The sequence below is a fragment of the Bacillus rossius genome, chromosome 7 (genome assembly GCF_032445375.1).
Source record: "Bacillus rossius redtenbacheri isolate Brsri chromosome 7, Brsri_v3, whole genome shotgun sequence".
Taxonomy (NCBI): domain Eukaryota; kingdom Metazoa; phylum Arthropoda; class Insecta; order Phasmatodea; family Bacillidae; genus Bacillus; species Bacillus rossius.
Window position 1 is genome coordinate 47,928,349 of NC_086335.1, and position 266,735 is coordinate 48,195,083.

The window sequence follows — 266,735 nt, forward strand, 5'->3', positions numbered from 1 at the left end:
CATTGCCATGAGGCCGGCATCTTGACATGCTGCTAGGGAAGTGATGTGACTGTGATAGTTTTGTCTGCAGCGTGCTGACAGGACTGGGTCTCACACTCTTTTATACTGTTCAGTTGAGTAAGACATTAAATTCGTATTAATTCACTCTCTTATTTGTACTCAATAAACTAATAAACTAAGAGTTGTAAAAGAATTAAATAATTATATAATCAGTGATATTTCTGATTTTCCTTTTTTAATTCTCGCACACACCATTTAAATTCCTCCACAGGAGAAATACTTTCAATAAGGCATACTAGATACAAGCAATAATCAATTAGCAAAATGTTAATTTATTTTAGATTCTTAGTTTATTTGAATTAATTATATTAATAGCACAAAAATCGAATTTTTAAAATTATACTATTCATTGATTTTATTTGTCCGTAAAAAAATGTTAAATTGTAGTGTTTTGCAGTTCAGTTTTGGCCGGATTGGACGATGGCCAAGTTTTGTAATAATTTAAACAATAATGTAATGTTTCGTTTTCCTCTTTGCTTTTATGTCGTATATTAATATACTCAATCGATATTTTCTCTAGGGTATAATCTATTTTTGAATTTTTACCCACGGTTTATATATTCCTTGGTCCATGGAGTTAGGAATAATCGAAATCCATAAATCACCAAAGTTTAGAAAACTCGCCAACCTCACTTTTTTAGAACGCCGAGTTTAAAAAGTTTAATACTAGCTAATTATTACCATCTATTGGTATAGTTTTCTAAGCTGAATTTTTATCTTTTGTGTTTCTTTTAAAAAATTGTAACCGCGTGTATTTAACAAATGATAGCTCTAACCCTCCCTCTACACCCCTAGGTAATCACGTGATCTGTTTCGCCATCTTGGAGCAGAGCCCACGAGGTTTGCGTTGAAAAAGTACGTTTACCGGACTCAAAGGGAAGATAAGGATGCCCTCTAGTAATCCTTTACCACCTAAAGAAAATGCTCTTTTCAAAAGAATACTGGTAAGTTCAGAAATGCCACGATCTGAAATAAATGTATCCTGCTGCTTCTCCAACCAGTATACTCGGTCCAGCCCTCTGAATTTACCGCCGCTTCGGTAAAACAAATAGTTTTCACGGTAATTTAAAGAAGAATGTATATAAAATATTTGTCTTGATAGTGAAGTTAATCTTCATAAGAGTGTTCTTGGGTCTGGTTTGATATTAATTTTAATTTGGGACTTTGTTTTGTGCATTTTGTGTAACCTAACCTATACAATTTGTTGGTTGTAAACAAATACTGAATTTCGTTATTGTGAACTATTTAAGCTAAGGAACGTACTATAAGTTTAAGTCGCATTTTATAATTTACGCGTGTCAATCAGCTGCTAATGAGTATAGTAAGTGTAACAAGTGTTTGGTGCCCACCGTAATTGGGCTGACTGTCGGGGTGGTTATTTTAGGCAACGTATACGAGACAATTAAACCTTTGTTATTTGTGTAGTTGCTTTTTAAGTTTTTACACTTTTGGATTTGCAATAGCCGTTATTTAATTATGAAATGTTCATAGGAAAAATGCTGTGTCATATTCAATGTAAACAAAAAGTTGTCCTTCCTTTTATTATAATTCTAGGTATGTTTATGGCAATACAAGATTCTAATGTAAAAAAAAAAAAAAATTTTTTTGTCGTGCTATTTAATTTAACTTTGAGTTGGCAAGGACTTTTTTTTTTGCTACACTGGGGTAGATTTTCCCATTTATATTTCATTATCAGTGCTTGCATAGTTCAGTGCAATTGTGTATATGCTACACACAATATCTGGGTACTTAGGATTCAATTTAGTTTGTAGTACTACAATATCCAAGAAAAGATTGTTAGGTTAAGAAAAGTTCAGTATTGCTTATTCATCTAAATGCTTTAGCAAGCCTCGTTTAAAAAAAAAAACTAGGCTACTAAAGTTGTTTGAAGTGACATAGAGCCAGTGTTTTTAACATTATTTGGCTGGACTAATATGTCATTTCAGTACCAAGTACTCTACATACAGTTATAGAGTTTATGTAGTATACATAATCTGTTAGCTTATATGTAGCATATGTAATCCTTCAGTATCATTAAAAAAAATAATTACTTATAAGGAGACAAATTTATGATTTTTTACCTGTAATGCCTTCTCAATTTTTTACCTGTAATTCCTTATTTGCCCTACAAATTTAATAAGTGTATGTTTACAGACCTTTAAAAAGTCTTGTTAAAATATTGTACTTGTTCTTATAATGAAATGGGAATTATTAGTTTTAATAAGATCCCTGGGTCATCTTAAAATGTTGATTTAAAAAGTTTATAAAAGATGTATGTTAGAACGACACTGATTGGCGTTTGATTGATTTATTTACTTATTGGACACTTTTACTAGCATTAGATTGTACCAATGATTAACAAAACAAAACACATCACAATATTTTTAATCAACATGTTAAAATAATAGGTGTTACTGAAATATACGTACATAGGTATATCTATAATTGGATTTTAAAAGAAAATTGGTTGTCACACTAAAATCTCAGGGAATTATATACGTTTAGTACTTAATAAAACAATTCCTGCCGCTTCTGTGTGTGAGGCATGTCGGTTTATTACGGGGGAGGAAACATGGATCACAGTAATTCTAAAATAATCTCTCTGTAACCTTATGAACTAAGTTGCTACAATTTTCTTATATTTGTCTTTGCTTATTTTTTTGTTGTTGTAAATCCTGGATGGGATGGGTCCAGACCCCATGTACCTCCCCCATAGCTATGTCTGTGGTGGAAGACAGTTGAATCTCAGCAAACCTGTGTCATGTATAAGGTTTTACTTCAAAATTTGACAATTAAGGCCACATATAGTATAATAAAATATAGATAATAATATTGACTACAAGAGTGTGTTCATTCTTCTAATGTTTTGTAGCTATAACTTTGTTGATTTCCCCCCACTCCCTTTTTATCTGCAAGTAATTAAAAACCACAGCACACACAACAAATTTATTATAAACAATTTATTTGCTATGGTTTTACAGTGGGAAATTTTTATTTTAGCATTCTTTGGTTCTGAAAATTTTGATATCTGGCCCCCTACCAAACTCATGTTAAGATATTTGGGGGGATTCTGGCATTTGAATCCACTAAAAAAAATGAAAGAAATAGCATGAAAATTTATTGGACATATTTTTTTTTACTAACGAACAACAATTATTTGTAGTATTTATATTGTTGCTGTATTGAAGAAATGTAGGGTACTGATTTTTGGATTTGTATTGTTCCTATTAAATTTATAAGTTGCAATCTGTTTAAATTATAAAATTGAAAAATTAATCAATTTAAATATGCATTTGTGATTTAGAATTGCTGTGGTAACATTAATTACTTGTATTTCTGCCCCTCTCTCCTTGTTGATAGGGTTGACTTGGCTGTCAGCAGATCCTTTCATTTCCATACTAAGGTTATATCCGAGTTGTAGATAACTGCATTAAGCTTGCTCAAAATACTCATGCCCCATACATGATGAGATCTTTATTGGTTCTTTTTTGGTGTGGTTTTATTCCTTAAACATCTGTTATGGAAACAAATTTTTTTTCTCCTTAAAAAATATTCAATTTTTTGGTAAGAAGTCATGGTAAATAAACTTTTTGCTTGCGTCAATAAAACATGCTTTACTTTGTGATGAATATGAGATGTTTTGCATGAAATAGAATGTTTTTACATATGAAGTAAAATTTTGTTGTAGAGACATGTTGCTAACATGATTATTTGTGGTTTTAATAGCAAAACTTATAATTTATTAGGAATCACCCACTGAAAATAGACAGTGCTGGCCGCTTGCTAAAAGCTAGGGGCAATTTCTTGTCTCAATTTGTCATATTTGATATTGTTTTATCGGGATACATTTATCTTTGTAAACAAATTTATATATCCGTAAAAATCGATTAAAGTTCTCATTATAAGCCTATAAAAAATTAATTTTGCGTGCACCTTTAGTTAAACTAGGCCTATAATTGTTGTTCTGTTCGTATGCTTAGTTTTTTCGACAACAATACATTCAGTATGCCCTCTGTTGTATTTTTTTGTTCAGAAGGCATGTACTAATAAAAAAATTATTTGTACCGATAAACTCACTTATTTCTTTTGCGACTGAAAATGTACTTTGCATTGGCCATTCGCCTAAAGTTCGGTACAAATTAGTGTTTATGCTTCCTAAGTGCTGTTTTCAAGTATTATTTATTTTGAAGTAGTACTGTATCTAAAAAAATTAATGTTGCTAATACCAACCATCTAAAATTTCAGTAAGAAGTCACTTAATGATCATTAAAATTTCTGGAAAGTTTGGTTTATGTGCTTTATTAGGCCTGTGTTTTACATTTGTGAATTAATGATTTTTCTTTGGTATTTCAGTTATTGCATTCAGTTATCAAATATAATCACTAAAGTGGGATGGAAGTGGTTTCGATGTTCTGGATTAAAAGGCTTTTACTGTACTATGACAGCAATGTTCAAATTTTAAATATACTTAATTATATCATGAACATGTGTAAGTGGTTTTAATAACATTAAGTATGTTTGAACATATTTCTTACAGATATTAAAGCCTATGTGTATAGCTTGAATGTGTTTCAATACTGTATAACGTTCATGAAAATATTCTTATTCATTGAAGTTTTATCTATGTCCAAACATATGTGTATCCAATACGTAATCATAATAACATTACGGTATACATAAAACAATTTAGACTTTGTAGTTATACTGTACTGTCTCTTGTCAGTAGTAAGTTAAGTGTTGGTTGTAATTATGTGCTTTTGAAAAATTATTTTTTAATTTCACGCAAATATTATTTTGATACTTAAGAAATACAGAAATTAGAACCTCAAATCAATTAGAACTCTAAAGAGCTGATCTAGGACTATTTGTGTTAACCAAAGAATTTGTGAAAAATCAATATACGTATGTAATATAACATATTTACATAAAATGTCCTTTATATTGAACAATACTTGTTTTTCAAAATGTTGGCTATTGAGTTCTTATTGTCAAACTGTGTGTTCGTGTCAAGTATAGTGCTTGATATACAGTACAGCTGCTATCATACACACCTTTTAAAACAATAACTATGCCTGTAATTTCATAAAATGCATTTTTATGTTTTTTAATTGTTTCTTTAAGTGCTCTGATTTTAATCCAGTGTTTTTATTATTAATATATTTTATTAGGTTTTTTTTTAATTTGTCTGGTTTATGTAGAGATCGAAATTAAAAAGGGCTGAAAGCCAACATGACTAGATTTTACTGTACACAATATATCTATCACCCTTTTATTACAGTTGTGAATATCCAGATTTTTAAATTAATGCTGTATAGGATTGTAGGAAGACACTTGAAGCTGATGCTTGTACTAATTCGACAAAAATTATTTGTTAATTATAATTCTTTTTTGTAGAAATGTTACGAGCAGAAGCAGTACAAAAATGGGTTAAAATTTGCAAAACAGATCCTCACCAACCCAAAATATTCAGAACATGGCGGTAAGTGTTGTCTGAGTTTGTTAACTGTTTTTCAAGTGGTATGCTTCATAATTTTTACAGAAAACAGGGCTTGCATAGTCATTTTTCAAGGGGCATAAAACAGAGGAGCTAGTTGTGAAGATGTTACTTTTTGAGTGAAAGTATATTTGTAATAAAAATGAAAAAGTACTTCATATATTGTTTTAGAAAAAAAAAGTGGTCAAAATATAATACAATAATTGTACAATGGGACTAGAATTAAATTTTTACACCCTTCAGAGTAAAAAGGATTTTTGTGTTGTGTGCCCAACATTGTGGCTACTATGTCAGTCTGTTACGACGCAACTGCCTTTGAGTTCGTAACTAGAACAATATTAAAAACTTTTAACCACTTAGGAAATAATTTCGTAAATCTGTAAGGATAAGTGGGGAAAATTTATGGTGGGTTAAATCTGAGGTAAAATTTTTATTTTTATTCCCCATCGTTTCTATGGTTGGAGTATTTTAAAACATGCAAAAATGTTGCTTATGCGTTTGGAAACAAGGCAATATTTTTCTGTCTACTATCTATCATAGAATTAACAAAAAATAATTTTTTAGCAATTTTTTTTATGGTGCTGCACTGAATATAAATTTCAATTAGTTTTTAGCATAAAATATATTTAGGGATTTTTTTTTAATATTAAGTTATGGTTTTTGTTTGAGCTCCATTTTACTCCTCTTTATTAACTTAAAGTCAAAATATGTTTGGGGTAATTTTTGAGGTAATATTGTGTTTAAATATTTTAAAAAAATTTTGAAATGTCAAAAATGTTATTTTTATACTTTATTAAAAATTATATTAAAGTTAATTATATTACAAATAATTCAATTAAAATTTGTATCAGATTAGCATGATAAAATATATGTTATCAGGTTATTTATCCCATATTACTGTAGAACGTATCTGAAGACTGAACTTATTGCATTTAAAGCAGAAGTAAAAACACTTGTTTGTAATTGTAGATTTTAGGGCCTTGGAAAGACTTCTGGACTTAAATTTCAGAAGTTGTGGGCTTGGTTTTCCTTGACGTTCCGAAATACTCGAGGCAAATGTTGGGGTGATTCCCTACCTAGACCATGGAGCATTCTTTCCTTAAAATCCATGATTTGACCTTGCTGTGGACAAAATGTAAAGCCAAAATAGACCGAAGAGACATTTACACTAACACTATAAGGAATCAGCCTGGGGCAGATTTAAGATTTCACCCAATATACGTTCCTTCCACTTAAAACTACTTTTTTTTTAATCGTTATTTTAAGTGATATTTTGTGGGAAGATAGGGTGATAACACACTTTTGTGTAATTGAATTTTTTTTTAATATTACTGACTGGACCTAACCTACCTTTATCATTAGTTAAATGGTGAAAATGCATGACAATAGCCTAACATTACCTAGGCTTGGTGGAAGAATCGCAGGATTCAGAATTTAAGAAACAGGAACACAAGAAAAAGAAACGCAAAACTCTCTTATTTTGAAATATTAAAATAATTGATTGTGAAATTTCACAAAAGGGGGAAAGACAGTTTATTATTTGAAATTTTGGAAAAGTTATGGTAATTGCCCAATGATAGTATGTTGAGGGGAAAATCTTATGCTCTTTCCTGTTGTAACCCAAACTGTGAAACCAGATTTTTATAGTGCATATCATACACGTTATAAAATGGTGTATGCAAGGTTTTGTTTGACCTGGATCATAATAAGTAGGAATAGTGGAGGCTGAATTTTATTTATTTAATTCAGAAAATTGCAAAGTTGGTAAATTATTAAAAAAATAAAAAAGTGAACTTTAAAATTCTTGTCAGCAAAGGTCAAGAAAATTTTATTACAGATTTGTGTCGACACCCTGGAAAAGTAAAGGGTTACCTAAATCAAATTTTCATATTTGGTATTTTTGGTATCAGTAAAAAGGTTTAATAGGATAATGACAGTACATAGTTAATTATTGTTAAATATGAAATATTTAATGACAATAAGTAAAATATGTGAAAATAGTGACATAGAACTGAGAGAGATAAATTAATGAGAGATAAATGTGTGCATGTACTTGTTTCAGAAAATAGATATAGGTATCCTATACACTTAGTTATGAGTGCCTTGAATTTTATATTTGCTAACAGCGCGCTCGCGTTCCTCCTTGTTCAACCAGCAGCGTATAGAGCACTGTTGAGACAGTCCCTGCATTTCCTGCATAGAGAGAGGTACCTGTTATGAATTTCATATATCATTCATGTTACAAATGGCAGAATTGTTTGAAGTAACAGTAACATGCACAGTTTTTATTTATAGTGTATTTAAACGTGGGTAATATTTATTGTTCATGAATCATTATTGATTGATCAATAATTATTCATATCCTGAGCAGTTATTTTGAAGTGAGTAATAATTTTTGTTAATTCATGTTTACTTAGAAAATTGTCTTCTCTCTCTGGCATTTCACCCTATGTGATTAGTTTACGAGTCAAAGTTTGAATTGGAAAAGATTTTTCACACCTATCACGTGTACAGTTACACATACTCTTTTTTTTATAGCAGGTTTTTGCATTTCTTGTGATTGCTTACAACAGAAAGAAATAACTGTTTATGTCTTGATTGTTTATAATATTGTGATGTTTGTGTGTTATTTTTTGTAACAGAAACCTTGGCGATGAAAGGTCTCACATTGAACTGTCTGGGACGTAAAGAAGAAGCATACGAGTATGTGAGGAGAGGTCTGCGTAATGACCTCAAGTCTCATGTTTGTTGGCACGTGTACGGACTTCTTCAAAGATCGGACAAGAAGTATGATGAAGCCATAAAGTGTTATCGAAATGCGCTCAAATGGGAGAAGGATAACATACAGATTTTAAGGGACTTGTCATTGCTCCAAATACAGATGAGAGACTTAGAAGGTTATAGAGTAAGAAAATTATTGATAAAATTATTAGTGTAGATCCTAATGTAAGATACATCACTGTTAGAGCCACTTAAGTGTACATAGCAGGATAATGGGTTATCAATCTGATAGTCACAATTTGCAGAGCGATAATTAATGGTAGTTGCTTTAATGACTATGTTCCTCTGGCTGGGTGCGTTTAAATTTATATTTATTTGATTTTGTTGGATATTTTACATACCTTATATTTCTGCTCTTAAGTTTCATGATTAATTAAAGTAATATTGAATTATATTGATTGATTTTATTAATTTATTAATTGTATCACTACATTCACACCAATAATCCAAGTTGGTTGAAAGTTAAGGAAAATTGGTTAATGTGCAACGTAATTAATAATTATTGTATGTACATATTTGAATTCTTGTGTTAGATCATGTCAAAGCAACCATAAATCATTAAATTTATTTATAAAAATATTTTTCCCATATCAGAGTAGTTGAATGTAAATTTTGTCGTGCATGCTTTACTAATATAAGATTTTTTTATAATTATGTTTGTTGAAACTTTTATTTGTGATTAGAATTTGTAAGAATTTTGTAAACGGAATAGTACTTGCATTCTCAAATACTATTGCAAACACTGAAGTATGTTGTAAATACTAAGATTATAATTAATATGTACAGTATCATGCTTAAGACCAAATGATTTTTTTGAGTCCTTTTCTAAAGTTTGTTTTCTTTTTGATGTTGTCACATCACATGTTGTCACATGTTGATATAGTGTTACAGTAGAACCCTGTTATAATGTTCCTGCATATAATGTTTTCCTGTTTATAATGTCATATTTTTAAAGTCCCAATATTTCCCCCATAAGGACAATGTATTTATTTCCTGCTTATAATGTTCATAAAGTGTAATTTCCTGCTTATAATGTTTGCTTTCTCATTCAATAAATGGGGAAAAAATGTTTTAAAACCAAATTATTCCAACACTTACGATAAAAATTTTCCTTTATGTATGTTTACAATCACTGCCATACAATACATGAAGTTTGTTAAAATACAATTTTATGCAATATAATGAAGGTACACAATGTTCATAGTTACGTGTCAGTTGGCATCCTTAGTCAACTATTCTCTTCCTTGCCATTCCAGTGGGTATTCAGATGCACGTACATAATCCTACGATATTTAAGTTGCCAACCATTGAGCGAGGGCATAACTATAAGTGTTTTCTATTGCTTACAAATATTTTTTTTTTTTCCATTCATACGTAGGAATCCCAAAATTAAACATTTTCAGGTGGCGAAGGAGTAGACATTCTCACTCTTAATGTTGTCATCATGAATCGTGAGACAATTTTACAAAAATGTGGCAGTGTATCTTTAAAGACAAACAAAATTTAACCAGGGAACAAGAAGAAGTTGAAAAATTGTTGGCTTGTTTCAGAAAATTCATGTATCAAGTATACTATCTTTGGTTTTAACATTAAAGTTGTTTACATAGCTTTGTGAGTCCATTGGTACAAAGCTCGAACATTGTTAAGTGCTAAATTGAGATTTCCTGCTTATAACGTTTTCCTGCTTATAATGTTTTTTTCTTGTGCTCCCTTGAAAAACATTATAACAGGGTTCTACTGTATATTAAAGATTTACTTATGTGAGGTATTTTATATCCAGTTTCGTGTATTTAACTTTAGTTTATGGAAAAAATTTGTTACCCAGAATTTGGTTTTTTTTTTAATTTTTGCCAGCATGTATTGTAATAGTAAATTGTAAATATTTTCCTTCAGTCAGAAGTACTTTCACCTAGATGTAAATGCTAATGAGGTTTTGTGTTTTTTTTTTTATTATCAAATGTTTGTGTGTGATGTGGGATATAGTGTGCACAGGATACCAGGAAACCTGATGTGCGTGCTTCTGATTGTATTTTTCAAATTACCAAGTGTGTTGTTTTACGCAGGACACAAGGTATCAGTTGTTCATGCTGCGGCCAACACAACGAGCATCATGGATCGGTTTCGGCATGGCCTATCATCTTCTTCAAGATTACGAGATGGCGTTAAAGATACTGGAGGCCTTCAGAAATACACAGCTGGTAAATACTACACCTTAGTGCAATTAACTAGGGGTGTGCGGGAATAGGTTTTTGTACTGCGGGAAATTTTCGGGAAAAATAAATTATTCCCGCGGGAAACGGGACGGGATCGGGAAAAATTAAAAAAAAAAAAGAAAATTTTTAATTCTAATATGAGAAGGTGGCCATTTAAAAGTTTCTTGCAAAGTTAGTTGTTTTTTGCTGCTATTTCTTTTGTCTGCTTCACTTGCCCTTTTTTCAGCGGCGACTTCATATTTTTTAGCATCCTCAAATTCTTTTTTTATAGAGGGATGTTTATTGAGATGTCTTAGTAATCCAGACGTGCTACCATGCTCGCATCTCAAAAATTTTCCACACGAGACACACTTTGCCAGGGATTTACTGTCTGTCAGACGTTCTAAATACTTCCAAACACCTTTAGGTTTACAAGTAACAGGCTGATCGGTTGCGAACTCCATTATTTGTAGGCTGCTAGTTTGTTTTAATATACAACGGCATCGAATATAGGAACAGATACTTTGCACAAACCTAATAACGTAACGTCAGCCGACAAAGCCCGCCAAACTAAACAGTAAACAACTATTTTTTTCTCCCAAAGCAAAATCATAGATATTTAGATACTCGTGAGCAGTGGTGTAAAACTACGTGATTTCATATTTTTCAAAGTGCCAATACAGTTCTCTACATCGCCACTGCTATCAAGAAATGAGAACGGTTACGCTTCTTTATGTAATGCAAGTCTAGTATTTCTTATATCTTTGGCGAAAAGATGCGCATGTTTTGTTTGTGTCTAAGGACACACGGTGGTTTTAGGTTAAGTATTCAATGGTGACGGCAATAACGTTATATAACTGACTATTCACGTATCTTGCAAATTTGTACCCTTGAAGAAATATATTTATGAGCGCATACAATATTTAAGGTACTCCATGTACGTTTTTTATATTCCAATTAGATATGTGAAACGATTATCATAATTCACTGCACACCACAGCTGTCGCTATGATCGGCATAAGTTTAAAAGATGTTTTGCGTTTAAATAGTACGGAAACCCTTCAAAACTGTACGAATCCATAAAAAATATTTTTGTAAAAGCAGTTTGAATTGATAGAAAACATGTTCACATGATTAGTAAACATTTGTAAATTTTTAAACAATTTCCCGAAAAATTCGGGAGTAAAAAAATTCCCGCCCGGCATTTCGGGAAGCCTATTTTCCCGACTTTTTTCCCGAAGCGTCGGGATCCCGCACACCCCTACAATTGACCCAATGTATATTTTATCAAGACATTCACCGTCTGCAATATCCTCATTTGATAAATGCAGCTGTTTAAAATTAATTTATTAAAATCATGATGGTAAATATGGCATGAAAATACAGTTTTTTTTGCTGCTTATGTGTGCACGGTAACACAATAACACAAGAAAGAAGAATCAAGAATATTAAGATTAAAGATGGAATTCAAATGTCATCATATAAACATGTATTGAAACAAGCATTGGTTTTAATTGTACGCAAGAACTATCTTCAATCTTTAGATGCTGAAACAAGTATTGCTTATTATGGATTCATATTCACTAAATAAGTAATGCTTGTTTTCCAAGAATACACAGTCACAAAGTAGGTATTACTTATTTTACAAGAATTTACACTCAATAAAGCAGTTCTTATTTGTCTACATATTGGTTTTTCATCGAGTATGGGATGCAGTTGGCTTAAGTATTAATCTCCTTATATTACCGTTACATTAATGATAGAATTTTGACGTAAATGGAGAATTCCATGAAAATATAGCACAGTGATATTATACTGTTTTTTTCTTTTTCAGTGAATATAAACTTTGCTTATTTTGTTTGAAATGGTTTTTGGTACACATTGATTAATTTTGAAATACTTATGATAAAGTATTTTAGGTAAAATTATTTCTTTGTAAGGGAGAAAATAAACCTTTTTAATTTATAAAAATATGAATTTTGGCCAAAAAAATTAATCTAGCATTGAATTTTTTGTGAATTTAAAAACATAAAAAAATTAAACTGTACAACAAATTGATAAATAGTTGGAGAAATTTTTCAGTAAATATAATGTAAAGTAATAACTTATATTCTACGAGCCTAATCAAATAATTTTTTACATTTAGTAATCAGGTAATAATACAGTTTATCGTAAAGCGTAAACACAATTTGCTCAATAAATGACCAATAGTTAAAGCCAAGATTTTATGGTGTTAAAAACAACCAGATTTTATCATTAAAAATCATGGATTTTGTCTTTATCATAATTTAAAATTAAAACATGTAATATGTCTAAATTTGTAAGTACAGTAAATGCAGTAGATTCTTTAATAACAGAGGTATTGTATTAAATGGGTTGACCTGAAGCTTCAGTATGGGAAATTTTTGCTTTAGGACCTAAAAAATGATCTCCAAATGTTGTCAAAGGCCAAACGAAAATTTACCCCAAAGATGACATTTACTCGTGTGAATCATGAAGTGACGTGAAATACATGCAATGAAGAATAGTTGGAAAAACATGACCCCGAAAAATTATATCACTCGGCCATCTGAAAACACAGACAGTTTTCATATTATATCCATGTTATCCGAGATTTTTCGCTTATCTGAGGTTGCCACAGTCCACATTAACTTACTTAATTGAGAAAAATTTACTACGTACAGTAAGTCCTCTATTTACGTCGTACCGATTTACGTCGTTTCGGATTAACGTCGCTAATGTTTGAGTACTCATGTTTCAATTTAAGTTGTCGCAGATTCACTTTAACGTCGTTTACAATGACCGTAAATCTTTATTTTAACCAAAACACCGTATATAATTCGTTTATAATTCTTTGTTTACTTCGGTAGTTAATTTATGCTATGTAGCGTAAGCTACACGTTCACCGCCTTATCTTATCATACATCATGAGGGACGCTTCCTGCTCTCCGCTGCTCTCCGCGCTGTGATGCAATACTACCAGTCCGCCCGCTCGGCCACCCACGTATCTCACACGTAGAAGTGTTATCTACTTCCCGCAACGACACAGCATTTTCTCCTACCCCTTTTCGTCCAACTCCTTGGCACTTCAGTAGAGGTGTAAAAGTAACTAAAAAAAGTGTACCCGTATGTATTCGTTACTATAACAATTAGTACTCGTTACTTTCGTATCGTTAATCGTTACTTCTGATACAGCATAACATGCTATGTTATGTAACAGCAACGAATCGAGTCGTATTTCGTACGCGTACAGTATGACGTCGCGTAAATAATAATAAATCGAATATAAGCAATTAAAAGTATTTGATGATTAACAGCTTTTGTTAACCAAGAAACAATAAAATCTCATTAGAGCAGCTTTATTATAATATCTCTTTTAAGATAAGAACAAAAAACGTGAAAATACGCGATAATAAAAAACAAAAACATACATATTTATAATTTGTAAAAAATACTTTCTTACGTTGTTTCTGTTCCAATCTCAAACTTTGTCTACACACACAATACCTTTAATAAACAGTAAAAAACTTGGACGACGAATTTCCAAATTATACTTTCCTTAATAAACAAACATCGTTCTTTGTAACGAATAAGCGCGCGCATGCGTAAAACATACGAAAAATGCGAGTAACGAAATGCATTCGTGTGTAACGTTTCGTTACTTGTTACTAGATGCCGCACCCGTTACTCAGTAACGAATACATACGGTTTGCTACAGCTCTACACTTCAGTCGCTATGATATCATTGAGTTGGCCGGAGTTTTAAACGTGCCGTTGTTAACTTTATCGTGATTAAATGCATTTGTAGTAGGCCTACAGTATCAGCTCACTGCAATTTATGATTTTTTCTTCATAAAATGTCTTACAAACGACTATATATCTGTTTTTATATTTCAATCAATAAAGGTAATAAAGCAGCTGGTTAAATAACCATTCTATAAAGCTGAGAAGTACTAGTTGGACTTGTTTCCCACGCTGTCGGTTGTAATTTGCTGATAAAATTGCCCGTTGTCACGTCTGTATGCCAGCGCTTCCGGCCGACCTTGGGCCGTGGTCGGCCGGTGGCATGAAACATGGCTCATTTTGCGTCGTTTCTATTTACGTCGCGGTTTTCAGGAACGTAACCCCGACGTAAACCGAGGACTTACTGTATATACACATACATCAGTATGTACATAGGTATATAATTGGTAGAAAATTTGTTGAGAAAAATTTCTTGTTATTGAATATACTAAATTTTAAATTTATAAAAATTTACATTGCAAAATTTCTGATGGCAGGTCCTAGTTCTGCTTAAAAGCATGTCGACATGGTTTTGTCAATGTTTGCTGTGGTGGCGTGTTTGCTACAAAGTGGGAGGCACGAACGTGGGGGGAGTTTTTGGGCGTGTGACGTCCATGTCGGTGGATCGCGTTGTTTCTTTGCAGAAGAGCTCGTACGACTACGAGCACAGCGAGCTGCTGCTGTACCAGAACATGGTGATCCAGGAGTCTGGGGCCCTCAAGGACGCGCTGGACCACCTAGAGCTGCACAGCGACCAGATATGCGACAAGCTGTCCGTCATGGAGACCTGTGGTGAGCACGCGCTGCCTTGCATGTTTTTTAATTTAGTTTTTTTTTAGGGATGGGGCGAATCCTGATTTCCTCGAATCTGAATCCTAACTCAAATCCACGACTGGAATTGCCGAATCTCGAACCCAAACCCGAATCTTTTAACAGATGATGTCCACATATCTAATGTAAGTGAGATGTATTCTGCTTGTACTAAAAGTCCCTTGACTTTATCACATGAAGTTTGGTACATTTCTGGTATAGCCTAAGTGTATATAAAGACAAAAAAATTTTCTTGAGAAATTTCAGTTTTAGTACAGATTAGCGGTTAGGATTTTTTCTATAAATAAGCTAGAGGTCTGCAAGCCTAAGAATTTTACTTCGCGCCGAGCTCGAGCTTTTGTGGTACAGTTACACTTTTGGGAAATTATTTTTATCTTAAACTTAGTATAATGTTTGAATAAAGTATTAAAATGAAGTGGGCTTATTAATTTTGGGTAACTATTTACAGTGTGTGTTTACATTTCGGACTGCTAGAAAAAAATAACATTTTTTTCCATTGAATCTTACCTGTTTCCATTGGTTCATTAGTAACTGATATCATCCAACTAACACAACCAAGTATATGTTTGTATAAATGTAACATATCTTTGGGAAAATTTAATCTTTGTCAATTTTTCTGGAGTCCTTACTGAGCTTCAACAAACTTAGCACCAAAAATCATGTTGTTTGAAAAGTACATTCACATTGTTTCAACATTTCCACTTTTCAGCACAATAATTCTGAGAGATTGTCAGAGTCTTATTAAATTCTGTTCTTTAATCTATCATGCAGAACAATAATTTGTTCTGCACGTTCAGGAGTTAAATTATCTCTACGATTGGAGATAGTGTTTCCAGCAGAAGAGAAGCGTCTCTCGCTGGCAACCTGCTTGGCTGGAATGCTTTAGTAAAATTGCTTAACCTCAAAATTAGTGTCATAAATATCTGTAACTGGTCATTAAAGTTTAATCAATTGAAAGTAATAAAAATAAAAGCATTTTACTTCATTCAATTTACACTTGCAAAAAAAACATTCACACATAAACCTACATGGAAATTAAAGTCTTTTTCAATATCCTGAAGTCTGAAATATGTTTACTCATGTCATTAAATGTAGAGCTGTTTTGAAGAAGCCGATTTTGCCAATATTTAGTTGATCGGCATTTCTGCCAACTTCCGATACAGTACGCTTGTTAATTTTCGGCCGATATTACTGAAAAACAAAAGAGACTGCCATAACCTAAAAATCCACGAGTACCATTTTCACTTTTCGTAGTAGTACTGCATTCTTTCACATCGCATTATTTCTTAGCAACATGTGCCAACCGTACCTATCAAAGTTTAACATCCTTTTTTTTTCAACAATGTTCTTTACTTTAATATGTCATAAATAAATAATACATTACTATCACGGTAAATATACATCTCGGTTGTTACGGTAACTATAGTGCAAATATGGTAGCTATCATGCTTCTGTAGTAATTATGGTACTCTACAAAGAATCTTTAGTTCTTATTGTGGTAGAACCCCTGTCATACACTTTTCAACGGAGGGCACAAAAATGGTGTATGATGCGGGAAAGTGTATGAAAAGGGAATGGCAATAATAAAAAAAATTTTCAATCTAGCATACCAGCCCAATGTCAGATTAAACTTAAATACATAATGTGTAAATAATTGCATCATATTAATGAAAGATATGAATTCATCATTATATATACATATAATAACACTACCAGAAATGTAAAATACAGTCCATAATCAAGTAAAGCAGTCCTTTCTTGGAGAGGGGAAAAGTCACCAAGCCTAAATTAGAAATAAAAAAATTAGGCTATTGTAAAAAGAAAAACAGAAATTTTTGCTGGTTTGTTTCATTTTACAAACAACTTTATGCAAACAGAACAATTTTCAATAAAATTTTAACTTGAGAAACGTAAAATATAAAACAATCCGATCGTAAGAAAACAATAACAAACAAGTATATTCAGTTCAAAGATTAATGAATAGTGTTGGGCCGATTCCTAAAATATACCGATTCCGATTCCATTTTCGATTCTTAAATTAAAGGGTCGATTCTTCGAATCCGATTCCGATTCCTTAATTTTTATCTGGGTAAATATTTACAATCGCGGTAGATGCCAAAAAAAATGCTAAAAATCCGAAAATACTTTTATTCTGTGCCCTTTCACTTCCTCTTTTCAAAACAACCGGCGGAGGTAAGAAATTCCAAATACTTTAGGAGATATCGAATTTTTTAATTTCATCATATGTAGAGTCGCGGTAGATGCCAAAAAAAATGCTAAAAATCTGAAAATACTTTTAATCTGTGTTCTTTCACTTCCTCTTTTCAAATCAACCGGCGGAGGTAAGAAATTCCAAATACTTTAGGAGATATCGAATTTTTAAATTTTCATCACAATACCTGTGAATTCAGGCGGCCACCATTGTTTCTGTTTACGAGACGAGTATGATTTTTTTTTCCCGCGACGTAGGTGAACGATTACATTGTTGCTTGTTTAGGAGTATCTATTAAAATCTGAAAATACTTTTATTATAGTTATGTTATGTTAGGTTAGCTACATTAAAACACTTTAAAACACTATGGACGGTTAGTTAGGTTAGTATAGCTACAGTAAAAGAAACAGAGAAATATAAATATTAATAAATAAAACCGAGGTTGGCCGAAGGTAAATGGTTCGGGTGTAATCGGGAATGGCAGAACTTTATGTGCGTCTTGATTTACCGTTCGTGAATGCCTAATTAATTAAAATGGTCGATTAGGTCAGGTCAGTTACATTATTAATACTTTCAAACTAAGCAGACATTAAAAATAATAAAAATTAATTTTAATGGTTGTTTAGTTTTAAAGTATTTATAATGTAGCTGACCTGACCTAACAAACCGGGACAAAGGATGAACGGTAGGAACTCACGTAATTTTTTTACTTATTACTTGCGCAACAAATAAAACATTAAAATTTGAAACGTTAAAAACTCAGATACGTTAGAGGCGGGTACATTCCTTTGCCATTAGTAGAAAATGATGTCGTTCTACCTACGTCGCGAAAATAAAAAATCATTAACGTAAACAAGCAACAATGGTCGGTTCACCTACGCGGAAAAAAATCATACTCGTCTCGTAAACAAGAAACAATGGTGGCCGCCTGAATTCACAGGTATTGTGATGAAAATCTAAAAATTCGATATCTCCTAAAGTATTTGGAATTTCTTATCTCCGCCGGTTTTAATGTAAAGAGGAAGTGAAAGAGCATATAATAAAAGTAATTTCAGATTTTTAGAATTATTTTTCGCAAATACTGCTACTCTACATGTTGAAAATTTAAAAATTCCATATCTCCTAAAGTATTTGGAATTTCTTATCTCCGCCGGTTGATTTGAAAAGAGGAAGTGAAAGAGCATAGAATAAAAGTATTTTCGGATTTTTAGCATTTTTTTTGGCATCTACCGCGATTGTAAATATTTACCTTTATCTGACAATGTTCAACAGAGTAATATACTCAGAAAAAAAAGGTTGTTTATGATTTTAAAAATGTAATTGCGTTGTTTTTCATTTTCTGTGCAGAAATTAACATTATATACAGCTTATATAATGTTAAAAAGTATATTCATTACCATCAAGTTACGCTACCTTGAATTTCTAGCACAATTTGGCTTTTTAACCTTGCATATAGTTAGACAAAACACGTGTTCAAACACTGCCAATAATCAAATATGTCTTATGACGTGAATGTTATAACTTAACCAACTTTAGATACCTTACATTAATTAATTGTAAAAAAAAAAAGAGGTTTGTACGGTTAGGTTAAGAATTTTATTTTCAAGCACAACTAAATAATGATCCAAATAAAATGACAATATAACCTCGATTATACATATTTCAAGGGGCCAGGGCAAAAAAAAAATAAAAAGTGGGAAATGTAAAAATAAAATTTTATTATCTCATTATGATGGAAATGACAAGAAACAAATATGCACCACACTAAAATAAAATGTCAGAAATGCTTACGTTTTAATATATTACCTAGAACTTAATTATCTCACTTGGTGAAAAGAATAAATCCATCCAGTCTTGCAGTTCTTCACAACCGTAAAGAGAAAATAAATTTTAGATAAATTTTAGGTTCTTGAGTAAGAATGTTCTGTGCATGTTTTAGCATCTCAAAATTTCCACATTTTATGGTGAGATTTTCTTACATAAAATATTTAAACTCTTCAAATAATCACGTGTGAACATTTAATATATTTCAGAAATTTATCGGAAACAATTCTGTAAAACTAACACAACTACTTTCAAAAGATTGTTTATGTTTGGTAATAAAACTTTACGAACGTTTCAGCAGCAATGTTTGGTAATTCAGATTAGCCAACTGCCTTTCCAAAATAGGTATATCTAATGTAAAATAAGCATCGCTGAACACGCACAAGAACGCCGAATTACAGCAATTTGGTTATGTTGCTTTTACACTTATTTTAATATGGTCGCAATAATCCACTGTGAATTTGGGTAAAATCTCATTCAAAAATTATTTCATTTTAATTCTTTAAAGTTTAAAGTGCGGAGATGTGAAACATCTTAATTTTCACGTTCACGTCACCAAAGATTTTGTTCATGGCCGTATGGTTTTTCCATGGCAGGTAGCACAAACAAAAAAAAAAATTAGGTTGTTTACAATGGCAAATGTAGCTGCCATGATCAAATAGTTAACGTTTACATTATTTTACTTGCCGTTTACATTTACATAATTTTCTTTTAACATTTATGGTTTTGTCTAATTATTTTTGAAGGTTTACTATTAAATGCAGTGCTGCTGCAACTTAATTTCCGAAAAATGTTTTCGCTTAAAGCGGGAAAGTAGATACTGCATTTGTACTGTAGGGAAAATGGCGGTGCAAGTAAATAAATACGTTAATCACCGTAATTCGTAAATCAGTAACGTAAAAAAAGATTGTATTATGTAGTTTAAAAATTATATTTGCATGCATTTTAATATTTTCTTACGTTGCGTGGGAGATGTATTTTGCAAACTTAAAAACAATGCAGGAATCGGTCATGGTCGATTCCAAAACCATTGTATTCTGAATCCCACGATTATACTGGAATCGGTGGAACCGACCGATTCCGGAATCGGAATCGACCCATCACTATTAATGAATGCACAAAATATGAGATCCGTGCCTTGGTAAATCGCGTGCACCATTTTCAATATCATTCGCGCCACTAGTCTCGCTTGGTGCTGGCCATAGATGCTAATAGCGAAGTGCACAGTCTTCCCGATACTATCCATATCTATGGTGCGATAAAGTTATTTTCTTACGTTTGCAAAGGTAAACAATGAACGTTTTTCAAAATAAAAGCATTAAAACGTAGTTTATCAGGAGGAATATAACAAAAAAATTTGTGAATTTTAGGACTTTTCCGCTTCGTAAAAACGTATGAAACGGGAAATTAAAGATTTTATAAGTGTATGTTCCGGGAAAGTAAACCATTGTAAATATAGAACTTTCGGCGGGACCAAAATTAATCGGCGTATGACACGGGAAAATGTATGAAACGGGAACGTATCATCGAGGTTCTACTGTATTGGGTTTGTACTGTAGTTATGGTACATCATCCATATTTCTTCGTATGTTGTTGTTCATTTGTCTTTTCTTCATATTTACGTGCGCCATTATTTGAGACAGGAAGTTTCAGAAAAAAATTTAACGGACTTTATATCACACATTTAATGGCGTAAATGATGAGACCTCGGGCAATTTAAACGCTTTATACGGAAAAACCTACCATGCGGAACCTCGTAAGCGAGTTTTACTGTATTTTTTTTTCCGTAAATAGTAAAAAACCGAATCCTTTGACGAATCCAATATCAGACCCACCGAATCTTCGAATCCCTAGGATTCGGCGGATATTGGATTCGGTCGCCCCATCCCTATTTTTTTTGTTAACGTGCCTGCTCACAGCTGGACGTCTTAAGATGGTGGGCATGATACAGATACGCTGCAAAATAAAACAAAAGAACAAATATACATTGGTCGTAGGCTTTTGCGAAATTCAGCTTCTTTTAAAAATTTAATTTTGGAATCAAATATCAAATTATTCAAAATTTAAAATATTTTTAACAAACAGTGAATTTTTTTTGATCACGACATTAGTCCCAAGAAAAATTGATGGATGATACCACTGTCAGGGGCGTAGCCAGGGGGGGGGGATAGGGGTTCAAACACCCCCACCCTCCCAGCACCAAATCTTTAATTAATTTCTTATTCATCACTCAAACAAATTTCATATTAAAATTAATAAAAATTTTTACCATTACAATATTTAAATTTAAGAACCAAAAACTGCTAAAATAGCACTATTTTACACCTTAAAATCCAAATTTTTCCAGGGGGAGGACCCCCCCGGACCCCCGCCCCCTCCCAGCTTTAATACGGGGGGGGGGGGGGGGGGCATGCTTCTGAAACACCCCCCATACAGAAATCCTGGCTACGCCACTGACCACTGTTGTGGATTTCGGGGACCTAGCATTCCATCATTTGAACGCCATCTCTCCGGCTGTGGCTGGGAAGGTGCGACGGGGGGTGGGGATTATTTTTGCGCGGGCCAGGCACCCTGTACCTGGCGATGAGGATGTTCGCGGACGCGGAGCGGGTGTACCGGGAGCTGCTGCTGCGGAACCCGGAGAACGTCCTGTACTACCGGAAGCTGCTGGAGGCGCAGCAGCTGACGGCGGTGGAGCAGAGGCTGGAGCTGTTCCAGCGCTACCAGGAGCTGTTCCCCCGGGCCCTCGCCCCCAGGAGGCTGCACCTCAACTACGCCACGGGCAAGTTGTAGTCTGCATTGGGACCGGAGCCATGCTGGATTAAGTTCTGCATGATCACTGTAGTTATTAATGATAATTAGAGCCACGGAAATTTAGCGGATTCATTTAGTCGCAAGCTAGAATGCAAACCTTCACACTGTATCACTGTGTTCATGATTGGACCGCAGTTATCTGGACACGCCCCTCTACGACCGTGAGCCAACGATGTCCAGCTAGGAGATAAGTAAGCGAATCAGGTAGAGCCAAATAACAAGGATAAAAATGTTCTCGCTAAGAAATCAACCAATGGGAAAGTAAACATGCGTCGAGCATACCTATAATTTTGAATTCTATCCTGAGGCCAGAGGAATTCGCGAAATTTCCAGGACTCTAATGATAATACTAAAGAAAAATTAATATGCATTATATATTAGAACCCTGTTGTAATGTTCCTTCTTATAATATCTTTTTTTTTTTTTAAGTCGTAACATTCCAACATTTATCACATCTGTGAAGTTTAGAATGTTGAACCGTTTACTTTTACAATTTACGTGTATTTTTGTTTACAATCACTGTCGTGCCATCCGTGTAGATGGTTCAAATGGGATTATCATGCAAAAAAACAAAATGTATGTCGGAACACTAAACGCTAAACGTATGTACATAATGTTTGCGCTTACGTGTCTGTTGGCACCCTCGTCCTTCTGTTCCTTGCCATTCTGGTGTGTTTTCAGTTTGTCAAATATTCTGCAATGGCAAAAAAAAAAACAAGTGTATTCTCTTTAAAAAAGGTTTTCAAAACCTACTTCAATTTGATTTTTTGTAGGTTTTTGTTCAATCATATATATTGTTACGATTTACTGCGGGTTCGTAAAGGATAGCCCAATTAAAGATTTTTATCACACACACAGTTTTATTGATGGCCACTCCTTATGTCGCTTAACAAATAATCTAAAATGGCAAATAATCAATTGCACTTAAAAATGTTGCTTCCTCCAGTCACTCGTTTCTCACACACCGCACACCTCGCTGGGCTGCACTTCTCGCTGCAGCACCCCTCGTGGTCCTCCGTCGCCGCACTCCGCCGCCGCCGACACTTGCCTTCGCCGAGGATCTGCTCGACGCCTCGCTCGGAACTTCGCTCGGGACTCCGCCGCGCCCGCGACACTATTGCCCGGAAACTCAGCCGCGGGAAAACTCCAGACTCCACTGAACGTACTCACTCCCTGCCCTGGAACCTTCATCCAAGGACTTCGCCACTCTGCCGCACCCGTGGCACTATAGCCCCGGAAGCTCTGCTGCAGGAAGGCTCCCGCCTGAACTCTCTCTCTCTCTCAACTCCACTGACTCCCTGTCCTGACGTACTCGGCCACACACACAGAGAGAGAGAGAGAGAGAGAGTGAGAGAGTAAGAGAGAGAGATTAAGAGAGTGAGAGAGAGAGTGAGAGAGTAAGAGAGAGAGATTAAGAGAGTGAGAGAGAGAGTAAGAGAGAGAGTGAGAGAGTAAGAGAGAGATTGAGAGAGTATGAGAGAGATTGAGAGAGTAAGAGAGAGATTGAGAGAGTAAGAGAGAGATTGAGAGAGTAAGAGAGATTGAGAGAGTAAGAGAGATTGAGAGAGTAAGAGAGAGAGATTGAGAGAGAGTGATTGAGAGAGTGATTGAGAGAGAGAGATATGTGTGTTTGTGTGTGTGTGTGTGTATGTATATATATATATATATATATATATATATATATATATATATATATATATATATATATATACACATACATACATACATACATACATACATACATACATACATACATACATACATACATACATACATACATACATACATACATACATACATACATACACCGTATTTACCCATGTACCACCCGCCCCCATGTATGACCCGCACCCCAAATTTTCAACGTACTCTCTGGAAAAAAAATTTTTTCACTGTAATGTCTATTTACATGTGCCTGCATAAATAGGGAAAAATGGTCTGTCATTGTAACAACAAAGAAAACTCTTTATAACTGCAGCACAGAATTTTACTAACACAAATGCATGAAATATTAAGAAAAAAAACCAGTAATATTCATTGTCAAAATAGTAGATCAATTTTGCTAAACAGACGTAAATTTGGTGAAATAAATTTTAAAATGTTTGTATGCAATAACCACAATCGTCAACTGTTCAGTCCGTTGCAACATCCTGCAAATAAAAATAAAGCTCGTAGTACCAAATAATTAAAAATGAGTGATGCCATAAAACTATTTTATTCAATGTAAAAAAACCCGTAGCAAAAACGTGAGTTGTATTGATACGCATAAAATGGCGCGGGTTGCCAGTTATAGTTAACTGGGTTGTTAACAGAGCGCGCGCGTAGCAAGAAGTTTGCGAGCTATCGCTATCGATCTTCGACTACGTGCGCGCGCTCTATACCGAATGATGCCAACTGGCGCTGTTTACGTTTTATAGGTGGATTACAGCGACTCCCGACACGTTACGGATAAAGTTTAATACTTTTAAAAACGTCTTGAAAACACATCAGAATACGTCGTATTACGATTATTTAAATTAGAAAGCGTTAATCTCAGAATAAATTGCGGGAAGCAGTTTATACGCGCGTTGTAAACAACGGCAATTTATTGCATTGCATCATATGAGGTTAAAACGGGACCGAAATAAAATGGTGCAAATATCGGGAAAAAGTAAATAACGGTAACGTAAATAAGGGGTTTCGCTGTATTTTCATTGTAATAAATGCGTCCAGCATTCGGTAATGTACTATAAATCCAATTTTTTCAGTCTTCATTGTTGTCCAAAACCTCAAATTTCGTGTATGACCCGCACCCCGACTTTTGAATGTTGTTTTTCAGAAAAAATGTGCGGGTGGTACATGGGTAAATACGGTATATATGCCCCGACGCAATTCCAGAACTCACGAGAGCGGCCGGGGCCAGCCGCGTCCTCGCGAGCCGTCCCGACGGCAGAAATCTCTCGAAAACACGTGTCGGGGGTTCGCGTAACTCCCAGCTGTCCGGTGTCAGTTACGTGTCAAAGGCAGGGCGCCGCGCGGGGAGTGTTGGGAAGGAGGGGGGAAAGCAACAATCCTTGTTATCGTCCAGGCGCGCGCGGCACATATCATATTGCGGCAGTCGCCAGCCAGCTCTGCACCTGCACGTGTCCCGGCCAATGTCACGTTCGTAACAATATTTTACAAATAAGAATTATTTTTTAAATAAGACATTAGAATATTTGGTTTTATATGTTTAGGTCCTAAAGAAAATGTTACCATTTGTCAATTTATTTATGTATACTATTAACAAACTTCATAGTATGACATTTGTAATTTTTCCATCTAAGAAGTTTTCCTGCATAAGATTTTTTTTAGACAGTCCCTTGAAAAACTTTTTAACAGAGTTTCGCTGTATATGAGGCCCCTGTCTAACCAAAATTGAAGAATATTATTCTTAATATTTTTAATATAAATTTATTTTTGTGTACAACTTTCAGCTTGTGTTTTGTTGTGATTGCTAGCCATTCGTGGTCTTTCTGTCCCATTCACGTTTCTTTGCTGGTATTATGAATTTTGCTTAAGAGTGGGATTGAATTTACATCATTTCCATTAAAGAAGAGCTTTAAATTATTATAAAAGTTAATTCCAACAAGTTGCAATTGCAAAATAAAATTTTTTGTACTTTTTTGTAGTGACTTTGTTATCCAAGTTAAAATTAATTTTTCAATAAGAAATTTAAACTTTTGGTTCTTATATTGTCTTAGGCCCTGGTTTTCATGAGAAAATGTGACCATTAGTCTTTATATTTACCATAGAGAGAATATTATTCTTTTCCCAGCTTTACATTTTTTTTGTAGACAGTTCTTTAAAAAGTCTTAACAGTGTGTCACTGTAGCAAATATGTTAAGAATAATATGTAGCTTCAAAAATTACAACAAAAAAAGTCACTATAATATTGATATTTATGTGTAATTATTATTTTTTTTCAGGGGAAGTGTTTAGGAAACTTGTGGACAAGTATCTTCGACAAGGTCTGCATAAAGGGGTACCACCTCTGTTTGTAGATCTACGGTCTCTCTATAAAGACCCAGAGAAAGTTGAAATCATACAGAGACTGCTGCTCCAGTATGTCGAGGGCCTCAAAAAAGTTGGCAGATTTAGTGAAGAAGGTAAGCTCAGTATATCATGTTTTTTAACTGAGTTTTATAAAATTCAGGGATTTTTTTTTTGTCCACTGTAAAAATGTCTACTTTTATTCAGTAACTGTTATGTTTAATAATTTGTGCTTCTAGCTGTGTTATATATAGGGGCAAGATTATATGGTGGAATGCGATAAAACCGAAATAACACCGAAAAGCACAGCATAACACCAAAATGCAAGTTAATGCACCATGCAGCACCAAAATGAAAGTTAATTATGGAATTAGAAGTATTTAACCAAAACTTATTTCAAATCATAAAAAAATAATCTTTTAATTTTTGAAATTCAAGGAATGTCATTAATTCCAGCAAAAAATTGTACCAAAGAGCATGGATCAAAAAATTAATTTAATTTTTTTATTGTGCATCTCTTATGAATCACTTTTAAACAATATTGCTCACTAATTTATTATTACTGTTATGATTGTATCTTTTTCAGACCAATTTATCACAAATTATTTCATCGTAAAAATGCAGCATATTGATTTTACCAATATTATGGTGGAGTAAGAATTACGAAACAGCTTTTATAAAATTAAAAACAATAACACCAAAATTTTCTGTTTTAAAAACAAATTTTGACCAAAAATAAGACCTTAAAATCTTATCTAGTTATATATCATAAAGTAGCCTGGAAATGTTAAACATTCTAAAAATAATTTATTCTTACACCACAGAAAATCAGATGCTGCGTTTTTTATGTTAAAATTTTTTTGTGACTTTATATTTCCGTAACTTGTGATAAATGTGAACAGTATTAAGTACTAAATAATTTTGTTTAATTTAACATAGTTAAAGAAACAAAGTAAATGGAATACAATACATAGTTGCATAATCTCCACATTATTTAGTGCTTGAACACAACCTAATAATTTTTTAGTTAATGTATTTTCATCTTATTTATTTTTCATTTCCAACTTGAGATATTATAAATTGAATATTTTGAATACTTAATGATTAATATTCAGTTGTTAAATATTTGAGACTTTGTGAGTAAAGATTCGAGACATACTATTCTCACTTTTTATTTCAGGTTTGCTACAGGTACAGAAAACTGAGGAAACCGGGAAAAGTCGTGGAAATTAATGATGTGATAAGGGAATATTGGGGAAAGTCAGGAAAATATAAAATTCTGTAGTTACATCTCCTCTTCTATCCTAAAATGGGCTTCAACATAGATTGACACAGTGCAACTTTACTTTTCTGGAATTGAGAAAAAATTGTTGGTTTAGTTCTGAAAAGTCTGGGAATACTGAAATTCCAGGCTTGTAGCAACCAATATTTTTAATTTTTTTTTTTTTAAATTTATGTGTATTTATTCTTTATTTTTTCAAAGTTTTTTTTTTAAAGTTTTGTATGTCATGTAAATAGTTCAGCTGGATGTGTCTTCAGTTGATTCGTTGATATTGTGGCTTGTCTCAAATGTCATATTAATTTATGTGTTTTCATAATATATTTGGAATTTGAACATACGTGAACATTTTGTATTGTTTTATAGAAGCAGAAAATGTGCCAAAAGAACCACCCTCTGCCTTATTGTGGGCCTATTATTATTTGGCCCAACATTATGATTTTTTGGGCCAGACTGATCAAGCTCTCTCCTTTATTGATGCGGCCCTTGATCACACACCTACTCTTATTGAGTTATTTGTTACCAAAGGAAGAATATACAAGGTAAGTTGCAACAATTTTGGTAAAACTTATCTTGCTAGATGTGTGAAAGCTAGTGTGATAAATAAAATAAGTATTCATACACTTTGTAAGTTAAAGTTTCATTCAGCCAAATGTACTTACGATTTTAATCACATTAAAGCATTCTAATTAGGGAAGAGCCAGTCAAATCCTCGAATCCCACAGAATCTCCAGCATTTGAAAGATTTGAGGAAAAAAGATTCAAAGGAAAATATTGTAGTAAATGTAAATTCAGTAATTCAACACTGGCAACTCTTAAGTTTACTAGGTTTATTTGTTTATCTTTGTACTTATTCTATTAAAGATTTTTCCTGTAATTTTCCAAAAGTTTTTGGGGAAATACTAAGTTTGGCATGAAACACAGCTGTTTCTGAGTGTTGATTGATGCAATTTCTGAAAATGTTATGTGTAGAGCCACAATTTTTTCGTGCACGCGAACTAAAACTATATTGAGTGTTAACACCACCAAAATGCGAAAAATAGATTATGTACCATATGAACACAAAATACATAACAATATCATCGCCAGTTAGATGACAAATTCTTGTTTATGTCGTTTCTTAGAACAACTATCTTTGTAAGCATTTCAAACACACTTTTGCAATATATAAATCTAACAGAAGACATAGGTAGCTTTTACACAGATAATAATTTTTTTTAGTTTTTTGTTATATACAAACACGTTAGAAAAACAGTGCCGCCATTATGCGAAGATTGTAAATAGACACCGTTTGCCAACACGACGCAAACACACTTGTGTTGAGCGTAATTATTTTCCGCGTGCGTGTTTTATAACGTAATTTAAAAGCCGGGAAAAAATTTATCGTTTTTTGACTAAATAAGTGTACCGCATCACCAGAAACTTAAAAATCTTGATGAAGTGCAGCACACATCGCATGTGTTAAGAAAAAAGAATGTTAATGTTTCGTGTATTGGCATGATTGCATCAAACAACATTATTTTTGTAAACATTAAAAAAAATGCATTTTACAGCGTCCGTGACGTATTTACCGTGCTGCAACATAAATTGAGTTATATTTTCATTACATTTTAAAACTTTTTACGTTCGGTAAGTTTCTGTGGATTTTTTTTCTGCGTTGCTGTCTTGGAAAAGATTAGAAACATTGTGTAACAAACCAAAAAATGCCTAAAAATAAACCAACAGTGGCTGCACATGCAGCAGAATTTTCAAAAGAAGGGTATATGTGAGTGGTAGTAAAATATTGATGTGTAAATTTTGCGACTGTCGTTTAGAGTTTGAAAGGAAATATACATTAAACAAACACATTCAGTCAGAGAGACACAAAAATGGGAAGCAAAGGCAACAAACTTCAAAACGGCAGCTTTCAATTGATGAGTTAGGGCCAGTGTTAAAACGAGCCAAGGAACAAAAAGATGAATTTGTACTGGAAACAGTTGAAACATTTATTGCGGCTGGAATTCCTGTTGAGAAATTGGACAACTGCAAACTTAGGGAATGGCTAGCAAAACATGTCAGTGGTGCTGGTGATATACCTAGTGCTGACTGGGTAAGAAAAAAATATATGTATTCCTCTTTTAAGGGAAAAGAAAGAGGCAGAGATCAGAGAAAAGTGGCAGACCATAACGTCGTAATTATGGCAGATGAAACCACAGATAAAGCAAATAACTGTGTTCAATATTCTTTTCCAGATATTGCAACCAGGGGCCGATTTTAACACATCGGCATCGATACCGATCTGCAAATTATATACCGATCACCAAACGCCGATCATTACATACTAAATCAAAATTAATAAATACTGAATTAAGATTAAAAATGCAAAGTTGTACATTTCAAATTTACTTACAAAATAACTAAATAAGGTAGGCCTACAATCACGTATCAACAAAAACACGAATTTACAGTACAGTAGAACCTCGATGATACGTTCCTGTTTCATACATTTTGCCGTGTCATACTCCGATTAATTTATGTCCCGCCAAAAGTAATATATTTTCAATGATTTATTTTCCCGGAACACACACTAATAAAATATTTAATTTCCCGTTTCATACGGTTTAATGAAGCGGAAAAGTCCCAAAATTCACAAATGTTTTTTTTTTTATAAATGATTTTATTTTGAAAAATGTCCATTGTTTACCTTTACAAACGCAAGAAAATAACTTTACTGCGCCACAGATATGGATAGCATCAGGAAGAGTGTGCACTTCACTAGTAGCATCTATGGCCAGCACCGAAGCGAGACTAGTGGCGCAAACTAGCAATGATTATGAAAACGGTGCAGGCTCTTTACCAAGGCATGGATCTCATGTTTTGTGCATTCATTAATCTTTGAACTAATATACCTGTTTGTTATTGTTTCCTTTCCTTACGATCGATTGTTTTGTATTCTGTTTCTAAAGTTAAATTTTATTGAAAATTGTTCTGTTGCATAAAGTTGTTTGTAAAAACAAACAAACATTTCTGATATTTTTTTCCAATAAATAGCCTATATTTTTTCTATATTTCTAATTTAGGCTTGTTGACTTTTTCTCTCTCTCTCTCTCTCTCTCTCTCCCCCCCCTCCCTCCACCATCCCCCTCCAAGAAAGGACTTTATAACAATTTGTAGGCCACTGTTTCTCATTTCAGTTTTACTTGATTATGTACTGTATTTTACATTTCTGGTTGTTTTATTGTATGTATATATAATGAAATGATTAATTCATACCTTTCACTAATATAATGCAATTAATTAAATTACACACATGTATTTATGTTTAATCTGATTGTGCTGGTATGCTAGATTGAAAAAAAAAATTATTATCGCCATTCCCTTTTCATACACTTTCCCGCATCATACACCATTTTTGTGCCCTCCGTTGAAAAGTGTACGATAAGGGTTCTACTGTATTAATTTGTATATGGGTATTTTTAAAACATGCCACACCGTTTTTTTACGGGTGGGAAGGTCTAGAAATAGAAGAAATAGGAAATACTTAGCTTACATTATATTATTGTTCATTTTTAAAAACCAATGAACAAATTGTCTTCTGTCAGAAGTGTTAAATAAATGGTAAGTTATCATAAGGTAACTTATTCATTAAAATTTTTTTTTTAGATTTTTATTATTAACATCAAATAAGCTATGGTATATAATTCTTAATTTGATCAGTGATCGGCAATGATCGGCGCAAATGATCGGTATCGGAATGATCTGCAAATTTTGTGATCGGCCCAGCCCTACCGTAAAATCTTGGCTCTAGTTATGTGGAAGGTCGTAGATCTTTAACACAAGAAACAAATTTCAGTAACAAAGTATTTCAATATATATCCAATGTAGTGTTTTTTTGTACTACAACGCCTATCAATTTTATTCATGAACATTACCAATGTGATTTATTACTCTTTGTGCTATATGATCCAAAGGTATACATCTTGTAGTAAAAAAGCTTGATGGCTTTGTGTACCGGAGAAGCTGCTATTTATTTTAAATTTATACTTGGTTACACATAGACATAACTTTTCCTTTAATTACTTAACATGACGTAAAAATTTGTTTTTCAAGCGGAAAAAAAATTAATCTGTTTATTCAGTAAACGTCCATACAAATATAAAAAATTATACGGTATCAACCTATCTTCTCAGTTGTTTACACTTCTTTTTATGTCAAATGATAAAAAGTTGTGTCCTGTTTTATTTAGTATGTACTTACCACATGATGTCTTAATGATTTAACTGTGATAGTTTCTGGAACCCAAAACTGTTTTTTACAAAATTAAAACCAACTTTTATCCTGAAGAAAAGTGTTGTTTTTGGAGGGGGAAAATTAAAAAGGGTTTTTTCTTAATTAAAAAGGAAAATTAAAAAGGGTTTTTTCTTAATTTTCAGGCATGTTTTCAAATCATGCTGTAAGAGGGCATTGTGATACTTCAAATAGTTTATCGTTTTTTAATACGGTTAAGTTAGGTGTATAAATATAATACAATGATATTGTGAAATTGGTTAACTACATTTAAAATACTGTAAAATCATTAGGAATTACCAATTTAAAATGTAGATTACAACCTCACCAACCAACAAGTGCTATGAAGGAGCATTTTATGTTAGTTAACATTTCTTATTTCTCGTACATTAATTCGTTTTTGACCTTTGAGATGTATATTCGGATTCAAGGCACACACAGAGATTTGGATTCGAGAAAATTTGGATTCGATCCATCACAAATTCTACAGGGTTCATACACGTCCTGGAAAACCTGGAATTTCAAAAAACTGTTTCCAGTACTGGAAATGTCCTGGAATGCGCAAATAATTGTAAATTGTCCTGGAAATTTTATCGGTATCCTTGAAATTTTATTTTTGCACACTCTGTGTTACAGTGAAACACTTGATTAAATAACTTAAGTTTCCTTTAACTGAAGTAAATTCTCAGTCCGTGCAGCATTTATTGTAAACAAACATAAATTCGTAGATAACATGTCGTGAAGTAGACGTTCATCTATAAACTAAAAAGGCGTAATACACTAACTTGCACTTTAAAGCTGTTTTTTTTTTTCATTTCGGTGTTTTCACCAATGTGATTTATTTTGTGGATTCCCAAAGTTAATGATCAAACTTAATATGAACATTATATATTAATACAAAGATACTAGTAAAAACATTTTCAAAGCTATTAAAATGAGGAAATTATTATTTACTTTTAGTCAGATCTGTACATAATTCTAACTTTTATATTAATTTGTCAGTAATACTCTTAGCAAAAAAATCACAGTTTCCTTCTTGTCACAAATCATAAAAATTTATTTACAGCTGCAAAGCTTTCAAGTTGATATTTTCCTTTGGGTGGAGGATGTTGTATCAGAATGGGCTATTGGTATTTGGCCACAAGTTACAGCATTTGTCGATTCTTACAAAGGTAAACCAAAATCTGCTCTGTGTACCAAGTCTTTTCAGACTGTTCAGAAGGCTACTAAAGATCCACTGATGGTTACCAAATTGTCTTTCTTTTCCTTTATTGGAAGTCAGATACAACCATGCCTCAAGTGCTACCAGACTGATTCCCCCATGATTCCTTTCCACGCTTCTGACACAATAGAATTGTTGTATGGACTAATGTCATTATTCATAAAGAAGGAAATTTTGGATAAGGCAAACAATGATGTAGATTTGTGTGCATTTGATCCTAATAGCAAGGATAACACAGTGTTTACGAAGAGTATCGAAACTGGTTTTGCAACAAGAAAACAACTGATTATGTGTGTTACACAAAAGAAAGTCACAGACAAGGATGTTTTAGTGTTCAAATCTGAATGTCTACAGTTATTGAAAGTATTGGTTAAAAGAATTCAAGATAAAAATGCATTGAAATATCCTGTAGTGAGGTTTTCCAGGTGTCTTGACCCTAGAACTTTACTATGCAATGAAACTGAAACCACTGAAACATTTAAAAAGTTGCTTCAGCAGATTGAAAATAGAAAACTGATCAGTACAGGTGTGTGTGATGCAACTTTACTACAGTTCAAGTTGTTCCTCACAGAAGTGTCACCAGATCCTTCACAGTTTACAAACTTTGATAGAAATACTCAATGGTAAGATTCTTTTTTTGTAAATATTTCCTGGACAACAAACAGTATGCAGATTTGTGGAAAGTATTTAAACTTATTTTGACTGTCTGATGGCCAAGCATCTGTAGAACGTGGTTTCTCTGTCAACAGAGAAATGCTTGTGGAAAATTTAACAGAAAAACTCTAGTAACAATGAGGATTGTGTATGATGAATTTAAATATAAAATAAGTGATGTTATTTTCAGTAAAGAACTGTTGGTAAATGCTAGATCATCAAGAATGCGCTATCAGCACTTCTTGGATGAACAGAAAAAACAAACATCTAGAGAGGAAAGTAGTAGAAAGAGGTCACACATGTAAGAAACTGTCCAACAACTGAAGAAGAAGAAGAAGAAGTTGCAGATTGAGAAATCAATTGCTTCAATGAATAAAGAAGCTGATTCAATGGCATTACTTGCTGAGAAAAGAAATGATTTCACTCTTCTTTCAAAGTCCAACGCATACAGGAAAAAATCATGTGAATCGGCAGCCGAAGTCGCAAAGTTAAGTGAAGAGATTGAAAAACTGTCTAAAAACTGCTAAAAAAAGTTATAATTGTTTTGTTGTAGTTTAGAATCCTGGAAAAATATTGAAAAACAGCATTTTTATTATTTTTAGTGTTTATGTTTGAATTAAGTGCTTGCCATTTTATCGATTACAACATAGTATCAAATAACAATTGTTATGTTTGAAAATCTGTGAAATGTCCTGGAATTGTCCTTGAAAATTTTTTTTCAATTTGTGTATGAACCCTGATTCTAATATACAAGTTGTTAAGGTACCTATCAAATATGGCTGATAAGCATTAATTCTCTCTGGTAAAACAAGTCTGTACATGCAGTATGCAGTATAAATTTTTTATTTCCCCAGTTTGCTGTTGATTGAGTGTTTTCCAAGTTTTGTTAAACTTAAAACTAATGGGAGTTATGGCATAGGCACGAAAATATTTTTCATCTGTCAGTGCTCAGGTTACCAAAAATGTTCTACAATCGAAATACATTTTATTTCAAATGCTCTCTCTGTGTAGCTTGTAATATTTTAGCAGGATTTTTTTTTCCTGTTGTGGTGGGAGGTTATATGTGCTTGTAAATTGATTGTTTGTAGCATGCTGGTGATGTGTTTGAGGCATACCGCTGGCTAGACGAAGCACAAGGCCTTGACACTGCTGACAGATACATTAATTCAAAGTGTGCCAAGTACATGCTGAGGGCCAACTTGGTTAGAGAGGCAGAGGAAACTTGCTCTAAGTTCACACGGGTAAGTAATTTACCATAATTGGAGACCTGAAAAAGGGAACGTATTTGTTCTTTAAAGCAGTGTTGTTTTGTTTACAAAATTCTAAACAACTTGCATGGTGTGCTTTCGTTGAAAATGAAAATCGACATGTAGTTTCCCACCTGAGGCATGGTTCTACATGTGTATAATGGGACTGACACTTGTAGTAGCTGGCTGCCCTACCTGAGGGACAGATCGGTCATTCCGGCCAGCCTGAAGAATGCGTGAGTTGAGAGGAGATGGTGTAGGAAGCAGCGACTGAATGAATTGGTGGGGCTAATGGGAGTACTCCGAGGAAACCCACTGTCCCCAGTAATGTCTGCCATGTTTTCCACTTGCAAAAAATCCGGGTTCGACCCTGTCAGGAATCAAACCGAATCACCTTGAAGGGAGGTGAGTGGCAGACCACTCAACCACTGTGCCTCCATGTATTTTTGTTAAATAACTTAAAATTTAAAAAACCTTAAACTACCATATTTACCTGAAAATTATGTGACTCTGTATATAATGTGACCCCATACTTTTTGATTATGATTTTATGAAGAAGATTTTATGTAGTGTAAATTGCAATGAAGTGTGTAACACTTTGAAAATGATTTAAATCAGTAAATTTTACTAAACCTTTTCTGGTGCCACTTTCATAAGTAGAGTGATTTACACTGTCTCTGTTGAAATAACAAGATGCAATTAGAAGAAAATAATTGTGTTTTATGGCTGTAGTTCGAAAGTGGGGTCACCTGGGAGGAAAAGAGAAGGGGGAGTGAGTCTTTGCTAGCAGAAGCAGAAGGAAGTGGAAGTAACCGTAGGACAAACTCCATTTACACCCTCCCCCTCATCCAACATTCCAAATCTTATCATCTCTCATCTGTCACACCTGTGCAGAGGATCAAGAAGCCCTGGACTAAAGGAGCATAAGTGATGCAGTTTATAGGCAGAGAACTAAGCTGTTCCCAATGGAAAGATACTAGTTTGCGATTATAATGAAACTCCCACTTTTATTTTCAACAGTTTTGGTAAAAATCATTGCCTTATAATGTTCGCAGGCTTTCACGGCCATTGTCTGAAGTAGCTTGGCTTCTGGGTTGTAGCTGTGTCCTTGGCAAATAATTCACCAATGTTTCGGTCAACATTGCAGTCGCCATCATCAGGGAGCAAGTAACTGCTCCCAGATGATGGCGACCAAAGTGTCAACCGAAACGTTGGTGAATTATTTGCCAAGGACACGGCTACAATCCAGAAGCCAAGCTACTTTATTGCCTTATATTTAAGTTAATATACTTAACCATATTTACCTGATTAAGGCGATTGGTGCATGGAAAATATTACGACAAAACTAATTTAACTGTACATATTTATTTTTGATGCTTCTTTTTAAGACATAATATACCTAGGATATTTTTAATAAACTTTTTTTTACTGAGTTATGTCATTTTAAATGCATTTATTTTTATTCCAAGCCAGAATTATTTAGAAAACACATAATTATGTTAAACTTAAGTATAGTTCAAGAAACGAGTGTACGAATAGGTTTCTGCACATATAAAAGTAAGAAGAAAAAAATTTCATTGTCAAAATTACAGTTTAATATTGACAATTTCCATTGATCACTGCTGGACTACTTCAGGAGCGATTTAAAGAATAAATTTAAATGAAAATGAAAACATAATTGGCAGAACACTATTGAGCAATGTATATATTTTCATATCCTTTTGTTTTTGATACCATCCGACTCAAAACATGCCCTCTGGAGTGACAGTTCTAGTGCTGCGTGTAAAACTCTCGCCGCCGGGAAGAATGTCCCCGCGACGTGGCGCTGAGGGCGGCGCTTGTCGCAACCAGGTAGTCCGGCGGAGCTCCGGCCGGCGGGCCGCAGCCTGCGGGTGGGGAGGGGGAAGAATGGGGTGTAGAGGGATGACGAGAGAGGAGACCGAAGAAACGAAGGGTCTGTCAAGGTCGCGCTCATGGAGCTAATATACAGTAATACATCTGGAGAGGACAAGGGAAGACCAGCAGAGGATGCGAGGTGAAGCTGGGTATCGGCTTCCTACGCTGGAAGAAAATGAAAAAGAGCCAAACTCGCCTCGCGCGGCCGAAGAATCCTCCAAACTAAACTCGCAACAGCTCCGAAACTATCAAAACAATCAAACTGAAAATTTTACTGGAGTATCTATAAACATTTTTCCCCACATCGCTTTAATATTTTTTTCGAAACATGAATGCTTTCATTTTTAAAAATTAAATACTTATTTACTGCCAAAAATTTTTGTGATTACGCAGAGTAAATTACAACATTGAGGAAAAATTTTTGTTTGCAATTGTAAGTGGGGGACACTAGCGTATGAAATAAGGAAGAAGCCTCAAATTTTATTTATATACCCCTTTTGACGCATTCAACCCCATACTTTTATTTTTACAGAGAGTTGAAGTGGGAATAATGTTTCAGTGGGTAACACTACCGACATGTCTTCGGAACGCACTTCTTTTTGTTATTATACATCTCAAAATTTATAATTTCATACACAACGTTTATAAAAACGAATTCTTACTTACCTCATTTAATCTATTACAAACCTCTTGTAATATACGTGTATTAGTAGAAGAACCAACGTAACATGCAAACCTTAGGTAAACACTGGTATAGAATTGTTTGGAATACATAACTGTAATGCTATGCATATACTGACAATGTAAGAAACTTCCAATTTTATTAATTGTTTGCATAAGAATTAATAATTTTAAAAAAATCATAGAATAGGCCTTTATAGACTGAAAACCTTTCACGTAGTTTCAAGTCGCGTACATAAAAGTTTTTTAATATATATAATTACCAAATATTGTTGAATATATTTAACATTTTTATACATGTTATAACACACATATAATAACAAACCTATATAGTATATAAAAAGACAAACGCCAAATTTTAGCATTTTGTATTTCTTTTCTCTGTGTGAATAAAATAACAGTTCTTAACGTAGTTGCTAATACTGTACTATATTTCTAAAAAAAATTACGAAAACCCCTGACATCGTCACCATAACAATGATAAATTTGCAAAATAATTAAGGCACATTTTTTAATGCTACGAAGCACACTCTTAAGAGAAATGTTTTAAACTTATGTTGGGATATAACTAATATCTTAAAAGCATTCTGAAACCGTTACTTTGAGGGAAACCTTAATATACCGAACACCATACCATCCTTTAATCAAGTACGATTTTCGCTTCTTAAGACCCATTTGTCTTCAAAATGCACTGTACTGTGTAAGTAATAAATCAGTCTTAAAATCAGTTAATTATTTTATCTTCCTATTTCGTATTCTAATTGAGGTAAATATCAGATAAGCATGTGTTACTTGTATCATGACATCAAGGTATTATTTTTCAGTAATTAATATTTCATTTTATTTTTTTGTTAACTAATGTGCATAGGGCAGTGTACTAGACATCACCACCTGTGTGTAGTGTTGCGTTACACTTTTTAACGCATTAGAGTTTACATAAAATGATAAATTCAAAATTTCGTTTAAAAGTATAAATATCAGCGATCAATTTAATTAATGTCCAGTATAACTCAGTCAGTAAAACATTCGGAAATATGTATAGGACCTGTTAACCTAAATATTTGTTAACAGTTAAACTGAACCAAGATGTGTTAGAGTGGTTTTTCTCTGTCCGTATATTAGAGGTATGGAACATCAATAAATATAGTTTAAAAAACTAAAGAAACATGCTTTTAAAGATTATCAAACTAAAAAGTTAAAAATAATTTTAAAATTTAATTTATGACAATAGTATATAAGCAATACTAGTATAAATGAGAAAAAAGCTTGAGGCGCTTTGTGCCATAATTTTTGTATATTAAGCGCCCCATGCTTTTTTCTCATTTATACTAGTATTGCTTATATACTATTGTCATAAATTAAATTTTAAAATTATTTTTAACTTTTTAGTTTGATAATCTTTAAAAGCATGTTTCTTTAGTTTTTTAAACTATATTTATTTTTAACTTTTTAGTTTGATATTCTTTAAAAGCATGTTTTTTTAGTTTTTTAAACTATATTTATGTATAATTATCATAGGGAAATGAGTAACCGACACTACCTATTACCATCTGAGATAACTATTTGGAGTTGCAACGTCACAAAGAAATGGTAAAGTCTCTCCGAATCATTTACAGTTAGATGTATGGATATAATCTTAGAATTTACCAGAAAAAAAAAACATTTTTTTTTTTCCGGCGTGGCCGGGAGTAGAACCCACGATCGCTGAATCCGAAAGCTGACGTCTCAGAAGTCGCGCGCCTTAGACCGCTCGGCTAACGAACGTAATGAAATTGGTGGGACATTTTACAGTGATGAGCCACTCACTCTTAGTCGAAAGAGTTACAGACGGACAGACAAACAAACATACAGGTGAAGCTAATATAAAGCATGTAATAAAATACGCATCTGTCGCCCATTTACTTTAAATACAGAATTATAAACTACATATTGTGAAAACATTCTGCAGCAGTTTTTGCTGAACGGAAAAACACGGATGAGAAGACAGATGAAATGTGTTTGGTAAGTGATTTTTCATCAAATGAAATGGAACAGGACAGTGCTTATCAGAATGAAATTACAGAACTACTTTTGTGCAAGGAAATGTATTTTACAAAGACATTTCAAGAGAAATCACCTTTAAATGAAATAGATCTTGCTGACATGGAGGAAATAGACTTAGATTTAGAGGCCAGGCCCCTTTCAAGTGACGAAATTTCTCTTGAAGGGCTGAAATATGTTTCTGGCTATATAGCTCACCGTTTCAGAAATAAATATCCTGACCTTGGCACTACGGATTTCAATTCGGAGGACGATAGCTGGATACATGTACAATCAAAGGGTAACTTAAAATGTCCCACTAATGAATTTTTTGAATTAATAAAGATCGCTGAAATGTGTTTTGATAATATTCATGGCAACAATTTGTGCAAAAAAGAGCGGATTTTTGAATCACTGACTAAAATTATTTGCGGAACTACTGAAAATAAATATCCAGAAGAAGTTATATACTGTTTTGTCAGGACAAGAACGTAAATGCGTATCAAGTATTTGAACATGAAATATTTTAACGAACAAGACCAAAAATGCAAAGAAAGAAATAAGATGAGGAAAACTACCCTCTTAAGATTTTTCAGTGTGATAGTGTCCACTTTCCTTCACCATAATATGTATGTTCATAATTTATTTACGATGTTTTTTAATTACTATATTTAAGAAAATCATTTGTGAATATCGCAGCAATTATGTAGGGCTTAAGGTATTTATTGTATTCCAAATATTGAGTATGTCATTTTTATTGCCTTTATTAAAAATAATATATATATTAGCAATGTAACAAAATTGCGATATTTTTGTATTGCTATTGCAATTTTGTTTCTTGTAAACATTATTGTTGACTTTTTCATATTGAAATTAAATTTGCTATAGGGTTGTTTGTATTTTAATTTTACAGTTATAAGATTTTTTATATGTTGTTTACTGTTTACAAACATTTGAAAAATATTTCCTTAACCATATTTCCATTTCCATGGCAATAGTCTTGTTAGCTTTTCGGGTAACTCTTCTACATGGATGATAAGATGGTGCGACATCTAAAACATATCACATCACCTTTACATAACTATAAAACTAAGAGGTGTTTTCTTTACATAATATTAAAGCACAATGTTTCCGTGTGGCGTAGGTGATTTAGAATTTCCATTTATCTAGAAAAATGGGCTTTCAGAATGTTTTTTAACACACAGTGTTTGGGAAGGTTTTTGAAGAAAAAAATTGACTACGCGTTTTATTTTTTTGCAGCTAATTCGGGCACTTGCATGAAATATAATTAATCCGTAGGAAGCGCAATGGTTTAAAGTATTGATGTTGAGGATTTGAAAAGATTTATTGAAATAGTGTGAGAGAATGAGCGAGTTGAGTGAGAAGAGTGCGGGAGTGGCCACATGACGTCTGCGCAGTTGCGGACAAAAAATAATCCATTCCGCCTCCCCATGGCGAAGGATGAGTGAAAGAGAAACCTGATAAACCTTTCCCTCCTCCGGGCACGATAGAACCTTATCGGCTGTGTGTTAGAGGGAGAGCGAGATACAATCTTCGAGGTTTTGTTAGTTCCCGCTAGATGGCAGGCCGCAGAGCGACCACCAGCGACACCCTTCCCGTATGAAGACCATCTCGCCACTGACGAGCTGGAACTAAGCTCCTGACCTTCCTACATAGTAACGGTCACCCACATAGGCATCTAGACTCTTTAGTGGTCATATGATACAAAATTCATTGTTTTCGGGCCTGTGACCGTTTTTTACCGTGCACCAATCGCCTTAAGTTGCGCCCTTGGATAAGACTTGCAACCCTAATATTTAGACTATAACAAAAAAAAAATATTAGTTGTTAGAATGTCTCACACCAAACTTTTAAAAATGGAACTTGGGACCAAAATGCTCTATGTATTGCTATTAAGGTTTTTCTGTAAAAATAATGGCATTCTCAGTGCAGTTGTTGACGTTAATTGTTAAGCTAGTTAATTTTTTTTCCAGCACTTTTATCTTGCCACAAGAGTTTATTAAATGTAGCAATATTTCCATTGAAATTCTTTATGCAACTACATGCCTGTAAAGATATCTGGCTGTAAATATTTTATTTAAGGTGTAATTATATACCTGAAGGAACCATAATATTGTCACTTTAAAATTACAAATTTTGTATTAATCAAACTATTACAATATTAAATATAAAATTGTTGTATAATTTATAAATCATTTTCAGTTAAAGTTAACACTCACACAATTTTATACCACATTAAATTCACTTTTTTTTAAGGGATTCTAAAATAACAAAATTATATTTCAGTGTGGTTATACCTGTGGTTGAAGAAGTATTTTTGTATTAAAAGGGGTTTCATTAATTTGGTTTCACTGTAGTGGCAAGTTGTGAGACGCTAGCCTTTCTGTTTGTTTTTTTTAGGAAGGAGTATCTGCGATGGAGAACCTCAACGAAATGCAGTGCATGTGGTTCCAGACGGAATGTGCCATGGCGTACCAGAGGCTAGAGAAGTGGGGCGATGCCCTTAAGAAGTGCCACGAAATTGACAGGGTGAGTTGGTGGGCCCATCTTACCAAACTTCCTATTCTGCATTTGATATGCAGATGTACTAGAGCCATTCACCTTCATGCAGCTTAAAATACTAGTTCTAGTATGGTAGTGATACACATCGTTCTGCAGACATGTTATCACATTGGTTTAATTATAGTGACAGTCTTAACAATCTCAGAACTTTTTAAATTTTGAATTAAAACTTCTGTACAGCAGTTAGGGTAGGTTGAAATGATGACGATGTCGAAGTGTAACGAAAGTGTAACACTGAGATGACGACAAAAGGTGCAATGATCAGGAGTGGGGTGCTGGATGACATGTTTGCACTAAAAAAAACATGTATTTGTGCACTCTCATACTTGCACACTCAAATATTTTCATACTTGCACACATTCTTATACAATTATCTATGAAGTTTCACTTCTAATAAGCATGGGGGCACTCACCCAAGTGTTGGTATTGTTTTTTTTTTGTATTGACTAATGTATCTTGTGCAAACTAATTTGTGTCCATGTGCTGGTTCTTCTGAAAGTGTATGAGGTAGTGTGGTGTGGATTTAACGAAACAAGTAGGCATAAACTTAAAAGGGAGTGGATTGAACCTACCCTACTAAATGTAAGCAATGCACTTTACCATTTGAATCATGTATAGGATGTGCAATAACAAATTTTGAATAATAAAGTGTAGTTGGCAGTGTCAAAGTTCTCATTTTTTCTTCACAAAAATGTTCAGAAGTTCAATTACTTTTGCAGTATAATTTGTAATAAAATTATTAATTCACTAATACTGTCTTTCAGAATAGTGAGCTCTTCGTTTTTAATATTACATATGTTATTTGGGGGTAAACTTTGAATAGTCTTCTACATTTAAATGTTTTTAATCTGGCATTATATGGTTTGGCCAATTCTTTCAGATATTTTTTTTGTTGGATTTTGTTTGTTGAACTTGGCTGCCAGGTTGCATTACTGCCATGCCTATATTTATAGTTTGCTCAGTGTTTACTTTTACATTTGGTTTACATTTCAGTTAGTGTTACCTGTTTAATAGGGGATTACATTTGAAATTTATGGTTACATTTCGTAGATGAATGATTTGTTGAAGACAAGTGATGAGTATTTTTTCTTACTATTGAGCAACTTTTTAGAATTTTTTAAATTACCATCATACTGTATATTAATTCTTCTTTTGTATTCCTGTTAAAACTATATTGATGTTTGATACTCTGTTAAAATCATTTAATTTGTAGTGGCTGTGGTCCCAAAAGTGCCAGATCATCACCTTTCACTATTCCACTGCGCATTTGCATTTCTGTTATAAGATTTGACAAGGATGGCTTACATATATAAAAATAAATTCTTTGCACAATATGTTGTTACTTATCCTGGAAACCCCTTTTTTTTATTATTATTAAAAAATATATGTGTATATTCTATTTATACTTGGCCACAGATCAGCCTCTGCCCTGCAAAAGTAGAGTCAAGAAGCCAAATACATTGCTGACAGTATATAGTGGATGGTCTGTGTAACTTTGCATCTGTGTAGATTTCTTCAAAAATTTTATAAATATTTTGCCTGGTCACTGTATTAGCAGTATATGTTTAAAATTTGATCTTTTATTCCTCCCCAGCATTTCTCTGAAATCATAGAAGATCAATTTGATTTTCATACGTACTGCATGCGGAAGATGACGTTGCGATCCTATGTTGGCCTTCTGAGATTAGAAGATATTCTGCGATCTCATCCGTTCTATTTCAAAGCAGCTCGGTGTGCAATTGAAGTATATCTGAGGTTACACGACAAACCTCTGAAGGATGAAACGGCAGAGCAAGAATTGAATACAGGTAAGTGTTGCATGTTTCATTGGAAAGTTAGCGTGTGATCAGCTGGAATCCTGATTTTTCAAATTTCATTTTAACCAACCTGCCTCACAGTTAAAATATTTACACTCAGTACTTAATGTCTCATTTCCTCATTAAGTAATGAAACTTGGGACTAAATGTGCGCTGTAACGCAACATGGAGAATTGCGGCCTGGAGTTCTTTCAGATGTTGATCAGTATTTTTGAATATACACTTCTAAAATATTATTTCATTAGTAAATGTTTATTTTTTCTTATCGGACAGTAAATCATAGCTCTTATTATGTGGAGCGTCTCAACATGTTTTTCATTGTGGTCTTTTTCAACTCCACCCAAATATGTGACTTGGTATTCTACTGTGAATTAGCTGTCACACCAGCCCCTCGAAGTAACGCCCCAAATTGTTCCTGGAAAGCAGAGTGCTAATCAAATTCATTTTTTCCTTAAGTGTGTATGTTAATCAAAATAATGTAATTTGTTTTCCAATCAGGTTAGTGTGTTTGCTGACTACCATTTTAATCAAGACACTACTCCCATTAAAAACAATTTATAGTTCTAATATATATTTAAATACATTTGAAGTAGATTTAAGTAAACATTTGAATAACACAATGAGATTTAACAATCTAAAACTAAATAACAGTATAAAAAAATCATGGGTTGCGTTGGTTGCATAACATGGCTTGGCTATAACATTCCTAAGAAGGTGCTAACAACTTTTCTGAGTTACAAAATAATAATTTTATTAATGTAGGAGATATATTTCAGTGTTAATAAGTTTTAAAGATTATTTAACTTTTTAAAAATGTAATTCCCGGCACTGTTATGTCCTAAATGTGTGTCTGCTGTGATGTGTCACTAAGGCATTCTGGCAGGTCCTAGGCAAACTTGCCCTTAAAGTTTTTAACTTTTTCCACCAGAGTTGCTGTTGACAAGCGGGATGGCATAATATAAACATTGGTTGAACACTTGGGCGTGGGAGATATTTCTGCGTAATATAAACCACTGAATTGTATTAAATTGGCTAAAGTAAATACAGATTAATAATTTTGTGAAAATTCAGACCTCACCAGCCAGGTATGGCCTCAATTGGACATAACATCTAAGATATGGTGACCGATGAAATTGTATTTCGCTGTTTATGAGAAAATAACAAATATTATTTTCTGAAACATGAATATATAAAAATGTAGGGATCTTACAGTTAAAATAATACTCAATGAGTAAAGTTAACATCTAAATCAGCAAAACCCGGACTGAATTTGGTTGGACATTCGGCGATGGCTTTAAAAAAAATACAGTGGATGAAATGCTATGTATAATAAATTTAATTATAAAATTCTAAAAATTAAATGTAATCTCTATAAAGTCATATTCTATGCATGCCGTTACTCTTGTAGATAGTGGAAGAAAAAGTTAATATCTTCGTAACTGTATCAATTCCAATAAAATCCTGGAAGCTTGTGCTATTTGGAAAAGTATATCTCAAGTATGTGAGGATATTAATTTTTCCCATGACTTCATTTTAACACATAATCTGTTAAAAAGAAGTCTGCTATTCCTTCAGTACTCGCCAGTGATGTGTAACATCTAACCTCGGTAATGAGCCTTTAAGGCTTGTAACTCGTGAGAGAGTGACGTAAACCCTGTGACTTGTGGAGGGTCGTGGCTCAAGCGGCTTAAGAGGAAATAGGTTTCTTTTAGCAGTGATGGTTCAACTATTGTTGAAATAGATGGAGGCATTTCGACGACCAGTGGATACCCAGTGAATATTTTAATACAACACTTATACAATATTTATTTTATATTAAAAATAATTTCGCAGCATATTTATAATGTATTAGAAAATCCACATTGCAATGATTCGCGCTGTTAAATCCAGAGCATGTTACATATACGCAAAATATGTTTTCAAGTAAATTTCTGAATGAGTATCTCATGCGTACTTTACGCACTCGCCGCTACCATCATCACGTGTTGATAGCAGCACGTTGGCTACATAGACTATCAGAACATTTGCTTAGAAGACGGAAATTTTAAACTATTAGAAACGGCTCCGATGAAAGTGTAAAAGACTTGAAGGAAATGCTAAACTGTTAATACTATGAAGTTTCTCTTTGGCTTTTTAAACTTTGATTTGCTCCATACACCACAGATGGCAGCACCGTAGTTACACGTTTCCATTCCGTTACTTCCATTGCATCCACAAAATTACTCCCACCTAATGCAGTATACCGATAGCAGAGATGTTACACATCAATATTGTCCAATTTACTGCCATTACTGAAAGCATTATACATTACCTTCATGTGTGACCAGGCAACCACCACACAAGCTGTGGGTTAGCTTTTGCCTTTCCGTGCCTTGGAACCATGGGTGGGTAAAATGTTCAGATCCAAATAGATAAGAGGAGTCACATTTCTTCCACAAAGCAGAAATTTTACCCTTGCTTATGCTTTTGAGTTCAACTGGCTGCCCATTGATATATTCCTGCTACCCTCCTTGATTATTTAACATAAACATGAAACAGTTGTCCCAAGAAAGGAGAAAAGCTGCTCATTCCTCATCCTCTTTCCACACAAAGAAAATAAATTTTACTACTCTACTTCTTTTATTAATTAGGTAGTTTGAACTTGTATTTCCATAAAAGTTAAAACAATTTTAGATTTGGCTAATTAGTCTAGTCATAATAGAAGAAGTGTTTGCGTATATGACCATGTTTGTTTGCAATGTGTCAGCATTATCATGAAACACTGTGGATGAATTATGTAGTAGTATTTTGGTTTTAAAAAAATGTGTAAATTTACTTATTTTTACAATATTTTTTCATGAGCTAGGAACTTTATGAATAAGTCGAGTTTTGAGTCAAGTCTTTACAAAGCCCAAACATGTGCTTACATTCCCTGTTGTATAAATCTGGTAAACTGGAAAGAAAAATTAAAGCATAATTTAGTTACATTGTCGTATGAAAAAATTTAACATTTATGAGCTTAAAAAAATGCTTCAATTTTTTTAGAAGACACTTCAAATGCGGAGTAGTAATAATTAGTTAATAAATTTTACTACTCAGAATTTGGCTTAAAGATGTTTAGTTCATGAAAGTACACATTTAGTGACTTGCAGGGTGCATGAATTATGTACTATTTCCATTGCATTAAATGGTTTTCAAAATTCTTATTAAATTTGGTTCAGTGAAAGGTTTTTAATCCGGTATTCTATGGTTCAGCACATTATGTAATCAGGCACCATTCGAGCCACTTGCGTTCAAATTATTTTGGGTGGATTCCGTTTTTTGACCTTGGCCGCCAGATTGCATTTCTATTTTGCCAGCTTATTTTGTTTGTGACTGTTGGTTTAATGTCAGTTGTGATTCCGGTTTATAGTAGGTGAAATTTCTCATTTTCACTTTTTGTATAACCGTTGAAACTAATTCAACATTCAAGAAACTGGCAAAATCGTTAATCTGGTTGGCCAAGGATTAAACTACCAGGGCAGAACTTAAAAAAATGACAAAATTTGAAAATTACTCAAGATATCGAAGCACAGAAAAAAATGACAAAATTTGAAAATTACTCAAGATATCGAAGCACAGTCTGTTTGTGAAAAACATTTAAGAATGCCTTGAAGTGAATGAGTAGTTCTGTTTCTGTATTTTGTTTCTAATTTGTATTTTTGGAAGAGTGAAAATGATAAAACGCTAGATTTCATATTATTTTTAGGCATAAAACACCTGGTACAGATTCTTGAAAGCACTTAAGAGACTTGCATTACACTTTTATCTTAATCTCCCCACCATACAATGTTATGGTTACCTCTTATTATCTCATAGTTGTCTGTTGCACAAGAAGACTGCATGCCAGTCTGTGGCCGTGCCCTTTGATGTGATAATGCTCTAGAAGTACCAGCGAGCATCTCCCTTATCGTCCTGCCTTACTAACACAAACAGACCCATGACTAGGTGGATCCATTACTGACCTTTCTCTGTAGTGTTTAGTGATACTGACAATTGAAAGTAATGAATTTATATAGTATGAGGTAAATTCAAGATTATAGGTGGTGCACTACAAATCACTGGGACACGTAATGGTTCATCGATCACTAGTTATTTTAGATGTTAGGGTGTTTCACTGGTCTGTGCTCCACCCATTATGAGTGGATGTTTTACAGTAGCTTACAGTTCTGCCAGTAAAAAAACCCTTAGAACTACTTGGCTTTAGCTCGGGGAGTTACAAATCCCAGGTACCAGGTCGTCACAAATGCCTAACATTTCCTTGCTGGTGACTAACTACTGTCAAGATACAAAGTTATAAACTATACAGTGGTTTTGAAAACATTTGCCAATAATCAATAATCTGGTAAAGAAATGACTGTGTCCAAGAAACCAGGATGGTATGTAAATTAAAGTTAGATAACTAATTACTCATTTTGTACATAGTTCTTTATAGGTATCATTTAGTATTAAATTACAACTACTCTAAAGTATATTTTTTTATTGCTGTATCCTAGATTTTATCTTACTCCTAAGCTTTCAGAGATTTTGTAAAGGCCTGATTTAACTTTTTTATCACATTACACATCCATTAAGGTACTCTGAGAGTGAGTAACCTAAAATTTTCTTTTACAGCTTCTCTAAACTCAAAAATATTTTTCATTAAGAGGCCACCAAAAAGTTTTAGACTGCATATAATCAAGTTTGTGCTCCTTCCATGCTAAAGTTACCTAACAACATATATTAAATTGTAAAATTTTTTCCCCAATTTTTAGTAATAAAAATATGATATGCTGTGCAATCTTGTATGGTGGAAACTATGGTAATAATTTTAACTTTCAAGAAAACAGTGATGTTTAAGTATCCCTGCCAAACCTTAACATTTTATCATTTAGTGATAGAGAAGGTTTATAATTCATAGCTGTAGAACACTGAAAGTAAATTAGAATGAATTTTTTTTACATACAAAATGATCTATTTCAACTTATATCAGAATACCCAAGATGTGATCATATCAGTGGAACAAAGTTTTACCTGCTAGACAGGAAGAGCCTCGTGAATATTTTTTGTGGTAGGTTAGGTTAGCAATGGACCATGAGTTTTCGGATAGGTTGTGACACAGTTACAACCAACATAAAGGAAATGTTTTACGTAGCAAATCATGCATGGAGGTTCAAGATGACAGGATATAGGGATCTCCCAGATTGTAGTGGGTACCAATGCCTCGCTCATGTATTTGAGTCATGGTTAGGGTTAGTGTCCAACACATCATGTTCCCCAATGAGAGGGGAAAAAATGCAGATTTGCATCAAAGCTTTAAAAATCATTCTTCATTCAAAACCAACAAACGTTTTCTTATATATGAGGCTATTGTAGTAAAAACAATATTTATTCACTTCAAAAATTGTTTTGCTCGTAACTAACCATACTGTTTATTTTAACAAAATACTTTAATGGAGAACTATTGACATACACATGGTTTTTATAAATAATTACCATGTTTTTTACCAGAACTATTTAAGAAAATTTTCTATTTGTTATCTTATTGCTTCTGTTTGTATCCAATGATATATTTATTCTTTAAATTTTCTAAAAAACTATTTTTGAATCATGTAAAATTTACTATTCCCAGACAGCTTTCACTTCAATGTACCATTTACCTTTAACATTATTACAGATTTTCTACCAAAAAAATCATCACACCATAGAAAACATGATAAATATCCAATAAGGAAGTGTTAACAAAGTTCAGAAGTAACATGTACTGGTAAAAGGAACACATTGACTTTCATTAATGCAAATCTGAATGGACTACTGTTTCCCCACTTTGTAATAACATTTGTATCAACCAAACTATGTGTGATTGATACAAAATAAACACTATATGTTTTCTGTAACATAAACTGAAAAATGTATAGTAATTAATATCTTTTCTGCTGCATGCATGTCAACAAGAAAACAGTTAATTTGGTAGAAATAACTACAATTTTTTATAAAGATAACTAATTTTAAATATGCAATGCTATATGAACTTTAAAAAAATCTGCACATGTGCATTACCTACATTTGTTTTCATAAAACCTTTTTTTCAATGTTAAAAAAACTGAACATTAAATTGATACACAAATTAATTAAGTTGACCTACAACATTGTACAGAGCATATCAACTAGCATGTTTGAAAAATTCAGTAGTCATATTTCAATATTAGTCAATGTTTAGAGTTGCTTGTCAGTGACTTAGTCATTTTCTCTATTAAAATCAGTAAGTGTTGAATCAATATGGATATTTGAATTTTTATAGACTCTTTAAGTTATAAATTTGTTTTGTTTTTGACTTTTGCATTTATATTTGCTGCCTGGTGTTTTACTATGTTTACACTTAGCTCAAACACATTACTAAACCTAGGCATTTTCTAATACACTACCCTATTATCTTTGTATCTTTAACATGTACCACAATACAGCACTCATTTACAACATGGCAAAGTCAATTTTTATAGAAATATTTTCTTCGTATGTATATTGATGCAGGGAAAAATAATGGTTGCGTTCTTTTTACTGTAGTCATTGGTCACCGTTCACAATAAATAACCGTGGTTCAATTTGCGGAATGTCACAGCCACTACAGCCTAACGTATCGCTAAGTCATGGCACTGTCATGTTCAACCCCTCCACTGCAGTTGTCACATGGCATGTCGTGTCACCGGCGCCGCACACGCCGAGAGCACATCACGCGCTCCCCTGAGACTTGTTCCTGCGGTACCTCAGCTGGCTGGCGCGCGGGGGCGTGACGTAGACGTACCCCTGGTCATGCTGGCGCTCCACGACCCGCGGGGTGAGGAAGTACACGTGGGCCCCCTCGTTGCCCGGCAGCTGGTACGACACGAGCGACCCCTGCCCCTGCCCCTGCCCCTGCCGCTGCGGTTGCCCGATGAACTCGCTGAGCGGGTTGACGGGCGGCAGGGGTCGCCGGTAGTTGACGAGCGTGTCACCGTGCAGAGACCCCCGCTCGGCGGGCGGCAAGGGGGTGGTCGGCCCGCCCGCCTCCCCGCCCAGCTTCTGCCCGAACACCGTGAAGTACTTCTTGGTGATGTCGTCGATGAGGGCCGCGTCCTGCCTCGTGTACTGCAGCAGCAGGCTGTTGGGCGTCGTGGGCCTAGGCGTGCTGCGGTAGTTGGTGATCGAGCTGGTGAGGGCCGGGTCCTGCCGGTATTGGTAGTTCCGCGGCGGCGCCGGGGTGGCGTACCCCTCGTAGCTGTAGTCCGCAGGTCGCGGGCTGGTCGGGCCCCAGTAGTAGTTGGGCGAGGGAGCTCTCGTCCACGGGTCTTCGTATTCGTACTCGCCGTTGGCTATTCGCTGCAGCAGGTATTGCTGGTCTGGCGTCAGCTGTTTCGAGAGTTGATAATGTCTTTGTGGCGGTCGTGGGGTGGTGGTAGTTGCCTCCTCGTAGAAGTAGAACGAAGCTTTTGGAGTGGGGCTCACTCTGAGATATGGCTGAGGCGTGGGTGACACTCTGTTGTCAACGTTCTTGTAGTATGTGGAAATCAGTGGGATGTTTTTGGCAGCTGGTGCTTGGGATTGGTACTGGCGAGAATCGTACTCCAGGACGTACACTGGTTTATCAAATAAGACCCGGTTTGCTGTGTACGCATCCCGGGGCAGTTCGTAGTACTGCAGCGGAAAGTGAGGTTTCCTGTGGCGTGGTTTGGTTGGTTGCGACGATGACTTGAGGCGAACCACGATGTCGGTGACGGGAGCCACGTCGTATGAAATGGGGACCTCCGTCGGAAACACCACAGTTCGCACGTCGTACTCCTGCGGAGGGATGACGAGGTTGTCGTCGTACACGACCGGTGACCGGAGCGGAGATTGGCCGCCATGCGTTATCTCCACCTGAAGAGGTCGTTTGAGAGGCGTCGCGTACTTGGGAACGGGAGTCGGCCCGAAGTTGTTGGTCGGTGTGGGACGAGGTTTGTTTCGCGTCTTGGTGGTGGTTGTGGGTGGCTTGTGGACGGTGGTCGGGGGCGGGGGAACCGTGATGCTCTCGGAAGGTGGCTCGGTGGTCGCGGGGGCGTCGACGAGCGGCGCGAAGAAGTTGGGTGGCGGAGGGAGTATTATTCCGGGCACCAGAGGCCCGGGGGGAACCTCGGTCGAGTTGTCACGCGGGTAGAAGAAGTCGTAGGGCGGCGGATAGTATATTGAAGGGTCGTCCTCGTCGTACAGGTCGGTGAGGTTGTCGGGAGGCGGCAGGATCGCTGCCCCCGGAGGCAGCGGTGGAAAGAACGGAGGAAGGGTTCCGTTCTCGATGGGCGGGTACGGCTGTCCGGGGAACGGAGGTAGGAAGTACGGTCCGTTCCCCGTCGATACGTTTCCCGACGGCGGCGGGAACGGCGGGGCGAAGAACGACCCGTTGCCCGGCGGCGGATACGGAAAAGGCGGCGGAAACGACGACCCGTTGATAGGGAAGTCCCCCGGCGGCGGGAAGTAGGAGCCTGGGGGCAGCGGGAGCGCCGTGCCGTTGGGGCCGATGAGCTGCGTGGGCCCGCCCTCGTTGAGCTGCACGGGGAAGGGCGGCGGCACCTTGGGGCGGGGCGGGATCTTGACCTGGCGCGGCGGCGCCTGGTAGGCGTCGATGGGCGGCCAGGCGGTGCTGTTGTCGCCGCGCTCGGGGAAGGCGCCGCCGCGCAGCACCAGCACGTGGTTCTCGGCCAGCCAGATCTCGCTGGAGTCGAGGCCGCCCAGCGTGTCGGCCGTGTCGCGGGGCACCTCGGGGTTGTCCGCGTAGCTCAGCACGCCCGGCCGCGCCGGCGCCGTCGCGTACAGCTCCTTCTGGATCAGGCCGTACTTGCCGTCCGCGATCTGCTGCGACAGCGTCTTCTCCTCCTCGTCGTCGGCGGCGGGCTTGTCCTCGCCCGCCGCCGCCGCCGCCGCGGTGCTCAGCGCCAGCAGGGACAGCGCCAACCACGCCGGCAGCATCTCTGCAACACCACACGCACCGTCAACGTAGTTCTGACTGTTAAAAAACTATTCTCGGGAATTCACGTCACCATTGTCGGACGTACACAGTTCACTATAAGCCTACAGTTTGTAATGCAGATTAATATTACTAAGACAGATGTAATTTACCTGTAGGCATTTTTTTTTAATCGCCTGTTTGTTACTACATTGCTAAAGCTTCAACTTCCGAACACGAGGACCCTGGTTTGGATATGTTCACTCTTTGCTTAGTCAATTGTCGTAAGCCCGTCAGCTGATTAGCCTGATAGCATAAACAGGAATCGATAAGATGCTGTACGTAAGCCTACTAGCATGTGTGACGTTTGCGTATTTGATATTGCACGTACCTCCGAACTACTTGTGTATCGACTCACCCCGGAGTTAGTGACCACGACCGCCACGAAGACCCAGCTGGTGGATTGTGTTCGGGTGTTCATAGGAATGCGGGTGCAGATCATTTCGTGGTCGCCCTGGGCTCGGGGGGAGGGCAGTGGCCGCAGGAAGCGTGGGAAAAGTCGGTCCGGACGCGGGAATTCGAGCGACGAGAACTCCCTCCCCCACCCCTCCTCCGCCCGCGGGGCCGGCCGGTCACGCAGCCGCTGGAAAGCGTTTCCGCCGGAAAGAAAGACGTTTTCTGGTCGCGCCTGGTCCGCGCGCGCGCTCGCTCTCTCGGCGAAGAGAGAGAGAGAGAGATGCCCGTCCTTGGCGCGCCGGTCGCATTCCCCGTCGCGGGGCGACGCGATGCACGTCGCTGCCGCCTGGGGGGTTTCCCCTGTCGCTAGGTGGCGTACTGCATTCGCGCCGAGCCCGACACTTGCGTAACACTCCCGTGCTCAAGGGCAGAGGCGCTGGGAAATTCATCCTCTAGTCTCGACCGCGGCGTATTGTGCACAAAAATAAGCTCGATCGGTTACTTAAAAAAATATATATTACAAACGGCGTGCACATGTACGAAAACGCATAAATACCGAATAATGATTAATACAAATGCAATTGAAAATAGTACTCGAGATGGAATCCAGTGTCTTTTTTTTTCGTCCAAAAAAAGTGGTTGGCAACATCGGGATCTAGTTCAACCCGTCGTCCCTGGGATGCCAGCCGTGTCCGCCATGTAGCAACGCCGACTCATTGCGTGGGTTCCCGCCTTTTATTAGACCCGGCGTGGAGCCGCCCACGTGGTGCGTGTGCTAGCCCCGTGTCGCTGTCGGCGCGAATCCGTCAGTGCTCCGTCGCACAGTTACACTAGTCCGTGCCGTCCGTGTATGGCCACCTTTCCACTTCTTGGTTTTCAGCTTGCAATTACGCCTTCTATATTTGAAGTAAAGTGTTCAGTAAACTTTTTATCCCGTTTTCTCTTATTATACTACTAGCGACCCTAATTTTCTCTTAATTGTGAATGTTCAAAAATTTAAATACAAAATCTAATATTGTATTAATTTGTATTGAAAAAATGACAAAATATCCGACCAAAAAAAATTTGATCCGATCCGATCCAAAACCTTGTTGTGTCTCTTGGCGCGCGGGTCCGGATGTGAAGATATTTTTTTTATTGACGTGGTTTAAATTCGTCAGTGGAAATATATTTTTTTTTAATAACAGATTACTGTTCGTACAAATTGTGCCCAGGCAAAAATTAACTGACCTATTCTTGTCTTATTGCTATATTAACCTTAAATACCTATATAGCTCATGTTATTGGTTTAGTTAGCCTATATTTTTTTTACTTATAATAAAATTTAAAAAAAAAATACGATCACAAGTAACTCAAACAAAAAAAAATCTTATTAAAACACGTACGTTAATCAGAAAATTGAATGTCCATAAATTATTGATGAATAAACTAACACTTCATAGGAACTGCGTTCTTGTTAACCTAAATTAAAATACGAGATGGTTTTCTTTCAGTTACGGTTATTTTGGGAACTACTATCTAAAACCATGGTTATTTTTCTTTGTCTCTCTCGTTAAAATAAATTGTTAGTTGCAGTTTCTCAAAGTAGTCTAGTAAATTATTAGATATTCAATTGACATGTTTAAATACATGTGAATTGGTGGCATATTAAAACTTTACGATGACATTAGCACAATTATTACTGTAAATGAGTGCGATGAACTAAAAAAAAAAAAACTACGCTAAAGCAAACCTGAATACACTTGTATCCCTTTAATTTTATATTTATTGATTTTCCAACCAAGGAAAATTCATTCTCGTTAAGTAAAAATGCACTGATTGTTTTTTTAATACTAAGACAGATTTGTTTTTAAGTGACGTTTAGAAGATATTAAAAATCATTTTTAAAGTTATATAATTTTTAAAAACAAAAACTTATTTTCGTATCATTTCAGTATTTGGTTAAATTGACAGCTACCAGTTTATTCATACCCCGATTTTTTTGTTTTGGTTGGCAACTGCGTTGGCTGTTTTTTCTGTTAGCATTTTAGGTATCGTGTAGAGTAACGAGTTCTTTCTTCCTTCCTTCTCTTCTGCTATACAAACTGTCATGCCCACGATTATACCCATGGGTATAACATAAGGTATAGCAGAAATTAGGTATCGTTTAGGGCGGGCTTAGGGGCTCACCTAGTCTGAGGTGTATTTGTGCTAGTGAGGCAGGATGGTTAGTGGGCTGGTGCTTATAGCGCGGTATAGCGCAAGGCTAACTAGCGCGCAGTCTTCGCGTCGTGCATAGGGCAACTACGATTGTTTATGGGTGACAACAATATTATTTGACGGAGAAATTAAGATAAAAGTGTAGTGCAAGTCCCTTGTGGGCATTCAAGAATCTGTGCCGGATGTTTCATGCCTGAACTGTATTCTTAAACTCACGTTTTCGCGAATTATCTCGTATAAAAATACAGATTTGAACCTAAATACGGAAACTTACCTGCCCTCAGTGTATATGCTTTTTGTAAACAGACTCTATTCTGATTTCTGTATCAGTTTTAAATTTTTTTTTTAAATCTCTGAACATCGTATGCGTGCCCAGATAGGCGGGGCCCTTAAGCCTTAATTCATCCTTCGATGTCGAAAAGACGTTAAACCACCCGTGTAGTAATTCGATGATGCGTAGATGATTCACAGTGGAATGCATGGTTTTGAAAGCCTTATTTCGACTTTATTTACTATTTATACCCGCCGTGAAAGAGCGATTTGGCGCAGTTGACTCGCATTTCAGAGGACTCGGTGTTCGAAACCGGTCCGGCCATCCGGATTTCGGTTTGAAACCAGGAAAATTCTGGGATTCCTGCACTAACATCCCTGGCCTGTGTCGCGAAGACTAGCCTCTAATGACACTTGTCGAAGAGACATTTAAGCCCCATGAAAAATAAAAGTCTGCCCGTTGTGTATTCTTCCGCGGTGGATCATTGTTCAGAGTCGTTCCCTACGGGACGGTAACATGGGCAGTGCAGTAGCTGAGACCTCTACAAAGAATCTCCACTCGGCGGCGGGGCTGGGTAACAGCCCGTGGAGCGCTCGCTTTCTCCGGCTGAGATAACACGAGCGTGCCTCCTCACACACAGGCCGCAACTGTAACGGCGATATTATCTGGTGCCGCGTTCTTGCTGTTGTTCGTCACCGACTGCGGCGAAGGCAAGGTTAGACGGGCGAGTGATGACGGCGTGATTTTTCCAGGTACCAGGGCACACGTACGGTTCCAGAGCTTCAGGAAAAAAAACCACACGATTCTAAAACTACTCAAGGTATCAGAGTGGAGTCTCAGCATTTAAGAATACGCTTAGGGTGGATGAGTGGTTGTTTCCGCGTTTCGTTCTCAAACTTTTTTTTTTTTTTTTTTTTTTTAAGTAAAATGAAATTGGCTAAAAACGCGTGTTTTTGGAATAAATTCTAGGCTTGCATGGCGTTACACCGTATCTTTAATTTCTCCGCCATGTAATGTAATAGTCACCACCCAGACCTCACAGTTGCCTCATGCTCGACGAGACTTGCGCGCCAGTCCACAGCCTTGAAGCACCAGTCTCGCCAACACAGAGGTACTAGAAGGGGCCTTCTAAAACGGGTGGAGGCGACCATGCAGTATGCAAGGCGGCCAGGAGCGAAGCGGGATTGCATAACACTGCGGGCAGCCAGCTCGTGACCGGCACGAGTGGGAGGCCCCCCCCCCTCCCCCCTCGGGGGGGTTGCACACCTAGGTGACCTCTGCAAGGGGGTATTAGTCACCGCGTCAGAACACCTCCGTCCCGGCGGCTGTGGTTTACCTCAAACACTACTACCCCCTTTCACTGGCCTCGCCCCCGCATGTCTCACGATAACGGGAAACTGGAGTGATTCAGTTCGATAGTTCCTTTCGACCTAATTCACGTATGTTCTCCGGGAAGCTCGGAGAAGCTTATACAAGCACAATCCCTGCGATGGATCTGAAACCAACCTCACTTTTATGTAACAGCGCTGATGCCTATCTGCTCACAGGTGTAAAGAACAAGTACTTGGCGTGAATTTCCTGTATAGTCCTGCAGCCCGAAGTGGAAAACTTTCTAAGCAATTGCTAAAATAACCACAGGAAATTATTCTTGAATGTATATAATGATTATTGTACATGTTCCATAACAAATTATGTATTCTTAACAGAATATTTTGTTTATTTTAATTAGTAAGTTAATTTTTACAATCTTACATTGGTAGGCCTTCTTCCATTCTAAATTATTCACCCGTTAGCTTAGCATTCACTATATATCCTAAGTTTATTTAAATACATTTTAAGTAAATAATGCATGCACTGTATTTTTAATTTTACGTGAAACCATTGGCATATTTTAACCTTGGAATTTGTTAGTGTCGTCATACAATTAACCTGGTTTGTAGTTAATTGTACAATGTAAAAATTTAATGAGTGTTGGGACAGTTTGATTATTTTTGGGTTTTAAAACACACTTCTTTTTTTGTGACTGTAATTGCTGTTGTGGTTTTTAATCAGCTCTGAATCCATTTTGCTCCTGGTCGTCGACCCTTCGGAGAAACCACCCTATTCCTGCCTCGACGCACTCCTGCTTGCTCGCGCCACACCCCAGTATCGACAGTGTCGCGCCGCATTGCCACACGTGCGAGACGGCGCTGCTCGTCTTAACTCGGCAGCCCGGTTACCATTGGCCGGGAGTTGTCACGTGGTGCGGCGAAGCCTCGGAGCGTTTCGTGTTGTCACGTTGTTGCAGCGTGAAATTCTGATCGAAAGTTTTCCGAGTAAAGTGACTTTTTCTGGGGGGGGGGGGGGGGGTTAGAAGAGAAATTGGGATTTAACTTTCATTGCCGGGTACCAAGATTACTTTTTTTATTATTATTTATTCCGATTGGAAAACATTCGTATTATATAGTTACGTAATGAGGACCATACAAATTTGGAAGCGTTGCGAATGGTGACGGATTCAGAAGATCGTGATTTTTTTCCAGTTTTTCCAACAAAAAAAAGTTCGTTACTTTATCCACCGTAAGTTGCCTTAAGCCCCACAAGCTGGCTCCGACCCATACGTTCTTGTAGAGTCAACTCCCCACTTCTGTGCCCAATATAAATTCGAGATATGGACCATATTTCCGTGATAAGGTAGCAATCTCACGCATTGATAGGTCTCTAGACTGCGCGATGCCTCCCACTCCAATACCACCCTCGCTAACTTCTGGATCCACCTTCATTTGCCAGTTGACGGGTTCTGCGAGTCATGTCAGCGCACAGACAGCACTCTGAATCATCGAACTCGCCTGGTTGCAACACTGCGGTAACGCAAGCGGACAAACTGCAGCAGCCCGTGCTTGTTCGTAGCGGCGCGGCCGCCGCCGCCTTTGTCCCGTGGCGCGAGCGCGAGATGGAGGCGATACTCTGTCGGCACAGCCGAGGCTATTGTGCGCAGGAAGTGCGCGAGTGTGTGCCGCAAGCCGCTCCAGTATCGGCTAACTTGCCTGCTTCTCACGTCCCGCATAGCGGCCTGGCCCGGGGGGGCGGGGGCGGCGTCCCCTCGCAAGGTCGCCGCCGTGTCCGGGTCCCCCCTCTTACCCCTTCCGCAGCGTATGTTTGGTATTAGAGTGGTTTGGTTAGCAACTTACATTGAATAAACTTTTTTTTTTAAGCTGGGGGGAAAATATTAGTATCTGAAGACAAGCCCCCCCCCCCCCTCCTACATGGGCTGCTGTAAGCGCTCCCGAATATGTAATGGTTCTCAATACTTAATAATTTGATCTTAATGTTTCCGAATCAGGATATAAAATAACATATTTTGGTATTATGAAATTAATGTTTTTCCCCCAGTTTATCTTACCCCCTCACCCACAGAAAACGTAATATTATTTAAAAAAAAAAAAAAAAAAGCTGTGGACAAAATTTGGAAGGGAAAGGACTACTTTTATAAATTGATACTGAATCTGTTCAGTTTAGTCTATTGGTAATTTTGTTTTTTTTAGTTTTCGCCCCTTTTTAATGAATGTAAATACCAATATTCCCACGAAAAGAGAAAGAACTTCGCCATGAGTCGGCAACACTGCTGCCAGAAAATGTGTACGCTCCATAAAGGTTAATTTACACTGATCTGCTTTTGTCGAAAGTCACTAGCATCTTTTATTACTTTCCTAGAGCGAATTACAGGGGATTAAAAACGCCAATTTTGGACGTTTAGACGGTGATGCATAAAATACGAGAGACACCAGCTTTTGGAAGAAAAAAAAGTTTTGTTTGTATTGACTAGCTCTTTTAAGTTCATTCTTGATTCTGTGGCGGAATTTGAAGTTATTACGATATTCCGAATTGCCTGAAAACAAAATTTGAGCGGCTGTACGTCTCGCAAATGCACTAGTACCCAGCTGCTCGACAGTCACCCTCTGCTTAATCAGCTATAGTTTTGAGTCGGTACACGTATTGTGTAGCTACTGATGATGTTAGCCAGTTAAGCGCTGGACGGGGGCGGCAAAGTTGGACTAGTTCAACTTTACCTCGGCAACTTCACTCTTCTAAGACGCCAGTGAATAAAGGAAGCCGAGTCTTTCGCAGTTTTACCAGCGAATTGATGTGAATTAAGCCCCCCCCCCCAATACCGGCGCACATACATTGTGCAGAGCTTTAGGGATAAACCACGCGATTTAAAAAAAAAGTGCTCAAGATATCTAGTGGCGCTTGTTTGCGAAAATCTTTTATAAATACTCTTGAGGGCGGGTAAGTAGTTCTGTTTCCGCGTTTCGTTTTTAAACTGTATTTTTAGGAGATTGAAACGCGTGTTTTCAGAATAATTTATTGGCATGAAACATCCGGTGCAGGTTCTTGAAAGCACTCGAGGACTTGCATCACACCTTTTTCTTTATTTATACGCCACGCAGTGTTAAGATTACCGCTCAGATCTCAAAGCCTTGCGCTCAGAAGGCGATATACCACGCTAGAAGCACCAGAGAGCGTCACGTCTCGGAAGCTAGCTATACTGTAACCGCGCGACGCTCACACACACTCAGCTGCAGACTGCAATAATGTTATCCGATAAGGTCCCATGCGAGCATGTGCGCGGCCGGGGTCTACACACGATACCGTTGCCAGCGGTCTCTATCGCGCAGCGGTCAAACTAGTTCCCCGGTCGCAGAGGCCGTCCCTCACGGCGACTTGCAGCGCAGACAGAGCTTTCAGCGTCGTGATTTCGGACACTTTTTATTAAAGACGGTGAGCTTCTGTCTTTTTCTGACTCCCTTGTAAAGTCATACTAGTGGAGCCCGTGTGTTATTATTGGACGATAGTAATGTTGAAAGCTTTGGAATGTAGTTTTTATACGTCTTCTTCAGTGATACAAAATTAAAATCGTAGCAAAAAAAAATCCGTTCCAGCGTGTTGACTGAAGGCAATCCTCGTTGATTGATTTAGATGGTCGACTTTAAGACTCTCACACGCCTTTTTTTTACAGCCTTGTCGTAATTTTTTTAAGGGCTATTTATAAATTTTAACTTGATACTTCCCTTGCATTTGGTGTTCTGCCACAAATATTTCCTACATATTCACTTCGTATAACATCATGGATTAAAAATTTTTTTTGGAGGGACAACGCAATTGCTGGTTGGTACTGTATGTCATAATAAACCTCAGTAACGGACAAAATTAGATGAATATGCAAACACACGGAAAACAAGCCAAAATCAGCCGATTTCAAATTAAATAAACATAGACGGCACAGAAACAGACAAATATTCTGACAACTGACCGAAGACAACAAACACGAACGAAGTAGACTTCCTAAGACACAATTGATGTAATCGTTGGGTTCGCATGTTCGTCGCTGTCATCTAATTTGAATCATCGTGGGGTTCCTCTGTTTGTCACTGTGTTGTGCTAGTTGTTTGTTGTATTCACAGATCTTGTTGCAACTGTCACGTGATTGTCGGCCCACTGTCGTCTGTGCTGTAATAACTTTTCAACGAATTCCTTTCACGACATTTTCTGTGATTTTTTTATACATCGGCTTATTTTGGCTTGTTTTCTGTGTTTGCATATTCATCTTTTTTGTCCATTTTTTTTTCGGTTTATTATGTCATGCAGTGTACCCAGTAATTGCGTATGTCCGAAAAAAAAAACATATTAAATCAATCTTCCCCACTGTGAGATACATTCAAAGAAGGTAATATCGCGGGTTTTAAAGTCGCGCAAGTGACGAAGACTTAAATGCCTTTTTACACACATTGTGTAAAAACTAATATATGTTGAAAAATATTTGTGGCAAAACAACAAATAATAGGAAGGTATCCAGTTTTAATTTAAAAATAGCTCTTGAATAAAGGTGACCAAAAAACCGGAAAAATGAACATGGATTCTGAGACCGAACCTTAGAGGGCCCGCCTCGTCAGGGATGTATCTGTGTTATTGAGGCGAGATGATAAGTGCGATGCTCACTGGTGTTTCTAGCGCGGTATCGCCTCTAAGCGTCATGCTCTGAATTGGCGCGTAGTCTTTTCGTCGTACATTGGGCAACTATGATATTTGACCGGTGACCGCAACACTATATGGCGGAGTAGTTGAGGTAAAGGTGTAATGAAAGTCCGTTTAAGTGCTTTCAAGAATCTGTACCGGTTATTTTATGCGTAAATATTCCTCGAGAAACACGCCTTTTAGCCATTTTAACTCTTCTAAAAAACTCTATTATAACTTAATCCGGAAATCTTAACTACTTATCGGCCTTCAGCGAATTCTTACATGCTATTCGTAAACAGACCCTACTCGGATATCTTTGAGTAGTTTTATAATCGCGTTGTTTTTTCTCAGAGCTCTGCGCATGTGTGCCCAGGCAGGCGGGGCCCTTAAGAGGCCACTCCAGTGTTTCAGGGGCACTACGCAACCCGCGTTAACATCATAAGATTCAATGCTATTTTCATTTTGCTTATAACTAATTAACTAATATAGATTTCGAAATGATGCTTGCTTGATATGTAAGACAACGATGCTCTTATCAAAGCCCCTTTCTTCAAAAACGTGCATAAACTATGGTTTTATTCTAATCTTTACTAATATGCATAAGTGTATTGTCTAGGTTTGAACCATAATTTATGCACGTTTTTGAAGAAAGGGGCTTTGATAAGAGCATCGTTGTCTTACATATCAAGCAAGCATCATTTCGAAATCTATATTAATTAGTTAATTAGTTATAAGCAAAATTAAAATAGCATTGAATCTTATGATGTTAACGCGGGTTGCGTAGTGCCCCTGAAACACTGGAGTGGCCTCTTAAGAGAGAATCCCTGGCAGCAAATGTAATGAATGTATGCGACCGTTTGTGGAGTGAGTCTTACTCTGCCTTTTCTCGCGCGTGCGGCAGCGACGGGAGTGGCGGGTGTCACCACCGCCGGCCGATCAACCGCCCGAATGTGGCGGGGGGGTTTCGTTCGCCGGCGCCGGCAGTGACGTAACGATGCGCTGCTGGCCAGTCATTAGCTTTACGTCACGTGCGGCACCGCGCCGTTGTGCAACTGTTTGTGTCGTCCCGTGCCAAAACTACACTTATTAACTATTGTAATAACCGGGTCCTTTCATCATGATGGTAGATGTAGAAGGGGGGGGGGGGGGTTTATATGCACACGAGGAAAACCATTTCCTAGAAACATCTTAAATTCAAAAAAAAAAAAAGTACCTACTTTTTTTTTTAGAGAAATTGTGAGCGATGAAACCAATAGAAAATTTAAATTCCTAATGTATATCCAACCATAAAAATCTAGGTCCCCTCCTACTTGAATTACACGGTACAGAACTAAGGTGGGGCTAAGGACTGGTGACACTTTTTCGGGAAATAATTTATACAAAACATAATAAGTAATTATTTTAAACAACACATTTAAAGGTTTTACTTTAAAGTTGCAAGACGTTTTATCAATACTTTGATCACATTTAAATTTGAACATGCGATATCAACAATTTGCAGGTTAAGTGATGTTTCGATAATATTATAGAAAAGCTCAGTGTAGCAGCTATTAATTTAACACTTAATGCATTTCTGTGTATAGTCGTTATTTAACTCTTTTTTTAAATATTTTATCTAACCTCACTTTGTGTCTTAACAAAATGGCCCCTATTTATTGCTGTCGCCTGTTATGCTCACTGTGCTCAGGGTTGAGATGCGATCGTTGTGTGCGTTTCGATGACAGCAGACGCGAACGTCAGGAGCGCAATGCCGGTCGACTCGCGAGCGGAGCGACTGCTCAAAGCGCATTTTTTCGCCCACCGCGCCCTTAGCATGTACGGTTCCACTCTTCAGGTTCACCAGCGTTAAGGCTTTTGACCAAACGCTCCGCCGATATTTTTTTTGAACCGGCGCGAAAATTCCCTTTATAGTTCCGTTTGGGACTATTCACGACGGTGTGGTCCACGGATTCATTTTTGAAAACGGCTACCTGGCACCTGTGCATGGAAAATTGGACGGCGTCAGATCGGAGCTTTTAAGATCGTTGACGTGGTAACCCGCCTACTGAATTCTTCCAGTTTCATCCCCCCCCCCCTCCCCGTATTCAAACTTGACGGCTCGAGCCCTTGAAAGTAGCGGTGCATTTATTTCAACACTTAGAATTTTTTTTTTGCCACACTTTGCACATGGCGAATTTGGCACGTATACTTTTCGTGAAAGTTGTTTGTGCACCGCGGCCGTAGCTGGCCACTGGTGTCGACACGGCGCGAGCCCGGAGCAGAGTGGCTCGCTCGCCGGCGAGGGCGCTGCTGGAATGCCACACAGTTTCCGAAACAGCTTTACTTCGTACATTTTGTTTACAGACGCGTCGATGTGAATTGAACTCGACGAAGATTTACGGCTCGGGTCTCACGCGCCATATTTTTTTTTTTTTTTTTTAAACGTGTAACAGTAAGTAGGGAGCGATGTTGCTGCAATCTTATGGCGGATGGCGCGAACCAAAGTTCACAAAGACAAAGGGAAACTTTATATTATTAACTGTTTAGTGAATTTTAACACGATGGGGTAGTATTTTAATAATATTCCTCTTCGAAAATCAAGCTCAAAGCCGGGGTGAAGCGTTTTTTTTTTGTAGCCGTTTCATGAAAGTTTTGTATTTCCGTCTGCTAATCGAATGGTTCTATAATCGACGTAGCCACTTTTATTATTCCGGCAGTTAATTTTAGCGGCGGTTGTGGATTGATTCGCGTCCAGAAATGTAGTTGAAAACACATTTTGCGTATATTTATGACGCTCGGCATTACTCAAAAGAATCCTACCTTATATTTCGTGTTCCAGGCCCGAGTTTTGGATTGTAAGTGTATTTGCAACACGAGAACACATGAATTTATTCGTTACCAGATTTGATGTTGCACATCACTGTCGAGTACACAAAGTCTCGCTCACATGTTTTCTTTATTATTTTCTCGTCTGAGTAACACCCAGGGGTTATTTAAAACCGTATCTTCCTTGTATTTGTTTCTGTGACAAATATTTTCAACATTATTTCATTAAGCGTTATAACGGGTGTAAAAAGCCGTGCAAGTGATGATAATTGCGTACACTTGAGATACGTTTTACGCCCATTATGTTACATTTAATGAATTTCTGTTTACTATTTGTGACAAAACGTGTTAAAAATCTCAGAAACAGCCCATAATTGATAGTAATGGCAAGAAAATAAGAAATCAACACGATGTGTGAGACCGAATCTTAAGATATTACTAATATGTCTCTTAGTTTCAGTTTACATGTTGGTCTGTTTGGTATTTACGTTAAAAAGCCAAGTACAAAGTTGGCCTTACCGAGCTTGAACTGTGAGCTTGGGGAGTGTCCGTAGCCGCCGCTGCCTGTCGGCGGACTCCAGCGCGAAGGGAGGGACTGTCGCCCGTGTTTTGTTGGTCGCAGCTTGAATGGGGTCGACCTTCCACTCCCCTGAGTCGAAGGTCCGGGTTGTCTGCCCCCTTTCGGAACTCTCCCGGCTCCGGTGGCCTTGCATCCCCGCGGCTGTCTTATCCCGACCTTCGCCGGGGTCGCGTCTCCTCGCTGGAAATGTCCTAGGTTTCCAGTGAGTTTCCAGTACTGTAAATTGTATCCTCGGAACAGACTCTTGACGTGCTTCCATACCCCCATGGGAACGTTTGGATGGTGAATACTTCTACCAGTTGGAAACTCTGAGGTCGAAACCCCGCCTTTGTCTTCTCGGCTGTTACAAACTAATATGTGTGTGTGTGTGTGTGTGTGAGTGAGAGAGAGATATATATATAAATCAACCTTCGACTCACTCTAAAGACTTGAAGCCATTTCAATATGCTGCGTCGTGTCAAAAATTTGAATTCTCAGTTGGCAGTAAATGTTACGAAAAAATTGAAACGTGTATAAACATGAGGTATTTGAAGCTTCGAAGCTTGGGTTTTGCTGTCCCTTCACACGGCGGGTCCCCTGAACGTGACCCCGGCTCATGAAGACTCCCTACGATCGCGCGCCTGTACGGGCCGGTGCTCCAGTCAAGGCTGTCTGTCCTCCGTCCAGCGGCCGTCGCTCGGCGGCGCTGCACAAGGCTGAGCTTTTTTTTTTTTTTTTCAACGCGCGCGGAGCCAGTGTACAGTGCCTGCGGAAAGTAGAGGACCGTGGGCCGAGATGGCGGGGAACAGCTCTCCGTCATCCCTGTTGAGGTTCACAAGAGCGTATATTTATGTTTCCTTTTATAATAACTTACTGTATAAATTAATTAGACCAAACCAATTCTAATTCTGTCATGAAAATGCCCTTGCTTCCGTCTGGAGTAAAAAAAATACAGGATAAGTCTTAATACATTTTTTTTAATAAACACTTTTGCAGCTGCATCCTTTGAAAAGCCTTCTTGATAAATTTCATGTTTGTTTATAAATTTAAATAAAATTGCTCGTAATTTTTAAAGAGAATGTTTTGGCAACTTATTTTCATAGAATTTGTTCGGATTGAGGCCAAAAAAATTAACCGTGTATTTCAGTAACATCACCGGAAGCAACCATTGTTCAGGCAGTGTCGTTCTACTTCCGGACTTCCTTATCACATCAGCTGCACGCGCTGGTATGAAGCACGGGCGGTTCGCGCGTTGACGTCATCTGTCGCGAGCTGTTGCCCATTTCAGGGTAACGAGCCAACAGATGGACAGAGGGGAATGGAGTGCAGGGATTTTTAAGTGATGCCAGAAGGTGTTGGTAGAACTCGTAAGACATATAGTGTAGTGTTTCACTTTGTTTACAACATGCCGCGACAACAGTTCCGTCACTCGCAGAAAGTAACGGAACCACTTACGCGAGTTTACATGTTCGTACCTTTGTGTACGTAACGGAACTCGGTCCTAGATAACTGTGAGGAGCCGGACAGGTCTGAAGTGGTGACTGTGGACGACGAGCATGATTGTAAGGGCTGGCGCTGGGAAATTCATATACAATCAGAGTAGTTGATTTTTTTTTACACGCTACAACGTATGGACCACTTTTCCATTCCGAGAATGATAGATACCTGAATATTTCAGTGTACATTGTTCATATCTAAGCGCAGTAGCTGTTATGAGGATGTTGGATGTCGAACGTAGAATTCATTCACTCTTTCATTGTTTAGCCCCAGGATTCGGCGTGAAAACAAAAATTCTGCAAAATGTTCTGGAATAAGAAATATTTTTTTTACACACCTTCGAACCCACGAACCCAGAACCTGTCTCAGTGAAGTTGGGTAGCGCCTCAATCAGATATTCCCGAGGAAGTCGGAGAGAAGTTAAGTGCGGAACCAGCGTAACAGATTTAGTTCCATCACACCCTCCTGACTGATGCTGGTGCCACTCGAAAAACTTAAAATGCGCGAAATTAATTTTTAAGTCAGTTTGATTTCAACCCATTTAGAAAGATAACTTAAAAAAGATGAGCTACATATCGGAATATGATTGTTTATGTTTTAGTGGTTGTCAGTGTCATCTATTGATGTTTATGTCAATCGGAGGGTCAGATTAGCAGTCAATTCGGTGTTGTTTTTTTCCCTTGGGATTTATATAATTTTTGTGCTTTTTTAAAGACAAGTCGGATGTGATGCTGCTTTCATAAATATCAAAAATTTAAATTTTGTATAACTTATTCTTCAATTTTTTTCATAAATGAAAATAGGTTTTCTGCATATAGAGGCAATTAGATTTTTAATACGATGCCTTAGTGATATACTATAAATTAATGTAAGTGTGAATCAGACTTTAAAATAACCCGGATTGTAGCTCTTTAGTGTAACAAGTACATTAAGTTGTTACGTAGTAGTTCACCCGTGACCTAGTATTTAAATTAATGTTTACATTCTAGGCATGCCAAGGAACTAGCCTTTAGTGCCAAGTGTGTAATTAGGAACTGCAAGATTCCGAAACAAAGAGTTCCACAGCTCGTTACCTTAAAGGAGTCCGTGAAGTGCGACTCACCAAACTTCCTGGTCGGGACGAACCTCTCGCGCAAGTGCTGTACCGAGTGTTTTCCGACGCTGCAAGGCCGCGCGCTGCCTGGTGTTTACAGCACAAACTGTCCTTCCTTCCCGCTTCCCGTGCGTGTGCGGTAGTCGTTATCGTTACGTACGTCCTCTCTCTTCCTCCTCTGCACCGTCTACTCTGCTTCAATATTATTATGACCCTCACGAGGCATTGTGTTTTGCACGCCTCGCATTGACGTGTCGCGACCGTTTCCCGTGGCTGCAGAACCCAGACGTGTGGGGGAGGACCTACCTGTTGCGTGCGGTCAGATTGGCAATACGCTCCGGGATCAGGACCAGCCAGTGTCGTCGCCGCCGCCGACTGGCGATGTCATCCTCGCAGAGCGCCGACGCACCGCTAAGCTACCGTCTTGCTCTTGCGTTCAGCTCTCCGGGCGCCGGCGGTCAGAGTTACCTTCCTGTACCCTCGCTCAGGTCTCCCGGCCCCTAGGGCCGCTCTCCGTGCACTGCGGCGCTCGCCATCCACTCTCACTCTCCTCCCGCGGAGTTGTCGAGTTGGGAAGGGGGAGGGGGAAGCGGTCAGTGGCGTCACCTCCGTCCGAGGCTGCCCGCCCGGAAATTCCCCCCCTCCACCACGTGCGCCACTGCTCCTCGGTGACTGATGTATCCCAACTTACCTGAACATTTTTGATTTATTGACCTTTTTTTTTTCCACTCGCTTTGGTTATTTATTTTCTTGCCATTGCTGAAGGGGTTTTCCCAAAAAAAATTCATTTTCGTAATTCTCTTGCGTGTTACGTTACGTTTCAATTTTTCTCGTAAAAAGACACGCACGTGCTTATAATCGTGATCACTTGCGTGACAGTTTTTACAGTTCGAAAATGGAAATTTGTGACCCAGCAACAAATGCAAGAGAGATATGGCAATACATTTACCGGAAAATACTTCAGTAAATGAAGTATGTAAGTTGCATTATGCGCAATTTTTTTTTTGACAGGGATGTCCCCTCCAGACGTTTATTTAAAAAAAAAAAATGTTCAAATTGGCTAGAGCTGACAATAGCCTTACCTCGTCATACTGCGAGCGCAGGGAGATCCCGCATGCGTCATCCAACCAGAGGACCTGGACGTGGGCGGACGGAGCTATAAGCACGTCGGTCCACGGCGCGGCGGGGGCGAGGTGACGCAGTGGCGAGGCTCGAACCCTGGTCAGACCACTGCGGCCTTTCCTTGCGTGCATCTGTTAGCGCCTACTTAGGTGTCCTGCTAATCATCAGGCTGGTTAACAGGTGCGCGCTGAGTGAAGTTTACACTTCAAGTGTTCGTGGAATTAAGTGCATTATTACGTTCTGTCTGAAATACTGCTGACGAGTATTTCAACACCGGCTATGTATAAAAAAAATATATTCCTGGTAAATCACTACCCAATTAAAACTTACTAGTAATTTGTAAGTAAAAATGCGTTAAGATTAATTCTTTAAAATTTACAATCATTGGTTGTACTGTGTTGTCATAAATTTGTGAAATTAACCTAATTAGTTCTGTGCTTCTACAAACAAAAATCGTGAGCGAGTCTTTTAGTACTAGCCAGAGATGTGATCGGTAACGATCAAATTCACGTGTAGACATGTTGCAAATACACTACTTATAATACGAAACCCGGGCTTCGGACACGAAATTTAAAGTAGAATTCTTTAAAAATAATGCTGAGCGTGATAAATACACGCAAAATGTGTTTTTGTTTTCGACTGAATTTCTTTACGCTAATTACACATAGTTTTCCAACCCGCCGCTGAATTCGCTGCCGGAGCAGCTATGTTGACTGTAGACTCACAAAATTTGCAAAGTTAAATTTTGAACTATATAATGAAACGGCTCCGATAAAAAGCGAAAAATACTTTTAAAAATTCTGAATCCTGGTTTTGGACATGATTTTCAACAAGTAATTTTATTAAAATACTGCCCACAGAAATCAAATTCTTTAAAAAGTTAATACTATCAAGTTTCCCTTTGTCTTTGTGAACTTTGGTTCGTGCCATTTGGCATGGCAACAACGTGGTTGTTATTCATTTTCTGTTCCTTGACTTCCCGTTGCATTCACTAAATTACTCCCACCAAATGCTGTATACCGAGAGCTCAAATATTACTCGTCAAAAAAAATTTGAGCTCTCTTATTTGGGAAAAACATTTATTTCAAACCAATCATGATTCACTTGTCCTTGCTACAGTAGCCAAACACACTTCGAATAGATGTAGTTCTCAGTAGTGATGATTCACCTTATACAAGCATTACAAATCAAACAATGCCTGGACTTCCCAAAACGTTTACGAAAGTAGTCGTAGGCTATACTCATTATTTTCAAAGGTTCAAATGCAGCTATTATAATAGTTCATTGTAACACGTTTTTAAACTCGTCTCCGCACAAATTCTTTCACGCCCTGAATAATAATGTTACTTTATATATATATATATATATATATATATATATATATATATATATATATATATATACATATACATATACATACACACGCGCGCGCACACACACACACACACACACACACATACACCCTAGGAACGCCAAGGGTTAGGCTAAATTTGTTCGAGGAAAGGATCTTCTTAAATTGGTAGACTCACGGAATTAACTTAGACCAGCCAGTTTGTGAACTAGAATAGTAATATTTTCCTAACCAGACTAGAATATTATTATAGTAATTAATATTATTATTTATAACACCTTGGAACGCTCATGCAACATTTTTCTATAGCTATTCAGTGTTGTATTTTTTTATCTAGTGTAACACAACATAGAACATTTAGGTTCTTTGTAAGTTCAAGTTGTTGAAATAATCTGTTGACGTTTAAGTTCTTTTTGTGTCCCACTACAAACTTATCGCCATAGGAGAGGAACGGGAAGTTGTGTATTTGTGGATTGGAAGAATACACGATTATTTTTATTAGTACATTAGCACATAATGAAAATAAGGGTTCGGCTTATCTTTTAGCCCCGGGAAGAGTGTTATTTAGTGTATACTGGTTGGCTAATCGAGAGGAGGAACACTTAATTCCAAACTAAACCTTGTGGTCTAGAGGTAAGGCCTAAACGACCTTCACGACGGAAGGTCGCTTAAAATAACGATAGACTTTAAATGCAAATGCCTTGCAAGTGGTTATTTTTTTTTATTTCGTAACGGTCATTTAAATATTGATGCAAGGAGAGATGAAGGTGTTCAGAATACATAAGTAAAGACACGGCATTTATGCTATTGCTGGGTGGAGGTGGGGGGTCTAATTGTGTTAATGAATCTTGTTTGAAGAGCCAGTGACGTGGTTAATAGTAGGAACATCTATTCAAGGACCATGGCACTAACACTACACACTTCTCTCTCTCTCTCTCTCTCTTTCTCTCTCTCTCTTCTTTCTATGTATATATATGTATATCTATATATGTGTGTATATATATGTATACGCACATCTATCCCACTAGTTTTATAACTCTATAGTTATCACTCTTTGTTTTACTCCTTCGTTTCGTACGATAAATCTCGCGCATATTGTTGGTTGTATGTTGGCTGCGTATACTGCACAATACTTTCAGTAAAATACAGTTTGGTAAAATCATTTTGAGTTTATAAAGGTATACTGTCAAACTAATTTTGCCCTCAAAGAGATTACACAATCCATGCATATCAAATGATTATTCAAAGGCAGACCGTTGTTAAAGTACTTAACATAAACATAAATTGTTAAAAAAAAATGTGTTTGTTATCAATTGTTTTTACATCGGTGTAACTATTTAATGGATAAAATAGTTGATTACTGTATGAACGTGCTAATAATTTTGCAGATTATATAGAAATTTACATTAAATTTAGGCTTTAACTTTTTTTAAATGCATAAATATGATTCCTGATGGATGTGCCGGAACGTTGGTAGCACTGCGAGTGGTGGTCACGTCGGAGAAGACTGATTATACAGCACGTGCGTGATGTAATCGTGGAGGAACTGGGACGTCGCGTGGAACTCGGACACGCGCATTTTTGTTCGGCTCGGGCGACCCTGGAGAACGCGCTATGTCGGGCGTATCACGAGCTGAGGAGGAAGATGGCGTAAAAGTTGCGCACCGAGTGTTCATTGTTCGGTAGCTACATTAAACGGCTTGGTCGGTGAAGGACTCCGTAACACTTTAATGGCCATAGCAAAAAATAATCGCTACTTTAAAAAAAAAAAATTCAGAAACACCTGTGAATACCCATTCTTCACGACTGTCGGTATCTGTAGCAGAATGGTAAAGTGCAAGGCACACTGGATCAGAAGAATGGAGAGTAGCAAGTTAAAAAACCTGGCAGCAGATAATATTTTTTTAAAGCATTTTTTATCACGCACAAAATAGAGAGAGTAACCATAAAAAATAAACGATGGGAGTTAATGAATGACTCGTTGGTGAATGTGATAGACCGATGTAATTTTGTATAGATGACCAACAGAGAATTGTTAGCCAGTGAAACGACTATACATACGTAAAACATACAGATATTTCAGGAAGTGTAATATGTCTGAACCAATACGGATACGAATAAAAAAAAAAGACTAAACTATTGTGAAAAAAGGGACATACAGGCAAGCTATACTGTTCTTGGTGAAGACAGCACAGACACATGCATACATGACTTGATGTAAGCTTTTGGACATACGCCATTGCTAAGCAATGGCGTATGTCCAAAAGCTTACATCAAGTCATGCACTCCCATTGCACAAATCTTTCAAAGATAATACATGCATACATAGTATGAACGAATTAACTGAGCCAGCAGAAACGAGCACAAAAGAAAACCTTTGCACATGGCCATTGTAAACAAACAAACAAAAATTAATTGCTTCTTGACTTCTGACGTCTGTATATCGTTGAAGGGCACACCATCATTTGCACAGTCTTGAACACAGAAGCCGAGAAGTATTTAGTGACTAGCCGCGAAAATCTTCTATCTAGATTTATGTTTCTGTGTGGGGTGAACTAAAAAAATCAAAATTTTTATGTCGAACATATTAAACCCCTCCCCCTTCCCCTTCCCCTTGTCGCACATTTTATTTCTAGCCCATTTCAGGGCATACGTATATCAATAATTTAATTAATTCTAATTCAAAACTGTATTTACCATTAGTAATGATAATCTCATAATCGTTTACCGTGTGTGTTGTTCACTATATTTTTGCATACTGGATGGAATAAGAATGTATTCACACTCTTGTTGAAGAGACGGGACTCGTGTGCACTATGTTTGGAGCAACAGTGTTCAGGTGTCTGCATTGCTGTGGTTGTTGACGGCGACAAGCGCATCGCTGCCACCAGCCAGCCAGCCAGCCCGATGCCTCTTCCCGTTTCTCCTCCTTTCCTCCCCCACCCCTTCTCATCCTCCGTCCTCCGACGTCGTGTTTTCCAGTGCGTGTCAAGAATTCCGCGGTGGGGCAACGCGGTGGAGCGCTCGTAACCGGCGGCGCGACGGTGGGGAAACACGCACAAACACACCCTTCGAGGCGCAGTGATAGGGTCGACCTACCCTCCCGTGTCGCACGCGCGCTCGACCTTACGACTGCAGCGCAACGAGGTCGTCCGGCAATTTGTAAAACATCGATCGTACTTTTCCGTTGATAAAAAATAATCATGATTATACTGCAATTATTTTTTTTTGAATGGTTAACCTCGCTTTTTATGTGTGCTGAAAATAGTTTTAAAATAAAGTCTCCGCTGCCGAGTTTTTAACATGCTTTGTAAACCTAATACACGTGGCTGATATTTCTCTTTAACTAGGTTATTGTAGTTAAAGGAAATGTACCCTTAGTTTTGCGCGCCTTGTCTCGCGGGGTTGCTTCTGTGGCGTAAATGCCTTTGTGGCGCTGTGTCGTGTGATTGTGTGTGCGCACCTGTCTTCGCCCGACGTTTAAAATGCTATCTTCCTTCAATCGAGCTTTCACTTCAGAGTAGATTCAAGCAGCATCAAGAGAAACCGTGGCGCGCGAAGAAAATGAATATGAATATGACCTTCACAGTTTTGAGGCCGCGTCTGAAATGTTTTGTCACACCACTGCGTGAACAAAAAAATATTTAATATCCTCCTATCTTATTATTGAAGCAAGATTATTTTGTAACTAATAACTGGTTGTTTTGAGCGTACAAAATTATTTTGTCGTCATCACAAAATATTTGGTTAGAAAATGTAGTAACACAAATATTTTGCGTTACCACAAAAGAACATTTCAGTTTGGTTTAAAGATTGCTGTCGATTACGGTCATTCATTGCGGATACAGGGTTATTTTAATTTGTTCTATTAAGCGGAACCTACATCTACAAAGTCACTGAGCTTCATCGATTATTATGTATTTTAACCGAGAATATATTATTACGAAAGTAACACCTCACGAACCTTAGCTGTAAATATTACTAAAATGATTTTTTTTTTAACTGCAAAAGACAAAACATGTTGTGTATGTAGGTCTTGAGTGCTGCCTACTTGTTATTGTGCTTGGAGCATTATCAAGAAAGTGTATTTTGAATTATTCGGTGTGCTGGTGGTTCACTAACACGAAATAACATCGGGGAAAGGTTCTTCGTGTCGAAATCGAGGGAATCTTGAAAACGTTCCTTTCCTTTTTCGACTCATTGGCAGACAGCAAACGTTTAAACGGTAGTTTGATCACTGCTTCGTGTCAAGGGCGTCACCAGGGGGGGGGGGGGGCAGATGCCCCCCTTAGAGCCCTAGAGATTCAAAAAAATGTAGCCAAATGCAAAAAAAAATACATACTTTTCCCACACTTGCACCCCCCCCCCCCCCTTCTAGTCCAACGGCTGGCGACGCCCTTGCTTTGTGTAGTCCCGCGATTCTACAGTTTCGCTGCCAGATCGACCTTTCGAGCCAAAGGAAGAAATCCGCTTGGTCTGTGTTTCCTTACTCATTTGCAAAAAATTAAATTTCTGGTAGATAAGTAGTGTTTTCATTCGTAGCTATGTGAGTAGCGTTCTCGTTTCTGTACCCCGGGACCATTTACCATGTACATTTTTATGAAATAGACAATAGTTCTCTAAACACGCAGCATTCATGGCGCATGCATTTCAACAAGAGGTGTTTTTTGTATACGACTGGAAATTAACAGTTCTCTTTGCGTGATGCTAATTGTGTCTCCCCCCCCCCCCCCTTAACCGTTAACTGCTGGTTTTTACATCTGCTGTGATCACCTAGAATGTCCGCAACGGAAGCAATCTGACATCAGTCATATTCGCAACGGTGGAGCCCACGATGTGTCAAGTAGTGTTGTCCGCCCCCACTCGCTGAGGAAAGCGCGACTGCAGAGTGTCCTTGGTCGGCACGTGCCTAGGCACGGGGTGCGAGAACACCTGCACGCGCCCGTGCTGACGGAGCTGCGTCGCGTCGCCAGAGCGGGCTGATCATGATCACACACACTGCGATACAAGACACGGTAAACATGGGTACGTGGAGATTTCCCGCGGGAAGAAGCTGCGTGACTATGAGCACAACATTCTTTCGTTAAACTGCGACCATTGATGATGGATGCTCTTGACGGCATGTATGAGTATGAACATACATTTCTGACGGACAGAATTCATCGCACGTGTTATACCTACCACTTGTGTATTGGTTGGTTGTGTGAAACAAGTTAAGAGATTAGCGATACCATTTAACTACAGTAAGTATTAAATCTAGTGAAATATTAATGGCACGTTTTTCTTTTACCACAGGTGGGTATGTTGAGTTATCGTAGTATTTTTATTTATGGTTTCAGGGTTTACCGTGGCAATATACAGGTATGCTTGCTTACCCCTGACGTCACTTACCTATACCGTGGCTCACAAGTCTCGCGGATCGTAACGAAACACTCCGCATGTTGGTATGCGGTACGTGTTTTCGGTAGAACGTGGGAAATGCCGCATGTCTCTGCGAGTGTTCGTAAACAACCCGCAGGTCCCAACTAAGACTGGTCCTCGCTGGGCGTCTTGGGTGGACACTTATTCACAATTCTCAAAGGCATCATATGTGAAAAAAAAAACTATAAAGGCTAGGTTTGTTCTTATAACATTGCTGTCAAGTTTTAAGGATTTTCCGTAATTTAATTTTGCCGATTTAGATGTCCAGTCATGGAATTACGAATTTTTATTTATTCATCACTGAAACAAAGAAACTTAATGACACGTCAGGAACTTAATGTGTCTATCAGCGTTTTGTATGATATACCTCGCGCATATTTCTGCTTGTACAGTTGTTCTCGGTGCGTGGAGACCCAATAAAAATTTTTTTTTGTCCCTAGTAGAATCTACATTCTGTGGGAGTCCGAAAATACGTTATTACTTGAACCTCTTGGGGGGAGGGGAATGATATGTAGTTTTATTTAATTTTTTTGTTTTTCCAAATTTATGAACTAAGGTATTAGAAAATGATCGTTCTTTGAGGTAAACCTGCGGAAAACCTGAAATTCGTCAAGAAGTGACTTGCAAAAGAGCATTCGAGATGACGAATACTGTGTCCTTTAAGTTTCGATTGTTGGAGAAGAGTATGTCGGGCATCTGTTTAGAATGGGAAGAAAACCAGGGAAAAGGTAGCGAGTGGACACTCAGTCATTTGGATCGATTACAGCTAAGAACAGATAGGCTCTGCTCACTGAATGAATAGTCTACATGAGAGTTGGCTTCAAAATATGTCTTTTGATGTAAGAGATGGTGACTTTCTCAAAGATGTTTTCGATGAAGTTTTCAATGTGAATTGGAGTCCCAAACTTTTCCATTTTACCCTTGTATGTGAATCATAACGAAAGTATATACAAAAATTTGGATCGCATGCCTATTCGCGCCGGCTTCTACGTCGAAGAAAGGACGGTGCTATGTCAAATGGTAGGGCTTCCTATTTCGGTTTAATTCGTTGGTAGCGGATGCAGAAATCAAAAATTGTTGCATGACAAAAATAATTGACATGTGTGTAAATATTGTAGTAGAGTAAAATATATGCAGTAAATTATGTTTTTAAATACATTTTATATATTTTATTTGCTTTGACGTGATATTGGTGGGAGTAATATTTATGCTTTCGTAGTAATGGTGTACGTTAGTCTGATGTGTCATGGTTTGTGGAATACTGCTGTGTCAAATATTTTGTAAGTCCATCCATCTGTAATCGACCTGAGGACACCTAAAACCAAAGATGTAGTTTTTTTGTTTATTGTTTTTACGAATATTTAAATATATTTTTAGTTTTTATTATAATTTTTTATAAGGTTAAGTTAGCCGTTGTGCTAGCCATTTAAGGATTCTTTGTTTGGCGGGATCTTCCCTCAAGACAAGAATTTTTTTTGAGGTAGAAAAACAAACAATTTTTGAAGGTCAGAGTTCACCCAAATACAAGATGTCGGCCGGTAATTGATCCTGTTCACCTCAATTGCCTGCAGTTTGTGCCGGGCTCGGCCAAAGTATACCTACTACTTACGAAAAAGAAACATTCTCGTTTGTGTCAGTGTGTGTGGGAATGGAAATGTGGCGGAGTTATAAATACGCGCGAGTGGTATTCCGTGCCCGGGAGTCGGGAGCGGGGTGTTGCATAAACCCCGCGGCATTCGGGTCCGTGAAGCGAGTGAAGCGAGCGGGAGGAACCAGTTCCCCGGGCGCAGGCGGCCTTGCAGCCGTCGCGTCGGACGGGCGACGCGCGCGACGCGGCGGGAGATCAGGCTCCCCCGAGTGTTTCCCGTCTACTCCAGGGAGGAAGCCTCCCCAAGTTCACTGCCATCCGTGACGCGGGTGTTCGGGGGTATTACTTCATCACCCGGAACAGTCGTGGACATGTCTCGGTGACGGTAATTTGAGGGGGGGGGGGGGAAATTTGCCATCACCCAGACTTAAAAAGAATTTTTTATCAGATGGTGCATAGTCATACACACGCTAAAATTGCGCATGTAATAGGAACCGTGGAAGCTGGAATATGTGTGTGTGTGTATATATATTCCAGATATTGCAAAATAGATAAATTGTTTTCAACAGTTCGCAAGGGAATTTGTAATTGTGGTCATGGAAAGTCGGAGGAAATTGTTTTTCTACAGATTTGTGTGGTTACCCACAGAAAATATCGCATTATTGTGAACATGATGCTTTTTTTTTAACTGAGCTCTTTGCCATTACAAACGTGACCCATGTACGATAACCATCAAATTTTTACAAGCTTGTTTAAGAGGGAGATATAGAAACAGAATGACGCCATATTAGTTTCAACAGCTTTTTTTTTTCATTGTCTAATTTAACAATTTTGCTTCGTTAAAGCATTGCATATAATTCAGTTGAATGCCTGAGGTAAATAGTTATTGGCTGCCAATAATAGTTTCCCCTGTGATGTCATTCACTTTTAGTATTGAAGTCATTGATTGGGAATGACAAATGTGATACTTTTTTTGGATGGTTCTTACAAAGGGAAGATTGATTTAAAACTTTTTTATATACATGTGCCATTGCTGGTTTTCACTGTATGTCTTAAACAAAACAAGAACACACACACAACAACAACAACAACAACAACAACAACAACAACAACAAGCCAAAATCAGCCGATTTCGAGTCTGTTTATGCCTTACGACTGAAACAGTCAGTTCCCGAAACGTCACAACTCATTTGTTCCAGGAAGCCTATTGTGTTCGTCTGTCCCGTTAACGTTGTGTTGCACAGATTATTTGTTTATCATCGTTACGTTCATCTGTTTATCGCTATGTTGTTGTTTTTTTTCTGTTGCAAATGTCTCTTCGTTGTCAGCTCATTATGTATGCCTTTGCCTTGGTGTTTTTTTTTTTAATTCATCCACGGAATTATCTGTGCTTTGTATTCATTTAAAATTTGACATAGGCTGTTTTGGCTTTTTGTGTGTGTTTGTATGACCATATTTCTTATCAGTTCATGTCGTTTCTCTATGACATGCAGTGATTTACAGTAATGGCATATGTCCAGTCCAGTGGCAGATACAGGAATCATTAGGGAGGGGAGAGGAATTTTGAGAACGGTATAACAAAATTTAAAATTTGAATACGTGTATTCAAAAAATCTTGCCTTACTATTGACACTAACACACTGATATATGGGCCTAAAGTAGTAACCATAGGTGATGTGGCTTCTCAAGCTGTAACATGCTATCTTCACTGACATTTTGCCATTATTTTCATAATTGCGTCCGCCACTCTGCGTATATCTATATAAATGTGATAAAACTGTCAATAAATTGTCGTGAACGTATTTAGATTTCCAAAATGAATTAATAAAGAAAAACTCAAAAATTCACGAATGATAATTTGTTACCAGTCTGCCACTCCAAGCAGCATTCGAGCACCAATGTTCATGCCCACTTCAGTAATCGTGCCCGCGACGCGACGGGAATAATAAAAAAAACTTTTTGTCGCGTCCGTCGCATCGCACCCGTCGCGCTGTTGTGATATGCTACCTGCTCGGTAGCTAACCTTGAGCGTTTGGGAATCGAATTCTAAAAGTATTTTCTGTCGAAAGTTGTACATAAAAGTCAACTTAAACTGCACTTTTTCCCTGCTAGGAGAGGTGGTTCACAAGAGTTTATACGTGTCTCGATTTGTTGGAATGCAACTGCCTACGTGATGAAGACCTGCTTTTGATATAAATTGTACTATCACCTCAGCTTATTTATTAACATTGTAACTCAAGTCCCAGTTTGAAGAGATCTGTTATTGTGAAGCAGACACTGAAGTTGATAACCGAAGAAATCACGTCGAATCCAGTTTAGTAAAAAATTTCCACGTGGTATTTAACTTGATTTCCGGATTATTATGATCCTGCAATTTGCGGCCACAGTCGACTTTTCGTGGGCAGCTACAAGGTTTCGAATTAGCTTCTTGTAATTTCTCGGTTTTCTTCTTCGTCCGACCAAAGACGTAATGAAGAATTTAATGCACAATTACGCTGGTAATTTGCAGAGGAGGTTATTTTATCGTGGAAAAGTTAAAAGCGTATTTTATTCAATATGATTTGTAATAGAGTACGAGATTGGATAGAGCTTAATGTGTGAGTGGAATAATTTTTTATTTTATTTATTTATTTATTTATTTTTACTCTTTTAATTGACTGTTGAGGATTTTGAAGCATCAGGTAACTCAGTGTTACTCGGTCTCTTGCAAACTGCCAAGCCATGTCAAACCTATTTTTATCCAAAGTAATGAACGTTTGACAATTTTCCTTTAGGTTTTTGTCAGCAGGCTACTAATAGAAACATTTGTGTGTCCTTTCACTTGCGCTGCGAGGCCATCATTAATAATATTTAAAACTCGAAAGGTCGAATCCAGTTTGGCTGAGTGAGATTTCTAATAGAAGAGACATTCGTTATGAATTCGTTCTCTTCTAGCCCACTCTCTCAAGAGTCTTGACATTTTTTTTTGTCAAGTCTTGACTTCGTGATCATTCCGACACCGTTTTGTGATAGACCTATGTAATGACAATTTTTTTTATAAGTTGGTGGTGTGTCTGGTCAGCGCAATGAAAGGCTCCGTGAGCGAACGTGTGAGGGATATGGATGCGCGCGTCATTTATTTTGCTAAAACATTCTCGTACGTGGTTTATTTTTTCGCGGGTGTGCGTGTTCCTTCGGACGTGATGGGGGAGATAGACAATGAATTTATTAATGAAAACTCGTCTTGTCTCGTCGACGTCGGCGAGGGATGATGTGATGAGAACGCGACTTTCGACGGATATAATCGGCAAGGTGAGACGAGAGTACTTCTAGAAAACCCACCGTCCCGTGGAAAACGTCCGTCGCTTTGCCCGCCTTCGAAAACCATTTTAGTTCGACCCGGTTAATGTAACCAGGGTTGGGGGAGGGGTGGAAAAGGGTAGTGATCCGGCCAGTAGGCCATCTCGGCCACCGTTGCACCATTAGAGTTTCATAAACCGGTTTGATCATGGCTCGACCTCGTTTTCTGTTGCACTCTTTGACGTTTTGAGCGCCGGACGATCATCATCGGGAACTTGGAGATGAACAGACCGACCCGGAGGTCCATGAAGGTGATCCCGGATCGCCTGCAGGTTGTTGTTGTAATCAGACATAAATATTAGAGAAAGATTCACGTAATTTCAGATTATATTTAATACATGTATGGAAATATGCTATTTCTGTCGTTACAGACCACTTCCCACATGAAAAAATATTTCAAGTGTTTCGAATGCTCGTTATTTTAGTGCAATGCATTAACAAGGCTTTATTTTATTACAGTTACTTCCATTTTTAAAAAAAGGCTGCATTTTCTTATCAAAACCTAGTCATAGTTTTGACTGTTTGTTTTGTAACAGCTTTTCAGTAACGACATGTGTTTTTTTCAATTGTTATTAAATATCAACAAAGACGAGGCACTGACCATACGAGCAGCTATCTTGTGGGAACCCCATCAGTCATTTGCTTGTCTTGGCACAATCGATTTTGGCGACTTAGAATGGTTCCAACCCACTGATATAAACGTACCTATCATTTCTTCGACACTGTTGCCGCAGATTTAAAATGGAACTAACTTCGGTTCACGCGAGTAAAGATCGTGTAGCCCCAGCACGTGTTGGCACGACGTTCAGAGGAATAATCGAGGAGTCTATCTGAGACGATCGCGGATCGAAGAGCAAAATGCCAGTGAAGGCCAGCTTCCAGTTCGGACAGCTCAGCCCGAACTGACAGTTTGGGCCGAACTGAGGCTTTCCGAACACACGGTCAGTTTTGTGATTGGTGGTGGATTTTATCGTCTCATCGTAGAATATGGAAGAAACTTGGTTTTTGCAGTTGCACTTTTAGTTAGAAAAAGGAAGTAAAAAAAATTGCAAAGTAACCAGAGAGTATAAACAAAGATGTCTGAAACAACACTCAAAGCTGATGGACTGATGGTTTTGACTGACAAGTTTGGACTGGCGAGACGCTGTTCCCACACATGGCAGTCCGAACTGAGTCCAGTGTCCTATTTAATAGGAACCCATCAGTTCGTGAGTCCCTCAGTTCCGACTGGTCCACCGTCCTTGCACACACACGACAGTTCCGAATGAGGGCTCTCGACCCCAGTATCCGAATTTATGGGAAGCCATCAGTCCGCGAGTCCGTCAGTTCCGACTGATCAGTCCACCGTCCTTGCACACACAGAGGCCGCCTTCAGAGAGCAGCGTGTGGGGTCTTGGTGTCCCTTAGCCCAGGTCCCGACTTCCGGTCGCGCGCTGGACGCGGCGCGCGGGGGAAAGGGAAAGCCCGCGGACGCGTGGCGCGCCGGGAGAAAGTAAATCACCAGGCCGCTGCGCTGGAGCCGCGACATCGCGTATGCGGCGCGACGCCCGGCGTCCACGCCGCGCGCATCGCCGATACCCCACCGCGCCCCGGGGGGGAAAGCGACCGTCCCGTCCTCATCACTCACTGGACGCTCCCGTGTTATTTTGTTGTCATTGCAACATGCCGGTGGTAGCTTCGGCATCGACAAAACATTTACTCCTCCCCCAATCCTTAATCATACATTTCAACATCTTATTCTTCTGGAGCGAAACACAGGACTGTTGGGGCAATGTCCCAGGATTTTATTCGCGAAAAAAAAAATCCACTAGACAGCATTAAATTATGCCCGTTCCAGCGGTTTCTTCCTTGAAACTTGTATATTGTCCTTAAAGATATTTAACTACCTGTCTAATGTCTCGTCGACTTGAATTATTCTAGGTTGCGTGTAAGTTAAATTTTATAAAGCCTTGGACACGAATGATTCTCAGGAGTTTATTTTCAGGTGCTTATGTTAGCTGAATTAGGCTTGCACCTTCGCGCATTACTTAAAAAAGTAATTCAATTAGTAGAATTTTTAAGTGACGTAATTATCATGGAATTTTAAAAATAAATGTCTTTATGTTTTATCACAGCAACGTAACATTTAAAAGAATTTTTGATAAAAATGTATCAAAGAACTGGCATTGTTTTCTGTTTGAAAGTTACTGCTACTGTTTACTTTTGACGATTGCAAATTTTGAAGAAGTTTGTTATATTTAATGTTTTTAATTGTTCAAAACGTTTCATCCCAATGTTCTGCTTCGGTGATTTAGTTACCAAAGGTTAATCCAGGTGTCTTCTCACCGCCTCAGTAAACGCTACCGCTGATAACCCGGGGATTATACGTCATGTCAGCTTCGAAGGCAGCCTTCAGTCTCGAAAGCCTCTCGACGATTGTTAAGGTTTTCAAGACAAACTGCCTTCAATATTATCTCTACAAAAAAAAATGATTGCACAAATTCTAGTGACCATGAAATCGCTTAAATTTTTTTTGTGGATCGGTTCAGCAGGGCCCGGTTGAAAACATTTTGAAGCACTTTTAGCCGCACAAAGCATTGTGCGGCTAGAAAAGAGCAGTTAATTAATTACGGCAATAGTTTTGCACAAGTGGATGTATTACATTTTGTTAGAGTAATTTAGGTTTTGTTTCCAAACACAAAAAAATATATTGCTGTGTTATTGTGTAAGGCCACTTTTTTCTTGTGCGCATAATATCAAATATACAAGACACATTTGTTCGTTGGAAGAAATGCAGTTCCTATAAAAGTGGTGACATCGCATTTCTCGAGTGATGATTTGAGTTATACTGTGTGATGTAAGAGTTCTAATATTGTCAACAGCGTAACCCACTGTTTGCGCAACAGCTCTTTTTAGCCATGTTGCATGTTTAACAAGCGAATAATTTTGACAAGCCATATCACTGAATGTAGTACTGGAAATAAATATTTTTGTAGTGAAGTTTTATTGCTTCGGATCTGCGGTAAATTTTCGAACGGTAAATTGACAAGTCCTTTTTTATTTCAACCCCTGTTTTTACGGCAATAGTTAGTTTCATCAAAAAAATTTCAGACAAAGGTTTTTGATAAAAAAAATTAATAATATTAATACGTAATTTGTAAAAATTCGATGTTTTGCCTATGGAGGAAGTTATGAATTTTTTCCCTCCGACCCTTGTTTTTTCAACACCTTGCAGTTATAATACGTTCAAACGGATGTGATATTTTCCATATTATGGGAATTACAGCGATTTTTCTGATTTTTTCAAAAAAAAACACCCCTTTGGTCAGATATTGTCCATTATCGAACTCGGCCGAGATTTTCGACTGCTAGATTTTATGTATCAGTTTTGAAGTTATTTGTGAAAATTTGCGATAGTTATAGTGTCCCCAAAATTATGATGTGTGTGTATGTGTGTGTATATATATATATATAGTTTACGATGGTTTTGAGGTCTACGGACCTTGGAACTAAAAACTATATAAACATTTTTCCGAAAGTCGCACCAAGGTAACGGCTACAATATGTAGTATTTCTTTTGAATCTACCTAAAACAGTATGTGCGAAATAACTTCTACTTGACTTACACTCGCAGCGGTGGTTCGCCTGAAGGGTCGCCCGCACAAAGGAACGGCAGTGTTTGAGTGGTTTGATTACTCACCTTCCATCAGTGCGATCCACGGGCTTTGATTCCAAGCGAGGTCAAGCCCGAATTTTTCGCCAATGGAGACGTGGCAGACGTCGCCGTAAGCGGGCGGATTTTTTTTTTCTTGGCACATTTACATTATTTCACATCGTCATCGAATCGCTTCAAGCCTCGTGCTTAATAGCATGAGCATATTGACCTCTGTGTGGACAAGACGTTAAGGTGAGGTCTCACACGCCATATTGATTTTAATTTTTCGTTTTCTCGTCATTACTAATAGTTAGAAGCTGTTTCCATAAATCTATCACTGTATCTCTCTTGCATTTGATTTTCTGCCACAAATATTTTCAACGGGGTTGTATAATGAATGCAATTTTTTTTTGTAATTGTTATCGATTGCGCAACGTTTTACATTATTTGTCGCACAAAGTAAATATATTTTTAAAATATCAGTGACAGAGAAGCAAATGCAAGAGAGGTTTGGAGTTAAATTAGCATAAATAGCCCTTAACAGCAATGACGATAAAATGAAGGGGGAAAAAAGAGCATGGCTTTGAGACCCCACCTTTTAAGTCCTACTTCGCTGACTCGGTGCCGGCCGGGGAGGGTGTTTGTGTGGGGGGGAGGGGTTCGGTGCGCCGCCGGGCTTGTGGAATGGTAAGGGAGGGGGTCGCCCGGCGGTCAGCACGCGATTGGCGAAAGGTCAGCCCTGCGACCGGCCGAGTGTAACCGGCTGTTTGGAAACGAGAGCGGAGTTGCGACAGAGCCGCGCCGCGGGTGTGGCAACCAACCAGGCGCCCTCCAGCCCCCGCCGCGACCTGTCCGTCGCTGTTACGCCCCGCTGTTCTGGAGCCCGAGCCCGCTCTTTTATTACAGACGAATAACTCGCAGATATCCACTTCGTCGCGAACCCAGGTATTACGAGCAGATCGTTATAGGTGGTGGAGAGAGTTTGGTGTGTCCAATTTTTGAAGTATGCTGTTTAGTTTCAGTCAAGGCCAAAATAACGTGTTTTGTGTTCAGAGGAAGTCATGAAGTGCAAGTCATATTTCTTTTGGATGTTTCAGATACTAAACAGTTTTTTTTTTGCCGTGTACAGTTGGCTGCAAAATAATTGTACCTGTTTCCTTACAAACTTTTTTTTTTTAAAGTAAACCTGCGATTTTATGTTAGTATTACTTACGAAGGTGGAAAGTTGTTACTCGCCGGTCTTCTAATGTACTCATGTCCTCTGTTAGATTACTTTCTGCTATTGACTCTCTTGTGTGGGAGGGTATTTCTCTTGTTGCTCTAGTTTCATTCCCTGTATTAATTCCGTCATTGCTGAGCCATCTTCCCCCCCCCCCCCAATCCAAGTACTGTGGGCCACACACTCATCCACCTTCTAACATCGGTTATTCAGGCTGGCCTGGAGCTGTGGGGTAGACGGCTTCAATGAATCTCGCTACAGTAAAGTGCTAGTAAATTCATAAACTAGAATAAACAAATTTGAATTCCGTATAATTTAATCGTGGTGTAATTGCTCAATTTTGTATTGATTTTTGTCAAAATAACACAAATTAATTATTTTTTTTTTTTAGTGTACGGGATACTTCACTGGATTTATACTGCGCATGTCGTAAGTTCTCAATTAGAAATAAAGTATATTTAATGTCCTTTACCTCGAATAAGTAGTTTAAAATTTAACCGTAAAATTAAATATCTGACTATGTAATACAGCGTGCAATTAATATAATGGACTCAAATGTACCTAATCCAAGGCGTAGTACATCTACGAATATTATTTTTAATTGTTCTCTTTGTCTCGCTGAAGACATTAGCGGCCAAGTTATTAAAGTGGTCAGAGCTGTGTTCCACATCCGACGGAATAGCGCTCATTAACGGAGTCTCGGTTTAAATTCATAAATTATTTGGGAGGGGGTAATTAACTGCTAGATGGTAAGACATAAGACGCCAAAAGTATGTTACAGTCTTTTTTTTTTTGTTGTCAGTTTTCAAAAATACCAATGTAATATGAATTCGCCGTGCGGATGCTCAGGTATATTGTGCGTATGTATCTTACTTTCATACTAATTTGATTATTACGGAATTTAAATTATAAATCTGAACTCTTAACAGCGTGGTTTCAATTTCGTTCAATTATAAAGCCAATTGCTTACAGAACTGCAGGTTTATTACGTATATTTTTTGAAAGTACTATTCGCGTAGTGTCAATAAGTAAGAACCGTTGTAAAAAAAAATCTTTTAAAACTTTTTATATTCGTCATGGGAATGCATAAATCGGAACTGTCGTCCATCTTTTTAGGTTCTCATTATTAGGTAAATCTTATCATTATTAGGTACATCTTAATTCAACGTGCAAATCACATTTTTATTACTGCGGCTAGCGCACAATCAATGTGTTAAAAATGTTACATAAAGATTATCTTACTTTATATTTTCCCGGTGGGCTGTATACAAAAAACAATTAATAGAGTCTAGTGTAAAATAACTTACCGCGTGTAATTTCTGTGGACAAGCTCGGCAGTCATGCCACAAAACTCGTTTTTAACTGTCAATTACGTTTAAAAAATATCACCTTATATTTACGAAGAACACTAGTTATAAAATATTCAGCAAGCTTTATAAATTTACTGGTTTACGTCATTTTAACATGAAATTACTATTCTCCTCTTAGAGTATTAAAGAAAACTTCAAAAAAGTTGTTAATTCTGCAAGATAAACACTTTCCTTCCTCACACTTGCCTTAACACTCTACAAAGAATAAAGTACTCGAAAGTCGGAATCCAGTGTAGTTCTGCGAAGAACTATCCGTTTTTAGGAGGTGCGTTCTTCTGTGAAAAGTTTATAAATTTACCGTAATGTCCTGCAATGCAGCAGCGACAGTGCAACGTCGGAAGTGGAGCATGTCGACCACAATCAGTCGGCGTGCGTTGTTGTAGTTAAAGTGAGTTTACGGCTGGGAAAGTCTACGAAACCAAGTTTTTTTTTCGACTACACATAAAGAACTGTAGTGGTGTAAAATAAGGGAGTCTGGCGGATGATACAAGTGTGCAGGTCAGTGCCCGGAGCCAGGTGTCCGCCATATTGGATTCCAGTGACGTTGACGACCTCAACATTGAACTCTGGACCCTGAAATATGATACCGTGACTGAATATCAACATCTCGACAAGATTGTAAAAATTATTATGTGAATATTATAGCGTGGGTGAATTTTAATTTTAGTTACGCCCGAGCACTGCCGACGTCGAAATGTTCTGCAATCGACGGAGTTTATCAGAGCCAATACAGCTTTCTGCTCAAGTATCTTGCCGTCACCCATGAAGACGACGACATGACTCGAACCAGCACCTTCCGACATCCGTATCCCTGGAAACTACTCGAGAAAAAAAAAGCAAGAGGTTTCTCCAAGGAAAAAAATTATAATAGTACATTTTGTACTCGGAAGCCAATAAAAGGCCTTTCAGCATTTGAATGATATTTGCTAATGATTTGGTGGCTTTGCAGCCAACCAGCCGCAGGAATATCTGTTTTATCTTGTGGCGAGCTTTCTTCTACGTGGTTCCAGCAACCTATCGTAAAGCAAGGTCGTCACAGCGCGGCTGCCAGGTGTGCTTATTGGAACATCAATAAGTAGAAAATGGCTGGACGTAAACTTTTAGACCAGTCCAGTTAATAGTGGAATTCTTTACTATCTTTCCCAGTAGTATTCATTACAAAAAAAAACCTTAAACTTAACTGGGAAAAGTGTTTCGTCGTGGTCACAAGTGGTCACCACTAATGGCTGGTTGCACCACTCTGCTCTTCGATCTGCAATCCAATGATCTTAGCCCAAGAATGATCCAATTATCATTACTCTAATCGTTGCGCCAACACATACTGGGAATACACTATCTTTGTTCGCGTGAACCGAACTTCATACATTTCCAATCTGCGTCAACCGGCAGCAGCAGTTTCGAAGAAATGTCAGGATATGATATGAAGCCGCTATAATGGATTGTTACACGGCGAACAAATGACTTAAGTTATTGCCACAAGATAGCAGCACTTCTAGTCGCTGCCTCAGCTTTTTAATCTTAATAACAACTGAAAACTCATACTGGTATTTTTAAGTTAATACAAAACGGAGCAGTCGCAAATATGAATAGGTTTCGACTATAAAAAAATGCTGCTTTTTAATTTGTAAAGTAATCTTGACGAAATAAATATTAAAAATTAAACTAATACAACAAGCATTTTAAAGATTTAAATAATGCGTATTTTGCTGGAGAAGATGTAACACCAGAATAAGTAAAATATTTGATACTTGTATTATAAATGACCTGATGTTTACGTCTGATTAAATGAACCTGAATAAAGTCCTTGAAAAGGCCGGGCATGTCTGCTCGCGCAATGGTGATATGAGATCATTGTCCATGAACCGACCCGAGATTCGATTCACATCTTCGAAGTTCGCAATGATCTTCGCTCAGCGCTCAAAACTCAAATGTGCAACTAAAAATGTGGTCTATGGTCAACCCAGCTCATGGCTCGAGATCACGCCTGAACTCTAATGGCGCAACTGACCGTAAAGAAGTTGGCAGACGGTTTCCACAAAATAATTTTGCTGCTTCCGTAAAACTCTTATTTCTCCCTCCAGTGTTGCGACGATACGTGCCCTGGAATTTACGCACATAGCTGGGGAATGAACGTGAGAGTTGAATAGGAAGAGGTGACTGTTCACTTCATTACTTGGTTTGTTCTCATGCTCCAGAATTACACATACAAGATGCAACTAAGTTAAGTTATTCAATTAGGCCAAGGCAGGCGTGTTGTTTGTAAGTTTCTTTGAGATACTACGCAAGAGAGAGGTGGGTGGCTCTGCAAGGTCAAGGGAATTGTCAAGAAACAGCGTTAATGACTGGAAATGACACTTAGCCTTAGTCTCGGAAGTGTGGTCATCAATCATGAGCGAAAAGGGGGTGGGGGATTTATAGGGTGATTGTCACCCTTGGTATCTAACGATGAGAGGGCGCAGCTTATTAATAGTAATTTACAAGTGGCGAATACTCACTATTTTTCTCAAATAGTGGGATTTCGGTAAAATAACTTTTAAATCAGTATAAATCATTGAGAGGCGTGGATGTCACAGTTCCACTAGTTATAAAGCCGTGGTTTTTGAGGCAGGTAACCTCATATTTTGCACAGATTTAATGTGTTTTTTTTTTTTTTTTTTCGGATTTGATTCTCGAGGTTTTCACTGTTCTCAAGTCCGTTCAGAGTTTTTTTTTACCTTTTTTATTACTTTTTTTTTTGTGGGACGGTCTTTATTAGATTGCAGAGTGTCTCTTCCAGTATCCATTACACGGTCCAAGATGTGCCTGGCTAATTTACGACGTTTCCCCGTCCATTTCCCGCTCAGCTCTCTCATTTTAGTTCCCTTAGGTCGTGCGCGGACAGGGCCTGCTTAATGGACAGCCGGAAGTGACGACGAGACCGAGAGAAAGTTCGGGTGTCCTTGGAGAAAAGGAATATATGTTTTTTCCCGTGAAAATAAACGCGCTTCGTGGAGTTGTAAAAGTGCGTCACGCAGCACGTCTGTGCCTCCAGCATCGCATCTTTTTTTGGCAAGCGTTACTATTGGGCCCACGACTTAGCCTGATACAGCCTTTTCAGACCGATGTCTCCAGAAATGTATTCTCCAAATAATAGGGCCACTATACAATTTTTTAAATATTTAAAATTGTATATAGTTAAGCTATACGGAAAAATGTTTCGAATATTGCGAATTTTAGGCGAAGATTTACCGCATGTATGGATGTATTTGCGATGTTAACAAAGTCGATATTTTTTTAATTGCACATGCATATTGAGCATTCTTAATATTTGCGTAAGTGATATATTCAATTAATTTTCCATATCCATATTAACCAAATGCCAGTTTTGCAATGTCACTATTCGCTAAGTCAATATTTACAAGTAGAGTTTTGTGGTACCTATTTTACGATGGAGATTTTGGCAATACTAACATTAATGACGACGATATTAGCGATACATCGCTATCAATTTCAAAGAACTGTACAACGCATTGATATCAATTTAGTTATAACGTATCCCAAATCGAAAGTTTAACGTACCATTCTGTAAATGGTCGTAAACGTGTGGTAACAACTTGGGTCGCTGAATAAGGGTCATCGTTAATATAATTACTAATTATAATTGGGAAAATCATTGACGAATTGTCCCGGCAGTTAACATTTGGCATCCAGTGGCCCGTATTTTTTTTATTAAGGTGATACTTAAACATAGCATTTTTTTAAGAGTATTTATGACAGGAGTGATTTATGAATAAAATTGCTTCGAATAAAATAAAAGGTTTTGTTTTGCTTTTTTTACAAGGGAAAACACGAATGTGTTATGTGGGGGAAAAATGTGTTGTATACTTCATACAAGAGGCAGTGGCGTGGAGTGGTGCATTACGAATGAGGAGTTAAGTCCCTGAATGTGGTTACCTACATGATGAGGAGTGTTAATGGTAGTGAGGGTAAACATGGCTGCAGAGGTCAGGGAAGGAGAGGACCCAATAATGAGATGAAGCTTCGCGGGACCTTGGTCTTAGTTAAAGTAAATATTCAATTTTGGTGCCATGGATGATGTATATAAACTACTAGTGAATGCTGTCGCGTAGCGTTCCACCGACGTCTGTGGATAACGCCCGCTTGTTACATGCAATTTTCCCCGTCTTCTTGCTTTTTTACATTCACCTTGGCATTTCTGCTGTCACGCCTTCGTCACATCCCGGCGACTTCACTAACCTTACACGACATACCCAATTCAGTGGCGTTCATCGTGGCTGATTACAGGCCAGCGAATTCATTTTCGTGTAATCGTGTATTTCCTATCCATGTTGCTCGTGGAAATACCAGTTTAGGCACGCTAGAAGCTGGTAGGGCATGGTCTGCACCTTTCCAGTCTCAGATAGCTTGTTGTTGGGTCATATTCTACCGACGGAACTTACGCCGCGGGTACACGGCTCTTTGAACTACTCTATTGGAATATGATTACCTCAGAACCGGTTACATGTATTCTGAACATGTTTCCGTCTGGGTTTCCCCATTCGGGCTAAATAGGTTTTGCAAGTACGTCAGTACGACACTGTACTTTGGAACCTGAAGCGTGGCTTTGGCTAATTCAATAGGAGCTCAAGGTGAGCTGAGCTGAGCTGAGCTGCTGTTTCCACACAAAACTTTTCCGACTGGCGCCAATCGGTTGCGCGCCGTTTGACAGCTGAGGGAAGGCGACAAGACAGCCCTCGGTCACGAGTTGGCGGCGGACGGCAGTGAAAACTCCCCCGGGACCGTCGGCTTTCTCCGCGGCCGTGCGTCGCCGGACGCAGATGTAGCCGCGACGGCCGGGCAGCCGCCCACGGACCTGGGTCCTGGGTCCTCGGTCCTGTCAGGTCGTGTTCCGACTGGTTTGGCACTCGGCGCTGCCCAAGACAAACGTCTGGGCGCTGTAGTTCGCCCCCGGTGGCTCCGGGTGTTGCTTTCTGAAAATGTTTTCAGAAGAAATAGTTTAGATGTGGATCTACTAATAATTCTAGTTCCCAAGTTGGTATCTTTTCGTTGAATCTGTAGTTTTATCTTATCTAGGAGTTTAACAAATGTGGGCACAGACGTAAGAAAGTAATTTAAAAAATTCCCTTCATTTCCTCATACCTCAAGAAACGAATAATAAAATTCTCCAAGCAGATGTTTTTTTTTCCTTCTTCTAAAATAGGATGAACCCACACACTTATAAAGTGTTGTCTTCTCCGTCTGTGCCAAAACAAACACACCACTTCGGAACGGCACAGTCCATTACCGCTAATCTGAATGCTTGAAGTGTCGCTAAGAATGCCTCCTTGCCTGCCAGTCATACGGGTGTTAAAATAAAATACTTATCGGAACATGTAATTTGAAAAAGATGAAAGAGGGCTCTTTGTTTTTAAGTTTTAAAATTTTTAAAGATTGCGGGAACATTGTTGACTGTCAAAAGTATGTTCCCAATTTTTAATTAACTGAGCTGTAACGTTTTCCCCTATGTTTATAGTTAAAGCCTCACACAGAACTGAAGGTTGGTGGTTTCAGCCCCTCGGCATGACTCAGAGCACCTGGTCGGCACCCTAGTGGAAAATAAGGCGTGTATGCCAATCGTACTATTGTAGAACTAAATAAGAATCGGGAGAATAAATAAATATCTCACCACTATAGATACACCTCTAGCCAGACTGCCTCTTTTATGACTCAGTCTCACAGACCATAATCTTAATCATCATCATCATCATCGTCATCATCATCATCATCATCATCATCATCATCTCGTCATTACTTTTATTTACGTGCTATTTAGGAAATTTCAACAGATGTTATATAATGGGTGTAAAAATTCGCGCATGTTATAATAATTACGAGTACTTCCGCAACTTTCTACATGTCATGATTTCAACGTTCCGTGGTTCCTGGAAATATTTTCAGGCAAAGGCTTAAGGAACTAGTGGCCCGCCTTCCTGGACACGCGATTTGAAAACTGCTCAAGATTTCCCAGTGGTGTTTTGTTTACGAAAATCTTTCTGTATTTAATTTTTGAAACTGTCTATTCAGGAGAGTTAAAAGGGCTAAAACGTTTTATACATGGAACGCCCGTTAAAGATTCTTGAAAGCACCCGAGATCCTTGCATTACCCCGTTATCTTAATTTCTACGCCATTTAATGTTTTATTTACATCTCAAATTTCATCGTTTTACAATGCACGACGAGAAGACTTGCGCGCCAGTCCAGAGCCAGATACCGCGCTGGAAGCACCAGCGAGCGTCGCCTCACTAAAGCAGATACACTCCTGACTAGTTTACTTTGTCCGATTCTTTCCCCCATATCCTTTTTTTTTGTTGTTATGTTGTGTTTTATTCTCTTATCTCGACGATAAAAGAAAGAGGTTAGACAAACATAATTATTTTCTCACTGATTGGCTCGCGGGAGGTTAAGTTCCGTGCGTGTTCCGATTACAAGTGACGAGTGTATCCGGAAACGCATCGTTTGGCTGGAAGATGCTTATCTGGCCCGATGAACCACCTCTTCCGGAACCCCCCGTCGCGTCCAAGGCCCGCGCCTGGCGTGGCTAATGCGCTGAGCCCTCGCGGCTCTGCCCTTTGTGTGCAAATGATCTCCCGCCTTTGCCCGTCTCAGCCTACCTCTGCCTACCTCTGCCTACCTCTGCCTACCTCTGCTCGCCTCTGCTCGCCTCCGGAGGTCGCCGCGTCGCCAACCGAGACGAACAACTACAGATGTTAAAGTCTCCGAGATAACCTTCCCGTCGTTTACCAGAACATTTCTGCCGTTTAGGAATATTTTACGATATCACACAAACACACAAATAAAATTCATCAACGTTTTAACCCACACGAAACCAAATAAAACATACGTTTTGTGTTTCTTTGCCACACCTAATGGCTCATTTAACATTTGAGAGTTGGGCAGGACCTATGCTACCCTCTACCAACTGATAGGAACACTACCTACCAATCTAGAAAAAAAAATTATTGTACAACGTATACCAACCAATCTTAAATTTTGTTAAATCAATGTTGGAAATTTAGGGGAGGGGGGATTTTCCCCGCTCATACACATACGAACAACTAGACCTGTAAAATGTTTCTTGTCATTACATTCGCACTACGTACACTGCGCCACCTGATTTTTTGAAATAAAGGTTGGTTTTAATCGACGTGTTCTGAAAAAAAAAAAATTCAGTTATAATATTCATCCAGAAAAATAAAATAGTTGTGCGTGAACATTTTTAAAAGATTTCACCAAGGAATTTAGTTATTAAAACCTTAAAATTCTAGCTGTCATTTCAGTAACGCCGCATCAGTGGATTTTGTCGCGTTGAAGTAATGGCTGTATCGAACGTGATTGGTTCGAAAAAAAAATGTTTTATTCGCGTCGAGTCCATCACGTTATGCTATTGCGATTCCAGCATCAGCATCGCGCCAGTTGACGAGCAGTTTGTGTAGACATGTAGAATCGAAGTCCTGGAATGGTGTCCCGGGAGAGCAAATAAAAGTGACGTGTTTTGGAATCCCTAATACTGCAAGGTTTGCTGTACCTAACTTATTCATTTATTACGTTGATCTTTACAGTGTGGTTTTTGCCTAGAAAAATAAGCGTATAAGCTTTTGTAGTACATGTATGCTTGTGCACTGGATGAGTGAGGCTATGCAATGGCAAGTTAGCACATTTGAAAGAAATTTAAAAAAGGTTGGTGCGTAACCGCCACGTGCAGACGTGAAACTTCTCAGGTAGAAGGATAGGACATTTATAGGGTATTAAAATGTTTGAAACATGTATCAGCTTACAGGCGAGTGTATAATAGTGTTTGCAGGTATTCGAGTGAGGAAGTATGCAAGTATGCGCAAACATGCCATCGAGCGCTGCTGCTGTCGCCATTTTTGTTTTTGGCTAGTAATTGTATTCCTACAATGTGAAACCTAAATTCCCATTGCACTTACCATAACACCGTGAGCGTTATAACTTTCGTTACGCTTTGATGGTGTCATCATCGCCTCCACTTAACCCTGCCGTCTGTCAAGGAATTTCACCTTAAAAAAGTTAAACTTCAAAATTTTAAGCTTTGTAGTATTATTTTAAGTTTGTGGTATTAAAGGAATATTTAAAAAAAAAATAGTCTCATCCGTGTTTGACTGTGATGGTGCTTAAACGATGCCATGGATGTTAATTCGGGGTTGAAAAAAAGTTAGGAATTTGTTTATTCAAAAAGCTTGCCACTACTGCCTTGGTGGGGATGGAACATAGGGGTCACGGGATGGCTGGGGTGGCTGATAGTGGGTGAAGCTGACGGGTGGTTGGGGTCACTCAGAAAGGGCGCCAGCTAACTTTTTAAAAGCTAGGAACCGTGCGCTAGCCTACGGCGAACACAAGACAGTAATGGTCGTTGCACGGCGAGGATTCCCTGGACGAAGGCGTGTAGAGCTCCGGGTGTTAACGTGTTATTTACAAACCGTTCAAGACTTATCGGGAGTCTCTGATTACGAATAGCATATAAGAGTCATCACGCTTGTCCGTAGGTACAAGTTTCGACTCATGATTTCGGCTTCAACATGTATTATTTTTGACAGTTAAAAATGCTAAAACGGGTGTCTTCTTCGGGTATTTTTAGGTATGAACATTTTAAAACATTTTATTGTTACGCTAGAAGCGCGTCACCGACGCGAAGACTGCACGCCAGTTCCATGCGTGGCGCGTAGAGGCGAAAAGGCGTGTGACGCGCGGACGAGTGTCGCCCTTAGCGTCCCCGCGCTCTCAAGACCCCGTGTGCCCGGACCCCGTGTGCCCGAACAGGCGGCCATCTTAATACGTTGTTACTTTCAGCTCGTTATACATTCCGCGGCCTAAACTGACGGCAGCGCGGCTCACACAGTTGCGCAACGTGCCTTAGTCGGACGTGACCGCAGGGCGCGCGCGCCTTATCTTTTTCGGGCGGTTTGCGGTCCCCACCGAGAAAGGCAGTTATTTGCGGCGAGATTGGAGCGGAGCTGGCGTTGCCCAACCCGGGACCCCCGTGGTGTCTCCGCCGAGCCTGCGCGCTTCGCACGGGGTCCCTCGTGTTTTACTCTGGCAAGGATCTCCAACAGTCTAAATCAGCTGTTCCCAACTCCTTCAAAGAAAGTTATTTGACAATAATTGTTGTGCCTGCTTTATGTGACATTGTGACATTCGTCCTGACTCACGGAACCCCTGTGACCCTGCCACGGAACACCAGGGTTCCGCGGAACACATTTCGGGAACCGCTGGTCGAGGTAATGACTGAGAAAAATTAAAATTAAAATACTTTTTTTTTTCTTTTGGATCATCTAGTAATGTGCTACGATTATTCTCTAAGAGTGGCATTGCGACGTTTGAAGTTTTTTTATTATCAGCAAATAAACTTTACGTTTGGTTAGGCTATTGTTTTAGAATAATAAAAATATATTAATGTAGAAAATATATAAATTTCAGATTTTTTTTATTTCGTGGAAAATTCTCTACTAGTATATGGGTACACAGAGGTGAATGAAAACTGTATGGAAAATAATTTGTTTCTAAACTTATGTCCTCGTCATATGGTCATGTTGTTAAAAGCAAGAAATTATGTAACTTAGTTTGTCCCTTATCGTACCATGAAACGTATCATATTTCCCTTTAACGACCAAACTATACATATGTTTCTGCGTTCACTGTTAAAAATTTTTACTTGGAATTCACCAGGAACACTGGTTACAAATTATAGGGCTCATATTTTGAGTTTTAACGAAACCTTAGACAAAACTGATAATTTCACCGCAAAAAAAAAAACACCTCTTCGTGTTTACCTTGTTTACAACGGGACCCACTACTCGTAAGTCGGAAATACTGTGTAGTTTCTACGGATATTTAGTCATCTGGGCCTACGAAGAACTCTGGTTATTGAATATTCATTCTTGGTTGAAAACTGCGGAAATTTACTGTAATTGATTAACAGTGTAGTGCGTGCATGATTGCTTTGCGCATGGTAAAAAGTGATTCGTGATTTTAAAAATCTGCATTGGGTCTGAAATTAAAAAAACGTAATTATTTTTGTAACATATTTTCATTTGATCAGTCAGTATGGGTTTCTTATACGAGATGTCTATTTGCTAAATACATTTGAGTGAGTTTTGTGGTACTGGGTTTTTGTCATGATAAACGACTTCGAAGAGCACGAGTAGATTTACTGCGTAACCCATGATTCTTTTTTAGTTCTTCGCTGTCCCTCGATCTTTTCACGATAGACGTGATTCCCCGACAGGTTCGTGACCAGCAAATTACAGCCGTGCTCACCAGGAAAATCCCGAGTTTTCTTGTTTCAAGGCATCTCTGATCATTCCGTGGGGGGGCTTGGCGTGTTCTCTGTGCAGTAGGTACACGTTCGCTCAATACCAGAGGCGAATTGTACCAATAAAGTAAGTAATCAGTGGTAATAGCTTACGCGTAATTCATTTATGGCATCCGTATTCCTTAAGCTTTTGATGTGAAAATGTTAAAGTGACCCTGGCCTATTAATTTACTTGTTGGAAGTCTATAGCATCTAGTTCAATGCAAGATCGTCTACAAGTTTTGGTTTTCATTAACTTAACGTTTTTTAAATCACGACGTTGTGGAAATTCTTTTCTTAAATTATTAAAAGAGGATTTAAACGCCATACTGACAAGACCTGAATTGCCTTGAAAAAAAAAATTTTTTCCCTCGGGTATTAAATCTGAAGTGACGCAGGCTTCACTCGGACTGACGGCATTCGAGCCAGTGCCCGTATTTTAATGTACTTGCAATGTTCGTATTTTCACAAATTTAACATTAAAAATAACTTTATGTATATAAATAATAGGATGTAACTCGCCACTAGATGAAGCTTCAGCACATCAACTTCTAAACCGTTCAACCGATCGCCATGGGTAAACAGAATATCACAGGTCGTGGACATACAAACAGCAATTGTGTGTCATATCTGTGTCCACCACACTGTCATTCATATAGCGCTATCCATTTTGCTTTAGCTCGCGGACAATATATCACCCTGTGTTCAGCCCGGGCAACGCCGGGTACTGCAGCTAGTTTATTTATGTATTAGTTTATCTGAATACTAATAAAGTAGGGCTGCACGTAGAAAAATAGGTTAGCAGCATATGCACACAAGGTTGCTTTTGCGAGTGTTAATCTTTTTTGGTTCAAATGAAGGTAAAAAAAATGGGAACAAATTATCAAAATAAAAAACTTATTGTTTGAAAAACTAAAAAAAAAAACATTTATTATCTTTGAAAGAACTAAAAAATAAAATTTAAATTCAAGTTTTTTTTGTCCAACAGCCAAATAATGCACAAAACTCTGTATAACTAAAAACGTGGGATGCCTGATATGCTTTGTCTTAAGGTTTCTATCACTATTTTTAGGATGTAGTCATTACGTAAATGAATATATGAAATTAATAACAATATCAGTAATAATATGATTTGGAATGGATTTTGTATCACTAATTTCAGGCTATAGTCAGTACGAAATTTTTAGGATAGATTCATTGCGAAGATTTTAGGATATAGTCATTTCGAAAATTTTAGGCTATCATCATTACGAAAATGAAAAAAGAGAGTACCCCACGCTTTTAGGCATGCTATGCAGAGTTGTGGTGCATTATTTGGCTGTTGGACAAAAATTTAATTTTTTTTTATTTTTAGTTCATTTAACAATGGAACCTTTTTTTTAGATTTTAAAACTATACATTTATTTTATTCCTTTTAGTTTCAAAATAAAAAAAAAAATATTGTTTATGAGTAATTGAAACAAAATTAAAAATATTAAATATGAGTTACAATTAACTTAAAATTTAGGGTCATTAACTCTTCCCCCTCCTAATGGGAGAAAGTAGAACCCCGGGCACATTTTCCACCATAACCTGACATTTTAAATCGAAAATACTTCAAAATGAAAAATCGTTGAGTTTTAAATTTTTCTAAATTGTCGGTCTTTAACATCCCTCCCCCCTAGAGGCACATTCGACCCCGGGGCAAATTCCCATCATGCCCCGACCTCATTTATACACAAAAAGCATGAGTATTACCCATAGCTTGAAATTGATGTTTTCTTTTTTGCCCCTCTGACCACCTCCATTAACACTAATGTCTAAAATTATCAAAATATTGAATTGTCAGAGGTTCTTTCTTTATATGTATGCAAAATTTCAACACATTCGGATTCTGACGTCGAAAAGTGGGTAAACGTTAAATTGAATTATTTTATTACATAGTCCATTAATAGATATAGGTCAAGCTAATAAAAAGGTGGTAATAATATGTTTTTAAGGAAGCCCACTTTAATATTATTTGACATCCCGTTGCTTTAAGATTCGGTGTCACGCATCTTATAGGATATTTAATTTTCTTGTCATTACTATGTTGTGGGATTTTCCTTTAAATTTATTCCGGTAACTCTCTTGCCTTTGTTTTTAGGTCACAAATTTTCTTACCAGATAATTTACGTCGTTTTCTAGCCCGGAATCGTGTGATTGTTTACTGTATTAGATTATATTTATTAAATATCTGTTGTGTTAACTGGAAGACGAAACATACGAAGCAAGAAAGAATATTTAAGAGACTAGAAAACGAAACAACCAGCTCGGCGTTCGAGACGGAGCGCGATCGCAGATTTGCGTGTGCGGGGCTTGAACGTATCGGGTCCCTCTTGTGACGTGACGTCATGGGCCTCCGGAGACCAGCGCTCCGAGCGGCCTTGGGCGGCTCGCGCGCCCGCTTCCTGGCTCCACCAATGCCGTGAGAGCTGATGTCCTCGTCGCCCGTGCGCTGCGATCCTGCAGTCCGTACTCCCCACCCCCACCCCCCTAATCCGCACGGGGTGTGCTCGTAGATTTGTCTCCGAGCATCCAGAAGCAGAAAACCACGATTATCAGGTCTGTGTGTGAAAACGTCATGTTTGGGTCATTCTTTGGCTGGGGTTGCTCAAGGTTGTACGTCCGTTCCAGGTCATTATTTTATATATTTACGCTGAACTACCACGAAATGAATGTGTGTGTGTGTGTATCGCATACTTTTTGTATAATTATCTGGCAAAGTTGCGTTTTTTTTGTGTAGTGTGGATAAGGAGAATGAATATGATTATAAAGATGAAACCTTTTTGGGTATAAAATATATTTTACTGGCTACTATGTGATGTGAATTATTTTCTTTCAGAAAAAAAATATTTAAAATTTAGCTAGCCTTTTAAAATCTTCAACATTTTTTGAAGAAATTTTAAACACGTCGCGGACTGCCTGCGCTGGACTGGACCCGCCCTTGCAGCGTGTTGCAGAAACACCGCTCCGCTGGGCGCAGACATTGTGCGAGAGCTGTCTGGCAGCCAGTCGGTATTGAACTGTGGCCCGAGTGAAAGGCTGCTCTATCCTTGGATGTAGTATATGTAACAGCTCCAGTTTCCTTCTTTTTGCTGTAGTAAGACGTGGTGAGCAACGTGACTAGGGGAGGAAAAAAACAAACTCGTATCACAGTTTATCGCATTTGCAGGATCTCTTCTTGTTTGGTTTTTTAGGGCGTAATGCAGTCACGTGAAGTTACTCATCGAAACAAATCTCAGTTCTACCAGTTTCGGTTAGCATTCAGTTTTCCACCAGAAATCGCGATCGCGTGCTAGTCTGAACACGCACTTCTCGCTAAAGTGACCCGCTTTATCGCAACGTCGGGGACGCAGCCAGGGGGAGGTCAGTGCGGCCAGACCCTTCCCTTCCAGGATTTTTAAAAAAAAAAAAAAAAAAAAAAAAAAAAAAAAAAAAAAAAACAGCAATAAATCAAACAATAGCCACGTAGCCACACAAGGTTACAGAAAGATTATTTTGAAGGATTATATAATGTATTTCCTCCCAAATATGGCCTCATACACAGAAGCGGCAGGGGAATTGTGTTCCAAGCAATCTATATTAAATACCGGTTTGCACACTTGGTAAAGTTTTTTTTTTTGTCTTTCATACAAACTTGACGCGTGTTTCGCGTATTTAATAAAATTATTTATATTTATAGCGTGATTTAATAGTATCATTGAACAATTAACTTAAGAATAAAGTATTAAAAACAAATAAAAACCTAAACATGAAATGTTCATTTTTTATTTCTCAAGCGAAATCATTACTGAAATTTCTATTTGTAAACGTTGGAGTTCAAGAGATCTACCATTCCCTGAAACTGTAGTGTGAAAATCAGTTTTGTTATACAATTCGTGCAGCGAGTGCGTTGCACAGTTTTGCAGAGCGGTGTGTAGAGCAGTGGGGCGGAGCGCGCGGCTCGCTCCTCGGGCGTGGTTCGGGCCGGGGGGCCCCGCCGCACGAGGAAGAGAATGTGCGAGGTCGCGGCGGGAGTTGAAGGTCGCCCCGCAACTGGATCACTCCGCGCATTACCACTCGCCGCGCTGTCGCCGGCTGTTTGGCTCGTAGCGACCCTCCTGCTGGACGCTTGCACGGAGTGTGACGCTGGGGGAACCTACAACTCACGTAGTTTCGGTTCCCTACCACGTTCGTGCAACTTCGGATTTCTCTCAAAAATTGAAATTAAAAAAATCGAAGGGTTAGGTTAGGTTAGGTTAGGTCAGGTCAGGTCAGGTCAGGTCAGTCACAACATGCTTGTTTTCATTGGAAACTTCTGATTTAGCGGCTGAAGTGGTGTTAATACCAAAACGCAAAACTTCGGAAATCTTCGGAAATTCTTGCAGGGAACCGAAACTACGTGAGTTGTAGGCTTCCCGTGACGCTGCTACGCGTGATTTTCCTTTTCCAACGGCTGTCCCAAGATCACACCCGATCGATTATTGCTAAACACGGGGGGGGGGGGGGGGCACTTCCTTCTTCAGTATCCTCAGTGTGTGTCGTTGTGTTACCGTTTCTAAGGACTGAATTTAAAAAAAAAATAGCACTGTGCGGGATTTTCTTCTTAAAGAGTCCTTCTCTCTTTCCCCAGGGGTGCCCACATTGGTGATGATAGCGGGAAGGAATTGAAGAAAAAAATAATTTTTAAATATCTTTAGAACTACGTATTCTTTTATTTGAACTTTCTATACGAATGGACGTCAAAAAAGTTATTAAGACGTATTTTTTTATAATTATTTAGTAGTTATGTTAGTGTTCGTGCCTGTTCTCGGTTGTTTCCCGCTGCCCAATGCAAACTCGGAAATTTTACGAGATATCCAGCAACAGCTCGCCTCTAATATAAGTAAAATGTTCATATTAATATGTACACATAAAATAATATTTTTTGTTGGAAGTGGGAGAGGGGGTAGTTTCCGCCATTTTAAAAAATTTGTTATATATATAGGTAGGGTTTTTGTCTCGTTTATAAAGCTTAGGTAGGGGCCCGCCGACTCCTTTCCTTCCGCACTTTGAGCCAAGGCGGAGGAAGCCTGAGGTTCTTGTGACAGTATCATTCCGCGGAGGTTTTTAATAGCCTTCCGCAGCACGGTGGTGAAGGGACAAAACGACGCCTAGTCCTGAACCCGGGACCTCTGGTCAAAGCGCTGGAAGAGTCCGGCTGTAACGAGTGTACATGTTACAAGTTTTCATTCAACCTATGACAACTTGGAATTTGGAGCCCATTTTTCCTCTGGATTAATAGGTAAATTGTGATCGCGTGTTTGCACGGTAGTAATTTTGCCACACAGCTTTCAATATTTCTTGACTTGGACTGACTTGCAAGGTATATATATCCTCCTAAACCATTCAGCATTCGGTGAGACGTTTGAAATTCTTAATAATAATACTATTAATAATTATAATATATAATAATAACTGTGCTGAATTGTGCAGGTAATTATTAGAGGCAGGAAAGTTTGATGTGTTTTTTTACCTTCACATTTGTTCGTTGGCTGCTGACCATGAAATGTGTTGAATGGATTCCCCGTGATTCGGTGGGTTTTTTTTTTCGTAACTGCCTTGCCATTGGTTCGCTCACCGGAGCGTGTCGCGCAGCCTTCGAACCCGGTCGCGGACTTGGTGAAAACACGCAGTTCGACCTGTTGCCAGGAAAGTTACACAAATTTCCGTGCAGCCAGGAATCTAATATAGGACTGTAGATCATGTGATATTAAATGAAAATGTTTCGTTTCATCAAAGTGGTCAAATCGTCATTGCAGATCATTTTCCCGTTGCATGAAACCAAGACTGACAAAATATATAAATACATACAAAGCACAGAAACTTAAGTTTGATGTGTTCCTGACAAAGGGAACATAGAATGAAGCCAATTGTGTTCGTCTCCCTTGTTTCGTCCAGGTTTTTTTTTTCTTTTTGTCAGTAATGTTCTCCTAGTTTCTTTTCTTATACATTTATTTTTCCGTATTGCAGGAATTCTGTGTATTTGCTTTTCCTGGAAGTAGCCAAACTTTTTTTTTCTGTGTTCTGTACAAATAGTGCTTTTCTTTTTTGTCAATATTTATTTTATGCGACGGAGGAATGCTCTGTTAGGGCCCTCAGTAGGCGTGGTCATCGCAAATGCGTCTCGCTGACTTGGCGAGGGTCGATCCCGGGACCAGGCTCCAGACGCAAATATTATGACCTTCAGGTCGATTTCCAAGTAGTTCGCGCGGTCCGCCATTTTCCTTGGAGGTCCCGTCGCCTTAGACCCCTGTGCAAAGCTATGCAACGTAAAAACCCCCATACGACATGAAATGCTATGTCTATAACAGCGGGCTTTGGAAGATATTGACCGAGGTGCCCGGGCCCCTCCCGAAAGTAAAATCTTAACGTTTGTGTCTACAGTTTTACTCCAAACTTGATGAAATTTTTGCACACTCGACCTTCAAAACAAGAAGGCCGCTGTCTGCATGAGATGTCGAATAACTTACCCTCCCCCCAACCACCAAATTCATCCTTTCCCTCTCTGTTAAAGAGTAAATTTTTTACTGATTATATTTAAACCCATAGAAAATAATGTTCGGTTGTTTGTTTCCTAAGTAAAATATACAGTTCTATTCGAGTTAGGTAAGGTTATTGCACATTTTACCTGGGACCAAAATAACAAGGAAATTACTTGTTCCCCTGAGGTTTTGGAATAAAACTATACCACCATGCCCGTAAAAGAAACCACTTAACTCTGTATAAAGCCCGGTAAACGGCGGGTACTTCAATTAGTAAGTAAATAAAACAAGTACCTATTGAGATACCACCCAACACGAAAAAGTTATTTTTAAATGTAACACGCAACACTCCCACGGCAGTTAAAATGTCGTAAAGCTATAGAGTTTATTCCCTCGAGGCCCAAATTTGTTGGTTGAAATTAACAGAACTTGAAATTATCTTTGTAGGTAAGAGTATCTATATCTAGGCATTAGAATTTTCACGAAAAAAAAATATTTTCGTCACGTCGTCCTCATTTCATGAAATTGGGGCTCCAACCTCCATAACCAATATCTGCTGGGCTCCAGCCTCCCGAGCTAATATCGTGGCTAGGCTATTGCTCCATAACGTCTCGCCTAATTGCGCACGGAGAGCGGAGACTGTCGCTCCTCGGCGGCCGGATACGGCGCACTCTCGCCCGGGGTTGAAGGTCTCCGCGCGCGGCCTTGTGGCGGGCCCGTAAACACAGCCCCCCCGCTGCGCTGCTGTAATTGGTGCGCGCGGAGGCGGGCCGCGACTTGAGGGAGAGCATGCGCCGCCATCTTGTAGTTGGTGAGACTTGTCATTGACCGTCGTGTAAAGGAGCATGCGAAACTAACATCGCCTATTTTCACTTTGGTATCGTTGTGTGACGGGCAGGGCCGGTGCAAGGTAAATTTGCGCCCTAGGCGAAAAACCTTAAACCCCCCCCCCCCCGGGTCATCCTCCTGCCGGACACCCAAAAAAATTGTCCTTGCCTCAAAATACATCACGTAAGCCTAATATTTTGTCAACAATAAAATGTAAGCAGGCTTGTGTTTTTTCTTTCTTTTTTTCTTATTACAAATCATAAACAGACCACCGTGGACTTTAAATAATTACTTATATCAATATAAACATTCCAAACTGTTACAAAAATCCATTTTCATCTAGTTTCAATAATCGTTAAACATTTTATATGAGCTGTTATGTCTCGTGCTGCGCCGCCCCCAGCTACTTGGAGCCCTGGGCGGTTGCCTAGTTCGCCTATATGGACGCGCCGGCCCTGGTGACGGGAAGAAGCCATTACTCGTTCACTCGTGTGTCGCCTGCGTAGATGTCGTCGTCGCTGGATTTAGCCTCGCGCGTGGCGTTTCGAGAGGCGTAGCTCTTATAGTGCGTGATACGGAGGGATGCTGATTTTCACCCATCCCTTTTGAGCACAGGCAAGCGCAGGAGGCCCAACCATCCACGATTGCTGCTCAGGGCAGTCTCGGGCTTCATCATCCTTGTTAGGGGAGGGTGGGGGCTAGGGAAGCCTACAACTCACGTAGTTTCGGTTCCCGACCACGTTCGTGCAACTTCGGATTTCTCTCAAAAATTGAAATTATAAAAAATCGAAGGGTTAAATTAGGTCAGGTCAGTCACAACATGCTTGTTTTCATTGGAAACTTCTGATTTTGCGACTGAAGTGGCGTTAATACCAAAACGCAAAACTTCGGAAATCTTCGGAAATTCTTGCAGGGAACCGAAACTACGTGAGTTGTAGGCTTCCCGTGGGGGGAATGTGACGTCCGTCCGCGGCATTCACGCCGTCATTACCCGGTGTTCTTCTTGCTCAAGAGTGGCAGCGGCAGATCTGGCCATCGCCTCGTCCACCCGAGTCCCACCCCCATCGCCACTACCTTGCAGTGACCGCAGCGAGCACATTACGATTCCCAATAGCTGTAATCAGAGTTAAGCGTATTTTAAGTGCGTCGATAATTTGTAGCCTGGGTGTTTGGTTACGTCATTTCTATCCCTTGTTGCTCACACCCTCGCCAGCACACAACCCACTGCGTATGCGTCCTCCATACAACCTACCGTTTCTTACGTATATACACATATTTATACATTTTCTGAGACTACTGAGAGTGAGTATTTTCACCCCTAATATTTTCACTATTATTTAACCAAGGACACAGATGGAAGCTACAGTACACTGTAACGTCTTCTTATTCTTGATTGAATATTTTTTATTTTGCACGTCATAGTTATTGGGGTGAGTCATGAACGTCATGCATTGCAAAATGTGTTTTCTAATTTATTAGCTGTATTAAGCTTGGGAGGGGTTTTAAAGGGTTTATTTTTCAGATTTTCCAGGTAAGTGCCCACGAAACCCTCTTTTCTCTGGTGGCTATTCCATAAACCCCCTTTCCCTTTCCCAGACACCCTTCCCCCTAATGCATGCATGCCTTATTGCACACTGCAAAACTGAGGGCTGTCAATGCAGGGTTTAACTGGCTTAGCAGTAGCGGATTTAGTCATGGCTCAAAATGCTGCCATGGCTAGCCAATCCCCAAACAAAACACACGATCCTGTCCCTGCATATAGTTAATCTACAGCGTGACTTGGTGAATAGGCTTCGTCCTGAGACCCGGATCCTCCTACATATACAATTAGTTATAGTTAGGTAAGCGGAAAAAACTGTCCAGAGTTGGATACTGTGGCGTGTTAAATAGTTACTGGTAGTTGCAGCTAATATTATAATAAACCAAGATGGCGGGTCCTGATTCCAGTTACGGCATGTGGTTTTTTGAGGCAGGTATGTAGGCGGTGGTCGTGACCAAGTACGTAAGCGCGTTGGATAACGCTCGTTGCGTAAAGCACTCACCCACATGCGCATGCTCGGCCGCGCGGGATGCATGCCCGTGCATGTCGCAACTAATGTGTTAATGAGCGAGCGTATCTTCGCGAAGTCATCATTCTGCGCGTCGTAATCGCGTCTCTCGCGCGCCCGGCCGGCGGTTGAACTTCCCTTTGTTCGCACGCCAAGCCACGTGACACGCGCCGTTGCGCGACTCATATTCCGCCGATGAGTCCGCGGCTTCACGCGCACCGTGTGTATGGTGCTTATGATCGCTCAGCAGGCCTTGGGAGGGTGGAGGGGCAACATCCCCGGGGTCCGGTTGAGTTTCCAAGGTTTGTATGTTTGATGCTTGCCTGCATGGCCCCCGCAAGGGTGGGGCTGGGTGGACCCCTGGGTCCAGGGCCCGGGCCTAGCCCTGTTTATTTTTAAATGTTTAACTAGTACAATTTTTTTATAACTAGATAAACATTTTGAATATTTTATAAATAAATCTTAGTTTGGACTTGCATAATAGTAACCATAATTATACCCTGTATTTTCAGGTTAAATAACATTCTAAAAAGAGTGTAGGTAAGAAATAACCATGCAATTATAATGTAGCGCGTGACTGTAAAATTGGGGAGGGGGGGACCGCCTCTCCGATCCAGGGTCCAGGGCCCGTAATTGAATGTGGGGGCCGTGCTTGCCTGATAAGGACGAAAATCACAAGTTTACTGTTTATTAGAGTTCATCAGGAAATCTTGCAAGAAATGCAAAACGAACATATCACATTTAAAGTTATGGCAACAGTAATATTTAAAATATTAAGATTTTTTTACTATAGGGTTTTAAATGTGTACACTAAATGATAATAGGGAGGAGTCCAACAAATTTATCTACACCCTGGCCCTTGGTTTCTCTCTATGGCCTTGCTTACGGCGTAGTGCACTAAACTACTTTGAACCGAGCCTTCTTCTTCTGTTTCTAGTTTATCCTTCTCTACCCTACGACATTATTTACCATTTAACTTCCGGAAATGGCGCATGTTTATTGTGCAAGCAAAAAAGATGTGCAATAAAATGCTTTGAAAGACATCTCTTAATCGACTAGGTATTGAATTTAGTGTTAATGTCACGGAGTTAAAGTTCACTGCTATTTTTAGTTCTTCGTGTCAATTGAACATCAGTTATGAAAAGAATTTGAAGATGACCATGAGTATTTTACTGTAGTGGTGAGTTATTTATTGTGTTGCGTTGCAAATGTGTTATATACTACTTGTGTTTATTACTTTGTGTGTTCAACTTTTTCATTTTATTCGTTACGCATGCCAGTACTGCCATTGAATGGTATCACAGACTGTATTATTAAACTTGAGCGAATAGCACTTGATGTGAATTGGCTTGATACGAAAACGCCATGTTGGTTTCAAAAGTTATTACGCTATAATAATTTTGTAACGTTCATTATTGAAAAAAATCGCCTTCCTTAAGGCATGTATCACTCATTAAGAGATTTTCATATACATAGTTTATTTTGACAGTATTATTACAGTTTTAGTCATTGCCGAAAATGACTTAAATATTGAACGCCAGTTACTTCACCGGGTAAATTATTTATTGCAGGCAGTCTCTCTAACTTCAAGCATCCCGATTGGTTATATACTATGCTTCAACAAAGTCAAATTTTGAAAACTTAACTATATGAAATTGTTATGGCCTAAAAATTGTTGAAAACAAGATCTTTCCGGTCCTATTTCTTGCCCTTAAGAACACAATTAAAACCCATCTAGTTTATTATTTATATACTCCTTTTATCCTTTCGCCACACGACAAAATAAACATTGTTATGAGCCACATTTAATCGTGAAATAATTCCCATAGACTTATATTAGCTTGTGATTGATATACACACACACACATTGTCGTAGTATTTGTGAAACTTGGTCAGAATAGCGATGATTCCTTATCTACTGATTGAGATACTGACTTCGGAAATTTATTATACTTTTATACCTTGAGCAGGCTGATAGTAATTTAATCTAATTTTTGCTACTTTTGACTTGGTTCCTTTTACCTGTTTACTGACGATATATATAGCATGCATTGCAGTGACGTAAAAAAGCTGATGGCGTGGTTTCGTCCAGCTGACGTCAGGAGTTGGACAGTGGAACTTGTTTGCGCCGTGTTGTTTGGGGTGTACGGTATTGTGGTTTAAGAGTGGTATATACCCCTTTTTAAAACCAGTTATACATGCGTCCACTACTAGCCTATTTTCTCGAGAATTATGATAGCTACAGCTTCCAGATTATTAATCTGACGAGAAAAGTAATGCAGTTTTTCCAATATAGTTTTATATTTTGGAAATCGTGACGCAAAATATATTTAAAAAAATGGTAAAAACAAGAAATTCGTTGACGAATTTCTAGTTATTCGATGAGAAAAATGAAAATTTGAATCTATATTGGAAAAGATTATATTTTTCTGAATAAAATGGTATATTAAAAGTATAAGGTCACAGCATTAAATATCTGTGTATTTGGTTAGGAAAACTGGCTAATTTGGCATTTTTAGTGTCTGCCTTGTGCTGCTCGACGGGAAAGTTGACGCCAAGCTCCGGGAAGACGAGCAGGGTGGGGATGACACTGACACGCCTCAACGTCGCCCGCGGTAGTGGAAGTGCTGATCTGTAACGGTGATAAACCTCCCTCCTCCCTTCTTCCTCCTCCCGCTACACAGCAACACCATTTCTCTAAAGGATTCATAGTCCAGGCATTTTATGAGAAAAAGGGGTCGATTTATGGACAAATTGCGAGAAAAGGTTTTACTATATCAAAATTTGCAGACAAATTTGTAGAATAACATATCCAAAATCCACCGAAATCCACTTTATTTTGGTAACGTTTTTCCCGGGATTTGTCCCGGAAAAATGCGGAATAAATTAATAACTGTAAAACGGTGCGTTCTACGAAGAAAGGTATAGACACTAAAATTAAAGAGAGCCAAATTTACCATAACATATCAAAATTTTACAAACATTCATTAATAACTACTGTTTTGTTTTCTGGAATTCGTCACGGAAAAACCTAAAATATTGAAATAAATTGAAAATGGCGCATTTTACAGCATGTTTCAGGACAAAGTTAAAGTAAACAACGATTTTCATAGTATATTGCAAATTCACAAAAATCAACACAAAATAGGTTTTTGGTTTTCCAGAAAATTTCCTGAAAAAAAAAGGACAAAACGAAAACGTATCGTACGTCAAAGAAAGTCGTGACTAAAATTAAAGACTTTTTTGTATTAAATATAATTTCATTTCAACAAAATCTGCTCATATATATAAATATATATTTACATATGTATATAGTTTTTTTTGTGACTCGTCCTGGAAAATCTTTAAAAATTCAATAAAACGAAAACGGAACATCGTATTGAAAAAGTTTCGGTGGGACAAACAGAAGTACACAAGATTTCCTATACCAGATCCTAAATTCACTGAAATCTGGTATATAGATTTTATTTTGTGATCGGCCACGGAAAAAGTATTGAATATGTAGGCAAAATAACAGAAAGCATTGTATCCCATGTAAAATTTTCGGATCCGAACTATATTCAATTTCCATAATATACAAGTATTTTAAAGTCACTTAAATTATATTCCTTTTTCAGTTAGTGATGTGTTAAAACGTTTTTGAAATCTACCAAAATTATTTTCCAGAAAAAAAAATCAGACTCATTTCAACTGCTTATTGTTTGAAAGAAAAATTTGACACGTCCATTCTCACAAAACATATCATACAATTAAATTTACACAAGATTTCCAGTGACCTGTATCGAGAAGAAATAGAAAAATATACACACATTGGGATGCACTCTGTAACACACAATACTGAATAAATATGCATTAGGTAACATACATAAGTACTTTAATTTAAAATATAGGTTACCTAAACAAACATCAGCGTGATTTTATATTTCTATTAATGTTAAACTGATCCAAAAATTCGGAAAATAACCTGCATATCAGCTCGAAATGTTATTTAATAGAATCATCCTGTTTAAGAGCGTTATATACCCATTTTTAAAACCAGTTATACATGCGTCCACTACTAGCCTATTTTCTCGAGAATTATGATAGCTACAGCTTCCAGATTATTAATCTGACGAGAAAAGTAATGCAGTTTTTCCAATATAGTTTTATATTTTGGAAATCGTGACGCAAAATATATTTAAAAAAATGGTAAAAACAAGCAATTTGTTGATAATTTTCTAGTTATTCGATGAGAAAAATGAAAATTTGAATCTATATTGGAAAAGATTATATTTTTCTGAACAAAATGGTATATTACAAGTATAAGGTCACAGCATTAAATATCATTGTATTTGGTTAGGAAAACAGGCTAATTTGCATGGATATGTAGGAACACCCTACCTAAAAAGCCGTCACAGTAATTGCAGTCCTCGGGAGGTAATTCGCGCCGGTTTTTACAGGTTGATCCATGACAGTTTCCACAAGCCGAAGAACATGGATTGCCGTGTTTCCTACAACTGCAGTTGGATGCACCGCAACCATCTTCGTTGCAAGTGCACCTGATTACCTTCAAAAGGCATTCCATAACTGTTGGCTTGTCTGTCGAAATTGGCAAATTGTCTCCATCCCCATTCTTCTGGATTCATCTTAATTCCCTTCCATTCTTGTATCTGATAGAAAACCCTTAAGAAATGGAAACGAGCTGAAGCACTAGTTGGAGGTAACTGTTCTGGTTGTACACATTTAGAACTAGTAGCTGCATTCTCACTTAACACTTTACAACGCAAAGTGTCGAAAGTGTCACTTCTTGACCCATTGTACAGGCGTACTACAGCTGTTCTGCCGATTTTACAGTAGTAGTATGTAATAGGGGCTACTGAAACAGGATGCAGGTAGTGGATTGTGATTGTCGGTCCGCCATCTTGGATTGTGACGTCACGGCGGCCATATTGGATAAGCGTAACGGGACACCGCGTAACGGGACACAGTGTAACGGGACATAATGTAACGGGACAAGTAGATCACGGCGGCCATCTTGGATCCGCAATCTGTAAATCGAGCGCCCCACTCATGATGAAATGTTCGTCTCTGTAGCCATATTGATTTTTTTCTGTTCCGCTGCAGGCCGCCATCTCGGATACCGTCGACTTTGTTTCTGTTGTTTGTTCCTAGATAGCGCCAGCGTCGCTCTTGATTTTTTTCTGTTCCACTGGAGGCCGCCATCTTGGATACCGTCGATTTTGTTTCTGTTGTTTGTTCCTAGATAGCGCCAGCATCGCTCTTGATTTTTTTTGTTCCGCCGCAGGCCGCCATCTTGGATACCGTCGACTTTGTTTCTGTCGTTTGTTCCTAGAGAGCGCCAGCGTCGCTCTGTCTCATCACATAAGGTCGATGTTCCATTACCTACCATAGTTATTAAGAACCTTATCGACATTTTAAATTTTATTTTTTATGAAAAATATATTGGAAACGCTGTGATTCGAACCATCGCAGCTCTGATCTCTAGGTTGGAAAACATACGCCTTTAACCGCTCAGCCATCGAGACATTTACCAGACCGAAGATTAAATAAGGTATATATAAAAATAACATGTATATTTGGACTTGTAATTTTTTTTAATTTAAAGTAATAATAGCACCACCTGTTCGAGACGGACCCACCATCTTGTCATTTGGCCGCCATCTTGAAAATCCGTAATTTTTATGCTAGAGATGCGGGAAAAAGTTCAAAATGTATTAAATAAATTGACAATAAACATAATGTTTGATTATATCGATGTACGTCCTTGGTTCGATTCCCGACGAGAGTAAACGGTCGATCCTTCCTCCATGAAAGCTACCTAGACTGATCTACCACCAGCAGTACCAAGGTATATATCATCAACAGGTATGACATCATGTCCGCCATCTTGTCTATATCCGCTGGAGACCACCATCTTGTTTTTCATCTGCTAGAGTGTGCCGATCCCATGTAGTATAATTATCTGGTCACCATACTTTTGTCCTCAACTGTTGACATTGAACATTGACCTTGAAATTTGACCTTGACCTTGAAATTAGACCTTGACCTTGAAAATTTACCATAACCTTGAAATTTGACCTTGACCTTAGCCTTTGGCCTTGACCTTGAAATTTGACCTTGACCTTGAAATTTGACCTTGACCTTGAAATTTGACCTTCACCTTGAAATTTGACCTTGACCTTTAAATTTGACTTTGACCTTGAAATTTTACTTTGTCCTTGTCGACCATCATGGACCCGACATTTAATGTTCAGTACATGCTACCAGGAGCGACCAACTGCTGGAGTACGTCATCTTGTGTGTGTACTAATATTATAGAGTACATTTACATCTGGTTGATTTTATTTTAACCTGCTACAGTGCAGTAATCATTTATTACCGAGGTGCCCCCCCGCCATCTTGAAATTCGGACGCCATCTTGAAATCATGTAATAATGTAGCTAGAAAAGCGGGAAAAAATCCAAAATTCATCAAAAAAATCACTCATTAACTTACAAATCGAATCGATGGATCCCTGTCCACGGTTCGATTCTTGACCAGAGACAGTTGTAACTAATTATTAAATAAATGTTAGGTTCTGTTTTCCATTACCTTTCGCGGAGTTTATTAATCATTCACTCTACGAAAATCAACTCAAGTCAATATACCGGACCAACGAATTAAATCAGTGCCGATTAGCCTATTATGAAAGTCTAATTTTCCAATAATCTGAATAACATATAAGCCGTTCATGTACAAAGCCACACATATAGATCAATTGCCTTCAGTCCATGAGACCGAGTCATGTCATTATCAGACGTATAGGCTAGTCATTTCAGGACCACATGACCTTCGTAATCCATCGTGACATTTTTATACATTCTAAAGGACCAAGTAACCTTGTAAAATATTTTAGTAACACCAAGAGGTGATAAACTAGTAAATATTCAATCACTACATTTTGTACTACGCGCAATCAACAAAAAAGGAAGCACCAACAACGAAAAGGCAGCACATTTGGAAGCACCGACAACGAAAAGGCAGCACATTTGGAAGCACCGTCATCGAAAAGGCAGCACATTTGGAAGCACCGACAACGTAAAGGCAGCACATTTGGAAGCACCGACAACGAAACGGCAGCACATTTGGAAGCACCGACAACGAAACGGCAGCACATTTGGAAGCACCGACAACGAAACGGCAGCACATTTGGAAGCACCGACAACGAAAAGGCAGCACATTTGGAAGCACCGACAACGAAAAGGCAGCACATTTGGAAGCACCGAAAACGAAACGGCAGCACATTTGGAAGCACCGAAAACGAAACGGCAGCACATTTGGAAGCACCGACAACGAAAAGGCAGCACATTTGGAAGCACCGACAACGAAAAGGCAGCACATTTGGAAGCACCGACAACGAAAAGGCAGCACATTTGGAAGCACCGAAAACGAAACGGCAGCACATTTGGAAGCACCGAAAACGAAACGGCAGCACATTTGGAAGCACCGACAACGAAAAGGCAGCACATTTGGAAGCACCGACAACGAAACGGTAGCACATTTGGAAGCACCGACAACGAAACGGCAGCACATTTGGAAGCACCGAAAACGAAACGGCAGCACATTTGGAAGCACCGAAAACGAAACGGCAGCACATTTGGAAGCACCGACAACGAAACGGCAGCACATTTGGAAGCACCGACAACGAAAAGGCAGCACATTTGGAAGCACCGACAACGAAATGGCAGCACATTTGGAAGCACCGACAACGAAATGGCAGCACATTTGGAAGCACCGACAACGAAACGGCAGCACATTTGGAAGCACCGACAACGAAAAGGCAGCACATTTGGAAGCACCGACAACGAAACGGCAGCACATTTGGAAGCACCGACAACGAAACGGCAGCACATTTGGAAGCACCGACAACGAAACGGCAGCACATTTGGAAGCACCGACAACGAAACGGCAGCACATTTGGAAGCACCGACAACGAAACGGCAGCACATTTGGAAGCACCGACAACGAAACGGCAGCACATTTGGAAGCACCGACAACGAAACGGCAGCACATTTGGAAGCACCGACAACGAAACGGCAGCACATTTGGAAGCACCGACAACGAAACGGCAGCACATTTGGAAGCACCGACAACGAAACGGCAGCACATTTGGAAGCACCGACAACGAAACGGCAGCACATTTGGAAGCACCGACAACGAAAAGGCAGCACATTTGGAAGCACCGACAACGAAAAGGCAGCACATTTGGAAGCACCGACAACGAAAAGGCAGCACATTTGGAAGCACCGACAACGAAACGGCAGCACATTTGGAAGCACCGACAACAAAACGGCAGCACATTTGGAAGCACCGGCAACGAAAAGGCAGCACATTTGGAAGCACCGACAACGAAAAGGCAGCGCATTTGGAAGCACCGACAACGAAAAGGCAGCACCATCATCAAAAAGGCCGCACATTTGTCATTGGCTCCAATATTCATTGGCTCCAATATTCATTGGCTCCATTATTCATTGATTCCATCAGTCTATTGATTCCATCAGTCTAGTGACTCCATCTGTCATTGGCTCCTACAGTCATTGGCTCCTACAGTCATTGGCTCCAACAACTGTCTTTTGTCTCACCAACTCCAAATATATATTTGGCTAGAATTCTACGAGTCTAAGAGACTATGAGACCACATGGCTACGAGTCTAAAATGATCTAGCTGGTTACGAGTTATACATGGCTTGCGAGGCTACAGAGCTACGAAGTTTCTAGTACACAGGTTTACATGACTGCGAGGATACAGAACTACAAGTCTGCAAGAGTACTTGACTACGAAGGTACTCGTCTACATGACTCCAGTTACCGCATCTGTCTTCGACGGAATTTTCTCTTTTGCTCCAACTGCTCCATCAGCATTATGTTATAAGATTACAAGGCCTCTTGCTTACGTAGCTTCAAGTCTACAAGCCTCCAATGCATCATGACTGCGAGACTACGATCAATGAGGTTACGAGTCTACGCGATTGCGAGTCTTCTAGGTTACATGATCGCGAGGCTATAGGACTACGAAGCTTCTAGAACGCATGGTTACGAGACTGCGAGGCTACAATTCTACGAGGTCCCAAGACATCCAGGCTACGCGACTACGAGCCATGAGGTTACGAGACTACGTGACTACGAATCTTCAAGTTTACGAGACTGCGAGGCTACAGAGCTACGAAGCCTCTAGTACACAGGTTTACGTGACTGCGAGGATACAGGACTACGCGACTTCGAGCCATAAGGTTACGAGATTACGTGACTACGAATCTTCATGTTTACGAGACTGCGAGGCTACAGAGCTACGAAGCCTCTAGAAAACGAGTTTACGTGACTGCGTGAATACAGGAATACAAGTCTGCATGAGTTCTTGACTACGAAGCTACTCGTCTACAAGGCTCCAATTGACACATCTGTCTTCGATGGAATTTTCTCTTTTGCTACATCTACACCATCAGCATTATGTTATAAGATTACAAAGCTACTTGCTTACGTAGCTTCAAGTCTACGAGGCTCCAATACATCATGACTACGAGACTACGAGCCATGAGGTTACGAGACTATGCGATTGCAAGTCTTCAAGGTTACGTCATCGCGAGGCTATAGGACTACGAAGCTTCCAGAACGCATGGTTACGAGAATGCATGACTAATTGGCCGCATGGCTACGAAACTTTATGTCTCTAACTGACTACAATAGCACTATTCAGTGGTGAGAGTTAATTTATTTCATGCAAAGGTACTTGCTGCAAGCAGTTCCACTTTTCAACATCAGATGACGTCACGTTTTGCTTGCAGGTAAAATAATATTTATTTATTTTATGCGGGATGCGGGTTGTTCACTATCAATCGCATAAGAAGAATGGCATCGATAGTCTTCAAGGAGAAGGAAGTTCGTCCTTCCTGCTAGTGCTTCTCAGATTTCTCACGGTCCGCCATCTTGGATTGCAACGTCACGGCTGCCATCTTAGATGGGTGTGACTTTGACCTTTGACCGAAACCGCAGGAATGATCGCAAGCACACGGATTAACCATCAAAATATATATAAGAATTATCAGGAGCACACGGAGAAAACCATCATAATATTGGCAAGAATAATCAGGAGCACACGGAGAAAAACGACACATGTTTTCTTTGATATCATAAAATTACAGAAAAAAAATATTTAGAAATAAAAAAAATAATAAAAAAACTTAAAATAAATTCAAAAAATACATAAAATTCTGGCTTGTACTAGAACTCTATCTTTGCTCAGCAATGATAAGTTTACAAGCTAGCAGAATCTATTTATGTATTTTTTGTTTTTATTTTAAATTTTTTTATTAATTTTTTTTTATTTCTAAATATTTTTTTTCTGTAATTTTATGATATCAAAGAAAACATGTGTCGTTTTTCTCCGTGTGCTCCTGATTATTCTTGCCAATATTATGATGGTTTTCTCCGTGTGCTCCTGATAATTCTTATATATATTTTGATGGTTAATCCGTGTGCTTGCGATCATTCCTGCGGTTTCGGTCAAAGGTCAAAGTCACACCCATCTAAGATGGCAGCCGTGACGTTGCAATCCAAGATGGCGGACCGTGAGAAATCTGAGAAGCACTAGCAGGAAGGACGAACTTCCTTCTCCTTGAAGACTATCGATGCCATTCTTCTTATGCGATTGATAGTGAACAACCCGCATCCCGCATAAAATAAATAAATATTATTTTACCTGCAAGCAAAACGTGACGTCATCTGATGTTGAAAAGTGGAACTGCTTGCAGCAAGTACCTTTGCATGAAATAAATTAACTCTCACCACTGAATAGTGCTATTGTAGTCAGTTATAGACATAAAGTTTCGTAGCCATGCGGCCAATTAGTCATGCATTCTCGTAACCATGCGTTCTGGAAGCTTCGTAGTCCTATAGCCTCGCGATGACGTAACCTTGAAGACTTGCAATCGCATAGTCTCGTAACCTCATGGCTCGTAGTCTCGTAGTCATGATGTATTGGAGCCTCGTAGACTTGAAGCTACGTAAGCAAGTAGCTTTGTAATCTTATAACATAATGCTGATGGTGTAGATGTAGCAAAAGAGAAAATTCCATCGAAGACAGATGTGTCAATTGGAGCCTTGTAGACGAGTAGCTTCGTAGTCAAGAACTCATGCAGACTTGTATTCCTGTATTCACGCAGTCACGTAAACTCGTTTTCTAGAGGCTTCGTAGCTCTGTAGCCTCGCAGTCTCGTAAACATGAATATTCGTAGTCACGTAATCTCGTAACCTTATGGCTCGAAGTCGCGTAGTCCTGTATCCTCGCAGTCACGTAAACCTGTGTACTAGAGGCTTCGTAGCTCTGTAGCCTCGCAGTCTCGTAAACTTGAAGATTCGTAGTCACGTAGTCTCGTAACCTCATGGCTCGTAGTCGCGTAGCCTGGATGTCTTGGGACCTCGTAGAATTGTAGCCTCGCAGTCTCGTAACCATGCGTTCTAGAAGCTTCGTAGTCCTATAGCCTCGCGATCATGTAACCTAGAAGACTCGCAATCGCGTAGACTCGTAACCTCATTGATCGTAGTCTCGCAGTCATGATGCATTGGAGGCTTGTAGACTTGAAGCTACGTAAGCAAGAGGCCTTGTAATCTTATAACATAATGCTGATGGAGCAGTTGGAGCAAAAGAGAAAATTCCGTCGAAGACAGATGCGGTAACTGGAGTCATGTAGACGAGTACCTTCGTAGTCAAGTACTCTTGCAGACTTGTAGTTCTGTATCCTCGCAGTCATGTAAACCTGTGTACTAGAAACTTCGTAGCTCTGTAGCCTCGCAAGCCATGTATAACTCGTAACCAGCTAGATCATTTTAGACTCGTAGCCATGTGGTCTCATAGTCTCTTAGACTCGTAGAATTCTAGCCAAATATATATTTGGAGTTGGTGAGACAAAAGACAGTTGTTGGAGCCAATGACTGTAGGAGCCAATGACTGTAGGAGCCAATGACAGATGGAGTCACTAGACTGATGGAATCAATAGACTGATGGAATCAATGAATAATGGAGCCAATGAATATTGGAGCCAATGAATATTGGAGCCAATGACAAATGTGCGGCCTTTTTGATGATGGTGCTGCCTTTTCGTTGTCGGTGCTTCCAAATGCGCTGCCTTTTCGTTGTCGGTGCTTCCAAATGTGCTGCCTTTTCGTTGCCGGTGCTTCCAAATGTGCTGCCGTTTCGTTGTCGGTGCTTCCAAATGTGCTGCCTTTTCGTTGTCGGTGCTTCCAAATGTGCTGCCTTTTCGTTGTCGGTGCTTCCAAATGTGCTGCCTTTTCGTTGTCGGTGCTTCCAAATGTGCTGCCTTTTCGTTGTCGGTGCTTCCAAATGTGCTGCCTTTTCGTTGTCGGTGCTTCCAAATGTGCTGCCGTTTCGTTGTCGGTGCTTCCAAATGTGCTGCCGTTTCGTTGTCGGTGCTTCCAAATGTGCTGCCGTTTCGTTGTCGGTGCTTCCAAATGTGCTGCCGTTTCGTTGTCGGTGCTTCCAAATGTGCTGCCGTTTCGTTGTCGGTGCTTCCAAATGTGCTGCCGTTTCGTTGTCGGTGCTTCCAAATGTGCTGCCGTTTCGTTGTCGGTGCTTCCAAATGTGCTGCCGTTTCGTTGTCGGTGCTTCCAAATGTGCTGCCGTTTCGTTGTCGGTGCTTCCAAATGTGCTGCCGTTTCGTTGTCGGTGCTTCCAAATGTGCTGCCGTTTCGTTGTCGGTGCTTCCAAATGTGCTGCCGTTTCGTTGTCGGTGCTTCCAAATGTGCTGCCTTTTCGTTGTCGGTGCTTCCAAATGTGCTGCCGTTTCGTTGTCGGTGCTTCCAAATGTGCTGCCTTTTCGATGACGGTGCTTCCAAATGTGCTGCCTTTTCGTTGTCGGTGCTTCCAAATGTGCTGCCTTTTCGTTGTTGGTGCTTCCTTTTTTGTTGATTGCGCGTAGTACAAAATGTAGTGATTGAATATTTACTAGTTTATCACCTCTTGGTGTTACTAAAATATTTTACAAGGTTACTTGGTCCTTTAGAATGTATAAAAATGTCACGATGGATTACGAAGGTCATGTGGTCCTGAAATGACTAGCCTATACGTCTGATAATGACATGACTCGGTCTCATGGACTGAAGGCAATTGATCTATATGTGTGGCTTTGTACATGAACGGCTTATATGTTATTCAGATTATTGAAAAATTAGACTTTCATAATAGGCTAATCGGCACTGATTTAATTCGTTGGTCCGGTATATTGACTTGAGTTGATTTTCGTAGAGTGAATGATTAATAAACTCCGCGAAAGGTAATGGAAAACAGAACCTAACATTTATTTAATAATTAGTTACAACTGTCTCTGGTCAAAAATCGAACCGTGGACAGGGATCCATCGATTCGATTTGTAAGTTAATGAGTGATTTTTTTGATGAATTTTGGATTTTTTCCCGCTTTTCTAGCTACATTATTACATGATTTCAAGATGGCGTCCGAATTTCAAGATGGCGGGGGGGCACCTCGGTAATAAATGATTACTGCACTGTAGCAGGTTAAAATAAAATTAACCAGATGTAAATGTACTCTATAATATTAGTACACACACAAGATGACGTACTCCAGCAGTTGGTCGCTCCTGGTAGCATGTACTGAACATTAAATGTCGGGTCCATGATGGTCGACAAGGACAAAGTAAAATTTCAAGGTCAAAGTCAAATTTAAAGGTCAAGGTCAAATTTCAAGATGAAGGTCAAATTTCAAGGTCAAGGTCAAATTTCAAGGTCAAGGTCAAATTTCTAGGTCAAGGTCAAATTTCAAGGTCAAGGTCAAATTTCAAGGTCAAGGTCAAATTTCAAGGTCAAGGCCAAAGGCTAAGGTCAAGGTCAAATTTCAAGGTTATGGTAAATTTTCAAGGTCAAGGTCAAATTTCAAGGTCAATGTTCAATGTCAACAGTTGAGGACAAAAGTATGGTGACCAGATAATTATACTACATGGGATCGGCACACTCTAGCAGATGAAAAACAAGATGGTGGTCTCCAGCGGATATAGACAAGATGGCGGACATGATGTCATACCTGTTGATGATATATACCTTGGTACTGCTGGTGGTAGATCAGTCTAGGTAGCTTTCATGGAGGAAGGATCGACCGTTTACTCTCGTCGGGAATCGAACCAAGGACGTACATCGATATAATCAAACATTATGTTTATTGTCAATTTATTTAATAAATTTTGAACTTTTTCCCGCATCTCTAGCATAAAAATTACGGATTTTCAAGATGGCGGCCAAATGACAAGATGGTGGGTCCGTCTCGAACAGGTGGTGCTATTATTACTTTAAATTAAAAAAAATTACAAGTCCAAATATGCATGTTATTTTTATATATACCTTATTTAATCTTCGGTCTGGTAAATGTCTCGATGGCTGAGCGGTTAAAGGCGTATGTTTTCCAACCTAGAGATCAGAGCTGCGATGGTTCGAATCACAGCGTTTCCAATATATTTTTCATAAAAAATAAAATTTAAAATGTCGATAAGGTTCTTAATAACTATGGTAGGTAATGGAACATCGACCTTATGTGATGAGACAGAGCGACGCTGGCGCTCTCTAGGAACAAACGACAGAAACAAAGTCGACGGTATCCAAGATGGCGGCCTGCGGCGGAACAAAAAAATCAAGAGCGATGCTGGCGCTATCTAGGAACAAACAACAGAAACAAAATCGACGGTATCCAAGATGGCGGCCTCCAGTGGAACAGAAAAAAATCAAGAGCGACGCTGGCGCTATCTAGGAACAAACAACAGAAACAAAGTCGACGGTATCCGAGATGGCGGCCTGCAGCGGAACAGAAAAAAATCAATATGGCTACAGAGACGAACATTTCATCATGAGTGGGGCGCTCGATTTACAGATGGCGGATCCAAGATGGCCGCCGTGATCTACTTGTCCCGTTACCCTGTGTCCCGTTACGCGGTGTCCCGTTACGCTTATCCAATATGGCCGCCGTGACGTCACAATCCAAGATGGCGGACCGACAATCACAATCCACTACCTGCATCCTGTTTCAGTAGCCCCTATTACATACTACTTACAGTGTCTTCTTTTGACACACTTGGAATGCTATCTGAAAATACTTTCGCAAGTTGCCTGAAGGCACTGTCATTCTGGAGAAGATCCAATATTTTCCCCTTTATACCATAGATGTGTGATGTCGTGTCACATCCCATGAATGCATGACAGAAAAGAATATTACTACAAATTTCATCACCGAGCTTCAGCTTTAGCTCCTTAATGTGATATGTTTTCTTCTGCCTTTGTTCACTTTTTAAACACAAACAGTTATGTGATTGTGAGCCAAAATATTAGAGTAAAAGGACAAGTAAATCTGTGTCTGTTCCTATAACTATTGTCAATTGTTCTTTTGCACATTTAAAGCTTCTTGGACAATGTAAATATCTGCATCACCTGGTGCTTCGACAACAGGACATTTTCTTTGCGTACATGTATTGCTAATAACCTTAAAAATTGTCCTTTATTTCGCTCGTTCAAAAAAAAAACATATCTTTACGGAGTGATAGCTGCATTTCTCCTGTGAATTCAACTACAGGTGATGCATTACCTCTTGCTCTTCTAATATGTGCTGTGTCTTTAGTACTGTGAGTTTTCCCATATCCATCAAATACAGTAGTTGCTAATCCATAATTTTTCAAGATGAAACTCACGTATAGCTGAGCGATCTCGTTGTATGTTGCAGTATGGGACCAAGGTAACTGATGAAGTAAATATCCTCCGTCAATGACATATTTAATTTAATTTTATATATTTTATCGTTTGCAGAGTTATAACACATGGATACATAAAATCACTCAGTACAAGGGAATGGGAATTCAATCGTATAAATAGTAACTACATATACCAGGACAATAGTACATAAATTTTAAGCACATTTTGATAAAGGTCAATTATATAATGCAATTTTGTTGCCCTTAATTTAATTCACGATTTATTTTGAAGTACGGTGCACGGTTTCCGTTTTTTTTTCTTTCGATAAATTTTTTCCGGGACATTTCCTGGAAAACAAAAAAAAACAATTAAATGTTGATCTGTGTTAAATTCTCATATATTATGAAAAACATTGTTTACTTTATCTTTTTCCTAACCCATTATACTGTAAAGTGCACAATTTTCGATTTATTTCATTTTTAATATTTTTTCCGGGACTAATCCCGGAAAACGAAGCAGAATTTATAAGATGATTTTCTTGAACTTTGGATATGTTATGGAAAAGATAATGTTCTTTAATTTTTGTCTCTACAGGTTTTGTCGTCAGATGCACCGTTTTTGAGTTATTATTTTATTTCGCGTTTTTCCGGAACAAAACCCGGAAAAAAGTTACCAAAAGAAAGTGGATTTCGGTGGATTTTGGATATGTTATTCTACGAATTTTTCTGTGAATTTTGATGTAAAAAAAACTTTTCTTGCAATTTGTCCATGTTTTTTTCATATCTTTCCTGGACTATCATGGCGAGTAGCTTGAAAAGAATCTTCACTCGGTAGCAACCTACATTGTACAAGATTTTTAAGTCTGTTGATTCGTTCAATGGTTCGTTAATGCTGTTTGTGAGCTTTCGCATAATATAAAAAAGACGCAATTATCTGTTAGTCGGTACGCATGAAAAAAAAGCAAGACAAACGAATCGGTAAGTTAGGGCAACTTTATTTAAGTGCGAAACGGAAGAAAAGAAGAGCAACAGCTCTGATGGAGTACCAGAAACAAAGGTAAGATATAGCGATACCGATATTAATTTTTCTTTTATTAATGTAAAAGAACACCGGAGAATTCCAAACCCGGCTAAAAACTATTTTAAGAAACATATGTTACAAATTAGTTTGTACAATGCATTAAATTTTTTAGAAAAATCCGAAGAGTTGAAGAATATGGTGCAGCACAGTAACTGATCCCCAAACGGCTAACTTGACGGCTCATTTTTCTTTACCAAGATAAAGCAACGCAGAGAATGAAAATATGGTTCTGAATCCTGATGAGGAGTAAGTAGCCAGTGCTTTATACTACACAAACTGCGAACTGTATTTAACGATAACATTTAGAATTAGCATTTTATTACGTTCGGAGTCTAATGAAAGGCTTAAATTTTTCATATAAATAATTTTCAGTCCAGTAATTAACTTCTATGGATTTGTTTTTGGAAAATAATATATATACGCCTAGTGTTACGGACAGATTAAAGAAAAGTTAGATACTCGTTATTACTTTTGTATGTAAGTCATTGGAAGTTATTATGGCTTGACGACCATACATACGTCATCGATTATCAATTTCAATTAGTAATTTTAAAAAGTGAACTAATAGGGCATTAATCCAGTCCTAGAAAAGTCCATGTGATGTGAAAAATACTAGTGCTATTATAAAACAAGCCTAAAGATAATTAAATAAATCAGTATGGGCGAAGTTATGAGGGTGGGGGAATAATTGCGAGAATGGAAGGCAAGCTATTGATGACTCACTGTGTTCGGTTCCAAAAGACAGTTTCTTCATCCCCCACCTCATTTCCCTTGTTTGAGCGTGTCTCAGTTTACAAATGCGTTCGACTATCAACAAATTATTGTTACTTGTGGTAGCCGCTTGGCTGGAAAAATGCCAGGAATCCTTACTGCTGTATGTTGTAATATTCAACTGCGTCATTGGGTGATTTTCCATGTTTCCTTATAAAAAATATTGAGTGCGAAAAATTTTCCCCTTGTAGGCTTTCTAGTAAAGGACGATATACAATATGGCTCTCCTGCAAACAAAACATTCAGTAAATATATGATGACATAAATTATTATTGTTCCACGTAGGCATTTCTTGTTTTTGAATGTTACTTGTTTCTATGCAAGTTTGTACGTGCATGCATGTGTATGCCCGTATCTCGTGCTGTACCTACATTCTGGAATTAGACTTGTCATATTAGTGTACAATAAAACTCTCTTACATCATATCCCACACTTACTGATTAGTTTGCGAACAGTGGTAGTGTTTATAGGCAGGATTATAGAATTAACTGAATATGTCACTACCTTTAAAGAGAAATTCATCAACATTTTGAGCGGAACACACAACTATAAAATTGTACTCAAATATTAGAGCCAAAATAGGAAATTTCGTTACTTTTGGAATTTTGATACTCGACATGTCACAAATATATTTTGTTTTAATCTTTGCAGGACAGTCACCAAATCGTACGCCAAACTTCAGCCACCAATCCAACTGCTGGAAACGGAAGCCGGTGTTTTTCATTGGTCCACGGAAGTGTCTGACACCATCATCATAGAAAACAACATCGTTGAAAACTTAATAAAATGACGTATGAAATGAGCAGTATTCAACAGGAAAGAGAGGTATTTAGAACAAACATTTATCGCTGATTTAGAATTTTTGTAATAAAACGTTTGAACCTATTTGAAGCCAACAACAACCTGCTAGAACCTAGTAAGAGCCATAATATACTCTCATGACATACTTAATGTTCCATCAGTACAACATGGCAGGCAGGCCGAAGAAATAGTTATCAAACAGCTAGAAGACCAGGAAAAAATTAATATAAGTAAAGCTGGTCTTTTTATTGACCAAGAACACCCATTTCTTGCCGCAACATCCGATGTCCTTGTTGGCGAAGGCCGTCTCGTAGAAATTAAGTGTCCTGCTTCGGCATATGGAATGGACATAAATGAAGCCATGCGAGAAGGCAAAATAAAGTATTTGAAATATTCTGAAGAAAGTCCTACTGTCATTTCATTTAAAAAAGATCATGAATATTTCTATCAAGTCCAGAATCAGCTTCACATAACCAGAAGGGATATTTGCTAGTTAGGCATCTGTACTTCGAGCCAAAAGAAATTAAAAGTACCTATTGGAAATTTTCAGAGACGACACATTCTGGAAAGAAAAAATGGAGCCAAAACTCGTTTTATTTTACACACTATGCGTTCTTCCGGAATTAGTTGATCCTAGACACACAAGAAATATGGAAATTCTGGATCCACCGCACATAACAGAGGCTATCAGAAGCCATAAGATAAAATGCATGGGAAAACGAAGATAGTCCAAAACAAAACCGAATATTACACCCTGATTATTTTAAACGTGAACATTTTTCAAGCTTTTGCAGAACTTTCAAGAAAATGTTGGTCTTGGATAATCATTCAAACTAATTTTTATAGTGACCTGTTTGATTTATCAATCTAAGTCGCCTGCTCACTTAGCTTCATAAACTGTCACCTTTCATACTGGAAATTATTCTTGCTCATTGTTTCCATGAACCTTCATTTTTAGTATGCCAGCACCTACATGTGCATAAGAAAGTATAGGCCGTGTGGTCACGTTCAGTGCCTACCTATAGAATCATTACCGTAATTATTTTGGACATGTAAAAAAATAAAATGTCTTACCTATAATGTAAGTTTTAAAGCTGAGTTAATCTTTCCAGAATGGTTAAATGCTCAAGTGAGCAATGGTGCTTTAAAATTATAGAAGACATTGCTTGTTTAGCTGAATAAATACTGAGGTGGTCGTAACTGTTACTTAGTTTGAAGGAAATAATTCATTTGGCAGCCAATTGAGAAATTTGTAAAATTTGTAAATGAGAAACAAGAGAATTTCCTAAAAAGAGTGTTCGGTATGCATAAACTTCTTGTCTTGTAAGTCCTAACAAAAAGGAGAAACGAAATAAATTTCGTTAAATAATGTATAATAGCGACCATAAAAATATTTTGCTTCAGTGGTAAGCAAAATTAAATTCTGTGTTTTGTTGTTTTAAAAGTGTGTGTGCATTTAATCAAATAGTATAAATGCCTGTCTAGTTAAAAATATAAAGCTTATGTACATTTTTTGTGCGTCACAGGTAAAACCAATTTGTGTGTATTTCTACTAAACTTGTTTAAATAATCTGTTGTCGTTTACTGTATCGGATTTGTAAAATTATTTCTATTTAAGCATTTGTTTCTCTTAAGTACCTCTCTAAAGGCCATCTTCATACTTTTAAGATTGTTGGACTTTTCTGCAAACAGTTTTGAAAAAAAATTTGTGATGTAAAAATATTTGTGTTTGAAATGTCTATTATACCGTACAGTTTTTTTTTAATTTGTCTTTCTTGGAAGTAAATCGTGCGCACGTTGGTTTAATTTATAGTGCTCTTTTTAAATTTCTTTGTCTTTTATAACATAATGAACATTGTCTATTGGTGTGAAACAAAATGTATGAATTACATGTGAAATAAATACATGTTTTTTAATGTGTAATTATGTAACGATTTCTTGTATAGTGCCTTTTTCTACCACGTCCAAATAAAATATATGCTACCTGCATGATAACTCATTGCCATGACACAAGTGAAACAATTATAAAGGAGATTTTTCCATCTTATAAAGTCACAAACACTTTTTTTTTTAAATAATACATAAGATGTATGTATTTCGAAACGCTTTTACAACTATCATTGACAGATGCGAGTTATAAAAAATACATAACATCGATTCGGGAAATATATTTAACTTCGGCAAGATTTGTTTGCAGAATAAGGTAAGTTAATGTTTCTTGGAGGATATGTAACGTTTAATATCCACGTGACTTCGAAAATTACGATGTAATGTCACTTTTCCCATTTCATGTAAAAGTTTGTGTTTTTAGCAAAAACAAAGTAATGCATTTTATCTTTTTTTTTACTTATGAACTACTAAACACGCGTAAAAAATATGCTACCATTACGATAAACATACTTTTCGCGTTATTTGACATTTGAGTTGAATGAAACGTGTGTAGCCACTGTTAGCTCGCGCGGCGCTCCGCTCCTACGGGGAAGGCAGGCAGGCAGGTAGCAATGCTGTCGAGACATCCCGACCCGTACCGCGCCGTCATGAGGAGGGAATGACCACGGAGTGAGGGAGGGTAAACCGAGTCTATCCCCTCCACCGACATCATTTCGCCAGGACGCGCTCCTAGTAGGCCACTCCTCCGAGGCTAAACTCCGCCCAGGCTAGAGGTATTTTGTGCTGCTCGCGCCGGATTCTGAGTAGCCGCTTCCCTATATACCACTCTTAAGGGGGGGGGGGGGGGCTGCGAGAGAAACCCCGCGCCGGAAGCAGAGACCTACTGCTCGAGGCGCGGATGTGGCCTGTGACGTCACCTGCGCGACCCCAGCTTGCGACAACCATCCGTTGACCAGGCGCTCGGCTTGGAGGTTTAGCTGTTTTGGTTTCGCGGTATATTATGTACCGTGATATCATTTATGTTTATTTAGGCACGTGTAACCATGGAAATGAGAAACGTATCCCAGTCCCCCCCTTTCCTAACATTGCAGTGACTGGGTACTTCAGTTTTCCCTATTCTTTCGTTCCATCAGTATTCCATCCTCATATAATAAACCGGACACGTTTGTGATCATGGCTGTTCTGAATTAGTAGTTCTGCCGGATTATCAAAGGTTAATATATATTTCTAACGGGAATGCCAAAAAATAATAATGTACAGTGCTGTGATGTTTAAAACAAGTGTGCCATGCAGTGTGACAATGAACGCTGAGCCGGGCGCGCGCGCGTGTGTGTGGTGTCGCGCAGAGAACCTGGCGCCGGCGGAGCTGAAGAAGCTGCGCAACAAGCAGCGCAAGGCCAGGAGGAAGGCGGAGCTGGAGCGCCAGCAGGCGGCGCAGGCGCAGGAGAAGCGCGAGCAGCACAACAAGTCGCGGCAGCAGGGGGACGCGGAGCCCGACGCCCTGCAGCAGGACGAGCTGGTGCCCGAGAAGCTGGCCAGGGCCGAGGACCCCCTGGGGCAGGCCGTCAGGTTCCTGCAGCCCATGCAGACCCTCGCCGCGCAGAGGGTCCAGACGCACCTCATGGCCTTCGAGATATACTCCAGGAAGCGTGAGTAGCGTGCGTCTTTACAGGAGCGTGAATTTGGTTTTTCATGGGTTGGGAAAAATCCTCAAAACTACAGGGATGGCTTTAATCACCTAAATCCTTTCCTTTAGAGCTAAAACATTATCTAACTGCAAAAATTATACTCACTGGGTGTCCGTTAATCAATCTAGCTTACGAGAAAAGTTTCTAGCATAACAGACACCCCTCTCTTCAATGCGTACATCATATTCTTTATTTCTCTTTCTTAAAACAAGGTCATTCGTGTGTTACATGCCCACCAACAGCCGAGGGGCTTTAGTGGTGGGCATGACAAAAAATACAGACAAGGACAAAAAAAATGGTCACTGCAAGTTTTGAGGACGCTCCCCTTCCGTCAATACCAAGAGCAGGCGAGCGCTACCTGAGGGGGATCCACAACAGGCGGTGACAAAAAACCAAAGACTTTTTCAAGTCATTTCAGTCATACAGAGTACATTTTATTGACCTGAACCAAAAAAAGATTTAAAATCATGACTTTTAGTGACTTAGATGTTTTGTAACATTTTTTGAATACAAAATATTTGTAGGTGAGGTGGGAAGGGGGGGGGGGGGGTAATATTCATCCTTGAAATCCTAAAATAATCTATCATGTCCACCAACAAAAGGAAATAATTTATTTGTAAGCAAATAGCATGCAAGTTTTTTCTATATCCACACCCTTCCCCCTTTCCCAATTATGTAATTCTGCATGCGCTCCTAGCTGAATGTTTGGAATTTTGGAGATTTTTGGCCAAAATGTTCGTGAGACTTTGAATTTTAGCATTTGCGTGATGCTGTAGGAGAACGATGCAGGTAGGGGCCGGCAGCTGAGCAGGGAGGAGTGATGTTGCTGGCGTGTGCGTGCGCAGAGAGGCCCCTGCTGATGCTGCAGTCGATCAAGCGTGCGTACCGCCTGGCCCCGGACCACCCCCAGCTGCACTGCTGCCTCGTGCTGTTCTGCAAGGGCATGGCGCGGTGGCAGGGCAGCCTGGAGCCCCCTGTGGCCACGGTCATCCGCCAGGAGATGGAGCCCATCTCCGGGGGCCGGAGCGCCCACCAGCTGAACGAGCAGTTCCTAGCGGCCCACGCCCGCGACCTGGAGGCCCTCTTCCAAGGTGCTCACGCAGCCACATGGCGTACTGAATCCTTACTATCACTAGAGGCATCATGGATGTTCTGCCACACATTTCTATCGTTTACCTATTCTATGCCATTGCATGCTAATTTGAAAACTATTTTTTTGTACATTTTATTTTGGCTTGCAAAGGACAGTAAACATTGTTAACTTACAACTAGGCCTGTGTGAATATCAATTTTTTAGTTTTGAATATGAATATCAGATTATATACGTATATGAATATTAAATTTGAATAGTAAGAACTAAAATTAAAATCCCACTGGAAAAAAAAATTCGCATCATGTAAACAACTTCTGGAAAATTTAGACAAATAATACTGAACCTAACCTAACTTAACCAACCAACCATCCAACCAACCAACCAACCAACCTTCCTTTAATTTCAGTTCCTATTTGCGTATTTTACCCAACCTGGTACTCTTTATATTGATCCAGAAAATTTTTTGTGAACCACACATTACCCTGAAACCCATTGCAATCTATTTTATAAAAAAAGTTAATCTTTTTTTAAAAAAAAGCTTTATTCTCAAATTAGTGATTGAAAAAGCTAATATTAACAAATTAAAACCCTAGTTATTCATGAGTTTTCGTTATTAACAGTAGCCAGATAAATAATTTGTACTTTAGTTCAACAATATTATAAATATAATTTTTGGTAATTTCGTCTGGAATCTTTAAACCATTATTTACTTTTTTTACTTACATATTTTTGAGTTGCAGAATCTGTTTCTTTACAGATATATACAGCAAGTAAGCTGCTACTGTATTACATGGTGTTAGATTGATTGTAACTATAGATTTATATGATGTTGAAACTATAACGATTACTTCTTTTAATGCCCATCTCAATGGAGTGTCCGTGTTTTGTGGTGGTGTAGTCTATGGTGTTGACATTTGTTTATTTTTTCCCACTTCTGGTGCATTTGATGAAAAGAATATAAATAATATTTTGTTTTAATTAAAGTTTGAAATGACACAAATATGCCAGGTTTTGAATTGTCTACACAATTTTTTCCGTTACTGTTTAGCAAGACAATAGTGAGAAAAAAAAATTGTAATACTTGTTGCATGTTTAAAACGTTGCTTGTTCATATTTTTGATCATGATGTCCCATTAAAACTTCAAAAAAAAGCTATTTATATAGCACAAATGACCTTACTTCAGCAGTAAACATTGGTATATGACAAACTCAACAAGTATGCTATGTTAAGGATTCATAAACAAATATTTGTTGTTTCGAAGTGTTAGTTTTCGAGGTCAAATCGAATATGAATAGTTTAGAATAGTTTAGTGGCCTACTTACTACTCAATATGCTATAAACTTTGGCACAAAGGCTATTAAATGGCGAACTAAAATTCAAATAAACATAAAAAAAAATTTGGCATCCTTATTGTAGTGTAATCTGCCCAAAATTGTTTATTATTTTAGAAATAAAACATGTAGTTTCATTTAACATTAACTTTTGTAAGTTTATTACATAACTTAATAAGATGATACTTAAAAAAAGATGTATGTAGCACTGATATTTCATCAGTAATGAATATAGTATAGGCATATTCAGAAGGAAGCCAGCGAGCCAAATGTGATCCGACAAGCTACTAAGATTGGCTCGTGGACTAAATATTGTATTTACCCAAATAAATATCGCACAATCTTTTGTAAAATGTGTCTTGGAAAAGCATGGTGTATGGCTTATTCGAAACTTGACAATGCTGCATAGCACAAATTGGTTAACCTGCTGTTGCTTAAAGGACGATGGAAATGTGTCACATGGTTTGTGTGTGTTTCTGTGAGAAAGAAGTGCATTAATTATTGACTACTTTGTTGCGGTTGTGATCTACGTTGCTAAAAATACCCCAAAATAATTAAAAAGGATCAGGAAAAGGGAAATCTTGTTGCAAAAAAAAGTACTACGTTGTCATGAAAAGTCGTATAAGTAAGTGAAGGAAAAAAAATGTATTTGAGTGATGGTGTATTGCAGTAATGTTTTTATTTAAAAGGTGAGAATTTGTTGCATTTAATTTCGCAATTTAATTTTTTACATTCTTTGTAACATATGCTTGATTTTGGTCATTTTTGGCCGGGATGTAAATAGCGCTTCACTGCAGTAAACAAAACAGCTGTGGTCGGTAGTTATTTTCATTTTTCCTTGTATCACAGTAAACAAATTATCATTCACTGTTAATTCCTAAATAAAATAATTACTATAGATTTAACTGGAATTTGTGCAGGAATAGAGAGTCCTTGAAACTATAACCCGCAGATGTCAAAACTGGTATCAAGAATGCTATTTAGGTGTACAGAAAACTTTTAATTGCAATTATATTATATAACTTTGAATAATTACTTAAATCCTGAAAATACATTTTATAGAAGCTTAAAGTATAGTCACAAATTCTGTTTTAAAAAGTTTGGCAGAAGGCTTATTTAAAGTCACTGATTATTCTGGTAAATACGATACTTAGTGTTTCAAAAATTTATAGATTTTTCTAGTAAAAATGTGGAAGTATTGCACAGAAGTAGTGCCGTGATTGTAAATGATTCTGGTGTTTGTCTTCAAGCTAGATCCAGGCTTTTTTTAGACTTGATGTCAGAGAAACTACTTATTTCTTGAATTTACGTGATGTGTTTTATTTTTTAACAACCTTAAGTTTACCAATAATATTCTGTACATGTAAGCTAATAGTGTGGCCCACTGAGCTTTAATGGTATTACAAATGGCTCACTGTATAAACTAATTGAATAGGTCGACCTGCAGTAGCTGTATTTACACAAAGCATGTGGTTGGTTCATTTACAAGACCATAAATATTTTATGCTTAGTTATGAGGCATCTGATGTTAGTGACACAATTTTTATTTTCAACTAAAATTAAATAATATAAAGAAATTGTGCTCGTGCTCGCAGAAATTTTTTTTATATCTCAATTTTAATAAATTGAAGCGTATGTGCCAAGTAGGTGTCTTGACTGTCATCACTCAAAAAAATCTTTTATATATATTACAGATTTGGAGCACTACGATGCAATGTAACTTAAAAGCCTACCTATCTCTGAAACAACTTAAGTCTGTGTATTTCTTTTGTGAGGGCGTTGTGTATTTCCTGTTGTAACATTTTTCATGTGTTTTAGGTGCTCGAATGATGTACCATCTTGATCCGCTTAGACAAGAGGAAGCTATTAAGCTAGCTACTAAATTGGATAAAGATATCCAGAATGTTAACTTAAAGGTTAGTTGAAACAGTAGCATGGAAGCTAGTCAGTATTTCATGAACGTGAAAGTCTAACAAAATAATTTATTCATCTATGTTTATTGAAGTGGAACAATTAATTGGCATATTTAAAATGAAATATTAACTGCTCATGGTGATATTTATTTGCAAAGCTTTTCTCTTGTGGGCTTCATATGAATAATTTGTTGATGATACAGGTACACTAGAATCATGCTGTAATGATAGGTAAATTGAAACATTTCTCGTGCACAAGTGCGATATAATATATTTTAGTATAATGTATTTTATATATTATATGTTAATAGTTTTGATGTATGTGCTATGGTTGCAGACATGCACCAAAGTGCTGACTTCGCTGAAGAACGGTGAGTTTGGTTCTTGCCCAACTCAGATTGCAGAGTACAAAGAGAGCTGTCACACCCGGTTCCCCTACGCTCAAGTCTTCCGGCCGTCTTTGTCCTGCCATGCCCTCAGCGAGAGCAATCACGTGTCGGAAGGGCAGGAGAACTCCGTCAGCAACTGATGTTGGCCTTGGCGTACTAGGTGCTACCATCGTTGCGTCCCTCAACAGAACTCTCTAAGTATGCTGCCGCCCTGCCCTGGCAGTGTGGGTCTTGCGTGAACAGAACTGAAGTTTCAGCTCATTATTAGATACAAAGTGCTGTTTGAAGTGCAGACAAAGATAAATATATCAGTTGAGAGACTTTTGTTTTTATAGGAAATGAATTGTTGGACACTTGCGAACACTTGATTGTTAATCCTGTGAACGTTATCAGTATCCTTCTTAGTAAGTGCAGATACCGTAACTTCACTTCGTAGGATTCCAATGGGAGCTGCACCCGACAACATGCATCATTGAAATAATTTAACTCAATAAGGGTGCGTTGGTCTTGATATTGGCGAGTATGGTATGTAGTTGCCATCCTGAATCTTGGGCATGTATGCTGCTCACATGCCTACATAACTTTTATTACATGATTGTATAAAGCTAGTGTTTTTGTTTCAGGTAAATAAAAATTCAAGTGTAATGTTACAGTTGTTTGTTATGTGTGTGCAGAGTATCTTTTTTCAAGAGAAATATATGTTTTTTAATATTTTTTATCTGAAACAAGACATATTCTTGTTATGTGCATTAATTTTGTGATATTTTAAAAGTAAGTCTACTGATCATAATTATTTAAATTCCGTATAGTTGTCACAAAAAAATATATATGATTTTGCTTGTACTGTTGGAGGGACATATAACTGGGTAGCATTTGCTTTCTAATGGAATCCAGAAGTACAGAAGTCTAGAAGCCTGTCTCTCAAGACTGGAACTTCATCCTCTGCATACAGCGTGGAGTTGATTGCCCCCCTGGAAGATGTACATAGTGTTCATTTCTACATGCCGTTCATTTTGTACTTCTCCTTGCTTTCATGTCCCTTGTCCTAGCAGTTTGCCAACAAACATTCTGCCTCCAAAGCACCAGGTCTGTATCATAGTGTGTGATAAGTTGGGGGGGGAAAAAATGTTTAAGAGTGTGACGCTTGTGTTGCAAAAGTTCCACTTGATTGCTCCCTAATTTTGTACAGGCATGAAGATGTGTGAAAAGTAACCAGTAGAAGTTATAATATAGTTTGATTTAATGCCTCTTGTTATTTATTTGATTCAGTTGTAAGTGTAATTTTATGAATTATAAATATTGGAACCGTTGCTGCCATTACATTCATCGCAGTGGTGTTTTTCTGTACCTACATTTGTTAGTAATTTTTTTATTGATTGTACAGTGTACTTTATTTCTTATTCCTAAATAATTGCATTGATAGAACTGATAGGTCTAAAATAAGTTTGTTCAAAAAGTATACAAAGATTTAAGCAACATTTCTGCATTAAAAAAATTCACATATCAAAATTTTTTTTAAATTATATCCATTATGATTTTATTTGTTGCAAGTGTGTTTGCATTTCGTTGATGCCTGCCAATCAGTTCGTGAACATGAATAAATTATAATGTGGTAAAATTAAATGTTGTTTTAATTCTTGGCTATTTATAATTTATGAAAGTGACTTGCCTGAAAATCAAGCAAATTGCCGCACAGTGTGAAACATACAGTGTTCTGATTTTATTGCATACACATGTCCATGTGCCAATATTGTTAACAAACTATATTCCTGACCTTAAGTAAATCCATGCACACAAATTAAAGCACACATTTTTCAGCAGTTGAAACTCAAAACTAATAAGAGTGGCATAAAAACATATACAAGTGCAATAGAAAATAAGCATTTCATTAAGAATTTCTTACATTCACAAATATTCATATTTCACTACTCTCACAAAACAGTAGCATAACAAATTGGGTCAACTATTGAAAACATGGACATGTAAAAAAAAAAAAAAAATCTTTAATTTGTTTCATATCACATATCGGGAGAAAAACTAAACGATGTTGTTTATGATCATTGACTACATCAACAAACATAACACTTTATGCTTCATACAAATATGAACACGTTAGTTGAAAATGTATAAATTGATAGTCACAATTGATCTACCACATGTTCTCGTAGTACTAGCAGCATACCTGCCACATTAATATGTAGCATTACAGATGTTGCAAATTGTGACTTATAAACAAGATTATCAAATGTAAACGTTAATTAAAAATGACAAAATTAAGTGGAAAATTTACTGTAAATGTGTATGCAATATTGCAGATATTGGTGTAAGGCCATCATAAATAACTTGAAAAAAGCATAACTAGAGTTGAAAGTGTAAATATGGGATCATTTTGTCATATTTTGCATAAATAATTTTTTTTATTGTGTTGTACAATTAAGTGAATATAGTCTCATTAATTTTTTTTATATACATTTGGTGAAAATTACTGACTGTATTTATTTATTTTCTCAGGATTTTTGGCCTACATAATAAAAATTATACATTATTCTACCTTTTTTAAAATAATAGAGTAATTCTTTTAAATTTGTGGACTTCAAATGATTCCTGATCCTGTTCCCATAGGAATTTTTCTAAACCAAAATTTCCCATCTTGCACAACTCGTAATACCTCTATAAATAATACATAATTATGTGTATGTAGGTGTGAATATATGCATGTGTGTGTGTGTGAATGTCAGTGGTCCATAATGACATCAGAAAAATAAAAGTTAAAAATACTTATCTCCACATTTTTGCCCTTGTTCAGCTATGCAAAGTGAATTACCTAACCAATATTTAGATTAGTTGGAGAAAGTTTAAGGGGGGTCTATTGCAACTGATTAATATAGGAAGAAAATATTTATTTTAGTTAGGCATTAATTATTATGAAGATTATAATGGGGAAACGTGCTAGAATAAAGCAGCCTTACAAATAAATTCTCCGCATAAATAATAAGAATCCAGAGGAATTAGAAATAATAAATGATAACTTGTTTCCATCTGTGGTGATATATTTGGAAACTTCTTTTCAAAGAAAACATTTGAGGGTCAATTTTTTTTTTGATACAGTATTTAATAATGCATCCATGTAGTGGTTTTAAATGAGTGAATTCTAATTTTAATGCCCAGAGACCTACACAATGAATGTTATTTTATAGTACCAGCTTAAACTTCACGAGTTTTTAACATAAGCGAGTGTCTTTTGTTTGTTGTCACTGGCTGCCGCTACATTTCCCATTCTGTCCTAACAGCATGTGTTTGGGTAGTTAGAATGTCATCCAGGGTGTGTTGAACTACACATGGGCAATTTATGGTCAATAATTATGCTAGTACTAGAAATATTGTGATATGTCTATAGTCTATATTTTCACCGTTTGCTGGTCACTTCACTTCCCAGACTCCCCTTTCTTACCCATGCCCCTGAGATCACGGAGCAGAGACGGCAGTGGTATTGTTGCATTCTGCGACTGAAGGGGAAGCTGTATAATAATACAGGACTTAATATGTGCTTGCAAGTATTATAAAAATTCCTGTGCATTATGTAATTGGCAACAAAATTGGTTTAGAATAAACCCAAAAACATTTGCTGGAAAAAATATATTAGATTCAATTTACACAAATTTCTATATCTAGAGTATGATCAATAAATAGTCATACATAGGTAAGTACATAGATGTGCTAAAATTGTTTGAGATTATTGCTTCGCAGCTTTCCACTTAACACTACAATTTCAAAAAATATAGAATTATGTTAATGCATAGCACTGGGAACCAATTACATTTAAATGTAATCACAGATTCTTTGTTCAGAATGCTGTCAAAAATGAAAGAATGACAAAAATTATCAAAGATTTATTGAACTGCATCAATTTAGCATTTAAATATCTCTCTTATGATATTTTTCTTATCTGCTTTAAAATATTTCCAATAACACACTAGTGTACTGTACTCAGTGGCAAAACAATCTCAGGCAACTTTCAACTTAACATTAGCATGCTTTATGACCACAACTCTGCAATCTTCGAAATTTATATTGTTTATATTTGGTTACATTGCAATGAGTTGTTCCTATTCCATTTTCCAGTTATATCAAATTTGTGAAAACATTTTAATATTGTCCTGTGCATGAATGAAAAATATCTTAACACAATTGCCAGTGGTCTAAAATACAAAATTAGTGTTAAAAAATCTGAGTTTCTTATTTGGGTATGGTTACAACAAATTAAGACATTTGTCAACAGGAACTGGACACCACTAGTAATCCCTGGACAACTACCATAGTTATATCAGCTGGTAACTAAATCCTCAGATTTTTGGGGGGAGGGTGGAAGCTGTGTCATGTTGTTCCAGTCGATCTCTGTGAAGTCAATGGTGATTTTCTTCATGGAAGGTTTATACTGCCTGCAAATTAGAGATAACACACAGAATATTAATATATTCACAATTTTTGTCTCAAAACTAATTCACTACATAATTTTTACAGATAATTATTCTGTAATAATTTAAAATAAGGAATCCTGCAAAACAATGCTACAGTGAAATAAAGATTAATGTCGAGCGAGAGGAATGAAATCATTTTTTAAATACTTAACATAAATTTTATGTTCCTGGAAACCACAATTTTACCTACAATGATTTCCCATTAAAATAAAATCAGGGTGTCCACATTAATTGGTAATAAAATACCTCTGACCTTTATCTGGCCAAATAATTTATCTACCTATATTAAAATTTTCTGAAAGAAACAAACCAAATCCTTCCTCGACCAATCCCCATAGTTGACCTAGTTCTCCTCTCCACTTGATTTCAAATAGAACCTTGCACACACCATTTTATAGTGTGTATGACTGTTCACTAAAACACCATCTGAAGGTTGATTGGGGTTCGGGAAGGGGGGGGGGGGATGCTTTCACAGTCTTATAAGATTACTTATTATCACATAGGGACATTCCAAGACTTCAAGTAAAATCCCTTACTTTCACTGACCAATTCCAACTTCCCTCGTTTTCTTTGACTTTACAGAATGTGGACACACTGTTAATATTCAATCCCGTATTAAGGTTCTCAGCATCAGAAATTAAGAATTTTTTCCAATCAAATAAAAATTTAAAAAAAAAATAATAATAATTTACACTAGCTTTGCTGTGCATGAAACATACCTATTTCAAATTAGGACAACACCCAGCACTTAACATCACAAAAATTATCATTTCTTTTTAAGAACTAGAACATGCTCTGCAAAAACACTGGCGGAAAATGGAATCCCAGTATCGAGAAGGAGTTGTGCTAGATAAACTAAATTCGGGAGGCATGTTTGCACACGTGAAATGACGCCTGTTCAAACTTGCCGGCTAGTCGACGAAGAGGGGTGCTAGTAGCGTCACTACCACCTTGCAAGCAAGTTTGCTTTAAATATGGCCACTTTGTAAGCTTTAGTCATCATCCGATTTTGATGATGCGAGTTAAAAAGGAGACGAAGAAGGCAGATCAGCAGCTTCAAGAAAGTGGATATTCTTTCCGCGATATTGCAGAAAGACTTGGCAGGGATGTTTGCACAGTGCATTTGTGTTGGCAACAATTTTCATGGGAAGGCACTCAAGATGGGCGAGATCCAACTGCACACAGGCCACTACGGAGAGGGAAGACCACCATATTTGCAGCATGGTTGTGGTGGATCATACTGCATCTGCAGCAGCCAGTTGGCAGCAGAGTGAAACAGCGAACTGTAACAAATAAATTACTTGAGATTGAGGGATAGCTCCAAGCCCGACGTCCTACAATGTTCATGCCACTAACTCAGAATCACTGCTACCTGCGACTTGAGTGGTATCAAGCTTAAGCTCATTGGAGGGTGGAGTGGATGGAGATGATGTTTTTTGAGATGAGAGCCATTTCTGTCTTGGTGCCAGCGATGGCTGTAGGTTGGTAAGGAGGCCAGATGAGCGCTTGGAACCAAGTTGTCTGCGGCTCGACACACTGGACCTACACCAGGATTTATGGTCCAACAGGATAAACACGCGTCCTCATACCACTGCTGTCACCCAACATGCTCTACAGAGTGTCGACCAGTTGCCTTGGCCTGTGAGATCACCAGACCTTTCGCCCAATGAGCACGTATGGGACATTATGGGAAGTGCCATCTAATACCAGAATTAACCATTGCTGATTTGACCGACCAAGCAGGCATGGAGCTCCATCCTACAAAATGACATACGGCACCTGTCGACAGAATGCTTGCATTCAAAATTGTGGCGACTACAGCGGTTGTTCCACGATGAGCCATCTTCTCACGCATACTTAAACCTGTGACCCGGAAACTTTAATCAAATAAATTTGTTGCCTAGACAATAAATTGCTTAGCTTAAATTGCATTGCTCAAAATTTAAGTCTTCCTGGTGTTTGGGTTTCATTTTCCACCAGTGTAACACAAGTGTGGTCATGTCTTACCAATACTTTACACTCGCCGAGTCGAACATACGCTTGGCTGCAATTGTCTCCACTTTGTGGGAATTCTTGTCCGACATGTAAACCACCTCCTTAATCCCAGCCTGGATTATTATTTTCGCACATTCATTGCACGGGAACAGTCCAACATACATGACGCAGTTCTTCACGTCAGCTATGTTTTTGTTCAGGATGGCGTTCATCTCAGCATGGCAAACTACAACAGAAATGTGGCCAATGGCCAAAAAATACCATGTCAATTTTTATTATTATTTTTTAATTTCAAGCAATTTTTTTTTTAATTATTTATTTATTTACCCACGTACAGTTCGGCCAAGGGCCGGTTTTCATCAATACGTGACTTTCATAATCCAACATTTAACATTTTCTATCATAATAAACTGAGCTTATAAGTAATATTTAAAAACATAAACAAAATATTTAACATGATAATTAATATATTACCATTGTACTGCACTTCTAGAACAATACTCTCAATGAAAGTTTTGTCTGGACTTTGAATAATATTTACCGTACAAGTACTTGTTTTCAAGTTGTGAATCCATCTGCTTGCTCCACGGGAACTGATCGTCGCTACAGCCTATTGGCATTCCATTGTATCCCACGCCCACTATCTTCTTCTCTGAGTTCACGATGCACGCACCAACTTGAGAACAGGGATCCTTACTTCTTTTGGCGGCAAGAAACGCTGTTGCCATGAAGTAATCTGTCCATTCCAAGTAATCATTTCGTTTGGTGTTGATGTCCCTGTTAGATAATTTTTAATCAATTATTTTGTTATTAAATTTCAAGTTTTTACAGTTAAGGCAAGCTGAGCAAGGTGACATTACTGTTTTTAAAGGCCTTGCCTATCTGGGCTCACATATGGTGTGAAGTGCTTCATAAAAAAAATTCATTTGAAAATACTCAAGATATGAAAGGTGTCTGTTTACAAAAAAAATTAAGAATACACTGGGGGTGGATGAGTAGTTGTTTTCATACTGCGGTTTTAAACTGTATTTTTAGGAAAGTGAAAATGACTAAAATGCATGTCTTAAGATCAATATTTAAGCATGAAACATTCATTACAGATTCTTGGAAGTTATCTTCATTTCTGCGCCATATAATGTTATGGTTACCACTCAAATCTCACTGCGTTAGAAGCATCAGCGAGTGTCACACTTAAATTACAGCCTCACTAACACAAATACACCCCTGACTAAGCAGCTGCTTTTATGTCTCTAACATTTGGCATGGCCCAGGTTCAAAACCCATCCATCCATTGTGATGAAGGTTTACTTTACTTATCATGTTTTCTCTGAAATCACTCCAAGCAAATGTTAAGATGTTTCCTTAACATGGCAAATTCCTTCCCCAATTTCCCTGACTTGTATAGAGTTTGACCATCTCTAATGTAAAAAAAAAGGGGGGGACATTGATAGTAGGCTAAGTATTTTAGGGTTGTTGAGGTAAATAATACGATAGTGGAAGGTTGTACGTTAGATTACAACTACATTACAATTTCAAGACCGTAATTAATTTACTATTTTTTTTAAAATTTCTTTGTTATCGTGGTGCAGTAATTTACGAAGGGGCTGTTTAGATTTACAATTTAATAGCGTAGTAAACTCTGTTTTACAATGTAATATTGTCCTGATCCTGTTGTCGACACCTTACTGTTTACTAGATACTAGGTGCAACTTGATCCTGTGGTTCTCCAGAGATCCTTAGGAATATAGTGTAGCCAAGACTGTTTTCTACCCCAATTGTTTTTCTATTCTGTGTGAATTGCAAAATGCAATTTTAGAGAATAGTTAAGTAACAAGGGGCCTGCCTAGCTGGGCACACGAACAGTCTACAGAGTTTCATAAAAAAAAAAACACGCAATTGGAAAACTGCTCAAGATATCAGAGTGGGATATGGTCAGGGAAAGCATTTAAGAATACTCTAATAGCGAATGTTCTTGTATTTGTTTTTAAACAGTATTTTTAGGAAAGTGAAAAAATCCAAAATGCATGTTTTCAGAATAATTTTTAGATATGAAACACCTGGTAAATATTATTGAAAGGACGCAAGGGACTTGCATTACACCTTTATCTTCATTCCTCTGCCATCTAATTTTATGATTATTGCTCAAATTTCATAGTTGTCCTATGCATGATGAGAAGACTGCATCAATTCAGAGCCTTGTTCATTGAGGCGACACCACGCTACAAGCACCAGCAAGTGTCACACTTATCATCCCGCCTCACTAGCACAGATAGATACACACCTTACTTGGCAGGTCCCTTAAAGTAAATAACAATTTTCATCACTTTAAATTTTTTTTTTTTTTCAGAACACTAGGAACAATAACTTCCCTGGTTTTCGTAACCCTTCCCACTATTGAGTTTTTCTTGGTATCCCGTATTAATTTAAAAATTATGTGTTAGGTGATAATCTTAAGAAGTATTAGTAGATAATGGAAACACTATTGTTGTCTTTTTTTTCCCGAATACCTACACTAGGAAATGGTATTTTCTCTGGTTTTCATAGCCCTCGCCACTATCGAGTTTTTAGTTTTTCTTGGTATCACGTGTGAATTTTAAAATTCTGTTTTAGGGGATAGTTAAATAGCAGTAGTTTACAAAAACACCATTACTGAAATCTGAAACTATTTTTTGCAGAATAGCACCTACACTATGGAATTACCTTTTTATATATATATCTATATATATTTTCCTCGCACTTCTTTCCTAAATATAAATCCCTTACAAAATCCTTAAAAATCCAGAGTAAATTGAAATACACCCAATTTGGTGGACGATCAAACGTATTACACAAAACTAACATTTTGAATTTTTTTATCTTTCAAAAAGGCCAGGCTTTCAAAATTTACCAATACCAAAACATGCTATTAATACAACTAACATAACCTAATAAACTTCAAGTTCTTATTTCTATTATTTCTCAAAAGCCGCTACTCTGAAAGATTACTAATAAAATAATACAAATTGACGTGACGTCAGGAGATCCACAAAGAAAGTTTGTTGGGGCCCTTGTTTTCAAAATAATGATGAATGATATTGGAGAAGGGATAAAGGCCAGGATGAGAGTATTTGCGGATGATTGTGAAGTGGTAGGGGAAAGGGTTCATCTGCAAGGTGACTTGAGCAGACTGGAACAAGAGACGGAGCAGAATGGGATGTCGGTGAATTTTGAAAAGACGAAGGTGGTTAAGTTCACGAGGAAGAAGGTAACGAGGGCAGTGTATTTGTGGAAGGGGCAAGAGATAAAGGAAGCCTGCGGGTGACCCTACAACATAACCTGGGATGCACAAAACAAGGTTCAGCGGGTGGTGACAGGGTAAGAGGGCAGCTTTGATCTGGGACCCCTACCTAGCAACTGAGGTAAGGGAGCTGGAGAAGGTGCAGTGTAGAGCTAGGTGGGGGATGGGTATGTGGATAAAAAAGAAGGGCAAGAGGGGAAAATGCATAGTCCGACTGAGATGATTAACTTGAGCTAGGGTGGAAAGCATTACAAGGGATGAGAAGGGTGGAAAGGTTAGTCAGACTGTATAAGGAGATAAGCTGGGTGGAACTGTAGACTAGGATAAACAGAGGTTGGTATAAAATGGTGAGAGATCACAGAAGGAAGCTCCAGAGGGACTGGTGGCGAAGGGCAAGGGGTAGTAACGCTTTTGTTGGCAGGACAAGAAGGGTGAAGAGATGGTAGGGGTGAAAGAAGCAAAGGATCTGAGAAGAATGTTAAAAAAAGGGGGGGGAGGGGAGAGAGTCAAAGGGAGAGCTCCTTGCCGCCGGGTGAAAGTCCTATAGCAAGCGTAATAGTCAATTAAATTCCTCTGTTCAGCCACCTACCTAATATGTTCAGATTTACCGTTCGTTTCAGATGCCATGAATATAGATGACTAGAGTACAGAACAAATCTTTATTTTATAAATATAATTACACTCCCAAATACACACATCAATTTATTATCATATAAATAAAAGGTTACCAACACTATACACTTTATTTACTCTATGCACCTGCATTTTACCACGTATAACTTGAACAAAAAAAAAAAGCCAAGTTAATAAGGTTATCAATTACTGCACATTCATTGGCTGCAGTCGTCTGACGTCACATAGAGGGTGCTTGCAGCTGGAAGTTGCCCCGCCAGCGCAGCAATACACAACGATCAAATAAACTCGTTATTGTAAAGAAACTAAACAACCTAAATAAATATATTTTTTATTTTCTCTTCCTTAAGGTAGGTACATCTCCTGTAACAGTTTAGTTTTTAATACCTCATTCCTATAAAATGTAAGGAAAAAATAAATAAAATGCCAAACAGTAATTTTAGGGTTTGACAGGTGATTTATTACGATGGTTATTGTCGAAGGATTATTATTTCCTGATTACACTAGAAAGGTAATGTAAGCATGCAAAATTTGCGCTAAGGATCAAATATCAAAAATACATTTACTAATCTTTGGTTGGTAAAGTCGTTCGCTCATAATCGTCTTGTATGTTTTTCATCCCGCATTAGCTCACAATTGTGCAATGGTATTCGGATCAGAAAAACTGTCTCGAAAGATATACTCATGGTTTTTAGTATATTTTCTTAAAGAAAGTATGCTTAGAAGATCATCTACATGTTTAAATTAAGGTCTGTATATAATGTATGTATGTGTTCGTACATGTACATATACATATATATAAATGTAAGTGCAAGTCACTATTTACTTTTCTCCTTTCTCACCAATTGCAATTAAATTTTTAAGAGGATGATTTCTGAATTTGCTATATTTAACTTTTGTAATTAGATTTAAATTAAGTTACCAAATATCATAATTTTAGTTATGGCCTAAAAGATAAATCGCGCAATTACTTGCTAAATAAAATATTGTGTGCTGCAAAAATATTTAGACACATTTGAATGAATTCATTAATTGTGAAATAAATCACGCACTTAGCGATAATTTTTTTTTTTACTTATCATAGGAAATATATACAATTTAAACTACTAGTAATCATGAACTTTAAATATTTGTCCATGATTTGAACAATTTAATCGGTTTCGTTATGTGTGTGTGTTTGTGTGTGTGTGTGTGTGTCTGTTTGTAGGTAATTTTGTGTTATATTTGCAATACAAATTTGACGCCGACCGCCAATGCTCCTCTATGTCGCATAGACCGCTATGCCTCATCAACGTCTCGCAAAGGCGTGTGCAACGAACGCGCTCGTGAGCGCAGCAAAGTGTAGTTCGTGCGACGAGGCGAACGCCAGGCATCGAGTGCTACGTCGGCGGAAGGATCCGGCCGGGTGTGGCATATCCCTCCGCCGCACTACAACAAATTATTTTATGCATATTTTTCCACAGGTTTTTATTAAAGATATTTTCATCAAATAATATTTCAGTCCTTTCAAAATCATGTTTCACTGTGCGCTTTGTCCCGAACCTGGCCGGTTCAGTTTCCCGCGAAATTCAGAACTTTCCGCGGGAGGGCTGGCGGGGGAGGGGGGTCGCGCACGGTGACACTGGCACTGTCCTTCAGGAGCTCGAGGAGGCCGGCAGCCTTCGCGCGACGCGGAACCATCAACCCTTGCTTTCACCGACATGTGGTTTCAATAGTATAATCTCTTATAATCTTTTACGTACAGTTCCGCGGTCGGCCTCAATTTACCATGAGGTATTTCACTTAATTAAATCAGTGCTCCAAGATGAGTGTTCAACATATTACGTAAGTACTGTGGAAGTTTACGAGATGTTACGTCGGCGCTTCACGCCCCAACTTAGCTTACCGGCTAATTAGTTTTCGCCCGCACGGGGCAGCCAGAAGGCGACACGTGCCATCGAACATACTAACGAATCAGTCACGTAGAGTCGCCGGAGACATGGGCCTACGTGCCACTAGCCCAGTATAATAAGTGTTGTGTAATAGGGAAGTGTTTGTTCGTCAACGTATAATTTTTCATGTTAGAGTTTAGTTGTAACCGCCGCACAGTATCGTGCCACCAAACGTACTAACGAATCAGTCCCTGGGACACATCTAGGAATCACGTAGAGTCGCCGGAGACACGGGCCTACGTGCCACTAGCCCAGTATAATAAGTATCGTGTAATAGTGAATTGTTTTGTTCGTCAAGGTATAATTTGTCATGTTAGAGTTTATTTGGTAACCGCCGCATCGTGTGTAAAAGTACGTCCTTCACGCGCATTAAAATCATGAGCCGCCACTGAGGAAGTGGGCTGCGCGTGTGACTAGTCGATCTGGGACAACCATTACGGACAGAACGGGCAGCACTATGTATAGGGCTGTGCCGTAATATATTCATCAAATATCCTCCAGAAACTTTGTGTTCTTCTTCAGGCGTCCCGAGTGGCCATAACAGCTCGGGGGGCCCTACTGCGTTAACTCCTACCTCTAGCCACAAGGCCGAACCTTCCCTGAGATCTCGAACCCAAGCAAAAATCACGTAAAAATCATAGGAGGTAGCGGGGACGGCGTCAAATTAATACAAAATTAATTTTTTTTGAACATTCACAATTAAAAGCCGAACAACTTGTCTTATTTTAATGAATTATAAGTCTAGTAATTTTAAAACTGTTTTTAATTAACGCGAATATTGTTAAATGATCGTTGAAAATTTTTAGAAATTTTCACATTATTACATATTTAACTCGTTGTTGACATCCATGGTGCAATTAAATGAAGCGGAAACAAATGTGCAATGGTATTACAAATGAGATATAATTTTGGGTAAGAAACGGATTGCCTGGTGTTGGTTTAAATATTATTGGAACACTTATTATCAACAAGTAACATTAAGATAATAGTATGCACATGATATTTAATAGTTATGTAAAAAGCCTCAGGGAATTACTACGCCAATGAGTAAAATTATAAACATATATTTTCAGATAGGTATTGGTTGAAATACTTTCGCTGCAGTTAAGATACATTCATATTTTAGCATTGTATTTTCTATCAACGCTGTTAGAAGGTATTCTTACCCCGCAGGTTACAGCTCTGGGAGGTGAAGCATACCAGGGGGACCCAAAAAAATTCCAGATTTTTGTCTTTAAAAATGTATTTATTACTTTATTTTTTTTTACAAAAGTCTTTCAGTCACCTTCAAATACTCTCCAGTAGATGCGATGCTCGTGTCAAGTCTTTTCTCTTACTAATTGAAGTAATTCTGGAACTCTTAAACTTTGATATCCTCCAGCTCTGTTTGCGAAGAATTTTTTAAGTGCTTCTACTTCATAAACATACTTCCCATTTAATTTTTGTTCATTTTCGGGAACAGAAAAAAGTCGCACGGTGCTAGGTCTGGCGAATACAGAGTGTGGTGATCGACAGACCACCCCTGAGAGGCCAAATAACGATTCACTCGAAATGCAGTGTGTGCAAGGGCATTGTAGTGATGAAAGAACCAGTCACCTGGTCGCCAAAGCTCTGGGTATTTCCTCCGCACATATTCATGCAAACAACTTAAAACTTCCAAATAAAATTGGTGGTAAACAGTCTGACCAGGGGAAACAAATTTCAGGTGAAAAATTCCACGAACATCAAATAAGACAATAACCATCATCGACTTCATTTCGACTTCAATTACTTTTTTTTTTTTGTCTGGAGGAATTGGCGGTAGTCTTCCACTGGCTTCATGCTTGCTTTGTTTCTGGGTCATACTTGTAAAACCATCTCTCATCGCCTGTAATGACTTTGGTCAAAAAGTTTGGATCACTTTCAATATCTATTTTTAAGTCTTGGTTAAAATTCAATTGAATTTTTTTTCCTGTTTGAGAAGGCGAGGAACAAATTTAGCGCCATCACATCTAATTGCAAATATTCTGTCAAAATCTGCTCCAACTCACCCCTATCTCTCCTGAAATTTCTTCGATCGTGAAAAGACAATCCTCGTTGACTTCTTGGAGGATTTTTTCAACTTTTTCATCGTTTCGAGCTGTTGAAGATGGCCCAGAACGAGCATGGTGTTCAACACTCATCTCACCATTTGAAGCTCCCAAACCACTCTAAAACTTGTGTGCGGCTTGACGCCAACCGCCGGTGCTCCCTCTGGTCCGCAAAGGTCGTTTGGTCACAACAAAACTTACTCTTAAGTGCCTCGAACACGCCCGAGCGTGATGTCCGCCGAGTGTGTAAAAGTGTGCCGCGACGAACACCCAAGCGACAACAGCGCCCGGCCAGGTCTGGCAATGCGCCTAGTTAAATATGTAACTATCCTGTTAAAACAAAAACAATCATATAAATAACAATTAAAAGAGTATTAATTCAAGGGAAATTATGTCCAAATGTCCAATCCGACGCACCGCGCTGACACGTCAGCACCCACGGCGACTCCGGCACCACCTGCGGGGCACGACTACGCATCACCGCCACCTGTCACGTCAGGCGGTGGTGCCACGCACCACGTGTCGGCGCCCCGCTCCGGGTCGCCGACGCACCGCGCTGACACGGCAGCGCACACTGCGACCCCAGCACCACCTGCGGGGCACAACCATGCACCACTGCCACCTGTCACGTCAGGCGGTGGTGCCATGTACCACGTCTCGGCGCCCCGCTCCGGGTCGCCGACGCACTGCGCTGACACGGCAGCGCACACGGTACCACGGAAGCACGGACGTCAGCACCAAACCAGCTGGGACGTGTGGGTGACCACGCGGGGAGCCTGATCCTTGTACCGGTCCTGGTCAATGGGCAGCCCGTCTACGCCCTGTTACCTGAGACGGAGCTGGAGCCGGGGGAGGAGGACGTCCTTCTGGCCACTCGTGGGACTCGCGCGCTCACATCTGGGCGCGCCCAGGTAACAATCACCATAAGAGACATGATCAGTCAGACCACCGCCCTAGTATTGCGGGAGTTGAGGGACGATCTCATCCTGGGGCTCTGGTGGCTCGTCCAGGAGGACGCGTGCATCGACGTCAAATACAGTAAGGTGCAAGTGGGACGTGCGAGTCGCAGGACGATGTACAGCATCGGCGGGGACAGGCCTCTCATGACCACACCAGCCATCACTGTAGGGGAATTGCGCAATGAGGTCCCTGCAGAACACGTGGACAGGTTAAACGAGGTTCTGGCACAACATCCCCAGGTGTTTGCGGCCGCGTACATGTTACGTCGCACCAAGTTGACACAACACGCGATTCCTACTCGCCCTCATGAACCTAATTTTGTAAAACCTTTTAGTTTCAGGCCCAAAGAACGTGAGGCCATCCAGGTACAAATATCAGAAATGTTACTTTACGGGGTAATTGAGCCGAGCGAGTCGCCCTACAATTGCCTATTGGTGATGGCCAAGAAAAAGGATGGCTCGCTCAGGTTTTGCGTCAACTTCAAACCCATCAACTCCGTCACAATTCCAGCACCACCACCTCTCATTAATTTAACGGAAGCTCTGGAAGGACTAGGGGACGCCCGCATCTTCACATCATTAGACCTTAAGTCAGGGTATTGGCAGGTCCCAGTATGCCCGGAGGACAGACACAAGACCGCATTCACCGCTCCCGATGGCCGCAGGTTTCAGTTCTGCGCCATGCCGTTCGGGCTGATGGATTCCCCCGCGACCTTCCAGACCATGATGGTCCACGTCCTGGTTGGTTTCTTGGGCAAGTTTGCAGCGACCTATCTGGACGACGTGATCGTCTGGTCGCGGACGTGGGAGGAGCATGCGCAGCACCTTGCCATGGTCCTCGAATGGCTGGCCAGACGTGGGCTGACCTGCGCACCCCACAAATGCCACGTCGGTGCCACGGAGCTAGAATACCTGGGTCACATTGTGAGTGTGGACCGATGCCGACCCCTGCCAGTGCTACTTGACCTGATTGAATTTAAGACCGCACCGCGTACCTGCAAACAACTACAGCAGCTCATAGGCCTACTCAATTGGCTGAGGGGCTTCATCCCCCACGTCGCCACAGTCACAGCACCAATGACAGCCCTTCTCTCCCCCAATAACAGGTTCAGATGGACAGATGAGACGGACTGCACGCTGGCTTACGTGAAGCGCTTGTTCCGGGAGTGCCAAAAGCTCGCCCGCCTCTGCCCCGAGGAGCACATGTTCTTGCAAACTGACGCCAGTCAGGAGGGGATAGGGGCGGTGTTGTACCAAGTAGGTCCAGAGGGGGAACAGCACGTAGAGGAATACGCGAGCGCCAAGTTCAGTCCAGCAGCGCGCCGTTATCACGTCAATGAACAGGAGTGCCTCGCGGTCGTGTGGGCGGTAGGGTGTTACAGACACCTCCTGTAGGGTAGGCCCTTTATCCTTCGTAGCGATAGCCAGTGTCTTAAGTGGCTCGACTTGGTACAGGGCCGCAAGTCGAAATTTACGCGGTGGGCCCTGACACTCCAAAGCTTTGACTTCCACGTCGAGCACTTTCCAGGGTGTGAGAACCAACTGGCTGACGAACTATCACGACACCCCGATCCTAACACCGAGTACCACGACGAAGGCAGCTGGGAGGAACTGCTACCACCAGTGGGACACACCGCGTACACTCCGGGGACAGGCGAACCCGCTTTTATATATGCCACTTATTCCAACGCGTGTCCAAACATGCCTCTCCCCGACACACTTACGGTCCTACATCGTGTTGTGCTGGAGGCACAGCACGACGACGAGTCAGTGAGGGGGTGGGTGGCCAGATGCGGGGAACAGGTGCAGCCGTACCACAGATGTGTTGATGGGGAGCTGCAGATATGGGTACCCGGGAACAAGGAAACCTGGAGGACGTTTGTACCTGCAGCTGCCCGTTCAGCTGTCTTGAGCTTTTACCACGACCACGACCTGGCCGGCCACCCGGACGCGGAGCAGACGCAAGGGGCGCTGCGTCTGGAGTTCCATTGGCCCGGTGTTGCCAGGGACGTCCGCGGCTACTTGCGGAGTTGTCAGCTGTGTCAGCAGCGCAAGTCGCGGCGGGCCGAGGGGGTAGAGCAGCAGCAGCCCCGCAGACCAAATTAACCTTTTCACACACTAGCTTTAGACATCATGGGTCCGTACCCCTGCACGTCACGCGGGAAAAGGTTTTTAGTCGTCATCACCGACCTTTTTACCCACTGGGTCGAAGCTTTCCCAGTCTCCAATGTCAGGTCGGGCACCATCTTGTCCCTCCTAGAAACTGAGGTCTACCCACGATTCGGCTTCCCGAAGATACTGCTAACAGACAATGGATGCCAGTTCACGGGGGCGCTGGCAGGCCGGATGCTGCCGGTGGGGAATTCCCCATCACACCACACCCACATACCCGCCTCGGGCGAATCCCACGGAATGGAGGAACCAGGAGATAAAGGTTCAGCTCCGCCTCCATCTCGGGGAGGACCATTCAAAGTGGGACATACACCTGCCCAAATTATTGTATTGTCTGCTCCGATGCACCAATGTAGTCACGGGCCACTCTCTGGCCGAACTGCTCCTGGGACAGAACCTGGCCCTCCCTGGGGAGTGTCGAGTAGCCGCGGCGGCTACCGAGGACCTATGGGGGGAGGAAATCGCAGCCATGAGGGAACAGGCACACACTCAACAAGAACAGTTCCTGGCTTAAAACCCCCACAGTCCACCCGTCCTCCTGCACAGCTTGAACCCGGCCAGTGGGTGTATGTGCAGCAGCACAACTTGTCTTCGGAAAATGCATGTCTGCGCGGGTCTGGCCACCAGGTGGTCTGAACCACACCAAATTCTGTGGTGAACCGGTCCATCCACGTACACCGTCGCACCCCCAGCGGGCGACCGGCCAATGTACACCGAGACGACTTGCGCCTCGCAGTCAACGACTTGACCCCAACAGGGGTGGGACCCCCGGTTGTTAGGCCACCAGGCACACCTCCGAGCCCGACTCCGGGCTCGCCTGAACCGGACGTGGCTGGCCCGCACGGACACCACGACGGACACAAAACTGCCCCATCACCTACACAAAGGTCAGATGCTGTTTGTTCCGTACCAGGGACTCTACCCGAGTCCACAAATATCATGGACTCCCCAGTTCCCGACTGCCCCTCACCCAACATCCTTCCTCTTGCAGCGGACACTATCTTGCCAATGACCAACCTACACTGACCTCTTTGGCTGAGGAGGAAACGACTCACCTTGTCTGACAGCCGGACGATGGGGACTGGAACAATGTAGAGGACGATGTCGACGAGCCCTGGTGGCTGCTGGATGTCAGCTTGAGCGAGTCCACTATCACCATGTCCATTGAGGATCCTACGTCAGAGGGGGAGGGGGAAATAGCGCAGAGGCGGTATCCGCAGAGGCGGCGGCGGCTGATGACCCGCACGTGCTGCTTGCGGCCATGGCTGCAAACAGACGGCTAGTCAGGCCCTGGGGCAGGGCGCGCAGCTGATAACACCGTGGACAAGGGTGAGGGGGAGAACCAAGCCATTCTAGATATCAATGCTAGAGCTAACACCATCCCTTCCAGGCGGGCACGGCGCACTCCGGTCCATCTGCAGGATTACGTCACCGGAAACATCCAGAATCAGGGAAATGCGAGCGTCCAGGGGGTGACCAGTGCACAACAGGGAGGGCGACATGAGCAGGCAGCACCAATATTACATCCTATTAGAGTATCACACCGTGTGCCACAGGTACCAACACATTTAAGGGACTACTTCCTGGATCAAATCATGATGGCAGAGTCCCGAGGGATGACGGGGCTGCCTCCAACTCCGGCAAGGGAGGACCCACACTCATTTTTCAATCCATTAGTAGGCTCGCAGTCGAGCACAAATCAAATACCACATAACTCACTATTTGCACCCTCCAGATGGGTCATGCCAGAACCACCATTAATTCAATTATAACCATATTTACTAAGTATGCCACGCCCAGGGGCCCCACCTCGCTCTAACCTCCTTAGTGCGACGAACCAGTGCACCACTTCCATGCGTGTGAGGAGCAGTGTTTTTGAGCATAACGGCCTCGCTGGGGGGGGGGGGGGTCATGTGACGCCAACTGCCGGTGCTCCCTCTGGTCCGCAAAGGTCGTTATGTCACAACAACACTTACTCTTAAGTGCCTCGAACACGCCCGAGCGTGATGTACTCCGAGTGTGTAAAAGTGTGCCGCGACGAACACCCAAGCGACGACAGCGCCCGGCCAGGTGTGGCAATGCGCCTATTTAAATATGTAATTATTCTGTTAAAACAAAAACAATCATATTAATAACAATTAAAAGAGAATTAATTCAAGGGAAATTATGTCCAATTGTTCTATAATCATATATTGTGAAATATGTCATTTAAGTCCAAAACTGGTCCGCCGCTTCACGTGTCGAGGCGCGAGGCCGCAGGGCGAGCTCGAGTTCAGTTACCGTCGGGAGCTCGCAGGGGTCGGTCGCTCCGCGAACGCAGAGCCTTCAACTTTCGCGCTACATCCAAGTCTCAGCAATAGTGTAAGTCTTTCAAATCCTTTTACCAGTTCTGCGCCGACCCCACTCAGTCGCACGATATTTCGTGCGACTCGTTATCTAATTAATTTTTATCCCAACCGGGAGCTTTGCATTTATTACGTAATTTCATGTCCAGAGTTTAAGGACAGCGTAATTGAGTTACGCAGTTTTCGGCTAAAAGCCAAGTAATCGTTATCATCGAAGACTCTTAGCAAAGTGTGTCGAATTCTTACTCGTTAATTTACATCTCTTAACTTTCATTGTATGTAAATGTGTAACTTGTAACGTTCAATCTAACCGAGTAATAACTGATTAATAAGTGACTGTAACGTGTATGTTTCCATCTTACCGAGTCTACGTACTTTTCGGGACTTTAATATTTTGCCACAGGTTAGATTGCAAATAACTTTAGAACATTCGTTTATATGTGCTGTTGTCGTGGTTGACACCCCCTGTGTGACACCACCACAAGTCAGACACCCGTCTGGGAACAGCCTTAAACACTTCACATAAATTCTTAATGTTTTTCAAATTATTATTTTGCGCGCTGCTCCAATAAACGAGTGGCCCAAAATTCTTAAGTAAATTATTCAAAGACCTTTTGGAAAAGGAAGAGAACAGAGTAATAGTATTTAAAACGAAAAACACGTAATTACTTGCAATGCCAAAAACTTTAATGGGACTACTTGCGCATGAACATGGCAGCCAATTTAATTGAAGACAAAATCTCAAAAAGATTACAATAATACCTATAACCTTTTGCCCTATAGTGCTACAGAGGCTTTTAATAGAGCCACGTTTTAGTATATACCAATAAATAAATACTGTAATAAACCCATAAATAAAATCAGACATTGATGACAAGCAGCTCCAAATATATATATATATATATATATATATATATATATATATATATATATATATATATATATATATAATGAATTACAATTCTCTTTAAATAAAAGTTAATAAAAATTAATGTCACTCTAAAATGTCTTAATTACACCCGGGTGATTTTTAATTTTCGACGCTTCGTGGCAAGCATGATACAAGGTTCGTTAAAAATGGGTACCACGATGCAACATACACTCGAAGTTGTGGGCAGGGTCTTTTGGCAGAAGTTATTTTTGGATTATTCACTCTTTTTTTGGCAAAATCCAAATCAACGCCCCGGGGTTACAGGGGCAAAAGTTCGGAGCCGGAATCACTTACTTGGATGAACGATGTATGTCGAATCACACCTCGGACCTCCTGGCCCGGAGTTTAGCGGGCTGTAATTTAGCAGAGGTGCTATATGCTTCATATTAACTCTGCATTCAACGGAAAATGTAGCGTGAACTCTTCTTCTTCTTGGCAGCACCCGTGACAATGTAAGTATTCCCCAGTGCTCAATACACGTCAGCTGATTTTATTTAAAAAGTATTCGCGAGCTTGTCCCCGGCCCAATACTACGAGCCATTATCGCGCCCGTTATGCCCGAAGCGCACACGCGCCACACGGCGATCAGCTGACCACTCCCTCATATAGCTTATTCTGTCTCCTCTTGACGTATTTCCCCCACCACCTTATAGCCTTGGAACAGTCCATTTGCATGCTCACAGCGGGGAAGCGTCGCACACAGTATTTTGACTAAAAGTCCAAAGCGTATTATTAAATATTAAGAAACTAAACCATTAACGTAAAAAATAACATAATATAAAAACATATTTAAAAATAAGATTTACAAAACTTATAACAAACCAATACTTTCTTTTAAAAAAAGGAAAGGGGCAAATATTAAAACTAAAATTACGTAACAGTGACATCGTACGGCCGAAGGCCACCGTAAAGCCCGACCTGCACCCGCCAGTACTCGGCTCCGCTAACGGAAAGCACCCCTAGCCATGGCCCACCTGAGTCAAGTGAGCGGACCGCAGCCCAAGGTAGAGAATAGCGAACCATTTTAATTACACATGCAACGCACTCCCCGTGCCTACAAAATTCCCCAAACAATAATAAAGTAATCAAAAACAAACAAAAACCCCTAATTAATAAAGTGCGAAGTAGGAGTGCCCGGGTCACTCACATGTAGTTTTCTACTAAAACAGCTGTGAGTGCAACTCTTGCGGCCTTCAGCCTAAATTCAGTAGTGAAACGTGTGACGTACCGCAAACCGCCCCAAATTAGCATTATCATTCGCCACTGGAGTAGTTATCAAGAAACAGACAGTCCCCAGCTTGACTCTAATATTCAAACTTATTTTAGACAAACTTATTAAATGTCAATTCTAAAACATATATAGATATTAAGTTAATCATTAAGTTTTATTATGTGAATTTAGAGTCACTTAAAATTAGTTAATTATATAGATTTTTAGGAATAACGGAACTTTAGAAACTCTGGCGCGACAGGGAGCTCACCCCTCCCCTCGCGCCAGGGCTGCACGCCAGTACAGCGCGACTCGCGGACCGGGACGGACGCACGTCCCACGGGGAGCCAGCATCTCTTTGTTTCACCGAACGTCCATCTGGTAATTATAGTCACAACCAAAACCCTTTTTTAAAATACTCCCCGTGTGCGCCTGGTCCTTTTCCGGTGTAGGGCCTAACCCAGCCGCGTCAATTTAACACGCCCCACACAAATCATTACGTGGGGCCGTGCAGTATACGGTACGGGCCGTCTCCCGCCACCCCAGAACTTTATTTAATTGCCCAGTGCACAGGCAAAGGCTACATTCAAGCTCAAACGTGTTTTTAATTTAGTAACGAGCCGCGGTCCGCACAGGTGGGCCCGCGCGTGCAAGTTACAGATTACGAGATTAGCCGATGCTAATCGAATGCTCTCCCTCGACTGCAACTGGCGTGAGGACTTAATAAGTAAACACACGTAGAGGAACACAGGTGTCCCTCTCAGATAATGTGTGCAGTGTAATCGTGTACGTAAAAGCACCACAGAGTGCCGTTTTATTAAGTGTAATTGTAATAATAGTGTAATCAAAACTTCTACATGTTCCGACGCCTCATTGGCAGTCATGTACCGCCGAGTAAACCTCGCGCCCAATGTAATGAACCAGTGTCAATCGTGAACAATAAAAAGTCCACCCCGCACCCCCCGTGCGCGACGTGCGACCCGTAGAACAACCAGAACAGTGTATGTAAATTAACCTAAACAACCCAACCTAATCAGGAAACAAATTCCATCACCGCCGACGGTTCTTGCGGACCACGCTGGGGCAAGGAACCCACGACCATCACACGGTTAGACACCGAGCTAGCCTGGCGCCCTCCCGGAACAGAAATCTCTAAGAAAGCCAGCCACCCTGCTAGGACCTGCGCCTGACCTCAAACACGAGACCGCGGCGGACGGCAACAGCCATAATTCAAAATTACTTAAAATAAATATAAAATCAAGTGGCCATGCCGCCTATGGCCACACTGTTTTCCATGTTAACGTATTTGGCCTGCATAAGCTGTGGCAGCACAGTATCTCCGCGACTATCCGCCGCATCTTTCACGTTGATAATCGGCCACTGTATAAGTCCGTACATACCACGTTGCAACCTATCCTGGTCGCGCGCACCGTTTACGCTTAGAGACTCACGTACCACAGTGGTCAGACAACAGACGCGGCCTGTACTGGGACCAGTGAGTGTAACGGTTCTCAATAAAGTGCAGTGTCGTGTCAATCAGTTTACCATTTATTTATAAGGCGTCCTGGGTGGCCTGAACAGTCCGGGTAGGTTTCGAACCGCGACGTGCTCCTGCCTGCAGCCACGAGGCCGAACCCCCGTTAAAACCCCTGAGATCACTTTCCAAATTAATAATTACTTAAAAAACTTAGACAGGCAGTGGGAGTGGCATCAGGCTCATAGCATAGCATAGACTGTTGAAGTATTTAATAAGCTTTAATTTCCGATTTTTCAAGTATAAAAAATTTCAAACACACTCTTTGTTCTTTTAAATCTGCCATAATGACTTTAAAGGATGATCACGAGAACAGTAAGAGCAAAACAATACTACGATCAAACATTCATTTACAAACTAATGCTGTCTGGGCAGCTTTTTAGTGAAGGAACCTCTTAACCTCATTTAGTGGGAAAACTCTCTACTTTAAATGACAGGATGCCCTCATTCTGTTTTTTTTTTGTTTTTTTATTTCAATACTTGTTTACTAACACCTATATATATATATATATATATATATATATATATATATATATGTGTGTGTGTGTGTCTTGGAATACCGTCTTGAATTAAGCAACATTTAATGTTGGCTTTGTTTAATTGGACCTAAATGTTCTGAAGAAAGACAGAATATGGAACAAATCTTTTGGGGAGTTCTGGAAGCAAATGGAACAAAATTGTGGAATAGGTAATTGTGTCAAAGGAGGTGTGATATTTAAAGATGTGTTAGAAAGAATTATAATTGACTTGTAATTTCTAAGAAATCGAGCACATCAAAAATTCCAATAATTTGATATCTTAATATTTCCCAAAAATTCAAAAATCTCAAAAAATTTGTTTAATATTTTCTTGTCCTAAGATTGTTTTAATTTTTTGTTACTTTTCTTGGCATTTAACCAATATTTGTAGAAGTAACGGTAATAATGATTAAATAAAAGATTGTTGTAATATGGAGTTTTTATAAAGATAATGAACATTTTCTTGTTATTTTTAATATCACATAAAATGTTTCTTCTATGGGTGGTTGTAGCAAGTGGGTGGGCGTCTTGGCAGGCAATAATGCACGTAATGTAAATGGCGGTGACCGTGTTAGAATGGAACTGATGAAATTTTCTCATTAGAAGTAGCTCAGGGCAATAGAAAGCTTTTCGATTGACGGTTATCCCGGAAATATTTGTAAGTTGTATTTGTTAGTGCATATTTGGCTTTCCTACATTAGGTCATATTTTTGATACATACTGTGAACTTTTGTGTTGTCGGTGAATTGTCAAAGTTGGCGTTTACTGCATGTTTTCTTTTTTTAAATAATATTCTGGAGTTGTAGTTCTAGTCTTTTTACTCTAACTTTTGTCATTTGAATAGGTTTTTAACTCTAATAATTATTATTTTTAGTTCGAGTGTATTTTTTTGGTTATTTCCTAATTGTAACTGTTTGTACAGGAATTTGGTACAACTACTTTAGAAGAGCACGATGCCGGCTGTTAGAGGGGATGGAATGCGAGGGCTTGCAGTATTCATATCGGATATTAGAAATTGTAAGTAGAATTTATGAAATTTTTTGAATGCTGATAATCTGACATGTTTGCCCCATTTGAGCAGTTGTCATTGGAAGCTGGTGTATAAACTACAAGAGCAGGCTGGAATTTATTTAGAAAGCTGATCAGGTTAAAAATTGTTTGATAGTTGATCTTGATTATCAATTGTTGTAGCATGAAAATCCTTTAAAAGAGAAATTTTGACTTCAATCCTCAGTGTAGTAAATTCAATAGCAAAGAGGCAATGGATATAGGAAAAGTTGTGAATTAAAGGGCTTTTAGAAATGTAAATGTGATGCTCCAAGAAAACCCAGTTTTTATTGACTACTTATAAATTCTTTAAAATTCATAATTGTATGAATGTACATATTTATACATTATAAAGGGATGAGTAAGAAGTATGTTAACTATACATGCCAGTAACATTTAGGCCTATAATCCAGTGAAATTACCAAAGGCTGTGTCTGAATTCAAGTACACAGTTACATACGTGCAATTTCACGTTCTAGTTTGCCCTTTGCCCTTAGCAATTTGGACTGAAAAATTTTCGGTCACAGAAAATGGTATTAGCCATTCAAACATGTTATTTGCATAAATTCGTTTTACTTTAAATAAATTTCATTCCAATATTGTGTTACTGAAACTATTAATGTTGAATACTTGCTTGCAGACACACATTTATGGCAACCTACTTTAAACGGCCTTTCTTTTTGTGACAATCTTTTTGCAGGAGCATGTATTGGTTGAAACTTTCTTATAACCATGAATAATTATTTTTTCATTCCATATGTTAATCCAATTAAAATATACTTAATTGGAAAATAAAATGGTTTTACAAGTTGTTAATTTATTTGAATGTTCTATCAAATACAAACTACAAAATGATTTTCAAATTGTAGACATTTATTAACCTTCAAGTACATGAGAAGTACATTCATTTACTTGCGTAGCCTTCCTGTATATTTCTGATTAAGACAGCTCTCAGAATGTCACTTCCAGGAACAAGTACATAATTTATATACCTAAGGTTAATTCAGACAATGCCTAGATACTAATTTTTTTTGTGTAAAATGAAACATTATCTAAAATTATTAAGTATAGTTTACATTCCCAACCAATACTGATATTGTAGACATTGATTTTAAACACTAAACTGAAGCATGGGGAACATCTAAAGTGAAAGGGGAGATAGAAATTTCTTTCCTGTTATATATTGATGTTCTTAATTTAGTTTTGAAATCAGATTTTTTTAATGTTAATCTAATGTCTTGAGTCTTGGTCTCTCACACAATATGTATGGACATATGTTTGTTCGTTTGTGAATGCGTGATATATCATGGTGCATATTATAATTGTACAAATTACTTATTGTGTGATTTTGCGTACTAATTTTTACAAATGCCTGAATTAGAGGTGCACATTTATATATTTTTAACATTTGCTAATATGTAAGCGAACCACCTGAAGTATTGGTAATAAGTCTAAAAAATGTATTTTTTTTAAATTTAGTTTGTGTGGTTTTTCTGGAGAAAATAATACTAGTAAAATGTTTGCAGGACTAGGTGATAGTAAAGATAGTGAAGGTTTTGTTAGGTTAGGGGAGCAATGTATTAACTCAAGCAAATACAGTATTTTATTCAGTTGTGTAAGGCTTTGGAGTCAAGGGAAATTGTGTGGTTTACTGAATTAAAAATTAGTGAGAATTAATGGAAAATCATTCAAATCTCTCTTAATAATTATTTATAGCAATTTTGATAATTTTTCCATTTATATGTTCTTATTTTAATAATTTTTACAGCACAATTTCTGTGAACTTCATTAACCTCCCCACTACCAATTTTTTTTTCAGAATACAGTGGGAATTCGACACTTAAAACTAGTAGTACTAATCCACCATTTTCTGAATTTGTTTTAAATGAACTGCTATATTTATCATTGACTTTTTTTTTAGATAAGTGAAATTTTTTTTTACATAATTCAGGAGTTAACAAGTAAGGTGTCTCAGTAGTGAATAATTACTCATGTTTAGGAGGACTTGGTTCAGAATTCCAGTTCAGCCACCTCAATTAATATTTTTATGGTGTCAAAATCACTCTAGCTAAATTCTAGGATGATTCCTTTATATGGGCCACGGCCAATCCGGTCTCAGTTTCCTGAATTAACTGTTAGGTATCTGCCTTTAATGACCACATTGTCGATATGTGAAATCTACTTAAAAATAATTTAGATGTTTGTGCAGAAGTAGTTTTTAAAAATGTAACTATGGTTTGACATCAAGATCTACTGCCTGTCAGAAAGACTAGGCCTTCTTTATTACTGCATATACATATGTAGTTTTATGGTATAATTCTTTTGTAAGTTAATTTCATTCAACTAATGTAATTAACTTAGAATGTAAAATAACTAGCAATGGCTTTGTTATAAAATATGTTTATATGTACACAATGACAAATATTAAGAAATCATAGTTTTATTTTACATTGAATGAAAGTTACTTACTCTATTTCTTCTACTTTTTAAGAATATTTATTGTAAAGGGCATTGAAAATCTAGGAAGTTGTGGTATAATATAAAGCTTTTAAAAGTAAAATGAAAAAAATATATATCCCCTGACAAAATTTTTAAAATCTCAATGTAACCCTCTATTAACCTAGAATCTTTTCTGGGGAAATAATTTTCTGTTATAAAATACCCTAACACAAAGTCTAAAAAAAATATGGGTGCGTGTACTTTGGTATTTGTGTTAGAAGTTTTAGGCCCTACTTACTTGGCATGATAAAAACTAACTTTAATTTTGCATGCAAATAATTAATAGAAATAATATAATAAAAGGACTGGAGTAATATTATAAATATGTTTGGTAAAGTATAAATTCAATCAAATTAAATTTTTAAAAATAAATTCTTAGTATTCAAACATGTGTATAAAATTGATTATTTAATTTAGTAAAATAATTTGGATAAATTTTAATTATTAATAAAAATACTATTTGTTTATTCTAATTTATTAATTTAAATTATTTTTTAATAATTTATAATGTAAAGAAATTATACAATTGGGAACATAACCTCACTTATATAAATACACTCGAAAAAGTTTATAGACACAGTTTCTATCTCAAATATTAACAATAAATAAATATTTTTAATGATATGGACTAGTATTCAATATCAATCACTAAAGTATAAGATTTAAAAAGAATGTATATAATTTTTATTTGTATGTAGCCTTTTTTTCATCCTGTGAAAATTTTTTAATTTTTTATTAATGCTCCTAAAGAAGTACATATAACTACAAAAATATTGTTTACAAAATCAATCAAATTTTATTTATATGTTACTTTATCCTACAAGTGAACATAATTTTTAGATATTGATCCATTCGCTGTAATTTTATTGACATCATTTGTTGGAACTTGACATTAATCTAGTTATCACTTTTTTTTCTAGTGATTAGGGAAAGAAAAATTTCTCTATACAAAAAAGTGGATATTACAGCTAGTACTTACAGCTGAGCCAGCAGTACTAACAAATGGCAAAACTTTTATGTGCACTACTAATGAAACCTAGCTTTATTATCAGGGGTGATTCATGCTAACCTATCCCTCATGGGTGAATATCTAGCTTTTAGGGGTGAATCACAGAGGACCATATTTAACCTGCAGTCAAAATACAGATGCACAATTAAAACTGAATATCTCCTAATTACAAACTTTAATTAATCAAGTTAATCATATTAAAATCCTTCTTTGGAAGAACTAAAGTTCGTACATAGTAGCAATTATGAAGTGGTGCTAATGCAAAAGTGTATCTATTATGGTAAAACATTTATATGAGTTGGAGTTAACAAAAACAATCTTTGTTACTATCAGTACAGCAGTATTATAACACAATATAATTATATTGATGGCCCTTCTTTGGAATCCCATTTAATATTGAATAAAAAATTGTAATGCAGGTTTTTATTTCAGTTAAAGTTCTAAGAGACAATTTGTACAAAAAGAACAAGTGGTTCATGTTAGACCTATATGTGTGGTATCCAAATTTGCAACATGCAAGTTTAAAATAACAAATATTTTAGTGGTCAAGTAATCCAACTAATATTTAATATTATAAATGTGGAAGTATGAATGTTTGGATGTTTGTTACTCACTTATGTATTTTATACCTGTATTGGATGACGAGACCTCTTGAGCACGGGAATTCCCAGGTATATAAGAGAACTCTGACCTCCCCCCCCCCCATACACCAATATGTAATTTAAATTAGAATTACTCTACAAACTACTCTATAGGATACTCTTCAGGTCCGTGTACCAAAAATTATCCCACTTAACATGCACCCTGCCCGTTGATCCATGTGATTCTACAAAAGCGAGTTATAGAAACTCAGGTGTCGGGTCTTGCACACTTAGTGCCCCGGATGGCAGTATGATGGATCCACGGCGGAAGATGAGCAAGAGGCAGGTGGCAACACCGGCGGATCCTCAGAGCGACCTGTGAGAGCGGTGAAGTGAAGAGGGTGTGATCCCTTGCGAGATATAACCGGGCGACGAGCAGGCTTCATGTGCGAAGGTTGCTGCTTTGGAACTGTGTCGCAGTGCCGACAAGTGGGTAGTGCAAAAAGCTGTGTCTCCTGCCCACATGATGCCCAATTTTCGCTATACCTTTTGTTATACCCATGGGTATAAAAGTGGGCATTAAGTTTGTTTACTAGAAGAGAAGAATTTGGTATACCGTACACACAGTACTTAGAATGGTAACAGAAAACCAGCCAAGGCATTTGCCAATCGAAGCAAGCATATCGGGGTAGGATAAACATGTTTTGTCCATTTAATCAAATACTGAAAATATATAAAAATTGCAGTTCATTTTAAAAATTATGTGACCTGGTGAGTGATTTTTTTTAAATATATTCTGTACTTCACTTGCAAAAAAATTATGACATTGTTTGGTATTTAAAAACAAATATAGAGCAATTTTGAAATTAACAAGATTGAATTTTCCTTGGTAGGTTAGTTTTAAAATCTAGTTCTAAAAAATTTAAAGGATGCAAGGTAATTTGGGTTTGCTTTAATGTAGTTTATTTACGACTAGCTAATGCCCAGCTTGCATTGCTATGCCTATTTCTGTTTTTTTTTTTTTTTTTTTTTTTGTAATTTGAAGTAGGTATACATATACAAAGCATCTCTCTCTATATAAAATCTTAATACATATCTCTATCTCTAGATCTCTATTTCTACATATAAAATCTTTCTAGATATATATATATATCTATCGCACTATAGTTCAATATATGGTTTCTATCCATATCTCTGTCTGTCTGTATCACCAACATTCTATATATCTATATATATACTCACTATATCTGTATATCCCACACTCTCTATATATATCTATCTCTCTATTTCTATATCTTTATCTTTACAAAACAGAGAAGATGAACACAAAAATTCATTTATATATATATATTTACATATATCCATTTTTATTTATCTATTTACCTGTCACAGGTGTAACACAGGTATATAAAAACACTCACGTGTTTGAATGCAATTTTGTATTAAAATTTCGAAGCAATCGATGAAGAACTTTCTGAAATTTAAGATTTTGAACTAACATGTATGTTTTGAAGTGAAACTTCTTTACTGAGGGGACTACAATTTTCGAGCTTTAACTAAAGTAATGATTGCATGAGGGCAATAGTTAGGTACGTGGTGGGGGAACTGGTAGAAGAGAAGAGTGCACCAGCGGTGATGCCACTCCCAATGCATGCACTGTGGTTGAAAGGCAAGATAACACAAGGGGTGAGGGGGATAGGTAAGTAGCATAGCATGCTATGGGCGAGCTGTAATGGCTACAAGGGGAGATAGCAACGGAGAGGTAGGAATGACTCGGCAGTGATTCTACGGAATTCTTGTAATGCTGCTTGTGTTTGTCTACTACAGTTGTCATAATGGCTAATGATTGATGCTATCAAATTTATTTCATTTTATTTAAAGTATCTACAGTTTATTTATTCATGTGGAAAAGAGTTATTGATTTGTGCAATTAACTTTATAAGTATCATTCATTTTAATGTGAATAGTGTGATTGAAAATGTAAATAATTTCTCTCTATACCTAAGAAGAAAGAAGTTTAACTTTTGTCACGCGTGGAATCCATGCACACTTATTTTTATTTAGATATATTTATATTAGTACATTTAATCAGACAGCTCATCTACCTAATCACAGTATTAATTTTGCTAGTTTCATTCTAATAGTTCAAAATGTTACTGATTCACTTATTTTATATATGTTAATTAATTTCTAATTTTACAACTTTGAAAAATTGTAACTAAAAATTGTTGTTACCAAGTAAGACACAGAAACATGCATATGATAAGATAGTAGTAGTTCACATGATAAACTTAAATCTAGTAGTTTTAAATAAACAAACCAATTAGATAAGCAAATAAAATGTGTTAATATTTGCTTGAAGCACAAATTTTATAACCCAGTAATCTGTTTTAAAAAAAAGTAAAATATAGTTCAGTGACGAGGTTTTAACCATATCAAAATAACTACTCTGAGCACTTCAACTGTACGCTCTGCCAATGCGCTATTCAGACAATTATATTTATAAGGAGATCATGTATGACTAACAATGTAATGCCATTTTTTTATATTTTAAAACTTGTGATTACTTCTTTCTATGACAATTTTACTTTACCAGATATATCCCAGGGTAGTTTCACTATCATAAGTTTCATTTGGCACACTACTATGTATGTTATGTCACCTAATGCTTATGAACGTGACTATATACGGGGTTATGTTGCTACACATGGGTCTGCCATCTTGACATTGGCTCATGAAAATAGCAGAAAAATAGAACATGTTCCGGTACGGTTTTGGCGAAGACTTCGGGTATGAAAACTTTAATACCCAGAGCCAGACCCCTTTGTAAGGGTGCTGATGTGCTACCAACATGACAGCAGGCCCATTAACAGAAAATAAGTATGAAAACTGCTAAGGAAATGGGTATCGTGTGTGGCTGGCTTAAGAGAAGAACAGCAGAGTGACACTCGAGTGTTAACTCCATTGGGGTGGGTGAATAGTCTACTTATTAAAGTGTGACTACTTTTTGGATAAACCGTTAAATTTTTCTAACTTAATTAATAGTGTAAATAGTTTGTGTTAAATATAACTGTATTGAATTAAGTTGGCTATCCTTTCCAACTTGTTTTCCCACTCGTAACAATAAGCAAGAGCACTATCATGATACGTTTAACAGGGAAAGGCCTCAGGTAACTGTAATGAAATAAAATGAACCAACCAACTTGGCTTGGAAGACAGAGCCTTAATTGTACTTGCGAAATTCTGCGTTTGAAACGCTGACATACAGGTGCCTGCCAGAAACGTGTTTTTGACATTTATGCCTGAAAAAAAAAACCTTTCAATGTTTCGGGGCCATTTTTTTTTATACTGGCGAGCGGTAGTGGGTTTTTGTATTTCGCCCACAAATGCGGCGTGAGTGTTGATTTGCGACGCGACGCGCAGCACACAGATTGGTTCGCCAACATGCCTCCCGTCTGCCGTGCTTCCTCTGGGTCTCCGCTGCACAATCTCCCCGGAGGGACGGGGGGCGGAGATAAGTTGCCGTCGCTATCGGCAACTGGTCGCTCGCCCGTCTGCTGCGCGACCGGCCACCGTCAGGACTTCCCGGGGTCGCATCTGTGCGCTGATCCCTGGCTGACACGCAGGACCGTGGTCTGGGGGTCTCGAACCAACCCCTCCCTTCCGGAGTTTACAAGGCGAAAACAGAATTGGAAAATAACAGCAATAAAGCTACGTGAAGTTACAAAAGATACCATTTTGGAAATGTTATTGTAATCCACAGTGGGCAACACTAGCGTGTTTCCACCATATTACAGCCCTCCTACACAGAAGCTGCAGGAATTGTGTATCCAAGTACAGTCAGTATTTCATGCCAGTTTGCACATGTGTTACTGTAAGCATGTCTTACATACAAACCTGAAGTGTGTTTCATGTATTTAATAATATTAAATTAACTTAAGAACAAAGTTTTAACACAATTAAATAAAAATAAACAATATATGACGTCCAGCTTTATTTTCTCAAACAAAAGCATTACTACAAAATTCTATGTGTAAACGTTGGAGTACTGAGATTTTTTTTGTGAGAAAAAATTTTCTTTTAAAATTCCATTGTTAAGGGGCCCGCCTCGTCAGGGGTGTGTGTGTTAGTGAGGCGGGATGATAAGCGCGACGCTCGCTGGTGCTTCCAGCGCGGTATAGCCTCTAAGCGCAAGTCACTGAACTGGCGCGCAGTCTTCTCGTCGTCACAGGATAACTGTGAAATTTGAGCGGTGACCGTAACATTATATGGCGGAGAAATGAAGATAAAGGTGTTATGCAAGCCCCTTAAGTGCTTTCAAGAATCTGTACTGGTTGTTTTTTGCCTAAAAATTACTCTGAAAACACGCGTTTTAGGCATTTTAACGCTTCTAAAAATACAGTTTAAAAACTTAATCCAAAATTAAAAGTACTTTTCGGTCCTCAGCGAACTCTTAAATGCTATTCGTAAATAGGCCCCACTCGGATACCTTGAGTAGTTTTGAAATCGCGTTGTTTTTCCTGAAGCTCTACACACCGTATGTGTGCCCAGGTAGGCGGGCCCCTTAAGAATACTTGTAAAAATAATGGTTATACTGGACCTTCTTCACAAAATCCTGGTTACGGCCCTGCGACACGTTTTTGTTCCCTGCAAGCCACGTGCAAAACACATTAAAAATGCCATTTAAGGCCCTGTTCCACATGTCATGTTGGTTATATTAATTTGCTTGTCTTGACTTATTCGAGGACTTCCTCTGTACATTATGCTATCTTCCAACAGATATCTACTTAATAATTTCCGATAGTGGCAAAAAATTTACGCTTGCTCATAATTTATTATCACAGCTCTCAAATAAAGTTGAGTATTATATCCGGTGAAAACATTTGTGACCTAACAACAAATGCAAACGAACTAACGGAATAATTGTACAGGAAGATCTCTTATTTAAATAATATAAATGTTAAGGAAGTGAAATAAATATTTCAGCGTGAGACAACAGCCAAAACGTAATCCTGGCACGTACAGAATGAGGCACACGACACGACGCGACATTTTGTCTGATAGTTGACCTCCATGTGTTTATATACAAGCAGTACACGCTATCTCACACGAAGCTACAACGCGAGCAAACTATTTGCTGCAGTGAACTACGCATGCGCGAGTTAAAAAAACAAAGGCACGCCATTGTGTGTGTATAGATGACTAGTTAGATTTTTTCATTGTTAATTTAATTTGAGGAAATATTAACTTGTAAAGTATTTTAATTGGAATTTCCACAATATTGAGTTGGATGCAAGTCGATTAGTGTGTTTAGTACAGGAAATACCTATTTTATATAATACGCAACATTTTTTTTCAAGAATGTCGCGAGAAGACGGTAGTAGGCTGTCGCGAGGCGTCGTATGGTTTCGCTTCTTGTCTGATTTTGTGCGCGCACAGTAATTTGAACCAGTGATGCGGATAATGGCAGTATACCACGGGATACACAAGTCTTTTCTTCTACCATGTAGGGGAACCTCCCGCCTCAAAGTTCGGTGAAAATAGTGGAAAGGTTGTAGCCAGTATTTTATTTCTGAGGTAGGCTAGAGGGATCTTTTTGCACTTAATTTTTTTCTTCGGGTTACAGTCGTTGAAGTGCGACTATAAAATCAGAGGTACATCTTTTTTTAGCGGAATTCGATTGCTGTGTGTATACATATATATATACACATATATATGTATATATGTATATTTATCCGGTATTTGCCCCCGTAACGACGTCCCACGTTTCAAACGTTTCTTTGTCATGGTGTTCATCTGGGAGGGGGTAAAATATAATGGATAAAAGCTGAATTGTTGACAATTATTATTTAAGAATTTCACGAGACGTTTTATTTTTGTTTCAACTACTTTATACCGTTCTTTGAGTCTGTTCTGCGGAACTACTAAACGTAATTGAAAAAGTACAACGCATTATTTCAGCCGCATCCAATAATCTCGCATAACACAGGATATGATCCATTGGCCTGGCTTTTGAGATTCTACAGAAGAATGTAAAATGTTTTTATACAATTCAACTTTAAACTTGGTCACAGCCAAAATGTTTAGTAGGGTATTATGCAGCACGGCTGTGCACAGAGACAATGCTAATATTATGGCGGGCTCAGAACCTGTTGGTCACCCACTAATTGCTCACCATTTTTAGTCGGGCTGGCCACGGTTGAGTTGTGATATTTCTGGTAGAGGGACTAAAATTCCAAGTCTTTGCTAACAGTCTATCGTCGGCTTACTTCTAAAACCTCGTAAGTCCAGATTTTCCCAGTTTTATATTCCGTATATGTTTGCTGTATATTTTCATTTTTTCATAGTGCATATGCTGATAAAACCTCGTGTCAACTCTACTTAGTCTCTTTTCTATTAACAAATTATAAATATCATATCTTTGTCAGTCGAAACCGTGCTCCAAAAGCTCATAAGTTCTCCTGTAAAATTGACTGAAATGGAGTTACGAGGTTTTAGAAGTAAGCCGAGACGCTATATTGTAAACCTTAAGAGTTATTGTGATACGTGTAGATCAAGTTAACAGTTATGACCACTGTAACGTGCAGTATCTCTCTCTCTTTTTTATGTTTGGGGGTTGAAAATTTGTACATTAAGTGATGGGAAGGGACTCCAATAATTATTTTCGCCCCGGCTGTTGGTTTCTCTGGACGGCCGTGGTTGCGATGCCACGAGGACGATCGCGGAAGTGGAGTGGCAACACGGAGGCGCGCAGACTAGTCGCGCGTGTGGACCGCGGGCAGTCCGCGGCGCAGGGTCGCCGCCAGATGGACGCGATACCCAAGTGGGGCGCTGACCCCCCGAGCAGACCTTCACGGCCCTGCCTGCTCCAGTTCACCCGTGCTGTGGAAACACTCTGTGAACTAATTTAACCTAATGGAACAGTCATCGTGTACTAGAATTTGTTTCATGCGACCAACCATTGTTGTGTGCACGCAGTTTCATGTAATGTGTTTTGTCTTGTGCTTCTTCTAAACTTGCATGTTAAATTTTTTAATTGTAATATTATGTGTGAACTTATTGACGCGTTCTGAATCCCGTAGCACTCGATTTTACATAGGGGTTCCCAGAACAAAATAAATAAATTCTAGTGGATTACTTAGTTATACATCAGGTAAACATTTTAACTTTGAATATTTGGCTGGAGTTTTGTAAATAACGTACATCGTGAAAAAATATATATGTTTGTAGCAAAGGTTAACGTAAAATAAAATACGCAATGCTTAATTTGTAAAACATCGGTAGGAATCACAATACAACACAAATAATGACGCGGAAATGTAAGAACCCAACGTGCAGGATGGGCAGAGCCTTAAATGCTATTTTCTCACGTGGCCCGTTGACCGCTGACATTCGTGCTTGTGGTATTCTTGACTGTTTCCTGAACCCTCACAGTGGCAGCAGTCGAGAGCGGTTAGATCACTCGCTTCTTGCCAACGTGTTCCTAGTTGGATTCTTCATGAAGGGCGCCGGTGGGAAACTTTGCGGACGTTTCTCCGCGCCGATGGATGTATTCAGCCGCTGCTCCAGTTTCATAGATTCACCCTATCGCCCGTCTCTGATGACGTGAATGTTGACGAGATGTTTAAACCCGTATTCATTCCGTTACTTTCTAACGTCTTATTTACTATGTCGGAAGCAATGCTTCGCTACTGCAGATTAGTAAACTGTTAAGACGGATCCATCCGTGGATTAGCATGATTATTTTTTTTTATAGTTTTGCACCTAAATGTCTGATTTGCAGTGGTTCTAAAAGTCTCTGTGGGCGATCGAACCCATATATGTTTATTCCTACTAGGACACTACAACTCTCTCGACTATTGCCTAGTATGTACGTAACATAAATATGCGCTTGTTAAAATTGTAACTTTAAAATATGTGACCAGTAAAATGTCTTTTTTGCATGTAGAGTAACTGACATAGTTGGAACATGTTTTTAATTATATATATAAATACATATAAATATATATAAATATAAATACATATAAATATATATAAATAAATAAATATATATATATATATATATATATAAAAGCAGTGACTTTAGTTTACATGGTCTTCACATCGATGTGTTGTTCGCCTGGTTTGTACCTATTATGGTGGGAGGGCGAGCATATAATTCTATTAAATAAGTCCCAAGTGTATTACTTTCATCGTAAAATTGAAAAAAAAAATCAAAATTAATGATTTTTATACCCTTCTAAATGTGTTCTTGAGAAATACATTGCTCGTTTAGTATGTTATAAGTTATAGCGAAGGTCGGAAACATGCTTCTCGTTATCTAACACTAAGCCTACACGTACGTATCTGATTCTGGGTATCGATATGTGTCATCACTAGAGGTCTTTGGTTGTTGACATCATCCATTTGTTCATTACTTCCACTGATTTCGTGAAAATTGTGAAATAAGAGTAATCTAAAGTGCATCAAAAGCGCATATACATATATATGCGCGCACACACACATTCACTATTTCAGAGTTCGTTTGAATCAAACTTGAATTATTGCAGTATACTTGATAATTTGTTTTAACTCATGGTTAAATTAAATAAATGTACACTTTAGTTACGCCATGTAAAATTGGTCCAAAAAATCATAAATGTAGCTATCGTGGCATAGTGCAACCATGCACGGAAAGGATTTTTTCAATATCAAAGCTAATATTTTCAGCAATTGGAAATTAATAGTTAAGCCTTTGGCACAGTTATTGATAGTGTACGCTAATAGTATTGGTGACTCAGCAAAATGACGAACTACATGTGGGTGTGTGTTGATGGAGGTTCCAAAAACTATTTCAACTCTGTAATTGGCTTATTTTGGCAATTTTTGCTGGCGCAAGTACATATTACTTTTGAATTTTTGTCACCAACCACATAGTAAAACAAGTACGAATTTACTAGGTTTATAATTAGTTTGTAAGTTTTATCTTAAAAGTCCCTTCGGAATTTCATAAAGCAAAATACAAATCTATCTAGTATGTAGAGAATTTAGATTAAAAAAAATCAACGCTAATGTTAATGACATTTTGGGGTATACAATGCTTAAAAAAAATACGTAGATCCTGCTGTTGTTCTCCAACTCCAACTATGACGTGCCATATGCTCACGGACTTGGACGAGGGGGGGTTCGCGCTTCGGCTGGGGCAGGGTCCCTGAACCCACGGCTACTCGAGGAGATTCCCCCGCCGCGAGGGTAACGTCACCCTATTATCTCATTACGAGGCAATTGCTCTGTCTGCGGGTCCCTACCTCCTGCGCCCTTTGGCCGCGAGGGACGTCAGGCTGTTCCTTATCCACACACGCTGACGTATTAGTGTCTCATGGATATCGAGTTCTTAGTCCTAGTGATGGTGCCCGGAAGCTTGATGTAAGAAACATCAATTTGTGCGCAAGTTTCAGGACATTTTTTTTTTTTAGTTTGTAAACACTTTTTCCTTTCCGTGACATTGAAGACTCGGTCCCAGTGCCTTGTAACTATGGCAGTGTTAAAAAGTTGTACAAGAATTATTGCCGGTTTTTTTTCTATGTAAACATTACAACAACAAAAATTATAAAATACCTGGAATCTTCAGGGAAATGTCAATAAATTCTGTTGGTGGTTTTTAGTTGGCCATCCTGTTCGTGAACATAAAATGTGGCAATATAGCCTTAAACTTTTTTTCTCCTCCGCAGCATGTTTTTGGATCGCAGTCCGTAGAAGCGCCGTCTTCGGTACTAGGGGTTTCTGGGTTAGAACCCCAGGTAATGCATCGATGTGTTTGGAGTTTTTTAGTTGTAAGCTTCGGTATTCAATCGGAGGTGCTAGTAAGTGGAATAAGATAAATATAAATTTTCCTTCACTCATCTGTTCGTTAAGGGCGTATGTCCCGTTCCAGGTCATGATTTTAGATTTATATTAATCACTGATCAACTTTTAGACATTTTCAATCGTTTAACTTTCATGAAATGAAAAATATATATAGTTGCATACTTTTTGCATAATCAGATGCCAAAGTTACATTTTTAACCTTTTTGGGTTGTACAAATAAGGAGAATTTAATTTATTGCAGAACTGAAACTTTTTAGGATTAACTGCTATGCCACTGGCTACTTCAAGAAATGGTTTGCATTTCTTTCAGAAAATATTAATTAATTTTACCTGACATTTCAAAATTCTCAATTTGTATGATCTTGACAGCCAAGAAACATGAAATGAGTTTTTGTGATAGAAATGCAAACCATTTCTTGAAGTAGCCAGTGGCATTGCAGTTAATCCTAAAAAGTTTCAGTTCTGCAATAAATTAAATTCTCGTTATTTGTACAACCCAAAAAGGTTAAAAATGTAACTTTGGCAGCTAATTATGCAAAAAGTATGCAACTATATATATTTTTCATTTCGTGAAAGTTAAACGATTGAAAATGTCTAAAAGTTGATCAGTGATTAATATAAATCTAAAATCATGACCTGGAATGGGTCATACACCCTTAACCGAATGATTCAAAATGTCGTGTCTCCGGACTGTACCCAATGTAAACAAAAACTGAATGCGAGTGAAAAATGTACCTTTTCGAGGCATTGCACTCAACTTTGTTCATAGCTGCATAAATCCATGGGGCAGAAACTCTCATTGCCGAGACTGAGACCTAGTTGTTGAAGTAGTTTTGGGCCCACCAGCTAGACAGTAGCTTTCATAATATATTACTAACATACATTGATTGTGAGAAGTAATGTATAAGCTATTATCAGGTAAATAAACCAGTGAAATATTAGCTCACTTTATTTTTGTGGCCACATATTTTGCGGTGTGGCATACCAGAAAATCTGCATCTCCTGTTCATTTATATAAAAAAATTATTTTGTATTACAAACCAGTATTGAGTTTTTACACAGTACTTGTCTTCTACTAAACTGTTTGTCGTCTAGTAGTAAAATTATTATTAAAAAGCTTATCACTTTGCATTTGAACCTCCCGCCCGATTTTTTTCCCTATAGTAGTAATGGGCCTACCCAAAAGATACCGTCACATGTCGCGCAAAACATGGTTTCAGTTTCCACTGTAAGAGTCGCACTTCAGTATCTCCCGCCGTGTTCTATACATGAATTTTTTATTGCGTCTGTTGTAAATTAAGTTCTGCAGTTGCTTTAGCTTTTGATATATTAAGGTGTAGGGATTTAAGTTCTAACATTTGCAAACTACACTTAATGTAGCACTCTTAAATTTAATATTAATTTTTACAAATTAGAATTTACATTAAAACTATGCATGTTTGGATGTTGTGTTTGCTGTGGTTCGTGACCTTGGTCTTCTGAGACTTAAGTACGTACTTAAGTAAGTACGCATACCGCATTAACATTTGCGAAGTGTCCTTGTGCCACAAAGTATAAACTACTCGGTTCTTAGTATTAGAATGGTAAACAATGTGGCGTCTGACCTTCAATAAACTGGATTCAGTTGTAACCCAGATGGCGGTGTTGGCAGGAAACGTGGTCAGACAGGGGAGTGTTACTTCCGTGTCTAAAGGGCACTCCAACGACTGAGATAATCGCCAAAAGTGCCATAAAGCTATAGACAACTCACGTAACGCGCGAGCTGTCATGGCGATTTGGACCATTGGATACACGCTGAATTAGGCACGGGTTCACAATAAAAAAAAAACCATGAATTGTGTGCACAGTATTTGACCGCCATGCTTTCGTACTAGGTGACTTACAACTTCTCATGCACATTGTGAATCCAACCATACTGATTTTTTCATAGACTAATGATGGCTATGCAGGGTATCAACATTCTGGAAAATCAGGAATAAGTCAGGGAAGTTGGATTTGCTCAGGGAAAGTCAGAGGATTTACTTGAAAACCTGGAAACGTCATGGAAATTCCTATATAACATTAATTTGAGGGGAAAATTTCAGGCGCCAGTCACCCAGACTGTGAAAACATGTCCTTTGGACTGTGTTTTAGAGCATAGTCATACTATGAAATTGCATATGCGAAGTTGTGTTTGAACTAGGCCAGCTAACGTAATGGTGGAGGCCGGATTTTCGTTATTTCTTTCAGAAAATTGCAAAATAAGTAGGCTTAAATCATTAAAAAAAAAATTAGTTAGGGAGATTTGTAATTTTGGTCATGAAAATTTTATTACTGATTTGTGAGGACACCCTGACATAGCTGTACCATTAGCTAACAGAATCTCCAAGATCAGCTTTTGTGAACCTTGACAAGCAGCACTTCTGCAGACATGGTTTCTTGTTAAAATTATAACAATTAAAGTAGTAATATGATGCAGAACATATTTCAACGCACTGATAATGAAGTATCAAATTATTTCAGCATTGAAAATCGGTAATTACACTTGTTTTGGAACATTCGTTTAGGCAAGTTATTGCCAAGTTGCACCATTCGAGTTCCACCCTCGATCCGAGTGTTTTTTCGTTTGAGTCGGGATCGACTTCTGTTATATTTGGAAACACCGATTTATGACCCCGTCTATCTGGACACAAATTATGTGCAGAGCTTTAGAAAAAAAACATCGCGGTTTGAACAATGCTCAAGATGTCAGTGTGGCGTCTGTTTACGAAAAGAATCATAAAATACGCTGAGAGCGGATGATTAGTTGTGTTTCGTTGTTTCTTTTTTAAGATGTACTTTTAGAAGAATGAATATGGCTGAAACTCGTGTTTTCAAACTACTTCTTAAGCACGGAACCCTCAATTACGATTCTTGAAAGCACTCAAGGGTCTTGCATTACATATTTATCTTCACTTCTCCGCCATATAATGTTAAGAATACCACTCAAATCTCATATTTGTCCTATGCACAACGAGAAGACTGCTCGCCAGTCCACAGCCTTGCACTTAGAGGCGATACTGCAATAGAAGCACCAGCTAGCGTCGCACTTATCATCCCGCCTCATTAACAAATATCCCTGAGTTTGCAGACCTCTTTTAAGTGGTGCGAAGACTCGATGTGAGATATATAAGAAATAACTCACGCATCAATGTTTAAAGTCTTCATCCCAGTTTCGCCATGTTGACTCTGGCTTTGCTGAAATAGCTCCTGCCAAATGATGGATTGGTTCCTAACCAATATCCGTGGTCTGTTCCTTCTCATATTCTTACGATTTGTGCTGTCTCCATGCGATCTAGTTGTCGAATAGACATTAGGATATTTTATGTAAACATTTTTTTGAAATAATTTCTAAAAATACAATCCCATGGCTTTTGAATGGGACAGCAGTTCACAAATCTAATGGATTTTTAAAGATTAAGTGACTGATCGGTGGGTTATTTTTCTCTCTCATCTCTTATTGGCACGTTAAAATTGGCTCTGCATTTAAAAGCAATTCGCAGGCTTCCGTGTCGATTGTCTGCCTGCACTACGGCAGGCATCTTCAGGACTGAGAAATTCAACATCATGTCCATTTTTTTATTAAATATAGTAGGCACAATGTCCATGATGTACATTTTTCGCTGTATGTATTGGTATTGAGCACTCAGATCATTATGTCCGAAGTGCATTTTTTATATTAAAGTCTCACTGCATTATTTCCTCGAAACATTGTTTTTTTTTTTTTTTTTTTTCAAAATGAAAACATTTAACAATTATCTTGAAAATATTATTTTTGTTTAATAAAGTAGTTTAAGAATAATGTGTTAAAAGTTACATATAGTAATTCCTATTACTATTGAAAAAAAAACCGAGAATAAATAAAGTTGCAATAAATCGAAAACTTGCTAAAAGTTATAATTTGATGACAGATTTATTTACAGCAGAACTTTAGTGGCCGTCTGCAAGACCAAACCTTTACTTAAATGCCATCGAATTTAATTAAATGTGTTCAGTGATAATTCCGTTATCGTGTATCGCTGCGGAATGGCTCCAACCCAGACGTTTTGTGTTCTCGTGCGGAACAAAAAGTAAACATACGCGGTTAAAAATACCCCTGGTGTTATTTAGGTTCGTCACTTAACAATGAACGACGTGGAGCACAACCTTTTTCTTATTTAGTGGAACGCATTTTTCTGTGGCCAGCGAACCGATTACCTTAATAAAATACGGAAGAAACACAAAACGCAAAAAGTTAAATTAATACGTTTGTGAACTCGCAAGTCGCAAAAACGCAACGCAAGCATCGGCCAACTTTGAAACTTCTGGCGTTTGGTCCTGCTCACACGAATCACGTTTTGAATCATCAAACTATCTTCTATTGATAATAAATATCGTATTAAAATCAAATTATTAGTTTTTTTTACACGTTTTCGGGGTAAAACTTTATGAAAATAAGCCCGAATAGGATTTTTTTTTTTTTTTTTTTTTTTTTTTTTTTTTTCCAGTGTCTTGCGTTGTTGCGTGCTGAGTTCTTAAATTTCTTGCGTGGTTTTCGAACCCATGCTTAATTGTGACGTGGCTAGAGGCGATGGTTCGTGCCCACTCTTTAGCGTGACTCATTCATGTGAGCTGTTTGTATTCGGTGGTTCGAAGCCGGTTATAACCGATAGGCTTCCCTTGCCATTTCTCTTCTTGCGTCGCCGGGCCAGCCTTCAGTTCTTTCATCGCTCATTGTGACTTCATTTCCATCGTAGTTGCTTAGCCCGTAATGTTTTATTAGTTTTGTAATTGAGAGGTACTTGTCTCGTCGTAACTTAACATACGTTTAATTTCAGAGCTACGAAAGATGAGTGCATCGCAAAGACGCAACCAAAGATTATAAAACTCTAAAGGCGCAAGACGTCACAAATTCTACAGCTAGAAATTGTAAAACACTAGAAAACAAATTTCTACCCCATGCTGCTTTTGATAGTTTATCATGACAACATATGAAATGGTCAGTTTTATTTGATAGTATTTTCTTTCACTGTACGAAAGTTTAACAAGTTAAAATGGCATGTAAATAATAAAAAAAAAACCATCGTGGCTTTGTATGCACATAACGGGTACTTCTTTAAAAGTTTTCGGAATATTTCAATTCTAAAAGGGAAGGTGGAAACAATCTATAATGGAAGGTTGCAAGAATTTTCAAGTTGGCCGATAATTGTGTTGTGATTTTGCATGATGCGTAGTTTATAAACTAGTATTTGAAAACATCATAATTATAGACCCGCGAATTTCGCGGATTCAATGACCTCCAGGATAGACTCCAATATCCTCTACACACTCGGGCAAATGCCAACTGTTCATTGGCTGTTGACTTGTGTGTCGTCTCGACTGGGTGGCCTGTGATTCGACATTTCTATGAGTGAGGGTCTTTAATTGGCCCTCAGTCCTCCAGATTAACAGAGAACCAATGACAGAAGCAGCACTAAGGTATAATTATTTGAATTTTAGCATAAACTAAATTAATACGCGAAATTCACGGGTCTCTAATCATAATGGAACCTTTTTGCATGTTGCGTTTGTTGCGCAGTTTATGAACCCGGCCTGAGAAGGACTTTGGAAGTTGACAAGCAACCTTCCCAGCATTTGCCTGGAGCCATCTCGGGTAACCATTGAAGATGTGATATGAGATGGACCGGGATTCGAACCCGTGCTCTCACGAATGTCGGGTCATGTCGCGCCACCTCGCTGTGTATCTGTGTTAGTACTGCTAGTAAGTAGTATAGTTGGGTATGTTCTGGTCTACGTGTCAAACACCTAGAGTCGGTAAAGAAAGTCATCAAACTGAACAACATGACTGAAATATACCTCAAATGAAGTGAAGTTTAACAATATGATGTATTTTAAACAAATCATAGAAAAAATATAAATAAAATTGTTTCAACTATATTAATTCACTTTGAATATAGTCATCTTTTTCCTTATTCATTCTTTTTTTTGTATGCTCATTTCATTGATGATGATGATTAATTACAGCCTTGATTATTTGTTCTCAACATTCCAAATAATAGGAGCAGTTGAAAAATCTCTTGAACTTGCCTTCAATGCCACAGCTATCCACATGCCGAGAAGCTCTTTGTACATGTGTAACATATTTCACTAAACACACAGTGTGCTCACATTATTCTTGTTTCAATTGCCTTGAGTTTGAGACCAACTTCGTATCCTTGCTTTCCTCCACGTGGCCCAGAACCTTCAAAACCCCCCCCCCCCCCCCCCCAATTCCTCCCTTTTCTCATTCCTCTTGCTCTACCGACTGTCAGTCTGTGCACAGCCTCCTAACACCTTTCCTTCCTCTACAACCTGACAGCCAGCTATACGGCAAACATCCCTTTTGTTTTAAAGTAACAAGTTTGCTTGTGTGTGATTATTGCAGGCAAGAGTAAAGAAGCTGAAATTAAGAGGATAAACAAAGAGCTTGCAAATATAAGAAGTAAATTTAAGGGAGACAAGACTTTAGATGGATACCAGAAAAAGAAATATGTGTGTAAATTGCTTTTCATATTCTTGTTGGGCCATGATATTGACTTTGGGCACATGGAAGCTGTGAACTTGCTGTCATCAAATAAATACTCAGAAAAACAGATAGTAAGTATCGTTGGTTCTTAATTTAAACTTTTATATTTTTATGTTCTTAGTTTTTAATTTTCAAACTAAACACTGTATCATTTTTACTATATGAAGTACAGTTGTTGTTTGTAAAGTAATTAAATTTGAGTAAAAATCCCAGTTTTTTCATTTTTGAAAACTCCCCAGTGCATTACTTCATAGTCAGTTGGTAATTTTTTAAATATAGGTTTTAGTTTATGTTGGATTCATGAGAGATAATAATTCAATGGTCACAATAGTACATGTCACTCCTACATAGTAGTTCATTCATTAAATGCTGTAGGCTTGCATACAATTTTAAGACTTTGCATTAGTTATGATTAGAAACATTAAAATAATTTATTGTAAATGAAGTCTTTTATCTTAATCAGTTTTGTGAAGTAGGTAACATGCTAATTTATAGAAGTTTGTTTGTGTGAGTTAAATTTTTACAGGTTTACTGAATCATGAATGATATTCGTAGAAATTTCTTGAAACCAGAGTAGTTTTAAACCATTTCAGTTGTAGTTTTCACTAGTCAATCAGAAATTTAAATTGTATCAATATACCTGTACATCTGTGGTGGTTGTGTCATGTGTGCTGACTTAATGCTTGAAATATATATATATATATATATATATATTGATTGTAATAATTGTGTTTTTTGGAAAACTTTGTTGTAGGGCTACTTGTTTATCTCTGTTCTCGTCAACACAAATAGTGATCTCATTAAACTCATCATACAGAGCATCAAAAATGATCTGGCATCCAGGTGAGACTATAGTTTGTAGTGTTATGTTTTTCACATTTCACTTAGTATTTATTTAATGCAAAATATTTAGACAGATGTTTTATACATAATCTTGACTTTGTATAAGTACTTTTTTGAAATGTTTTTTCAACTGCAAAATGATTTTGAATTATATTTTTTATCCCATAGAAATCCGGTACATGTCAGTTTGGCACTGCAGTGCATTGCAAATATCGGCAGTAAGGAAATGGCAGAGGCATTTGGTCATGAAATACCCAAACTTCTGGTCTCTGGGTAAGTTTTTCTCCATAAATCAGTATAAGATCATGTTAGTCCTTAACTATGGAAATGTATTCCATTAGAACTCCAAGCAATGCTTTCCTAATTTTTTTTTATTAAGTTTATTTAATTTGATACCAACATTGCATTAGATACACATTTCACTTTTTTTTTTATTTTAATAAATTAGTATAACAATTAATATTCATATTTAAAGTTTGTTATTGTGGCAGATTTATGTATGAAATGAGTGCAATTTTATACTGCTTGGCATGTTCAGTGTTAAATAAATAAATATTTTTTATTTTTACTTTTGATTATTGTAACAGATTTGAGAAAACTATCAGCTATGACAATATTAGGGCCTTAGAGGTATATAATTAATTTACTATATTAAAATCAAACTCTTCATCATGCTATAAACCTAGCCATGCCCAGAGCCATTACCAGGTATTCAGTCAGACACAATAATGTATTTTTGTATTGCCTAACTTGCTGCTACAAGAAAATCAGTTGTTCCTTTGGCATTGCCCACTACATATTTGTTTGTAACTTTCCTTCTTGTGCACTATGCTGATAATTTTGAATGCAAGCATCTGGACAGTGCCCAATGAAAGACTTCATTTCGGTAAGAATTTTTATTTTTTCCAAAACATGCATGTAAATATTTCCCTCCTCCCCCAACCCTTCATTGAAAAATAACAATTTTAGAACAATTTTCGTGCCTTATATGAGCATAGTGTTTTCACATCAGTTAGCACTAGTACACTATATGGGCAGCAACTTTACTTTAGCTTAAATACATTTTCTTGTGTTTTATATTATTGTCTACTATTGAGAGTTTTTTAAATATGAGGGTCAAAAGAACAAATTTCAAGCTTTCAAACCATGTAGCATACCAAAATGCTTAAAAAAAATATATAACTAAGAAATAAAATAAAAATTAACATGTACATAAGTCACTGAATACAAGGGAGCACCCTGGACAAGTTGGAGAGTTTAAACAACAGGGAAAAGTAAGGAAATTCATTAGTAGTCTGGGAATATTTTTAATGGTTTAAGTTACTGAAAAACTAAAGTTACAGGAGATATTTATTTTGATTTATAGCAGTTTCACCGTACACATCCTTTATTTCCCCCTTCCAACCTATATTTTAAGTTATTCGAAAGGATTCCTCCCATTCCTTCTATTTTGTTAGTTGGTGTATCAGCACTTTGACCACACAAGACAGTGTTGTAGACAGTAATGCGATAAAATAATCGATAGTTGCCTGTTGCAGTAGTAATATGTATGTGGTATGCCTTCGAATTGTGATTTTGAATTTGAATTTTTTTATAGTTATTGTCAAAGAAACTAATGGTCAGGAAAAAATATTTTTCCAAACCTGGAGATGTGAGAGAAAAGTTTGAATTTTTTATCACAGGTATGCTATCCGCCCTGTGCATGGTTTGCTAGTCTCGGAGGTAAAGTGTTGAAGTACCGTGGTGTCGATGGGCAGGGACACGATGGACGTGGTGAAGCAGTCGGCGGCCCTGTGCTTGCTGCGGCTGTTCCGCACGTCCCAGGAGATCATCCCGAGCGGGGAGTGGACGTCGCGCATCATCCACCTGCTGAACGACCAGCACATGGGCGTGGTGACCGCGGCCACGAGCCTCATCGACGCGCTCGTCAAGAAGAACCCGGACGAGTACAAGGGCTGCATCAGCCTGGCCGTCTCCAGGTTGAGCAGGGTGAGTAGCGGCCCTGAAGTCCTGGCATCTGGTCCTGTTCAGAGAGGTTCCCCGCTTAGTGGTGGCAGTACCGTGCAGACTTTCTCTACACCTCTCTTGGCTGGTCCGTGGTAAGCTGAAAGAAAATTTTTTATTCAAATTAGAGAAAAAGGTCTTGAAACATTTTCTTCTCTTATCACTTCAACTAGGTATCGTATACAATTATGTTTAAAAAAAACAGCAGAAATTTTTTTATTTTGTAATATACAGATAAAACGTATGTACTAGGACTTATAATAAATTTTCTAATTGTGAGGAATCATGGTGGTAGAGTGGCCAGATCACTTGCCTCCCATCAAGATAATTTGGGTTTGATTCTCGACATGTTCCAAGTCCAGTCCGGAATTTTTTTCAACTGGGAAACATGGCACATGTAACAGTGAGCTGGTGGGTTTACTCAGGGTACTCCTCTGTTTTGTGCACCAGTTCATTGCTGCTTCATTCAACATCACTCAACGCCTCATCTCTAGTGGTCTCAATGTCTACAAGATAGTGAACTTGAATTCTTTCAATCGTTCATTCTGCACCATCAGTAGAACTTGACAATTCTTTTGTTTGACCTGCATACTGAACGTTCTTGTGTACAGCATACTGAATGTTCTTGTGTACAGCATACTGAATGTTCTTGTGTACAGATTGTCACTGCCAGCTACACAGACCTTCAAGACTACACGTATTACTTTGTTCCTGCCCCGTGGCTGTCTGTGAAGTTACTGAGGTTGCTTCAGAACTACCCGCCACCAGGTGAGATGCCTAGCACCGATAACTCCTAATGGACGTAACTTGTGGTAGTGAGATATTTGTTATCTTGTATGCTGTTATTTTTGCAGAGGATCCAGGCGTCAGAGGCAGGCTGAACGAGTGCTTGGAGACGATCCTGAACAAGGCGCAGGAGCCGCCCAAGTCGAAGAAGGTGCAGCACTCGAACGCGAAGAACGCGGTGCTGTTCGAGGCGATCAGCCTCATCATCCACAACGACACGGAGCCCAACCTGCTGGTGCGCGCGTGCAACCAGCTGGGGCAGTTCCTGTCGAACCGGGAGACGAACCTGCGCTACCTCGCGCTGGAGTCCATGTGCCTGCTGGCGACGTCCGAATTCTCGCACGAGGCCGTCAAGAAGCACCAGGAGGTCGTCATCCTGTCCATGAAGGTGACGTTTCATACTCACTATTTGTAGAGTCCTGCTTGTTTGGCTTACTTCAAGCCAGCTGTATGCGTTCTCATATCTCAAACTTTGATGACATTTGCGTGGTGTAGTTGAATTTTTAAAATGAAAGTCTTGACCTTGGGTTATTTATGTGCTGATGTAATTAATGTTCTGCATTGGTTTTATTGGTATTTAAATGATCATGAAACACATCATTGTTATTGAAATACATTATTTAATCGTAAAACAAGTTTGATTCAATGCTGTTTTTTTGTGTCCTATTGGAACAAAGTAGGGTGTTTTAAGAGGTGGGTGTTTATAGGATGAATTTTTTTGTTGCAATAAGTAAAAGGAAAAAAAGAACAGTAATAATCATAATAAAACAAGGGTTCCTAAGTTTATTGCTCACAAGTAATTATTTTAAAATTTGTAGTGGAAGAAATTGTATTTTGTTCTATTTCTCAAGCAATATCCATAAAGCTCTGTTATTTGCTCTTATATTTAATTAAGATAATGCAAGCTAAAATTTAATGAACTTTATGCATATAATTGATGTGGAAACTGACCTGGGCTTAGACTTGACTGCACCAATTATGATTAAAGCTTGAGATATACAGAGATTTGGACCAGATTAAGCATAAGGGGTGTGTTCAAGCAAATTTTTTTTTGCAGTTTTTTATTTGCAGAGATTTCATAGGGCTATTAAGTACACATACATTTTGTTAAAGCTTGTGTGTGGCTTTTGGAATGTGTAGGAATTGTTGAGTGTTGTTAGCCATATGTCTTGTCCCGTTGCTTGCTGTAGATGGAGAAAGACGTGTCGGTGCGGCAACAGGCTGTTGACTTGCTTTATGCCATGTGTGACAAAACTAACGCAGAGGAAATTGTGCAAGAGATGTTGAACTACTTGGAAACAGCAGACTATTCCATAAGGGAAGAAATGGTGAGAACATTTAAATAAAATACTCTATAAGTGTCATAATTTAGGTTAGTGAGAACAGAAATGCTATAAAGTGTTTTTTATATACTCTAATAATATTAATATTCTATTAGGTTTGGAAACTCTTATGTTATCCTACATTGTATGTTGGAAAAATATAGTACAGTTGGTACTACATAATGAAGAATAACAATAAACCATTTTGACTAGGACTGTATTGTGTTCTCTGTAGTTTAGTGTATTTTTGGTAGTTAAATGGCTTTAGAATATAGCTAATATTTACTTAAAAATATTCATTGTATTGTAACTTATTTTGAAGATTGTGTTTAATCAGGAGTAATTTTTTTCTAATGCATAGGTTTTAAAAGTGGCAATCCTTGCTGAAAAATATGCTACGGACTACACATGGTATGTAGATGTTATTCTCAACCTAATACGAATAGCAGGCGACTATGTTTCTGAAGAAGTCTGGTACAGGGTCATCCAGATTGTCATCAACAGAGACGATGTCCAAGGTTATGCATCCAAGACAGTTTTTGAGGTACGTGTACTAGAGCAAACTACATGACACTAATTTAAAGGTAATTTTTTACGTTCATTTTTTTGGTTTGTTGGTACTCAACTAAATAGTAAATGGGAAAAATGCATAAAGATTGCAGATGTATGCTAGGTTGTGCAGGAATTGTTTACAAGTCTATGGTAAAAATTATGCTATGAATCAATCAATTTTTTATGCTGTGCAATCATTACAATTATTACATGAAAGAAAACAAAATTATTAGAAATTTTGTGAAATTCAAAACAAAACCAAAATTCTTTAACCAGGTATTTATAAAGGCAAGAATAGTAATAGATAACATTGCCAGTTGAATTTTCACTTGCCAGTAAATGATAAGTGGGTAATAATTTTCAAACAGGCATATATGTGGAAAAGAAAGGGTATTCCATGATTTTTTCTGCACATGGAATTGGCAAAATGGAAGTATGGCCTTTTGCTGTGTGTAATCATCAGAAACTAGTAGGCATTCTGTGGTTGCCAATGACCTTTAACAATAATACATTACAAACTAAAATACACACTGTGTATTTTTTGATTCTATATTATCCTCATTAATTTTATATGGTAATTTGAATAGCATGTCATAGGTAATGTGCAGCATGAAGAAAATGTACCAATGAAATTTACTTCTAAGTGGAGTTTTTTTTATTAGGAAAATATATTATATTTAACTAACTAGCAATAGTTTTTAAATACAACTTCATTACATATTTCAGCATGTGTATCTTTGAATTTATGTGTAATTGTACATTTAAGCATTTAAGTACATGTAAGTAATTGTACATTCAGTTTTTTTATAACATTCTTTTTCCAGGCACTCCAAGCTCCGGCTTGCCACGAAAACATGGTCAAAGTGGGTGGCTACATCTTAGGCGAGTTTGGAAATTTGATTGCAGGGGACAAGCGCTCTTCGCCTCTTGTTCAGTTTCAGCTTTTACATTCCAAGGTAACTGCAGGTGGTTCACGACTAAATGAGCTTCCTTGCTTCTTTGTGCCCATTGTGTATTCTTCTGTTCTGGGCAGAGTTAATTTTTACCTTGGGCTATGCAAGTGATACTCACGAGTGGATAATGCAAAACTGTGAAATTTGTCGAAAACATGTACAAGTATCTATTGCGCAAATTCCTACTCTGCGTCATGCAAAAAAAAATTTGATTTAAATTTAAAAATACTATCAGCAGAAACATAGTTGCAAGATTTTGAAAAATGAAAGAACATTGAATTGTTACGACCCATGTGGGGAGAACTGGGTTCGTAAGGGATGGCCCAATTAAGTTTTCCAACTAAGTTTTGTTACAGTTTTATTAATTACTAATATTTACATTACTAATTAATAAATAATTGTACTTAAAAATTTCCGATCACCAATCCTGGCACTTAAAAAATGTTTATTCTCAAGTCACTCAATGTCTGTCTAGTTCCGCAGTTTGCACTCCTAACTGGAGCTAGGCTCAACAGTGGTTCGCCCCTTACCTCGCACCTGTCCACACAGTCTCGCGCCACTCGGTCGCACACTCTCGATCTCGTTGCTCAGCATCGCAACATCTCGCTGATGTCGCACTTCCCTTCACTCTCAGAACTCGCCCACAACTCCCGCGTCACCCTTTTATACCAGTGGGTCGTCTTCCCAAAATCGACGAGAGTGGCTGTTGACGAGTTGCGTCATCCGGGCCGACTTGACGCCCGAAAAGTCCAGAAAAGCGGCACTCATTCGCAGAATTCCCTAGGCCGCTCAGCGATAGATAACAACACTGAGGAAGGACGATGCGCGATGAATTTGGGGGGGAGGGGGGGGGGTTAGCGACGACCCATGTAATCTGGCCAGGCATGCGTAGCATGCCTTAATTGGATGTCACGTGAGACCAGTGGCCATGCAGGGCAGGGCCGCCAGCTAGTTCTGAACCTGGCGCATGTCGCGGTCCTGTCTGCGTTCGTAACAGTATAAAAATAAGTAAAATTTAAAACTAATAAAGTTATTAATTTAGGTAGGACAATTTTATGTATCATTTATTATAAAGTTTTTCCAAGGGTAAAATTATAGTGATGGGTCAGATCCCAATCTTGTGAAATCAGAATCTTGAATTTGAATCCCAGAGTGTACCTCGAATATATTCCCTCGAAGTCAAGGTTTGAAAGTAAAATTAAATGAATTTAAAATTAAACTAGCATTACACCACTCTACCCTTTCAATGGTAGGTTAACAAATTAAGTTTGCAGAATCAATATATTTTGTATATTGTCTATATAATTAAATGTTAAAAATACAATATCTTATGGAATGGTAACATAAAAGGAAGAAAATAAATTACATAGTTAACTTAAGAGGTTATCAGTATTAAATTTTTTTAAATTTAATTTATTTTCATTAATATTTCCTTAGAATCTTTTTCCTTGAATATCTAATCTTTCAGATACTAAGGATTTTATGGTATTAAAGGATTTGAATGGTCCATCCCTAGTAAAATATAAAAATAAATACATGTAAAAAAATGGTGTAAGAAATAATTTGTAGTGTACCGCTGGTTTCTAAAATGTGTGGTTAATATGCCGTGACCCTGAAAATTTATAGGGGATCGTTGCGTGAAACAGCCGAGGGATGTGTCATGTTCCAGTACCACCTGTGCTCGCCCATGACGCGAGCCCTCCTGCTGTCCACGTACATAAAGTTCGTGAACCTGTTCCCCGAGATCAAACCGCAGGTGCAGGAGGTGTTCCGGCAGCACAGCAACTTGCGCAGCGCCGACGCGGAGCTGCAGCAGAGGGCCTCGGAGTACCTGCAGCTCAGCATCGTCGCCTCCACCGACGTGCTGGTGGGTCTCTGAGTCGGTGAGGCGGTTCGTGTCGTATGTCAGCCACGCCCAGACATTTCAATTGGGGGGGGGGGGGGGGGCTGCTAAATTTTTAAATCAGAAGCTGAATTTAGAATGTTAAATAGCCAAAATACATTCACTCATCGCCGTGTTTATACCGTATTTACTCGTGTATAGCGCGCCCTCGTGTATAGCGCGCACCACGATTTTTGCAACAAATTCCAAAGAAAAAATTTTTTTTTTTCCCGTAAATAAATTGTACTAACATTTTGTGGTACCTGTTAAGTAATTACGTATGAAACAAATGATAATTTAAATTGATGTGTGGTGATGCGTCAGGAAAATACTTAAACTCTGCTGTGTAGACGCAAGATAATGAAGCGCTGTATCGTCACAACTGGTACGTGGACGGGAGGAAGAGAGGCAGGCAGGAATGTGACACGGAGTAGATGACTCACCGGTAGCAGCTGCGACGAAGCTAAGGAAGTGGGAGGGGGACTGGTGTCAACATTCTCTCTCTCTCTCTCTCTCTCTCTCTTTTATTTTACTAGCTGTAGAGGGGGAGGTCTAAAAATAAACAAGAGACCTGCGAGCTTGCGCGCGCACGTGTGTGTGTGTGTGTGTGTGTGTGTGTGTGTGTGTGTGTGTGTGTGTGTGTGAAAGAGAGGCCTTGTTGCTTGTGCGCATGTGTGGGGGGCTGGCCAGAAACGTCACCCGTCAACCGGCAGTTAACGACTTCCACTCCTCCCCGCTTCATCTACTCACTTTTTTTTTTTCCGTGTATAGCGCGCATCCTTATTTTTTTCCTTTACTTGAGGGGAAAAAAGGGCGCGCTATACACGAGTATATACGGTATTTTTCTGCAGTATCAACGAGATATGTTTACTAGTTAATACTTATATCCGTATAATTTTAACAATCTTGAAAATATGTTTTTTTTTTTTTCCCCCATAGACAATGTTTAAAGGGTACTTACACATTTTTTCCCCCCTTCGAAATTTTTCCAATAGCTTGGTCCACATCTACCTTGAAATGAACTTCTTTTTAGTGAATGCAAACACAGCAATTCAGACAACAGAACTTTAACAAACCTCTTAAAATATATATATATTTTTTTTTGCTTTGCCATTTTAAGGGACCTCGTGTTTTAAATAAACTAGGGCGGCTGTGTTTCCAGAACGATAAAATGTTTAAAAATATTGTTAATTAGCACGCTGAAAACACTGAAAAACAGTTTGAGTGTCACAGTGCCAGGAATATACGAATATTAACGAGCGCATTAGAGAAAATGCCGATCTGAGTGATTACATTAGGGGGGGCCATGGCCCACCTGGCCCCCCCCTGTAGGCACGCCTATGTTTGAACTGTAACTGTAACATATGGCGTAGGATAAAGGTGTAGTGCAAGTCTATTGAGTGCTTTAAACTATCTCTACTGGGCAATTCAAGACTAAAAATAATTCTGAAAAAGCATATTCTTAAATCCTTTTCATAAACAAGACACCGCTCTTGAGCAGTTTTCAAATGCGAGGGTTGATCTGAAGCTCTGCACGCCATTTGTGTCTCCTGGTAGGCAGGGGTCCTTAATTTTGGCCCTTGGCTCGTGTCATTGTGTGTTACCGTCTCTAGCGACTTTTTTCGTTGAGCTTAGTGGAGGTGGACTAAGCTCTCACTCTTAACTCTGGTTCATGCTTAAGTAAGTTTCTAATTCACCCATCATGTTATATTTTTAGTTTTTTTTGCTTAGTTCAGATAAAAAGAAAGAACTTGAATTGTTAGTGTTCTGCAGCTGGAAAAATAGTTAACTACTGTTGCAGTTAGTCAAACTAAAAGTGTTATTCATAAATGCTTGCATGTAATTTTACAATTACATATTTAGTCTTCCTCCGTTTCTATAAAGGTGATGGAATTTTTAGGTTTGGGTAAAAGAATCATGAAAATTCTAGGCACAAACAGGGATAGTCAATGGTTTGCTAACAGGAAGAGGCTGCTTTTGTTGTCTTGGTAGTAAAAGCCAACAGCAAACAGTTTTTTATCACATAACATTGTAGTTTTAGGTAAGAAATCAAAATTTTCCGATCTATATATATATATATATATATATAAAAAAGTCAAAACTTCAAGTATGCTCTTCTTCCCTGGCATTCAAAGAGGTGATAAAATTATTGGGAAAGAGAGGTGAAAATGTGGATCTCAATATCTGCTGTTTTTGTAAATGTGATATTGAATATTTGCTACGAAAATGTTACATAGAGGATGAGAAATATGAAAACTACATAGTTTTTTTTTTGTGCAGGCTACAGTGTTGGAGGAAATGCCAGCATTCCCTGAACGTGAATCGTCAATTCTGGCTGTTCTTAAGAAGAAGAAACCAGGCAGAGTTCCAGAGAATGAGATAAAAGAAGGGAAAAGTCCTGTGCCGATGACGAATCACCAGGCAGATCACATTCCTGCAGTGGTAAGTACATCATGTGCTTGAGTGCTGAGGTTCACATCTTTGCATTTTAGGCATTTCTCCTAAAAAAAAATTTTATGTGACTCACATAACTTCAAAGTTTTTTTGAATTATTGTACTTATGCGTATAAGCTGCATCCTCGAATAAGCCTTGCACCCCTTATATTTTGACCATAACCAAAAATATTTGTTGTCAGTTTATTTCTTCGTGCAAGTTCTTTTTTTTAACTTCTAAAGATTTTCGCTGATGATGGTAATATGTAGTAAACGGAAGCCAAGACTGAACAGAAACTAATACCATGATTTGATATGTGAAAGACACTGGGGGATCTCATTTGCAGATTAAAACCGAAAAAAATAATGTTGAACATGAAAGAAACTAGACAAGGAGATGGTGCCATAATATTTTTCTTTATATTTTATGCAGCATGTAACCATTGCAATTAGTTTTCAGGTATATTTGTTAATACACCAAGTATTAGTGATTTTCAGATAGTAAATAATAATAAAAGGGATGAACAATAATTATGGATGTACTTTTGCAACTCAAAATTCATAATGTTCAAATTACAATGATTTGAAAGCTCCATGAATAATTTAAAGTTAGGATTAATATTTCACTGTTTGCTACTTAGATAGTTTAAACAACATACAAAAGCTGCTAAATAAAAAAAAAATACTTTTTTTTACCACAAGTAATATAGTCTTAAAAAAAAATTTTATTTAATTTTTTTTGTTTAATTTCATATTAAATTTAATAGCAGATACTTGGTTTGGTTTTATAAGCTGTGATGTAAACAAAATAGCAGTGTATATTTTCATTATAATTTCTTAATCTTAAGAAAAACCTTAAAAAATCCTAGAAAATACCTGGAATTTGGTTTTTACCAAAATATTGGTCACCCTATTTGTAGTTTTTAAACTATTTAATGGATTCTTCAGCTCATTACCGTGCAAGAGTTCAGTTATTTTGTGGAGGCTGGAATCGGGCGTAACCTTCATTGCACTGGCTTTACGGTGTGATATTGCATGTGTAAACGAGATTGCTGTTGGAGTGATGGGTGTGTGTGCGTGCAGGTGTCCGCGGTGAACAACATCTCTGCGGACCTGCTGGGCCTGTCGACTCCCCCGGCCGCGCAGCCGACCCCCGCCAGCAACACGGGCGTGCTACTGGACGTGCTGGGAGACGTGTACTCCGGCTCGCCGGCCGCCCCCGCCACCAACAACATCGACAGTCTGGGTGCTGCGCAGACCACCTACAATGCCAAGAAGTAGGTGTTGGTACCGTGATCAAGTTTGGCTTTCCAGATATATCTGTTGTCACGATTTTATAATGTGGGGAGGACTGGGTTCGTAAGGGATAGCCCAATCAAGTTACATCTTTGATAAATGGACGTAGTTATGCAAAAAGGAACCAACCCACAATTTTGTTATATTTTATTTGAAAATAAATTAAAATAGTACAAGGTTGATCATACCATCGTTGCTATTATTATATCGGTATTTATAATAGACCATTAAAATTATACCCACATTATGTTATCAATACGAGAATTACAATTAATAATTAACTTTAACTTCAAAATACTCAGAATAGGTTTCATGTGGGTTGGGTCCTTTTTGCATAACTACGTCCAAATAAGTTTGCTTAAAAATGCCTAATCACCAATTACTCAGACTTAAAAAAGTTTATTCTCAGGTCACTCAGTGTCTGTCATGTTCCACTCCTCACTGGAGCTAGGCTCAACAGTGGTTCGCCCCTTACCTCACATCTGTCCACACAAACAGTCTCGCGCCACTCGGTCGCACTCTCACGGTCCCGTCGCTCCGCATCGCGCCACTCTCGAGGGGGTCTCTCTCTCACCCTCTTCGCTGTCGTCGCACTTTCCTTCACTCGCGGAACTCTCACGGAGGCCGGCGTAGCTGCTTAAATACTTGTGGCGTCCTCCTCGTAGGGTTGAGAGTGGCTGTGATGCGTTGCTTCATCCCTGGCTAACAAGACGCCCAAAACATTGAGAATGGCGACACTTATTCACGCTACTCCACGCGACGGCTACTTCAAGCCCGGATTTCCCAGGCCGCTAAAGATGATGATAGCCTGAAGCGGTACAATGCGCGGTGATTGAAGGGGGAGGGGGTTAGTGACGACGATTGTAATCCGGCCATGCACGCATGGCATGCCTTACGTCAGTGGACAGCACGTGACACGGCGCGTGACGCCAGTGGCCGTGCAGGGCCGCCGGTCAGCTCTGAACTTGGCATCGCTGTCTGTTCTCTCAGATTCGTAACAATACAAAATTAAATCATTCCCTTAATAGGCATACCATCAAAAATGTTCACATTGATTGTAAATCTGATAATTTTTATCTAAAACTTTTGACTGAAACAAGTTTTGATAATACAAACCATTACTGTAATGGGTTATAACGGTTCGTTATATACAAAAATAAACAGATGTTCCGCCAATTTTAGTTTTTGTTTTATTTTTTCACAATAGAATGCACCGACGATTCCAAACACTTCCAAAAAAGGTTACTCACTCATTCCACATACATCTGCCCGTCGAAAAATGCCCGCAGTTCGCGTGATGAGGATTAACGAAAAAATAGCGTGCTTCAGCAATGTTTTATTACAAGTACACGAAGATGGTGCAACCTCGAACAGGGGCCCACCCAGCGAAAACGAATTTCGCTACGAGCCGAACGCCGACAAAGGTGGCCGCAATTTCTAATTTAGTACTGTTTGAAAGAAAATAAAACAAATTAGGTTGACTTAATACTCGGCCTGGCTCTGACCACCAACGTTAAATTATCTGTTAGCAAATTACTTTATAATTTGGCGAGAAGCCACCGAACGCAACCTACTTGTGCAGCGTTCGACGGACGACTGGTGAAGTCCTGCCACACTCTCCTCCACGCAGGGAGTAGACGTCACATGACCTCACCGACCAATCACACGCACGCTTCTTTCACGCTTACAGATACAAGCCAATCACAGAACAAGTTACAATACATGAAAAAACCTTGTACATACAGAACTCTGGGCTTCCCCTGATCTATCTCTTTTCATTTTCACATTGAAATCGGGGACTCCCATTCTCGTTCTCTCTCCCACACCGTGAGAGAGCAGTTATCACTCAGTTCCCACGCAGGGGGGAAATTACCGTCTTTATCTCGGTTGGCGGGGAAGCACTGTTTCTTTCTCACTTACACTTACAGGCCTCTCATGCCTCTCTTTCTATCCATGAATCATTCCACACGTTAATGAACACTACAAACAGCAATTATAATACAAATTACTTTACAAAATTAAAATCATTTAGAAATAACCTGAAAAAGTAGGCCTAATAAACAGGCAAAAATCTAGTACAGCGACTTCTTTGTGAATAATTACATAAAAAATAGTAATGATTGAAAATGTCTAATAAAATAATAAATACCTTCTTAAAAACGTAGCAAGTGAAAATAACATATATTAATATTCATAACGTCTGATTCTACTGTCTCATAACATACACACCACTCTAAAAACATTGACTCATTTATATTTACCTATACAAAAAGAAGTTTAAAAGAAAATTATTTATTTAGGAGGGCAGGGTCTTGCAATGTTACAGGGCTGAAAAAACCTGGGGTTGAAATAAGAAAAAAATAAAACTTCCTATCATGTACTCTTTAAAATTGTTTATTTTTGTTTAACTTTTAAAATATTGTTGAAAACTTTTGTCTAAAGTAAAAATTTATGTAACAATCCAATACTACAAGGGGTAAAAATAACAAGGGTAGAAAGACAAAAATTTCATTTTTTTTTAATAGATATATACATACTATGAAATTATAATTTATTGTAAATTTTTGAAATTTATCTTAAACCTTTGGCTGAAACAATATTTGATGAAACAAACTATGACCTTAAAAAATGGGGTAGAAATAAAAAAACTTCCTTAGTATCATTATTTTTGATAATCTTAATATTACTTTAAACCTTTGTAAAAAAACAAATTTTATACAACCATATGTTAGTGCAAGTGATGAAACATTGTGATTGTTGGTCAAAAATAATTGCATTGACTACCTTACCGACATAATGTGAAATTCTTCAAGACATTCAATGCTGGATGCATTGAGTTAAAAACATTCAAAATATTGAATGTGAGAAAATGTCTAACCAATATTTTTTTGGATATTGATGAACATATAGGATGTTATGTACATCAAGTTCTTAAAATGTTCCATGAGCTTATAGAAGTTTCCAAAAAATTCACATAATAAAAGGGTACTTCCAAATCTACCTCCAAATCTACCTACACCTGTAGGCTGTGCTGAAAGGGATTTTTTTACAATAGGCATCTTGTTTCCATTCTACTCATGCTCATTTTGTAAATTATGTCAAACTCAAAAAATAAATACTCTAAACCCAAATTCCTAACACGCACTAAAGGATTACCAAAAGATTACTAAGCTCCAATAAGCTATTAGCTGTTAAAAAATTTCTGTCCAACCAAATGTTTGTGACTGTGTAGTTTGAAAAATACAGGGTTGAAATTTTTACTTGCGCCAATCCATTTATTTTACTCTTAAAATTATAGCTTAGAAAGCAACGCAGACCGAATTAAAACCAACCAAAAGGCCGCCAATACAATATGATGTTAATGTTAAAATTGTACACTCATAAAAAAAAGCTAAAAGTCCATGTTGAGGATTGATTTAAAGCTGACAACATTCTTGGTCTCCAAAACTTACAAATTAGATGCATCACTGCTGACTGAACAAGGTGTGCAGCGAAACAAATGAAACAATCCACTCATAACTGTCAGTCTGTAGTGCCTTTCCCTAAAGTTACTAAAATTACATAATATTTGTCAACAAATTCTGTGCATGAGTTAACATCTCTGCAGTCAGAATTCATACACTATTCATTTTTCAACACTTTCCAAATAAAAAGCTGTACACAATTTTTCAGCTCCAATTAGTAGGCCAGTTCGAGCAAAGCCTTCATCAAATGTTCAATGAAAAGGCTGATGGATGTAACCATGTTGCAAAGTAAATAAACTTGCTCAAAATTTTTGCAGGGCATCAACTTCAACATGATTGAAAATGCTGGTACTCTCCAAAAAAAAATTTGAAAGGAAACAGTAAACTTACAGTCTCAGCCTAAGATCTTGTCTGCCGTCTGGTTGTAAACTGGTGGCCAAGGCAAGCCAGCTGACTTCCGCACTCATTGGCATCTTGTGTACTATCGCCGAAAAACATGCCAGTTCGTAACTCGGCGGCCACACCTTCACCCGCGGTTTCTTTCAAATTCTTTCTTTTTGTTGGTGGAATAAGATAATTTTTAGGTTTTTTAGGGGGGGGGGGGTGATATCCCCTCCATTCTCCCCCCTGCATACACCCCTGACTACTACATATGTAAATGTAAAGAGTAAGGTATTATTCATTATTAAAACATTTTGTTTGACTTATCAGTTTTATCACGTCGAGGTTTCTCACTGCAAGTTCATTTTCTGTCTTTCTACAAATAGTTAATGAAAAAAAAAACTTTACTTCTGTGGTTCCCCCCTTCTTTTTTTAGAATTAGAGGCTAGGGAATGTAACTCCTAAATGGCAGGGGAAACTAAGCCTTAAACCAATCACACCTGATGTGGCAGAGAGGCTAATCAACTACCGTGTTTTCTCTCATAATCATCACACTTTTTATTATAAAATCAAGTTTGAAAAGTAGGGGTGCAACGATTATGTGGGAAAAATTTTTTTTGTTAAATTTATTCATAAAACCAAAACCAATTCATGGAAAGTACGTTTATTTAAAACGTGAAGTATAAAAGAGCACGCCAAACAATTTAAATTAATAAGTCATGCAACAAAAACCTTTTAACTTCAAATAGAAAAATAAAATCTGTGATCCGAATGCAAGCCGAATGAACGCGTAACTATCGCCGTATACACACCACGAAAGAGTGCGGGCTATCGGATGTAGTTAACTCGGCACTCGACAGAGAGCGCGTGCTGCATGCACTCGGCGAGATATTGATATTCTGCTACGTGTGCACGCTCTATACGGGAAGTAACATAACCAAATAGAGAGCGCACATTGCACATTTCCGTTAATTAAATAAGAGGTAATGTCCGAATAAATATTAGATTTATATTTTAAAATACATTGTTTTATACGGAAAAAATAACCACACAAAGCGCTCGGAATCTAATAGCGGAACCAAAATCATGCGACATTTACGCGAGAGGTTATTTTTATCAAAATTTTGACACCCAAAAATATGGGTGCAACGACTACGCGAGTGTGACAGTTGTGCGATAAAAGAGGGTATTGTCTCCACAGAGTCTATTATGTACGTACTGTAGTTGGTCAGTTTCTGTACATGCGCTATTTCGAGTGACACGTTTCTGATGGAGGCCAGCATGCGACATGTACCAGTGTTATCATGTGTATAATCAAGCAGTGAAATTGTTGTCCACCTGCTAACACATTTAAATTACATGTGGGAATTTGGTTTCAGGTTTATTTGTAAAAATAATGGAGTCCTGTTTGAGAACGATCTAATACAAATTGGTGTCAAGTCTGAGTTTCGGCAAAACTTGGGAAGACTTGGTCTGTTTTATGGAAACAAAACATCCTTTCCATTGCAGGTAAGTTAGTGGACATTGTGTTTTTTAATAGGTGCTTTGGGTAAGGATTAGCGGTGATAATATATTGTGAAGCTTAACTAGTCATTTTAAACTTGATGTTTACATGTTTAGAGTTTAAAATCACATTTACTATGCAATAAAAATTTAACAGGATGACATTTAAACATGAGATGTACAACTAGCACATGGATTATTTTCAAATAAATGAAAAAAATATGTATTTAATATTGAAAATTGTGTGTTGGTGTGTGCGCACACATAGGCAGGTAGGGACACACCTAAATAATTTGTGGGTAGTATTGCTGTATTAAAATAAGTATATATAATTTATTATATCACTCTGTTGCTGTTTGTGATAGCACTGATGAAAACTGTATAATTTGTTTCAGAATTTCTCCACTAATATCTCCTACCCAGATGACTTGGCTGAAAAACTCAACCTACAAGTGAAACCTGTGGCTCCAATTTTAGAAGCTGGTGCTCAGATTCAACAGATGATCAACGTTGAATGTGTAGATGATTTTATAGGTACGTAAACCTTAATAATCTAATGCTGTTGTGTGGTTCTTAAAAAAATATATAATGTTGATTAGTTGTGTAATGCAATGTTGTATTTCAGATGCACCCAGTATGAACATCACATTTATTTACAACAATGTTCCTCAAAAGCTATTGGTAAAACTGCCACTTACAATAAACAAGTTTTTTGAGCCAACTGAAATGAATGGAGAGTCTTTCTTTGCACGATGGAAAAATTTGGGCAGGTAAGGTGATTTATTTTTTTTAGCTACTCAAGCTTTTGTGTTTAGTTTTGTGGTTGATACAAGAAATGTTTGTTAGGGAGATGAGTCCACAATATACCCCCTCTCTCTCTCTTTCACTTCCTCCCCCTACCCCTCCTTATTCCTTCCTCGATAAATCTGAATGTGGGTGGTGTTGTTGGTGCCAAATGACTACAGCTGAAGTAATACAAGTACTTATTATATATTTAAAGAAACATAATCTTGAAGATAACTAAAATTACATTACCTTGGGTTTAACCTCATATAGTAAATTAAATAATTCAAAAACTCATCATGCATGGTAGCATAAAATGTCTCTGTTAAATTATTTACTGCAAAGTTAAGTTATTCTTCTCCATGCATGTTGATGGTGAGATTTTTGTATGCGAGGAAATGCATAGAACTGTATGGAAGTTTTAACAGGTTGAAATATAACCAGCATTTGCGTTTATGCTATACCTACCTACCCACCCACAAGCCGAGGTTGTTAAGATAGCTGACAGCATGTGGTGGCATTAACCTATAGATAGGAACCCCAAAAATGGTAAATAAAACTGGCTCATTTCGGTGTAAAAAAAATGACAAAAGCGGTGCAAAAAATCGGTGTAAAAATAAGCAAGCGGTGCAAAAAATCTGTGTAAAAATAAGCAATTGCCCTATAGATAATTGCTTTCATGAACATTGGGGGATGTTTCAAGCGAATTGGTGTAACAAATTAACTTTTGGTACAGCAGAACTATCATAGAGTACATAGTGTATACTTTAATGGTCACAAAAAGTAAATATTCTCAACTTTAAAAATGATATAATCCAGAGATTACAGCATTGATAACCAGAATTATCCAGAGACAAATATTGTGTCTGTTTAGCTTAGTGGTCAAGTGTGTGGTTTCAATCTTCAGTTCCTAGGTTGTTAATCTGTTACTGATAATATATTTCTCTGGTGTTTTTATGCAAGTTGTTATTTCATTTTAAACACTATAATTTAAGCAAGTTGTATTATTTGTTGTTTCAACTATTGTTATAATAACTTTTAATTTGTAGATCAGTCTTTTGGTTTGTTTATTTTACTCTATGTAGGTATGTAACCTTTATTTTCTACTTATAATAAAAATAAATAACAAATCTACAGTTTTAATTTGAGCTTTTTAAATTTTGCACAACTGACATTCAAAATAAGAGGAATATTACAAATCATATTTATTTAGAAAAAGAGGAACGTTACTTTTTATGTAAAATGTTGCAAATAGATCCCATCCCCATTTCTCAATCCTTAAAGCTGAATATTGGTACTTATTGATGTAATTATGCACACTTGACCAAAATAATTGCTTAAAGCTGGTTTCTAAAAATAAGGGAAATCACTGTCTACATTAGATTTTGAAAACCATCCGATTCCTTTTTCCCCACCCATTAAAGGAGAATATTGGTACTTGAAATTTTGCATGCTTGACATAAATTAGACAAATTTAATTTAAAAAAAAATAAGGAATATCACTGTCTGCATACAATTTCGATAAACCACCTTATCCCACATTCCCACCTCGTAAAAAATAATTTTGGTACTACTATATGAAATTTTCACTCTTGACATTCAAAATAAGAAAAATTAGTCTACATTTTATTTTGGAAAAAAAAAAAAAAAAAAAAAACCTTCTGCCAAAAGTAGTTCAAATTTCTAAAAAAAATTGACATTTTTGTATTAGAATTACTCTCTAAAAAAAGAAAAGTCTTTACACTGCGTAAAGCACGGGCAATACCGGGATACTTGCATTTATATATACATTACATGAAGGAATTTAATATATGACAAGTAATTATAACTTTGTAAACAAGTATAGCACCTAGAATATTTCTTCTAGTAGAAAGAGAACCTAAATGGGAATTTAGATCAATAGTATTGCCATTGTTTATTTTTGGGTTATGAATTTAGATAATTTTAACTATACTATTTGAGTTTTCCAATATCAGTGTTAGTGCTGTTCCAAATTGTTAAACCATATTCAAGTTTAGAAATAACTAACACTGTATAGAGAGAAAGGATGGAATCATGATTTGTGGCGTTGAAGGTAATGAACTTGACGAGGCAGTATTTTATTAGAAGGGATTCAATATGAAGATAGTAGCTTTTGATCTAGTAAAATGCCTAGATTAACATGTGATTTTAAAATTGGTGAATTTTCTGGTTTGTAGTCATACATTATTGGATGGGGTAGTTTTTCCTGTATTGAGATGTACCAAGTTTTTGTTGCACCAGTCAAGAACCCCAGTACTATCACATTGAAGAAGATACATAACTGTCATAATAAGATGAGATTTTCTTGTAAATTTTTAGATCAGCAAAAAGAGTGCCAGTTGAGTTCTTAACATTTATATTATATCATTACTATACATTTTGAAAAGTAGAGGTGTTAGGGTACCACCTTGTGGTAACACAAAATGCTTCTTACAGATAAAATACTTATCACAAAACCATTAATTAATTTTTAGTTATTATTGTTGCTCACTGGTTTGCCAAACTGGATTAAAATGCTTAAGTACTTCTACATTGTTAAGCAATTTTCTTAAGCATAGAGAGTAGTTCTCTTGTAATAATTAAGCACACAAGCTTATAATGTACATTACTCATTTAAAAAACTCTGGGAAAAGCTTGGAAATGTGAAACTCCTGCTGGTTGTCTGTGAATTTTTTTTTTTTGTATTTTTGGTAGCTATTTCTGCTTCCAAGTAAGCTGAATGACCCACAAATAAAAAGCTGTTTCACAGCAAGCTAATGTAACATAACTCAAAACTACAGTAGAACCTCATTTTTACGTACCCACGATATACAAATTCCCGCGATTAACGTATTTTTTTACATGCACTGTCAATTTCCCTATACTAATAATGCATTCTTTTCCCGCCTTGTGCAAAAGCATTTCCCACTGTTTACGTAGAATTAGTGCTGTATTTCGTGGCAAACCATCTGAAAATTTATAGAAAACAATAAATTCTCAAAATGAAAAGCGTGAAGTTTAATTATTAAGCGTTACTGCATGAGTGTATGGTCACCAAAGCTTCGTTCGCCATTGTAAACAACTTTTTTTGTGCCACGTGCTATTGTACACCATATGGCCATGAACCAAACGTATGGTGACATAAACATGAAAATTAATAAGTACTTTTCTTAGCGTTCCCCTTTAATCTTAAATGTATTATGCATGAAAATAAAGGTGAAAACTCGCATTTTAAATACACACAAGAGCGGATTACTGTTCCATTATTAAAATACGTTTTAAGCAATGTACGAGTTTCCTATAAACATGGCGTCTTCGTGCATATTAGGCGATGTTCATTTTAACACATTAGAAACATTCTGAAAAGTCAAATGGCTGCAATGAATATCCAAATAATGCAATGGCAATTTAACTTCTATACCTCAATGTAAACAATTATATTGATGGTGGTAGCTATCGTTTTATAGTATTATTTCTTAAAAAATCTGAAATTAATCAAAACTTTAACACGTAATTAAATACAAAGTTCAAAAATCAATTGTGTTTCAAAATTTCAGCACCAAGTGGCTATATCAAGATGCTTCAACATTCTCATTTCTTACAAAGAACAGCAAATTTCATGTTTAACTTTCGGCAATAATGAACGGCGATATTGGATATATTTATAATTTTAATTATGTGAGATAGTGAAGTTATAGTTAATATATAAAAACGTAACCGTCTCTGACATATTATTTAGTGTTGTATATATTTTCTTATTGTTTCCCATATAGTGAGATGATAAAAAAAATTTGAACATTTCCCTCATTTTGCATTTTCCCGGTTTTTACATATTTTTTTCCTGGTCCCTTGAAATTTGTAAAAATGAGGTTCTACTGTAATATTAATTTCACTGCTCTGTTCATCCACTTTGATATATATTTGAAACCTGCACATCCTGAAATTTTTTGTTTTGTGTATATTCCAGCACACACCAGCAGAAGTCCCAGAGGATCTTTAAAGCTACGCTGCCAATGGACTTGACGGCAGCCCGTACGAAGTTACTTGGGTTTGGCATGCAACTACTGGATGGCATTGATCCCAACCCGGACAACTTTGTCTGTGCTGGCATCATCCACACTCGCATGCAGCAAGTGGGTTGTCTGCTGCGACTGGAACCCAACAAGCAAGCTCAGGTACACAACTCAGTACACAACTCATGCCTGCCTGCCTGTTTCATCAAGTAGTGTCTCATTTTATTGAATACAGAAGCCCTCCTTAAGGAATCCAGTTACCCCCCCCCCCCACCCCCTAAATCAAGGCTTTCTCAGTGATCGTTTCTGTACAGTTAGCTAAAATTCAACTAGTAGTTTGCCATTCTTTTTTTGCTGACAGATATAGCTGGTCCAACCAGTAAAAAGTACCGATTGTATGTTTGCTCAAAATGATTTTAATTTATAATTTCGTTGCTTGTCTTTCTACAAGTACTAGTCCAATTTTTCACTACTGTAATGAACCTTTTATTTTTACACTTTTCAAAGGTGTGTCAGAAAATGTTGTAAAATGCAGAAAAGTGTGAAATAAGGGAAATGCATGAAAAATTATTTTCTGTGGCATGCCTAACCTGTGAATGAGGAATCACGAATACCTTGGTGCTCGTCCACACTCTTTAAAATGCTAAATTTTTCATCAGTTGAAAATTTTTTCCTCTTTTACGAGTTGCCATCTCAATAAAACATGTACAGTTAAAATTCCATTCATTACTCACAGTAAAAAAACATTATTTTACGCTTATTGACATTAAATTTGTTACCAGTAACTTTATTTTTAATGGACGTTGACAAATATGAATACCATTAAAAAAACTACATAATATGGTATGTATAAGTTACTCGTGGACATTCGGAATTTCTATAAACTGTAGCACTACCGTTGCTTGCTAATATTTTCTCAAAGTGTGCCATTTTTAGGCCAGTGTCGGCAGCCTGTAAATACCTTTTTAATGGAAGAGCTCATTGAAAAAACCAGGAGCTACAGCACTAGTGTTCCCAATAGCATTTTAGATTTGGTATTTCACATAAAAGTGTTCACATGTATGATGTATGTGACACATGAGGATAATTAATTTATGTAGGCATTGCATAAACACAGTGTAAATTGCAGAAAGCAGATTGTAGGTGTGTTGTAATCAATGGGAATTTATTTCATTGCTTCAAATGAGTTCAAAATGGTACTGAAATAAAATTGTGTAAATAACAGGAAAACGTAAAAAGCGGTAATGTAAAATCGAGATTTTACTTTGCTTAATTATTGTTTATTTTGTTACAATACAGTCGTCTTTTAGTCATAAAAAGGAAGAAAATCTTTGGATAAGCATTATTTTAAATGACATTAAATATCAATAATAAAGCTTAATGTGACATTTTTTTGTTAGCAATTTGTAAAAGAAAATTGTGCTAATCACTTTAAAGTTTTATGGTGTGTAATGCTGTTATGTATGTACTACATTAATACACTTCTGTGGTCTCATTTCACTTTTTTACTAGGATTTATCCATAAATTTATGTCAAAACCTGTGATAATTTCAGGTTGACTTGCCTTTCTCTCCTCCAGTCTGCCAATCGTACTTGCATGGCTTCCTCTGCTACAGAGTACACACCCTCAAACAGCTCTGCTTCGTCTGACAAATAGCTTATATTGACATTTAACTTTTTCATACAGTTTACTCTGTTTTGAATATGTAATCCTTAAAATTTTAATCATATTGAATGTTTGAGATATTAACAGTAGCGCCGAATGAAGAAAACCTTCCCAATAATTGAGACCACAGTCGTATAGATAGGTCTGGCAACTTCCTATCCTTTGCCTTGGCGTGTCTCGTCCTCTTAGTGAAGCTCGTAGCGGCCTGCGAACAAACGGCGTAGTAGTAGTAGTAGTAGTGGTAGTAGTAGTGGTAGTAGTAGTAGTAGTGGTAGTAGTAGTGGTGGTAGTGGTGGTAGTGGTGGTAGTAGTAGTAGTAAAACCCATCATTAATATTGAGTTAGATGAATGTTTCGTATAAAATATATTATTTCTAATTCTGTCTCAGTCTTTGAAATTCTTTCCAATTCGTTTGGGTGCTTGGTAAATGTCTAATCTATACCAATGCCTTGAAATTTTTATGACCTTTTTTTAGTTAAGTTGGAAGGGATTTTTCAGGTATATGTTTTAAAGTATTATCAAGTCAGGGGCATGGCACAGTTACCAAGCGTACGGCCTGGCAATCTGCTAGCTTGGGTTCCTTGTACACTGGTACTGTTTTTTTAAAAATATTTTTATAGTTTTTTTATATCTCACAATATTAAACTATTAGTTACAAAAATTAAATATATTTAAACAGTTAAATGTATCTATAAACATTATTTATTTTAAATGATACAGTTTTGAATTGTATGTACTATAGAGCTTGGTGAGCAATTTTATTCTGTTATGTAATTTAACTGTTTGAAGATATTAAAATTCTGTGATTAATAGTTTAATATTGTGAGAAAAAAATGAAAATGTAAAAAAAATTGGTTGTCTGTAAAGTCGGTTTATGGACGACAGTTTAACGTGACGTCATAACAAAACATTGATGAAATGATTGATCCAGAAGAAAAGGAAATATCATATTCGGCCTGAGACTGAGCCGTAATAGGTTTTTGCAACCAAACCATTTAGGCATAAAAAATATTATATTCTTTGAGGAAGAATTTTTTTTTTTAATTTTTCTATCTTTTGTATGATAAAATGACCTTTGCATACTTTTATAAATAAAATTGAATCAATTTTATTGAATTATCACTATTTTGTATGGATACAAAGGAGTGAAATGAAATGTACAATTTAATTAATAAATTTACTTTTATTTGCATTCATTAATTCAAATATATTTATTACTTTTGAAATGTTGTGTGCGCCGTATTTATTTTTACAAGTACAAAAAAAAATTCACAGCTGCCGAGATTCGAACCGATAACCTTTGGATTGGAAGTCATCCATACTAACCACACGGCCACGAGACCATATTAAGAATAGATGTTTCAGATGGTATAAATTAATAATATTCCAGGCACAATATTTGTTTGAATTGCTTTTAACCAGCATATTCTCTGTTGGACTCGAAATATTTACACGCTCGTGGGCTCATAACTATAATACGGTGTGTGATTTAGTTGATCAAATAATAACTTATGACAAATAACTACCAATGTCAAACTAAAGCGTGAAAAGTATCATACCAGCAATAAATATTTAGTTACACAGCTAAAACAACACTCATACAACACTGTTTAAATATACTGATTTACACTGGTAATTAAAATAATACGTACTTGTAAGAACGCCATTTCCTTGCGAATATACTCCCGTGGCGCGGTGCACAACAATAACCTCGAACCAGTACGCCGCCACGTGCCGGTCGAGTTCTCTGTACCGTCCGCAACATACCAGAGAGATGCCACGCATGTAGTGGGACATCCGTAGTGTAACAATTTCGTGCGTGCAGCCAGCGTTCGATTTATTAGAAGTCACGTCAGAAAAAGGTATCGGTGGGCATTGAACCCCAGCTGGTAGATTGCTAAGGCCATGTGCTTGACCACTGTGCCATGCCTCTGACTAGACAGTTCTATAAATCATATTCCTGAAACATCACTTCAATTTCTGGCATTGGTACAGAATGAAAACGAAAGGGAAATAAATGGGAAAGAATTTAAAAAATTGAGGTGGAATTAGGAATACTATAATATTTTATATGAAACTCTCATTTAACACAATGTTAATGACGGGTTTACCTGCTACTAGCGCCATTAGTTAGCAGACCGCCACGAGCTTCACTAAGCCGACGGAGAATGAAGGTAAGCTGCCAGACCTATCTATATGACCTTGATTGAGACATACAGGCATTGAGCTGTTATTTCACACAAATTATTCCATTAAATAGAACCATTCATTAGTTTTCTACTAAAATTATGAATCCAGTTGTAAAAATAAAAATGTTGATAAAATTACCTGTCAGTAATGTCCATATAATCATGGGGATGGTGAGATGTTTGATAGCACCAGTAACGATACTAAAATTTATGTACTCTAATTTGTGTAATAGTAGTTTGATTTGCAGTATGTTTTGTTCCTTTTTCAGATGTACAGGTTGACGGTTCGCTCAAGTAAAGAATCAGTGTCTCAAGAAGTTTGCGATTTGTTAGTTGATCAGTTCTAGTCCAACACCATGCCACTGCAGACTGCAGAAAACTTTTGAACTCTTTACCGTGACTTGTGTGCGTTCAGAAGTGTACAACTCTGTGTATGGGAAGGTAATCGTTGTTTGGTATCATGTACATTTGAATGTCAAGAATGAGTATATTACTATGGCTGCTGACATGCTGATACAATGGGATCATCTTTGTTCTTGGAAGTTTCTTGCTATACGTTGTCTTGTTAATAGAAGAGTATATTTCATTTGCTTCCGAGTTGTAAAATTTCTTGGAGTATCGCGTATACATTTTGGTGTCTGCATTCATTGTTGATCTGTTCATAGTGACCTATTAGGCTTTTCCTGGAACCACGTGTAATCACAGTTTAGCTGTTGGCAGTACTGTAAATCTAGGAGACCAAATTATTGTCAGGTTGATTGTGAGTGTGTGTTTAGTTAGGTGTGTTTGTGTGTGTTTATGTGGTCAAGTTCATGATATGATAGTAAAATGTTTGTTTTAATGGAAAACTATTTTCAACTAAATGTTAGCTCAATATTACTGGTATTGAAGTTAACCCGTACAACACATTAAGCTATTCCAGATATCACCAAAATTATGCCGTAAAAATTATTTGAGCTGCACAAATTAAAGTTGAGTTTCATAATTGAGTAGAAATATTTGTAAAGTAAAATTTATTTATACATAATATGTATATATTATTCCCTCATCCAACTTTATTATTTAAAAGATGTGGGAACTAGATAAATTTATTTTCCATTTCAGTACAATGTGTATTGATATAAAGTACATGTGATTGTGTGTATAGATAGTGATAAAACTTGTACAGGTACAGTAATAGTCTTGCAATTGACAGCTCTGTATTGTAACACACACATATTACTGTCTTTGCATTTCACAAACATGATTTTATAAGACAGGAAATAGTTTTTTCTTTGTACATATACTCTATACTCTATTAAGTAAAATTATTTTTAAGATTTTTTTTTTTAAATTTTTAGTTGTAAAATAGCTAAAAAATAACATGGGCTGTGTTTTGCTTCATTTGGTTATGCATGCTGGTTAATGATAGGGAAGTGTTGGGGTAAACAATTAAGCTTTGGCAAGTAATTGTTTCGTTAACAGGAAAGTGGTTATAATTTGTCGCAGGATATTATTACATGTTTTTTTTATTTGTGACAGCTAAATGACAAATTTTTTCTTAACTCTGCAACCATGAATTATTTATGCACATACAACAACATACTATATTCTGCAGACTAACACCACACTTACTGCATTTCTATATTAGTTGCAAGGAAAAAAAATTACTATTTATTACAAGTTATAGATATTATTTGTGCATTATGTTGGCTGAGCTGTACATTTTTTTTTGTGTAATGTTAGTGTTTTTCATACTGTTTTTTTTTTTTGCGAATATTGAAAATTTTTGCTGATGTTAATTATATATTTTATATTGTACCTACAAACAGTTTACTTTGGTACAAAACAAAATAAAATGTAACAAGTTGTTAAATAATGTAATTATATTGGAACATGTAATATTGGAAAAAGATAAGAATCTCTTTAGTCAGCTGTTAAGACAAAACATTTTCAGGATGTGAAGAAAATTATAATGTGCTGTTGTGTAATGTGTAGTCTATACATACCAAAACGTAACACATTGGTAACTTTCAAATGTTTTCAGTCTTTTTTGTTTAACTTGATATGTTATCTTTCTATGAAGTGCAGAATAATTTTTTAAAATGGTAATTTTTTTTAATAATGTTATCTAACTTAACTATTTCTGATGTGAAAAGTCAACGACAATAATGTTTCTGTTTTTACTTTATTTTCTTCTGTAAATCGTCAGTATTATTGCTTAGTGGTTGCAATTCCAGGGTATACCCCACATGTCGTAAGTTTGATAATTTACTTTGTTATTTAAATAAATCAACTTGTTATACAACAGTAAGTATGTTTTTCTGCAACATTCCTAGTTTAACCAATAATAATGCATAATTATGTACACAACTGAAAAATTTTGATCATGATAAACTCGATAAATAATGAATTTTTGACACTTTTAAGACAAAATGTAATAGTCTCATTTTATGAATGTTTAGGGCAATGAGAATCTCAACCCGTAGGCTGGTTGGTTAATGATCATGTGCGGACATATCAGTAGGAGTGCCCGTGAGAAGAGTAAGGGTTATAGGGCTATGGCATGATGGCTACCATCAAAGTGATTGGAGAATTCGTGGCAGGTCGGGACATGTGGAAGTTATATCAGAAACACATTCAGTTTTATTTCATTGTAAATAAAATTGACGCTGACAATGTAAAGAGTGCTATATTTTTCCCTTTCCAGTTTGTGGGTCGGTGCTGTATGACTTGGTCACTTGTTTAGTCATGCCGAACGAAACAGATGCGGTGCAACTCATTGAAGTGTTTACGAAGCTCACTGCGCACTTTGAGCCGAAGCCCAGTGAATTTGTTTCCCAAATGGGATAAACATGAAGGGGAACAATAGCAGTGCATTTGGCAGAGTTGCAACACTTAAGTATGCATTGCAACTTACTGAATCTGGAACAAATGTTGCGGGGTGCAGGATGGTACAGCACACCTTGTTGGCAAAAGATAAGCTCACTTTCAAGGATGCTGTTGACTTAGCCGTGGCGGCAAGGAGGAATGTGTCGCACTTGAGAAGTGAGACAAGAACAGAGATAAAGTCCATTTGACAATCACCACAATGCAGTGCATGCAATGGAACGGGAAAGAAATGCAGACCGGGGCAAGCAGATGAAGCATGCAGCAGCGAAGAAAAATCTCCAGAAACTAAGCAGCTATATTGGCAATGTTTCGGGCCCCACTTAGCAGAATCTTGTAGGCATGTAACAATATCATGCCGGTCCTGTTCCAGGCAGGGTCACTTAGAAAGTGCTAAACACAAACAGTAGCATGCAAGGAAAGGTAGGAGGAACAGTTCACAATGGTAGAACACAATTGCTGTCTGATATGGTAATGAGCCTACAGGAGCAAAGCACGATGGCACACTGGCAGTGTACAAACTTCAGGCATTGAAAACTTAAAACACCAATAGTTGTAAAATCTGCTGATGGTCACAATCGCACAATGGAAGTTGACATGGGGGTGCCAGTTTTTTAATCATCAATTGGGAGATCTACAAGTCGGTGTGGCTGGAACGGTCACTTAGACAGTTGTAACATTGCATTGCACATGTGGTCGGAAGATGGTTGAAGGTAAATGGGATGAAGAGAGTTAACGTGAGAGAGTGGCAGAAGAACTGAGACACTTCCCTGGTTGGTTGCCGAGGGTAATGGGCCCAATTTACTAGGGAGAAATTGGTTTCATCCCTTGGGTATTTTGAAGGTATATTTACAATCACTGAGGGCAGAGTGAAAGTGGATGAGGTAGATGGAAATACATCATCAGTGCAAGGTGAAAATAGGTGGGTCATGGAACTGATATTAACATATTCTAATGTGTTGGACTTTAGTGATATGGGACAATATAACGGTCAACCAGTAACTATCACCCTTAAGACGATGCCAAGCTTATGTTTAGAAAACGTGGTCAGTGCCATTTGCTATGAGAAGGTAGGAGTTGCAATTGACAAACTCGTGACGAGAGGAGTATATGAGCCTGTCCTTTACTTTGCATGGGCAACACAAATTGTGCCAATAATGAAGGCAGATGGGTCTGTATGAATTAGTGCAGACTACAAGGATACAGTAAACACTGTCTGCAGGACAGATAGTTATCTCTTGCCTACTATCAACGAAGCACTGGCATCATTGGCAGGAGGAAAATACTTCACAAAATTAGATTTGCGGTATGCCTATCTTCAGGTTCTAGTTGATGATCCAACAGATTTGCCAACGGTCAACACCAAGGGCCTGTTTAGAGTTCATCGCCTGCAATGAGTAGTGGTCCTGTAATATTCCAAACATTGATGGAAACCATGTTAGCTGGGTAAGTAGCATTTTGGTATTACTGGATGTTGTTTTGATAGCAGGTTCAGTCAAGAGGAACATTGGGCAAGAGTACCAGATGTGGTTACTAGAATTGAAAAAGCTGAATTGCGATTAAAGAAAGCTAAGTGTGTGTGTTCACTTTCTGGGAATCAAAATAGATGCTGAAGGTATTCACCATACACAAGAAAAAGTGTAAGCTATTTCCAGTGTGCCAGAGCCCTGTAATAAAAAAAGAACATGTTATTTTAGGGTTATTGAATTTTTGTGAAAGATTTTTGGGAAACAAGGCAAAATGTGCTGGGGCCACTACACCAGCTCCTCGAAGAATATTGCCTGGGAATGGGAAGAACATGTTAGAGCATTTACCAGAGCCAAGGAGCTCTTACAGGTAGACAGTGCATTACAACCCTTCACGGCCTCTGGTGCTATGAACTGCTATATGTGTTATATCTATAGTTGGAAAAATTATTAACCAAAACACTTTTTAATTTGACACACAACCAGTTCAACTCAAAAGTTAATTCAGTTGTTGTTACATCAAAATAATTCCTATAAAAACTCGTGAATTATTAAGTAATAAATTTGGATGCTGAAAGTAAATAAAGTATTAAAATTAATATCTATTTAAACTAACTAAAATGTAAATATATTTTCATTAATATGAATACGGCTGTGCGGGATCTCAAAAGTCCGGAAAAACTTTGGGATCATAGATTTTCACGTTGGCAGTGACAAAATTTCCACAGAATATTCTTAATGTTTTACTGTTATTTACGTGGTTTTTTTTTTTTTTTACATATGGCCACGTAACTTTTGAGAAGACTAATATAGTAAAGTTGGATTTAACACAGTAATTTGGAACCATTACACCAACATTATCAGCTAAAATATTTAACAGAAATGAGTCGGGCAGGTCAATAAAAATAGATAACTGACATGTACTTGCAAGGGTAAATACATGACCATTAAAATAGAGAGTTTTCAGATCAGAGGGAAGAAACACAGCATGCCAGCTGTGATTAGTTTCATTCAGAATTGGGCGGCGAAGAGGAAAAAAAACTTGTATAGTTCTCGTGGAAAACATCTGGTCACATACTCGGAGCAAAGACTAGTGGCTAATGCACAGTGTACAATGACCGGATACAGACCCACATTCACACTCCTAGGGTAGTGACAGCTCAGCCAATTCTTTGTCACTCATGGCCCAAAAAGAGTCACACTGGGGAGGGGGGGGGGGGGGGGGAGGATTTTGCCTCATACACTGGACAGAAAAAAAGAGGAACATTCTAAGCAGCTACTGTGTTCCTAATCTTTAGTTAAAACAAGCCTAAAAATATAATCCACAAATGTTAATATATGTTACCATTAATAATGATTTCTTTTCACACAGTAAAAAATTCAACCAAGTTTTAAAATTTTTTTGGACCTACCTAAATAATATTTAACTAGATTAAAACTGCTCCCTGTACATTCTTTTTAAACCCCTCCTCCTAGAAGTTTCTTAATACATATTGCGATTGCCTTACATAATATTCACTTTGCACTGTTTATTAAAAAAGATTTTTCTTGCAGATCCTAATTTTATTACCATGAAAAATAATTAAGTTTTCCTTTCAAAATTCCAACAAAATTTTACCTATAGCAATTGTAGCTGACTTAATCTAATCAATATTTCACTTTAGTATTATTTACCTAATTTCCCAGATGCCACTAAACATTTTACTTTTTCTTTCAATATGTATTTGTTACATGTGAAAAAATTTTTTTAGTGGGATTTTAATTATTATTATTCAAATTCAATATTCGTATTCATTCAAAGTAAAAAACTTATATCCGCACAGGCCTACTAATAATATAATATAATTAGCAAGAAGTTTCACTGCTGTTGTATCTGGACTCCATGCACACATTTTTTTAACACTATTCAATGGACGTGTTGGAAAAAAAAAAATTATGTTCCCATCCTCCCACCCAAGAGGGACTTTTACTATGTTCAACAGGAAACTTAAATAACATTTCAGGCAAGAGAAAATTTATTTGGATTTTTTTTTGTTTTTCTCACCCCTAATTTTTACCTTCATTTACTAGGCTAGAATAGGAGTTGTTGGACTATTTAGTTTACCAGTGGAGTGGAATGTAAATATTTACAGGAACATAATTTAAGTATGAAAATTTCAGCTCAAACATTGTAAATATTCGTGAGCATAGTATGTAATATTTTCCACCATTTCACTTAGATCTTAAAATATCCATGAAACTGGAAGGCACTCCTTAGTGTGTGTGATTGTGATTGTCAAACTTTTTACATTACACGTGGAAATATCCGCTAAATTTTCCCACTTGCGAATAATCTTAGTGTGGCCCTACTGGAAGGAAAGTGATATTAACACTTAAAAACTGATATACTTACAACTTGTAAATTTTATTAATAATTTTACATAGAAATGCTTAATGGCATTCACTGTACGTGTGCATGTAACTTTGAGTAACACAAGTTGAAATCCTAGTATTAAAAGAAATAGTTTGAAATAAAATTTTGTACATGTCTACAAAATATTTTTTTTTTTTTTACAAAGAGTATGAACAGACCCACAGCAGGTACTGGAACAACTGCTTGGCTCAGTTCCTCCTCCTGCGCACGCGCGATATTCTCCAGGCATTGGGCTCCTCGTACTTGTTGTACAACGGCTCCAGCCGCTGGTTCTTCTTGAACTTGCTGAGTTTCGTTGGGTCGGAGAACTTGAAGAACGCTGGTGCGAACTCCACGAGCCACTTGGGGTCGATGGTCGTCACCTCCCGCATGTACTCCTTCGTTGTCTGGACCAGCTCGTGGTAGATCACCCTGGAAAGTGATAACACGCACCAAAATAAATTGTTTGATTCTTGCTAATATTCACATTACTTATCTTTTACTGTGCATGTTTCAGCCCTGAGGCAGGAGGCACTCTTGAAGTCTCTGAATGGGTACAAGATAGTTGCTGATTCCAGATAACTGAACTTCCACTCGGTAGACTAATCATAATTTCCTCCTAAATGGTCTCAAACCAAAAGCCATACTTGTACGTACTTGTGTTTGTCAGTTTATCTTTTTAAATGGTACATGCTACATTCGTAGGGATTAAAATCACTTCTTTAATCTGAAAAAAAAAATACCATTCAAAAATAAAAAGACAGCAAGCATAGCTTTAGTTTTCTACTTTTCTTCAGGAGTGCAGGAGTGCCAGCCCGCTGCAGACATTTTATTAAACTTTCTTCTCAAATTTCCTCGGCACTTTATCCTGCCAGCTAAGACCAGTCAGTGAAACTGGAGTGCCACTGCAGTGAAGAGCTGCTAGTGATGTCGCTTACCATCACCTCCACTGACACAAAGTTACTTAAGTCACTGCCAATTGGAGGATTCATCCCACCATTTTTTAATTTTTCAAATACCAAGCCTTAGCTAATTGTACAGCTCCTGGTTCAACAACGTATGTGCATGACCTATTTAGGCATAATTGTAATTACTTATTATCATGACATTTTTGTGGCTGCCTGCATTAAGTAATCAGTATTTTTTTCCTGCCAGTTACAGAATAGAGGTCATAATCAGGAGTTAATCCTTGGATAGATGTGAATAATACCCTGCCATGTCATGCCATAAAAAATTTATGATCACTTACTGAAACATCAAATCACAGCAAAAAACTATAAAAAAAAATCCAAAGTAACGTACACTAATCCGAATTAAGTAAATAGCTAAGGGGCTTGTATAGCTGTAAGTTCCTTAGTGATCTTGATCGTGAACATACACGAGAACAATAAACAAAGGTAGATACCTAGGTACGTATGTAACAGGGGTTTGCGGTATCCCGACTTTCGAGAAAAATTTCGGGACTGCATTACTTTTTTTTCTCGCCAGGAAGGACTAATATTTCCGCCGGTATTTTCGGGAATAAAAATGTACAAAAATTTTTAGCTTCTGTCACATCAACTTCAGGCCATCTGGCCTAAAACCAAAGAACGACAACTAAAGTAATAATTGTTTTATGGTTTACAAAAGATAACACATTTATTACAGAAACTATTTAACAAAGTCAACATATAACAATTAAAAAAAAAATCCCATAAAATTATATACATCATGATTATCATCATAATTTACAAATAAAAAATGGGCAACGAATCGGCATGAAATGTGCTGAATGCGATATTATTATATTTAATTATTTTTCATTGTAACATGCTCACAGACAGACATTCGTCTTTAGAGGTGGGCACAACACATAAAGACAAATACAAGGTTATCACTGCAAATGAATGGATTCCCATATCCGATGGCACCATAGCAGGCAGGACAGCCGCATATGGCCATTGCATGAGAATGAGAGAACCATACATCTGCAGTGATAACAACAAATACAATCACCAATAAATCGAATACTGACAAACACGGGATGACATGAATTTCCCGTGTTTATAGCATTAGTTGAAATTACAATTCATATTACCTAATGTTTGTGTTTGCTTAAATTAAATTGAGTTTCAAAGTCTAAATTCATGTTTGATTAAAAAATCAAAAACGAAAACATAATGAAAATCATCAAGGAATGCTGTGATCGTCTCATACCTCACTAAGGAGCGGGGTTATGCTACGGCTGGCAAGAGATGGCAGCAACACTCGTTTTTCTTGTACATCGTGAATATACATCTAAATTTAATAATTTATTTCTCTGAGGGTAATTTGATGTTCACAAAATTTTGGAAGTTTTACAAGGACATATATTAATACTGCCAAAAATACGGTAATATTTTACTTAGGGCAGTAGGTCACATTCAATATTATTGTTTTGTTTATGTATGTATAACATGGCTGACAAAAAGAAACATATCTGGAACTACTTTAATAGAAGCAACGATAAACTGACAAATGCAAGATGTGCACCAAAAATCTCAAAACAAACTATGGTAGCACATCAGGTCTCACATGGAATTTGACAAAACATCCAACTGTAAAGTTAGAATATGAGACACAGCAAGAACTGTTATGGCCACAGCTTGTTACTACTTATGCTTTACCTCAAAGCGCATTAAAACAAAAACCTACTGACGATACCTAACACTGGTCTTCTAATCACACAAAAGCAGTGATTTTGTATTTTTGTAGAATTAAATGCTGTTGTGGTAAAAATATTTAAAAAATTAGAACTATACTGGCATCTTATAAAGCTTATAGTGTACTTTCCCGATTTTCTGAGTGAAAACTGATTTTTCCCTCCTGAATTATTCCCGAAGCTAAATTTCCTTTCTTGCACACCCCTAAATGTAAGGTATCCCAGGATGTGTACATACCACTCTGGCTGGCGGTTGAATAGGGCACTGGATGGGTGGATGTACACCACTTGACTGTCCACCAGCGTCCGGTAACCTTCTTGAGGATCTTTCTTCGCAGCATTTCGGAAAAATCCTGAGCATACAGTTTTCTGTACACGAACTGTGTTTTTCCCCGCAGATACCACGTCCAGTTTGTGCCTGCAAAAATATTTTTAAATTTACATGCAAGTAAGAATTCAACCAAATTCACTAAAACCAGCAAGGAATGGTATAAGAAATGATTGTCCTATAAATGTATGGAGCTGCTTTATTGCAGATACATATCGCAACACACTACTACTATTAATGCCATTTTGTGATGTCTCTATCCCACACTGACATTTATGAACAATGAAAAATTTCTGTTTGAAGTAAAACACTTGGTTTTTCTAATAAAGTTTGTTAGTTGAATATCAGTACTGTTATCATTACTACTCAAGAATAGTTATCACACATATCTGGCATTTTTTAGGGGGCTTAAAATATATGGTGTTCAATGTTTATCACAGACTTAACCTTCACCAAATATTAGAAGTCGTGATGGATTGAGATGACTCTCTAAAATATTTGTCTTTAAAGTCATAAAAGTTTTTTAACTAAGGTTTTTTCTCCTGTAAACCTCTATAAACTACTCAAATAGGTATAAGACAATCTCAATATAAAAAAATATTTGAACTCAAAAATTTTCAATAATATTTGTTTTAACTTTGCTTCCAGCTTCAACCACCCCAAATAAATTATAGTCCTGTGTGAATACTAGTTTTTTGATGCAAAGCAAATATAAAATTTAATGATTTAAATATTCACAGTCGACTCAAATTGTTAACATTGTTCTCGACAAAGCTATATTAAACTTATTTTTATATAATACAGGATTGAAGTAAAAACATAATTGTATAACATTTGTAATGTTTGAACTGATTAAGTGATTGACCAATTGGGTACAATGTAGTACACCATTCAATAAAAAGTATAAAATAACCATATTAATATTAATGTTAAGCAATCAAAAAGCAAATGGAATGCCACATTTTGATTTTTATGAGTAACCAATTTTATTACAGCAAAACATAAAAAAACTAAATATTTGAATTAACATATCTTAGGCTTCCATTGTTTTAAAGCTTTGCAACAAATAGCAAATTTCCTGGCGCAGTCAAATTCTCATATTAAAAAGAGCTTCGAAGGATTCTTGTAGTCGAAGCTTCACACAGGCCTAGTTTTACATTCAGTCTGAAGAAAATGTTGCATTACACAGACATTAAGATGTAGTTTTTTCTTTCTAATGATTTGACTATCTTTCCAACTCTCCTATGTATTATATCTTAAGATATTTTAATTGAAATTGAATTTTTTGAAAAAAATTCTACACAATGAAACCTGGAACAATAAATGTTACTGTTGGTGTCAACAAAAAATTTATAAAATACCAAAATCTAAAATAAGTTTTTAATTCTTATTCATAAGCATGGGTTACACAGGTAGGTATCCACCTTAATTTTTTTATACCTTGTTAACGACCATGAAAATATTGCATACATCTCTAATTTTAAAATAAATTTTCAAGATAAATAATTATACAAATGGTTCAAAACTACATCTCACGATAAATAAAATAATACAACGAACATCCACACACTGTGCTGAGATGAATATTAATATTTGGCTAGGACACATGGGGGGATGGCCTAACTATGACGAGGAAAAGAAAACCCATTAATCCCTGTCCGAAGAATTCATATTTACAATTTCACCATAGTTGGGAAGAGAGCCTATTGCATTAACAGTAGGACAAAAGCAGCTATTATTACTCAGTCAACTGTGGTTATGCAGCTGTGGAGAAGTTCAATAAAATCTTACCTGTCCATGATTCCAAGCAACTGTTTCCTAACGTCTTGCGCACGTTTCAATGTGCGTATCTGTACAAAGTTTTCGTAGCACCAGGCATTGGAAAACTTATTGTTCTTCCACGAGTTGTATACGGCAAGCAGCGTAAGGTGGTCTCCCTCGGCCTGATTGAACTTTGCTTTCTTCTGGTCGGCCAGTGCCTGCTTATCCTTGGGCCTAAACAAATGCAATAGGACATTGGTAGATACCTGAAAGCACAGCAAATGCTATAAAACTAATAACAATGCTAACTTCAGCACTTATTTCAGATGATGCTATTTATCACTTTTTCTTTTTAAGTGAAGATATTTGAAAAATAAATTTGAATTAATTAAAAAATTTAACTGAACAAATATAAATTTAAATTGTATCAAAACAAAAATATCAGAACAGGTCTCATTAATCACTTTTTAAAGCAATGAAATCCACACATTAGTTTCACAGTTGGTAAGGTGCATACGTTTTAATGCTTCTTACCAAGATGTCCATCATTGTTGTCATAGAAAAAATAGATATTTTTAATCAGAAAAAGTTTTTAACAAAAAAGTGTCCTAGAAGCAGAACGTTAACACCTTTTATAATATAAAAATGATACTATATTTGAGAAAAAAATTATACCTATTTTTGAGAGAGAAAAAAATCTACTTTGTCACGTTTATGTGTAGACATTGGTTAAATGATTGTACACTCATGCCAATAAATACCTCCCTAAACCAATTACTAGAGGCATGATCATCATGGATTCATAGGTTAGCAAAGTAGACTTGAAGCACATATACATGTTCTGCAGGATGACAATTGGATACAGTGATCTTGAAACACCCTTGATGACCCTGGGCCAATTAATTATAAACAAGGGGAAGAAGTGGTCACAATCGCAATCACATGAAACCCACCAAAAGATGTGATATCCCTAAAAAGGCTTGGTTATATATAGGCAAGCTGAGTCTAGATTGGAGTTGATGAATCCACAAAATAACTGTGGCTCTACCAATTACTCCCTGGAAATAATGAATATCTCCCTAAACCAATGATTTCTACTCTTACAAAAGAAACAACAAAAATTCTGTTTCTTTTAAAGGTTCTGTTGTATTTATGCTTCATTCTCCTGATTAAACATTAAATTACTTCATAATTATAATTATTCTTGTCAGCAAATTTCAATTCTTAAATGTTAAGCCAACCAAATCAACCGGAACATACCTAAGTCTTCATCAAAGATAGGATAACTTTGAAACTCCACAAATATTATTGAATTTAAGAAAATACAATACCCACTTAACCGAATGCAATTTGTGTCCCTGCCAAAGCATTAACAAGGCTCCAGTCAGTAAATGATTTGTCAAGACAATTTCCAGTGCAAGGCCGTACCCAACACAAATCACAACTTGATACACATTGACAGCTGCCCTATAACGCCAACTGTTAAAAGTACACGTAACTGCGGAATTGCCTGCGACGATCACAATGCTGTAAAGAGGCATCTGTAGACAGACGGATTGACACGTCCGGAAACGGACAGTTGGCAACAGATACCTTTCAAAGACAGCATGACACGTCCAGAAACGGATGGTTGGAATCTTTACCTTTCTAGACAGGGCATTCGTAAACGTATGTTACAATCGGTAGCAAAAAGGTGGTGGCAGTGGCAGCGGGCAGGCGGTTGTCATAGCTGAAGGTCGCAGGTCATGACGTGCAAGCAGTTCCGATGGGTAGAGAATAAACTAGCTGAGGCATCGCGAAACGAGGCGATAGGTAGGTGGCGACTGGTAATCACAGCTTCCATGCCCTCTTTATCACATATCAAGCCGCCGGGAGGAAGGTATCCAATGGAAAGCGAGAGCAGTGCTGATTAACGATGCATGTTAAGTAGGTGGAGAAGAGAGGTGAAAAGGTGCTACCTCCCTAACTAGGCTTCCAGGTAAGACATGCAAGTGTAAGGTGTTTTTAATTGTAAGCTGCCCCCGATACGCCTGCTGGCATAAAAACGAGCTTCATAAAACAATCCTTTTGCCCCCTACTGATCTTTACCTGTAGAAGACGTTCTGCACAGATAGCATGGACACAATAGTCAGCACTTCGTCAGAGCAATTCAGATGGACAGACATGATGAGCATTTTGGACAGGTTTGGCTCCAGGGGGAACTCTGCCATCTGCCAAAACAAACATTTCAAAATTAACACCTTTTTTATGGTTTCGTACATACCAATAAATATTTTTACATATTAATAAGCATTAGAGGTATTGCAAAATAATACTTTTTAGATAAAATTATTAATTCTTTTAGATCCCCCTTTTTAAAGTCATTTTATCGTTAGAGACTGTATAAATATGATTCAGAAAATAATACAATTTTCTTATATTGACAATGTTATGAACAGATGTGTAGGTTCATTGGTGACAAAACCTACAGTATTTAAATGGACTGCAAACTATTGGTAAGATTAATGGTAGAGCTGCAGATGAAACTACTATGTACCAATCTCAAACCAATTTGTAATGTGGGTACACAAGTATTTTATGCTTAAGGTTAATGGTGATAAAACAGAAATAAAAAGTGAGTCAATACACAATACAACACCAACACTTAAGTTATTACATTGTACAATATCAAAACAAAATTTAATTTGTGAAATAAAACATAATTTAAACAAAACTTGACTGAAACCTAACTCTTTAACACAATTATTGTGTAAATAAATGTAGGTATGTAGTTTTTCATAAAATATATGAGCTATGTTATTTTTTAAAATGAATGTTTTTTTTTGTTTTTTTTTTTAAACTACCGTTCACTTTTCATTACATAATTTTAACATTATTCATTCAGGTAAATACTTTAAACAAACCAATGTGTTTGTTATGACATGAGTAATCTGAACCAAATATTCCTATTACAATTTTTTTTTCAAATGCAGCCGGAATAAAATTTTTTTTTTTAAACTAATTAAGAAACATTTAATTCACTAGTATTGAATAATGCACCATTTTCATTAAAAACAATCATATATATAATACAAAACAAAACCACCAAAACTTCTATTTCAAAATAGAAAATGAACTGGACATCTTCTACGGCTACGCCCACCTTGCCCAATGTGCCACCACTTCCTTCCTTAAGCCTCAACTCTGCTGGTTCTATATGTGTGTGTATATGGGTGCGTGTGTTGGTGGTCATGGCAAGAGAAACACTTAGCACCCTTAATAACTAATTCAGTAATTAATATAATTTTCATTAAAATTTTTATTGCAACTCCCCAAGAGAGTGCGATTCCTGTTAGATTTAAGGACAGAGCAGCGCCATGCCATTTTCACTATTCTATAAATACAGTTTAAAAACAAAGTACGGAAACAGAACTAAAAATCCACCCTGAGCAGGTTCTTAAATGCTCATTGTAAACAGACACCAGCATGTGGTTTCTTCCGAAGGTCTGCACACCATAATCGCACACCGAGAATAATAGGGCCACATCTCAAAAAAAAAAAAAAAATTTTTTTTACAGGAGAGTGAATAATTGAAAGTTTATTCTTAGCCTCAGCAATCAGGAAGTGCATAATTTCGGCACTGTTTCCATGGCACAAGTCAAAAATATATGGCCATGGTGTATTCCAACCCACCCTCAGCTGTACGAATAATAAGGCCGCATGCCAACATGTGGCTGTATTATTCTGATTTCTGTTTTACAAATTTAAAATGTAATAAGGACATATCTCATCTCAGGTGAATATTTATTGTACTACATATATCGCACACCGAGAATAATAGGGCCACATATAAAAAAAAAACTAAATTTTACAGGAATTTTACAGGAGAGTGAATAATTGAAAGTTCATTCTTAGCCTCAGCAATTAGGAAGTGCATAATGTCGGCACTGTTTCTATAAAATAAATCAACCTTTTTTTATATCTTTATATCTTATATCTATATATATTTTATATCTTTAAGTAGAATTTTTTTTGAGATGTGGCCCTATTATTCTATTATTGCCCAGGTAGGCGCCAACACGGGCGGACACACACCCTCCTGCCGAGGCGCGTGAGCAGCCCCTCGTTGTCCAGAGCGCTGAGCGAGTGAAGCTGCTCCAGCGCCATGATCAGGCTCTCGACGGGCGGGGCGTCCATGAAGTCAAAGTGCAGCAGGTCGTTGATGCCCATGGTCTTGAGCTGCAGCACCGTCGTGGCCAGGTTGGTGCGCTGGATCTCCGGCACGGGCGTCGGCAGCATCTCGTCCCGGTACGCGCGCTCCGTGTACAGGCGGTAGCACTTGCCCGGCCCCGTGCGACCCGCGCGGCCCGCCCTCTGCTTCGCCTGGGCCTTCGACAAGCACGCTACCTTGCACCCCTGCCGCTCCGATACCCTGGCTAGCCCGCACTCTCGTACTCAGAGCCAGCACCAAACATGTTATTGCACTGAAACTTCCGTAAGAAGTTATACTTCTTTGGCATGGTTAAATAAGGCATATACATGAAACAATAAATAAGGTATAACATGAAAAGGAAACTGTAACAGGGAATTTGTCATATTAACAAAGGGCTAAATATAACTGACGCCATGTTTGTTCTAACACAATTTTCTCAGCTAAAAAATTATATTATCTTTGAAAGATTTGTGCAATGGGAGTGCATGACTTGATGAAGCTTTTGGACATATGTACGCCATTGCTAAGCTCATGCATGTCTGTAGAAGAAAAATACAAAAAACCAAAAGACATAAAACACAAATTAAGCAAAAATTGCTGTTGTCAACAAGATATATACACCACATAATATTACATAACAGGAATATGGTCAACAAACAAAGAAAAACAAAGAAAAATGAACTAAGAGAACAAAAAAACTCCCACAAATGATGAATTGAAAAGAAGAAAAAAAAGCCACCCGAATCAAAGAACACAAAAACAACTGCAAGAAGGGTGAAACCCTAAAATCCAGACTTGCTGAACATACATGGGAAAATAGCCACAAAATTCTCTGGAAAGACTCCCCACCACTCATACAGGAACCCGCAAAAAAAAAAAGGAAAAGCAAAGAATCAGCCTTCATTATTAGCAATAAATATATTTTCAGCCAGCAGAGCATTGAATTAAAAATATGTGGATCCCTTTGATTAAGAGAGAAACATCCCTGCAGCACAAAACAATAGCCAATACTCAACCTACCATAGTGCACAGCCAATGGGGAGACAGCTTGTCTGCCATTGGCTAAGCAAGATGTAGTCCATTTTCTGATAATTACCCTCATTTTTCCAGCCCCTACTCAGTTGCACCTGTATTTTCGTACCATGTGCGTCTCTGCCTGAGGACGGGAGCAGATAGCAGTTCCCGAAACGTCGCTTGTTCTGTTTTGGAAAACTATTGTGTTTGTTTCGTCTTTTTGTTTTGTTGTGTTTTTGTCTCGTGTCAACTGTTGTGCTGGCTTGTTTCTGTTTTGAAAAACTATTGTGTTTTTTTTGTCTTTTCGTTTTGTTGTTTTTTTTGTCACGTTTTAACTGTTGTGCTGTTTTTTTTTTAGGGTTCAATTCATCATTTGTGTTTTTTTTTTCGTTCTCTTAGTCCATTTTTCTTTGTTTTTCTTTGTTTGATTACCATATTCCTGTTATTGAATATTATGTGGTGTATTAATCCTGTTGACTACAGCAATTTTTGCTTAATTTTTTTTTTTGTCTTTTGGTTGAATGTAGATTTCTTCTATAGACATACATGTGATTAGCAATGGCGTATGTCCAAAAGCTTTCATCAAGTAATAAATTATAAATAAACCTACAGAAAACCAAATTGCAAATCTCTGTTTGCTGGTTCAGAATTTTTTCAATATATAGTACTAGTAGTTGTAGACATTAGTTCAATATTAACAATATTTGAGCATATGTTTTTCAATTTGTTTGTTCCAAGAACTTTTTTTTAACTAGTTCGAAAATAAACAGTGTACTTGTGTTTGAACACAAATAAATGAAACGTTCATACACATTGGACTTCTTTGTGTTAAATTTTCATTGCAATGTGCAAGTGCATTTTTTTGCATACAGTAAGTCCTCGGTTTACGTCGGGGTTGCGTTCCTGAAAACCGCGACGTAAATAGAAACGACGCAAAATGAGCCATGTTTCATGCCACCGGCCGGCCACGGCCCAAGGTCGGCCAGAAGGGGTAGGAGAAAATGCTGTGTCGTTGCGGGAAGTAGATAACACTTCTACGTGCGAGATACGTGGGTGGCCGAGCGGGCGGGCTGGTAGTATTGCATCACCGCGCGGAGAGCAAGAAGCGTCCCTCATGATGTATGATAAGATAAGGCGGTGAACGTGTAGCTTACGCTACATAGCATAAATTAACTACCGAAGGAAACAAAGACGAATTATATACGGTGTTTTGGTTAAAATAAAGATTTACGGTCATTGCAAACGATGTTATTGTGAATCGGCGACAACTTAAATTGAAACATGAGTACTCAAACATTAGCGACGTTAATCCGAAACGACGTAAATCGGTACGACGTAAATAGAGGACTTACTGTACTAAAATTTCAGCCTCAACACACCTACGAAAGTAAAACAAATAAAAATAAAAATAACGCAGCTTTACATAATAATCAGTGTGTGTTAAAGAGTATACATTCTACAAACCAATTTTTTACAGGAAGAATTTTATGGCATTAATAAGTGCACACAATTGTAACTATAGTGGGCGTTTACTATTACTACATAGTGCGTAGCGGCAAGACGGAGTTGACAAGTAACGTATGTTTCAAACATAATTTGTTATTTACAAAGAACAATTTTGTAAGTACGTAGTCACAGAGTATATAAGTGAACCAGAGACGAAATAGAGGCGCAGTCTCTTTGATCTTGGCGAACTCGACAGCAGACAGTCAAAAAGTTGGCCGCCATGTTTGTGGCGTGTACGCTGCTCATAAACACATGTTGAATGCTACGTTTTCCTGAAGTATGGATCATTATTCCGTAAAATTTCTACTCGACACATAATTATATTCAATTTGCCATTAAGGTTTAATGCGTGGACCATACGTAACGAATGCATTCAGTTACGATTCATGCGTAGATTGGCAAGTGGTGAAGTATTATGAGACGGTGATTTTTTGTTGTGTAAGAGCATGTTTAATTAAGTTACGAGCCTATTTGTCCGTGTGTGACGGCGTGTTTGCATAGGCAACTTACGAAATATTTTATTTGCGTGAAATCAGAGTTTATACAGCACACAACCCATGACCATATCTGCATACAAGAAAAAAATAGTGGGAAGACCTATATCAAATTTGTTGCATTTGATCCTCCAGAAATATATATAAAAAAAAATACACAAATGACGTGCACACTAATCATTACTTTCTTTTAGTACGTACCTAAGTGAGTAAAGCATGGAAAGTATTAGGCCTAGTTCTAGGACAGTAGGTAGTCAACCTTAAAATTATATAGTAAATATCAGGAATAGCTTCTCGTGCAAAAGTCTTGGAAAAAAAATCCCTGACACGTAGCGCTGAGGTGTAGCACGAAACCTGATGTAATTTATCATACAACTAATTTATTTTTTATATCAGCTTTCGCACTGTAAAATGTGTCGGCGCTACGCTCATCCCCACTGCTAAAAAAAAAGCATCATGTACCACAGGTTCAGTTGTACAGGATCATGCCATCAGGATCAAAGGTATATCTGGATACACCTGGATACGCAATACGGAACATTTACCCTCATTTGTTAAGTATGATAAGGTTAGATTACATTGGGATAAGGTTTATTAGGTTACAATTATTTTTGGTTAGGTTTACCTCAGGTTAGGTAACCGAACTGATTACGTTTCATGTTAATGAAATCATTACTCAACACTATATGTACCCACATGAAAAAAGTACATATAAATGAAAATTTTAGCCCATCACTTATGTTTTAAAGCACTCTGATGGTTTTACTCGAACACTTATAGGTCTATAAGCAGCTATTTTATTTTAACACGCTAGGCCAATTTTAATCGCGATAATTCCTTTATTTGTTTACTGCATAAGTTAATAAACCCACATTACACTCTAAAATATTACTGATATTTAAGATAACAAATAGAAGAAGGAAAGTAACAGCCACATTTTGCAAGTTGTGGAATCAACATTGCAGAACTTATAGGTACTAGGTTGACACGTTATTTTTACTTACAGTATTTCATCTATAGGAAACCTGAAGAAGCTTCTTTTTTCAGGTTGACCACAGTTTGGTGCTGAGCACCAAGTGGCTCCAAAACGTTTACGAAACTCATTCATTTTCATAAAACTGATCTCTTCAGCATCCCAAAGTTTAAAATGCTATACCAACGCCAGAATTATACTTGCCACAAAAATGGCGGCTAGCCTACGATGTGTCAACACGGCAAGTTCGGGTGTGCACAACTGATTTCGCCTCTGGTTCTTATCTCCTCTGTGACGTAGTCTTACACTGTGTTTTTCCAAAATTCTCCAGTTTAACAGATTTTCGTTATTCCGGATCGGTTCTGATTCCAAATGATCTGACTTAAAGAGGTTCTATTGTGTTAAAATGAAAGAAACTTTATTTCTAGACAGGCACAATTAAATTACAACCAATATCATTATTTTTATTTTCGGGTAACCCTCCATGTAAATGCAGGAAGTAAAGATTACACTCTACTGCAAACATCATCATCCACTGACATCCACACTTCCATCTTGAACATGTCACCAATGGTTTTTTTATACACACTAGAAAAGTCCCCATAACAATCCAGAACTCTCAATGAAACTGATAATCAAAATTCCTGGCTTTCAGCAACCTTAACATGTAAAATTCTCAAACCATTCACATTTGCCAATTCAGTTCATCAATTGTTTTTGTCTTGTTCCACCATGTGCCTGGTTTGTTATCTATAATTCAGAGCTTATTTTCAGAATATTTTAAAACATTTTACATAGTGAAATAATGGCAAAACCGAGTCATGCAAATGAAAATCATAAATACCAAACACTTACCTGAGATATTGGTGTCACAACCAAAGAATCCATACCAGTTTTAGAGTTGTACACCTTTTGTTTGACAAATCCAGGGTCTACCACATAGTATATGCCGTCAATGGTAAGAGATGTTTCAGCTATATTGGTAGCAATCACTACCTAAATTAACACAAGAAAAATAGCCATTAATCCTTGGTTGTGGTTGTACACATTTTGCTTACTATAATACTGTATAATAGAAATGTCAAACCAACAAATTGGTCAATAATAAAATAATAAATATGTGATCAAAATTTTATGTCATATGAATCCAAACCAACTACCCTTAAAAGAAAGAAAAATTACTGTACATTGCTTTATGTACTTAAATTAACAGTTTTGTAAAAATGCACACTTTACATTGAAATCTTTTAAACCAACATTATAACACACTACATAGCTATGATCTGTATTTATTTTTATCCAGTTTGGTGTCATATAAAACCAGATATTAAATCTGATTTAACAAATGATCTCACACTTAATTATCAAAAAAAGTCCATAAAATATTGTAAATTTTGGAATTCACAAACATTAGAATACAAGGTAAATAACTATCATTATAGTTTTTAAAGTGTAAGTTAAGAAAGTCTATTTAAAGTCTCAAGCTGAGAGACGTGTCAGTTGAACTATACGGACGCAGTTCTGGCAACGCTGGTCACCTTGCGTGAGCCGGGCGGCGCGGGGTCAAATATGCGTGTCTGCATCTCGCTGGGCAGGGCGGAGTAGACGGGCAGGATGATGAGCTCCGGCACGTCGGGCCCCAGCGACTTCATGCGCTCGTACAGGATCTCGCAGGCCGTGTCGATCTCCTCCTGCCCCGTCAGGAACAGCAAGATGTCACCTGCGCAAGCACGAGCAAGCCGTCGTCCGCTGCTCTACGACCCAATTCACGAGCGCACGACAAACTGGAAACATCACTTTTTGAAACAGATGTCTTACACATTTCAAGTCAGATGTAGTCATGCTACGTTGACTGAGTAAGTTCTCGTTGATTCCATCCAAACACAACATAAACTGAAACATGATTACACTTAATTTATTTATGATTATAGTGGCTTAGGAAAAGTGTAATTCACTTTTTAAAATGCTAATAATGTACTCGCACACAAAGAAAAACAAAAGACTTGAGTAAAAATCGATAATATGGTGCATTCAGGAGTTTACTGTAAAAGCGTTTTCTACCTAACCCTAAAGTTACACCTAGGTGTTCACTTTGTTGGCTTAAGTACGTACATTCCTCACTAATTCCATAATACCACTAAATGACAGACTATTAAAAATCAAGAAGTCCACAATAATAACCTTCTAAAATTGTGTTGTCTGCCATTATAACATATCTTATACGCTAATATTGGCTTATCAGACGTAAAAGTAGAAAATGTTAAAGAATTTCTTTTAATAGTGACACAAATAAAACTTAGTAGTGTTTACCTGGAGGTTCCCTCAAGTGTATCTGCATAACGGTGATAAGAGAGGCATCCAGATAATCAGTCTCTGGTTCTTTGGTATACAGGACCTCGACAGGAAACGTGCGGCCAGGTATCGTGAAGATTGGCGCCTCAAAGAAATACTGGGAGAACTTGACTGCATCCAGCGTGGCGGAAGTGACAATCAGCTTCAACTCGGGCCGTTTCTTCACGGCCTGTTTCAGCAAACCTGTACAAAAAAAATAGATTTGAACATGCTAAGGGTAAGTAAGGATTAAGTATCACACAGGTATGTTCACAGGTCAAGACTGGGATCTCCAAGAGTAGAGTGTACTTAGAACCTCTTGGGCTCTTGGTCCCATCTTAGTGCTAGTAAATTGAGTCATGCCCCTTGTTGGGATGATCCCATGATTCTTGCTGGATTGGCATGATGCTTCACTGAGCACGCCACAGAAGACCGATCGGTATTTCTCAACATGAACACGTAGTCAAAATAATTCATCTTCTCTTAGTATTTTTTTCACCACCTTCTATAGTTGATGTTATATATAATGCAACATTATTATATGCAAGACTTCTCACTTTCTTAAAGAAATTTTTGACGTGACGTCTAATAAATCAATGAACGCTGGCTGCACGCACAAAAAATTGTCCCACTACGGATGTCCCACTACGGATGTGTCCTGTTTACGCATGCGTGGCATCTCTCTGGTATGTTGCGGACGGTACAGAGAACTCGGCCGGCACATGGCGGCGTATTTCTCAGGTTTCACCCCGCCATGCTGCAGGGATAGGCGGGTCGCGCCGGTTGGATCACGCCTGCGCATGTCGCCACACACGGCTTTGGACAGACGACAACATAGCGGGATTCGAGGTTATTGTTGTGCACCGCGCCACGGGAGTATATTCGCAAGGAAATGGCGTTCTTACAAGTACGTATTATTTTAATTACTAGTGTAAATCAGTATATTTAAACAGTGTTCTATGAGTATTGTTTTAGCTGTGTAAATAAATATTTATTGCTGGTATGATACTTTTCACGCTTTAGTTTGAGATTGGTAATTATTTGTCATGAGTTATTATTTGATCAACTAAATCACACACCGTATTATAGTTATGAGCCCACGAGCGTGTAAATATTTCGTGTCCAACAGAATATGCTATTTAAAAGAAATTCAAACAAATATCGTGCGTGGAATATTATTAATTTATAACATCTGAAACAATTGTTTCCAATATGGCCTTGTGATTGTGAGGTTAGCAACGCTGACTACCAATACACAGGATGACGGTTCGAATCCCGGCCGAAGCGAAATTTTTTTGTGTACTTGTAAAAATAAATACGACGCGCCCGACACTTCAAAAGTAATAAATATATTTGAATTAATGAATGCAAATAAAAGTAAATTTATTAATTAAATTGTACATTTCATTTCACTCCTTTGTATCCATACAAAATAGTGATAATTCAATAAAAATGATTCAATTTTATTCATAAAACTATGCAGAGGTAGATTTTATCATACAAAAGATAGAAAAATTAAAAAAAATTCTTCCTTAAAGAATATAATATTTTTAAGGCCTAAATGGTTTGGTTGCAAAAACGTATTACGGCTCAGTCTCAGGCCGAATATGATATTTCCTTTTCTTCTGGATTAATCATTTCATCAATGTTTTGTTATGACGTTGTCACGTTAAACTATTGTCCATAAACCAACTTTACAGACAACCAATTTTTTTTGTACACAAAAATTTACAAAAAAAAAAAAAAGATGACTACACAAACCCACAGACAACAGGCCAAAATCAGCCGATGCTGATTCTTATGTTTGTGTATTAATTTTTTTTAAAAGAATGGTTTTTATTGAAAAGCAAATAAAAGCATCAAATACAGTGCAGGGTTGATAGAAATAATCCTATAATGGTAACACAAATTTTGCTTTAAAAAGAAATTTTGAACTGAACTATGGACAAATTAAATTAAGTTTTATGAAATGAATCCAACTATGAATTACACTGGACAAAGTATCTAACCTAGACTTGAAGAATTACATTCTAATTTCTTGATTCCTATTAAACAACTTAAGAACAGTCATTAAGTCAAGACTATCCTTACATGACACAGCTCCTATATCAATGGTAGGGTGCTACCGTGTGTACTCACAGAAGGGTCACCCCTGCATATGGATCGCACCTTTAATTTTGGGCATAAAAATTTTACATTTTCAACTTCAGGGTCACCCAAATATCCATCATTACAAGAGTTCCATGGATACAAGTGAAGTCTTTGGGTCCCATGTCTCAGCTGGCGCGTAAAAAATATGGCATTGGTGTTGTGACACACTGCTCTTTGTCGGTATACTACAGGAGGGTGTGAGGTGGCCTACTTCCTACTTCACTCTCTGGCACCTCACCTTTCATATTATACCACCTAATTTACCCCTCCCCCACCCCTTTCCCAACTACCTAACTAAAAGATAACGGACAAGACACTGGTAATATTTTTTATACCCTTGATTCCATTTTGTCTATTGTATTTTATTTTTTTTACAGTTATAAAATTAATTAATTTTATTTTCAGTTGCACTACAGAGACTTACCAAACAAAACGTCAGTATGTATAGTTCGCTCGTGGGCTTCGTCCAACATGATCACAGAGTAGTACTTGAGGTCCAAGTCAACCAGGCATTCACGCAGCAACATGCCATCTGTCATGTACCTGCAAGAGAGTGAGTGGTTCATTCAACTCAAGGAATACATACATATTTATTCTGAAACTCTGATTTATTTGTACACTTGATAAGTAGGGAAAATATTATATGGTTTGATTTTTAAGGTAATTTCATTTTTAAAACAGGAGATCTTAGTGTTACTGTTTTTATTTATATAAATTCATTTTATTCATAAAGATATTTCTTAAAACTAATTTCACCAAAATAGTGCAAATTGGCTAATATATGGTGCACTACCTGCACTTTTACAATAAAATAATTCATTAAACATATGTCTTGGGCAGAACTATTCAGAATAAAAATTAATCTGAAAGTAATTGTGTGTTTGGAAAATTTGTAACGCAGATGTCCTGAATGTAAAAATAAGTTACTGTTGAGATAATTATGCAAGCTAAAAAAAAGTAAAATTAATTTTTACAATTCTTTACATACATTTTGGTACAAACTTCATGCTGACAAATTTAGGTTCATTGAATTTAATGCATTAAAATTTAAATTTTTGTGTTTTATTTTACATTTTACTACAAAGACTGATTAATATCATTATTTTCATTGAATTTTGATGCATTATAGTGTATTAACTTGCATTTCAGTGTTTAATGGTGCAACGGCTGCTTTTCGGTGTTATTTATGTTTTTTCGCAATTCACCATACAGTTTGTCCCTATTGATAAGCAATGATATCTCCACTACAAACACGGTATTGCAAATTGGACCACAACTTCAATTGCAAATAGGACAAAGAGAAACACTTAAATCTTTAAGTTACGGAATAAAATGAAACTATAATCAAGAACCACTTTGTAAGCCCTGATGGTTATGGGCTGATACATTCTGAAAACCATGGAAAACTGAAATCATGATGGATAGACAGCATAGGAACCCTAGTCCTCTGGAATGTGTTTCCCAAGGTTTCTAAAAATTTTCTTGGTAAATTCTGGGTTGGTTCCTTTCTGTGGACAAGGGCCTCCCTTCTTTCTCCCCAAACTTCCTAACTCGAGTGGTGCAGTGGGAGATGCATGCTGCTGGAAGCCAAAACGATACGTCGATTTGAAGCAGGAAGTCGCGAAACTTATTTATTGCCAAAATACCAAATATTTTCACAAATTTCCTGGAAAGTGGGCATTTAGAAACACCTATATGTATATACGAACAAAAAATCATATATTTCCTGTTTCTATCTTTCTTTCTTTTTACATTATTGCATATATGAGGTAAACATAGCGACAGCCCGCCAGATAATATGAATAATTAAGGATATGTCAACCCAAAAATAAATAAATAAAAAATTGAAACCAGTGGTTAAATTAGATTTTATTCAGTGGCAGTCCTATGGGAAGGGTGGTAGACACGATAATCCCCCCCGCCCCCCTCTTTTTCCAAACAAACCTTGGATCTAAAAAAAAAGTAGAGATAATAACAAACAATGAATGTATTTCATAACTTTGATAACAAATTTTAAAGGCGAGAGAAATAAGTTAAAACAGGCTTTAAATGTTAAATGTGCTATTATTTTCCAAAATTTCGAACCTCCAATTTAACTGGGACACATTTCATACCGCCCGAAAATCCTCCAGTCATTCGCCCCTCCCAAGATAAGCAGCTGGATTAGTACCCGATTCCACTTAAAGCTTTTTTTAGTGTATAAAATAATGTTGGATTATGGGAGATTGCAGTCATAGAAAATGCCAAATTTAGAAGCAATTTAGAGTGGGCAGATCACACGCGATGGGGGGTTCGATTCTCAGAGGGATCAAACTTTGATTTTTTTTTTGCATGCAGGAAAGACAGCAGATGCTGCAACCAGCACCTCGGGGGGCGGCGACGAGGCACTCACTTGATGATGGTCTCCGGGCTGGTGCAGTCCTCGAAACGGATGGTGTAGCCCACCTCCTGCCCCAGGCGGCAGCCGAACTCCTCCGCGACGCGCTTGGCCACAGACATGGCGGCCACCCGCCGGGGCTGCGTGCAGCCGATCTTGCCGCGGCTCGTGAACCCCGCCTCCGCCAGGTACTGCGTGATCTGCGTCGTCTTGCCCGAGCCCGTCTCGCCGATCACGATCAGGATCTGGTTCTCCGTCACAGCCTGCGGCACGGCACGCAACAACCCCCGTGGCAGACACCGTGCCTGCCTTCCAGCTTCGACAACTGGGCATAGCCTCCCCCCAAACCAAAACACCACGGAATCGGAGGTAATTCGCTTAGATTTCGCAGTCCCATTTCAAATACTGTGCACTGAAATTGGAAGTTAAAAAAAAATACATTTTTCTCCCCCTCCATTCATTTAAAATTCTGCAAACCACCCCTAAAATAAATAAAAAGAACACATTAACAATGGGTCACCTTTTAAGTGAATACGTAAAAATTATAAACTAGAATAAAACTTTTAAGAAAATCCCACTTAAAATTCCCTGCAAAATGTTTAAAACAAATATCACACGACCTGTAAATACATATGTACAATTGTACCCTTTTAATAAATTTTCTCTGTGAATAAGTTTTAATTTCTAAGTACCTTGAGAAACCTAACAGCAATTTAATGTATTAAACTAATGCAGTATTAACATTATATTGTTTATATTATTTGTTACTAGTGTTTTTGAAAAAAGTATTTCCTTCAATAATAAAAATTATGCCAACACAAGGAAATAAGTTTATATCTAGATTTTGAACATCAAAGTTTCAAATTTCTCTAGTTGATATTCCAATAAATAGGTTTCACTATTCAGCAATTTTATTTAAATATACCAAATAAAATATTAGTACATAAATGGGATCATATACAAATTGAAAACATATATATATTTTTTATCATGAAATACTATCACTAGTATCTATTTATTTAGTTATTTATGTAGGTTCCTCAGATTAAAAATAAAACCAACTCATCAGATCAATACTTGGTCCACCTTAAATATATATAATGGCTAGCCGAGCTCCACCGTGTTAGAGAATTACTGTACGTTGTAAACAAACATCAAACACCATACCTTAGTCAGCTCATCCTTGAGTTTGTAGATTGGCAAGCTTTGCCTTTGTTCCAAGAGAGTCATGTCTGTTTTGCGACCAAACGAGCTTTTCTTTCCTCCTATGACATGTTTCTTCCAATCCGGGAGGTCCTGGTTGGTCAGTCCAATACCACGCATGTTGGCAGCCAGTGTTCTGCTGTCGGCTGGAAATACATATAAGAATCAACATGTATGATACTCTAGTTAGAGGATGTTTGTAGCAGTCAGTGGAAGAACCGACTCTTATAAAATCACTGGCTACCTATGCATAAGGAATAATGGTTTCAATGTAATAAGATAAATGTACATCTCTTGCGTTATTTTAAAATAATTATTTTTTAGGCATAACAAGATAGTTTATTTGTTTACTGATTCCTGTAGTTTTATATTTAGGTTAATCATATTGTAAAAAGAGAAGTCATCAGACAGTAAGGGGCACCGCCGTCAGTTCCATCGACCAGATCTGAGAGACCCTGCCCACACCATCAACCCTCTCCTGCCTCCAAATAAAAAAATGCTTGCACCCTACAATCTCTAGTGATACATAATCAGTCATTGATGCACTGCAGGGCAAGCTCTAGACTCGGATTATGTTTATGGTATAAACTAGCGTTGGGTCGAGTCCCAAAATATGCCAATTCCGATTACAGTTTAGATTCTAATATGTATTTGGGATTCGATTCTCTGATTTCAATTCTGATTCCATCAGAATCAATATTATTTACAATAATGCTTTAATGCTTGGCAAACTATTCTCAATTTGTTTACATGGGACAAAAACCTGTCTTATTTACAAATATAACTATGAACAAATAATGTTATATATTTTTCTTATGACTATTGCAATAATTTAAAACAGTTAATACAGACAGGACACTATAATTTAACATACAAAAATTTTCTATTTTTTTTTTCATACGGTAAATAAATTGTATTTAATCACTGACATAATTAAGAGATTGTGAGGTAATGACACTCAAAACCAAATAATATCTTAGTAACAATTGTTAGGTACTACAATATTTGCCTGTGATTATGAAAAAAATCAGTTTTACCCTGTTAACTGAGCCACACTCCTATCAAATCAAACAAAACTTATGAGAAATTGGCTTACTACCCTAATTAATATGTGAGAACAATGATGAATAAAAAAATCACAGTGCATTTGAAAGCTTGGGAAATCTCATGCAAAAATAATGTTTGGGCACAGTTGCATCATAACAACCTGTCGAGATAGACACGTGAAAATTGTGGAGGGTGCCAGTTTACGGACATTTACAGGGATGGGAGAGGGAGAGAGAACCATCAACACAGCTACATGGCCAAATGCACCAAACTCTGGCTTGTTTATTTTTAGATTTTACTTTCCATCCAAATGCTAGCACAGCATGGAGTCAGCATGGAGTCAGCCAAGTGGGCGACACACACAGCATAATGGTGCAATTGATGGTGCTTTACACACATTGCTGAAATACTGTAACTAAACAACTTTTATCTACTTGCGATGTTATATTTATTAGAAATAAAAAACCAATACAGGAGAGTTATTTACACACATACACCACACACCAGAATGTTAAACTTCTATTATTTACCCACAGTGAAAAACTCACATAAACTAAAACTTGTCCCATACGTGGAAAAATACGGTAGTATCTAAAAATAACTATCCAAAAAGAAAATTTATCATAATAATCAAAAAGGGGAAATAGTTCTTACTCTCTGGTAATGGATCAATCCAGTTCTTGTTGAGGCCTGTAGGTATTGAATCCATTTCCTGTTCTCGCTGTAACATCTTCACCTCTCGTCGCTCTTTGGCTAGAGCACTCTGCATCATAGCTGCCTAAAAATAAATAGAAACCATATCATACTTGGTGATTATGTGTACTCAGATCACATGATAAATACTTGACTTTCACCATTATGTACCATACCACAATTTATGAGATAGAAAACAACACCACGTAAAAAAATTCATTTCACATATCATTTTATATTTTGATCTTCGACAAATTAATAATTTCTGTGCACAAAATGTGTTCAAAAATATTTTTCAATTACCAGGGATGGGCTGAGACTCAAAAACTTGAGCCAAGTCAAACGACTAACTAAAGCTCGACTCGACTCAAAAGTTGAGTTCTTTATACTCAACAGGACAAATATATACTCTTTTTTTTTATTATAAATTTTTACATATTTGACATTTTCAAAAGTATAAAATTACTATCATTATTTTGCAAAAATTCCCAATGTAATCTCATATTTATATTTACAGAGTTTTCTTTAAGTACTGTTAATTTTGTATAGTTACACTGCTTGAAAAATATAAAATATTTCTTACACTATTTAAATTTAAAAACACTGGAAAATACACTATTTTGGAATAGCCTGCTGTACGTCAGAGATTTGTAAAACAGCAGACAAACTATTAAAAGAAAAATTTTTAATGTCTTGAATTTACATTTTTTCTATCATTGATAGTACCACTGTTCGCCACAAAAACGAGTGTTACACCAAATATATTCATAACTATTTAGTAAAATGGTGAATGCCTAAACCCAACCAATCATTCTCACCATTTGTAATGTAGCTAACCTGACCTAACCACTCTTTAAAAAAAATGAACTACTGGTAAACTACCTTTTTTGTCTATCACAATGTTCTCTTAGAAAACATGTTAGGAAGTTTCAAAAAGAATATTGGATTTTTCCTAGGAATGATACTCTCCTTCAGAATCACAGTATACTAAAACTGCAGGGTTAAAATAATTTGAAGTGAGAAAAACATTGTTTAAGCTATCATTGATATCTCCTCATACTTAATTAACTTTACCACACAATTTTCCTTGACTTCAAAAGCCTTTACGTCTACAGAATTTTCCAGAATACAGTGGAATAAAATAGCCAATTTTAAAATAAATTATAAATAGGTCTGATTGATAGTTATAGTTTACTTATTCACTTGACACAAATGACATAGTCATTGAAAACATATATGAAGTTTAATATAATGTTAATGGTAAATTAACATTAACACAGAAACAAAATTAATCTCTAAAATTTCTGTAACTACTCGAGCTCCGCTCGATTTTTAAGAACCTGACTCAAATCGACTAAAAATAATTTTCAAGTATGGACTCGACTAGACTCAATGGAATTATTACTGAACTCAGCTCAACTCGACTAGACCCAACAATTTGCTGACTCCTCCATCTCTATAACTACTTATGCTTTCTATTAGTTTCAACTGAAACTAATTTTTAGTTTGTTTTGTTTTTTAAAGGAAAAAAAATTATAGTTCTGCAACTCAAAATATATTGTGACAGTAAAATTCTTGAACGAGCATCCTTCAAGCTTACTTGTGCAAGCGAGCCATCAGGGTTCTTCACTATGCGCACTGGACTGAGGTCGTGGAGCATTCTACCGTGGCCTTGGAGGAACGGAGGTTCATCCTCCACCATCTCTATCTCTATGTCTTCTTCTTCGTCCTCTTCCTTGGGCAGCAAACCTGTTTCATCATCAAAGTCCGGCAGCTCGTACTTGTCGATGCAGGCTGCAGACATCATCTGAAACAAAGGCCAAGGTCATCAAACACCCCAACCACGAAAGTTTTATTTATTTTTAACCCTAGTCCCGCGCACACCCTAGTAGCCTCTTTACGAGGTGTTGGTGTGCATGTCACAACTGTAATAAATAAATAAATAAATAAGTAAATGCTGATAAGTAAGGAGACCTGTATTTCGCGAATACATTTCGTGTCTAGGTACATCGCAAATCACCGTAGTTTTTTTTTCGTAGTTATTGGCTGTGGTCGGTGAGAGGTGTTTTTCCCGCACTTCACGGGGCTAATGGGAATGTGGATACTGTACTGCTGCACGCACGCAATTCGCCACTGCTCTAAGAGAAAGCTACAGTGTTTTGTGACATACCTTGACACGAAATGTATTCGCGAAATACAGGTGTCCCTACTGATGAGCCGTCGACCCGGAAAGCTCGACCAACCTGCTTTATCTCCCACTTCTCCGGGGACGAGATGCGGTGGACTCTCTTGCGACTGTGGGTCTCGTCGTCGTCCGCCACCGGCCCGTGCAGGTCCAGCAGAGACGTGGGCCGGTCAGGGTTGCGATGGGCCTGCTCCTCGTCCCTGCGCGGCAAGACGTTCACGGCCGTGATCACCAGCACAGACACTACAACGCTACCACCACGGCGGGGACGAGGGTTGGGGCCTCGGTTTACCACAGACAGCCAGGTAGCGTGAATACTAGATCTGCATCGAAATAGTCAATACCAACTCAACACACAGTGTTTAGGCTTTTCACTTTTTGGTTGTATTTTTATTAATTAACATTTTTTTTTTATGTTTGCCAACATTTACCAAGTAAATATGTTGTGACACAGGTCATAAACCTAATTCACAATACCTGGGGGCAGGTTGTTAACAAAATGTCAAGACCCTGAGAGCAACAGAAAGGCTAGAATTCACAACAAAATGCTATTTTGATTGGTACCCAAGTGTTAAGATCTGGAACCAACACATAATTTTAAAAAAAATTTTATGTTTGTTAAACTAAGTGATGCTGTTATTTTGTCAAACCAGCAAATGAACACACACAAAATACAAAATTTTATATATATATTTTTTTCAAAATTATTTTTGTTGCTTGATTAATGAGGCGTTTTAGTACATATTGCCATTGCAAACCTAAAGAGCCATCTGCTTAACTGAAAAGGAGGCAGATGAGAGTGGGATGGAAAAACACGGATATTTTTAATGTTTGTTTCCAGGCATCTGTTTAGTCATGTTTCGGGACTGCTGTGAATCCACCCTTAGCAGTCTCAACTCATATGCTTCTCTAATTTATCTGTTGCTAAAGGTTCCAACATCTGAGCCATATGAGTGTGTTCAAAAAAATACTAAATTTCAATAAAAATTTGAAATAGTGACTTTTATAATTTATTAAAAACAATTAAAAATATGAGAAAAACTTAACTACTTTCAATTTTGTCTTTTCTCATCATTTCTTTAATTTATACATTGCAGCAGACACCTCTCTCCTTGTATTTGATTGACAAGATTGTTACCTCTCTTTGCCAGGAAGCATGTAGCCACTCATTGGGTTCAAGTCTTCTCCGGTATACTGATCAACATCCTTCATTGATAGCGACACTTTCTGGCCCGTGAATGACAGCACTTTCACCTAGAAGTGACCAAAATTGTATTCTCCGATACTCTGTGCACAAAAACCGTACATAATAATACTTCATTATGCGGCAGACATAGTCATCAATTAATTGTAACTGAAATGTGTGATGCCATTTATGAATTCTTCAAAAATTAAATCAAATAAAAGGAAGAAAGAAGAAGGGTGGATTACTAACTTAAATTAAAAACAATTATCTTTAAATTTTAATTATATTCAACCAAAATTTTACCTTTGTTTAAAATAAAATAAAAAATCCTAAATATACAACAAATTAAAGGTGCACTTTATAATGCAATGGCAGCTAAGTAAATTATCAAACCACAACAAATCCATCATTTTTGAACATGGTAGTGAACAAAGTACGTACCTGCATTTAACCAATTTCTTGTTTGAACAGCTTTCAACATCCCAATCAACCAATTAATTAAAAAAAATACTTAAGAATTACATAAACATCACTAGTGACACTGGCTACTGACTTGACAAACACCAATACGAATTGGCGTAAGAAGGCGCTAATGTTCGGAAGTTGGGATCCTTCAATTCTTGCACGAATAACAACTATTTTAGCAAGGCATAGCAAGAAGGAACACAATAACATAAGACATGGAATCTCCCAACCACCACACTTGAGTAATGCTATGTCACCTTGGCAAAAGTAGAGCTGGCATCAACATTTTTATTAAGGCGTTACATAAGTAATATATAGAACGAACTGCATCTACTTTTTAAGAAAATCAGGATTACAAGGATTTTAATTTATGACTTCAGTATAAATAAGAAATTTTTTTTTCCTTATCACATTTATCACTGAGCACAATGTTAATCATTTTTAAAAGATAGATAATGGAAATATTACTTTTGAAAAGTTAATAAAACAAGATATCACTAAAATAATAATTTGTACTATAGAAAGGTAGAAAGGGAAAAGTATTACTCCCTACTGCATTAAACAGTTCACTTAGCCACATTGGCTATTTTGAAGCATGATCCCATCACAGACTGATTTCAGTTCTGAACAGTGTCAAAATTTCCCTGAAAAATTTGACAGAACAGCCTGCAGGTGGTGACATTACAACAGTCATTGATACCAGTGTCGATCTGCCAAAATAAAAGGCCATCAAAAACACCAAACGAACTTACTTACTTTGACCTTCTGGCCTCTCGTGACGACATCCGACACATTGGTCACTCTCCCCTCTCGCCGCAACTGGGATATGTGGACCAAGCCCTCCCAGCGCCTCCGCAGGCCTTCCAGCTGGACGAAGCAGCCAAACGGCACAATGTTGGCCACCTTGCCGGCGTATATCTGCACACCGGCAACACAAACCTTCACAGTCAGAGCAACAACACTATCTGAGCAAAATTAGCAATGTTATTACCTGCAATACTTACTAAGTCAGCACTCATGATATTAACAACAGAATTCACAAAGTTATAGTTACAGAAAGAACACATACCCTGATGGCAATTAAGTCTTCAAAGATGATTTATCTGACCTCCTTGACTAAAGTCCGCCAACATTGCGATCCTACAACCAAACCTCTCGTCAGTTGTGAGTATATTTTCCTCAAAAGCACAAGTTTGTGTTTACTTGCATCCCTACCCAGAATATTTCACTCAAGAAATATTTTTTATTAGCAACAAGCTATTAGTATCAAGTAACATGATTTTAGTAGTAAAATATTTAATTCCAGCTTTTAATTACACTTGTCTACTGTACATTATGAAAAGTAACTTTTTTTTTATACTTCCTGTAACAGGTAACTCTTTTGTGTACTAATTGTATTCTGAGGAAAAAAAACTACCTCACAATTCCATTTTAAAAAAATTGACACCAAATTTGTAAGATATTTACTCCCTTTTAAATTAATTTATTTCAAATCACTATTTTCTGTATTCAAGTATAAGTTATAAGTATAAAAAAATTACTATGAAGCCAAAAAAAAATTAGGGGAAACAAATTCCAATAAAATTTAATGATGGCTGACTTAAAAAAAATTTGTAGCCTAATTTTAACTAAAAAAAAAAGATACTAAACATGTGTATACTCATGTCAGCCCCATACATATATATGAAGTTAATTCAATGCTTCATTTAAAAGTAATTAATAGCATCGTTATAACGCCCACATGCCACACGGAAGGCTGGTGTGCTAGCTGCACTACCACCAACACCTCAGAGTGGCTGTATGTGCAACCCAGCCTCACCTTGTTGATCTCGGGCTCCGTGGCTGCCCCAGACTCGTCTCCGCCAGCTGCCCGCCGGTCCTCCTTGCTCGTCGAGCGCCCTCGCTTCTTGTCAACGGGGCTCTCGCTCCTCCGCTGCCTCTCCTTGTCCTTGCTGCGGCTACGCCTCCTGCTGCCGTGGCGGTCCCGGCTACGGTTTCTCCTGCCCCTCTCCCCGCTCCTGCTCCTGCCCCTCCTGTCCCTGTCCCTGTCCCTGTCCCTGTCCCTGTGTCGCTCGCTCCGGCCCCGGTGCCTGTCCCTGGAGCGACTCCGGCTGTGGCGTGGTCGCGAGCGCGACCTCTCCCGCTTTACGGCTCTCTCCGGGCTGCCCCTCTCTCTCTTGGGGCTTATCCTCAGCTTCACCTCCTTCTCTGATGCCTCGCTGCCTTCTGGACTTGACTCTCGTTCCTTCTTGACTTTCCCCTGGGTGGAGCTGTAACAATTGTGTTCAAGGTAGTCGCACGTGTAACAGCGTTTCGTAAGCGGACACCCAGACTGCACCAGATAAAGGTATCACATGTCAAAAACTGTGAGATGTGATTCGGCCATTTTTCGCATTGCTTTCAAGCATTGCAAAGAGAAGAATATGGCTATCGAAGAAATTGGCGAGAAAGTATTCGTAGGTGTGTGTTTCTGACTGCTTTTTCAGTGTTTTAAACTTGTAAACACAAACCTGCTATAACTTTTCCATACTTATACTTTTACAGCCATGTTCTTGTTTGCAATGGAGTCAGGTTTTTGTCTGAAAGTGACATCATGAAGAAAAGCTGACTGCCACAAATTAGTCTTTAATAAGTAAATTCCTATTGTGGCACACTGCTCAATTCCCAGGCAGCAGGTCTATTAAAGCCAGCTACACAGTCATGGCTCGAGGAAAAAGAAAGCAAAATTTTCCTCACCTGACTATGCAAGCCAGCATAAGTTTTCTTTAAGTAAAGCATTCATTCACAAAGAACTCCTGTAATGAAAAAGTAAATTTTTTTTTTTGCAGTAAAAACTGTCATGTGAAACAAATTAGAAATCATAACATGCATTTTTTTTTAAAAATATAAATGATATGGATGTAAATTACAGTTGCTGCCATTATTAACCAAAGAGGCCTAGCTGTTGCCCTTTTGTTTTGATATACAAAAATTCTTATTTATTTATTCTTTTTAAATTTTCAGTGTAGGAAATCAAGCATATCCCTCCAAAGCTGCTTAAGGTCAACTTTGTCATGGTGCGTTGTTTATCAGCCTAGGAAATGACAGAATCCTGTTATCCTCCAAACCAACGGACGATAGGAGAAGCCTATTTATTGAAAGCAAGGAACAGAAAAAAAAATTATAAAATGCAGGAAAAATTTATAAGCGAAATAACTCTGGGAACGTGCTGAACCCTCCAGAGCTGCAGATAAGTTCAATGAGAAAACAATGATGAAGGTGGGAAGCGGGGGGTGGGGGGGAAGGAAAAAGCAAGAAGCCGTTGCTAATCAAACAAGGGGTGTCGCGCTAATCAACCGATTAGTTAGGGTTGTAGTACCCCACATGCAGGCTAACGAGCCAGCTAGTTGGTTAGTCAGGCCACTACCTGTCTCGTGGCCTTGCCTCTAGTATACTTGTAACAATATTATGATCAGGAAGTGTAAAGTGTTCTTGGAAAATCATTTCCTTTCTTTTAGCATATGCAACTGAAGCATAAAGGTGTCACCAGCTTTAATGCAATAACGAGGAATGTTACAATAGATTTCAACTGTAACAACAAAAACCTTCTTACCTGATCTGTGACGGTGCAAGAGCTTCCAGCTCGGCCATGGCATCATTCACGATTTCATCCTCGGCGTTCCTGGTATCTTTAGTTTTCCTATTTTTCTTCTCTTTCGCACCAGACTTTCTAGTATCTTCAGAAATACTCTGCTCCAGTTTCAGATCATTGGGTATCGCCAGTCCCGGGAACTTTTCTGCGAGAATGTCCTTGCTGCTTTTCACTGCCGTAGACTCCCAATCAGCAGATTTCTTTGGCTTCATGTGTTGAATGATGCGCAATAAATTTGACATAAAGGAGTCCTACAAGAACAAAGCAATATTTCAAATAGTGATTTTTAGGTGGCACAATTTACACAAAAATGCTCTTAATAAGGACCCTCTACATGTTAGAGGAATACAAAAGACAAGGAAACTTATCTTGCAATCATAAATATAGTCACGTTTGATGTCGACCAGGGCTACGCCCTCCCTTAAGCCAGATGTGCCTTGCCTGCTCAATTCCCCCCCCCCTCCCATACATCAACACCCTCTATGGCCAAAAGGTAATTTCGAACCTCCTGCCAGCAAAACGTGAGTCGCTTGTTTCTCTCCACCATTGCAAGTGACATGTGTAGAACCTGTGCCACGTACCCAAATAATATTTCATTGGCCAATTCAAAAATTATCTTGTTATTTCACACCCCAAAGCAATTATGTGTTTCTGGTAAATTTAAGAACAGAGCTGCACCATGCACACACAATTATGAATACAACCCACTCGAGTAGTTTATTTTTTGAACTTAAAATAATATATGTATTTTAAAAATAAATGTAACCCCGTCTGGGTTCAGGGCACAAAGTGTTTGCCCCAGTCTCGCTAGCTTGTCACCTGAAGTACCAAGCAGTAAAAATCGCACCTCGAGGACTTCAACCATAGCATAACTGATCAAGTAATATCTGCCATCCGCTTAATTATTTTTAAACCTTTTCGTTTTTTCTCGAGACTGTTTCACCGAAATATTGTTAATTTCGCTTGTAAATTTTTCAAACTATCAACAAACTTGTGTTACTAGTCCAGATCATGTGGTACCCTGAAGCGCACTCAAACCGATACGTGCCATGGCTTTTTCCTCCAATGTAATTTTAACTAAATATTAATATCTCTGTGTAATGATTAAATTATGGAAAATAATAATCTTACCAGAATACTTGCCGTCTACTTTCGAGCGACCATGTGTGTATTACAGAGAACTGAGGCGTATGTTAAGAGCCAAAATTTTATGGTGTTATAAAAAAGCAAACTTTGTCATTGAAAATAGTGGATTTCATATTTATCGTCATAAAAAAATTTGACACATTAAGACACTTTAAAAGTGTACATTAAACAATACTACTACATATATTGAAGAGAGTCAGTTAAACAAAACTCTGCAGCTAAAACATTCAATAATAAAAAAAATCAATTTGCAATGTTAAAAGCATATACATGAACATTATATTTTTCTATAGGCCTTTATCCGTGACTGTATGGTAGTTTGTATAGTACATTTTATGTTTTTATATGAAAACCTAAATTAAAGTTTTGAGGCTCATATGGAGTGTTTGTGTTCAAGATGTAATTAATATGATTAATTGGTTGACGTCAGCCGGGGCTTCGCCCCATGAGCCTGATCATCCTCCGTTCCCTTTCCCAACACCTTTCCTACCCGGCATTTGTGTCGTAACGTACATAGCCGTGTGCGATTCAAACTGCGCGCTACGAACTACAGCAAGAGGGCACTTAGCTGCAGTGCGCCGCACCCCTAAATATGTTAATTAATATTGTAACCCTTTTTCTTTCCGCCCCAAAACAGTGTAACGATGATTATGCATGTAAGTGTTTTTAATTAATAACTTCATGATCTGTTGTTATTTTTATAAGTCCAAGCACGAACACGGACGCTCCCTAGCGGGCACGGAGGAACTAGCATGAAACTCATTTGAACCCGGTTTTATGTTTATAAGTAATTATTACAGACGGTCTGGACATGGAAGTAATCTAATAATTATTGTAAAATGAGTTATGTATTTTCTAAGAGTAACCCGGGGCACGCTACAGCAAAGTTGTAACGGTAATTGTGTTCGGCGCGAAGGGCGCCATGTTGCCACCCGCAAGCCATGAGCTCATCCCAGTCTCCTTCTACAGCCGGCCGAGAGCGGACGTCTCTGCAGACACCCCGAGGACATCACCGTTGATTCACCGAATAGTAATTCTGTAACTTAATTTATTCAAATCGCTTTCTTTTTCATCCTCGGGGCCTCTCTCGGTCGGAGAGACTGCTTAAGTAATAATTATTCACCCCTCGGAGTTTTTATCTCACCGGTGTATTAAGTAACGGCTTGAGGCGGCCACGTGCGTGGTTCGCCTCCTCACCTAATCTGATTCGTGCCTCGGGCGTTTTACAGTTGTATCAGTGAAGGAGCGTGTAAGGACGTATACCGTGAGTAGAATAAAAGCCAATTAACTGTGTTACGTGTTTTTGTGTTCAGGGGGCCACGTAAGTTCCTAACCTGGCCAGTGGCGTGTGGGACGCCCTGAGAGACCACTGCGGATTAGAAGCGTGCCCGACGCTGAGAGCGGGCTTAGGTAGGGACATGAGCTGCGTGTAACATCTGGAGGGCTAATATCTCGCCGCACACGGGCCACGTAACGCCCTGGGTTAGAGTCTTCAGCCGGGTCCACGTGCCCACTCACGTGGTGGCGCCCATTAATTCCTTCCGATATTCACACCTCAACACCGGTACGCCCTCATGGTATAGAGATCATGATGCCGAAATCTCCCATGCTTTTAATGGCAATTGTTTCACAAAGAATAGACATTATTTAAATCCTTAAGTACTAACAAAACTATTCAAAATTAAACATTAAAAAATGTTCAGGATATGTAATAAGCTTAGCTATACATCAATAGGATGCTTATTTAATGAGATGTTTTGTGTCCTTAAGTTTTTTTTAAAAATAATAATGCAGGGAATCAAGCAACACACCTGAGTGTTAACACTTGTTTTATAAAAATAACAAATCATGGCACCTATGAAATACAAAGTACATATTTATCGACAATCATTTTATCTGTACAGACTTAACATTCAAAACACATATTATTAAAAAAATTAATAATAATTTACTTACGGAAAACTCAGCTCCATTCTCCACAAGAACTTTCTTGAAAGATTCAAATGTCCCATTTTTTTCAGCTAAAGCTATTATAAACTCAGCTGCAACATACAAAAATAAATTTTTATAAGTGTATTAATAATTTTTAAAAATATCTGAAGTTTTTAAACATTGTTGTAGTATTTACAAAAAAAGTTATTACATATTGTAGACCAAATCAGAGCTAACTGCTTCACAGGTAAGATAAAATAGTTATTTATAAAAGAACATAATGTGACACTTTCATTTTGTCACACAACTGTCGAATTTGGGGGTTCCTTTATTCAGGTAATATAGCCATTTCCTATTATCAATGACCTACACAAGGTAACTGCAAATCCAGCACCCAGGTATAGATTCAGTCATTAGTGCACGTATTACTTGTAACATTGAATATATATAATGTATAGAAGTCGTGAGCCCAGGTTAAATTTTCTGGCCGGTTTCGCAGAAGAATTGTTGTAGTAGGAAGCTCCGTCGCAGCAATCGCTTAAATCGCTGGGTATCGATAGTGCACGCCCCTAGCGGTCTTAGGACGTACTACGTTAACCAGCCAGTCATGCCACCTCCCTTCACCCTCCCATATACGGGAAGCTGGTATCAGCACCGCTCGGCGACCTTGACGATAAGTATTCCTTACCACTGCCTTTGAGAGCCACGAAACCCCGGGAGAAGACAGTTACTGGGATCACTGTATGGAGGGATTGTGTACCCTATTAATGTGAAAATTAGCTCCTAAGAACTTTGTATCAGGCCTACAGTCAGTGTTGAGTTTAAAATATGATTTAATTTAAAAGTTCAATACCTACTTATTTTAACTTTATTTCGCATTGATTATTTTATAATGTCAAAAATTCTGAAGAGTAATAAATGTGCGTACACGGGTTGTCATAATATACGAGGATCAGTTCAGGAGGCACATCAATGATCCATTTTCCAGTTAAAAATAAGGACAGGGAAGTTGTGAATTATAACTTGCCAATTTTGTTTTACTTTATTTATCAGTTAGATACTGTGTAAAAAAAAGTTGACGCGAGTATGCCAGGAAAGTCATAATTAATTAATTTGAATTAGTAAAGAATCCTTTTCTTTTATATTTAAAATATCCACGTTTTAATTACTTTAAAAAACTAATTAGATTACAACAACCACATATTTTTAATTTCATGAATTTGACTAAAACCGAGTGAAAGCTAGTTAATTTTTGATGTAAATTTTAATAAACGCAAAGTTTTAGCCAAGTATTACCCATGTTGTCTGTTTCACATAAAATGCATTTGTTTGGCAAGCGTTTCAACAAAAATTTTAAGATTGATTGCAAAATGTGCTTAAAAAATAACTAAACAATTAATTATTTGTGAGTAGATAGACTGCAACTGCATTAGTATTTTTTTGTTTATTACTTTACAATATTAAGATGTTAGTAGCTTAATGATGGCTGTCAACAAACGTCATGTGAAAAATTTTGCGTTTATTTACCAGAGAACATACTTTGTAAGTGGATTAGTGAAAGAAAAACATAAGTTTGAACTTTAGTTTTATACAAAAATAAAAATAAAAACAAAAACGTGGCAAAAATTGGTCCACATAACCACCTCAGTACTTTTTTTAGGTAGATAAAACTGTTTAAAATGCACTGAATTCTACCGTTATTACCTAAGTTATAAACAATTTAAATTCCAAAATATTTTATTATGTATCCAGAAAAAAAATTAACATGGAAGACACTTATATTGAGATTCTAAAAAGTAGGTACTCATTTAAACACGAGGTGTTATAAGACTTCTAGCCCAGTCAAAGTACATTATGTGCTCAAATTCAATCCGATGTTTATGATTTTGTGTTACAATTGTTCGGTGGTCTGCACGGAATGTCACATAAACAGTCATGATAAATAGGAAATGATAATGTAATTGACATATTTTGGGCAAATAGATGAATCAGTACCACTTGTCGGCTATATGACTGTGAAGTAAGAATCCACCATTAAGAACAAAGTCAGCGTTTTCCAAGTCCAAATTCTCCCTTGTCACCTAAAACATGTACATGGTTGCTTTCTTGGTTTTGCATATCCCAGCTTTGTCAAAGAGAGCTAAATGAAATGTAGCCAACTCATACTGCATATACATGATCAAGTTATCCTATTTTTCTTCACTTATCGTCATCCTCTGGAAAACTAACAAATGATAAATAAATGAACTATTGCAATTGTAAGTAATAGTGTAGCTAATATTCACCAGAGGGAGAGCTTGATCTTTTCGTGTCAATGCTTGATTAGAATTTTCCCAACATTACTCTGTATTGATTGCTTGCCATTGACTATAGCATTGAAAAAGGTAACTGTGGCATCCCCTACTAGTCCAGTTGCTATAGACATGATTTGTTGTGATCCAGGAAATGGTGGATGATTATTTAGCTAAGCAGAGATCTTATATTAATCTCTGGCATCCCCACTTTTTCGAGATTGTTAGAAATCAAGTTATTCAAAGATATAAAATGAATACCGTATAACTCTTCAATGATGAGCAGATGCAGTTGCAGTCATCCCCAAGGTCCACTCGCTCAAGAACTTATCAGTGAATCCTCGTCCTCGTGTGAGGCTTCCAACAATTTTCATGTTACACATTTAAGTCTGTTCTGTGGTCTGTCTGACCAAACACTATCAGTTCTTTTCTTGGAGAAGAATCCTTCATATGCAAAAATGATGAATTCTGGGGTCATCATGGACTCTAGCTTAAACATGTCTTGTAAAGTCAAGTGACATCATTTTGCATACGAGAGGCACGGTTCAGAAATATATAGGTCAGTTGCTATAGGAAAAAGGTTTGAGATAAAAAAAAAACATAATTTTTCAAGTGAGACTATCTCAAACAGTATTGGAGATATGAAAAAACTGAAAATAATCTTTTACAGTATTTTTAAAGATCTTTCATTTTTTTATTAAAAACATTTTATTTTAAGGTTAATCATTTACGAGATATTTCTTTAAAAATCAAAAACAAATGCCTTTTTTAAATAATTCTTTCTAGTTTCTGACTCTACCTCACTTCCTATTCATCAGGACTTTTGATTTTAATTCCCCTGGACACTACTAAATATGTGTAAAGTGTAACAAAAATATTGGATTTAATTTGACTACATGAGAAATTTTAGCATATTTTGACTGGGCTATTCCTTCATTAGAACTATTGCTAGTTTGAAAGCTTTCAACAAACGTTTCTGACAAGTAATCTAAGTCCTGACATATGACAGTTGATTATTCTTTTGTGTTTTAGACTATCATATTTTTACATATTTAACAGATGCTGAAAGAAACACGTACATTTTGAAATCAACTGAGTTTAACGTAACTTCACACACAAGATGTTCACCATAAAGCTCAACAATATTTTGGATGCTGAGAATTATTTTAATTCTCTAGTTTTAGAATTTGATATATTCGTTTGTCATACATTATCCAGTTGTCAGTTGTAAAGATATTGTCACTCTATTTGAAAGTATTGTGCAAAAACAAAAACATCAATACAATTCTATTTCCATTTCACGTGTTGTCCACATTCAAGTTTGAATCAGATTCTACATCTCAAGACATAGCATCTAAGATTTTATTAAATTAATTGAGAGGCGCTCAAATTTAGAATAATTTTTTTTGTCAAGATAGACATTTGTTTAGTATACACGGATATCTATGTATTTTGGTATGTATAAAATCTTTTGGAACTAAGTATCTGATAGTTTAGCAGAATTAGTTATTCTAGTAAAGAAAGAGTAGTCACATTAATACAATTGATTTAAATCATCATTTTGGACATACACCATTGCTAACTTGCACTGTATGACATGGAGAAAACGCCAACATTTTACATAGGCTGATTTTGGCTGGTTTTCCGTGTGTTTGTATATTCATGTTTCTTTGTCTGTTTTTCGAATTTTCTCTAAGAAAACAAACTGTAAATATCTTACGTCGCTGCTTTTTTAAAAGTTAAAATAAAATTACGAAAATATTATTTTCCAACATTATAGATGTTCCTGTATTGCCCTGAAAAATGCATTTTAATAAATTCCACTAGAAATAACGAAAAATGCATTTTAATAAATTCCACTAGAAATCACACTTTCAACTTACATTATCATACCTGTGCATGGATGGTGCCGCCATCATTTATTGCTGCCCATAGAGGTTTGTGTGTTTATTTTGGATAATATTAGTCAACAGAGATATTGTTTTATAATAAAAGTAGTTAATATGATGGCGTATTGCAGTTGAAGGGAAATATTAATGTTTATATTTTCTGTTTGTTGGTTGTTTGTCCAAATGTCAATGAAAAATATTTTTTTTGACATTTCATTTAAAGTGGTGTTTTGAATCAGGTAGTAATGAACGATTCATAAGTTTCTTTTGGTGACATAATAAATACTTAAAAATATTGTGAACGGTTGGTTTATGTTAGTACTGAGACGTTAAAAATACTGTGAAATATAGCTAGGTACATTAAAAATACTGTTTAATCATAAATCTTAAATTGGTAATTTCTAAGCAACCATAAAAAATTTGTTATAGTTTTTTTTTAATGTAGCTAACCTTACCTAATCGAACATTCACAATATTTCAATAAAGTTCATCAAAACTAACACATAGGTAAACAGACATGGGTAAACAATTAATGGCGGTGGCAAAGGCAATGCACAGGTATTGAAATGTGATGAATGTGATTTCTCATAAACTAGTAGGAATTTACTAATGCTGTTTTCAAGGTACATACAGGAACATCTCTAGTGTAGCAAAATGGTATTTTCATGTGGAACAGCCATGAGCCCATGACATAAGATATTTACCGTGCAAACTAGCAATGGTGTAATTCCTTATTAATTTGTACCATTGCCTATTGCACAGTTTTAAAGACCCCAGGCATGTACTGTAGAGTATAGAATAGAAAGTAGGTGCCAGCACCAAGTGACAAAATGAGCTCTTCCCCCATTTCAATCAGTCTTTACTAGTATATGATTGGTTCTTACAAATATGAATAAACACTGCAGACAGCATCTTCTAATACACTGTGAATATCACTGAAACTTAAATGCAGACTTGTTAGGTTAATTTCAATTTTGATTAAACTGTTTGGTCTTTTAACAGCTAAATAAAAAATTATCAAGAAGTTGTGTGCTTCGGAAAGCTTAAACTTACCTAAGTCCTTGTCATTGAGACCTAAATGATTTTCCAGTTCAGTACAAATTTTAGAAACTAGAGACAGATGTTCAAGTTTCTCCACTTCATCCATTATGAATTGTGAGGTGCTTTAAACTTATGTAGTGAAAATCAAATGTTTTTTCATTGTCAACCGTTTTCAGCAGACCCCTCTTCTTTAATACAATTACATTATACGTCAAATAAATACCAAAACAATTTCAACCATATTGCCTTATTGACATTATACCAGACATGCCAACTAAATGCTTCAAAAAGTTCTAGCTAAATTTGTAAAATTATTGTGCCGAATAAATTTTCCCTAATTAAGAATTTCAATTTAATATAAATAATAATTCCTCAAACCGCCCCCCCCCCCCCCCCCACACCTCAAACGAAGTAGCTATAAATATCTCATTTTTTGAAAATGTATGTTACTATAGCTATGTTTCGCGTTTATTTGAAATATATATTCTTGTTTCTGATCGTAGAGTGAATTTAGAAATAGAGCGTCGGAAGTATACACAATACAGCATTTTCGTTGCAAAAAAATGTCGGAATACAAGGAATGACCTTGGTCGGAATAGTCCCGCTAGCGGATTGATACAAAAGTTTCATTCCGACAAACAGCTAATAACTATTCATGAAACTGTTATAGCCTCTTTTCTATGGTTATAGCGACGTTGGTGTTAACATTGTCGGGTTGACAAGTATCTATGGAAGTGTGGCAACATTGTTTTTAGTGTTGACGTCTGCGTAGAAGGCCAATCACAATGAGGAAAGCAGCGTTTCTCATGAAAGTTATGTTATTTTTTAAATTCTAGTCATCTTTGTAATATCTTTTGCTGTTTACAACGCAATTTTCTTTGTTAATCATTCCTTTCTTTTTTTGATGGATGTGGGAGTAATTTATAAGTAATAATTTTAAAAAGTTGTAAAGTTACGCTCGAAAAACGTAAAATTCTATAACATTTAAAATGGGTTTTAAGTAGGGAAAAATATACTGAGCAGAAGTTAGCTCAATCCGCCGGCTCTATCCGGTTCCGGTTACCCGGGACAGAGAGCTTGGGACAACAACAGCCTAAGGCATTCCACGCAAATACGGCAATTTGCAACCAAGTTTTAATATTTTTACAATACATACAGAATGAGAAGTCATAACGATAGAGCAGTTCCATGGTGATCTTCGAAAATGTGTTTACTATCAATAAAAATTAAATTTATAGTGTGAACCACCGTACAGCTTGCAACAGGGCCTCTGAAAGCCTCTAAAGTGTTGTTTTCATGGAGTAGATCACAAACATTTTTTTCGGCCACTTTGGCCGTTGGTAACGATAAAGCTGATACATAGGTACCTTCCTACAGGTATAGACTATCAAATAAAAAATAAATTACCGAGCATCATATAGTACAGGATGTCCCAGGAGCCCCGAAGGCTACCATGTGTGGTTTTCATTGTGTATATCACGAACATTTTTTTTCTTCAGCCACTTTGGCAATTGGTAATGATAGTGTGATACATAAGTACATTCCATCCATTAAATCATGTGGCCAGATGGCCCTAAAAATTCCATCTGTCCGTCCGTCAAAACCTTGAAAAACGTTTACTTTCTATGATCAGACGGGTGAAATTATAACCTCAAAAATGTTTGAAAGTTATTGCCTTTATTTTAAGGTTTTTATTTTTTGTTTAGCTGTTTCCATATTTAAATAAAAAAAATTCTAGTTTGTTTTTTCATGTAAAAGGCTAGGTAAACCTTTACAAGATAAAATGCCTTTAAAAAAAAAGCTTTACAACAGTTTTTTGCGGCATCCAAGTATAAAAATATCAAGACTAACAGGCAGATCATTATGAATCACTCATTTTGTAACGGACAGGCGGGTGGGAGACAGACGGACAGTTGATACTCCAGCGTTATAGTTAAAAATGAGTTGTAAATTTACATTTAAGAAACTAAAAATTCTAATGACTTATGAGAAAAAATAAGAATTTTTGTGTAGGAAAATTATTATTCTGTAATGCAAATGTCAGCTTTCATTTCTTGTAGAAAGTACTACAAAAATGTTTACATATTCACATGTTTCAGTATTTAAAAACTCTTTTCTCACTGGACACCTTTTTAGTGTATAGTTTCTGCTTATTTAGCTCCCAACTCGTACCTGTTTTTTATGTACTAGAGGTCCAAATAAATTGGGGCAGTATTTATTGGTTAAAAAAAAAAAATTATGAATGTGTATATTGATTTTTATACTCACAAGCAGTGAAGGGTGAACAATGCACTGGAAATACAACTTCTGAAGTAATAAACAGGTATTATACTAGGTCCAACACCATGCCCCACCCAGAAGTCAATCCTGTGTCCGCCCTGCTCTCAAGTCATTATTGTTATTTTTTTTTAGAGCAATGTCTTCTGGGAAACAATATAAACATTTGTGTTTGGTCTCGTGTGCTTTGTAAAGTCTCTCTGCCACTTTTATCATAGCCTTGCTTAAAATAACATTTGTATAACTTTGGATTCATATGTAATTATTTATTTTGAAGAGCTATTTTTATTTGTAGAGGACTTATTACAATAACTTTCAAGTGAACTTTTTTTTTGCAACATTGTGTGTGCAAGTGTGTGTAATTCTCTTAGTAAGTGGAAGAAAGTCTATGCTAATAATTTGTGCAGTTTTTTCCCACTATTTGCTGTTTGTAAAATTATGCATTTTTTTATAACAATTGTACTGCTTGCATGTTGTATGCTGAAGTCTAATAAAAGAACGTAAATACCAATTATATTTTGTGTAGGCCTACGTCGTTTGTTAAAGACTCATTTACGAGAACCTCTCCAAGTCATGTTTTACACACAAGGTTAGGAATTTAAGACATTCTTAAATAGCGAAGATCTGTTTACAGCTTGTATGGTATTGGTTTACTAACAGGCAGCACAAATTCAGCTAGTGAGTGTTTAAGAATAGAGTTTAGCTATTCGGTGTCGGATTGAAGTCATCCCTCTAGAGAAACATTCCAACAGCATTAAGAACAGGGCACCAGATATTTTTACAATACTTATTTATAATTTAATTAACTTCTAATTTTTGAAGCATATAATAGTGATGTAACGTGTGATGGGTCATAGGGAGATGAAGGAAATATAAGCACAGAACAGGAGTAGAGTGAAAGTGAAGGCTGAAGTAATATTTCTGCAAAATTAAGGCATAAGGATAATACAGAATAAAATAATAGCTACTACATGAATGTATTCATAATAGAGTTTTATTTCATAAATTATTCCTACAGCTAAATGTCTGAAACATAAAAAAAACTAGGACAACATTTGTTTAAACAAGTGTCCAAAGTTAACAAAGATAAATACAAGAAAACAACTTTCTCTCAAACCACGGTACCAAAAGTTCACTTCGTATCCAGATGCCTGATGAAGCTTTTGCTCCATTTTTGGTATAAAAGTTTTTAAATATTGTTGCTACAACTCAAAAAGTTCCTTCCTTCTTCAATGACCCTTCTCAATCTGGAATAAGACGAAAAACAAAAAAAAAACAATCAAAATCTCTTATCAAGTCTCATTAGTCTAAAGGTAGTAGAGGTAATTAAATGAAATAACAGCATGCTCATAACTGTGTACTGATTATTATAGACAGCCAACTGGAGGCCGGATTGGCCTGCAACATTATTTTATATAGGATTCCAACAAATAAATATTACCAGTAAAATGGTTGTGTACATGTATAAAATAAATTGTCAGCAGACACTGTTATGAAGCCATGATATTATCACACACATATTGAAAATATTGTTTATATATATTTATATAATTATATATTTTTAAATGATTATATTGTTTAATAACTTTTTTAAAATTCTGCTAAACAATTTTTTTTAAGAATTATTTTTGTTTCATCATTATATTTACTGGTTATAATAAAGAAATTTAAAAAAAAAATTGTAGCGGGATAGTGTTACAAAAACTGACGAGGCTAGCCAGTGCGCCAGCCTGCTGTAGCGTTTGACCCTCTATTACCGCTATTGGGCTATCCTTGTCGAACCTTTTATATCCACTCGCAACAATATACAGTAAGTCCTCTTTTTACGTCGTACCTATTTACGTCGTACCTATTTACGTCGTTTCGGATTAACGTCGCTAATGTTTGAGTACTCATGTTTCAATTTAAGTTGTCGCCGATTCACAATAACGTCGTTTACAATGACCGTAAATCTTTATTTTAACCAAAACACAGTATATAATTCGTTTATAATTTTTTGTTTCCTTCGATAGTTAATTTATGCTATGTAGCGTAATCTACACGTTCACCGCCTTATCTTATCATACATCATGAGGGACGCTTCCTGCTCTCCGCTGCTCTCCGTGCGGTGATGCAATACTACCAGCCCGCCCGCTCGGCCACCCACGTATCTCGCACGTAGAAGTGTTATCTACTTCCCGCAACGACACAGCATTTTCTCCTACCCCTTTTCGTCCAACTCCTTGGCACTTCAGTCGCTATGATATCATTGAGTTGGCCGGAGTTTTAAACGTGCCGTTGTTAACTTTATCGTGATTAAATGCGTTTGTAGTAGGCCTACAGTATCAGCTCACTGCAATTTATGATTTTTTCTGCATAAGATGTCTTCCAAACGACTAAATTTATCTTCAAACGTAATTTCAAAAAATAATAACAGAACACATGTTTCATTAGCCACGAAAATGGAAGTTTTGAGACGTTTCGATTCGGGCGAGAGGGCTGTTGAGATTAGTAAAGTGTTAGGTCTGCCACCTACCACAGTTCGTACAATTCGATCAAACGCGGACAAAATTAAGAGTAGTTTACTGAACATGTCATCTGTCAGTGCTACAAAGACAAGTTATACACGTAATAGCGCTATGGAGAAGATGCTTGCCGTATGGATTGAAACACAGAACCAGTACAATTGCTCCGTAAATTTAAGGCTTATTCAAAGCAAAGCTCTATCATTGTACAATGAGGAAATTAAAAATGTTGAAGGTACTTCAACCGTTAAAGAGGAAGTGTTTAATGCCAGCCGCGGGTGGTTGCAGCGATTTAAAGCCAGGTACAGTTTCCATAATATAAAACTGACAGGCGAGGCAGCAAGTTCCGACACTGACGCCGCAAAGGAATTCATCCCGAAACTTAGAGAAGATCATTGAAGAAGGTGGCTACATGCCGAAACAAGTTTTCAATGCAGATGAAACGGGACTTTTCTGGAAAAGAATGCCGGCGAGAACCTACATCGCTAAACAAGAGAGGACTGCGCCTGGTTTCAAGGCTGCAAAGGATCGTGTGACAGTATTGTTGGCGGCAAATGCAGCTGGCGACTGTAAAATGAAACCGCTGCTGATAACCAAGTCAGCCAACCCACAAGCCTTGAAAGGTTACTCAAAGGAGCACCTGCCAGTGATTTTAAGAGCAAATAATAAGGCCTGGATAACTGGCCCCCTGTTCAGGGAATGGCTTAACTTGTATGCCATCCCTGCATGGAAAGAGTACTGTTCCAAGGAGAACCTTGACTTTAAAATTCTCCTTCTGATCGACAACTCACCTAGTCACCCACCCGAGGTAGTAGAAATGCATGAAAATTTGAAAGTGGTTTTTCTTCCTCCAAACACCACAGCTATCTTGCAACCACTAGACCAAGGCGTCATCGCATCGTTCAAGGCCTATTATTTGCGGCGTACATTCCAACAGCTGCTTGAAGGTACAGATGGTGAGGATAAGCCTACAATCAAGGAGTACTGGTGTGGCTACAACATTTTGCATGCTATCAAGAATATTGGAGAAGCATGGACTGAGGTCACTAAAAAGTGCTTGAACTCGACGTGGGGTAAACTGTGGCCTGATTGCCTACATAATTTTAAGGGATTTGAAGATGCCTCTCCTGCTGTAGACGTACGCGCGGACATTGTTGACATCGCTAAAAGAACTGGATTCAACGATCTCGAAACTGACGACATTGACGAAGTCTTGGATGCTAATGTAGAAGAGCTTACAAACGAAGAGCTACACCAGCTGGTAATTAATCCTGCAGCAGACAACAATGATAGTGTAGATGATGACCCGGAAGTGAAAACAGACATCACAGTGAAAGAACTAACCTCCGCCTTAGGCCATGTCAAAATGGCAATGCAAATTTTTTCTGAAAAAGACATAAATGAGGAACGGAGCTCTAAAGTGCGGCGAAACGTAATGGAGAGTGTTAGGTGCTACGAGGAGCTCCTCAAGGAGAAAAAGAAGCAGACAACCAAGCAGACAACACTTCATGCTTTCTTCGGCGGAACATCAAAGGCGGCAACAGCTTCCATGTGTGTAGGAAAGGAATCGGAAAATGTTCAAAGTGACTCGGAATAAATTGACAAACTTGTCATGTCATCCGTTTTGGAATTCTATTCACAATGTGTAGTGTATTCAGAGCTTTTTCATTTAAAATGTTACGTAAAATGATATAATTTATATTGTTTGCGACGTAAATTTAAAGTAGTGTTTCTCATGAAAAATATTTTACATTGATTTTTATTAGAATTATTCCCGTACGTAAATTGTAAGAATTGCACCGCGCTATTGTATAACCTCTTTTAGGTGTTTATTACTTCATGTGATTATATTAAATGAAGGGCTCTCAATGTTTGTCATACTTATAGTACTTTTATTGTATGTATGCATTTCTTTTGACTTTGTTCTTACCAGCGTCCAAAAGAAAACAGTTGTTTTCTCCTGCGAATTACTCAAAGTAAAATCTGTGTAGCGCTAAACCACTTTGTATCCTTACACTTTGAATGCATTATGTGTTTATATTACGTACAGTATGTACTATATATCTGTTTTTATATTTCAATCAATAAAGGTAATAAAGCAGCTGGTTAAATAACCATTCTATAAAGCTGAGAAGTACTAGTTGGACTTGTTTCCCACGCTGTCGGTTGTCATTTGCTGATAAAATTGCCCGTTGTCATTTCTGTATGCCAGCGCTTCCGGCCGACCTTGGGCCGTGGCCGGCCGGTGGCATGAAACATGGCTCATTTTGCGTCGTTTCTATTTACGTCGTGGTTTTCAGGAACGTAACCCCGACGTAAACCGAGGACTTACTGTATAACAATTCATGTATGTCTGACCTCTAAATGAGTGATAACTTTTATGTACTAAAGCTATGACATTGTATTTTGTTGAACATTTGTTTTAATATAATTTGTGATTTCACATTTACATAATTATAATGCAACAGAATAACAATTTTCCATCAAATATGAGTGCATTTCTTTATTTCCATCCATCTGATTACCATTAATTCCTTCACTAAATATACTACGTAACAAATTCACGATATTTAAGTGATAGGCCTATTTCATGTGTAACAAGACTTGTTGGGTTAAAGGAAATGATGTGTCAAATACGAGATATTGTAATTTGCACTGTCTCACTCATAATCTCTATTCTTTTAATATTTATAGTTAAAATTTCAAGTTTTCACAACTGGCTAACTAGCATTTTGAGCATTGTGATAAAATTACCTCATACATAATATCAAAATCTTGTGAACAGAAAATTACCACCAAAAATACTCACAGTGCTTTGCGTTATAATGCCATTAACTGCTCGTTCACAGTTCAAGTATGCCATTCCCAGGCCAAATCCTGACCCCATTGCTATAGGCCATGCTTTTCCTACGAAAAACAAACATCAAATTAATACTTTTGAATTTTTAATTGCTAAGTTTAAACTGAAAATGACCTAAATATCACTTCAATCAATTTTTTATTTATAAATACACAATGCAGTGTCTCTTGCCTATAAAATATATTCTAACAACATTGTCAATTTGACATAAGTATGACCATTATTCTTTAAAAAATGTGTGCATCAAGGTAAATGAAGTTCAGGAGCATTATGGAAATTGTGAATGCAGACATTAAAAAACCTGTTTTTTTAAGTTAATAATTCATTAATATTTATGACTAAATGTTGGGTATTTGTTGAAAAAAAAAAAAACAGATTTTTTTTCTGAAGGAATGTGATACAATATTTTAAAAAAAATGTTTTTTTACCTGTAAAATATTTTAATTCCCAGTTATTTATGTTATTATGCTATTTGTGTCCAAATTTTTAAGTCTATAACTAACTTTTTTTTTTGAAGAAGCTGGGTACAAATAATTAATGAAAAAATTCAAATTAATAAAATATTGGTATTATTTTTATGTCAAGTTTTGATTTGCAAAATTTGAAGTGTTTAAAATATATGTACATATCTTTTATTTAGTGTATTAGTTTTGTTAGTTAATTTTTTTGTTGATTTTTAAAATTGCACCGTTTTAGCGAAGAAATGACATAGATGGCCAAAAATATATTTTTTTGTCGGTTGATGCCTGTGAGAGTAGTGGTACGCAGTGGTGCATTTTATAATTATTTACACAGAAGTTATTGCTTGAATTTGTCTGATATCATATACCTATCTATTTTACATTGTCGTCAGTTGTGTGTATTTTTCAAGACAAGGTTTTTTTAGGAGGCAAATTTTTTGGGAGGCTAGGTGTAAGCACAGCTAGGTGATCAAAATTAGAGTGAAAGAATAAGTTGGGTCAAAAACCTACCATAAAATCGTTAGAATTCAAGAACTCTTGCAAAATCACATTTAAAATTGTGTGATTTAAATTAGAGAACATTACTACAAATAAAATTGATACTCTGATGCAAATATATTAAAATTGCCATCATTAAATTATTAGAGCAATTTTAATACTTCCACATTAATTTTTATAGTTTGTAAAATGATTTTATTCCAAATTATTCTTAGACTTCACTGTCTCTCCTACTTATTTTTTTTAGAATCCAGTAGGATAAAAAAAAGACTCCTTTGAAAGATTAACAAACAGCATTAGTAGTACTAAAAATACCATTTTCATCCATTTTTTAAGTTATACTTCTTTAGGCACATTATGAAAAAATGATGAGTGAAATTTTAAGATGCGCGCACATCACTGTAACACAAAATTAACAGGTTGAAGCTGCGCGTGCACCCTGTGACATTTTCAAAGGAAGATGGTGGACCCCCATGTATGAACATAAACCCACATTAGGAGACATACCAAACGTATTGGTGTGCCAAATGAAACTTTATGATAGTGAAATTGCCATGGAATTTATTTTGGTAAACTAAAATAGTCATAGTAAATAGTAAATTCCAAGGTTTAAAAAAACACACATTATTTTGGTATTACATCAAATATGATACACATTTTCCTCGTAACCTTCTGTCAGAGCAGGGGTTATTCTGCACGGTCAATATGCTGAAGGGTCGTGGTTCAAAACTCGGCAGTAGGTATTTGTTTTTTTTACTTTTTTTGAAGTAATACTTCTTTAGGTGCATTATGAAAAAATGAGTGAAATTTTAAGATGCGCGCGCATCACTGTAACACAAAATTAACAAGTTGAAGCTGCCCGGTAAACCACTTATTAAGTCTTGAAAAAAAGCTACCAACAAAATAGAAATAGAACCTTTATTAGTCGCGCATGTTGGCATGCTCGTCGCCTCTGATCACTGTTTTCATATTTATAATATTTATCCACATCTTTCTAGTTTCTACATTCACAAGTGCGAATTATATATGTGCTAATAAATTATATTTAGTAGTGATTTAAATTGAATATTTTGATTAATATTATTTACTATTTTACTATTCGTAAATATTAGTATAAAAAAATTATGCCTTTATACTTTTACAAGTGCTCCAATATAATTGTGGTTAACTATCAGTATGTATTATTTATTGATATAAATTATAATATTATTATTTAATATAATTAATACAAATTGTATTAAATTATTAATGTTAAATATTTATTATTGGTTATTTAATATTTACAAAATAAAAAAATAAATTTAATAAAACATTTAATAAAAAATTTGTGATAAAAATTAAAATCTAACATCAAATCAAAATATTAATTTTTAATATTTATTATTAAATTGAATAAATAATAAATATTTATTATTAAATTGAATAAATAATAAATATTTATAAAAATAAATGAACAAATTTAATGAAAACTTTTTGATAAAAATGAAAAGTGAATATTAAATTAAGAAAATAATAGATATTTAAAAAATGAATAAACTTAAATTAAATTTTTGAATTCATCATTAAATTTATTTTATTCTTTTAAAATATTAAATAATCAATAATAAATATTTAAAATTAAGAATCTTATAATATTTAGTATTACAAATTATGTCATATATTTATTATTCTCTAAATTTATTTATTTAATTTTTCAAATTTAAACTGAACTTTATTGAATGTGTTGACTATCTTTTTCCAGCCCTTTTATTATTTTATTGTAATTAATTATTTGCATTCAATTAAAAACTATTTTTTAATGATGCAAAATAAGTATAACTTCTCACGCACGTACTTAAGTACACACACCCATTTTTTTTCTGTACGAGCAGCTTGTTTCAAAACATAGCCTTATTGCTTCTGGCATAATCATATTTTGTCAAGACCATCTCTGTAAACAGCCACTCGCCAGAGCCAGAGCCAAATAAGTGCATTTGTCTTACATGGGAACTGCACAAGATTGGGCTAAACCAATCCAATATTATAAATTTAGGCTAAAATTTGTGACAACGCAATTCAAAAGTTTACAAGAGGCTAGGCACTGCACATTAAGTGAAAAAAGCTAATTGACAGCTTTAGGAGCATTAACAAATGCCAGCTTTTGGTACATAACTCATTTTTTGTGTGTCAATTTTGACATTGTCCCAGGCTGCGCCCTTCTGAGCCCGATGTGCCACCACCTCCCCCCTTACAAGCTGCGAGCCCCCTCCTTCCACCACCACCCTCTACGATCCCGGCGTTTAACCGCCTGCCGAAGTGTGTGTGCGTGTGTTGGCACCTGTCATCGTTTTCGAAGCTTTTGAGTGATACAGGGGGAAACGGGCCTCGCTACATACGGGCTATGTCACAGCCCTGAGAACAGAGTAGCCGGGTCCACATGCCCGTTATACATGTGGTGGCACCCTAAACTTCCACGAACACTTCAACCCCCATTGCGGTAGCAATTTTAAGTACAAATTAATTTTAGTTAGAAAAAATGTAAAATATAAATTTTAATTACATCTGACTAGTATAAAAAAATGGGTTCTCAAACAGAAAAATTATTACTGCATAATTTTGACTACAAGTGATCATTAGTGCTCAGTTTATACAGTACAAAAATCATAATTAATGATCAATTTAGTTCAGAAGCAACTCCTTGTAGAAAATTCCTCCACATACCTACAATCAACTAGGTAAACCTTTTACCTCACTTCGAATTTAAATGGATTTAACAAAGACTATGACATAAGAGGTTAAATGCACGTTAATCCAAATATTTATTTTATGATGTGGTGATTGAATATGAATATTATGGGAATTTGAAAATCTGTAATTTCTGTGACTACTTACGTCTGAAGAAAAGAAGAGAAAATATTCCACCAACTACCAAGCCACCACCTGAAAAAAAATTCCCTTCTGTTAGTGGTTAACAGACAACATGGATGGTGAAACCATGAAGCAAGATAGAGAAAATGCTCCTCCTGAAAATAAATGCAACAAAAGAAAAAAGTGAAAACATTAGTAGAAACAGAAAATGTGTTTCAAAGGTATTTTGCAAATTCATGGTTCGGAAACAAAATATTGCTACCGAAAACCCTGCTAAACTTTCATCACTTCATCCAAAAAGATGAACCGTTTTACATATAAATAGAAGTATTATTTTCAAATTACGATAAAACTACTGAGTACTTGCACACAAAAATCCCCATGATGGTATACCAGTTAATGGTTTTTCAACCTCCAAAAGCCATTCTCATTCATTTTTGTGCTTCAACTGAAAATAATGATTTTAGTTCAAAAAAGACAGGTCATATTTTACCGCAATGGTTATAAATTACATGTGAATCAAAATGCCTAGTTGATAAATTAATAAATTAATATATTGAAATATTATGGCAATTTTAATATTTTTGCTATATAAATTTTAATTTCTATAGTGCTACCTAATGTAGTAGGTATAATAATACAAAACAATATCATACAATACCGTTCATAAATTATATCATTCTATGGTAAAGACCTACCCAGGTTAGAATGTTATTATTAATGCAAATAAAAAATTAAACTATAAAACTTGGTATGACAAAATACAGTAGAATTCATATACAACAACTTCACTTGTAACGACTAACCGCTTTTAACGACGATAATGTTTACTCAAGTTAGGTTTCATAGTTAGGAACTGAGAAAATAAACCGTTTAGTGCGACTCCGTTTTAAGTGACCAACTGCTTATAGTGACCATTAATTATGAATATTATGATATTACGTCCGGTTAAAACGACGCACAATGTTTTGTTTACACAACCTACCAATACCTCGGCACCCCAACTTCACCCGCCCCTTTTATTGGCGCGTGAATCACAGTTAGTGTTTGTCACATGTTATGACAATTATAATTACGCGTGTGTCGACAATGCTGTCGCCACTTGTGAAGAACCGTCTGATGAAAACATTGTGGAAAATATCATCGCCAACGACGCGAATGACAAAGATAGCGATGGTGATGATGACGAACCAGTGGAGAATCACCCTACCGTGTGTCTGATGTTCTGAAGGCTGCGGAAACGCTCAATGTGTTTGTTCAGACTAACTTCGATGATGATCTAATGAAAAAATTGATGTCACGAATTCACAATGCTGTTCGAAGTTCTTACTACCGAATAAAAGCTTGTCAAAAATAAACTCAAATAACAGATTTTCTACGTTAGTTAGTAACAGAGTTTTTCATGTAGTGCATGTGTATGTAATTTATCTCTCTGTATTATAGTACATTATGTACCTATGTTTATAATTGGAATGTGTAAGAACCATTAAAATAAAGTATATGTGATTATATATCCTACAAAATGTTTTATTTACCTAAACCATTTTGTACGTCATCCGGTTAGTCCGACATAGTTCTGCCGGTCCCTTGAAGGTCGTTATATCCAGATTCTACTGTCCTATACTAAACCAGGCAGGAAGAGAGTATACAATACCATAACATAGGAAATATATCTTTGATATAGTGTTCTTTACTTGAATAGGTAGGGCTGTAGTAAAGAACACAATACCCAAAAGTTAGTTTAATACAGAAATGTATTTTGAACAACACAAGCATGTGAATGGCTCCCCGTCCAAAACCTCATACCCCCACACTTGTCCCGTAAGACTGTAGGGGTGGTAATGATGTCAACGCTGCCATGTTGTAGAGTCACCAATGTTATGGTATAAGGATCTAGACTAGTCGCATAGTTTCTTAACAATTTCAATTTTGAGATATTTGTCGAAATTTCCGATTCTTCCAATATTTATATTTAATATGCCTCTAATAACTGAAGTGACACTTCAAAAAAGCAAACACAGGTTAGCAAAAGGCTGATGGAAATAAAGTTTTATGACTTCAAACATGACAACTACTTGGAACTTTTTCTTGCTTTTCATTACCCATCATATAGTTTTGTTACTTGTGACATTCATAACCTGTAAGGACTCTGTCTAATTACACTTGTTGGTTACAATAACCGGAATTGTATTTCTAATAGTTTTCCTATAGTATAACATTTGAATAGTTGGTTACATTAGGTTAGGTACATTTAAAAATAGTAATTGTGGATATATGTTTAAAATACTGTAAAAAATTGTTACAGTCGATTAAGTTAGCGAAATTAAAAATACTGAAAGTCGTTTCGTATGCCAATCGAAAAACATTAGCTGTAAAATACAAATTTTAATTTTCTTTGCAGGCCCTAACTAACAAGTTTCCATGATTACATTAAACCGTCCAAGAACTGCTACCAAAAAAAAAAAGTCTAAGCAATAAAAACTATATTATTAACTTCTCAAGCATTAAGGTTTTTTTAACACATTTATAGTGATAAAAACACACTTTAGGACATTTACCTAATTTTAAAACAGTATCATGCAAACACGAATCCCATTTCCTCCCGAGTTCATCCTCGGACAGCAACTTAGCAGATGTTGACATTGTTCCAAAGTTTTTTGTAAATTCTCTACTTTTTTTTAAATTGCACAAAAGTTTACAAATTACACAAATACTATCGTTCGTTCAACACCGTGCCACAGACGACAGAAAAACGTTCATAGATATAACTACAGCCAAAGACCACGGTCATTTAGATAGGTCTGGCAAATTGATATTCTTGATATTCTTCGCCTTTGTGTATCTCGTCGGCAGTGAAGTTCGCGGCAGCCTGCGAACTAACAGCGTTAGTAGTAGTGCCCATCATTAGAATTATTTTTAATGGAGTTTCGTATAAAATATATTCCTAATTCTTTCTCAGTTTATGAATTTGTCCCCCAAATTACTATTTTTCATTCGTTTCGGTGCTTGATAAATGCCTAATCTGTACCAATGCCTTAGAATTTATCGACATTTTTAGTTAAGTTGAAGTTGGAGTGTATTGCGCCTGGCTGTAATGAAGGTTATGGCTTAAAACGGTTAAGTTGTTTCTTTCCTTTTTATACCTACATAACGACCTGATTAAAAGAATAAAATGGCAAGCTGTAATACCAGAAAAATTCAGAGTTGAAATATTATTAGGAGGAGGATCTAAGTCGGGCTCACCAATTTGGCTTAAACTATACAAGCAAAAGCAGGTTGTAACCCATGGCAACATCCTAAAATATCTTGCCTGAATGGCGCTAGTAAACAAGAAAAAGCTCTTTAAAGATTATAAAGTAGAATTTAAGGGTTTTTTTTCTGACAATTTGTCAATTGATTGGCATGACGTAGTGATCAAATGCAGGTTGTAACCCATGGCAACATCCTAAAATATCTTGCCTGAATGGTGCTAGTAAACAAGAAAAAGCTCTTTAAAGATTATAAAGTAGAATTTAAGGTTTTTTTCTGACAATTTGTCAATTGATTGGCATGACGTAGTGATCAAATGCAGATCCTTCCAATCTTCTGGTTCGGCTTCGAAACCCATCGGCACTGTTTTTTTTTCTACGGGGAAAAAAAAAAAATAAAGGCTGATATTTTAACTTAGTTTCAGTTGAAAATAATTTTTTCCTCTTGTTGACACTTGTAACAACAATTTTCTAATAAATCAAGCCCATTAGAATATGTATTTCAAAAGGTTTTTTGATGATGCATTGGTTGATATTGACAGACAATAAAGAGTAAATGTATGAATTTTTGGCAATTCAATTAAGTACTTATGAGTATTGTCCAGATGCCTTCTTTTACAGATTATTGGTATTAAAAATTGCATTATGAAATAATAGCTTGTGTAATGTCATTTAAGAGCAGCCAGGCCCTTAGGAGGCACCTACCTTAATTTTGCTGACAATCCAAATGCAACAGTTGACAGATATTTCAAGATAAGGGCAGTTCTAGTGTGTGTTTGCCAAAATTGTGTAGCATTAGAACAAGAAAGCAAATTCAGTGGATAAAATGATACCCTATAAGGGTGCCAGAGCAGGTTCAAGAAGACAATATATAAAAACCAAACCAAAAAAATGGAGTTTCAAAATGATTGTTTATTGTGGGGTGTCTGGCATTGTAAATGATTTTCTCCTTTATGGCAGAAAAGACAGATTTTCTGGATTTCATTTTACTGAGCAAGAGGAAAGTCATGGACTTAGTGGAAAAGTTGCAGTAGCTCTGTGTCAAAGTATTCCAAATCATGAAGGTTGTGCCATGTTCTTTGATAATTTCTTCTGTTTACCTGGTTTTTGTTGAGCACTTGAAAAATGAGAAAGGAATCCTCTCAATAGGAACAATGAGACCAAATCACACATGTAACTGTCCATTGAAAACAGATAAGCAACGAAACAAGGAAGGGGTTCATTTCACCAGGTACCATGCCTAGTTAATAATATTTCAAAGGCAGTTCTGTTGTGTAGTGCTTATGTTGATGCATATCCTGTTCCTACAGTCAAAGGTTATCAGAAATCTTCAAGGGGATCTGCAAGCAAAAGAGATGGAACATGTCGAGGTGAACAAAATGGAAAAGTATAAGTACCATGCAGGGGCGTGCCTTGGGGGGGGGGGGGGGGGGGGAAGGACCCCCCCCCCCCCCCAGGGCCAAAAATATTTTAATATTAAATTCATAAAATGAAAAAAATAAATATTTAGACTTCATAAAACTGACTTTTATGAAGTTACGGCCAGTATTTTTAGATAGCCTAAATCAGCAATATTGAACACGTATTTTTAAAAAATTTCCCGGGGGGAGGACCCCTGGACCCCCTCCTGGCAGCAGTGGCTGATTGGTTACTTAAGGTTACACACATTAAAACTAGACCTAGTAAAAATCTTTTGAACCATTGATTAGGTTGGGCATATTAAAATACTGCACATGGTTTGAACAGTTAGTCAAGTTAGTTTCATGAGCTAATCAAGGAAATATAATAGTAGTAAAATACTATTTTCAGGATATTTCTCTCATGCAAAATGCTATTCAAACAAATGGTATTAAATAATGGCTATTTTTCTTTCATGCAAAATGCTAGTGGCTATTCGAAGTTCACTGTCATAACATTTTAGTGTTTGTAATACAATTAAGAACATGTTAAAAACTGACCATAAACAATCAAATTACCTACTGAAAATATAAGTGTACACAAACTAAATATTCCCTTGGTATAAAGGTAGATTCTTAATTCAAAAAATAAATATAACATAGTACATGTGTTGTGTGCTAAAGACTTAACCGCCATGTTTCAAACCTACTGATTTCCAACAATGCAAATTATTGTAGTGCATGGGAGAGCGGTA

At 37.5% G+C, this 266,735-nt stretch overlaps 6 protein-coding genes across 8 annotated transcripts; 2 read left to right on the top strand and 4 right to left on the bottom strand.

Moving 5' to 3' along the window:
- Positions 1-634: 634 nt before the first annotated feature.
- LOC134533973 (N-alpha-acetyltransferase 15, NatA auxiliary subunit) lies at positions 635-134,603 on the top strand. The gene is made up of 15 exons (XM_063371832.1): positions 635-1,004; positions 5,455-5,539; positions 8,197-8,459; positions 10,399-10,533; positions 14,955-15,102; positions 21,744-21,959; positions 25,939-26,118; positions 27,648-27,823; positions 34,512-34,664; positions 41,688-41,816; positions 43,444-43,657; positions 127,912-128,214; positions 129,099-129,344; positions 132,497-132,594; positions 132,929-134,603. The coding sequence occupies exons 1-15, from the start codon at positions 948-950 to the stop codon at positions 133,118-133,120; spliced, it is 2,595 nt and encodes an 864-aa protein (XP_063227902.1). The 5' UTR covers positions 635-947; the 3' UTR covers positions 133,121-134,603.
- Positions 44,967-68,041, bottom strand: LOC134533975 (uncharacterized). Of its 3 annotated transcripts, none has more exons than XM_063371833.1 (2): positions 67,800-68,041; positions 44,967-52,641 (listed from the first exon to the last, which is right to left on the bottom strand). In XM_063371833.1, exon 2 carries the CDS (start codon positions 52,637-52,639, stop codon positions 50,393-50,395), a length of 2,247 nt encoding a protein of 748 aa, XP_063227903.1. In that variant the 5' UTR covers positions 52,640-52,641; positions 67,800-68,041; the 3' UTR covers positions 44,967-50,392. The 3 variants fall into 3 exon arrangements, with proteins under 3 accessions (XP_063227903.1, XP_063227904.1, XP_063227905.1); XM_063371834.1 differs by having other exon boundaries at positions 67,503-68,041; XM_063371835.1 differs by having other exon boundaries at positions 67,474-68,041.
- Positions 134,604-136,855: 2,252 nt separating the features above from the next.
- Positions 136,856-143,556, bottom strand: LOC134533976 (deoxycytidylate deaminase). Its single transcript, XM_063371836.1, has 4 exons — positions 143,320-143,556; positions 139,995-140,230; positions 139,466-139,679; positions 136,856-137,419 (listed from the first exon to the last, which is right to left on the bottom strand). The coding sequence occupies exons 1-4, from the start codon at positions 143,355-143,357 to the stop codon at positions 137,305-137,307; spliced, it is 603 nt and encodes a 200-aa protein (XP_063227906.1). The 5' UTR covers positions 143,358-143,556; the 3' UTR covers positions 136,856-137,304.
- Positions 143,557-157,516: 13,960 nt separating this feature from the next.
- On the top strand, positions 157,517-206,935 carry LOC134533978 (AP-2 complex subunit alpha). Its single transcript, XM_063371839.1, has 19 exons — positions 157,517-157,690; positions 157,955-158,049; positions 178,436-178,647; positions 179,331-179,419; positions 179,588-179,692; positions 181,177-181,408; positions 182,083-182,191; positions 182,278-182,597; positions 183,400-183,537; positions 183,893-184,075; positions 184,908-185,039; positions 186,706-186,903; positions 189,199-189,360; positions 190,435-190,628; positions 195,872-196,001; positions 196,391-196,529; positions 196,621-196,765; positions 200,746-200,953; positions 204,916-206,935. The coding sequence occupies exons 2-19, from the start codon at positions 157,986-157,988 to the stop codon at positions 204,991-204,993; spliced, it is 2,838 nt and encodes a 945-aa protein (XP_063227909.1). The 5' UTR covers positions 157,517-157,690; positions 157,955-157,985; the 3' UTR covers positions 204,994-206,935.
- Positions 206,936-211,365: 4,430 nt separating this feature from the next.
- On the bottom strand, positions 211,366-250,272 carry LOC134533977 (ATP-dependent RNA helicase DHX8). The gene is made up of 20 exons (XM_063371838.1): positions 249,901-250,272; positions 244,692-244,777; positions 241,551-241,840; positions 239,778-240,228; positions 238,715-238,876; positions 237,446-237,561; positions 236,366-236,507; positions 235,723-235,929; positions 234,084-234,207; positions 232,347-232,528; positions 231,195-231,442; positions 229,227-229,345; positions 226,631-226,855; positions 225,859-226,040; positions 225,176-225,316; positions 220,216-220,509; positions 218,230-218,351; positions 216,172-216,375; positions 214,291-214,470; positions 211,366-211,804 (listed from the first exon to the last, which is right to left on the bottom strand). The coding sequence occupies exons 1-20, from the start codon at positions 249,992-249,994 to the stop codon at positions 211,582-211,584; spliced, it is 3,792 nt and encodes a 1,263-aa protein (XP_063227908.1). The 5' UTR covers positions 249,995-250,272; the 3' UTR covers positions 211,366-211,581.
- A 2,869-nt stretch (positions 250,273-253,141) lies between these two features.
- Positions 253,142-264,106, bottom strand: LOC134533980 (MICOS complex subunit Mic10-like). Its single transcript, XM_063371841.1, has 4 exons — positions 263,894-264,106; positions 261,360-261,407; positions 257,479-257,576; positions 253,142-253,412 (listed from the first exon to the last, which is right to left on the bottom strand). The coding sequence occupies exons 1-4, from the start codon at positions 263,976-263,978 to the stop codon at positions 253,395-253,397; spliced, it is 249 nt and encodes an 82-aa protein (XP_063227911.1). The 5' UTR covers positions 263,979-264,106; the 3' UTR covers positions 253,142-253,394.
- Between the last annotated feature and the right edge of the window lie 2,629 nt (positions 264,107-266,735).

Bases quoted from the DNA above. Each gene is read 5' to 3' on its own strand.
- LOC134533978 (XM_063371839.1), top strand. From the start codon at position 157,986: ATGCCGGCTGTTAGAGGGGATGGAATGCGAGGGCTTGCAGTATTCATA. The intron at 183,538-183,892 runs GTGAGAACATTT...TCTAATGCATAG, and splicing joins ATTCCATAAGGGAAGAAATG to GTTTTAAAAGTGGCAATCCT. The intron at 200,954-204,915 runs GTACACAACTCA...TTCCTTTTTCAG, and splicing joins AACCCAACAAGCAAGCTCAG to ATGTACAGGTTGACGGTTCG.
- LOC134533976 (XM_063371836.1), bottom strand. From the start codon at position 143,357: ATGGCATCTGAAACGAACGGTAAATCTGAACATATTAG. The intron at 139,680-139,994 runs GTAAATATTATT...TTTCTGTTGTAG, and splicing joins TGAAAACAAGTACTTGTACG to TTTGCCATGCTGAGATGAAC. The intron at 137,420-139,465 runs GTAAGACATGAC...TCTAATTTGCAG, and splicing joins TCGGCGAGTGTAAAGTATTG to GCAGTATAAACCTTCCATGA.
- LOC134533977 (XM_063371838.1), bottom strand. From the start codon at position 249,994: ATGGATGAAGTGGAGAAACTTGAACATCTGTCTCTAGTTTCTAAAATT. The intron at 226,041-226,630 runs GTAAACACTACT...GTGCTTGCGCAG, and splicing joins ACACTTGAGGGAACCTCCAG to GTGACATCTTGCTGTTCCTG. The intron at 214,471-216,171 runs GTAAGATTTTAT...ATATTTTTGCAG, and splicing joins TTGCTTGGAATCATGGACAG to GCACAAACTGGACGTGGTAT.
- LOC134533980 (XM_063371841.1), bottom strand. From the start codon at position 263,978: ATGTCAACATCTGCTAAGTTGCTGTCCGAGGATGAACTCGGGAGGAAA. The intron at 261,408-263,893 runs GTAAATGTCCTA...ATTTTTTTTCAG, and splicing joins TGATACTGTTTTAAAATTAG to GTGGTGGCTTGGTAGTTGGT. The intron at 257,577-261,359 runs GTAAGTAGTCAC...TGTTTTTCGTAG, and splicing joins TTCTCTTCTTTTCTTCAGAC to GAAAAGCATGGCCTATAGCA.
- LOC134533975 (XM_063371833.1), bottom strand. From the start codon at position 52,639: ATGCTGCCGGCGTGGTTGGCGCTGTCCCTGCTGGCGCTGAGCACCGCG.
- LOC134533973 (XM_063371832.1), top strand. From the start codon at position 948: ATGCCCTCTAGTAATCCTTTACCACCTAAAGAAAATGCTCTTTTCAAA. The intron at 21,960-25,938 runs GCAAGTTGTAGT...ATTTTTTTTCAG, and splicing joins GCACCTCAACTACGCCACGG to GGGAAGTGTTTAGGAAACTT. The intron at 132,595-132,928 runs GTTAGTTGAAAC...CTATGGTTGCAG, and splicing joins TCCAGAATGTTAACTTAAAG to ACATGCACCAAAGTGCTGAC.